The sequence below is a fragment of the Sebastes umbrosus genome, chromosome 22, assembly GCF_015220745.1.
Source record: "Sebastes umbrosus isolate fSebUmb1 chromosome 22, fSebUmb1.pri, whole genome shotgun sequence".
In the NCBI taxonomy this organism is placed as follows: domain Eukaryota; kingdom Metazoa; phylum Chordata; class Actinopteri; order Perciformes; family Sebastidae; genus Sebastes; species Sebastes umbrosus.
The window spans coordinates 21681624-21969238 of NC_051290.1; the positions used below are offsets into that span (position 1 = coordinate 21681624).

At 41.4% G+C, this 287615-nt stretch overlaps 14 protein-coding genes, 1 long non-coding RNA gene, 1 other non-coding gene and 2 pseudogenes across 36 annotated transcripts in view; 12 read left to right on the plus strand and 6 right to left on the minus strand.

The window, feature by feature from the left end:
* LOC119482179 (tenascin-X-like) overlaps window positions 1-21542 on the plus strand; it is a 21673-nt gene extending 131 nt beyond the window's left edge. The window contains exons 2-22 of the mRNA XM_037759602.1: window positions 440-539; window positions 4090-4260; window positions 6230-6460; window positions 6659-6758; window positions 6868-7106; window positions 7357-7614; window positions 8323-8580; window positions 9519-9776; window positions 10265-10522; window positions 11463-11720; window positions 12661-12918; window positions 13407-13664; window positions 14110-14367; window positions 15298-15588; window positions 15994-16101; window positions 16667-16909; window positions 17890-18147; window positions 19461-19718; window positions 20051-20056; window positions 20490-20569; window positions 20723-21542. Coding sequence (XP_037615530.1) covers window positions 440-539; window positions 4090-4260; window positions 6230-6460; window positions 6659-6758; window positions 6868-7106; window positions 7357-7614; window positions 8323-8580; window positions 9519-9776; window positions 10265-10522; window positions 11463-11720; window positions 12661-12918; window positions 13407-13664; window positions 14110-14367; window positions 15298-15588; window positions 15994-16101; window positions 16667-16909; window positions 17890-18147; window positions 19461-19718; window positions 20051-20056; window positions 20490-20569; window positions 20723-20791 — 4218 coding nt within the window. The 3' untranslated portion in view covers window positions 20792-21542. The remainder of the gene's footprint in view (window positions 1-439; window positions 540-4089; window positions 4261-6229; window positions 6461-6658; window positions 6759-6867; window positions 7107-7356; window positions 7615-8322; window positions 8581-9518; window positions 9777-10264; window positions 10523-11462; window positions 11721-12660; window positions 12919-13406; window positions 13665-14109; window positions 14368-15297; window positions 15589-15993; window positions 16102-16666; window positions 16910-17889; window positions 18148-19460; window positions 19719-20050; window positions 20057-20489; window positions 20570-20722) is intronic.
* On the plus strand, window positions 446-27862 carry LOC119482062 (E3 ubiquitin-protein ligase TRIM39-like). 3 transcript variants are annotated; one of them, XM_037759454.1, is made up of 8 exons: window positions 446-591; window positions 23433-24007; window positions 24102-24197; window positions 25931-26164; window positions 26309-26456; window positions 26568-26594; window positions 27062-27207; window positions 27296-27862. In XM_037759454.1, the coding sequence occupies exons 2-8, from the start codon at window positions 23438-23440 to the stop codon at window positions 27725-27727; spliced, it is 1653 nt and encodes a 550-aa protein (XP_037615382.1). In that variant the 5' UTR covers window positions 446-591; window positions 23433-23437; the 3' UTR covers window positions 27728-27862. The 3 variants fall into 3 exon arrangements, with proteins under 3 accessions (XP_037615382.1, XP_037615380.1, XP_037615381.1); XM_037759452.1 differs by lacking the exon at window positions 446-591 and adding an exon at window positions 22554-22927; XM_037759453.1 differs by lacking the exon at window positions 446-591 and adding an exon at window positions 22882-22954.
* A 341-nt stretch (window positions 27863-28203) lies between these two features.
* Window positions 28204-40898, plus strand: rpgrip1 (RPGR interacting protein 1). Of its 3 annotated transcripts, none has more exons than XM_037759423.1 (31): window positions 28204-28512; window positions 29105-29234; window positions 29467-29520; window positions 29727-29847; window positions 30019-30224; window positions 30324-30426; window positions 30544-30681; window positions 31980-32085; window positions 32234-32257; window positions 32351-32497; window positions 32591-32664; window positions 33447-33667; window positions 33847-33947; window positions 34037-34087; window positions 34181-34360; window positions 34789-34906; window positions 35399-35562; window positions 35668-35998; window positions 36221-36381; window positions 36518-36750; window positions 37264-37379; window positions 37464-37672; window positions 37933-37989; window positions 38080-38246; window positions 38498-38552; window positions 38680-38749; window positions 38984-39078; window positions 39811-40000; window positions 40088-40172; window positions 40313-40440; window positions 40535-40898. In XM_037759423.1, exons 2-31 carry the CDS (start codon window positions 29147-29149, stop codon window positions 40777-40779), a joined length of 4038 nt encoding a protein of 1345 aa, XP_037615351.1. In that variant the 5' UTR covers window positions 28204-28512; window positions 29105-29146; the 3' UTR covers window positions 40780-40898. The 3 variants fall into 3 exon arrangements, with proteins under 3 accessions (XP_037615351.1, XP_037615349.1, XP_037615350.1); XM_037759421.1 differs by having other exon boundaries at window positions 28205-28512; window positions 30541-30681; XM_037759422.1 differs by having other exon boundaries at window positions 28205-28512; window positions 29730-29847; window positions 30541-30681.
* A 652-nt stretch (window positions 40899-41550) lies between these two features.
* On the plus strand, window positions 41551-48393 carry LOC119482065 (PC-esterase domain-containing protein 1A-like). Of its 4 annotated transcripts, XM_037759458.1 has the most exons (11): window positions 41551-41755; window positions 42045-42126; window positions 42425-42504; window positions 43459-43691; window positions 44580-44730; window positions 45000-45246; window positions 45841-45972; window positions 46503-46559; window positions 47103-47171; window positions 47637-47765; window positions 47948-48393. In XM_037759458.1, the coding sequence occupies exons 1-11, from the start codon at window positions 41606-41608 to the stop codon at window positions 48082-48084; spliced, it is 1467 nt and encodes a 488-aa protein (XP_037615386.1). In that variant the 5' UTR covers window positions 41551-41605; the 3' UTR covers window positions 48085-48393. The 4 variants fall into 4 exon arrangements, with proteins under 4 accessions (XP_037615386.1, XP_037615387.1, XP_037615388.1 ...); XM_037759459.1 differs by lacking the exon at window positions 47103-47171 and having other exon boundaries at window positions 41552-41755; XM_037759460.1 differs by lacking the exon at window positions 45841-45972 and having other exon boundaries at window positions 41554-41755.
* Window positions 48394-50434: 2041 nt separating this feature from the next.
* On the minus strand, window positions 50435-64862 carry LOC119482054 (dynactin subunit 1-like). 10 transcript variants are annotated; one of them, XM_037759429.1, is made up of 32 exons: window positions 64713-64862; window positions 62294-62359; window positions 61979-62173; window positions 61748-61829; window positions 61625-61656; window positions 61136-61156; window positions 59949-59972; window positions 58953-59033; window positions 58378-58524; window positions 58085-58108; window positions 57400-57597; window positions 57025-57229; window positions 56818-56896; window positions 56500-56659; window positions 56121-56225; window positions 55725-55916; window positions 55505-55621; window positions 55255-55407; window positions 54983-55143; window positions 54637-54805; window positions 54349-54417; window positions 53996-54208; window positions 53720-53881; window positions 53485-53616; window positions 53236-53361; window positions 52967-53109; window positions 52706-52872; window positions 52312-52433; window positions 51473-51668; window positions 51299-51372; window positions 51116-51205; window positions 50435-50984 (listed from the first exon to the last, which is right to left on the minus strand). In XM_037759429.1, the coding sequence occupies exons 2-32, from the start codon at window positions 62333-62335 to the stop codon at window positions 50847-50849; spliced, it is 3819 nt and encodes a 1272-aa protein (XP_037615357.1). In that variant the 5' UTR covers window positions 62336-62359; window positions 64713-64862; the 3' UTR covers window positions 50435-50846. The 10 variants fall into 10 exon arrangements, with proteins under 10 accessions (XP_037615357.1, XP_037615352.1, XP_037615354.1 ...); XM_037759424.1 differs by lacking the exon at window positions 64713-64862 and adding an exon at window positions 63726-64060; XM_037759426.1 differs by lacking the exon at window positions 64713-64862 and adding an exon at window positions 63726-64057 and having other exon boundaries at window positions 52312-52430.
* Window positions 64863-66200: 1338 nt separating this feature from the next.
* On the plus strand, window positions 66201-91667 carry tdrd7b (tudor domain containing 7 b). Its single transcript, XM_037759443.1, has 20 exons — window positions 66201-66357; window positions 68932-69138; window positions 69429-69573; window positions 74715-74958; window positions 78818-78900; window positions 80307-80515; window positions 81155-81523; window positions 81606-81913; window positions 81997-82189; window positions 82987-83098; window positions 83326-83528; window positions 83609-83743; window positions 85117-85200; window positions 85443-85577; window positions 86448-86558; window positions 86724-86872; window positions 86972-87219; window positions 87289-87472; window positions 87589-87749; window positions 89905-91667. Exons 2-20 carry the CDS (start codon window positions 68932-68934, stop codon window positions 90123-90125), a joined length of 3501 nt encoding a protein of 1166 aa, XP_037615371.1. The 5' UTR covers window positions 66201-66357; the 3' UTR covers window positions 90126-91667.
* LOC119482078 lies at window positions 91377-95723 on the minus strand (annotated as a pseudogene).
* A 4803-nt stretch (window positions 95724-100526) lies between these two features.
* Window positions 100527-102131, plus strand: LOC119482066. Its single transcript, XM_037759462.1, has one exon. The coding sequence runs from the start codon at window positions 100615-100617 to the stop codon at window positions 102049-102051; it is 1437 nt and encodes a 478-aa protein (XP_037615390.1). The 5' UTR covers window positions 100527-100614; the 3' UTR covers window positions 102052-102131.
* Window positions 102132-102412: 281 nt separating this feature from the next.
* LOC119482270 lies at window positions 102413-102595 on the plus strand. Its single transcript, XR_005205389.1, has one exon. It is a non-coding gene; the product is annotated as a U2 spliceosomal RNA (small nuclear RNA).
* A 5983-nt stretch (window positions 102596-108578) lies between these two features.
* LOC119482180 (zinc finger protein 658B-like) lies at window positions 108579-125539 on the plus strand. Its single transcript, XM_037759603.1, has 5 exons — window positions 108579-108961; window positions 110213-110828; window positions 114654-114870; window positions 115841-115949; window positions 122554-125539. The coding sequence occupies exons 1-5, from the start codon at window positions 108887-108889 to the stop codon at window positions 123532-123534; spliced, it is 1998 nt and encodes a 665-aa protein (XP_037615531.1). The 5' UTR covers window positions 108579-108886; the 3' UTR covers window positions 123535-125539.
* On the minus strand, window positions 124674-136210 carry LOC119482071 (zinc finger protein 239-like). Of its 3 annotated transcripts, none has more exons than XM_037759473.1 (4): window positions 136051-136210; window positions 135308-135524; window positions 134429-134552; window positions 124674-124789 (listed from the first exon to the last, which is right to left on the minus strand). In XM_037759473.1, exons 2-4 carry the CDS (start codon window positions 135418-135420, stop codon window positions 124730-124732), a joined length of 297 nt encoding a protein of 98 aa, XP_037615401.1. In that variant the 5' UTR covers window positions 135421-135524; window positions 136051-136210; the 3' UTR covers window positions 124674-124729. The 3 variants fall into 3 exon arrangements, with proteins under 3 accessions (XP_037615401.1, XP_037615399.1, XP_037615398.1); XM_037759471.1 differs by lacking the exon at window positions 124674-124789 and adding an exon at window positions 129197-130399; XM_037759470.1 differs by lacking the exons at window positions 124674-124789; window positions 134429-134552; window positions 135308-135524; window positions 136051-136210 and adding exons at window positions 129197-130399; window positions 131128-131287; window positions 132452-134408.
* Window positions 129740-153434, plus strand: LOC119482079. Its single transcript, XR_005205358.1, has 2 exons — window positions 129740-129839; window positions 153286-153434. It is a non-coding gene; the product is annotated as an uncharacterized LOC119482079 (long non-coding RNA).
* Window positions 138976-145050, minus strand: LOC119482072 (zinc finger protein 239-like). The gene is made up of 4 exons (XM_037759474.1): window positions 144893-145050; window positions 144149-144365; window positions 143032-143140; window positions 138976-140335 (listed from the first exon to the last, which is right to left on the minus strand). The coding sequence occupies exons 2-4, from the start codon at window positions 144259-144261 to the stop codon at window positions 139721-139723; spliced, it is 837 nt and encodes a 278-aa protein (XP_037615402.1). The 5' UTR covers window positions 144262-144365; window positions 144893-145050; the 3' UTR covers window positions 138976-139720.
* On the minus strand, window positions 149070-163114 carry LOC119482067 (zinc finger protein 664-like). The gene is given in 5 exon segments (XM_037759464.1): window positions 149070-153319; window positions 153321-154376; window positions 161408-161531; window positions 162268-162484; window positions 163012-163114. Coding segments are annotated over 4 exon segments (1407 nt in total). The 5' UTR covers window positions 162381-162484; window positions 163012-163114; the 3' UTR covers window positions 149070-153205.
* A 5520-nt stretch (window positions 163115-168634) lies between these two features.
* Window positions 168635-207922, minus strand: LOC119482181 (zinc finger protein 271-like). Its single transcript, XM_037759605.1, has 10 exons — window positions 207838-207922; window positions 207094-207310; window positions 206029-206152; window positions 201637-202447; window positions 194227-194443; window positions 191342-191471; window positions 189385-189933; window positions 181886-182109; window positions 180745-180874; window positions 168635-170657 (listed from the first exon to the last, which is right to left on the minus strand). Exons 2-10 carry the CDS (start codon window positions 207204-207206, stop codon window positions 169620-169622), a joined length of 3336 nt encoding a protein of 1111 aa, XP_037615533.1. The 5' UTR covers window positions 207207-207310; window positions 207838-207922; the 3' UTR covers window positions 168635-169619.
* A 15677-nt stretch (window positions 207923-223599) lies between these two features.
* LOC119482059 (zinc finger protein 420-like) lies at window positions 223600-273041 on the plus strand. 3 transcript variants are annotated; one of them, XM_037759447.1, is made up of 8 exons: window positions 223600-223878; window positions 244551-244734; window positions 247169-247276; window positions 247441-247497; window positions 249241-249348; window positions 249505-249561; window positions 259977-260133; window positions 272203-272477. In XM_037759447.1, the coding sequence occupies exons 2-7, from the start codon at window positions 244642-244644 to the stop codon at window positions 260115-260117; spliced, it is 564 nt and encodes a 187-aa protein (XP_037615375.1). In that variant the 5' UTR covers window positions 223600-223878; window positions 244551-244641; the 3' UTR covers window positions 260118-260133; window positions 272203-272477. The 3 variants fall into 3 exon arrangements, with proteins under 3 accessions (XP_037615375.1, XP_037615376.1, XP_037615374.1); XM_037759448.1 differs by lacking the exon at window positions 272203-272477 and adding an exon at window positions 261886-261938; XM_037759446.1 differs by lacking the exon at window positions 259977-260133 and adding an exon at window positions 251720-253363 and having other exon boundaries at window positions 223605-223878; window positions 272335-273041.
* Window positions 237837-242046, plus strand: LOC119482070 (endogenous retrovirus group 3 member 1 Env polyprotein-like). Its single transcript, XM_037759469.1, has 3 exons — window positions 237837-237840; window positions 240100-240104; window positions 240660-242046. The coding sequence occupies exon 3, from the start codon at window positions 240669-240671 to the stop codon at window positions 241671-241673; it is 1005 nt and encodes a 334-aa protein (XP_037615397.1). The 5' UTR covers window positions 237837-237840; window positions 240100-240104; window positions 240660-240668; the 3' UTR covers window positions 241674-242046.
* LOC119482077 lies at window positions 265123-285755 on the plus strand (annotated as a pseudogene).
* Window positions 285756-287615: the final 1860 nt, after the last annotated feature.

A 287615-nucleotide genomic window follows, 5' to 3' on the forward strand; every position in this document is an offset into this window, starting at 1 on the left:
AACAAAACACAAATGATTTGATTTATTTTTGACTGTCTTGGAAAGTTGCTATGTTTGTATCAGCAGAAAACAAAAACTCTGAGAAGGAGACATACAGTAAAGATGGTAGCATGTATTTAGAATTTAACAAGAAACCAGGAACTATGTTGAGGGTTCCTTATAAAGGCATCATTCAACATTCATGCTTTACCCCCATGTACTTAGTCTAAGTTGAGAACATTTAAGGAGGGATATGAATTTTATCAGTGTAAAGATTTCTCCCCCTGAAGAGCTCATGCATGCTAAACCTGTTTCCCAAATGACTGAAACCAGTAAATATATAAATAACATTTAAGTGTTGCAAAATAACATTACATATTTTGTACAATACTCATAAAAGATGCTACCCTTACCTTTTTGCTTTCATGTGTCCATCCATCTATATTTGTGTGTGTATCAGGACCTGAATCAGCAGCTTCCAGACAGTAAAGCAAACCTGCAGGAGGAATTGACCCACATGAAGCACGAGTGGATCGTCCTGGCTGTCAAGGGCCGGCTTGGTCTCCGAGGAGAAGTGCTTTCAGCAACCGTGCCGACAACAGCACAAACAGGGTGAGTACAGAACGGACGCAGGAAGTGGAAAACACATTGAGACAACATTAGGACGCATGGTAGTTTGTTACCATCACAGACCGTTATTCAGTCAGGTGATTAAACCCCTCAGTATTTTGGGAATCCTGTGTCTGACATCTGTGTACTGCACAAACCGTAGTCCCAGTCCTAACCACAAGAGGCAGTAGAGCATCACAGACAGCCCCGATATGTTGGTATCAGATTTCTAACTGCATTTATTTCACCTCACTCAGTGCAGAGACTGAAATCATTGTTGGCATATAGTTCACAAGGAAGCAATGTAACTCCTAACGTCGTCACAGAGTACCACAGAGGTGAAAACCGATCTCCAATCTGACCATCAGAGAAAATGAAAATGTGTAAACTATTATTGAAATTCTAAATACCATGGTCAGAAACATGTAACATAAACAAGGTAACAACTGTGTGATATAACATTTTGTGTTACTAGATTGACTGTGACTGAAAAAGGCAGTTAATGTACCAAAAGAAAAACACAGTCAAGATAGAGAGTAATAATATTAACTAGAATGGCACTCGGAGAGCGCAGATCTCCGCCAAGGTGCGTGACTTTAAAAACAGATCACAGCTCACAGCTGGCGGTACCGTGAGGTGGTTGTCTTATTATTAACACGGCGTGTTTCCGTGTAACGTATCGGCGGATGCCTCTCTCATTCAGCAGCCTTGTTATGTCTGTATAACGTTACACTACGTTGTCTCTCATCCCGTCATCTACCGCTTTTTTTTCTTTCTCACCGCGGGCGGCCAGCAGCTCCCGCCGCACCTCGATGTCTCGCAACACATCCACACACGTATCTCTCTGCTCTCAGAAGGAAGGAGGCAGGGTCACGCGTCATCAACGCGTCATCAGTCCCACTGCGCATGTGTTCTACCCTGTGGTCTTAACACTCAGGCTGATCGGAATCCTTAAAAACAATTCCGGCTAGGGAAATCCCACATCATCTGTGGGCAACTGCTTCCTCAACACTCATTAATCATTACTTTCAGATACATGTAGGTTTTGCAGGAATGATTTCAATTCACCTAAACGGTCATTTCAGCAATATGACACCAACCTGGGTTTAGGTAAGCATCATGTTGGTAAAGAGGAAGCTATTGCACTAAAGTGAGTGTTACTTTTCTGAATTGATGGTGAAATTGAATGTGTAAACACTTTAACTGAAAGAAATTAAACAAATTATGTAATTATCTAACTTGTGTTAGACTGTATAGTCATGTGTATTTTGTATATATTAGTATGGTGATGGTTTATTTGTAAATACAGTTAATTCATTTATTTGGGGAGTGTTCAGGTGTCCTTTATTGTTGGGAGGGTCCATTTGGTAATCAGGCCAGCTGGAAAAGGAGCCTGAGGTTGAGAGCTAATTTGTCAGAGCAAGGTGGGAGTTGAATGCTTTTTCAGTCAAGGGAGTCTGTTTTACCTGGGAGAAACCTGTTTCATTGTCCAGCTGTCTTTTTTTGCCACGGGTGAGATTGTGAAGTTCTTTTTGTCACGTGCTGAAAAATAACCAGTAAAAAGAAAGATAGTCTGACTTATCGGCTCATCTTTCAACCAAGTCATACACCTCCATCCCGCCTGGATTTCCATCCTGGTTGTAAGGACATACAAGTACATAAAAGCCAACCAATGACATTAAAGACTTTTACCCATGAAACCCAGTCATTATAAACGACAGAAGACTGCTCTGTGCTGTGTAGCATGAGAGAAAGGAGGGGTAAGCACCTAGACAGGTTGGGTTCGGCCAGATCTGCATACCTTTCAATCACTGCATTTCAAAGAAAAACACAAAGACAGTCAGTCATTCATGAAGACAGCCACTTCCTGATTTATCCTCCAGTGTTGTCTTCGTCATAACGACTGAGCACTTCTGAACATCAGGGTTTAGCTTCTGTACAAGCAGCGCACAGCACACAGGGGCGTCTGAAGCAGGAGGAGGTTTAAGAGTAAATGGTAAGTAGAATCAATAATTAGACTATATTCTGCAGGGAAATGTATTGTGTATCTATATACTGGCATAGTGTACATCAATATGTAACTCATGTGAAAGATGAATGGACACATTTTTAGAAGGAATTAATTAACATTATGTTTCTCTCCAAATGCATTTTTTTTTTCAAAGATTTAGCTCATGGATTATGGGCTGATCATCTTTGTGCTCACAGGTTGGTGCCTCTTGATTGATTATTCCGGCTGTTCGTCTTTTTAAGCAATGACAACTTAAGCAGTCTTAACTGAGACAAAGAGGACAACTTATAAGACAGAAAATGCATAAAATGACGACAACTCTTATTTAGTGTTTGTTAATTAATCAGTTGTTTGATATAATGGGTATTTTCCTGCACAGGTTTTTAGGGCAGGAATTCTAAGTACAGATTTTAAAAAATAAATCATATTCATGTCCAGTCAAGTCAATTTTATTTATATAGTCTGATATCACAAATTTGCCTAAAGGGGATTTAAAATCTCTACAGTCTTCAGCATACAACATCCTCTATCCTTAGACCCTCGATTCAGATCAGGAAAAACTCCCCAAAAAAACCTTTTTAAATGAAAGAAACCTCAGTGAGAGCAAAAGAGGAGGGATCCCTCTCCCTGGACAGTCGACAGACATGCAATAGATGTGTGTGCAGAATAACCAAAATAATAAAATGACAGTATGGACAATCAGGATGACAAAAATAAAGATGGATTGTAAACGTCTGAATAATATGGATCCGGGAGGACATCGAGTAGCTTCACGTGTTGCCAAACAACATAGTCATAAATGAAGATTATGGAACAGTGACAAAGAAAGTCAATGAATAGATAATACAGGGGGAGAGGAAGGTGTGCCGTACTGTATGTCTTTATGTATGTAATTATATACATAGTCATACTGTACAGATATTTCTTCACATTTGCTTTGCTTCCTGTTTTATCTAAAAGAGTCTTTTTTTTAAATCTCACTGGAGTCCAGTGCCTTAACAGCTCACATTTGTCTGCTCAGTTTCACATGCTTATTTATTTCCGAACAGTGAATCATGCACTGTGAGACAGACTGAAACGTGATCAGGCTGAAGCTGAATGACAAAATGTTAAAACATTAAATGATTAAATCCAGCAGGTCTGGTTCAGGTTTAATGAAGCATTCATTGTTTTCACACGCTATGTGGTCGTGATACAAAACAACCCAGTCTGTGAAATGGTGGGGAGGGAGGGTTATTTTTCTCACAGTGCAGAAATACAGCCTTTAAACTCCTTTCAAAGTGGTGTTTACTGTTCTGTACTGAGAGTTAGCGTACAAAAATCTCAGCATTGTGGAAGAAGCTCTGGAAAGCCCCACAGCATTGTTGTTGAATCCACCTGATGCCTCTTCAAATTCACTGTAAAACAACATAGAGAGTATACATATATATATATATTTTTTTTTTTTTAAAAAGCAAGTTTTATTACAAACTGAATATGCTTTGTTTTAGGAGCACTGGTCAGTGTTGGCTCTGCCCAAACTCGTCAGTACTACTTTGTGAGCACTCCACTGAACTGGACTAAAGCCCAGAGCTTCTGCAGACAGGTCTACACCGACCTGGCCACCGCAGAGAGCACAGCTGACGTCAGTGCCGTTATCAGCACCACGTCAAACTACACAGGCAAGTTCTCAATATTGGAATCGTACATAACATTTATACCATGGTCTGTTTGAATACTTGATTCTGATTGGCTGCAGGATGTCCGTTAATTCCTGATAATGGACACCTACTTAGTAGTCAGTCTGAAACTGTCTGTTCAGTTCAGTTCAATCAGAATATCTTATTTACAACACTGAATGTAAAGTTAGTTACAATGTTACAAAGTTAGTTAGTTAGTTAGCTGTATTTGAAACCGCATACTATACTAGTAGTACGTACTGATTTGGCCAAAATGTAGTATGTAGTATACAGTATGCGAACAAAAGCAAAGTCTACAGTATGCCAAAAAATACCCGGATGCCGTACTGATTTGGAAAAAGCCGTCAGTATGCATCGGACCAGTGTACCTTGCCTACTGTATCCCACAATGCAAAGCGCTGGACCGCTACAGGCTACAATTAAAATAACAGAAGCCAAAAATGGCTCATTTTTTGTGCATTTTTCGACCCTAAATTCACTTCTGAAAGTTTTTGAGGCCAGAAATCAACTGTGTAGATTTTTAATATCCGCAGCTTTACGAAGTCAGATGGCGAATCGAACATTTGTTCCACCGTTGTCGGAGTTTAGAAGCTCCACAAAAAGCCGTGACAGCTAGCTAGCGCCTGCTGGAGCCGCTGCCAGCCAGCCGGGTAGTCACGCTCAGAGACCGCTATGAGCTGCTGGAGCTCACTAGAGACCAGTCTGTAGACGAGGGGCTTTTATTTCCTTGTTGACGGATAGTTTGTTTACATATCACAACACAGATGTCCATTATAAATTGACAGGAACCTGTGTTTATCTGACTTTTTGGAGTTGAAAAGCTCCACAATCGCCCGCGGGCCGGCCACAGAGCAGCAGAGTGGCGAGGGAAGAGGCGAGGGAAAGAGCCTCCTCTGACGGGGCAGAGAGATAATATGCTGAGACAACATGACCCTTTTTAACATTACTCTAATATCTGGAGGGAGATCAGTCCACTCTGTTGTTGCTGTAACTGAAAAAGCAGTTTGAGTAACGTAAATTTTGTGGATCAATGTTTTATATTTCCCGTCTCCCCTCGTTGATGATCCTGTTTGTCTCACTTCATTATGAGCTGATAGGACAAATAGTTTAAACCTGCAGTAGCTTATAAAGTAAATACGCATAACATAAATAACAAAATCAAAGTTGTATTTTTCGATAATATTGTAATAGTGGTACGAGTTTATTTTTTTGTCCAGCGCTTCAAGAGCTGGTTTAAAGGCTAAAGCCTGGTCTAGCATACTGCAAAATACATCGCTTTAACCGTCACATACTGCATACTACTGAGGAACGCAGTATGTACTGTATGCTGCATACTGCGTCAGTAATATGTAGTAGGCGGTCACTGTTTTTCAGCGGTACACAATGTTATTAGCTTGCTTAGCTTTATGCTAGCGTTATGCTAATCAAAATTTGGTGAACGGGATGGTAATGATTGTTCCAGGGAAATGGAGTCATGGATTTTGGTTGCAATACGCGTCAAAATACAAATGAATGGTCTTAATTCTGTTTTAATTTAGCAAGTGACCATGGTATAAGCGGGATAAAGTCCTTCAAGGTGTCCATAATCGGCAATTAACGGACTTCGCGGAGACTGTGGGTTGGTCGGTTCTGGCCCCCCCCCGTCGCCCATTAATTCCTGATAATGCGACACCTCGTCATACATACATAATTTTTATATACAGTATATGTAGAACCATAGACATACACAAAAGTCAGGCAACAACCAAGTTTTTGATAAACTAACTATGAATTGATAGAATTATTAAATATGATCATGTGGAAATGTGAAAGAACAACAAAAGCCTTCAATGAAAAAAGGGAGACATAATTTAAGCGATGATCAGTGAAATCATTCACATTTTATGTCTGTTCACCATATAAAACCTTTCTAATGTAGCTGTTTTATATAATGAACATCTTTTTCGAACAGGCAAGGCTTGGATAGGTCTCTATGATGATTTGGTGAGCAGCTGGAGATGGTCCCTGAGTGACAGCAGCTTCTACGGTGCAGGAGAAACAGAGTTTAGAAACTGGTATGACGATCAGCCCAACAATCTTGAAGGACAACAGTACTGTGTGGAGCTTATTACTGGGAGACCATACTTTGGGACTTGGGGAGACAGTGACTGCAACGCCCAACAACGCTTTGTGTGCTACAACGGTTAGTTCTCTTATAGGGTATAAATTAAGAAAGAGCCAAATGGATCCTCTACATTACATTTCCAGAAACATCTCACCACTGCTATGTATTTGTTATGAGGAGGTGACATGAGAGTATCCCACAGAATCCAAATAAAAATGAGTGTTGTGATTCCATCCTGACATTGTTTACAACTTCTCTTCATCCGTATATTTCCAGGTACAGTAAACGACACATCATCCTTTGTTAAGGTCGACACACTTTCAAATTGGACCGAAGCTCAGAGATTCTGCAGGGAGAATTATGTCGATCTAGCCAGGTAGAGTATGCACTAATGAATACTCCAAGACATAGTACAGAAATGCAACCAAGCAATATCTGTTTTGCCTCACCAGTTATGCTCATACATGCTGCTGTTTCTCTCTCAGTATACGAAATTGGACGGACAATGACATCATCACCAACCTGGCAGGTGGGGACTTTGTGTGGATAGGTCTGCACCGGGAAAAACTGTGGTCCGATGGGAGCCCCTCTCTGTTTCGACACTGGGCCAACGAGCAACCAAGCTCCGGCGCAGAGGAATGTGTCACTACGTCGTTCAATGACTCAGGGCGGTGGTCTGATGATAACTGCTTCCTCAGATTACCATTCATCTGTTACACAACAAGTAATGCATCTTATTTCTGCTCAGACTTTATAGAAGCTCGTGATTGGATTAAGATAGTTCTGTGATGTATATTAGAAAATATACAATATATCATAACTTTAATTCACGCTGAAAGATAAGCATGTACATGGTTAAGTCTGGAAAAAATGGAAAGAAAAGCAGAAACAAGAATACTGTGTGTATTTTTACAAGTAAGGAAGGCCATACTATACAGCTATAGAGCTTTTATAACTTGTTCTGTCTGTCTCAGTTCCACCCGATGCAGAAGGCTTCAGATCAACAGGACAGGATGAGACCAGTATCACTCTGCAGTGGAATAAAATTAACCAAACTGACAGCTTTATTCTCCAGTTTAATGGTTCAGAGATAAACATCACTGCACCAGATGGAGATGGACCAGTAACTCACACAGTCTCATCTCTCACTGCTGGAACTAAATACACATTCACTCTCTTCTCTGTGTTTGAGAGTGTCAGAAGCAAAGGAGTAAACATTACTGCAGTCACTGGTGAGATATGTCACTACATTTCTATGCACTGTATCTACTTAGCTAGCCATCATCTGATTTTTAAAACTACGACTTACATGCTCAGTGTTCTATTCACTGAATTAATTTGATACTTCACAACATACACTTTATTTGCATGTTTATATAACTCAACACTGTTTCGACCCACCCAGAAAAATACTTTTAGACCCAGACTGAATATCATTAAAACTCTTCTCCTGTTATGATTCTGTATTTATTGTTGAGTACATCTCTGTTGTCCAATAAAGTGTGATGGGTTCATTACTTTACACTGTAGCAACTTATCAAACTTTCATCTGCTTTTTACACCAGTGTAAAACTAACATGTATTTATTTGCTGGTCATTATATTTCCTCATATAATGTCCCACTTCACAGCATACACAGTATGTGCTTTTAAACAAAGTAAAAATATCACATTTAAAACTACTTTTGATTCTTTTTAAAAAAAATTATTGATCAGATCTCTTGCTAAACAAAAATGCTATTTGTCATATTTAAAACATGAAAATTAAATCCAGGAGTTGTAGACTGTCTCACTTCTTGTGTTCCTTATACTCTGTGCCAGATTTCATTCATGTGGGACGAAAAAAAGGGAATCACTATAAAGACTTTAGAGACCAAAGGTCAGTTTTAAAGAAGTGTATGTTTTTTTATAAATTCATTCACTGCTCCTTTTCTGTCTCAGCTCCTCCAAACGCAGAACGCTTCAGATCAACAGGACAAAATGAGACCAGAATCACTCTGCAGTGGAATAAAGTGAACAACAATGTCAGCTTTATTCTCCAGTTTAATGGTTCAGAGATAAACATCACTGCACCAGATGGAGATGGACCAGTAACTCACACAGTCTCATCTCTCACTGCTGGAACTAAATACACATTCACTCTCTTCTCTGTGTTTGAGAGCGTCAGAAGCAGAGGAGTAAACATTACTGCAGTCACTGGTGAGATATGTCACTATATTTCTATGCACTGTATCTCCTTAGCTAGCCATCATCCAATTTTCACTGCACTTGTCAGTGCAAGTAGGAACATTGAAACTTTTACTGATAGTCCTTTGTTAAAGAAATAATATGTTACATTTGCCGGTTGCTGTTTGTAAACACACGGCAGTCAAAGTTGGCCACTGGTTGGCTCAATAAGTGAGCGAGGGAGAGAGAGAGCAATGATGGTCGAATGAGCTATAGAATGAATGAAGAGAGGGAGCGGCGTCAGTGAGAACAAAGCAATGAATCAGAGAAATAAAGCGTTATTTTCTGATTGTTTCACAACAGTTACGTCCTAAAGCACAAATTAATAAACACCTAAGTACGCATCACCCTACTTGAAGGTGTCGAGTTGCTGGATTTTGAATGAACGCAGCCGAAGGGCAGACTTCGTGTGTGACTCAGCGCTGCTCTCAGTCAAATTACAGACAGAGACAGAGGAACAGTGGGAACACTGGAGCACATGCACATAAAAACACACAACCCGTTCTAATCCGTCAAATACGGCTGCTTTGTATCTGACAGAGTCAAAGTGGGACTTGTGCCTCGGAATCAGACGATGAGGTGCATTACAAGGCAGCGGTATTTCACGGCTTGAACGGGCTGCACACTCTGCGAGCGGTTATTGGTTAGGGGTTACGCCCCAACGTGGGCCTTAAAGGCTGTTCGCTGACGCCCAGAAGAGTCTCGGACACAGCAAAATAAGAAGTAAAGACTAGACTAAATACAGGCAGAGGGCTGCAGGGTCTCTATAGATACAGACACGGCCACACATTTCTAGTGTCATAAGTCATGACTTAGAGGGATTTTTTTTGTATCATTCATACATTGTTTTTAGAAAATTCCTGCATATTATACTTTTAATACAGTTTGTCAATGCTCTTTTTCTTTCTCAGCTCCTCCAAATGCAGAAAGCTTCAAATCAGCACGACAAGATGAGACTAGAATCACTCTGCAGTGGAATAAAGTGAACAACAATGTCAGCTTTATTCTCCAGTTTAATGGTTCAGAGATAAACATCACTGCACCAGATGGAGATGGACCAGTAACTCACACAGTCTCATCTCTCACTGCTGGAACTAAATACACATTCACTCTCTTCTCTGTGTTTGAGAGCGTCAGAAGCAGAGGAGTAAACATTACTGCAGTCACTGGTAAGATATGTCACTACATTTCTATGCACTGTATCTACTTAGCTAGCCATCATCTGATTTTTAAAACTACGACTTACATGCTCAGTGTTCTATTCACTGAATTAATTTGCTACTTCACAACATACACTTTATTTGCATGTTTATATAACTCAACACTGTTTCGACCCACCCAGAAAAATACTTTTAGACCCAGACTGAATATCATTAAAACTCTTCTCCTGTTATGATTCTGTATTTATTGTTGAGTACATCTCTGTTGTCCAATAAAGTGTGATGGGTGTGACTATGAAATGTGACACCTGGATCCAGAACAATATTCTTAGTAATACAAAGAATTGTTTCTCTTATTATATTACCAACAGGCAGCATTAGCTTTTATTTGTGATGGGATGCAAAATGGACCATCTTTAACGGCCAGAGGGACATTGACACTATTACTGATAATCCTTTTTAAACATATTTTCTCACTGTTCCTTTTTCCGTCTCAGCTCCTCCAAATGCAGAAAGCTTCAAATCAGCAGGACAAAATGACACCAGTATCACTCTGCAGTGGAATAAAGTGAACAACAATGTCAGCTTTATTCTCCAGTTTAATGATTCAGAGATAAACATCACTGCACCAGATGGAGATGGACCAGTAACTCAAACAGTCTCATCTCTCACTGCTGGAACTAAATACACATTCACTCTCTTCTCTGTGTTTGAGAGCGTCAGAAGCAGAGGAGTAAACATTACTGCAGTCACTGGTGAGATATGTCACTATATTTCTATGCACTGTATCTCCTTAGCTAGCCATCATCCAATTTTCACTGCACTTGTCAGTGCAAGTAGGAACATTGAGACCTTTACTGATAGTCCTTTGTTAAAGAAATAATATGTTACATTTGCCGGTTGCTGTTTGTAAACACACGGCAGTCAAAGTTGGCCACTGGTTGGCTCAATCAGTGAGCGAGGGAGAGAGAGAGCAATGATGGTCGAATGAGCTATAGAATGAATGAAGAGAGGGAGCGGCGTTAGTGAGAACAAAGCAATGAATCAGAGAAATAAAGCGTTATTTTCTGATTGTTTCACAACAGTTACGTCCTAAAGCACAAATAAATAAGCACCTAAGTACGCATCACCCTATAGGAAGGTGTCGAGTTGCCGGATTTTGAATGAATGCAGCCGAAGGGCAGACTTCGTGTGTGACTCAGCGCTGCTCTCAGTCAAATTACAGACAGAGACAGAGGAACAGTGGGAACACTGGAGCACATGCACATAAAAACACACAACCCGTTCTAATCCGTCAAATACGGCTGCTTTGTATCTGACAGAGCCAAAGTGGGACTTGTGCCTCGGAATCAGACGATGAGGTGCATTACAAGGCAGCGGTATTTCACGGCTTGAACGGGCTGCACACTCTGCGAGTGGTTATTGGTTAGGGGTTACACCCCAACGTGGGCCTTAAAGGCTGTTCGCTGACGCCCAGAAGAGTCTCGGACACAGCAAAATAAGAAGTAAAGACTAGACTAAATACAGGCAGAGGGCTGCAGGGTCTCTATAGATACAGACACGGCCACACATTTCTAGTGTGTCATAAGTCATGACTTAGAGGGATTTTTTTTGTATCATTCATACATTGTTTTTAGAAAATTCCTGCATATTATACTTTTAATACAGTTTGTCAATGCTCTTTTTCTTTCTCAGCTCCTCTAAATGCAGAAAGCTTCAAATCAACAGGACAAAATGAGACCAGAATCACTCTGCAGTGGAATAAAGTGAACAACAATGTCAGCTTTATTCTTCAGTTTAATGGTTCAGAGATAAACATCACTGCACCAGATGGAGATGGACCAGTAACTCACACATTCTCATCTCTCACTGCTGGAACTAAATACACATTCACTCTCTTCTCTGTGTTTGAGAGCGTCAGAAGCAGAGGAGTAAACATTACTGCAGTCACTGGTGAGATATGTCACTATATTTCTATGCACTGTATCTCCTTAGCTAGCCATCATCTGATTTTCACTGCACTTGTCAGTGCCAGTAGGAACATTGAGACCTTTACTGATAGTCCTTTGTTAAAGAAATAATATGTTACATTTGCCGGTTGCTGTTTGTAAACACACGGCAGTCAAAGTTGGCCACTGGTTGGCTCAATAAGTGAGCGAGGGAGAGAGAGAGCAATGATGGTCGAATGAGCTATAGAATGAATGAAGAGAGGGAGCGGCGTTAGTGAGAACAAAGCAATGAATCAGAGAAATAAAGCGTTATTTTCTGATTGTTTCACAACAGTTACGTCCTAAAGCACAAATAAATAAACACCTAAGTACGCATCACCCTACGTGAAGGTGTCGAGTTGCTGAATTTTGAATGAATGTCGCCGAAGGGCAGACTTCGTGTGTGACTCAGCGCTGCTCTCAGTCAAATTACAGACAGAGACAGAGGAACAGTGGGAACACTGGAGCACATGCACATAAAAACACACAACCCGTTCCAATCCGTCAAATACGGCTGCTTTGTATCTGACAGAGCTAAAGTGGGACTTGTGCCTCGGAATCAGACGATGAGGTGCATTACAAGGCAGCGGTATTTCACGGCTTGAACGGGCTGCACACTCTGCGAGCGGTTATTGGTTAGGGGTTAAACCCCAACGTGGGCCTTAAAGGCTGTTCGCTGACGCCCAGAAGAGTCTCGGACACAGCAAAATAAGAAGTAAAGACTAGACTAAATACAGGCAGAGGGCTGCAGGGTCTCTATAGATACAGACACAGCCACACATTTCTAGTGTGTCATAAGTCATGACTTAGAGGGATTTTTTTTGTATCATTCATACATTGTTTTTAGAAAATTCCTGCATATTATACTTTTAATACAGTTTGTCAATGCTCTTTTTCTTTCTCAGCTCCTCCAAATGCAGAAAGCTTCAAATCAGCACGACAAGATGAGACCAGTATCACTCTGCAGTGGAATAAAGTGAACAACAATGTCAGCTTTATTCTCCAGTTTAATGGTCCAGAGATAAACATCACTGCACCAGATGGAGACGGACCAGTAACTCACACAGTCTCATCTCTCACTGCTGGAACTAATTACACATTCACTCTCTTCTCTGTGTTTGAGAGCGTCAGAAGCAGAGGAGTAAACATTACTGCAGTAACTGGTAAGATATGTCACTACATTTCTATGCACTGTATCTACTTAGCTAGCCATTATCTGATTTTTAAAACTACGACTTACATGCTCAGTGTTCTATTCACTGAATTAATTTGCTACTTCACAACATACACTTTATTTGCATGTTTATATAACTCAACACTGTTTCGACCCACCCAGAAAAATATTTTTAGACCCAGACTGAATATCATTAAAACTCTTCTCCTGTTATGATTCTGTATTTATTGTTGAGTACATCTCTGTTGTCCAATAAAGTGTGATGGGTGTGACTATGAAATGTGACACCTGGATCCAGAACAATATTCTTAGTAATAGAAAGAATTGTTTCTCTTATTATATTACCAACAGGCAGCATTAGCTTTTATTTGTGATGGGATGCAAAATGGACCATCTTTAACAGCCAAAGGGACATTGACACTATTACTGATAGTCCTTTTTAAACATATTTTCTCACTGTTCCTTTTTCCGTCTCAGCTCCTCCAAACGCAGAAAGCTTCAAATCAGCAGGACAAAATGAGACCAGTATCACTCTGCAGTGGAATAAAGTGAACAACAATGTCAACTTTATTCTCCAGTTTAATGATTCAGAGATAAACATCACTGCACCAGATGGAGATGGACCAGTAACTCACACAGTCTCATCTCTCACTGCTGGAACTAAATACACATTCACTCTCTTCTCTGTGTTTGAGAGCGTCAGAAGCAGAGGAGTAAACATTGCTGCAGCCACTGGTGAGATACTTGACTTCATTACTTTACACTGTAGCAACTTATCAAACTTTCATCTGCTTTTTACACCAGTGTAAAACTAACATGTATTTATTTGCTGGTCATTATATTTCCTCATATAATGTCCCACTTCACAGCATACACAGTATGTGCTTTTAAACAAAGTAAAAATATCACATTTAAAACTACTTTTGATTCTTTTTAAAAAAAAATTATTGATTAGATCTCTTACTAAACAAAAATGCTATTTGTCATATTTAAAACATGAAAATTAAATCCAGGAGTTGTAGACTGTCTCACTTCTTGTGTTCCTTATACTCTGTGCCAGATTTCATTCATGTGGGACGAAAAAAAGGGAATCACTATAAAGACTTTAGAGACCAAAGGTCAGTTTTAAAGAAGTGTATGTTTTTTTATAAATTCATTCACTGCTCCTTTTCTGTCTCAGCTCCTCCAAATGCAGAAAGCTTCAGATCAACAGGACAAAATGAGACCAGAATCACTCTGCAGTGGAATAAAGTGAACAACAATGTCAGCTTTATTCTCCAGTTTAATGGTTCAGAGATAAACATCACTGCACCAGATGGAGATGGACCAGTAACTCACACAGTCTCATCTCTCACTGCTGGAACTAAATACACATTCACTCTCTTCTCTGTGTTTGAGAGCGTCAGAAGCAGAGGAGTAAACATTACTGCAGTCACTGGTGAGATATGTCACTACATTTCTATGCACTGTATCTCCTTAGCTAGCCATCATCCAATTTTCACTGCACTTGTCAGTGCAAGTAAGAACATTGAAACTTTTACTGATAGTCCTTTGTTAAAGAAATAATATGTTACATTTGCCGGTTGCTGTTTGTAAACACACGGCAGTCAAAGTTGGCCACTGGTTGGCTCAATAAGTGAGCGAGGGAGAGAGAGAGAGCAATGATGGTCGAATGAGCTATAGAATGAATGAAGAGAGGGAGCGGCGTCAGTGAGAACAAAGCAATGAGTCAGAGAAATAAAGCGTTATTTTCTGATTGTTTCACAACAGTTACGTCCTAAAGCACAAATAAATAAACACCTAAGTACGCATCACCCTACGGGAAGGTGCCGAGTTGCCAGATTTTGAATGAATGCAGCCGAAGGGCAGACTTCATCCTGTACGCTATGAATGTGACTCAGCGCTGCTCTCAGTCAAACTACAGACAGAGACAGAGGAACAGTGGGAACACTGGAGCACATGCACATAAAAACACACAACCCGATCCTATCCGTCAAATAAGGCCGCTTTGTATCTGACAGAGCTAAAGTGGGACTTGTGCCTCAGAATCAGACGCCAAGGGGCGTGACAAAGCGGCGGTATTTGACGACTCGAACAGGCTGCACACCCTGCGAGCTGTTATTGGTTAGGGGTAACACCCCCACAGGGGGTCCCAAAGGCTGTTCGCTGACGCCCAGAAGAGTCCCGAACACAGCAAAATAAGAAGTAAAGACTAAATAAAGGCAGAGGGCTGCAGGGTCTCTATAGATAGAGACACCACCAAACATTTCTAGTGGCGCATAATTGATGAATGAGAGGGTTTTTTTTTAGAAAATTCCTGCATATTATACTTTTAATACACTTTGTCAATAATGTTTTTCTTTCTCAGCTCCTCCAAACGCAGAAAGCTTCAAATCAGCAGGACAAAATGAGACCAGAATCACTCTGCAGTGGAATAAAGTGAACAACGTCAGCTTTATTCTCCAGTTTAATGGTTCCGAGATAAACATCACTGCACCAGATGGAGATGGACCAGTAACTCACACAGTCTCATCTCTCACTGCTGGGACTAAATACACATTCACTCTCTTCTCTGTGTTTGAGAGTGTCAGAAGCAGAGGAGTAAACATTGCTGCAGTCACTGGTGAGATACTTGACTTCATTATTTTACACAGTAGCTGCCTATCAAACCATCATCTACTTTTCACACCAGTGTAAAATGAACATGTATTTATTTGCTGGTCATTATATTTCCTCATTTAATGTCCCACTTCACAGCATACACAGTATGTGCTTTTAAACAAAGTAAAAATATCACATTTAAAACTCCTTTTGATTCTTTTTTTTTAATTATTGATCAGATCTCTTACTAAACAAAAATGCTATTTGTCATATTTAAAACATGAAAATTTAATCCAGGAGTTGTAGACTGTCTCACTTCTTATGTTCCTTATACGCAACGCCAGATTTCATTCATCTGGGACGTAAATAAGGGAATCACTATAAAGATTTTAGAGAACAAAGGTCAGTTTTAAAGAAATGTATTATTTTGATAAATTCATTCACTGCTCCTTTTCTGTCTCAGCTCCTCGAAACGCAGAAAGCTTCAGATCAACAGGACAAAATGAGACCAGAATCACTCTGCAGTGGAATAAAGTGAAGAACAATGTCGGCTTTATTCTCCAGTTTAATGGTAAAGAGACTAACATCACTGCACCATTTGGAGATGGACTAGTAACTCACACAGCCTGAGAGCGTCAGAAGCAGTGGAGTAAACATTACTGCAGCCATTGTTAAGATACTTGACTTACTTTCTATGCAGTATAGACTCAAGTTAGGACTCAACACTACAGTAAAACCAGAATATGTTTGATATTATACTATTCACTCACTGAATCTGCATTTACATTTAACATAGTACTGTATTCGCCTACACAGTAAAATGTTATATTCAGCCAGAAAGATCAAATTTGAGAGTCCTTCAAGTTACTTTTTTTTAGTACGTCTTTGGTCTCAAATGCTGTGTGATCTGTTTAAGTTCTGTTTAAAATCTGACACTTGGATTCACAAACAAAACGCTTTCTAATTCAAACACCGGTTGTACTTTTTTCACCCATTGTGTGCATACATTTGCACGTAGGGATGCAAAATGGATCATCTTCAACCAGCCAGAAAGATCATTGACACTTTTACTGACAGTCCTTTGTTAATACAATTTCTCACGGCTCCTTTTCCTTTCTCAATTCCTCAAAACGCAGGACGCTCAATATCAACAAGTGAAAATGTGACCATTATCAGTATGCAGTGGAATAAAGTGGGCAACTACGTCAACTTTATTCTCCAGTTTAATGGTTCAGAGATAAACATCACTGCACCAGATGGAGATGGACCAGTAACTCACACAGTCTCATCTCTCACTGCTGGAACTAAATACACATTCACTCTCTTCTCTGTGTTTGAGAGCGTCAGAAGCAGAGGAGTAAACATTACTGCAGCCACTGGTGAGATACTTTACTTAATTACTATTGAGTATAGCAAATGATTTGATGGGTATAATATTCACTCACTGAATCTGCACTCAAATTTAACTTAATACGGTATTCACCTACACCAGGGGTCTGCAACCTGCGGCTCCGGAGCCACATGCGGCTCTTTAGCCCCTCTCCAGGGGCTCCCTGTGGATTTTTAAAATGACAGAGTATTAGGGCCACATTGAGGAAAAAAAATAAATCAGAGATTTCGAAAATAAAGTCATAATATTACGAGAATAAAGTCAAAGGTTTACGAGGAAAAAAGTCGTAGTATTATGAGAATAAAGTCATAATATTATAAAGTAGTAATTTTACGTGTCATTTTCTTTTTTTCACGTAATATGAGTGTTTTCTCAAAGTTATGACTTTATTTTCGTTATATTACGACTTTTTTCTTGTAAAGTTAGGACTTTATTCTCGTAATATTACAACTTCTTTTCTCGTAATATTATGACTTTATTCTGGAAATCTCAGATGTTTTCCCTCAATGTGACCCTAATACTCCGTAGTACATTTGCACTTTGGCCCTCACTGCATTAGACTTATATACTATATACTTAGACTATAAGCTGTGTTACCTTCATCACAATGCTCAAATATTTTGCGGCTCCAGACAGATTTTTTTTTTTTTTTGCCTAAAATGGCTCTTTTGATAGTAAAGGTTGCTGACCCCTGACCTACACAGTAAAATGTTATTTTCAACTAGAAAGATCAAATTTGAGTTTTGTTTAAGTTCCAATAGTATTTTTTTTTAGTACGCCTCTGGTCTCAAATGCTGTGTGATTTTTTAAAATTCTGTATAAAATGTGACACTTGGATTCAAAAACATAATGCTTTCTAAATGAAACACCTCATTCTGAGCATTCATTTTCATGTGGGAATGCAAAATGAATCATTATATCACCCAGAGGGTTTGAGTTCATAAAATTAATTTATTTTTTCCGTCTCAGCTCCTCCAAATGCAGGAAGCTTCAAATCAGCAGGACAAAATGAGACCAGAATCACTCTGCAGTGGAATAAAGTGAACAACAATGTCAGCTTTATTCTCCAGTTTAATGGTTCAGAGATAAACATCACTGCACCAGATGGAGATGGACCAGTAACTCAAACAGTCTCATCTCTCACTGCTGGAACTAAATACACATTCACTCTCTTCTCCGTGTTTGAGAGCATCAGAAGCAGAGGAGTAAACATCGCTGCAATCACTGGTAAGATATACGATTTCAAAAAGATGCACTGTTGCAACTCAGTGAGCCATCACGTTATTTTCAGTGTGACAGTGTAAAACTAAAATGTATTTGCTCTCTGCCATTGTGTCACTAAATGTCCAGCTCCTCTACTTACACAGTATATGAATTTTAAATTGAGTACTTTATTAGCCAACACATTAAACTCCTTAATTTTCTTGTCGTAATCCAACTTAAAGGGATAGTTTGGGTGTTTTGTAATGGGGTTGTATGAGGTACGTATCCATAGTCAGTGTATTACCTACAGTAGCACAGAAGCAAAGCAATGTCCTGCTGTGGACGGGGGCAGCAAAAAAAAATATTTTAGCCACCTAAAAGAAAGGCCCACCAAAAAAAAAAATATCAGTTTAATTGTACACAATATTTAGAATATTTTCGCCGGTTTACCTTGCCGTGAGACAGCTATACAGTCTATGTTTCCGAACTGAAGCCGTTATCGATGCTTTCGCCAAAGCCACCAGGCTCCATTGAAAAAACTGTAATTTTACCTGGCAGAACACGGGAGGTGCTGGTCTGCCGCTGCCTCCATCGGTTAGTTTGTTTGTGTTATGTCGAGACTTTGGTTAGTTTGGATTCACCAAAGTCACACAACAATACAGAAAAAAAAAATCGAGGCAGCGGTAGACCAGCAACCCTCAGGTTCTGCGAGGTAAAATTACTGTTTTTATTTGTCAATTTGGCGAATTTGTCTTTGATGAGAGCATAGATGGATCCAGCGGCTTCAGTTCCCCATCGGAAACGGCTGTCTGAAGGGAAGGTAAAGCGGTGAAAATATTTCAAATATAGCGTACACTTAAACTGAGATTGATTTTTTTAGGCGAGCCTTTCTTTTAGGTGTCTAAAATAAGTTTTGCTGCCGCCCCCGTCCACAGTAATACATTGCTTTGGTTCCATTCTGTAACTCCTGTCTGCTTCTCCAAGCTGGTTGCGTGCCGACCGTCATCTACTTTAGGTAATACACCGACTACGGATAAGTGCCTCATACAACCCCACTTCATAACACCTGAACTATCCCTTTAAAGGGCTTTTCATTTTTGAGTTCCTCATTTATTGTTCATTACAGCTGTCTCGTCCAATACACTCACACAGTGATTCGGTTAAAGATGGGATCGACGATGTTGGAAAGCTAGCATAATTTGAAAGTAGAATCACCTCAGGAGCTCCATCTAAAAATGGGATGCAAAATGAAGCAACTTTGACAGCCAGTTGGTGAATGAATATTTTTTTACATACTTTTTTGATAATATCATCCCCTTCTCTTTTTGCTGTCTCAGCTCCTCCGAACGCAGAAAGCTTCAGATCAACAGGACAAAATGAGACCAGTATCACTCTGCAGTGGAATAAAGTGAACAACAATGTCAGCTTTATTCTCCAGTTTAATGGTTCAGAGATAAACATCACTGCACCAGATGGAGATGGAGCAGTAACTCACACAGTCTCATCTCTCACTGCTGGAACTAAATACACATTCACTCTCTTCTCTGTGTTTGAGAGTGTCAGAAGCAGAGGAGTAAACATTACTGCAGCCACTGGTGAGATATGTCACTTAATGAATGTGTTTTTAAGCAGTCATAAGACTGTTTCACACAATAATATACTATATGATGAAATATACATTTGGATAGCTAGCCTAATATAGATATGGTTTACGAGCTTAGTTACAATGTAGTTGTATTAACTAACAGTTTGCAGCAACAAAAGCTTCACTTAATTCAAACTAAAGTTTATATTACACTATAGATACATTTCTATATCACATTTTCAAGAGTTACCAACAATCAGTTCATCTTAATATATTCCTCTTTCCATGTAAATAAACACCATCTTGCCAAAACTCCTTCGACTCTGCGTCCTACAACAAAAGGGCCTCGTAAGTATATACATTTATCCATCCATCCATCTTCAACCTCTTATCCGGGATCGGGTCGCGGGGGCAACAGCTCCAGCAGGGGACACCAGAAAATAAATCTCTGCTTCACAATTATATAAATAAATAAAAAGATTTTAAATGTTTTTAAAGTAGTAGCGTGTACAGAGCAGATGTCAAACGTTTTTTTTGTAAGGCTACAGTACAATCATTTTATATATCATCAATTTATGTAAGAATAAAATTTGTGTTCATACTGTGTTATATACTGTATATTATTATATATATTAATCATATTAACTAATTGTAAAAACTGAAGCAAGTATAGTTTTATGGTTATTATATTCAAAATGATCTTGAACACTCTGCTATATTAATGCAATACATCATCCATCTATATTATCGTGTGTTTTATTTTCTGTTTTTGTGTCAACAGATTATGTTGTCGGATTGAACGTCAGATTAAAGTCATCTGTTCGGCTGTCAGAGTCGGACATGGAGAGTATGTTGATGGAGGTGAGACTAACTGCTGCTTTGGTTCATTATTTTCACATGTCATGACTAGTTTGTATTCACTTAATTCAAATAATTTTGCTCTGTCATAACATTTTTTTCTGTTGTTTGTGAATGTTTTTTTTTTGTTTGTTTGTTTTTTTTTTTTAAATCTAGCTCTTCAGACGATATGGATTGTCGCCACAGTCATTATCCCTGAAGATTCGGAAGACTGATGAGACATGAGACCAGTGGACGAAAGACGAGATAAAAATGAGAGAATGGATCTGCCATGCAAAAACATTTTTTTTTTTTTTTAAGTTATTTAGACTTGGGGAAAAAAATCAAATTCCAATGAAATGTAGTTACCTCTGTCAAGGCCGAAAGGCCTAGGAAGGAGGTTGTGTTTTCACCAGCGTTGGTTTGATTGTTGGTTTGCTGGTTTGTCCGTTAGCAGGATTACTCCAAAAGTCCGCAACCGATCTGAATGAAATTTTTCAAAGGGGTGGGGTGTGGCACAATGAACAATCCATTAGCGATCCAGGGGGGGGCAGCGACTTACATGAAACCCGCCTTGGCGGAGGTCTGCGCTCTCCGAGTGCACATCTAGTTTGACAGATAGTTTTAAGACATCCCTAATCCATCATCAATCATCATATTATATTGATTTAGCAGTTACTACACAAAACATTTCAACATACTATTACCGTTTTACACTCTTAGTAAATGATTCAATACATGCGCCAATCACACTGCAACTTTGGATTGCACTGGTCATTTTGTAAAGAGAAAACAGAATTTCTTAAGAAGTATGTTGTTGTTTTTTCCAGGATCTTTTTGAAGTTGTTTCCCTACCATTCACAATTTTTATAATATCATTAATTACCAGCTATTGGGAAATTGCGGAATAAATTTATTAAATAATGTTTATAATAAAGTAACTTTCGATAAATTTTGAGGTAAATATTGGGGTAATTTGGCAGTAATTCCAAAGAAATTTCAAGTGAGTTTGAGTCCATTTGGGGGAATACTACAGTGGAGGCAACATGTGTGACAGGTGTGAAAAGGAAAATAAATGCTTCTATGCTGAAATGCCATCCAGACTGATCCTCATTTCCTCCATGACTGCTCGGGGATTCTAACAGTCCCATATTGTAAAAAGTGAGATTTTCATGTTGTTTATATTATAAAGCAGGTTTAAGTGATATATCAATACTGTGAAAGTATCAAAACACTCAATCCATGGAGAAATACACACAGCCCGTATTCAGAAACTGTGCGTTTGAAACAAGCCGTCAGGATTTCTGTTCATTTGTGATGTCACAAATCTACAATATTTACACCGTTTCACTTTTTAAACGTAAACATACTAAATGTGTCCCAGTTTATTTCTTGTTGCAATGTATATGCATGACATCAACTGACAGGATGTAAACATGGACCAAAGCTGTTGCCTAGCAACGCAATGCAACAGCTGTTCCGTTGCCATACCGTTGAAATGCACTAAAATGGAGCGTTTCAGACAGAGTGTGAATACAGGTATATTCAGACAGTCAGTATGAGAAAAATTACGTGTTTTTTTTATCATTAATGTATGTAAACATGTTCTAGTTGAAACCTAAAATACAAGCATGAACCTGAAAATGAGCATGATATGTCCCCTTTAATTACCATGAAATTTGCTGACCTGTAAATGAAGTGTTACCCTTTATTGTTTTACTTTCTTTTTTTACGCCTCAAGTGTGTAGCATGTATTTTCGGACTCATGATGGTCAAGTAGAGGTCACTTGATCCAGGATTTATATATATTTTTTTATTTATTATTTTGTTTTTATTTTAGGTTTTGAAATAACTTTATACAACTTCACTTCCTGTACTTCATGTAAAGGTGTAACAGCAGCAGGGATCATTCCCAAAACAAATCTACTGTTCTTAAGATCTTTTCTGTGATAGTTTTATAATTTGTTTGGCATTGTTCATTTGTTATTGTTATAGTATTGTGATAATGTGTGTGAATATATAAAGTATGTTTCTGTCCATTTGAAACAAACAGCCTTGGATTGGTGAAGTGATGAATGTGACTGAGCTTTATTCAAGTACTTCCTTGTTGTTGCTCAGTCCAATGCAAAACAATACAAATACAATTCTATTATATAATACAATACAAAGGATTTCTACACAATGCAAACCCAGTAAGGCACCTGATCTAGGCATTACTCCTCCCACCCTGGAACAACATGGTGGTTGAAAAGCTCTGGAGGGAAAAACACCTCCCAGAGGGAGTGGTTAATATTGAAACCGGCGAGGACTTTGGCTTCACAACCGCAGTGCCAGTGTTTGCATTTGCTTACTCAGGGGTCACGTTTCACATTCAGCAACAAGGTAGGACCAAGACAAAATAACAGATGGGTATGTGTTAGCATTCTGATTAAAACAAATACAATCATTTCTCAGTTTTGATTATGTGTCAGGCAGGTTAAATGGAATATAAGAGGGACTAATATTTGAAGCCATTAGTCTTCATCCCAGAGTGCGGTGTGCAGTGAATTATGGCAGTGTGATACTTTAAAACTTGCAGGTTGATGTATTTGCACTTGTAGTGTTGTCTTTGGATTTTAATTGATGTATTCAATCCGTGTTTCAAGCTAAGCTTACAGAGAGAGAGAGAGACACTGATTTGTGACTGTGCGGCTGGACTTTGGCCAGTGTGCTTTGAATTGTTTAAAGTTAATGATCAGGAAGTTCAGATGTTTCTAGCTGTAATAAAAGTACTTACAATGCCTTCATTGAGGACAATAAAGACAAAAGCTCCCTCTGTGACTCAGACTGTAAATGATTTATTTCTTATTCGTAACCAATTAACGCCAATCTTCTTTCTTTTTTTCAGAGGTCATGGCCTCCCCCAGCGTTCTCCTGTCAGAGGTGCAGTTTCAGTGTTGCATCTGTCAGGAGGTTTTCTCTGAGCCCGTCTCCATCCCCTGCGGCCACAGCTTCTGCTTCACCTGCATCACATCCCACTGGGACGACAGCCTCGCCGTCAGCTGTCCCAAATGTCAGACGGCCTTCGAGGGCCGCCCAGAGCTCTGCGAGAACTCCTTCGCCAAGGAAATGTCAGAGCAGATCCGAGCGAGAAGGCAGAACGGTGTGATGTCAGTGGTGGGACAATTCATACATTGCGACGTGTGCGTGGGGAAGCGAACGAAGGCCCTGAAGTCCTGCCTGGTGTGTCTGACCTCGTACTGCGAGGGTCACCTGGAGCCACACCTGAGAGTCGCCACCTTGAAGATTCACAAGCTGACTGAACCCATGGCGACGCTGGAGACCCGGATGTGTAAAAGGCACCAGAGGCTCCTGGAGCTGTTCTGCAGGAGCGACCAGAGGTGTGTGTGTGTGCTGTGCACCGAGACCGACCACCGCTGTCACGACACCGTCCCCGTGGAGCGAGAGAGTCAGGAGAAGAAGGTGAGGTCCTCATCATCATTGTGCCATCATCCCATCAAATACATTGACAGCCTTTGGACTTAGTTTTGGTTTTGGTTCCTGTGCTGATGTTCAGGCTCAGATGAAAAGGATCGAGGCTGATGTTCAGCAGATGATCCAGGACCGGCTGCAGAAAGTGGAGGAGATCAAACACTCTGTGGAGCTCAGCAAAGTGAGTCAGAACAGCTTAACTGAACGTTTCCTGTTGGGAAATTGGGCCATTGAAGCAGCAGTTAAAGTGCAGTGTGTGCAAAGCAGACTGGTACAACTATAATAATAATCCCAATACATCTAAAAATATATATTAATATATCTTTATTCTGCTTGGAATCTATTTATATCTACTTATACAAGTACTACTCCCACTGCTATGAGGATCACTTGTTGTAAATATTACTTCTATTTAAAGGTCCCCTTCAGACATGAAAAACATGAAAATATTCTTTCAATAAGTTTGTTGAAAATTCCTGAAACTACACCTACTCCTTCTCCCTCATTTGTGCCCGCAACTGAAGTTTTTAATTTCCTTCGGTGGAAGTGTTCTCTGGGCTTGCCTAAGTGAAGACATTTTAAAAATCGGTCAAACTGTTTGGTTTGTGAGAAACCAAACGAAAAGTGAGTTTTTCTTATCATAATGTATTTAGTATTCAGGCACATGATGGGACTATACTGTTCTTGCGATAGACTCCATATGTTACTCCATATTTTATGAAAAAAATAGTAATCCCATGTGCCCAAATATTAGACATAGTATGATAAGAAAATGTCTGTATCTCAGAAACTACAAGGAGCACAATGTTGAATATCAAAGATATGCACATATGCAGTTTTCCTTTGACTATCAATAAAAGTTAGATTCTTCATGTGATTCAAAATTCAAAGATGTACTGTTAGATACTTCCATAAAGTATGTCCGTACCAAATTCCATGACTTTTGACAGATCGGAACAAATGTTTTGTTATTTTTCCTTATCATACTAAATATAGTCTTTGGGCACAAATGGGTTAAAAAAAAATCCAGAAACTATGAATATGAAAATATATTTCATTTCGTAACTAACTTAACTACTTCACTGTAAAGTTCATTTTCAGTGTATGTGCACTGGAGGTTTTAAGTTTCCACATCACACTTGTGTAATTTGCATACTGGACCGTGATTGGCTTCCATACTAGTTGTGATGTCACAAAATCCTGCTTGTACGTCCACGTCTTAAAGGTCACATATTGTAAAAAGTGAGATTATCATGTCTTTTATATTATAAAGCAGGTTTAAGTGCTTCATAAATACTGTTAAACTATCAAAACGCTCAATATAAGGACAAATACACACAGCCCGTATTCAGAAATTGTGCGTTTGAAACAAACCGTTAGGATTTCTGTCCATTTGTGATGTCACAAATATACAATATATAGATTATTACATGGTTTTAAACTTAAACATTCTAAATAGGTCCCAGTTGACATCCTGTTGCAGTGTCTGTAAATAACATCAGCCGACATGAAGTAAACATGGACCCAAAATGTTGCTTAGGAACGTAATTCCGTTGCAATTCCGTTGAAATGCACTAAACCGGAGCGTTTCAGACAGAGGATAAATACAAGTATATTCAGGCTGACAGTATGAGGAAAATAAAAGTTTTTTTAACATGACAGGATGTAAACATGTTCTAGTAGAAACACAAAATACAAGTATGAACCTGAAAATGAGCACGACACGGGACCTTTAAACTGAGTTCCGACTTCAGCAGATGAATGTGAAAACACTTTTCTAGGGTCAAACTCTGCACATACATCATTCTGTACAGTTAGGGTCAAACATCCAGGTAAAGTAAGCAAAACACATTTTTGATTGGAGGGGGAACTTTAAACAATTATTTTTCTTTTTCATTATCCAATTATCTTCAGGAAAATTCAGAGAGGGACATAATGGAAAGCACGGAGGTCTTCTACACTCTGCTTCGCTCCTTGGAGAGACGTCAGGCCGAGCTGGTGGAGATGATCCAGAGGAAGCAGGCGGCAGCAGAGCGGAGAGCGGAGAGACTCGTCACAGAGCTGGAGCTGGAAATCACCGAGCTGGAGAGGAAGAGGAGTGAGATGGAGCAGCTTTCTCACACCGAGGACCACCTCTATCTCCTGCAGGTCAGGGATCATCTCACCGCAAGATAATTGATTGATTTGGTAGTTGGTAGAAAAGTTGTTCTTGTCTTTCATCATCATTCCCATCTCACCTCATCTTGTCTTGGCCTCTTCTTTTCTCTTCTTTATTTGACTTCTCCGTGTCAGAGGTTTCCAGCTCTGAGTTGTCCTCCATCTGCCAAAGCCTGCTCTGACATAATCGTCCATTCAGTCACATGTTTGGGGACCGTAAGGAGAGCGGTGGCCAGCATCGAACAGCAGCTTCAGTCGGCTTTAAAAAAGCTTTCCATTCAAGGTCGGCTTCTAAAAAAACATTTTTCATTACTACTATTACATTTAATGTCATGATCACAGATTGAATGCTTGAACATTTTATTTTCAACAATGTGTTCTTCTTAACTTACAGAGCATGAGAAGATGCAGCAGTATGCAGGTACAGTAAAACAATCTCTCATATTGTTCAGCATCTGTCAGTGTTCTATCCCTCTCTCTCTCATCTTTTGCCCCATTTCTCAACCAAATGAAACATAATGTACCTCGAATAAAACCATTAAATACTGAAAAAATTTGAGAATAATGTTAAAATATCACTGAAAAGAACTGGAAATCTGACGTGTTAGATACAATTACATCTGAAAAAGTTTAGGGCTGCAAGTAACAAGCAAACAACACTTGATTAATCTTTTGATTTTTCTTTATCATGACAACGCATGCCACAGGATACTTATAGACACTGCTAACTGGCATATTTGTAACACTGAGAGAAAGTGTGATTTAGTTCCTTTTCATTCAGTATTTTTCTGGACACCTCAACTGATGGAAACCTCAAACAAAAAAAGTATAATTTAATCTTTGGAGAAAGGGGAATTAAAATTCATATAAACTATGTCCGTCTACCAGTTGATGTTCATCTGGACCCGAGGACAGCCAACCCTTGGCTGGTTCTATCAGAGGATGGGAGACAGATCTGTGATGGAGATGTTGAACAGAACCTGGTGGACACACCGGAGCGTTTTGACATGGCACCGTGTGTCCTCGCCACCAGGGTAAATAAACATGTGTTTGTATGTGTTCATCCCTGCAGGGATGTAATGTCTTTCTGTCCCAGTGACCTGATCCTCTCTTGCTACGCAGGGTTTCACCACAGGGAGGCACTACTGGGAGGTAGACGTGGGAGACAAAACGGCGTGGGACCTGGGCGTGGCTCGGCACTCGGTCGACAGGAAGGGTGTGGTCACGCTGAGTCCAGAGGACGGTTATTGGACAATTTGTATGAGGAAGGGCTGCGAGTACCGGGCATGTGCGGTACAGGCGGAGCTGCTGTGTCTCTCTCAGAGGCCGCAGGTCGTCGGGGTGTTTCTGGACCACGAGGATGGCACGGTGTCCTTCTATGACGCGGAGGCCAAGTCACACATCTATTCCTTTACACAGTTCCACTTCACCGAGGCCATTTTTCCCTTTTTTAACCCAGACATGTGTGACAGCGGCAGCAACAAATCACCACTTATCATCCGCCCCGTCGGTGGAGTCAACGGAGGAGGGGATTTAGACGACATTACAATATGATGTGCATATTTTTATGTCATGTTCTGTTTTTAAAACACTTTTCTCTGTGGATATGAACACTTTTTTAATTAGATCATTTGTGTTTCATTCACAACAATAAATACTTTCACACATGGATCCTGTTTCTGATTTGCCCCCTCCCTCAATAAACTAAAATGTTGTATATGCTTACCTCTCCTCCTCCTCCTCCTCCTCCTCCTCCTCCTTTTTCTTCTTCCCTTCGCTCGTGCTATCTTAAAAAGTAACACCTTATGTACAGATCTTAGACCTGCCTCGCTCCAATAATAGCCATCCCCATGTCATTACAGGCTAACCACAAAACTGACTTCAGACCATGTCTTAGATTGTACAGCCTGACGGTTGCTAATCAGATTAGCACAGAGATGGGATTAGCCTTAAAGCAGATGGAGACAGACTTCAGGATTGAGTCTTGGGTGGAGGCATTATACACACATAGAGTATACTGTACACTCACAGGTATGTCACTGAACTAAATGCATGCATACTTACACACTGTGATTGCAGGTGGTAATTTTTACACATTTAAACCCACTGGGAAGTCCTGAAAGAATTTAAGAATTTGGAAAAAAAATTATGTAAAGAGAGAGCTAAAAAGGGGAAGGAGAGGGAGGAAGGGATGAAGAGGGATTAAAACTGATATCATTCAAGCACAGGGCGGAGACACACACATGTAGAGAGCCTACACTGAACACCAGGATAATGCAAGAACACTACACGTTTCTTTACCCGATGTAAAAACTTCTTCAGATGGCCTACAGAACAGGGTGAGTCAAATAGTTTCTTATTGTAGTTTTCAATTTTGATGTTTGTTACTGCAGGAGGGGAAAATGCCAACCACTGACCTATCAGTAGGATTCCTGGTGTTTATCACTATTTGTGCTGCAATGTAGACCCTAAAACTGCAAACACAGTAGGTTTGTGCTTTACATTTGGCTGATACCTTCATTGAAAATGTATGGTGAAGCTAAAACTGTCGGGGATGACAGTTTCTCCAGGCTTGAACTGATTATACACTGTGTGTGTACAGTCTTGAGGTTGTGATTTCACTGAAAAAGTAGATCTGCAACAAACAGACCTTAATTTCTTTCGCCATTAACTGGGTTTAGAAGTGTATCTCTGTACGTGCGTGTAATGGGAAGCACTTCTTCTAACAGCTTGGATCTCGTTAAGCTCCGGAAAACTAGGAAATACACAAATATAAACTTAACAAGTTATGGTCACTAGATTGAATTATACTTTTGGGTTTCTCTGTTTCGCTGCAGTCCAAGGAACTTTTCGTATAACCGTTTATAGTCCATATTCCAGCTAGCTGGATATCAATATGACAAGTTCGCTGTTGTTTCAAACGTTTCAAAGACCGGAGCTTTCTGATTGGCCGAGTCTGAGTGGAGAGGTGTGATGTCGGCAGTGATGGATGAGACAGCCGAAGATCTCCCAGTGAGAGATGTGGGACTGATGAGGGGGGGACTGATGCCAACTGTTCCAGGTTTGTGGGTAGTCTTATTGCCATTATTTGTCTGTACATCTTTAAAAGTTCCATTGATTTACATCTAAAATCAGAGGTTGTTGTGCTAGACCGGCTCATTACTTAATTATCAATGTAAGTTATGACAAAATAGACTTTAAAATGAGCTCTTTATTGTGTGTCTGTGGCTACATACTGTATATACAGTCTTGACTAAATCTGTCACTATGTCACCTTCTTGCTGTTTCCCCAGATACTCTACGTGATGTGAAGTCATGGAAGAAGCATCATGTCATGAAGACAAAAGGTAAAACCTCTTTACAAAACTCTACCTTTCAGACATTCAAAAGAAAAAAAAAGTACATTTCCTGCAAAGAAAGTTTTTTATATTTTGGCTGCCTTTCTCTCTCCTTCTCTTTCTTTCTCTCTCTCTCTCTCTCTCTCTCTCTCTCTCTCTCTCTCTCTCTCTCTCTCTCTGTCTCTCTGTCTCTGTCTGTCTGACTTTCTCTTCAGCAGATCCTCAGCGCATGTTTCGGTTTCCCAGAGAGCACCTGGAGGACCTGTGTCTCAGGCTGCAAGAGGAAAACAGTGCGCTAAGACAGCACACTCGTACACAGGAGCAGAGGCTACGCAGGTAATAGAAACACTGATGACTGTAGCTAACGCCAGACCATTTGGGTAGAATTGGGCACATCAATGTGGCATCTCAGAGTAGCTGGAAACATCATCTCTGTTGCAGGATGTGATTTAAAGAGATAAGACAAGTCCCCTAATATGGGCTGATTTAACCTCCTCCTTGCCTCAGGATGTCCACCAGACTGACGCGTCTCCGTCAGGCCCGTCCTGGCTCCGGTGCTGTGAAGGAGAGGGACGTGGAGGACACCATACAGGAGCTGGAGGCCCGTGTGGCGATGCTGGAGAGCCAGAAAGGGGTGCTGCAGAACAAACTGAGCCTGGCCAAGCAGCACATTATGGACCTCGGGGGACGCACGCCATACAAGTTCAGTAAAGGTGTGTGTGTGTGTTGCACATGAATATAGGCCAGGGTGACTACTGCTTCCTCTTCCATCTCTCTCTTCTTCTTATTCTTCTTCTTCTTCGTCTTGTCAGGTAAAAGTATGGAATTAGAGGGTGGAGTCAGGAGGGCAGCCCAGACCGCCCCGCCCCGCTACGGCCCCACGCTGGAAGACACCAGGGCAGAGATGGAGAGATTGTAAGTGTGAGGATATTGAGCAGATGTTTCCCCCCTTTAATTCTACTACCTGACTCTTTCTTCCTCCCCTATCCCACCCTTACTCCCGCACTGAACCTCCCTCTACCCTCCCAGCAGGTCCAGTGTGACGGAGCAGGTGAGGGCTGCAGAGCTGGAGCTGACTGCCCAGGCGCTCCGAGACACGCTGAGAGAGAAAGAGAAAGAGATGGAGGGAACTGTGAGAGACATGAGGAAGCAACAGGCTGACAGACACAGGTGGCTACAGCAGACACACAACTAATAATCGTACTGCAATTTGTGGAAGGCTGCGTTGCTATTTTTTCGTGTTCTACTTTTTGGAGTATATTTTTAAATCAGTAAATTATTTTTTATTTGAATACATTTCAGTGTACTTCGCTACAGTTGAAATGAAAAAAAATATACTCAGAAACTGGAGAACTGTTCGGTGATTCACACTGAATGCTCAGTCAGGCGAGAGGAGAAGCCAACGAAAGTCAGCGTCCTGTTGCCCGCGCTCCAAGTGTTGGCTTTTCCTGCCTCAGCCTCCCGACTGCGGCCGGAGGGAACAGGGGAGACACCGGAGTTTTGGTCGGAGACAATAACGTTTCTCGCTGCGGAGCCCCGTCACTTCACAAGACACGGGAAACCTCTGTTGGTCTGGAGGAGCTGCAGCATTTACGTCCACTGTACATTCACTAGATATTCTCAGAGCTACTAACTTTCTGTGTGTAGTGTGCGCACATGCACGTGAGAGTGGAGCGAAAGAGTGAGAACGCGCGTGGTGTGTGAGTGAAGGCAAGCAGGCAGAGGAGCAGAGGAACAGATTACAGCAGAGACTCCGGCCCTGGAGACCAAAGCTACGGTCTCCCCCGCGTCTTCCGATCGCTGCCAACATTTGCAAGACGGGCTTCACTAGAAGTAGTTTGTAGTTTGTGTTGGAGTCTTGTCTGAACAGCGTAGCCACACACGAGCGCGCATGGGACACCGATCCGCAATGATTTATACGTGTAAGAAGTTACAAACAGTCTCTTTAAAATTGACACTGCACAAAAAATAAAAATGCAACAAAATCAATACTGTTGCTAATCATTGACATATCCCAGACTGTGAAAAAATAAAACTTCAGAGTTTTATTTAGTACACAGAAAATGATTAAAGTTGTGTGTGTGTGTGTGTGTGTGTGTGTGTGTGTGTGTTTGTGTGGCACTATGTAAACACACTGGCAAATAAAGGGTTAAAATTCTGAAATTAATGATTATTTGGTAGTTATGGTCAGGGCTGAAGTTGGTTACAAATTGAACTCTGTTAAACTGGAAAATAATATTAACATATAATTTTATGGCAGTTTTTTTCACGCAGACATTTTTGTCCTCTAAGGATATCAGAGCAACGAGGGTTAAACAATCCTGATGGAATGCTGTTTTCTATTACATAATAAGGACATCATAGTCCTCACCTCTTTCCACTCCTTGCCGCTCTTTTTGCAGCTACAACTGCTTGTACAACAACCAGGTCAGTTATAATAATAAATCCTGTTGTTATCTCTCTGTCAGAATAACTATTAGAGAAAACGTGGATCTGATCCGTCTACAAAAGCAGCTTTCAGACAAGAGCACCGCCCTGAGGGTCACCCAGGAGAAGTTCAAGAACCTGCAGGAGGTTAGATGACCTTATTTATCTATAAAACATTCATTTCTTCTTTTTGTTATTTTGTAATAATTAGAATATTTCAGTACTTTAGTCATACATATCAGTTCACTAATTGGTCCTCAAAAGGCGTAAATGTGTCTTTCTTCTTTCCTTCCAGGCATATGAGAATCAGCTGGAGGAGGTAAATGCCCCAAAAAGCTTTATGAATACTTCAAGCTAATAGTCTGATACTTTACTCATATTAACTCTGAGTGCACCATGTGTTCACCCCCAGCGTCAGAGGTCACTGAGCGAAAGTCAGGGAACTCTGCTGGAGAAAGTGGAGGAGCTGACTGAACAACTGAAGCAGGAGAGACAGAGAGCTCTGGCACTGGAGGGACAACTCACCACCACTACCCTGTCTCTGCACACCCTGGACAAGGTACCACATCTGTATGTCCGTGTGATGAATCCTGACTAGAGATCATGTAAGGTGATGTCGGCTTTTAAAAAGATTTCCTTCTTCATCTTTCAGCTACAGGAGCGGATATCAGACCTGGAGGGAGAGAGGGATCTAATAAAAGCAAACTATGACTCTCTACTAGAGAGGTGGGATTTAAAGTCTTCTAGGGCCTGCACAACAATCTCTATGGAGCACATTAACAGGAAGTTGGAGGGATGAGACCTTTGTTTTTCAATTGAAATGTAAAGTAAATGCAAGTTGCCATGCAGGAGCAGCAGAACATGACTTTAGATAAGGTTTATGTCGAAATCAAAAAGTCTTAAAGGTCCCATATCGTGCTCATTTTTATGTTCTTACTTTTATTTTGTGTTTCTACTAGAACATGTTTACATGCTGTAATGTTAAAAAAAACTTAGTTTTCCTCATACTGTCTGCCTGAATATACCTGTATTTACCCTGTGCCTGAAACGCTCCGTTTTAGTTCATTTCAATGAAATTGCGTTGCTAGGCAACAGTTTGGGTCCATGTTTATTTCCTGTCAGCTGATGTTATTTACATACACTGCAACAGGAAATAAACTGGGACACATTTAGAATGTTTACGTTTAAAACCGTGTAAGTATCTATATATTGTATATTTGTGACATCACAAATGGACAGAAATCAGAAACGGCTTGTTTCAAACGCACAATTTCTGAATACGGTCTGTGTGTATTTCTCCGTATATTGAGCGTTTTGATAGTTTAGCAGTATTTATATAGCACTTAACCTGCTTTATAATATAAAAGACATGAAAATCTCACTTTTTACAATATGGCACCTTTAATGTATTCAATAACACACATGTAATCCTAACATTTGACAATGACTCCTGAAAGTAATTTTGTGTTTCTCCTTGTATGTTTATATTTACCCTTTTTCCATCCCAGTACTTTATCTGTGCGAAGCCACCGCGATGGCAAGGTGGAACAACATAGGGAAGTGAACCAGAGGAGGGAGGAACAGGGAGAAAACATCGGCAGGATGGACATCCAGAGACTGGAGGAAATGCTGCAAGCAGAGAGGGGGGAGAGAGGCAGGCTGGAGCTGGAGAAGGAAAAACTGAGACGAGAGAAGGAGATGTTAGAGGAGAAGAGGGAGCGAGAAAGAGGTACAGTAGGAGTCTCGGCATGTTGGCACTGCATATGCAATTCGTTCTGACAATGAGTGGATTAGTTAAGGAAGATACATTTCATTTGATTTAAATTAGACCCCAACACCTCAACTCGTCCAGTGTCGAAAGCAGACAGAAGTAATAAAACAGTAAATTTCCTTTGTTGTTTCGTTTAGACTTTTCAACGACAAATAAACGAGAGCATCAGGAATGGGAGCTTCTCCAGTACAAAGAGCAGATTTCTGTTCTGCAGGACAGACTGGACTCTGTCACCAAGGTCAGAGATGATAAAATGAATAATACATTGCTGGACAGCTGTTTGTTCTGTTCTTTAGCACACTTTTCATCATCTCTTCTCTCTTCCAGGAGTTTGGCTTGAGTGCCGAGGAGCTCAGTGAAACGCTTATACAGATCAAGGTTTGCACACTTTTCTACCTCTGTTTGGACTGCTTTAAAAGACAAAATACATTGCGTTTAAAACCTTATTGCATGCTTTCCCTCCAACTACAGGCATTTAGGATGCAGCAGGAGACCGCGTTGGGGCTGCGGTTCCTCTGGGCTGATGGGAAGGTGGAGGATTCTCCCCGAGAGCTGGCAAACATCCAGGCGTCACATGCTGAGACCGTGCTGGAGTTACAGAAAACCAGAAACCTTCTGCTGCTGGAGCACCGTATCAGTAAAGACCTGCAGGTACACACACAAACACAGTAAACACAGTTGTCGCATACATGTACACAACATTGTAATCAGCATAGAGGGGTGCAGGAACAAGTCCTAAAACCCGGAAATGGGTAAGCATTTTAGTACTTCCTGTTCCCTCGTCTCGACATTGATGGGTTTTTAGCTTCAAAAATCATATAAGTGGTTAATTTGTGGAGATGATCTTGCTGAACAAAATGTGTAAGTATCATAAATGTTTTTTTGCCACAGAGCTTATTTTCTGCAATAATCCAAAACCCAATGGAACAATCCCATTGGCTTTTTGTCAAGGGAACTCGGGGCGATGCTAACTTCCTGGTTGGCCGACAAAAATACAGTACATCATCGCTGGAGCACTCTGTTGATACTTCCCATTTTAACTGAACTTGTCCTCGGTCAAACTCTGTTTACTCCCCAAGGAAGAGTTGAACACAGTCAACCAGAAGATGGAGAGAGAGAGGGAGGAGAGCAGGAGGAGGATGGCAGACAAAGACAAACTTTTATCAAAAAGAGCTCTTCAGATCAACGCTTTACAAGGTATGAACAACAACCCTTATTTCTGTAGTAACAGAGGCAAGAGAACCCAATGCAACTCCTCAATGCAATCAGTTACTTCTGTGCTGTATATCTGTGATTGTGGGCAGCAGGGCCAGCTTAAGGCATAGGCCATATACTGTAGGTGGTTGCCTCGGGCGCCACATTCTGGGGGTGCTGGTCGCCCTCTAAAAGAAATAAAATAAAATGTAAAAAAAATAAAAATAAAAAAGATTGTAGTGAAACTGATTAAACACTTTTAAGCCAACAATATCAGGGACAAATTGTTTATTTATATTATAATAAATACAGTTATTTATGAAAATAAAAATCTTGATTTTTGCCATAAAAACATTGTGTTTGATCAAATCCAAACTTCGCCTACAGGGCATCAAAAGGGCTAGAGCCGGCCTGGTGGGTAGTTAGCATGAGCAGCAAACAAAATGCAACCTTCGGAATCTCAAAACTCTTTACTTTTCTATTTGCACTGTAAAGCTCAGTTGAAGGAGTTAGCATACAGCCCCAGGAACTACAACCGGACCATACCAACACAGTACACGTGGCCAGCTGGAGAGCAGGAGGTGATACAGCCCAGTGAGGACGACACGTCTTTTTCTCAGCTGAGGGCTGGGGAGTCGCTGTTGGAGATCCACCTTAAGGTTCGATAAAACTCAGATGTTACACCTGAATTTGATGTTTTTCTTTCAAAATAACTCGAAGCAAGTTTTCCACGAAGCTGAAATATGTTTTTCTTGCACCTCCAGGCCGCCACCTTCACTCCAGCAGGGCTTCGTGCTATGGGCGGCATCCGTCGTGAAGACATCGTGACCTTCTGCACCTACGGCCTCTTGGACTTCGAGGTGCACTCCACCCCTCTGGTGTCAGGCGGCCAACCCAACTACGGCTTCACGTCCCGCTACGCTCTGACAGCCCGTGATCTGGGCAGGCTGGGAGGCCAGGGGTCAAGGGTCAGAGTGGAGCTCCACCAGGCGTTAGGAGGGGTCAGGTTTGTGACACATGGAAGTGGGCAAATGTCCCTCATGGGTGCCATGGAGAGGAGAGGGGAGCGCGTCGGTGGACATGTCAATATCACAGGTGACGTTTTAAAAGTAATTTACTGGATTTGATGCTTCTTTTCCTGCGCACAGTTTAACATGGTGTTAATATGTAGATACATTAATAGATAAATTACCTGTCATTTTTCTTTTACATAATATGTTGTAATGTTCTTATTTATCATCTAATGCACCGTGTGTGGTTATCTTTAATAATTTGATAATTGTTTGTCTAAAAATGTGTCTGTCTGTCTCCCCCAAGGCTGCGAGGGTGCACCTGTTGGTGTTGTGGATTTCTGGGTGCGCCTGTTTAATCCTGCAGAGCCCATAAACACCGTGGCAGAGAGAGGAGCTGACAGGAGAACAGCGGCACAGAAGGGTCCTGTGCACGTTTCTCTTGGCTGGCAAGATGCCGGTCATGAGGTAAAATAGGGCAGACATTTTCTCTTCTTTCCTTCATAAACTACTCTCTACCAAAGAAATGGTTCCTGTTGGTTTAACCAGTGTAACAGGGATATGTTTTTTGGAAATATGATGACAAGGACAATGCTGTTTGCAGGAGTTACATGACTACGGCGGGGGGATCCCTAATGAGCTGGTGGTCATGTTGGAACGCTGTGTGGGCCTTAACGCTCGCTGGCCTGGACTTCTTCCCGATGCCTACCTGACATACAGGTTCTACGACCTGCTACCTCACGTCTCTCAAACAGTCCAGTCCACCGCAGACCCGGTGTTCAGTGATACTACCAGCTACCCGCTCGCAGTAACAGCTGATGTGTTGCACTATCTGAGGTATATGATAGTCTGGAAACAGAAAACAAATATGTTAGAAACTCAGATTATATTGAAGAGGGCATTCACTTGTTGTGACACAACCTTCTTACATTTTTAAAGATTTTTTGAATGGGGTATTTTAGCAAATAAATTAACTCTTGGGCCGAAATCACCCTTGTGAAACTGCGGTAACGTGAGCCGCAGAGTGCTAAACCGTGGTGCCGCCAGACGCCGTCCGACTTCTGTTGCTCCTTAAGTAGTGGTATTATGGTAAGGATGGCCTCTGAGCGAGGCGAATGGCGTTACCATGGTTTTGAACTCGGCGGCTCATGTTACCACAGACTTGGAAAGGGAGGAGCGAGCGGAGGGGTACTCAGTCGGTTGCAATCTGCAACCACACCACTAGATGCCGCCAAATCCTACACACTGTACCTTTAAGAAGGATCTTCTCAATTTTTCCAATTTTTTGTAATTTAGATAATCCTTATCTTTGCAAAAATATTGACAACATTCAACTCTTCTTTTGTCTAGATCCAGCAGTTTGTGGGTGTACGTTTTTGATGACAGCGACGACCAGATACCGCCAGCCTACCTCGCCAAGACCCCCATCCCACTGCGAGCCCTGGCTACAGGCAGAGAGATCCGAGGTAAGGGAGAGACAAAAGTAAAACAGAAAAGTAGAAAACTAGAAGCAGCTGGAAGTGTCTTTTCTTGTCTCTTTGTCCCGCCAGGCGATTATGTTCTGAGGGATCCAGCCGGTGGACCTCGGGGCATGGTCAGGGTCTTGTTAAAATGGAAGTACCCCTTCCAGCCATCGGTGGACGCTGCGCTGGGCAGACAAGGAAGACAGGGCAGAGAAATGGAGAGCACTGAGAGGGAGGAGAGGAGGAGAGTAGAGGCTGAAGCATCACAGAGGCCTATAGCCAAGCCCAGAGTGAAGGTGAGATTATTTATTCTAGTGTGTCAAAAAGTGTATTTCATGTACATTTGTTTGGAAAGAAGAGTGTATGAAAAGCAATGACACCGTTAACCCTCTTTAAAAAGAAATGAACCTCTGAGAGCACTCAATTTGCTGACATCATGTCGTAACACTGTTGGGTAAAGGAAAAATCAATGTGTAAATGCTAAAATCGATGCTATGTTCAAAGACATATTCCTGTTCCCTAGCTTAATACCTGTTCTTCTGTGGCTTTACAACAGACTCAGCTACTTGAGCCGACAGACACCAAAACAGTGCAGAAAGAGACTAAAGCTTTGGTAAGCGTTTTAAATTCACTGTGCTGAACTGTGTGGTTTCATGATGATTTAAACATAAAAAACGATTTTGTTTATTTGTCTGTTTTACAGCCTCGGCCTCAACATGTCAAACAGAAAAGCTCACCAGTACAACGCACCTCTGTGAAACCGCCGGACAGGAAAAGATCCACCAAGAGGTCGCCTGACCTTTACCACGACACACCCCATCTGACGCCTGAGCCCAGACTGACCACGCCCTCTCATTTGCCAACAAGAAAGTAAGATGCAGATTTATTTTTTCTTTCATAAAATCCACTTCATTATCTTGTTATTGTAGAGCTCGCTGAGCTTGATGAAGTTGTAGGAGTTTAAGGATTTGTGTAGGACAAACTTTGTAGAGCTATCTCAAACAGATTTTAATTGTTGGAAAAGATCCCCTGAAATTTAAAATCATGTGCTTTCGTTGTATGGTTATCGTTTTCATTTAAATGTATTATTATTTTTTAAATTTTATTCAATCTCTTTTAAGATCTTCACCCACCACGCCGTCGAGGATGAGCTCCGCCAGCGTTGCCAGGGCTCAGGTAGGAGCTCATTCTCTCTCTTAACAGGCCTTAAAACAACATCTGATGGAGTGATTCTCACAGGAAACAAATTGTTAGAGAAACGAGTAATTACAATTATAAGAGATATCAAATTTCTTTTTCTCAGGACCTTCCCTCTGGGGATCAGGTGTCCATGGATGAAGAGGAGGAGGAAGAAGAGGAAAGGAGTGCGAGTGGTAACTATTCATATACACACAATAGGCCTTCTTTGAGTTTCTTACAGTAATTTGAAGCCAATATAACCCATTTGACCTCAAAACCTTTACAAATTTGGACATTTATTTTACACATGGGAAGCTATCACATGCTGACAGGGCTTTCATTTTCAGTCCAGCCTGTCAAATTAAGAATGAAATGAATCGCGAGATCAAATGAATCCTTTTTATTTAATTGTTTTTTTGACTATACAGCTGCTGCAGGAGACAGTGGAGCCCCAGACTCTTCCGAGTCAAGTTCCTCACAAAGCGACATTATCGTCATTCCACCAAAACGGAAAATGAGGAAGGTACGAGCAAAGTAACTGTGTGAGTGGGAGGAAATGTATGAATGAAAGAGAGGAAGTTTGACCTTTCATTTAAAATGAGCTGGTCTTGCGATTTTTAAGGTTGTAACGGGCTCCGTTTTAAAGCTAGAATGAAGAAACTGGTATCATATGAAACTAGAAATCCTAAGGAATCCATTGGTACCAAACGTGTCATGCTAGCTTATTGCGAAGGAGGATAACAACCTTACAGTAAATTTTGGTGAGGAAAAACTGTCATGTCCATTTTCAAAGGGGTCCCTTGACCTCTGACCTCCAGATATATGAATGTAAATGGGTTCTATGGGTACCCACAAGTTTCTCCTTTACAGACATGCCCACTTTATGATAATCACATGCATTTTTGGGCAAGTCATAGTCAAGTCAGCACACTGACACACTGACAGCAGTTGTCATGTTGCCATGTTATGATTTGAGCATATGTTTATGTTAAATGCAGTACCTGAGTGTTTCTGGACAATATCTGTCATTGTTTTGTGTTGTAAACTGATTTCCAATAATAAACATATACAAATGTTTGCATAAGGCAGCGTATTTGCCCACTCCCATGTTGATAAGAGTATTAAATACTTGACAAATCTCCCTTTAAGGTACATTTTGAACAGATACAAAATATGTGATTCATTTGCGATTAAATATTTTTGAATCGATTGACACCCCCTAATATAAATAGATAACATTTGTTTTATGCTTCAGGGAGACAAGCTGAGAGTCGAGATTCTGTCCCTGTCGTTTGCGCCGTCCTCACGCGTGGCGTTAGACAAGTCAGTGCAGCGCGTTTACGTGGAGTACCGGCTGCTGGGCGTCCCGATGGAGACAACGGAAACACCCATGTCCCTCCGCAAACCCACAAAGGGAGAGGACGTTCACTACAACTTCACACGAGGTGAGAGCGGGCGAGCTTTGTGCATGTTTAGTTCTAGAAAAGTTTGAATGATTTCATAATCCCCAAATCTCTCTGTTTGTCTCTCAGTGATTTATGTAGATGGTTCACAGTCGGCTCCACTCAGACAGCATCTTTACACCATGTTGGAGGGCACTGACCCCAACCAGGGCAGGTAGTGTCATCAGTGTTCTTTCTGTCATTTTACACGTTAAACTGCAAGGGAAATGCATCAGTTTATGTCTCTGCACTTTATGGATCTTTCCAAACCATATAAATTAAGTTGAAGTGTGTATGTCTGTGTGTCATGGCAAGGTTAAAGTTCACAGTAGTCAGTGAGCCAATGGACGACGACGAGGAGTGTGTGGATGTCGGACATGCTTTTCTGGACCTACAGGAACTGCTCCTCACTGGAAACGATGTCAGCGACCAACAAATTAACGGTAGGTGTTGTATTTGTGTCATAACTTTGATACCAAGACTCCTAAAACAAGTTTTCTTACAGTCTGTCTGTCCCTTTGTCTCTGTTTCCTCCAGTTATGAGTGTGGATGAAGACACGCAGGTGATAGGAAATCTGAAAGTGTCTCTCGAAGCAGCGAAAGCTCTGACTGGGATATACCAGGAGTTTCACCAGAAAAGAAAGACCAAGAAAGAAGATGACACTGATGAAGAAGAGGAGGAGGAGGAAGAAGAAGAGAAAGAAGAAAAGGAGCAAGAGGAAGAGAAGAAAAAAGATGAAATAGTGATAGATGATGGTGATGATGATGATAGTGACTTCTGAAAGCAGTTAGTATAAGATTAACAGAGGTCGTGTTCTGTGTGAAACAGTTTTATTTCACTGTTTGTAGCCTCTTCTTCAACATATCCAAAGCATTTGAATAAAGAATCATTTTTGAAGTTTTTTTTTTAAGTTTATTCATGGATTTTACTGAATAACTTTAAGGTATTTAAGGTATCTTTCTTATTAGACTTGCACAACATGTTCCTGGGTGTTTTCCACCAAACTCAGAGCTAAGAACTAACTGTACATGATTGTGTGTATTGGTCATTCTTAATCTTATCCTAAAATTGAAGGTAGCACAATAGAGACAACTTTTAGTAAAGACATTGTCCCTCTTTGAAAGGTCTCCCCTGCCACAGTGGTGTTAAACTGATGATATCATTTGTCATTTTAGGAATCTGTTATTTGAAGGTTTTGACATTACACACGTGGAGTTCTAACTAAACCTGGTACCAGGTCGTGTTATTGCAGCATATAAATACTGGCGGTCTCTGGGCCTAAGGGGCATTTGTGCAACAGGGTACATACACGATGCACAGAGGGCTAGGTAGAATATGACACACAAGTAAATGTAGTAGTAACATTTAAAAGATTTTTTGCTTTTAAATATTAAAATGGAATTATTAATTCATCAGATAAAGTCGGAATACGAAATATTAAGCAAATCCTATTGTAATTGTATTTATTTTTTTTGTCTAAGAAACATATTTACATTTCCAATTGCTTTTAAACACAACAGCCAATCAAACCACGTCTATATAAAATCTCGCGAGACTACGATTCAAGGCGCGAAGAAAAAAACGGTGATAATTCTGTTGGTTTTTGAATGCAAACACAACATTTGACTGGAGACATCAGGAGACACCTGGAGACATCAGGAGACATCAAGAGACATCAAGAGACAACAGGAGACAACAAGAGACATCAGGACACACCTGGAGACACCTGTGCTCAAATGGCAGAGTCGAGTAATCAGGTAAAACTTTATCTTTTATTGTTGAAGCTAGAAAATTTGCCCTAAAACTCAAGAATGGTCAGTAAGTTCTGTTACATTATGTTAATTTAACGCAACGCTTCAGTCAGCCAGGTAGCCTGAGGCTAGTTTATTAGTATGCTAATGAAAGCTAATTAATTAGCCTCCAGAATTGAGTTTCTGAGCCGCTAATTGTGTCTAAAGAAACTCTGCAACTTGCTAAACTTGTCATGCCTAATGTTACCCAATGTGAACCACTTGAACACGTGCTTTAATGACGTGTAATTAACAGAAGCAGATGATGAATCGTGTGAGCCACCAGCAGGCCAGCCAGCTGCTGCACAACAAGTGTGTTGTGGTCCTGGGAGACTCAAGTGAGTAGTCACTTAAATTCACCTTCTGGTTTTTTAAAAGTTTTATAGCAACCCATTTAATTTGGAGAAAAAGGAGCATGTCATTGCTCTTGAATAAGCCGGCAGGCTGGTTAACTCGTCCATTTCGATTTGAAATGGTTTAGTTGACTGTCCATTTCGATTTGAAATGGTTTAGTTGACTGTCCATTTGCCAGCTTTCATTAAGGGATCTGTAAGTGTCTGTATTGACTGACTCGGTTGTGAACATGTTTTTTTTTTTACACTGCCACTTTTAATTCTCTCTTTATCTCATCCTCAGTTCAGAGGTCGGTGTATAAGGACCTTGTTCTTCTGTTGCAGAAGGACAAATATCTCTCTCGGAGCCAGCTCAAGAGCAAGGCAAGTTTACATACCGATACAAAGATGAAACGTGGAGAAATTCCATATTCATTGTTTACTGTTGTCATTATTATAAGCTGTGATCTCAAAGCTCAATGTAGCAACTTTGCTTTTCATCGTTAGACTTGTTTTTAGTAGGTCTCAGGTTAAACTATATTCAAATTTCTCTCTTTTTCCCCATGTACAGTAGGTAGCTTGTGAATAGGGGGACCATATCCCAACAAATGTGGGACAATGTGGGACACGTTACCAATGCTGAGAGGTAGTCTAACATTTTTGATATGTTTAACTTAAAAAAATAAACATTTCTATTCTGCCCCTTACCTCGTAACATCGCTATGCTTTGCCCGAATGCATCCATTGATCAGCACATCTCTTTTTGAGCCAAACGTATCTCATGAGACTCGCATGAACTGTGTCGCTTCATGTCGTATTCCCCCCCGTGTGAAATTGAAAAATAACTGGCAAATTTCACAAAAAACTCTGAGAATTGCCTTCCACTGGTTTCACCCACTGATAAGTAGTATTTGTTGTAGTTGCATTTCTTTTTCTTCGTGATAGTTTCCATCATATTCAACCTAAATCTGCATAGTTTGTGACTTTGCGGTGACTCGCAATTTTCCCCAGCATAGTGTGGCAAAGACGGTGACAGGTGACTTGACCCAGGTGTGCGCAGTTTGACAGCAAACACAACCTCGTGATGACAGCCTTCCCTGCTCTCTTCACAGCCAATAGAATAAAAGCCAGATTTTAGGAAAGTGTCTGTCCTGCAGTGGTTTGACTTTTGAAAACCAGAGCCAGTGAAAATGTGGGACATCGTCTCAATATGTGGGACAACAACTGGGATAAAAATGCAGTGCGGTCCCTCATAAAGTGGGACACCTGGTCGCCCTACTTGTGAATTCCTCCCCATTTTGTTCCTGTCGTCCTCACTCTTATATCTTTCTCCTTCAGGGCGAGATGAGTTTCGAGCAGGACTGCCTGGTGGAAGGAGGTTGTCTTGGTGAAATGCACAACGGAACAGAGTACCGGGAGGTTCGTCAGTTTCAGTCGGACCACCATCTGGTCCGCTTCTACTTCGTGACGCGCGTATTCTCCTCCTATGTGCAGCGCATCCTGGAAGACTTCCGCAAAGGATTGAAACCAGATGTAATAATTATCAACTCCTGCGTGTGGGATATTTCAAGGTGGGCAGGTGAATGAGTAACTAGTAATAGTATTGAAGCACTAATTACCTTGATGATGATGATGATGATGATTGTTGTTGTTAAACACCTGACTGACTTGTTCATTCACTGTAATGTAATTATGGAGAGAGGGGTCGGGGGTGAGACCTGTGTTCAAGACCTGTTCATGCAATTTCCAGCTGTTTTCCAGTAGAGGTTGATACAACTCATATGTTACTTCACGGTGAAATTGAAAAAAATATAATTTTCCAGTGTGTCTCCACTGTCCCTGTGTTAGGTGCTATCTTTTTGTGGGTATGGAATAGATCGCTAAATGTTTTTGAATGTTTATATATCAAAATCTCTCCTTCGCTTCCTGTAAGTAATATTTTTAAAGACTCGTTCTGGACTCGGAGTGAATTCACGCATTTAAATCCCGTGATCTGGTTCAACCGGCTAACTCCTCCCGTCATATACGACCACACTGACTTTGTTAGTGTGTGGGTGGTGAGAGAGCGGAGCAAATTTATGGCCTGGAGGTGTGTATTTTGGATTGGCAAAAACTGTTAATATTAATATGAATTTCTCGCCATCATCCCCGTCTGTTGATGTAACCGCAAAGGTGAGGGAGGTGTGGGTGGAAGTGGACAGCTCTTTACAGCTGTAGGTGGTATACAGCTGTGCTTTTCTACAGACTCGATGCTCTCCAAGTCACTGCAACATTTAAGTGATCAGATATGATCCATAATGGTGTGAGACAGCAGTGGCGGAGGACAAAGCACCGCTCAGCTCAAATGTGAAAGGTTTCCTAACCTGTTCCCTCATGTAAGGTGTCACTGAATCTCTTGATTAGTTTGTGTATAGTGAATTTGTTCTTCCTTATATATGTTTTTTTTTTGTTTTTTTTAGATATAATTCCAGTTGGCATGATACCTACAAGGAGAACCTGCATAAGTTCTTTGATGATCTGAAGGGTATTGTGCCAGAGGAAACCCTGGTCATATGGAACCTCACCATGCCCTTAGGAGAGAGGATCACAGGTGGTTTCCTGGTGCCCGAGGTACATCGTCGCACTAACATCTGCATCATAACTAAACATGGAAATTTGGTCATGTTGGGTCAAATTGGCGCACAATCTATCCTAAAATATTTCCTCTTACACCTTACTGGGAATTCACATTACGAGACGAGATCAGCACTGTACATTCATTCAATCCACATCGACTCTGACCTCAGTAGCGGTGTCACTGTCATCAGAAACAGCTGTTCTGTCAGCTGCTGTCCGTCTGCTCTTCCAGCCTTAAAACGTTGTCCTCTCCTTCGCCTCAGATTAAGGACAAGGCTCCTCACCTGCGTTACGATGTGATCGAAGCCAACTTCTACAGCGGGATTCTGGCTGACGCCTACGGGATGGATGTGCTGGACCTCCACTTCCAGTTCCGCTTCTCCCTGCAGCATCGTACGACGGACGGAGTCCACTGGAACGCCGTCGCCCACCGCAGGATAACCTCTCTGCTGTTGGAGCACTCTGCACAGGCCTGGGGTGTTGTTATGCCCTGTGCACTGACTGCTGTTGGTGAGGAGGAATACTGCCCACACACACACACACAAACAAGTAAATATATACTCTCGCTGTAAGACGGGACGTGGTTTAGCCAAACTACAATAATGGGATGGTGTGTTTTTCCTATACTGTTTGTACACCTCAAATGCAGACATTACTCTGGAAATTCTAAGGGGCAGTTCACACGCCGCGTTTTTTTTGCACCCTCAAATCGGCTGTCAACATAAACAGGCGGCAGGCTGCGCTCAAACGCGAGAGCGGCACCATGGCGATGTGCAAGCGTGCCCAAGCGCCTATTTTTCAGGATGCGACGGCTGCTCTCCGAGATAAAAAATAGTTCAACTTTTGGAACGCTGCAACACCCACCACAATGCCATGTGACGAGGAACAACCAATCACAGCCGGCAGATATCTTTTCTTTCTTCCGTAAATATCAGTCTACGGTAAATGTATGAAGGAGAAGTTAGTCACTTTGGTGCAGGAATATCTTTACGATCTGTCCCGCGGACTATTTTACTTGTTTCAACCTTTCTGTCCAAGAACGGCACAACATACAAAGTGTCCGTCTTTTCTGCCGCCCCCACCTCCCTCATCTCACTTACACAGAGCGACACCCATCAAGGGGACATTACAACGGCTACAGGGAGGAGTTCCTCAGCGATGCTCCGGCTTATGGTTACCTGAGTTTTGAGAACAACCAACGGCCATATAACATGCCACCGCCCCGCCTCAGAAATGGTAAATGTGCAGACGTTGGTATGCTGATATAAATGTGGCAGAGTGACCAAACAGATAATCAATCAGACCATCTGCACTGCACTGTAAATATTCTTAAAACCAAGGTATCCACCGCATGTCATGTGACGAGGAATCACAGCTGGCAGATATCTTTTCTTTCTTCCGTGATTAGTGTACGGTAAATGTATGAAGGAGAGGTTAATCACTTTAGTGCAGGGATATACAGAGCTTTATGATCTGTCCCACGGACTACTTTACTTGCTTCACCCTTTCTGCCCAAGAACGTCACAACATCCGGTTGCAAGGTCGGCCTACCTTTGTTTATTTTAGTCAGTGAGGCTTCCTGCTAAATTTCCGCAACATCATCATCATCGTCCTGGCCACACGCAGGTTTTGGTTGCTTACCAACTGCAGGAGCGCAAACCTCCCTAACACTTTGGATAAAAGGATGTAAGTGGCAGGGCTAGCCTTTTTGTATGTTGAAATGTATATGATTAAATTAGGTTGACATGAGTTTGTTCTTTTTATAGAGCATACTGAGGATTCAGCTCAGAAGCCAGCCAAAGAAAATGTTTCCAAACCTGCAGGTAAGATGTCTTACCTGTTGTTGATGTGTTGATCAGGATTATTTCTATTGATTAACAAAGAGCAAGCAAATAAGGGTAAAATAAATCATCATAATAACCCATGATCTTCCAAGATGAACGCATCGGACATTAAGGACGTGTTTGGGTTTGTCATCGGTTAAATTGTACACTTGCTATCCTTCACGTCCTCTATTCACAATATGGAAAACTAGAATTACCGCCTCGCGGTTGTACGCCTACGCCAAACAGTTAAGTTGCAGTTTACATCCATGTCTGTCCAAAATGTCATCACTTCATCATTTTTATCCTTGTTATACATTTGTGTGAAATTGTCAAAATTAGCATATGAACATTTGTGCCAAATATGAAGATGAAATTCTCTCAAAGCGCTACTTTAGATACCACCATTGTTAGAACATAAATTAGAAATCTGCAGAGACCCTGAATACGTGATGGTAACACCGTTTCCACAGTTTAGAGAACGAGCACAATGCTGGTGTCAGTAAACTGAAGCGTTTCTCTCGCGGCTCTTGCCTTTTTCAGGAAGGCATCGAGTACAGCGTTTCTTTAACTGCCACCCCCCTCCTCCTCCCTACTATTTTCCCCATATGGGTAAGACTTAAAACATCTGTACACGTGGGTTGGTTTCTTATGGTTTCTGCTTAATCTCTATTTGCCGTGTCTTTGATTTGTGTTCAGGATACTGCTTAAAATACTTGGCTAAACTAATGTCACATTAAAAATACATAGTCTAGCTCATTTATCATGCACCGTGATTGCAGAACATGTAAAGCATCAACAATGAAATGTTCTTGTGCAGTAGAAGTCATTTCGAAAGGCGGGAACATGGCAAAGTGTCCCATCATTTCTGCCGTCATGTATAGGACCCTACATGTAGTTTTTCACGAAGCCTACTGTCTTCAGTGTGAATGCTTGTTTGATACTCAGTTTTACCATTTTAATAAATAAAATTAAAATAACCTCAGTACTGTGCTGACACCTGTTTACCCCCACAACATGTGTTATCAGCCAGTCAAATGTCAATAACAGGTTATTTCCATTGTCTCCCTTACACAGTGCGACACCCATCAAGGGGACGTTACAACGGCTACAGGGAGGCGTTCTTCGGCGATGCTGTGGCTTATGGTTACTTGAATTTTGAGAACCAACGGCCATATCACATGCCACCGCCCCACTTCAGAAACGGTAAATGTGCAGACATTGGTATGCTGATATAAATGTGGTTTTCCATCAGTCAGACTCTCTGCACTGTAGATATTCTTAAGACCAGGTGTCTGTGGGTCTTCTGATCTAGTTCTACTTTCTGAGTGTCTTTGAGCTGCCATGTCCGCTCTAGAGTCCGCTAACAGGTCCCGTATGTTCTGCAGGTTTCGACTACAGGCCTCCCTACGACGAGCGCCATCAACGGAACGTGATGAGGAGCCGACACGCCAGACCCCACTACACTCCGTACACCCACCACAGACCCCATCAATACGGCCGTCGTGGCAGCTACTACTACTGAGGCAGGAAGTTTTTTAGAAGACGGTCAAGTTAATTAAAAACTAAGATTTTATTTTATGTCTGTGTAACATGCATACATTGTTCATTTTTTCTTATATCGTAAATTGGTCTTTTAGTGGTTAGAATTCATTTTCAAAGTTTGTTCTTTGGCACCAATAACTGATTTTAAATATATTTTTCATTTCAAAACATTTTAAAATCATGCACTTAAAAATGTGTCAGGTGCTGTTTTCTATTGAAATCGATGCCAGGGGACTGTTTTTGACTGGTTTTAAAATGAATCACTTATTAAAGTTGTAAATGAATGATCCTTCTGATGCTTCTCCATGTCCCACACAGATCAAGTATGGTATATAAAGATTTAGTTTCCTTTTAAGCCTTAAAGGCCCCATATTGTAAAAAGTGACATTTTCATGGCTTTTATATTATAAAGCAGGTTTAAGTTCTATATAAATACTGTGAAAGTATCGAAACGCTCAATTCACAGAGAAACACACAGTCCGTATTCAGAAACTGAGCTTTTGAAACAAGCTGTCAGGGTTTCTGTCTATTTGTGATGTCACAAAGCTACAATAGCTCTACAACCCTTTCAAATTTGTAAATGTAAACATTTTAAATAGGTCCCAGTTTATTTCCTATTGCAGTGTATGCGAATGACATCAGCTGACAGGAAGTAAACATCGACCCAAACAATTCTGTTGCAATTTCGTCGCAATCCTGTCGAAATGCACTAAAACGGAGCATTTCAGACAGAGGGTAGATACAGGTATATTCAAGCAAACAGTACGAGGAAAATAAAGTTGTTTTTTTTAAACATGAAAGTATGCAAACATGTTCTAGTAGAAACCCTAAATATAAGTAAGAACCTGAAAATGAGCATGATATGGGACCTTTAGACACTTTTTTCTATATCCATGTCCATCACTTTGATTAACATTGATGTGGTAAGAAGTGTGAGATATATACAGTCAGAGAAGTGGCAGAGAAGCTGCTTTGGATCGGTTTGCCAGTAACCGTATAATCCTGCTACATTTTGATCATTTATTAATTTAACCCTTTGGTATAACAGTTTATCTGTTTATTTCATAAAATTGAGTCCATAACAGGATAAAGTGATTACTTAGGCATGGCTATAGAGAGCTAGAAATGTAATTGTTCAGTGGTTCTCAACCAGGGGTCCTTGAGAGAGTTCCAGGAGCGTCCCCAGAAAAAATAGAGAATATTTTATTTTCACTATTTAAAGGGACTGTTTGTAACTTTCTAAGCATATAAATGTACCGGGTCGGGACACATGCACGCTCGCCTATGCGCGCTCGCATGTGACCGCTGTCTCTGCTCCTCCGCCTGCTTGCGTTCACTCAGACAGAGGGCACGTTCTCGCGTACTCGCTCCACGTCTAGACATGAACGCGCGCTCACTACACACTGCAGAAGAGTTAGTTTAGCTCTGAGAATATCTAGTGAATGTACAGTGGACGTTTGTGCAGAAATAAATGCTGCAGCTCCTCCAGACCAACAGAGGTTTCCCGTGTCTTGTGAAGTGACTGGGCTCCGCAGCGAGACACGTTGTCGTCTCGTTACCGACCGGGTGCCGGTGTCTCCCTGTTCACTTCGGCTGCGGGCGGAGATGACAACGTGTCGCTGCAGAGCCCCGTCACTTCACAAGACACGGAAAACCTCTGTTGGTCTGGAGGAGCTGCAGCCCCGCTGCCTCAGCATGCGCTGAGGCAGGAAAAGCCAACACTAGTATCAGCAGTGATTCATGGAGAGACCTTCGTCTGGTCAGCTAACATTACTGCAGAGCAGGTGAAATATAGAGTGATATTGTGCTTTTAGCTGACGTGTGTTGCCTCACTGTTTTGAGCGATGCTCGTTCATGTCCATTTAGAGCAAGCACAAGCGCGAGCCCGACGCTGACTTTCGTTGATTTCACGGCCACAGGTGTCGCTGTTAACAAGCATTTCTGAAAGTTACAAATAGTCCCTTTAATTCACTATAGAAGTGAGCCCAATGTGAGGAGTCATAAGAGTGACTATTGTGATCAGAGGTTTCACTTCCTCTACTGCAATTGACCTCTAGAATTCTGGTCTTAATCATATCTAACAACCAAAATCTTTTCAGATGGAGGTCCCTGAAGCAAAATCCTATCAAATGGGGGTCCGTGACCCAATGTGTATCAATTTAGGGGTCCTTGACACAAACAAGGGTTGAGAACCACTGGACTAATGTACACTTGTGAACTGGCAGTGGACCTTCATATTAGACTTTGGAGCAGCTCATTTGTCAGATTACAGATGACATACAGGTATAGTATTTCATAAGTCGTCATTGACACAATAATATTTCTTGCTCTGAAGTGAATTAGTTGCTTTTATTGTCTGAATTACTACAAATACAAAAGATACGAAGGAAAAGAAAGTCAACAGGTGCAAGTACAGTAGAAATGATGGCTTTTCCCACAAAGAGTTGGTAAAAGTGGTGCATACAAACTGAAAACATGAATGACACTTTCAGAATGTGTCATTCAGGAGTCAAATCCATTTGAACTTAATTCAAAACAGAAAAAAGTGAAGTCAATATAAAGTCACTGCTGTGCCTCTATTTTATTAGTGCTATAGTCTTAACTTATAGTGGATACAATTTCCTGAGAATAGTGAAAAGCAAAAAAGGGATAAATAAAGAATGTTGAAGCTGGAATGAGCATAAAGAAAAGCATTTCTTGATGTACTTGTCAATCATGGCTGCGGGCCAATGGCGTGCCGTCTTAGGCCATGAGGAGGCAGTGCACTTTCTGCAGCTGCTGCTGCGACAGGACGAGGCGGTGGACTTGTTCCTGGCCACGGGTGCACGGGATGGTGACGCGTCCTACAAACACTGTTCCTCCCTGCTTCTCTTCCTTAGCCTAGGAAACAAATATGTACACGTCATGTAATTTGTGTAAATGTGTCATTTCTTGAAGTGTTAATCTTCTGACTAGAAAAGATTTGTTAAATGGTGGAACTGATGGTGTATGTATGTACTGCAGGGTTTTACCTTGACAAAAGAGGAGACGGGGAAGGTGGCGAAGTCAGAGGAAGCCTTAGCTCCGAACTGATTAGAGACTACGTGTTCAGCTACTTCTCCCTGAAACAGAAAATGGTCAAAATGTTTGGTTTTGTGTCGCTATCGGCTTATTCACATCGTGAGGGAGAATGTTAATGATTCTGAAGTTGTCACCTTGAGTTTGTCCAGAGCGTCGCTGAGGTTCTGCAGTCGAGCCGTCTGCTCCATCAGCTGGGCGCCGGCGCTGACTGGAAGAAACACGGGAGAGGAAAGACAGGAAATGAACCAGGGCACTCGGCTGAAAACTGCAACGAGCGCGCACACACACACACCGGAGAGGACACACACCTGCTGTCTTCCCAGTGATGTCCACCACTTTGACCTCTGAACTCAGCTTGAGCAGGGTCGCCAGCAGTTGGTCGGTCCTGCGATAGATGCCCGTGTTTAGTCCCTCTGGTGGCATGGAGCTTTCTTTGGACGCTTGCGGTAGTCTGGGAGGGCAAAGTGGAGGCAGGGAGGCCAGCTGGGCTCTCATCTTCTCCGCCTGTAAGTAAGATATACTCTTAAGTCAGTCAGACTTTAGACAACTAGCATAATGAGTATTCTGTTCCTGCAATAGAGGAAGCTGCAGTCCTAGGACTGCATGTATAGGACCCTAGTTTTTCCTACTGTCTTCAGTGTAAATGCTTGTTTAATACTCATTGTTTTACCATTTTAATTAACTTTAAATAATTTTAATACTGTGCTGACGCCTGTTTACCCCCACAATATTTGTTATCAGCAAGTCAAATGTCAATAACATAATAACATAATAATCTCTCAGGAGTCGTCGAGATCTTTAGCGGTTTGTCCTCTGCCGTGCAAACAGGAAGGCAGTTTGCAAAAGTTAAGTTACGTAACAAACGTAACGTTACCTAAACCATAACCTTTCTTTCGTAAACCCTAAATTGCTTCCGTAGTGGCGGCACGTTATCTAGCACATTAAGCGCCCACCATCACATAATGCGGTGTTAAGAGGTCATGGTCATTTCACGTCAGCTATTTCTGTGAGATCAGCAGACAGAAAGTAGTAAATAAAACTAGAGACCTAGAAATGCGGTCCTGAAACGGCAGCCTCCTTCTATTGCAGGAACATAATATTCGGGCATAAAACCACAATATGATAATAACTCCCAACACCAGCGTACCTTGAGTCTGTTGTTTTCATTCTTGAGGTGTTTAATGCCCAGTCTCTGGGTTTCAACCTGCTGCCTGAGGAGAGGGGAGTCCACCACCTGGACCGGTCCCCCCAGGGATGGAGGCAGACCTGCTGGAGAATGGTGAGAGACATTCAAACACTATACACTACTTCTTCTTTGACAGTGGTGTGTCTTCTTCCCCAAAATCAAATGTCTGGTGGTAGGAATAACACATTTACTGCTATTTCAGTACTGTAGTAGAAATACGCCAACTACCGGCAAAACATATCTCATTATCAGAAGGTTGGATTAGAGGCCGTCACACCTTTTTATCAAACATAAAATGACAACATTTCGATCTGCTTACAACAAAAGTGATCAGAACCACTCATCAGTAATTCACCTCCTGCAGATCCCTGAACAATTGAGGCAATTCCAGAGGCAGGCGGTGCTCTCAGGCCTTCGATGGTCATCTTCGATTGGTTACTGATGCGTTGTTTCAGCTCTGCCTTCTCTGCCTCCAGCTGGTCGATATCAGCCTGCAGGGCATCCATCGTCTCCTCAAACTCCCTGGAGATGAGGTGAAAGGAAGGTGAGTGAGCAGGGAAAATAAGAAACGTGTCGAAATTTTGCGTTCAAATTTGCTTCCCTTAAACGTTCATACTTTTCTTTCTTCTTCAGCAGGGCGAGGTTCTCGTCCAGTTTGGTCTGAATCTTCTCCACCCGTTCGTCCGCGTCTTTGGTGGAGGTGTCCAGCTTCTTCTCCAGCAGGCTCAGACGGACGTTGGCCTCGCTCAGCTCCTCGCCCTGGGGAAAGAGGGTGAGGTACAGTCACATTCATTCACACTCTTGCACACTTATGTAGAACACTTCACTGCGCAGGGAAAGGTCGAGGTTGCTTTTTTGTTGGAGGTGTATGTCCGAGCGTGTCACCTTGATCTTGAGGGACTTCTTGACCTCCTTGATGACCGTCTCCCTGTCTTCCAGTTTAACTCCCAGACCCTCGGCGTCCGTCATCTCGGCCCTGACGGTGGATGCTCTCGTCTCCACCGGAGGAGTCTGGGGGAAATAGGCAAACAGTAAGAAATGGAATAGGGAGGGCGTGACAAACAGCAGCTTGGATTTCAATGTCTGAATTATGTGATTCATCAATGAGAAAAAGAAGTTAAGGCATACAGATACCTTTCCCTGTGGTTTGTCAGCATCGTACTCTCCTTCCTGCATGGCGGTGGCCATCTTGTTCATGGTGGTGATGACGGAGCCGCAGGACTGACGCAGACACTCTGGGCCGTTCAGGCCGTGAGAGCCGTACACCTTGGAGAAAAGAACGTAGATTTATATAATACAATAACACTGCTGCAACTTAAAAACAACCAGGAGTAATTGGGTAAATGGTACATGATTATAGTTAAACTACCTGCTCCACGGCCTTGCAGGCAATATCCTCCAGTTTGAGAGCGTTGAGCCCTTCCTGTTCTGCCAGCGGAGCGATCATCTGAGCTCCGGCTGCAGCCACCTCCTGCAGCACCGCCACCACGCGGGTCTGCTGGCGCCTGCACTCCGTCAGCGACTCCGACACCTCCCAGAGGAGACATGACAGGTGAGTCCAATATACACAATCATTTCTGTGTGTGCATTAATGGGTCAGTGATCATTAGGATACTGTATGTTTCTTTCTTTCTGTATCTGGTACCTGTGGTCCAAAATTGAGAGCGGCGGGCACTCCGACTACGTCTGTTCCAGGCATGCGGCGGCGGATCTTCTTGCAGAACTGTTTGACATCGGAGCAGGAAGTGTCCAGGTCCTTCAGAAGGACCGCGAGGCCGGAGCTCTCCTGACCCGCCGCCAGGAAGGCCCGCAGACGAGCCACCTCCACCCCCATGCAGTCCAGGACATTCTGGGTAAACTGGAGGTGAGAGGATGGGATTAAGTGAAGTGCTGTACTCTCATTTCTGTTTTTACTTTGCTCATCATAGGGATAATCATTTCATCTCTGTACAAGGAAAAATCTAAATGAAACTACACCGTCGAAGAAGCCTGAAGTACCTTAATGTGGTCAGCCAGCTGCACTGTGCAGTCTTCAGTGTGGTCTGAAAGATGGACGCTGTACAGTTGCTGGAAGACAAAACAACAGTGAAAAACTTTGTTTAAGAAAAAAATGATATTCAATTAAAATGACATGTCTGTGTTTAAATGTCACCCACGTACATAGACATTCTCTCTCTCCCTTTAGGGTACACTGAATCCATCCATACGTTTGATTGAGCCTATGTGTTTAGAAGATGGATACTGTGGCATGTTCTTAAATATGAAAAACTGTTAAATATTTGTTACCTGATAGTACTTGATGGCCTTCGTCAGAGGTTCCACTTGAACGGTCTCATCTAGCTGATCTTTGTGCAGCAGGTCGATGAAATAATCCAGAGAGCGCTCGTGGAAGCTCATTTCGGAGTAGAGTGTGCCCATGCGCTTAAAAACCTCCACGCTGCAGGTGTTCAGAGCCCTAGAGGGAAAAGAACGGACAAGGTTTACTATATCACAACGACACTTTCTTTTTCATGAGAAATTGTATTGTAAAAAAACAATAATTCTGCTTTTATTTATGACACAATTCTTCAAATTCTCTGATAATAAAACCACATTTTACTTCTGAGACGTGTGATGAAGCTGCAGTGCTTACTGTTCATATTTGTGCAGAGTGGCCTGCAGCAGGCTGAGGGAGTAGACCAGTCCTGAGGCGAAGCTGCGCTGTTCTCCTGGAGGCCCTCTGAGCCCCGTCCCCGGGGCCACGTTCCCATTCAGGTCAAACTTCTCCTGGGCCTGTTTACTGATCAGCTCAGCCTACCAGGTAACGCACACACACACGTACAGAATTATAGAAACAGTTCAAATGAAGTCATCAGGATTAGACGAAGAAGATTCTTGCACACTTTGTTTGTCCACTTCTCATACCTTGCAGATGAGCCTGGGGATGAGCAGAAGGACCAGGATGCAGTCGTGATCTCCGCCGTGATGGAGGAAGGAGTCCGGCATGAAGGCGGTGAGGAGGGATACCTGTCTGTTTGACTGGGACACTTCCATTTTCCTCAGCTCCATCTCAATGGCCTTTGGAACACATTACAATATAAGCAAATGTTGTCAAAAGTGTAAAACCGGTTAAACTCATCACTCCTGGCACGAGAACACGTGAAGGGTTTCTTACCTTGGCATAAGCCTTGGTCTCTGCAAACTTAATCTTGAAGTCAAACAGTTCGGCAGGCGGTTGCTGAACTTGTTCGGCATTCGCATTCTGCTGGCTGATCAGCTCTCTGTTGGCGTCCTGGTGCACGGGGAAAAAGCAAATACAGCATCAGGGCATCCACTTATTATCATTATTGTTATTATTTCCTTGAGCATGCACGTTTTCCCTGCTCTCCACCCACCTGTAGGCTGGCGGTGAGATCTCTGTACTTGCTGATGGTCTGCTGGTAATCAGCTACCGTCTCCTGGGCGGCCTCCACCCTTTTTTCAGCCTCTCTGACCTTTGCTGAGCTCAGGTCCACCTGCTCCCTCAGCTCCATTTCCGTCTCCCGGCCGTTCTCCTGGAGCTCATCGTTCATCTCGTTGATGGCCTCCTATTGTCAGGAAAACGTCGTCTGTGATAAATATCCTATTTTTATCTGATTCTACTTCTTTTTCTGGTTACTTATACCATTATATTGGTACGAATTTACCTTAAAATGAGAATGGTAATTGTGAATAGTAGTATGAATGTAGTTTGTATTTGTTAGAAAATAGAAAAGTCAGTTGTTGTAAATCATAAATGCAGGTGTACAAACCAAATCAGTGACAGTTTCTCTCAGCTCTCTGACTTTCTCCTCCAGATCAAGGTTCCTCTCCGTCAGGGTCTCCACCATCTCCTCTGACCCCAGAGCAGCATCCACCTGGTACAAGTACACACACACACACACACACACACACACACACACACACACACACACACAAGCAGACACATATGTACAGGTAAATTCTAAGTTTGCAAACAAACTAGAACCGTCCTCCTAGACCTAAACCTTTTCTGTTAATAACTTGTATTTGACTTGGTTTCTTTTATATTCACCATATTTAACCTCCGGAAAAAAGTGTCAGAGACTCCTCAAAACATTTCCTCTCTGCGATCACATTCCTCCTCTTATCTCGCGTCTTCGTTGACTTTACCTGCTCCTTCAGCTCGTCGATAGTCGCCTCCGCCTGCTTGACCTCGTCCTGCAGTTTCTCCTTCTGAGTCCTCAGAGTCTCCAGCTCAGTGTTCTTCTTCTCCATCTGCTTCTGCAGCTTCACGTGCTCCTGCTTCTCTGACGTAGACAGGTCGCGCATCCTGAGGAGGAGAAATTAAAACAAAAAATGTTGACGGCTAAAACTGCCAAAATCCCCGTTCCAGGCCTTGTCTTCATGGACCCTTTTTTGGAAGTTTCAACAAGTTGTTTTTTTTATTTATACTTCAATCGAAAGCAGCTTTTTAGAAATTTGACTGACCGAACCAATGCCTCCTTTAGTCTGCCATTCTGCTCCTCCAGTTGTTTGACATGGTAACTTGAGGCGGCTCCATCTGAGCCTGCAGGAGAAAACGCAAAGGCAACACAGTGAGGGAAAGCAGTGCATCAATAAAAAAAAGAGAAAGAAAGAGGAGAGAGACACAGATATGAGAGATAACGTTTGTGGATCGGTGAGTAGAGTACAAACCTTTCTCCGAAATCTCATGTCTAATGATCTCCAGGTCCATGGAGAGCTCCTCCACCTTCTCTTTCATCGTGTCCACCTCCACTTGCAGCGACTCCGCCCGCTCTTCGGCCATCTCTTTGTCCAGCGTGGCCATCTCTATGGCGTCTGCCGTGTCGGACATCTCCTCCATGTAGTGATCCTTGGCCTCCTGTGCCTCGCGGGCGTCCTGGGAGAAGGAGGTACCGACATAAAACTCTAGAAAGTCATTCAGGAAGACAGTGGCGCTGCTTCTTTCATTCTTACAGGCTTAGAAAATATCATTTCATATCCTATAAAATGATATTGTAAATATGTAATAATTCAGCCTTACAACAAATGATTTATTTTTCTGCGTACCTTCTTGGCCTCTTTGAGTTGTTTCTGCAGCTCGGCCTGCTGCTCCTGCATTTTGTTCTTCCACTCCTGGAGCTGCTCCAGCTGGATCTTGTACTTCTCGAGCTCCTTCAGCTTGGCTTTGTCCTCCGTTCGCTTCATCTTCAGCGTCTCCAGCTTCTCCTCCAGGTCCTTGACCTGAGCTCGCATCGATTCCTCCTCCTGTGGAAGGACGGACGGACGGGTGGAGGGGAGAAGCAAGAGGGACAGTTTAAATGTGCTAACCTTTAGAGGATTTAATTCAGAGGATTAACTGGACTTCATTTATATCCCAAGATTTGATTTTAACGCAGTAAAGAAAGACGTCCCACCACCAAAAACCCATAAATGATAAATGTAAATTTAGCTGCCCCAAATTAATTTGTTAATCCTTTTCTCAATTAATTGACTTTAACCTCTGCATTCACCGCCTTAACAGGAACCTAACAGATTAATCCATTCCCTCCAAACGCAATGGTGCAATTGAGCATTTCATTCAGTGTCCTAGAAGGTTAAACCATGCATCATCATCACATAGTTCACCGTGAGGACATTATAAAACCAAAGTATTGAGAAGGGGGTGCCGAGGGTCATTTTGCCCTCCAATGAGTTTGTTAGTGAACTCATGCCAGGTATCGTCAGCATGCACGGAGCCGTTAGAAAACTCTACCTGCTTGGAAACGGCAGGTTCCACCTGGTCAAACAATGACAACATGGATGAAATGGGACAAAGTGTCGAATATGGTGGAAAAATAGAAACAAGATGATGAAGATGTGACTAATACTGGCACTGAAAAAAATGAATCAATCTTTAAAAAAGCAACTGGTGATCTTTGGTGCTGTGAAATATGGAATGTGAGACTTGATACCTTTTGATTATATGTCTTTATATTATATCATATGGGCATATTGTTTCAGTTGTGCCAACACTAAAATCGTCTCTTCTTATTGTCAGTGACCCACCTTGGTTGGAGTAGCCGGGCCTGCCGCTGCTGCAGCCGACCCGCCGGGCTGTGGCATGACGGGAGCCACCAGCGCACCCTGGTGGGAGGACAGGCCCGCCTCACTGACATCACCAGACAGAGAGGACGCAAGGCTCTCGCGAGACGCCTGTGGACCACATCAGGTATGTGTTGGAGAGTTGTGCGAGGGAGAAGATGAGGGATGAAACAGAGGAAGATGTCAGTAAACAATCCAATAAACAAAACGAGAGCTTCTCCCACACACATTGGATGAACCTGGAAGAGTGAACAATCCCGCGTTACATGCCGTGCCGCTGGATTCATCTTACGATAGCTTCTGTGCTCAAACACAATAATCTTCCTGACTTCATGCATCTTCCAAAGACCATACATTTCACCTCCCAGTGTCCATCACAAGAGATGTTGTCCGACAGTTCATACAGACTCATTTATCTGGTAGAGCCCTGCACCTGTGTACCGAAGCAGGACCACAAATCACCAGTTTTCAGTGCCAAAACAAACCACCACTCCCGGTGAGGTAACAGGCGAGGTACCCCCAATGTGACAGGAGTGTACCGTGAGGCTGGAGCGGTGGGAGGATCGCACCAAGAGGGAGAGGAGGGAGGTGGCGGGCGTGAGACGACTCGGAGTGTTCCACTGCCACGGTGTGATCACAGAGACTGTGTTAGGACTCTCAGAGAGGTATTTGTAAAACTCGACTGCAAAGTTAGCTCGAATGAAACCGTGTAGTACATTGTTCTGATTCCTATACATTATAAAAATAAAGTCAGTTATACAAACATCCTGTTTTTATGCTTGTACTGTGTATGACATTTGTAGAAGTGCAGAGAAGTACAACCAGCTTTAGAAAATAAAAAACATTGTACTTTACATCACAAGACATCAGACAAAACTTACAATGATTAAATACTCACTGAATTTTTAACATTCGGATGTAAAGTGCTAAATAATTACACTAAATGACTTCCAATGCTATTTATCACCTTTTATGAATGAATGACTTGTACCTTCAACACAAATTACAGCATAGTAACACCTAAATCAACTACCGCCTCTTATAGTCTAATAAATAAAAAAGGTGTTGTCCTTTACGGCAACTATTTCTTCAGGCGGAAATCAGCTAAAATGGGCAGCCGGCAACCTACCCGTCTAAATAGTATTAACTGTGCAGCCACGATGTGTCTACTACTAAAGCTTTCAAATGTAATTTACCAAAACCTGCCATGTAGTTGACTGTCCAAATCACCAAAAGGACTATTAAAACTATAACAGGACCTTCGTTCGAGTCAAAAAAAGTGGTGTAGAAGAGTACTATACATAATTATAAATCTTAATATTAGATAGATCAAATAAATGTAAGCCTGGTTGAACAAGTATGTACTTCTTATCATATAACACAAAGAAATGCATGGCCCTTGAAAAGAATTCAAAATGTGAAGCTGTGCCCTTGATTTAACTCCCCAAGCACACCACAAAAAAAAGCTGGAACATTGAAATAACAAAACTTCTAAGAATCTGTTTTCCTCCCGTGTCTGCTGTAGACGAGCTCACCTTGGCAGAGCGGCGGGTAGCGGACTGGAGGAGAGGAGGAGGAGGGGAGTTGCAGAGAGAGGGATGGACACACGCGCACGCACACACGCACACACGCACACACGGATATATACACACACGCATCCAGTGATGAAGCAAGAGAAGAGATTAGCAGCACATAAGAAGCATACCCACTGTTAGTTCAGATGATAGCTTCGATGGCTGCATGCGCCATTTAACAGCATTTTAAAGCAGTCATTCCCAAAGACTGGTTCGGGACCCACAGGTGGGTCACAAGAGATTTTATTAGGGTCCCCAAATTAAATTTGCAGATTTTCTTCCATACATTAGTCTTCTATTCAACATTTATTTCTGCTGTGCACCTTTCAGCCACATGACAGAGCCTGAATGTTCGTATTGTTCTGAGAATTGTAGCCTAGTTATAACACTGAATCTAATATGAAAGGCTAGCACACATTCTGTTTGTTTTACTGATGAGGGAAAAAAAACTGTTAATCCGCCTAAATGCATTCTTTTGGTCTCATTTATAAAGTATTTAACGTATGTATATTTTTTTCAATAGCACATGCAAAGTTGTGATTTATCAAACGTAGGCTTTATCTCTTGGAAATGGCTGGTTTACCTATTCAAGATAGTACAAGGTGATGCAGAAATGGCAGTAAAGATGGTCAGGAATGTTCATTTATGAACAAATTTCCTCATGATTTATAGATAAGGCCTTTTGTGAATTGGGTCGCAGTGGTTTCTCATTTTAAAAATGTGGGTCGCCAGATAAAAAAGTTTGGGAAACACTGTTTTAAAGAATAATATTCTCGATTACTCGAGCCACAGAAGCAGAATAAAAACTCATGACACTCATGCAACAGTGTTAAAACAAAATGTCACTTAATTGTGAGGCCAAAAGGAAAGACAGACACCATCATTATGGCCTTACAACACTTGTAATTTCACCTCTAAATGCACACTGGAAAAATAAATAAAAAATAAGCAAACAAACAACAACATCTGGTGTGCAAATGTGGCCACAGAAAAGCAACGACAAAATCAACGACAAGAGATGTCTTCATGTCCCGTGCAAACGTCAACACGTAAAAGGGTCAAATAAAAACAAAAGATGCGTCGCCGCGTTAGTGTGATTAAAAACAAACCAAGGCAAAAGCAAATGTGTTGAATTGAAATATTTCTACCTTCTTAACGCTCGCAGGTGTCTGCAAATGGTGTTCAGAAAAACACAAAAATGAGAAGTCAACCCAAAGGCTGAGAGGCAAAACAGGAACCCATTTACATTATACAGAAAAGAAGTGAGAGGAACATTTGGGGGAAAACAAAGCACCTCTAGTCAGGAAAAACACTGCAAAGGACAAGTCAGTGAGAAGGCTGATAGTCATATCACCGCACTCTGAAATGGATTTAGTTGCTTTACTGGTCGGATTCATCTGGTTCCACACATTTAAACCTGCTTAACTGCTCTGGAAAGGGCAGGAATTGACTTAAAGTGTAAGAACTTAAAAAGAGTGAATATATTAACAGGCCATATTTCTTAAATCCACAGTGCACGCACAAAAGATCCACAGGAATCCAGCCGTCTTCGAAGCCAAGTCATGGAAACGACACAAGATTACTAAACTGACTAAGGATGAAAAAAAGCCAGTGAGGTGCAAGTAAAGGTTGCCTACCTGCTTGGTTGTTCTGGGAGTCTCAGGAATGTCTGGAGGAAACAAATTAAGAATTATTATCTACTTTTATTATTATCGACTTTGAGGTACTGAGTTTAAAAATGTCAAACACAGCTGACTGACCTTTTTGTCTGGGTATCTTTGAAGTGGTGGATTCAGGAGTGTCTGGTGAGGTGGCGCTGGAGCCGTCTTCCACCACCTGGAGCTGCACAGAGTGACAGAGAAACACATACTGTAGGTGTATGACGGGCATGAAAAACAGGGATAATAAAAACTAAAACTATTGACACTTTTCATTCTAATGAAAGTATACAGGCATTCATCATTACATCACAACACGTTTATGTCACTAACCTGGGACTGTCTGACAAATATCCCGTGATTTTCCTCACAGGTGAAGTAGCGTTTCCCCTGCACGGTGCCATCGTTCTTGCCTTTGGCGTCATCCAGAATGACACCCACCCATTTCCCAGAGGCAAAGAGAGTGGCGCCGATATAGGCGACAGTACCGCGCTGACCCTTCCCTGTCACCTCCACTATGGAGCCAATCTAGGAGGAGGAGGAGCAGAGACAAGAGGACGACAGACTGTGAGTCATTATACATTAGTCGATGTTGTTTATTTCCGTCCATTTCCTCCTGTCTTATGTCTGTATTGAAAAGTGTGCTACCTTTGGAGGTTTCACATTCTCCACCGTTCCTGCGCTGCTCATCTTGCTGATCAGTGGGCTGGTCAGCTGGAGGATTTTTAGGAAATACAGATGGGAGACAGTAGGGAGAAAGATGAGGGGGTGTGGGAGAGAGAAAGTTGGTTATCAATGCGAACGAGAGGTTAGGTGGGAGAAGGAGGGTGATAGTGAAGACGGAAGGTGAGATCATTACATACCAGAGAATTTATTGTTTAAATTTCTGATTTCCTCAGGCATGGTATCTTTTTATATCTTAATCCTGGTCAAATAGACATAACTTAGTAGGAACATGTATGACAAAAAAAATGTAATACTGTACACCAGACCTGCAAAAGATCTGAATAAACAGTATTATTTGTCTAACAATAATTGCCCCATAATTATCCCTGCTCCAGCTACTAATAGCAGTCTTAGGTAGGGCTGTCCCGAATACCATTTATTGGGCTTTGAAGCTTCAGTGAGAAATATTCGCAGTGCGGAGCGGCAGACTGACGTGTTCTTCTGTCTGTCCGTCTCCATCTCCCCCGTTTCTGTGCCCGGGACAGTGCCGCTGCCGCACTACTGTACGTCCACGCACTTCTATACGCAACAATCAGCGATATCTGTCTGAGAATAATTAATGATAATTCATGTTGAATATGAATAACAAATAATGTTGTGGGAATTTTCCTTATTTCATGGTCTATTTTGTGATTTATACATTATTATTACATACGTACATATAAAAACAAAAAAACAAATGTTAAAAAACAAAGCATTCGAATACTGATTTGGAAGTCCAATACCATGGCCGAAGCATTTGGGTCAGCACTAGCCTTAGGAATCAAAAATATTCAAGGACGAGACAGCCTTAAGGCCACCAAGCACAGAAACACACTTATGCACCCAGTCATGTGTCATGGACCACAATAGACTTACTGATAGATAAGTCATATCCCTGCCTTGCTCATACAAAGATGCTCATTCAAGAGGACCGGTAGAGTCTAATCCTTTTATGGAGCTGTAGGGACATGTGAATTCACGCCGCCTCACAGTTTTAAACCACAGGGCAGAAAACTGGATAGAAAAGGTTTTATAAGCCTTGAAATAGGAGCAGAGAAGCAGAGTTTTGCAGAATCCTCTAGAATAACTACTTGAGACTAATGGAAACAAAAGTTTGCCAGTGGGACAATAAGAACTTCTCTACAGCATATCTAGAGTTACCCAAAGTATATTCTTACTCGTTTTATCCGATGAGGACCCGATAAGCAAAGTGAATCCTGCATCCACTGTATGGTGAGTGCCACAAACATTACCTTTCTATAGGTTTAGCCATTATAATGTAATAACTTCTACTGATTAAGTGCATCAAACAAAAGTAACACAGATGTACTAAATTAGATATTATTCAGTATTGAGTGTCCATGTTACTCACCCGGGGGGTAGAAGAATGTCGCCTGTTTAAAGCCATGATAGCAAGTTAAGATGGTTTCACCTCCAGGTACAAAAGAATAAGGCTAAAAGTGCCAATTTTTCTCTGCTTTCACATCCCTTCCTCTTCTCCAGAGAGAGGAGAAGGCAAAACAAGACTGTGATTTCAGGGAGGGATCCTATGTGGTGCATCACAAAACGTCACAGCTGATTTGAACTGAGAAAAGGAGGGTAATATCTAGCTGTTGTGTCTCCCCACAGGGAAAAACACATGGATGTTAGCTCGATGTTTTACATGGAGCCACTTCAATAGTGATGAGATAATCAATTCACTGGCCTGCATTTATATAACTATACTTATATAACAGTTGAGAAGTAGTTATGTGTAGAGACATTACTGCATGTTCCCCCTTTTCTTTGATACATTATAGGTTATATAACGTCATCTTTAATGAACTAACATGTTAACAATGAGCTTGTTTAACTAACTACTCGATCAGTTAACGTTACCAGCTGACAAGCATCTCTTCGCTTGGTACTGTTATTTAAAGGGCCGGGTGATGGCTTAAATTAATTGGTTTTATTCCACTTTATTCCAGTTTACCACACTTAAAGCACAATGCAATAAAAAGGACTCACTAGCATTAGGAAAGAATAAGGGTGGATGAAGGGAAAACGTCTTGAAGGACAAGCTGTAACGTTGCTGCCTTGCTAGCTTAGCTTGAGATACATTCAGAATATTTCTGACATACACAAAATGACTTAAATCAGTTAACTAGTTAACTTACGCTTTACTTTGCCATCTAGGTTCAGCTAGACATCAACATTGAGTCAACAGCTGGCCAGAGTAGCTTTATAGCTAGCTAACGTTAAACCTGAGCTTAGCAAGCTAAAGTAGGAACAAACAGGTTCTGTTAAGAAGCTAACGAACACCTGTAGTACCTATATATTTATATATATATATATAACTGCATTTTGACATTTAGCTTACCTGGCATACACGGAGATCTCTGTCTTTAAATGTAGCACCTTGAGGTGTTCATGTAGACAAACAATAATCCTCTGTTGTTATTTTTTTGGCTACCTAGCTTGGAAGTCCGGAAGTCTTTTCCGGTTTTGTTGACAGGTCACTTCCGGTGGCCTGTCAGACGCTAAAACGACAAGTGGATAATCAGCGCCCCTAGTGGCTGCACCCATTCTTTATTAGAAAGCTTTATTTTACTCCCATTTACTTTTACTTTACAAGGTCTTCATGAGACTTTGCGCTCTTCCTCTTTCACTTGAAGACCTAAGTTTCTTTGTCTGTATTGTTACAATTATACATATAAAATAAATGTACTGGTAAACCAAAAAGAGGTATGGACAGAGATCACAGAAATAGTCATGAGCTTCTTTTTTAGTTTTCACAATAGGATAACTTTATGCACAGTCATGTATTTAAAAAAAACACACCATAGAGGATGTTTTTTTTGTGTGTGTTTCTGACTTGACAGACTTCTAGCATTCAGCAGTTGTTGGTTTATTGAAATTTGAATTCAAATATGGATAAGGACAGTTGATGAGTAAGTAACATAATAAAATGCTTAATCAATATTACCTTATTTGGGTTATTAAATGCTATTATTAAATAGTATTATAAAAAAGTGAAAATATGTTAATGACAGACAATGCATCATGTCAAATATTTTTGGAAATAGGAGATAAACAAATAAATGCATAATAAATTCTAAAAACATTTAAAAATATTTTTGCTAAATATAGAACAATAAAACAAATAGTAAAAGATATATTATAAGTATTGTGTTTGTATATACATATATATATATATAACAAAAATATTCGAAATAATTAATCAATGAGTAGGAATATTGTATATATATTAAGAATAATATTGGCATGTATTTACTTATTTATTTAGAAATTATTAATCATGTCTTTCATTTTTCTCAAGCAAAAATGCTGAACGTTTTCTAGTCCCAGCTTCTAATATGTTAGGATTTGCTAATTGCTGCTGCTGTTTACTGCTGTTTTTTGTTTTTATATATATATATATATATACACACACACACACACGCAAATATTCGAAATAATTATTTGAAATATTGTATATATATTAAGAATAATATTGGCATGTATTTGCCTATTTATTTAGAAACACAAAATTATTCACCAACTACTTCAACAATCGCTTAATCATGTCAGTCATTTTTCTCAAGCAAATATGCTGAACGTTTTCTAGTCCCAACTTCTAATATTTTAGGATTGCTACTTGCTGCTGCTGTTTGCTGCTGTTTTTTGTTTATATATATATATATATACACACACACATACAAATATGCTGAACGTTTTCTAGTCCCAACTTCTAATATGTCAGGATTGCTGCTGCTGTTGGGTGTTGGACAGAGGATGTGGCCCCTGTCTTTGTGCTGCGGCCTCTGGATGAATATATTGACGTGTAATTAGCCAGAAGCGCATGCCCAGCCGACCAATCAGGTGTCGGAGGAGAGGCTGTGCCGGGCCGGCTGGCAGACGCCCCGGGGACAGTGCTTCGGCCGCAGCTCAGCCCGGTGGCGGTGACAGCACTGACAGCGACTGGAGCAGCTCCTGACCTCACCATCCCGTCTGTTTAGAGCAAGGTAGAAGGTTTTTTCTAGTTTTTATTGAGACTTACATGGACTTTTATAACACTCGTAAAGTTGTTTGTTTCGTTTCTCTCTATACTTAAGATGACTCGAAAGTTTTGAAAGCTAGCTCGGACACAAAATGTTACTTCCGGTAGTGACTTTCAAAGTGAAAACTTGTGTGACTAAAATGCGAGGTAAACATGATTCAGTGAGTCTTATTGTGAAGGCAGCATTTATGTGCTTCCGGTCGTTGGCCAGCGGTCCTTAGCTACCTTTACGCGCCGCTGTCCCGGAGGTGGCCGGAGGAGTTAACTCGATGTTACGCGCAGTATCGTTGTCTGAGCTGACTGTACACTGGCTCTGGTACATTCTGCCGGCGTCATTCAATCTGTCAGGACTATTTAAATGCAGTTTTGTTCAGAAAACGAAATAAAACAGGGAAACTTCATCCAAATAGTTTGGTCCCGATGGAGGGTGTGGAGTGACGAGTTACGTCATTCCTAGTTTCACTGTCCTGTCTGCTGCCTACGCTGCAAAACGTGATCAACAAGTGGCGGTAACTCATCTAATGCTGAAACATTTTCCTTATAACTAGTATATGACGTGTTAATTTCACGTGTTACCAGTACAACTTCATACACCCTCTCCTTCATAGTGCCAGTGCGTAATAGCCCGTAGCCTATTATTTCTGAAAGCATAGACATGATGACATGGACTCTCGCGGCTTGTGTGTGCATTCCTGTGTTTACACCGAGCAGAGAACAAATACCAAAAACTATTTCTAAAATGTCATCAATATATCAATGTCTAGAGGGCGACTATGGTTTGGCTACTTGTTATTAAAACAGCAGTGTTGCACTGGACAGACCTCTGACAGTAAAGTTGAGGCTGCTTGTTGAGGGTGTGTCTGATTAAATTCCTCTTTTTCTTTCAACAATATTTTTTATTGTGCTTTTAAACACAAACAGACAAAACCAACAATACACCAACACACAGTGGTCACAATAACTAAACATCTGACTTAAATCCCTAACACATAGTATACATAGCACATAAAAAGAGATGATTGTACACAAACATATAATTATGTAGTAATAATATGTGTAAATATCATGGCATGATAAGGCAAGAATAAGGAGGCGTTCAGTCCGTTACAGTTGATTACCATAGACAGTGATGCAACAACAAAACATTTAAAGGAGCAATAAGAAAATAAATAAGTCAGTAAATAAATATCTCACCTTACGTCCCAAAAATGTCCCTTTGCGAATTTTCAATATTGCAATCTATCAGACCCTTTAGAACAATATTTGTAACTCTTTTACCAGCATATTTAAAAAAGGATGTCCAAGTCTTAAATAAATCACCCATTTTACATTTAAATCTGTATGTTAGATATTCCATTGGTATTAGCTCAGATATCAGTTTATGCCACCCCACAACTGTTGGTGGTTTATCATCGACCCATCTAAGCAATATATTCTTCTGGGCAGCAAATGTAAGAATACTGAACAGCCTTCTTTGATGAAAGCCTTATAAATTCCTCTTTAGGACAGTTTGGTTTGGCTGCAGACGAGCTGAAAACGGACTGTTTCTCTGCAGGGATATGAACAGTAAGGGGGAGATACTGAGATGGGGTTGATAGATGCTTGTTTTGGTCATATATAGATATATCGAAAACCAAATACCACTGTGACTATACATAACTATCTCCATTGAAAAATTCTAAACCAACATTTCTAATCAACCCAATCAGTCTGTAACAGAGTTTTAACAGCTTGCTTTGGAATACTGATATACAGTTAATAACCTAACTTCTACTACACCAATGCCTAACCAGTCAGCCACATGGTCCATGGGATGAACTCAATATATGTGCAGGCTATTGCAAGTTTGAATGGGCTTGCACCAGCAGCAGCCACTCCCAGACTTACTTCCTGTCTTGAGGACCCCCTCTTAATCGTAACAGTGATTCAGCATAATATTTGTATTCTAAAACTTTTCTACCTAAATACCTCAGACCAGTTTCATAGTGATAAACAGAAACACCTGTTGATTTGAATCACGTTAAGATAAGATGAGATCATCCATTATTTCACAAGCCTTCAGAAAACGAACAACAGCAAGACATAGTCCTAATAAATCCAGATATTTAAACTTACCAGTCCATAGCTGACTTTCAGGAAGTGCTTCAGCTTCAAAATAATGGACTTACTGTATTGCTGCGTGTCATATCAGAGTTTCTATTGGCTCAAAGCTAACGTGGGTAATGGACACAATATGCTTGTTTTATTTGCACAAATGGTCCCCATCTGGAGATAAGCACTTTTTAATGATACAGCACAATTTTATGATTTATAGCTAATTATTTCACGGACCCCCTGACAGAGCACCACAGACACTACATTAAGAATCACTGCTTTAGGGAAAACAAAATGGCAAAAAAAGTTAATATAAAGTGCAGTGGATTGGTCCTACTGAAGTCCTTTAAGATGGCAGGAGTAGAGCTGTGTACATTTCAACCTTGCAACTATAAATTGCATCAGTTTTGTTTATTTTTTATTTTTTTATTTTTTTTTTTTTTAGATGGCTGACGTGGAGCTGGTGAAGAAGATGCTGCGGGCCGTCCTCCAGGCCAACAAAGGTGGAGTGTCACTGTCCCGCCTGCAGTCCGAGTACAAAGAGCTGACCGGGGAGCAGATACCGCACAAACAGATGGGACACAACCACCTGGATGCACTGCTGGCCAGCATGCCCTCTGTAGTCCGCACAGAGCGCAGCCGCTCTGGAGAGGTGTGTGTGTGTGGCTGCTACAGGATGGTTGGCTCGAAGGATAGATGTGTACACATATTTAGCCATAATTAAATCAGAATTATCCTTTAATTAATCATATATTTTCATACCACAATGTATCCAAGGTAATTATTTGGATAACACACCTGGAGGTTTAATAGGAGGTAATAACTTGCTCCATCTTGTGATGAATCTCTTATTAATATCTGTCTGTCTACTCCTCTCTCTCTCTCTCTCTCTCTCTCTCTCTCTCTCTCTCTCTCGTTCTCTCTCTTTCTCTCTCTCTGTAGATGGTGTGTTTGGCCTCAGGAGCCAATGAGACGGCCCACATAGCCAAGGTGGTGGCTCGTCAACGCAGCTCCAAGAAGACAGGCCGACCCCACCTGGTCAACACCCAGATGAGGGTCAAACCGGCTGCCCCACTCGTCCTCAATGGTGAGATTTTGGACAAACATTTTAGGGGGTTAGTAAGCATTAACACAGGCATTTTCTTGGGCTGATCTTAAAAATAATTATGATTTCTAATTGTATATGTTATTTTTAAACATTCTTTAGCATGCAAAGCATTGGGGTTAGTCACTCTTTATTTTGGTCAAACCTAAAGTCCAAGTTAATTCAATTTATGTCAGGGGTTGAAAAACATCACATTGCCTTTGTGCATGTGGGACTTCACAGTTTCTGTATGAGAGACAGCGAGCTAATATATTCAATAAGTCAGGGAGAAACCAAATTGGCAGAGCAATGGTTTTGGATCTAATGGCTTTAACATTACAATATTCAACAGGAAACTGAAATCCAGTTTCACAAGATGCACATACCAACTGTGATCTTATAGGTTTTCCCTTTTATCAGCCTCTCCTGGAGAACACACGTTTAGTTGTCTCTAGTTACACAGATGTTTACTTACTGAGTCACAAGGTGGCTTTAAATCAGGTAGGTATTGGATTAAATGCCATTGCAGTTACTTCTAAAATGTAAGGACATTTTCATGCAGCAGCTGCTTTATATTGTCTATAGTGTTTATAGTGTTATCTTAATCATCTCTAATATATATATATATATATATATATATATAAATATATATATATATTTAAAGGATATAGCGGGTATTATTTTATATCTTTTTTTTCCCCAACATATTTTTGATCATTTTCATGATAAAAAAAAAAATAATAAATAAAATTAAAATAAAAAAAAAAACAGATGAAAAAGGACATTTGACATGGAATAACATACAGTGGTTAACTGACTGTAAAAATAAATATAAAAGAAAAGACAACAATAGGAGTAGCAGATAATATCTCATAGAGTAAAGTATATTGTCCTCGGACTTTCATCGATAATGAATGGTAAAAATATAGAAATATATTTTATGTTTTACGTGACACTAGGCATAATATGCTTCCACCCTGAAGGGTATTGGCCTTTCAACAGAGTGTGTTTGAGCTCTGATGGTAAATAATCTAGGACGGGGTTCCAGATCTTAACAAATGAGCCCTCGTCGTTACCCCTAAGGACTGCACTCATCCTTTCATGAGGCTGCACGCTGAAAATCTCCCTGTACCAGAATGTTACTGTGGGTGGAGTGTCTTTAACCCATCTAACGGGATGCATTTACAAGCAAAGAGGTCGCTGTACTTTTGATTCTCAAAGAGATCCACAGCAGGCTCAACAGAGTCAACCAGTGATCTGTATTTTTTTTATTTAACAAGTGCAAATAAATATGTAAATTAAAAAGATAGAATCATGAACGGTCACACAGCTCTGTGGCTCAGTGGTTAGCATCGTAGCTGCACTGCAAGAAAACTGGTGTCGGGTGTCGTGTGTGTGTGTGTTGGACCATTGTGTGTGTATTCAACACTAGAATAAAACAATACACATTTATAAAGGACTTCATTCAAATGTGTATGAATGTCTACTTGGCTGCACTGTTCAAAACACGTTTGACAACATAGCAAAGAGAGCTCTGGATTAACATCAGTATACAGTATACAGTGCATGTGGTGTGACATGAAATGCCTCCCCATAAGTCCTTTTATCATATAGAAAAACATAATTTTTCATGTTAACCAGTCATATTTTAGTAAGGTATAAACAGCATTATGAATAGAACAAGCGGTTATACGGATGGATGGATGTTTACGCGACAATATGTAAGACTGATCGAACTAATTTCGTCCCAGTAAGCTGTGGCCTGGAAATATATATTTAGTTCTCCACCGTTCTCTCAGTGAATATTTCCCAACCTTTCCAGACTCCTCTTGGGGGGCAGATGGTGTTACAGTGCAGCAGTGCTGCGGCGAGACAAATCTAGAAAGTGTCCAGTGCCTGTATCGGTGCTGTGACAACATTAGCAAATGCCGTCTGTGGTGCAGCCAGACAGTTTGTGGATGAATTACTGGCCTGTTTAAACTGCTGCTCTGTGTAGACCTGCCGTTTTAGGCACTCAAGCAGACAGATACCCAATGATCAGGGCTGCACAGGTGTAGCAGGTTCATTTATGTACAATGAAGTCAGCTCACATGCATTTTACTGTACAGCTGCACACCATTGTGAACCTTTATTCATCTTTTTCTGATTTTATTTGCTATTGACACACTCAGAAACCATACCTTCTCCACACATGCACACACACACATATACTGAAACATGTACACAAATGTCTTTCTTAGCGCTTACACCTCCACCAGACTGTGATGCTGCAGAGAGTCAGAAGAGGAAGTGGGAGGTGGTAGTGCAGGGAGGAGAGAGGGAGAAGAGGAAAGAGGGAGGAGTGGAGTGTCGGAGGGGAAAGAAAAGCAGAGGCATGGTGAAATGGGAAGGAGGGAGGGGGTGGACAGATGACAGGGAAGGAGGGAGTCAGAGAGAGAGAGAGCGAGGGAGAGAGTGGGGTGGCGTGTTGAGATTTGAGGCTAATGCAGCCTACAGCGGCTGAGACTCAGCTGCAAGCGAAGAGCAGCCGATTCACAAATCGACAACCTCTTCATCTCTCTCTCATTCTCTCCTCCACCACCTCACCAGGATATTGACATTCAGGCAGAGACAGACCAGGGACTGTGTGTCCATGCCGGTGAGGTGACGCGGCGTCTACTCTGAGTGTGTGTGTGCTTGTCCTTGCCTATATTTGCCTGTGGATTTAAGCTTGTCTGTGTATGAGACTGCTGAACTGCTGTAATGTGTATGTGTCTGGAAGTTTTATTGATTCATTAATTGGCTGATTGCTTAATTGATTAGCTGCTCATGGGGTATAAGTAGCATATCCACGCAGAGAGAAAATAATTTAGGGACCGAGATTGACGACTTTTGAAGACGTAGGCTGACGAAGCTGCTTGTTATGTTTTGCCGCTGGATGAGATTCAGCAAGAACAGAAAAGCAGGAGAAAGTTCTAGATCTAACTGAGGAGAAGAGAGATGAAGAAACGAGTGAAGATAAAAGAAGAGACAGTGGGAGGAAGAACTGAAAGGGAAAAGAGGGAGTGTGGGAGTGGAAATGACTAAGGGTTACGCTCAACAGGGTACGCTGGTGATGTCACCCAGCAGAAATGTGATGTCATGCCGATCTTGCTGTGCTGAATGATGTAATATCTTCTTATGAGGGGTTGGACTAGTAGGTGCTGTGTTAGGATCATTGCACACGAACATACACTGATGTATCATGTAATCATGTTAGAATAATCTGAAATAATCTGGCTATCTTGTGGTGGTTGTCTTTTTTTATTATTAGTTGTATTATTATTTTATTTTATTTTATTATTATTATTATTTATTTTATTTTATTTTATTTTATTTTTTTAATTATTATTATGTATGTGGGGTTGGTATGTTTGTGAGTCTGTCTGTAGAGGTTACTTTTTTTGTTTGTTTTTTTGTTTTTTTGTTGTCCGTTTGTGATGAAAATTAAAAAAAAAATAAGTTGTGGTTTTACAGGGAGTTACGTGCTGTAGCTAACTATTCTTCGAGAGCAGTGAAATCCTGTATTCTCTGATGGTTTTCCCCCTCCTCCCCAGTGATTTTAGTCATAAAGCTTTAGAGGTGCTAGTAGGCCACATGTTTTCCCTGCTTCCAGGATTTATGCTAAGCTAAGCTTATCGACTCCCCTGCTCCAGGTCCACAGTTAAAGGCAAGGTGGGCAATCTTGAGAAACCAGCAAGAGTACACCAGATTAATAAAAAAATGATCCGGCCGGAAAAAAAGCCCAGTGTTGCCGACTCTTTTCCAATGAAAGTACAGCTAGCAGCACTAGCTCCAAAAGACCCTAAATCTAGCGAGAAAGTTGCCAAGTCGGCAATACTGACAGTCCGTCCGTTCAGGCTTCCCTCCAAAGCCACTCCCCCCAAAATTATCATTATGAACAACGAACATGTCTATTGTTAGTACTCCCAGCTGTTAAACTAGCAGCTTGTGTAAGACTACATTCACGCGTAATGAGTGCAAAGGCAGGTATGTCGCCTTTCCAATTATTACATTCAGGCCAAATGAACTGATTGGATGGACTTATTACAGTCCTGCAGCAGCCACAGATACCAGATTTCTTTCTCAGAGCATTTGATTTAGTGATTGCTGTCGGAATGTAACTATACCAACCCTACCTTTAAAGCTACAGTCGGTAACTTTGAGCAAATATGATAAAAAGTTATTTTTTATAAAACTGTCGCTATATTCTGACAGTAGTGCATGAGACAGGTAACCTGTGGAAAAAATAATGTTCCTCTGTCTCCCCTTGTGCTTCTAATGGCATTTGCATGATTTCAAAAACAACCAATCAGAGCAGAGGAGTCTCTAAAGGAGCTGTCAGTCACTGCTCGCAAAACTCATGAACTCCGATAAAATGGCCCAGATAGGCAGAGCTGATCGAATGTGAATCAATATTCTGTTACTGTAATGCCAATTTCTCACCTCAAATGTTTTCAGAAACATCTTGTAGTGTACTGTTTAGCTGTAAAATGAGAACATTTGTGACATGTTGAAGACATGCTTACATGCTACAGCTAAACAGTACACTACAAGATGTTTCTGATAACATTTGAGGCGAGAAATAGGCATTACATTAATAGAATGTTGATTCATATTCGATCAGCTCTGCCTAGTTGGACCGTTTTCTTTTGATTCGCGCTGCCAGAGGAGCATTATTTTTTCACAGATTATCTGTCTAATGCATTACTGTCAGGATATAGTGACCATTTTATAAAAATAACTTTTTATCATATTTGCTCAAAGTTACCAACTGCAGCCATAATCCAGTGATTTGGAGTGGTATCGACCTTCTCATCTAACTCTCAAAGCAAATAGGCGTATTCCTTGACCTTCGCCACCCATTTATTACACAATCCATTTGGTATTGAGATGTCATTTTTAATTTGTGATATTGTTGCCGCTTCCTGGCTCACTGATTGGAGCTATGATGTTACTCCTCAGATCCACTGTCTCTACAGATATTGAACTATCTATCTATAACACCGTGCCCTCCAGACAGACACCACTGCCCTGTCTCGGCATCAGGTTTAGCTGTGTCAGGGTGTGTGTGTGTGCACTTTTAAGTTTTACTTCTCTTGTTTGCTTTCTCTTTCTCTGTGCAGCCAAACCTCAGACCTCTCTGAGGCAGCCGAACCACCGCGGAGGGCGAGGCGGGGGTAGAGGAGGAGGAGGAGGCGACGGAGGAGGCGGCGGAGGCGGCGGCGGCGGCCGAGGGGCGGGGCATGGAGACTTCAGACAGGCGAGGGACGTGAGGGATGGCCAGTCAGAGGGCAAGACTGGGGCGCATCCGAACAAGATATCCAATCAGAACACACCCAGCAGGAAAGGGAACCCACCTGCAGAGAGGTGAGTGGGAGGGGAATGGGTAGGAGCTAATAGAGTGCTGCACGGATGACGTTGTATTGTAGGCCAACCAGGAAGTTAGCATCGCACTGGTTCCCTGGATAAAAAGCCAATGGGATTTTGTCTTTGGGTTTTGGATTAAACATTAAAATCTCTTCAGCTTGTGTTAACCACAGACCTTATTTCAGGTATCTAATTAAAAACCCATTGACTTCCAGACGGGAGAACCGGAAGTGCTACAATGCTAACTCGTTTCCGGGTTTTAGGACTCATTCCTGTAGGGATGTATTAGGTGTAAGCATTTGGACACTTCATTTCAAATAAGTTCATGAATTCAGATGATTTTATGGAGTTTGAGACAAAAATACAATCTTTTTTTCTGTTGAGGAATCTACAACAAAATATGGATTTTGCAGTCAAGATCTGATTTTGTTGCAGGCTTTTAGTTTGAAAAGACAACTTCAGCTCACATCCCAACGCTGAAGCTTGGTCTCCACATATTTGTGGGATTTTATAGCACAATTATATGCGGAAGTCACGACCAGGCTTCCGCACTGCTTAGGAAAACTACGTAGAGGAATGTGCAAATGGCCAACGTGCTCAGAAAAGCTAGATTTCATGCCAGAGCATTTCCTGTAGATTCACTCTGTGATGCAACATGCTTTCAGAGCCGTCTAAGACCATTTTAAAAAATACCATTGGAGGAATTTAATTATATATTTTTAACCATTTTCTTATATTTTCTTGTCACTCCACCACCCAGTCCAAACTACAGCCACAAGTCAGTGAAAAACAATCTTACATGTCGCCCTATTCTTTTTTTCTTTCTCTCTCTGTCTGTCCCCCCTGCTTTCCTCCCACCTGTGTGGTCTGAGCTGAATCAGAATAGGCTGCTGATGAATGGGAGCCCAGTTGAACTCTGGTCGGTTTCTGAGTGCAAACAGTTTCCCCCGCTGCTGCTTATTCAGCACTGGACTGATGATGTACTCACTAGATTATTCTGGTTCTCTCTCTGCCTGTCTCTCTCTGTATCTTTTATCCCTTCCTTTATTCACTTCTTCTTTCTACCTCTTTGCCTCCTCGTCTACATGTCTGGCACATTTTTTATCGGTCACCTTGCTCCCCATCATTCTTCCTTCTCTTTCTTACACTCTTTTGGTAAATTGCTCATTATGCTTTGATTAGTAATTGGCCCAAAATCTATTTTTTCATTTCTAAAATCAATACTTTTTCCAATAGCTTCAGAGTCTTTCTGCCATTCACCATGACCTGGATTAAGTTAAAAACCTGATTCACTGTTATTGAAGGAGCCATCTAGAAGCATTGCGAGATATTATCTATCTGCATTGCTTAAACAATGAATCAAGATTAATCCAGCTCATCGCCTGGCTCTCTCACTTCCATCCATCCGCGGCTCTGTTCGTCCATGCGCTGTGAAAACAACTGACATCAGTCCTCTGTCTGTGTCACCATGGGTGTCCAGTGTGCCCTCCGCAGCACAATGGGGGCGGCAGGGTGGGAAGCCTGGTGTGTTGGCAGGGGACACGAGCCCAGAGCAAGGGGGGGGACGTGGGCCCTTTCTAATCCCCGCTCTATTCTCTGGTAGATTAACGCTTCTAAACCGACACAGAGTGAATCAGCACATCTCTCTGTATCCCTCTAGATCTTCCATTGGACAACTGCGCTGGCAGGCCAGCGTTATCGCTTGTGTGTGAGTCTGTGTGTGTGTGTGTGCCTGCAGGTGTACTATGGGATTCATGGTAGTACAAGTGGTAAATTCAGCAAACAAAATTAAATAGCTGCTATAGAATTACACTAAAAATACTTTTATTAAAATAAAAACACAGGAGAAATGAGTGGAGGCTCGTCTGTACCTGGATGGGAGTGTGTGTGTTCAGGGGAACGCTGTCTCCGCCTGGGGAGAGAAAGTATGAGGGTGAGGTTGTGTGACAGGCTGGGTAGCTCTTGGGAAACCATACTCCAGCAAAGTTGTTAACTCTCAAGTCACAGTTCCCTTTCTCAAGAAATGTACAATAATGGAAGTGAAAATAAAAGTGCAGGCTCCAGAAAGCTCTCAGTAGCTGTTTTTTTTTTGTTTTTTTATCGGATCACACAATCTCCCCTTGAAGATGGAGTTTGCCCAGTTGTCATGGAAATGTAGATGTTAAAATTTCCATTATTTTTTAGCACTTTAAGGACTTCTCCTTCTTGGAAGTCTCTTGGCTGAAGACCAAAGGAGAACTGTCCTTGTTATCCAGGCAATGAAACTTTCCTGAACTGAAAGTGAAACTTATACTGTTATTGGAGTCTGGCCTCTTTGAAGAGAGCATAGATAAGTTTTACTTTCAGTTCAGTTCCCCGTCAGAAAGGGCTGTCTGACAGCAAGGTAAACCGGTGAAAATATTCTAAAAAATAGCGTACACTTAAACAGATTTTCTTTTTAAGTAAGCCTTTCTTTTAGGTGGCTAAAATACATTTAGCTGCCGTCCCCGTCCACAGCGGTACGTACTTTGCTCCTGTGCTGGTACTCCTGTCTGTTTCTCCAAACTGGGGGCTTGCCGACCGTCATCTACTGTAGGTAATACACTGACTATGGATAAGTACTTCATACAACCCCACTTCAAAACACCCAAACTATCCCCTTTCAGGACTTAATTTACTAAAATGAATAAACATTTTGATTTAATCTTTTAGAATAACTTTAATTGACAGGCACTGCTTGTGCCAACTTGAATCTTATTGCATTACATTGCATTGCATTACTTTTTGCACTCTCAAAGTTGCATTGTTTTTATGGAGTAATACAAATTGGGCTACTAATAGAGGAATTCCTCCCCATTTCTACCAATGGACACCTCAACATTTATTCTACTGGACAAAGAAAATACAATATAAAGTCAATTTTGGTCATTGGCTTCCTTCAGGAAGTGATTAATTGAAGCTTAAACTATGTAAAATAAGAATTTGTCTCTTAAAGCAGCCATGGGTTTGTGTTCAGTCCAGAGAATCATCAGTGATGGTTGATCCTGCTGTCATTTCTTCTCTAAATTTAGGTCAGGAGTGCACAGATTGCTGACGTTATGTTCTGTGATCTATGTATGGGTGGTAAAGTCCTTCAAACCTTCTCACAGCCATTTAGGGTCACAAAGTAAATAACCTTTTATTGATTGCTTGCTTCCATTATTAGCTATGCGCTAGGGTGAGCCAGGAGTTGTGACTGAGAAGAGAGAGACAAGGAAACCGGCTGAATCGGGAGAATTGGGAGGAATGTTTAAACAAAGCAGCCACTGTACCATTGAGGTGACTGATCTGAACAGCAGGCACGGCAAGGATGAGAAGACGAGGATGGATTGTAGATACAAAATGTAGAAATCTTTCCATACATTCTCAGTTTGTGGCTGACTAGGTCTAAGGAGTAGCATCTACAGTGCAATGCAGCACCCAGTGTGCTGTATCTCGCGACCCATTGTTCTAGACCGAAGGGGGGCGAAGACAGTTTGATTAATGGTTTGTGTTACTGAGGACAAACCAAAAAAAAAAGACTCTGTCTTGCACTGAACTTAAGCAGGTTATCTGGTTAGACTTTGAGATGTTACCAGAGTACTTTTTGAAGATTGTGCCTCGCTTGATAAAAGATTAAGGATCGCACATACATCACAGAGTCATGCAGGCCTAGCCGAGCCTTAAAACTGAAGTCAGAAGTGATCTTTAAACCATGCACAAAGATGATGGATAGAACATTTTGTAGCTTTTGAAGGTTCAAAAAAGAGAAAGTTTCCAGTTTGTCTTCTGCACAATGTTCTTGTCCTCCAGAGCCCACAGAAGGTTAAAGCTCCTCCTTGTTCTGTTCTCTTGTGTCCAGGTCAGACAAGAGGATGACCCTCCCGTCGCGGTTCCAGAAGGAGGTGAACGCTCACCTTTCCAGAAACTCCCAACAGACTGGACGTAAGTGGGACAGGCCGCCTTTTTATTACGCTAAAAATACATTTTGTGTAGCTTTTTGTCCTCTTGTCTAAAGGAACAGAAATGTTGCCCAGACCTGTACTACTTCAGACAATTCAAATGCTGGCCAGCTACTCCAAGTATCACCAGATGACATTTAAAATTAAAATAATAGCCCAGGGGAACGCACTGGAATGTAATAAACTGCAGGCACATACTGTATGTTTCAAAGGCTTTGGCCATTTCAGATTTTAATTTCAGGCCCCTGGTTTAAGAGCCTATGCTTCCTGTCTGTAAAGAGGCATCCTTTAGTGAGGAGGAAATGATTTTCATGTGAGACCCCTGTTTAGACCAACGCCTCACAGGTGATTATTGTTATTCTAGGGATTCACACTCTAATATCAAAAATGTTTTAGTGTAACTAAATTAGAAAAGGCTTTGGTAAATAGCACTAGTACTAATATCCATATTTGGATGAATACTGAATGGCAATAAGTTTCAAGTAGCATGTTTCAATGGAATTTTTGACAGTCTGACAACTTTTGCATTTAAAGTTGTATTAAAGGTCCCATATCGTGCTCATTTTCAGGTTCATACTTGTATTTTGTGTTTCTACTAAAACATGTTTACATGCTTTATTGTTCAAAAAACACATTATTTTTCTCATACTGTCTGCCTGAATATACCTGTATTCACGCTCTGTCTGAAATGCTCCGTTTTAGCGCATTTCAACGGAGTGGCAACGGAATTGCGTTGCTAGGAAACAGCATGGGTCCATGTTTACATCCTGTCAGCTGATGTCATTCCCATACACTGCAACGGGATATAAACTGGGACACATTTAGAATGTTTACGTTTAAAACTGTGAAATGGTCTAAATATTGTAGATTTGTGACATCACAAATGGACAGAAATCCTAATGGCTTGTTTCAAACGAACAGTTTTTGAATACGAGCTGTGTGTATTTCTCCATGGATTGAGTGTTTTGATACTTTCACAGTATTTATATATCACTTTAACCTGCTTTATGATATAAAAGACATGAAAATCTCACTTTTTACAATATGGGACTTTTAAAGGAAAAGAAGCCTGGAGGTTAGTGAGTCAGTTTCTTTCTGTTTTTTCCTTGTCTTCTTATCTAGCTCATTTGAACCAAAACACTAGTCCACCAGTCCATAAAAAAAAGACAAAAATCAAAAGACAAATCCAGGGGCAAAAGGAAGCACGACTTTGGTTTGTGAAGATGCCTCGTTATCGTTCTTCTTTTTGATCAAATCATCCATCTCTTTCAACACTCAAGTGCCTTCATTTTGGGGAAAAGCATGCCATGCAAGTGTCAGCAGAGGATCAAAGCAGTAATTGTTTGCATGCGTGTGTGTAATCTTCTCTTTTCTTCTGTTTTTTTCCAGCACCCTTGAATCTGAACGAGAGCCTCGGCTCGGGGAAAGGAAAGCCCTACAACCCTCAGCAGGTCCAGGGTCGCATCAGGGAGATCCTGGGGAAGTACAGCAACGGGTTCTGGGTGTCGAAGCTGCCTCAGATCTACAGGGAGCTTTATAAACAGGACATGCCCACTGAGGCCATCAAAGACCTGGAGACCTGGACGCACATATGCACTGTATGTACCCCCTTATGTTACTCTAGTTATTTGTTGTACTTTACTATTTTAAGAAGTTTCCAAATGATTATCACAAATATTTACTCTCGTGATAAAATGATGACACTGGTCCTAATGAAAGGCAGCATGACATCTATATGCACATTTTTTTTCTGGCAATGTACAGAATTAGCTAAAGTGGTGTCGGTGTTGTTGTATCGGAGCCGTTTTGCGAGTACGAGTACATGAGCACAGTATCGGACCCGATACCCGATACTGGTATCGGTATCAGTGCATCCATAAAATAGTTGTTTGCTGCTATATTAATGCTTCATATATTAATGAATTTAGCACCTTTAAAGTAATCTTATATCATTGTAATTTATCATCTACATTGAGACAAGTCAAGTCCATTTTGTTAATACACCACAAGTCACAAATCTGAGGACAAGAGAAAGAAACTACTAATTCACCAAAGATACATTTCGGCACTTGGCGGAGGTAAATTTCAGGGGTGCTCACTCTTGTCAACAGCAAATTAATACCAATCCTAAAGTGTATTGTAAGCAACAATGCTTAGTGCATGAATGTATAGTCATGTTCAGTCTGTATTGCCTACAAAATGGTTTTATAATAAGTCCTTTCCATTTCTTCTCCTAGGTAGAGAAAACCTGCAGCAGCAACCCATCAGAGCTGCTACTCTACCCTGCCAAGGAACAGACCACCACATCCTCCCCTCCACCAGTCCTTAACCCAAACTCCACCTCTGCCCCTGTCCCACTTTCAAACACCCCCACAGACAAACCCGTGCAGTCGCCCGCCCAGCAGAGACCCCCCAGCACCCATCTGGCCCGCTCTGGTTCTTGCTCTCCTCAGACTCCGCCGTTGTCCTCCTCATCCCCCAGCCCCCCCTCCTCCCCCGCCACCCTCAGCCCCGACCTGAAGCTGAAACTGGAGGAGCTGCTGGTGAAGTACTCCAACGGCCTGTGGGCCCACGCGCTGCCCAAGCTCTTCCAGGACACCTACAAAGTCAGTAACATTTTGAAACAATTACCAAATTCAGGAGCACATTTTTTTATACATTTATATATTTAATTTGATTTATTACTAGTTCAAACTGCCCGGACATGTCCTGGAGAACCTTCACCTCCTCTCCGACATCTGCACCATTGACTACCCGATGCCTGACAACCCCAAGAGGGCCATCTTGTACAGGGGGAGTAGCAGTGGAGGTGGAGTAGGAGAGGATGAGAACTGTAACAGGAGGAACTCCTCGGCCAGCGAGGAGGAGCTGAGGGTGAGGCAGGAGCTGGGGAGGAGGCTCAGTAACCATGCGGTGCCTGCTCTGCAGATCCCCAAAGAGGAGTACCCCTCTGTGCTGGTGGTGGAGGCCACCAACACCAATGGAGTTATACTCAGGTAGGTAGGAGAGCTGTATGTGCGGATACACCGTAAAGACTTGACATCGCTCACTGTCTCCGTCTCTCCTCCTCCTCTCTCAGGTACATTGGTGAAGGTTACTCCCAGGCTCAGGAGTCCATGGAAGATGAAATGAGGGAGTTTTACGGCCTGGACAAAAGCAGTCCAACTCCTTTGTCATCTCCATCCTCTGGCCAACTTGTTGCCGTCAGGGCCGAGGAGGAGGAGGAGATTCTGAGGGCGCAAGTGTGCGAGGTCACAGCTGACAAGGTCAAGGTGAGAAGTGAAGAAAATAAACTAGGAACACTAGTCGCAAAGATCTTCTGGAGTTGTCCAAAAATAGAGCCATTTTGAGATAGAGTGAATTAAGTAATTAGGTATAAAAAAGTAAAAAAAAAAAAAAAAAAGCATTTTGGCAAATTTTTCTTGGGCGCTACCCACATAATCATCTGTGCTGCTCATCCCACAAATGCATGATCCGTACAAGTTGGACATCATTGTGAAGGTAAATAAACAGGCTTTCCAACGATGTAAAATACAATGTCAATTAGCATTGGAACAACAGAGAAATAATCGACCAAACACAAGTTTCCGAACTTTTTTTTCCCAGTTTATTTGTGATGGAAAAACTCTATTCTCTAAGAGTGAAAGAAGATGAGTTTAACTATAAAGTTGAAAAAATGGATTAGGTATAGAAATAAAGACATAGGCACTGTATAATTTCATTGACAATAATGTAAAGTATTGTATAAATAGTACTGTATACTGTATCATTAGTTGTAAACTGCCTCCTCCTCTTTGCAGTTGTAAGTTTCGTTGTTATATTTGTGTTTTATTTGTGTATGTATAAAAGGCAATAAAGACTAAAAGGACATTGAAAGCCAAGTGATGGATCCAAGACAGATACATTTAAAAAAAAGTGTCTAAATCTTTCGAAACTCAAGAGTATCAAATGTGTCCTGTAAGGCAGAGGATGATTTAAGATATGGGAAAGTTTAGCAGTTGGACTGTGGTGACCTTAAGATGTGAGGAAATATCAATTATCCCTGTGGTCTTTGCCTTTGGCTCTGTAGGTGCACTACGTGGATCATGGCTTCTCCGAGGTGATCAGCAAAACCAAAGTGTTTGAGCTGCATGAAAAGTTTTTCCAACTGCCTTTCCAGGCGACCAAATGTAAACTGGCAGGTGAGCATGAAATGGAAAATCCTTCTTGTTTCACCCTCCTATTTTCCCCAACTCCATCCTTTACTGGCCTCTAGTTAAAATTGATCTAACTGTGTGTGTGTGTGTGTGTGTGTGTGTGTGTGTGTGTGTGTGTGTGTGTGTGTGTGTGTGTGTGTGTGTGTGTGTGTGTGTGTGCGTGCGTGCGTGCGTGCGTGCGTGCGTGCGTGCGTGCGTGCGTGTCCATCCAGGCCTAGAGCCGTTCTGTCAGGAGCCTGCCGTGCTGAAAAAATTTGAAACAATGGCAAGTGGAAAGATCCTATTGGCTGAGATCCTAGAGAGAGGGCAGACCCCTCTTGTCGTCCTGTACGACACGTCGCAGGACGACGACGTCAACATCAACGCCGCCTGCATGAAAGCCCTGCAGGACAAGACGCTAACCAGCCCGTCACAGGTACGGGAGAGTTTTTTGTATGTACGTGGGTGGGTCAGTGTGTGTGTGTGTACAGCACACTAAACTCTTATCATCCTCAGGTTAACAGCGCTTACATGAATGTGACCGTCAGAAGCGTCTGCTCGGATGGGACCATCTACTGTCAGCTGCCCTCCAGAGGCCTCGCCAAGCTGAATGAGATACTGGAGAATATAGAGACCTACTTCCACTCACAGGTTAAGCTACATTTTAATGTCTCAATGACTTTTGAAACTGTAAATATGTTTATTCAGTTGGTGGTGCAAATGTGCCATAGAGTTCCATCGTTGAACAAAATAGGGTATAGTGTGTAGGATTTGGCGGTATCTAGTGGTATTGACGTGTTGCACACTCCTCCTGACCGGAAATGAGAGGATACAAATATATACCTCCCTTGTGCTTATGTGTCTGTTAAGATGAATTAGCACATCTTAAAAGCCTTTTGTGAATGTATTTGTGCTGTGTGCTTCTTTCAAGCAGCGTCGTGGACAGATTGAGATTAGGTTGATAATCTTTGCCAAGCCACTTAATCCGTTAGCAGCACAGTGGAGCTGATGCTTTTTCTAGGTGTGCCACTGCTGTCCTTTAAAGCTTTAAACAGTTGCAGCTCAGTAATGCTTTATGTCAGTGGGAGTCTTGGTATTGTGTTTCACCACCAAGGCTAGAGACTTCCTGTAAATCCAGAGTGTGTATTATCAAGCCTGCAGGGGAGTAATAAGATCTTTACACGTCAAGTCATTTTCATTACACACTTCATACAAAGGATTTCCATGACCTGTAACAAACTGGATGGTTTGGTTTGGTTTTTCTAGTCAGAAGGAAGTTCAGAGAATTACTTTCACAATTTAATATCCAGTTTGGTAATCCATATTTCCCTCTGCTCGTGTTGGTGTCATCAATCAACTGTTGGAGTAAATGTAGAAGTAAGAACATATCTCCTCTAGGATTAAATGAACCATTCATAATTCTAATTTATGCTATTTAAGTTTCTTTAAACACCAACAACCCCTCTCCATTTCAAGTAACCACAGATCTAAAGTCCTAATCTTTGATGTTTTTGCAGTGTGCACCTGCAGCAGACTGGCTGGACCTGTGAAATGTTTGTTTGAGCTTTTACAGTATCATTTTTATTTGCAGCAGTTACACATATACTCCTGACCAATTCAGAGGAAGCATAGTCAGATTTAAAGGTCCCATATCATGCTCATTTTCAGGATCCTACTTGTATTTTGTGTTTCTACTAGAACATGTTTACATACTGTAATGAAAAACTGGGACACTTTTAGAATGTTTACCTTTGAATCTGTGTAAAGGGTCTAAATATTGTATATTTGTGACATCACAAATGGACAGAAATCCTGACAGCTTGTTTCAAATGCAGAGTTTCTGAATACGGGCTGTGTATATTTGCCTGTGGATTGAGCGTTTCGATACTTTCACAATATTTATATAGCACTTAAACCTGCTTTATAATATAAAAACATGAAAATCTCACTTTTTTATAATATGGGACCTTTAACATTAATCTGATGGTTAATGATTTTCTTGATGAAATATATTTCTGTTGCAGGTAACATCAGAGTTCCTGGTATCCAGACCCTTCTGTGGGAAAGGATGTCTGGCTCGCTACAAAAGCAAATGGTCCCGCGTAGAGGTAAGATGGCACTGATCGCTGCGGCACAGACGGCTAATTGTTCAACAAATCCACATATGTTTGATGTTGGCCTGACAAAAAGGAATAAAGTCACAGTTGCACATTAGAGGCAGGTGTTAGTTACCCTGAGAGGAGAGATCAAAAATAAATCCCAACCCAAATACTGCACTGTTCCCTGGATATTTTGTTATTTTAACTGTTAAAAAGTATTGAGGTTTCTTCGTCTATGTTTCTGTCTTTAGATCACCAACTTGCACGGCAGCAGAGTGCTGGACATCCTGTTCATTGATGTTGGCGTTCAAGCTTCTGTAGAAGTGATAGAGCTCAGAGAGATCCCGCCGCCGTTCCTCCGGGACCTCATGGCCATCCCCCCACAGGTCAGCGTTTACGAAGCACAGAGTGTGAAACAGTTCAGAGCAATGTTATGATCATACCTGCCAACCTTGAAATCTCAAAAATAGGGAGGATTTCAAATACATATAAATATTTGAGTTTCAGAGACTTTGTTTCCTGCTTTCTGGTGACTTTTAAAGAAATGAAAATAACAAAATAATAAGTAAACTGCAGCAGCATTTTTATGTTAAATAGGCCTACTTTTAATTTTACTTTTAATTCTCAGGAAAGAAAACTGAATAATTCGCCTCTCTGGCACGAACTTTTCATTCATTAATTTTTTGCCCCCTGGTTCAATATTTCTTTCTCTTAGTTCTTAGTTTATCTCTCCATCTCTGACTCGCTGAAGGCCCTTTCGGACAAAAACGCGACAGCGCCACCACTGCGCTCTAAATTTCGAACGGCTTTCACAGCTCTACAAGAGCTTTTCGCTGTGTCTAGCAAAGCCCAACTATGAGGTGCTGCACGGATGTGTGGCGAGCGCAGCTCAAACTGCGTTGTGTCGGTCACGAGCATATATATCTATGGTCACTGGCAGCTCTCTTCCACCTGGAAATAACATTTGGTGTAGCTCTATTGTCGTCCGAGTGGAAAGAGTAGGGCTTGTACACTCCGTACTGTGCTAGAAACAGGTTGAGATAATGAAAAGGAAAAAATTTGTGAAAAACGGGAGAAGTATGACCCTGGGAAGAAACCGGAAGAGGGCAATGAAAAACGTGAGTCTCCCGGGAAATTCAGGAGGGTTGGCAAGTATGATAATATGCTCAAAGGAGATTTGTGTTATGTACTGTTGTAGAGAGGGCAGCGTCCTCATACAGTTCTACAGATTATCCAAGAAAATTACTTGTGTTTAGGCAGTGAAGTGCTGTCTAGCAGACCTGGCTGTCAGTGTCGGATCCTGGACTCCAGACGCTGTCCAGTGGCTTCGAGAGAAAGTGCTCAACACCACAGAATGTAGCATGAAGGTAAATCGCTGCCCGTCCTTCCTTAACATTTTCCCTCAGTCATGCTAGTTGTCATGAAATGGAAGGCGATGATTTGTTTTAGAAATTATTCAAATTTGTGCCTTCATTGGTTCAGTCCCTCTGTCCTCACGCACCTCCACACTCACCTTGGCATTCCCCCCAAAGGTCGCCAAGGTAGATGAAACCAAGCGCTGCATCTACGTCCACCTTTTCACTGACAAGAACTTCCACGACCCCGCCCGCAGCCTCAACCACCAGATGGCCCAGTCTGACCTGTTCAAACAGCAACCAGATGTTTTCCTGACGAGCCACAGGTTTTATATTTGCCCGTATTGTCCCCCTCACTATCTAGCTAATGTTCAATTAAACCTTATGCATTACTAAATTTCTTGTTTGTTGATTTAATTTCGCAGCCCTTCCAAGATGTCCACAGCCACTTTATCCTCCAAGACTCCCAGCACCGGTGACTACACTAATGGGAGTCCAACGTCAACTTCTGTCCCAGCCAAGACTCATCCCAGGAGGGCTCTGTCAGGACCCAGAGGAGGTGTTGGGGCAGGCAACCCGACCACCACCACCACCACCACCAGCCCACCAGAGAGACCATCACCCCCCTCATCCTCTCTCCAGCTGCCACCATTATTAGAGCTGCCAGCAGCAGGTAATAAAGATAGTTTCTGGCCTTACTGTAGCCTAGAAAATCATGTGTTCACGTCTTTTTTTTTCTCAGGAAACAACATAGACGTTTATGTATCAGTGGCGTGCCATCCGGGCCACTTTGTGCTGCAGCCCTGGAGAGATATGTACAAGCTGGTGGTGTTGATGGGAGAGATGATTCTCTACTACAATAAAACTGAGGAGAAACCACTCAACATAGAGAAGAATCATATATACGCTGCTAAAGTGGAGAACAGGTGAGTTAAGTATTTGTGGTGCCTTCTGCCTGTAGCGGATATTCAATAACAAGCCAGATGGAAGCAGCTGTGATTTGACTAAAATATATCCACTCTTCCTCCGTCTCTTCTCTCAGCTGGCATCGTGTGTTAGTCAAGGGAGTTCTGACCAATGGGTTGGTGTCCGTGTACGAGTTGGACTACGGTAAACACGAGCTGGTCAGCTGCACACAGCTCAGACCTCTGATCAAAGAGTTCAGACAGCTGCCGTTCCAGGGAATCACTGCTCAGCTGGCTGGTGAGTAGAGAGGACATCCATACAGAGCTTCACCATGACAGAGTCTGATGGCCGTTACTAAGGTCATGTCCAGACTCCAGTGGTGGAATGTTACTAGGTACATTTACTTAAAGGGACTGTTTGTAACTTCTTACACGTATAAATCATTGCGGTTCGGTGTCCCATGCGCGCTCGTGTGGCTACGCTGTTCAAACTCAGACTCCAACACAAACTACACGGAAGCACCAAAACCACAAAGTTCTATCTAGTGAAGCCCATCTTGCAAAACAGTGTTGGCCGCGGTCGCAGGACGCGGGGGAGACCATAGCTTTGGCCTTCCCCGTGTAGGGCTGGAGTCTCTACTGTACTTTGCTCCTCTGATCCTCTGCCTGCTTGCCTTCACTCACACCACGCTCGTTCTCGTTCTTTCGCTCCGCTCTCACGTGCATGCGCGCACACTACACACTGCAAAAGAGTTAGTTTAGCTCTGAGAATATCTAGTGAATGTGCAGTGGAAGTTTGTGCAGAAATAAATGCTGCAGCTCCTCCAGACCAACAGAGGTTTCCCGTGTCTTGTGAAATGACTCCGGTGCCTCCCCTGTTTCCTCCGGCCGCGGTCGGGAGGCTGAGGCAGGAAAAGCCAACACTAGGATCAGCATTGATTCATGGAGAGACCTTCGTCTGGTCAGATAACATTACTGCCGAGCAGGTGAAATATAGAGTGATATTGTGCTTTTAGCTGACGTGTGTCGCCTCACTGTTGCTCGTTAATGTCTATGTAGAGCGAGCGCAAGCACGAGCAACAGGACGCTGACTTTCGTTGACTAAACGGCCACAGGTGTCGCTCTTAACAAGCAATTTCTGATTTTTACAAACAGTCCCTTTAAGTTAGGTACATAAGTATTGTTTTAACCTACTCTGACTTCTACGTTTAGTATTTCCATTTGCTGTTACTTTATATTTTTACTTTACTACATATCAGAGGCAAATATTGTATATTTACAATTAGCTCCACCTCAACCTAATATAATGTACCACTGTTTTTATGCATAATGGGACATTTATTTTGATACTTAAAAATGTTGCTGTTAAAACTTATCTACTATTTGTTAAGTTCATTTTGAATGTAGAACTTGTATTTTACATTATTATATTGCTATGGTTACTTAAAGGGATAGTTTGGGGGTTTTGAAGAGGTACTTATCCATAGTAGGTGTATTACCTACAGTAGATAGCGGTCGGCAGCTTGGTCCCAGTTTGGAGAAGCAGACAGGAGTTACCGGCATGGGAGCAAAGCAATACAGTGCTGTGGACGGGGACAGCAGAAACATTTATTTTAGACACCTATAAGAAAAGCTCACCTGAAAAAATCCATATCAGTCTAAACCGACGGGAAACTGAACTGAAAGAGAAACTTATCTCTACTTTTTTTGTCAACGGAGTCTGGTGGCTTTGAAGAGAGCATAGATAACTTTCACTTTCAGTTCAGTTCCCCGTCAGAAAGGGCTGTCAGACAGCGAGGTAAAGCGGTGAAAATATTCTAAATATAGCGTACACTTAAACAGATATTGATTTTTTAGGTGAGCCTTTCTTTTAGGTGACTAAAAGACGTCTTGACTGACTATGGATAAGTACCTCATACAACCCCTCGCTACATCGTGACAGTAGTATATGAAACAGGTAACCTGAAAAAAATCATGTGCCTCTGTGTCCTCCGGTGCTCCTAACGGCATCTGCAAGATTTCACAGACTGGAGGAAAACAAGCAGTAAGACCTGACCTGAGGTCTGCTGTCCATCTGCTGTCTATGGCTGTCAATCACTCGCGAACTCCGACCAAATAGTCAAACTAGGCAGCGCTGATTAAATATGAATCAATATAATGTTACGTTATTGCCTATTTCTCTCCTCAAATGTTTTCAGAATCATCTTGTAGTGAACGGTTTAGCTGTAAAATGAGAAAGCTCTAATACCTACCAGGAGAGATAATAATCAATCATTGCAGTCCTTATTTTAGCTCAAATTCAAGCAATAGTATGAAACTCACTAAACATAACACTGTTTTGATTCATTTAGAAGAATCCCACATGTGCTTCAACAATTAAATTAGAAAACTACCCACTCTTCTATTTCCTGTTACTGAGCTGAGCTTAAACTTCATACTCGTCTCCCCGGCAGGATTGAAGCCGAGGCAGTGGTCGGAGGAAGTTTCCATCATTTTCAGGAACCACGTGGAGAAGAAACCACTCGTGGCCCAGCTGGAGGCCGTGCAGGAAGCCACTAACCCGTGGGACAGGAAGTTGACGGTCTTCCTGGTCGACACTTCACAGGAAGAAAAGGACATCTGGGTGCATGACATCATGGCTGAATTTGCTGAAGAGCTGACCAACGAGCTGTAGACAACAGGAGACCGGTGACAAGTCTTACTAGCCTAGCAGTTGTCCTGTTGCTCAATGGAGACACTGAGTTGTGGATAGACAAAATAGAAGAAGCTTATCCATCTTTATCTATCTACGATGTAGGGGGACTGAAAGAAGAAAGGAATGAAAAATGAAGGTTACAAGAAGAAGGGAAATTGAGAGGTTTGCTAGCCTGTAGAGACTGGCGTTAACAGAAAGACAAGAGGTGTTGTAGCCACTTGCTTGTTGTGTTGTTTAGGCTGTTACATCAAAGGAGGTTGTGATGTGATTTTGAGTGACTGCAGTGTGACCATTGGATACCCATGCATGATGTTGGTCCAAATACTCAAAACATACCTTCAGCATACAGTAACAAACTGCTGAATCTATCCATAATGTCCTCTCAAAGCTGTGGAAGTGATACAACACGCATTCTTCTACCATTCGGTATGGGCTTTAATCCAAAGCAGCATTCTTAACGCTACAGTACCGCGAGTGCACCCAGTTATACTGCGTGTCATCCTTTGGGATGCCCGAATACCCTCAACCCCTGCCAATGTGAGCACCATGCAAAGTGCACAAAATGTTTAAATGAACTCTTCTCACATGCTCGGAAGACTTAATATACATTTGTTTACAAAATCTGCTTTTTTTTGGATGGCATTTCTGATCGTAATAAAGTTTCCAAAAGTTAGAGCAAACATTCCCCGCAAGAGGAGAGGAAATAGACAAGTCAGTGACTCACGGGAGACGGATTTAATGTAGAGAGACCAGTAGGTAGTTTACACTTTTTATATACGCTTAAATAAACAGTTTTTGTTTTTGCAGTTGCCCCCTTTTTTATCATAAGCAAGACACAGAAACAGAAGTAAATACGGTTTGGTGAGGAGGGATATACTTAATGTGAGATATGTGGTACATCCTGGCACTGCATGTACAGTAGAAGAGCCTATACTTGGGATTTTCTATTGAATTGAAAGAATAAATTGAGACACAGACAGTTCCTCAGACTCCTGCCTCCTGTGACGGCAGCGCCTTGTCCATCTCTTCTCCTCCTGTGAAACACCGAGTTGAGCATCTCTCCTTTATTATTCTGTTTCCAGTCTGACAACGAGACTTTAATTTTCACCAGATCACATGTGCTGCATGCTGCAGATCTTTCTTAATTGTGCACATATACTTTGATGTTATAATAATAATAAGCAGATAAAGTGACCGGTAGTGTTTTTAAATTTTCAAATAGGAGATAAGTTCTGCTTTTGATTGGTTCCAGTGCCACCGATGTGGGATTTTATTCTGAAATGTGACTTCTTTTTTTTTCTGATACACCTGCACCATGGTTTTGGATGTGCACATGGAGACAGTAGACCTGACAAAGCTCAAAGCTGCATTGTTGTTAACAATGGACAAGTGACATTAATTTAATTTATATTTAACTTATATTCTCTAGAAGATTATAATTATCATTTTGTTGTTTGACAATGACCTGGAGGTATAATAATAGACTTGTTTTTGGAATAAAGTCTGTTTGAGAGGTTTAAATGTGATCATTCCATTACTTATATTGCATATTACAAATCGTGTCATGTTGTTTAATTGAAAGGCACGTTTTTAAAAACACACAGTTTTGAATTCTTTATTAAAGTAGTAAAATATCTCAGTCTTATTTACATGTTATATCACTGCAAAACGTTCAGGTATCCACAAAAAATAACTCTGTTGACAGGATGCACCATATTTGATGCCATACAAGAGTCATACAGCATCAAAACCCACTCCTTTAACAATTCATCATTCAAACAATTGTAACAGTTAGGCACACATTGTGTTGTAGATCAGTGGTTCCCAACCTTTTTCCTTAAGGGACCCCTTTTCTATCATTGAGTAAACTGACGACCCCTGACTAAGTGACCTATTTTATGGATATTTCATATTATATTCAATGCGTAACAATAACGGCGCAGAACAACTGATAAACCATAAAATTAACCAAAATAGTCGACGCAATAACCGCAGGAAGTTTGTGTAAAACGAGCGATTTGGATGAATTTTGATTATTTAATTATATGATTTGATTATTTCCTGTGAATATTGCATCAGAGATGAGTTTCCTGTTATTTTTAGGGACTTTTTAAAACAATTCTCTGCATTGTGTATCCCTTTTTTTAACAATCCTTCATACTTTTTGGTTTCTTTTTGGTTTCTTTTTTGACAAATTCAGTGTACCCCCCATGAAGCTTTGGCGAACCCTAGTGGGGGTTGGGACGCCCAGGTTGAGAACCAGTGTTGAAGATGTCTATACCCACATTACAATTACTATTGTCAACATTGGGTCGTACTAGTGTTTACTATCTATGGATTGATTCAGAAGTATCCTGTCCTTGTTGGTGTTTTCAGCAGCTAGCGAATGGAGAGCATCATCACAAACTCTGAAGAGGAGGAGAGAGAAGATAATACACATTGTATAAAATGTCATATACGATTAAGACCGACATTTTGAAACACACGCTTCTGGTCAACGAGTCAAACGTATAATTGCGCCTGAACTTCTTATTCTCACCTTCAAAGTCGATGCTTCCATCTGCGTTAATGTCCAGCTCCTTTAAGATCCCTTCTAGTTCTCCTTTCTTCAGCTTCTTCCCCAGCATCGACTTGATCGCCTCCTTCATCTCATCCTGGTTGATCTTTCCGTCTCCGTCGAGGTCAAACTTTAAAAACAGAGAAAGTGATGAATAGTGGGTCGATGACTGGAAGAAAAGGTAGTTTTACTTTGGGAATTTCAGTGGAAATACAACCTGACTAAAGTTCTCATATCAGCTCATTTTAATAAAACTGATCCTATCTTTCCTTTTGCCGTGATTTTATGTGGATTGTTTTATTTCGGGTCGCTGACCTGCACAAAGGCCGACTGCAGCTCTTTGAGTCCCAGCATGTGAGCAGTCTCTCCCATCATCCTGGGTCCCATCAGTTCGATGAAGTCTTCAAAATCCATCAACCCGCCCGTAGAAGAGGTGAATATATTATGGCCACTGTGTGCTTGTATTCTATATATGTCGTAAAGGGTTTCTTTTCAGCTCACTTCTCATCTTTATCTGTTGTACTATCTAGCAGCTCCATTTCCGTTGGCATGTATCCCATGGTCCATCTTGATCGTAGTCAAACTCTTTGAAGGCCTCTTGCAACTCTGTAAGAAAGGTCAGGGGTCACAGAGGCTTAGGCTTTCTTATATCACTTAAGATAGAACTTGTAATTATTACTGTAATCTACTGTAATGTGGACACTGAGCCCTGTCACTTACCGTCCAACTCAGCCTGAGCTAATTTTCTCTCCTGCAAAAACAGTAATAAAACACATGTTGTAATTCATAAGCATGCATATAAAACATTATAAAAAATAACAGAAGACATAGAGGACAATTCTCATGTATGACCATGTTTATAAATCAGTTTCCATATATGCATATGTACAATGGAAAAGGTAAATATTTTCACGTTGAATCAACCAAGTGTTTGGCTGCGCTCCTCATTTGGATAACCCTCATGAAGTGTGGCAGTAAGCCTCAACAAATGAGCCACTAATGCTGCAGGCGCACCAGGCTTAATGACAGCAGCTCGAGAAAGATCAGGAACAAAACCGTAAGCACACTACCTGACGTCCACCTCACTTCCGACTCTGATGTTTTAACGTCAGACATACGGCGCCTTTAACTGGTAATGAGCATCCACCGTATCGTGGAGATCTGTGCCTTAATCATATAAATTATAGATATGTAAGTAATCCCCAAGCCCATTGTTAAAAGATGAATGTGCCTTAAATTGTCAGTGAGGAAAAGCTTCATTTTCAGCTGTTAAACGAAATTAGGGCAAACACACATTTTATTGAATCAAATTGTGTCTAAATATGGCAGGAATAGGGAAATTGGTGTTGAAAATAAAAAGCATGCACTATAGGTCAAAGGTCACATGGCCATAGCAGCAGTCAGGTACCATAACAGACAAGAAGAAGATGGTCACATCCAGTTCAACTGTACAGATTTAAATCACAATATGTGGGTGTCAGCTACTTACCGCCCCAAAAACACTGTTGAGCACAGAGTTGTAGACTTTGGTCTTGTTCTCAGTGGTTTTCTTGGACTTCTTTGATGCTTTCTTGGGTGCTTCTGAGACTGATCCCGATGGGGAAGCATCTTTGCTGCTACAAGGAAGAATCAAACAATGAATAGCAAAAGGGCAAATGCACACGCTTACAGTGAAAACCACTCAATGCATATCAGCAGAGTTGGTATTGCTACTGACCAGAAAGACCCACTTAACATACACCGATCAGCCGTAACATTATGACCACCTGCCTGATATTGAGTAGGTCCCCTTTTGCCACCAAAACAGCCCTGACCCGTCGAGCCATGGACTCCACTAGACCTCTGAAGGTCTGCTGTGGTATCTGGCACCAAGCTGTCAGTAGCAGATCCTTTAAGTCCTGTAGGTTGCGAGGTGGGGCCTCCGTGGATCGGACTTGTTTGTCCGGCACATCCCACAAATGCTCGATTTGATTGAGATCTGGAGAATTTGGAGGCCGAGTCAACACCTCGAAGACGTTGCCGTCCACATGATGTAAAAGAAAACGTGATTCATCAGACCGGGCCACCTTCTTCATTGCTCCGTGGTCCAGTTCTGATGCTCACGTGTCCATTGTTGGCGCTTATGGGCGGTGGACACGGGTCAGCGTGGGCACCGTGACCGGTTTGCGGCCACGCAGCCCCATACGCAACAAACTGCGATGCACTGTGTGTTCTGACACCTTTCTATCAGAACCAGCATTAACTTTTTTAGCAATTTGAGCTGCGGTAGCTCTTCTATTGGATGGGACAACACGGGCCAGCCTTCGCTCCCCACGTGCATCAATGAGCCTCAGGTCTTACCCTGTCGCCGGTTCACCGGTTTCCTTCCTCAGACAATTTTTGGTAGGTCCTGACCACTGCAGACCGGGAACATCCCACAAGAGCTGCAGTTCTGGAGATGCTCTGACCCAGTCGTCTAGCCATCACAATTTGGCTACTGTCAAAGTCGCTCACATCCTTACGCTGGCCCATTTTTTCTGCTTCCAACACAAAGTTCAAAGTTCAAAATGTTTACTTGCTGCCTAATAAATCCCACCTACTGCCAGGTGCCATGGTAACGAGATAGTCAATGTTATTCACTTCACCTGTCAGTGGTCTTAATGTTATGGCTGATCAGTATGTTTTTCCTTGGTTATACTGTATCTTTTTATGGTAGGTCAACTCAAGACTACATTGGGGCTATGCGCAAGACGGCTGCTTCTCCAAAAAAGTTGGATTGTCAGTCACACTCACAAACTGCACATGTACTGTGAGAACCGTACATCTACACTTACCCATCTGTTGCGGCTGATTCGACAGAAGTTGTAGAGGGCGTCCTTTCTCCTGCCTTGGACACGCTGTGGATAGGCATAGGCCTACACTGTGTAACCAATGACAACATTCACTCCCCCCAAAAAATCTGCATGTGTTAGTTACTGTATATATATTTTCAGAAATGCTTCATGGGATGCAAAAGGAAAGGTTGCAAGAGGATCAAAGGAGTTTTGGTCGGAGCTGAAGCAGCAGGGCTCCGCAGCGAGTAACGTTATCGCCTCCCGACCGCAGCCGGAGTGAGCAGGGAAGACACCGGCACCCGCTCAGTGACGATAACGTTTCTCGCTGCGGAGCTCCGTCACTTCATAAGACACAGAAAACCTCTGTTGGTCTGGAGGAGCTGCAGCATTTATTTCTGCACAAACGTCCACTGTACATTCACTAGATATTCTCAGAGTTAAACTAACTCTTCTGCAGTGTGGAGTGAGCGCGCGTTCACGTCCAGAGGTGGAGCGAGACAGCGAGAACTTGCACGGTGTGAGTGAAGGCAAGCAGGCAGAGGAGCAGTGAGTTCAGCGACACGCGCTTATGCGAGTGTGCGCATATGCGAGCGCACGCATGTGTCCCGACCCAGTACATTTATACGCTTAAAAAGTTACAAACAGTCCCTTTAACCAAGAATATTTAAAAAATAAAGCCAAAAACCAACAAGCTAGTTTTTTTCTACTTCCGGTGTTGCGTCGAAAACGGTTTCCCCGTCCGCACCTATCGGTTTGCACACAGCCCAGTGCCCCTCTGCACACGGCCCTGTGCCCCTATGATCACCGACCCCGCAGAAGCCGCTGCACTATTCGTCACTCGTTAAGGACTTTTTACCGTTTTTTTGTGCTCAACATAGTTAATTTTACTGTATTTCTATTAGCCGATTATCAGTTCTGTGGTATATTCATGAAGACCTTTGTGTAATACGTTGTGTACTGCAGCAGGAATCCCCTTGACAACAACTTGTTGGAATTTATGGGACGAGTCATCCTAAGTGGCGAAACCATCAACTTTGTTCATCCTCGGTGAGCTTGATCAAGCTTAACAAACGATGGTAGCTTATTTTAAACGCAGTTGTGTTGTTCATACAGTTGAAGGTGAGGGAAAGGACTTTGATGGTAACGTTAATGTTCGGCTAATTGGTGAAGCGTCATTTTTAGCCCCCAAAGTTAGTTTCGTACGCTTGTGGCTTATTGTCATTCCTTTAACTGTCATTCAGAGAAGTTACCGATGAGCCAATAAAAAATAGAGCTATTTTGAGTTACATTAAATGGGCAAATTGACAACATAGAAATGTAATTATTGTATTTCTCTGGTTGGCAATAACGGAGCGGGTGTAGGCTCGTTGGTTGTATTCTCCATCAGATGGCGCTGAAGCTCATTAAGTGTGATCATCTTATATAATTACTTTAATGTGATCATCTTATATAACTACTTGAATGTGGCATCATCGCAGTATTTTGTCGCTTTGGTTTGTTTGGCAGATGTTTTATTTGTCTGTTAGTAGCTGTGAAGACTCATACAGACTGTGTTCCCATTGTGGAACAGGTCATGTTGTGTGTTGACAATAGAGCAGCCTAAATAAAAAAAGGACAAACAACAGTACGTGTTTTGGTCCTGCTGAACATTCATTACACTATAAAGATGACAGTACACAAACTGCTTTTCTCATTTTGGTTTATTTTCTGATAATATGTCAAAAGAAAATAGTGAGTAAGTTAAAAAATATTGACTACGTCCTGGAGCTAAACCTGTACATCCAAAGGAAAGTATGTCAATAGTATTCCTTGCATGTCTTTATAGTCCTATTTAGTATGCGGATAATCACATAAGAGATTAGAGAGACTTTATTGTCATCCATCAGTGTAATTCAGCACACCAAATTGTGTTTCCCTGGTCCCCACTGTAAAACAAACAAAGGTGCAAACAACAAGATACAAAACAGGTACAGAACAAGATACAAGATAAGGTAGAAACAAACATCCTAGTGCAATAATATAAAATATAAATACAAAATAATTTAAATAAATGTAAACAACTGCAAGGTGAAGTAGTGCAATAAACAGTAACAGTAGTTTTTAGGCCCCTTGGATATTATTATGAAGGATGTGCTTTCATGATAATAATAAAAGCATTTAAATACTTTGAATTTCTATGTGTTGTTGACTTAAAGCTGATATAATGTATTTGCAACCCTTTTTTTAGGAGGAATACGAGGAGAAATGTATATTCTAGTAAGATAAAGCATAGTGGGTCTTTTACATAGCAGGGTGCAGTTCACTCCGTTCTCCACTAGAGTGCGCTTTGTTGTCTGTGCGTCATTTAACAGATCAAACATTACTTTCTTCCCTTAGAGAGGATTTATCATACTATTCAAAAGTTATTTAAGCATTTATAATCCAGATGACATTAGATTAGTCTAAACCAGAAGTTACAGCTTTCTCTGTGACAGTCAATAAGATGACCCTCGAGTTCTGTCTTCCTATTGGACTAGATTGTGCCACGTGACCCGGGGTGCATGCCAAAGCTCTTAATTGCATCCCTGTTTCCCTCACTTGCGTCTCATCCTTGCGTCTTAGTCCCTCCCACCAGGGAAGCATGGAGAGACGCAAGGAAACCATGCGAGGAGAGAGGAAACGAGGAAATACGATTTAAGCGACATGGGACGGTCGTTTCCTCTGAAGCGTCACGTGAAGCGACGTCCGTTTCTGATGACAGCAGCAGCTGATCACATCTGGATCAGCTGTCAGTAAACTTTAACAGCTGTTTGTGTCTGAACTGTACTAATACTAATAAAGACAAGTGCAAGCTGCAGCCTGTATTTCTACTGTGGACTGCTTAGAGGCTCAGGAACCATGAAGCTCAACCCCTTTTGTCACTTTTTACCCATAAAGTGACTGAAGAGCTGCATTTACATGGAACTGGCTAACTGTTTTTAAAGAGTTCTTAACACTGAAACATCCTCAATAGTCTTTTAAAATGTTCTATCTGTTATTTTTAACTATACTCATGACCCTCACCTTCTCAACCATCAATGTTAGAAGTGTGAAGTCCAGAGTTAGAGCCCAGACTGTTTTATCCTTTCTTAACTCTTTTAAGTCAGATGTGTTTTTAATACAGGAATGTGGCCTGCCATTTTTAAATCACTACAGAGATTGGAAGGAGTTATGGCCACAACAATCAATATGGAGCGGCTCAAACGAGAACAAAAATGATGGAGTGGCCATTTTAATCAAAAACCCTCTAGTCTTGGTGAAGGGCAGCACTGTGGTGAGAGATGGCCGGGCACTTTTAGCACACTTGACTTTTATGGGAAAGGATTTTAATGTCTTAAATATTTATGGTTTTAACGACAAAAATGACAGGTATGACCTTTTAGAAGACTTGCAGTTCCACATGCTAGGTAGGGCACCTTTAGTTGTAGGGGGAGATTTGAACTGTGTTTTAAGCAGGAATGATAGGAAAGGAGCAGGAGAAGATTTTAAAGTCGACAAAACATCCGTTTTGTTACAGGATATATGCAGGGATTTTAAACTTCTGGACTGTTTTAAAATCATGCATCCCAGAGAGGAGGGCTTCACCTGGTTCAGTGGTGACGGCACCAGAGCCTCTCGCATAGATTACATTTTATCACGTGATTGCCCACCAACCGATGCTAGATTGACACCCGTCTTCTTTTCCGATCACGCAATGCTTTCCTGCACCCTCTCACTCCCTTCAGGTGTGACAGCAGGAAGTGGTCTGTGGAAACTCAACTGCTCCCTTTTAGATGATAGGGAGATAGTTAGCCAGTATAGGGAGCAGTACCAAGAGTGGCAGACCCTTCAAGACTTTTACGATACACGTGCACACTGGTGGGAAATGGTGAAGGGAAGGACCCGGACTTTCTTTAGACAGGTAGGTAAGAGGAAGAAAGATAGGGACGACAGACGCATGTTGGGACTGCAGAAACGACTACAGCGGTATTTTAAATTAAACCAACAAGGGATGGATTTTAATGATGAAATAAAAGAAATTAAAAGAGAGATGTCAGTTTTAGCAGAATTTAAAAGCAAGGGTGTCATTTTAAGAAGCAAGGAGAGGGAAATAGAGGAGGGAGAGAAGTGCACAAGATACTTTTTTAAGAAAATTGTAAATAAAGGGGGGGGCATTTTAAGTCTTAAAAAAGAAAATGGATGCACAGCAGACACAACAGAAGAAATTAAATTAACAATTGAAAAGTTTTACAGTGAACTGTACGAAAAGAAGCAAGTTGAAAAAAACACCATGGAGGAAGTTTTAAAATTCATCGAAAAAAAAATAGACACCAGTGTGCTTTTAACCCAAGATTTTAACATCTTCGAGTTAAATAATTGTATAAAGAATTTTAAAAAAGGGAAGTCTCCAGGAGAAGATGGGCTTCCCTTGGAATTTTATTTGACTTTTTGGGACATTTTAGCACCTGACTTGCTCGCTGTTTTTATGGATTTTGAAGAACTTGACCGACTTCCTGACAGTTTTAGAGTAGGGATAGTGACTCTCCTTCACAAAGACAAAGACAAGACTGACCTGAAAAATTGGAGACCTATCACTCTTTTAAACATTGACTGTAAACTTTTTAGTAAACTTTTAGCATCACGCATGTCTTTGTTTTTAACAGGGCTGATTCACCCGGATCAAGCCTGTGCCGTCCCAGGGAGGAGGATCACCGACAGCCTCGTACTGATCCGAGACACCATCTGTTATGCGAGAGACAGAAACATCCGGCTTCTAGTCCTGAATTTAGATTTTGAGAAAGCCTTTGATCGGGTCTCGCACCAGTACCTTTTCCAGGTACTGCAAAAAATGGGGTTTTCAGGGAGGTTTATAGCATGGGTGGGATTGCTGTACCGGAACATCACCAGCAAATTCATTGTTAACGGGCATCTGACAAAAGCAGTCAATATAAACTGCGGTGTCCGTCAGGGTTGTCCGTTATCTGCCCTCCTGTATGTTATTTGTATAGAACCACTGGCACAGGTCTTGAGAAGGGACAAACAAATCAATGGGGTGGGAGTACCAGGGAGTGGGGGACTCACAACAAAATGTATTTTATATATGGACGACATCAACATTTTATGCACTGACCTTTTATCTGTCAACAGGACGCTGGACTTGACTGACTGGTTTGGACGGGCCTCTGGGTCAAAGCTGAACCGAAGCAAGACCCAAGCCCACTTTTATGGACCTTGGACAGCGACTGAGACGACAGGACTCCCCCTGACTGTGACCCAGACCGACCAAAAGATACTTGGAGTCAAATTTGACAGGGAGGGGGGAGGGAAAACAAATTGGCCAGACATGGTAGGGAAAGTTAGGCAAAAACTGGGGTACTGGAGACTTAGGGGACTGACTTTAGAAGGAAAGGTTTTAATCATCAAAGCAGTGATTTTACCCTTGCTTTTACTGATCAGTTCTGTTTTTATCCCACCCAGAAGAGTGCTTTTAGACTTGGAACGAGCCATGTTTTATTTCCTGTGGGGGTCCAAGTGGGAACGTCTGAGGAGAAGCGTGATGAAGAAGCCGAAAGAGAAAGGAGGAAAAGGAGTGCCGGACCTCCATTTGTTTTTAGGGAGCAGATACACAGCCATTCACATCAAAGCTGCTACAACCCCATCCAGAAACCCAAAGACTGCAGCAATGACACGGTTCTGGATGGGGTTCTACCTCAGGAGATTAAAGATTTTACCCACTGATCTTAGAGTACCCGTGTCTTTTAGCCTACCCCCAGCCTACGATTTTATTCAGACATTTTTAAGACATTTTAAGCTTGAGCACGAGGAGTTGCAGATTTTAACTAACCACCGCTCTCTGATTTCTGTTGTGCAGGAGAGGGAACCAGTGAGTCCAGTGCGCGGGCTCGCATTCGGCGAGCCCTCAACAGTTTGGCGCAACGTAAACCATTCTGCTCTCCCAAACAGACTCCGGGACCTGTCATGGATGGTGGCTCACGAGATCCTCCCAGTCAGGTCCGTGATGCACTCCCGGGGCATGTCGGCGCACTCAACATGCCCCCGACCAGGTTGTGGCGCGCCTGAGTCGGTGAGGCATCTGCTCTGGGAGTGCAGCGCTGCCGTGGACCAGTGGGCAATGGCCGGCTCCTTAAAATTCCCGTACTTGCCAGCAAGGGAGGTCCTCACAGCACAGCTGGTGCTGTATGGGGTGAGCCCACAGAAGCAACTACCAGCATCTGACTTTGTCAAACAGTGGCTCACCCTAGCCGCAATCAAAGACGCCATGTGGACCTCCAGAAACTTGCTAGCAAGGAAGCACAAGCAGATCCCTCCCGTGGCTGTGATCCAAATGGCAGTGGCGACGGTCCGGGCGGTCGAAGCTACACGCGGCATGCCAAGATCAGAGCCACAAAGAAGAATCGCCTCTGTGCCCATTCGGATGAAGGAGCCGGAGCCACACAATAAAAGGTCACGGCAGCAGCGGCCTGACTCTCCGGGTGAGGCAGGTGGGAAGGAGCAACAGGGTGGGGATCTCCTCTGAGCACCACCACAGGATCCCGAGAGACCCAATCTGTTTGGGGGAGCGGAATGAGTCACCCTTGGTAGGGACTCACTCCTCTCCTGCACAGCAATGGAAGAGAGCATTTTAACAACTGCACTCCATTTAAAAGACCTTTAACATGGACACTCAACACACATGGACATACACAAGATGAAACCTTTAATGTACACTTTAACTGATGACAATTTTATCTGTAATGTCTCCTAATTGAATTGCTTTTATTGGCCGAGATGTTTTTTACAGATTGCATTATTTATTGTTTGAATTGTTGTATTTTAAAAAGTGTTACTTGTATGTATGTGAAGTTTTTTATGAAATGTGTTTGAAATGAGGTGTCAATAAATATTTTCAAAAAAAAAAAAAAAAAAAATCTGTTCTTATCAGTTTAATATCTGATACGTCCCCTACCCGGGGACTATATGTTAAATTGATTTTTGGAGCTGGGAGATGGAATAGGGGCTTGCTCCGTCCACTCCACGCATCGACCTGGTATTGCAGTACCTCTAGGAATGGTGCACCCCCCTTCAATGTTGAAAAATAAATGCATGACCTTACAGTGAAGCAGTGGCGGCCGGCCAATAGAGGGCCACGGGGCCTGGCCCCACCCACCTTGAGCCACCAAAAAAAAAAAAAAAAATTATAAAATTATTAATTATAAAAATTATAAAAATTATAAAAATTGTCAATATGTGTGTTTTTGACCTATGGAATATACCCGTAATATTTGTAAAATAGGATAACTGCGCCAAATATCTGCTTTCCTCCTTGAACTCTCTGCTAGTGCACCTCTCAGCTGCTCTGCTGCACGTGCACTTTCTGGGGCCAAATGGATTTGGCCCAAGGAAGGCGGGTCTAATAAGCAGTACAGCCAATCACTGATTAAAGATATATGATTACAAGCATGAATGACATACAATTCATCCAATCAGCGCCGTAAAAAAGACTTCCGGGAGGGCCAAACTGATTTGGCCCATGGTGTGCGCGCGCACGTTCACGTGTGTCTCTCTCTGTTCTCGTCAGGGCTCATGTCAGTTCTCGCGTGATCTTGTCTTCTCGTCTCTCGCTTCTCTCCACTTCTCTTCTCTCACAGCCCATTTTAACGGCATGACAATGGAACAGCCAAGCACTAGTAGCGCTACTCTTGCAAAACTCAACCCTAACTCGATCAAATCTCTCCTCCAAGACCCGTTTGAGAGAAGGAACATGCCTGACTTCAATAAGAAGGTCATTGAGAGGTTTGCCACTCAGAAGGACAGAAGAGCAAAGTTCCTTTATAAATGATCTGTCGTATGTTATATTAACATACTGAATTGTATGAATAAGATGTCCTTATGTCAGTGTTGGAATAAATGATAAAAATGTAACTGCAAAGTAGTAATGCGTTTTTGATACCTTTTTTTGCATTGAATCGTACTAGGATGTTTGTTGAAATTGATTGGCCCTACCCAAAAAAAAATCCACCAGCCGCCACTGCAGTGAAGGATATAAATTCACAAAGTTGTGAAATTATGTGTGTAACTACAGTGTCTGTAGTCCTTAATTTGAGAGTAAAAGGCTCCAAAGTGTTGACATGTTATATCAATGTGACTGTTGAATGAATCCAACTGGTGCGTGGGACCAGGAGATTGTAAAACATGCTCACTGCCCTTTCCACATGTGAGAAAAAATAGAAGACATCCATTTATTCTTAAACCCTCACTCTGATTGGATTGAATGTGTTGTTAGGCTTCGTTGCTATAGTTCTGCCCATTCTCCAAAATTGAATATCCTGACTTTACATTTTTCTCTAGTGTGGTTTCCCAGCCTGAGAGCACTGTGTGTATATGTACGCTTTATTTAAGTTCTCAAAATATTTTTTTCTTGCTGATAGCCATACACAGAGAAGCATACAGGGTGTACAATCATTTGCCAATTTATTATTTTTATTTATTTATTAAGTACACCTAGCTAAAACGGTAAAACTTAATTCTACAGGTCCGCAAATTTCATGATAATTCGGTGATAATTAGCAAGTAACCTATTTGAAAAAATTTTACTGCCAAATTACCCCAACATTTACCTCAAAATATATCGGAAATTCCTTTATCATAAACATTATTTAATAATTATATTCAGCTATTTCCCAATAGCTGGTAATTTATTTAATACATTTCCAGGAAAAGAATACAAAGTTAATTGATATGCTTTATTTCCATGTCTGCTGGTAAATAAATGATAATTAGCAAATAACTTCTTTGAAATTTCTTTAAAAACTCCCTGAATCATGACATTAGCTACCAGGTTACATTTGTGTAGACGATAAGTCACACAATGGTGAGATTTGTGCCTGACGTAATTTTCAATACATTTTGAGGTAAATATTTGGGTAATTTGTCAGTAATTCCAAAGAAATTTCAAAGAGGTTACTTGCTAATTATCACCCAATTACCATGAAATTTGCGGACCTGTAAAATGAAGTGTTACCGCTTAAACTAATGCAGTCTAAATACCACAGTCCTGTAATAAATCCTTCCTTCATTAAGATTATCATGTTCAGTTTTTGTTGAAACTGGTTGATTCAGCTGCATGATCGTTTTGGAGGCTGCAGTTTGTGATGCTGTTGAACTGTACTGCATTTATATTTGCAAAACAACCAGCGCTGATCACATTCCAGACAAATAAGTGGCAGCAGCAGCATGAATGTCAGTTGCCCAGCAGCAGTAAACAAAGAAACAGGAAGTAGTTGCAATGTGAGCATGGATGTGAGAAACAAAAGTGTGATTTTCTTCTTTTCTCAGGATTTCAAATGCGGATCAAACAATGTTTTATTGTAGTATGATTTATTTTTGGCTCATTTCAACTTCCTGTTGGGCTGTTACTCATTTGTTGGAGGTAAAATAAATATAACTGGTGATTTTTAGGTTAGCTTTTGAAATGGAAATACATCATTGCATGATGGGAAATGCGCCACTTTTTCTCAAGCAAAATGTAAATAATCTTTGTCATCCGTAGTACAAAAGTGTTGGACGCTCAGCAGCTGTTCCAAAAGGCCAAAAGGTCATCTACCTGTTAATTTTCTCTGTTAGTTGAGGCCTTATATATTAAAGTGTCCTCTTCTTCCTTAAATATTCTAAATTAATAAGCCAAGTCTGCTGATATTGGCCAAAAGGAAAAATGCCTCAAATATGTCTTAAAAATCTTTGTAGCTTTTCTTCCATTAGAAACATCATGTGGAGCAGAAAGCAGCTTCTTCCAAGAGGAGACTGGCAGAGCGACAGCTTTGTCTTTGTTTTTAATGACGTTTTTGACTTATTTAGAATTGTTTGTTGTACAGCGTGAGTACACGGTGTTGGTAGGAAACTTATTAGCCATCAGAAAACTGGAGGTTCCAGACCTGCTGGCCTTCTCCAGAAACTTGGAATATATTATAAATATATAAACGTATTGTTCATGGCTTACCAATAGCTACAACCCAGGTTAAATCGACTGTATAGCTAACGTTAGTTTACTGTAACGTTAGTTTTTATTGTGCTTTGTTATAACTAAGGCTGTCAATCAATTAAAATAGTTAATCACGATTAATCGCAAATTAATCTCACATTTTTTATCTGTTCAAAATGTTCCTTAAAGGGACTATTTGTAACTTTTTAAGCGTATAAATGTAGCGGGTCGCCACACATACGCGTTCGCATATGCGCGCTCGTGTGTGGCTGGAGCCTCGTCTCCGCTGCCTGCTCTCCTTCACTCAGAATGCGCGCGTGTCCTTGCTGTCTCGCTCCACCTCTAGACGTGAACGCGCGCTCACTCCTCACTGCAGAAGAGTTAGTTTAGCTCTGAGAATATCTAGTGAATGCACAGGGGACGTTTGTGCAGAAATAAATGCTGCAGTTCCTCCAGACCAACAGAGCTTTCCCGTGTCTTGTGAAGTGACGGAGCTCTTCAGAGAGTTATGTTACCCTCTCGTTACCGACAGGGTGCCGGTGTCTCCTCTGCTCTCTCCGGCTGCGGGCGGAGAGAGCAGAGGAGACACGCTGCAGAGCCCCGCTGCTTCAGCCTGCACTTAGGCAGGAAAAGCCAACACTAGGATCAGATCTAAATCATGTTCATGGAGAGACCTTCGTCTGGTCAGCTAACATTACTGCCAAGCAGCTGAAATATAGAGTGATATTGTGGTTTTAGCTGACGTGTATCGCCTCACTGTTTTGAGCGATGCTCGTTCAGGTATATTTAGAGCGAGCAAGCGCGAGCCCGACGCTGACTTTCGTTGATTTCACGGCCACAGGTGTCGCTGTTAAGAAGCATTTCTGAAAGTTACAAATAGTCCCTTTAATGGGAGATTTGTTACTACCCATATCAACATGGGAGTGGACAAATATGCTGCTTTATGTAAATGTATGTATATATTTATTATTGAAAATCAATTAACAACGCAAAACAACGACAAATATTGTCCAGAAACCCTCACAGGTACTGCATTTAGCATAAAGAATATGCTCAAATCATAACGTGACAAACTGCAGCCCAACAGGCAACAACAGCTGTCAGTGTGTCAGTGTGCTGACTTGACTATGACTTGCCCCCAAACTGCATGTGATTATCATAAAGTGGGGATGTCTGTAAAGGGGAGACTCGTGGGTACCCAGAGAACCCATTTACATTCACATATCTGGAGGTCAGAGGTCAAAGGACCCCTTTGAAAATGGCCATGACAGTTTTTCCTTGCCAAAATTTAGCATAAGTTTGAAGCATTATTTAACCTCCTTTGCGACAAGCTAGTATGACATGGTTGGTACCAATGGATTCCTTAGGTTTTCGAGTTTCAAATAATACCAGTATCTTCACTCTAGCTTCAAATCTAAGCCGCTACAACCTGAATATCTCACATTTAGCACCTTCAAACATTAATTTACTACGTTGCATGCAATATGTTAGTATGCGATACGTTAGTATGCGATACGTTAGTATGCGATACGTTAGTATGCGATATGTTAGTATGCGATACGTTAGTATGCGATAGTTAGTATGCGATTTCATCCGATGACCTGAAAAAGCATCAACTCATTCACACTGGAGAGAAACCCTGCAGCTGTGATGAATATGGGGCAGCTTTTCTGCACTAGAGTAACCTAAAAACACATCAACAAATTCACACTGGATTGAGACCCTATGACCCAATGACGTTGATCACGTCGACGAATGGCCCCAGCTATGAATATGGTCAAAAGAATGATTTTCTGTGAAGTAATATGAGTTTAGAATGATTTATTCCATATATGTACACATTATTGTTTTTATCTGCTTCATACATATTCTCTTGTTATTGTTATTTTGTAGCTCAACATTATATTTTACTCCTTTGTTTAATTTTCATTGAATAATCTTTATTTTACATTTATATTCACTGTTTTTATTTTCTATGACTGAATATGGTTTTGAATCTGTTGATGTTTGTTCAGACTGAAAGCAAAGAGCGGCTTTGATTCATCATTTGAAACTGTTTCCATCGATCAGTATTTGTTGAGCTGTTGTAATTGGCGTTCTCAGCATTAACATTATTTTAGGACTAAGTCATGAGCTAATTGGACTCATTATCATTAATTATCTTACAGCAGTCAGATATTAAATGACCTCAGTAGTTAAAGCCCACACAGCAGCTGTGACTGACATTTTAAAATGTTCCTAAAAGCAGGAGTGAATTAATAAACTTTAATAAATCTAAATATTTGGGTCTGTAATTTGTTGTGTGTTTAAAAGTGTTTCATTTCTGTTTGTGTCGCTGTAAAGCCGATGACATCAAGTTCTCCTGTTCATTAATATTCATGAGCTCCCTCTCCTCATTGGTTACTGATAACAGTCCAATAATTTGAAGTGAACACTTGTATCCAGAGAATCTGTGTCCATCCGTCAGCGTCACAATTACAATGTGGAGCCCTGTTCTATAAAGCCACTTTACCAAATATGCCAGGCTTATTTCAGTTAGTCTGACTCTTTTCAATTGATTCGGTTCCATGAAGCAAATTCAACATAGTTTAAGCTCAGTTACTAAAGCAACTGATGCTGGGAAACACTGCTGAACCCTCTGGAGGTGTCGTGGGCCTATTAGCGAAACTTGACCACCCTACTGAGTCAAGGCAGCAAGCCTATGGGTGTGCAACTGAAGGGATCCCAACAACTAGTCCTATAGAACAGATTTACCACAAACATTCAACATCAACACATCTGGAGATACTTGGTTGTCACTGGACAGGAAGGGGATGAAAAACTGTCATCTGTAAAGTAACTAAAGCTGTCAGATAAATGTAGTGGAGTAAAAAGAACAATATTTCCCTCTGAGATGTAGTGGGGGAGAAATAGAAAGCAGCAGGAAATGGAAATACTCAAGTAAAGTACCTTGAATTAAGTACAGTACTAAAGTACTAAATGTACTTAGTTACATTCCACCACTGAATATAATAAGGTTGAGCTTCCCTCCTGACCTCTAGGTGGAGAATTTCTTTCACTTTAAACTGAAAAACCAGACCGGAAGTACTTGTAACCAGAAGTGTGGTTGTCTCGTTGTGATCTCTGGCTGGCGGCGGGATAGTTGTTTCGTTAGCTGACGAGCATATTTGTCCGTTTCGAGGCGGCAGAGCTGCAGGTGAACCCGCACACACTCAGGTAAACACTATCAAAGTGAACATAGCGTTGGCACGCTGGGCTAGCTGCGATGCTAACCAGCTAGTTAGCCTGTTAGCTTCGGCCTGCTGCATTGTGGCTAACTGCTAGCGTTAGCTTGTTATCTGATTGAACTTCCAGTCCAGACCAGGACCAGGACTAGGAGCACTACAAGAGCGGAATGGAGGACCAGCAGAGCAACAAGGTCCCCAGAAAACCAGAAGCAGGCTCGGCCTCTGATCCCATCGATGTTCAGGTCAGTGTTCATGACTTCATGGCTTCAAGTCTCTGGAGATACTGACCGGAAACAACGCAACCCAACTCGCAGCTGTTCCTGATGATTGTTGCTCTAAACGGTCAATCATTGAACCTTTTCATTCCGGCCCGAAACGGACACGAGTCAATCATTTGATTAACGCCGTTAACTGGAGATCCATTATTATTAGTAAAACTGTGAAACAATATTTATTGGTAAATCATTAATTCTGTCTTTAATTTGTTGTTCATGTGAAATGTAGTTCTAATTATAGAATGAATTAGAGAATGAATTAAAACGCTCCTATGACTGTTTAAGAAAACCGTCTGAAAGAGCTCCAGATATAAGGGCGTCAGCTGGCTGCTGCTCTGATATTACTTAAAGGCTACATGTCTCGGTTTTTTTAATGTTCAAATGTTTTAATAAAGGAGTCCATGTTGAATTACATGGGATTTATTGTTTTTTTAACGTGGTACCGAATTGGTAGCGAGAATCATGTAAATTCACTGGTATTGGTATTGACTACTAGATTTCTGGTACCGTGACATCCCTAGTTCAACTAAAATTTTCATTTTGATGAACATAAAAAATGCATGAATATAATATAATCAAATTTAGATTCATATTTTAGAGAAATTATAATGATTGGATTATTAAATTTGTGGGCTGAAGAAATACTATTGGTCCATTGATCCTAATTAAGACTAAAAACCCCATGGATGATATTTTGTGCATATAGCTTCTGAATGTCTTACATACTGCTCTTAGATGCTTTATGATATTCCTGCAACACCAGTACTGACGCTCTGGAATATCACATGTTTACTTTAAGTTTATTAACAGTACTTGGATTTCACTTCTGCTGAAGTTCTTCTTCTTACAGCCTTTTTTTGGTGGCATCTCTCCACTTCTTCGGCATATACCAGAGTATTTACACACGGCTCAACACCTGCCCTTATATAGTGATTAGAGGGCGTTACCTATGCTAATAATAAACAATCAGCCACACGCCTCCAATTTATCAATAAGTGGGATTCATCATTCAGCACCTGGTGTATCTGGAGTTGACTTCTCTTATTTTTTCTCTAAACAGAAAACCTAAGATAGAGTTAAGAGAACGTTGCTGCATGAGGCCCATTGTGGGTTATGTTCCACAGACATGTTGTAAATGTTATTTATGGTTTTAGATAGCTAGCTCCACCATGGCATCTCACTGACTCTCTCTCTCTGTATGTTTGTCTGTTGCTATAGAAACGGAGAGGAAGAGGGGGACTCAAACGTCACAGCTGTCAGCACTGTGACAAATCCTTCACAACATCTGGAAAGTTAAAGATTCATGAGAGAGTTCACACTGGAGAGAAACCATACAGCTGTGACCAATGTGGGGCAGCTTTCACCACTAAAGGTAGTTTAGAAATCCACCTACGTATTCACACTAGAGAGAAACCGTACTGGTGTAACCAATGTGGTAAAACTTTTTCTCAGGGTAGTCACCTTGAAGCCCACCAACGTATTCACACTGGAGAGAAACCGTACTGGTGTGACCAATGTGTTAAAACCTTTTCTCGGGGAGATTACCTTAAATTCCACCAACGCATTCACACTGGAGAGAAACCGTACTGGTGTGACCAATGTGATAAAACTTTTTCTCGGGGAGATTCCCTTAAAACCCACCAGCGCATTCACACTGGAGAGAAACCGTACTGGTGTGACCAATGTGGTAAAACTTTTTCTGATGGTAGTTCCCTTAATGTCCACCAACGCATTCACACTGGAGAGAAACCGTACTGGTGTGACCAATGTGGTAAAACTTTTAATCAGGGTAGTCACCTTAAAAGACACCAACGTCTTCACACTGCATCGTTGTGAACATGTTTCAGAGCCCAGCTAGCTGTTTCCTCCTGCCTCCTCCCCATGCTCTGATAGCTGTATTGTCATATTCTCAGCTTCTCTCCACATTGAAGTCTGACCAACAGTAACTTTATGTTCTAAACAGCATGTATGTTATTGTGGCTACGACTACTACGAGTATTTTCTTGATGAAATGTTTTCGAAAGAAAGAAAATTTTGTCTGTAGTAAACCCCCTGGGCCTGTGCCCCGTAGACCCGTTCAATAATCCATCCACGAATCCACAGCTGGAGAAAGATCAAGGAGGACATTCACATTAGACACCAGAGACCATCTTTGAATAGAGACAGGGGTTACCATCTCCCCCCGAATACAACCACCTATTGTCATGTGACTGTGCTGGACTAGCGTCATGTGATGACAACTGAGGAAGCTTAAGTGCTGAAGAAGGCCATGGGATATGGTCAAAAGCTCCACAAAGAGTATGTGAGCCTTGAGTTTAGAATTATTTATTCCAGATGTGGTCCCATTATTGTTTTTATCTGCTTCATACATATTCTCTTGTTCTTATTGTTTCATAGTTCAACATTATATTTTCATCCTTTGTGTAGTTTTCATAGAATATCTTTATTTTACATTTATATTCACTGTTTTTATTTTCTATGACTGAATGTGGTTTTGAATCTGTTGATGTTAAATTAAATTATTAAATTAGTCAACACAGAGAGATGCTTTGATTCATCATTTTAAACTTTTTCCATCAATCAATATTTGTTGAGCTGTTGTAATTGCCGTTCTCAGCATTAACATTATTTTAGGACAAAGTCATGAGCTAATTGGACTCATTATCATTAATTATCTTACAGCAGTCAGATAATGAATGACCTCAGTAGTTAAAGCCCACACAGCAGCTGTGACTGACATTTTAAAATGTTCCTAAAAGCAGAAGTGAATTAATAAACTTTATAAATCGAAATATTTGTGTCTGTAATTTGTTGTGTTTAAAAGGGTTTAATTTCTGTTTGTGTCGCTGTAAAGCCGATGACATCAGGTTCTCCTGTTCATTAATATTCATGATCTCCCTCTCCTCATTGGCTACTGATAACAGTCCAATAATATGAAGTGAACACTGTGGAGCCCTGTTCTATAAAGCCGCTTTACCAAATAAGCCGGGCTTATTTCAGTTAGACTGACTCATTTTCAGTTGATTTGGTTCCATGAAGCAAATTCAACATAGTTCAAGCTCAGTTACTATGGCAACTGATCCTGGGAAACTAACCTGGTCCGGGGCAGGCTAACTGTCAGGCTAAGAGTTCCTGTAACACTGACCCGACGGGAAAGCAATGAATTTACCTCTGATGCTGTATTATTTGACTTTATCAACCACTATCAGTCCAAAGATTAAAGTTTATAGAAAATCAACTACATATACTATATACTTTAGTAGTCTGGGTTATGACAAATTGGTCACATTATAATATATATTTATATATATATATATATAAATATATATTATTGGTCATAATATATCATTGGATGAACCTGATACGCTGTGAATACACTGTTGAATCCTCTGGAGGTGTCGTGGGCCTATCAGCGAAACAGCGAGGAAAGAGGGCACACACTTGATAACCCAGAAAATGCCATCGCTCACTTGACCACCCTACTGAGTCTATACAGCAGGCCTACAGGTATGCAACTTAAGGGATACCAACAACTAGTCCTATAGAACAGATTTACCACAAACATTCAACATCAACACGTCTGGAGATACGTGGTTTTCACTGGACAGGAAGGGGATGAAAAACTGAAATGGAAATACTCAAGTAAAGTACCTTGAATTAAGTACAGTACTAAATTACTAAATGTACTTAGTTACATTCCACCACTGAATAAAATAACGTTGATTAATAAAATCCTATGTGTACCTATTGTTTCCCTCCTGACCTCCAGGTGGCGACTTTCTTTCACTTTAAACTGAAAAACCAGACCGGAAGTACCTGTAACCGGAAGAGTGGTTGTCTCGTGATCTCGGGCTGGCGACGGGATAGTTGTTCCGTTAGCTGACGAGCATATTTGTCCGTTTCGAGGCGGCAGAGCTGCAGGTGAACCCGCACACACTCAGGTAAACACTTTAATAATGTTTCTTTGAGCCGGAAATCAAAGTGAATATAGCGTTAGCACGCTGGGCTAGCTGCGATGCTAACAGCTAGTTAGCCTGTTAGCTTCGGCCTGCTGCTGTGTGGCTAACTGCTAGCGTTAGCCTTAGCTCACTTTAATGTGTGCTCGTGTTATCTGATTGAACTTCCGGTTCCTTTGTGTTTTAGTCCAGTTTGAGAGGAGTTTCTCAGTTTGTCTCAGTCGCTTTGCTTCGTTTTTACAATCATCCTCAACATTTGTAAACAGGAAGTGCGTTTCTCCAAAAAGCAGGGGCCTTTCCCATTTGTCCTTTTATACGGCTTGACTCCTCTCCTCGACCCCTCTCCTCGCGTCTTAGTCCTGCCCACGGGAGATGCGAGCGGAGGAGGCGAGGAAAAGACCCGAGGAGAGAGGAAACGAGGAAATATGTTTTTGGAGACATGAAACGTCGTTTCCTCTGAAGCGTCACGTGAAGCGACGTCTGTTTCTGATGACAGCAGCAGCTGATCGCATCTGGATCAGCTGTCAGTCAGCTCTAACAGCTATCTATGTCTGAACTGTACTAATACTAATAAAGACAAGTACAAGCTGCAGTCTGTATTTCTACTGTGGACTGAGTCCTGCTTAGAGGACCAGGAACCATCTCTACTGGCACAATATCTTTATATTATTTAATCATTATTAGCGTCTGTAGTTATTGATATTCTGACAGTAGAAGTTATGTATTAGGCTGAATGTTTCAGGGAAAAGTGAAATAATGTAACTCATATCAAACCCGATGCTCAGGAATTATCAGCCACATGTGACAGAATGAAAATGAGGATAAATGACGTAAAAGACAAACCCTTCTTCTCTCTCTGACTTTAACTGGATACTTAATAAAAGTTAATGGGGGAAATAACAGATGATCAAAAGAAAACTCTTTCTAATAAATGAAGAAAGTTGATTGAGGTCCGTTTGTTGTCAGCTATTATAAACCCCTTTCAGTGTCAGACTCATTCAGTGACGGTGTGTGAAGCAGAGATCCTGCAGGTCCTTCTGCTAATCGAACACTTCACCATCAACATGGTCCGTCTGCTGTTCACACCTACAGTTAACACAGATTATAACTAGATAGTGAATCAGAAGACAACTAAACATAAATCTTGTAATATGTGATCTGTCTTCACTCCGGTATAAAACTCAGTGATGTTGATGTATCAGATCAAACCGATCAGCAGCAGCTGATTGGACAATCAATAACTGATATCCAATAGGGGGGCGTGTCGGTCGGTATAAACATCCGTGGAGGAAACACTGGAGGATACACTGGTGTATCCTCGCTCATGGCTCCTCCGGCAAGCCTCCTCGATCCTCGCTCCTCGCTCCTCGATGCGCATTTTATGAATTGGGACGTCCTTCAAGATGGAGCGCTGAGATCGATTTCCGGGTCAAAGCCGGAGGATCGAGGAGGCGAAAAATGGTGAAATGAGATGCAGCTCTGGTCCAAACCTGTTTCTGTGAACTGTTTCTTTAACCAGATCACACACATTGAGGCTTTTCTATGTGGTCTTTGATAGTTTCCATGGAAACCAGAGCATTCCTCAGAGAAGAGCTGCAGCTGTTTTCACGCTAACATGGACCATGTTATCAGCACTACGTGGATGGGAGTAAAACCAGAGGAGACAGCAGGACCTGAATATCTCTGTGTGCTTTGATTTGTAGTGAGTCCAGGACACCAGAGTCCAGCAGTCAGAGTGGAGACCTGCTGGATCTCAGAGACCAGGACCAGGAGCCCGTTTCAGAAAGCAGCTTTAACAAACTCTGAGATGGAAAAGTGTTCGGTTCCAGAACAGCTGATCAGAGTTTGTTCAATCAAATGTGAGGATGAAAACAGCCTTCATCAATGGAGCTCTGATACTACGATTCACCATGGCAACAGGTAAATAAGAGGCAGAGCCTCCATCTGAATCCAGTCCACCTAGAGATATTAATGCATGGATATGCTGACTGTGCACATTTCTCTTTAAAAAAGTCCCAGCAAGGAAAAGTGTCAATAACACAATAAAGTTGAATTCAGTGTTGTCCATGAATTCATCTTTTAGCAGACTGACATTTCCTTAATGGATGATAAAGTGGTGAATGTGATTGTGTATTAGACTGTAGCCTACATTACATTTAAATCAATTTATTCAGCTTTAATGTGACAGGACAAAACACAGGAGCAGCAACTAAAGATGAACAATATCAAATCTATCCATCAGAGACATAGAGACAAAAATAGAGTAAAATAGGCTTAATAGAGTAGATTTTAAATAGTAGACATCTATTTGGATCTTGGCTCGGCAGCATTCAGTGACTTTATTTCAGCTACTTCAACAAATGGAATCAATTTAAACACAGTCAGTGAAATGCTGTTAAAAGCCGTTCAGACTATATGCAGCCTATTTAAAAAACTCTTTCTAACTCCATTCTGCAGCTGCACCACCATCCTGCTCACTCAGATATATTAACAGATAATCTACAATATTAGAGGAATTATGTTCCATCAGTGGGACCAGATAGAGATCATTATTCATTGATCCTACGTGTCTGAGCTTCATACTGATCTTTACTGTTTAAACTGAGATTACACATTATGAGCAATAAACATTTAGTGGAACTGCTCTAACAGACTGACAGCTGTCTGTGTTCAGAGTCACAGTGTTATAAAGAAGGACATGCAGAGGTTTTATTCTGAGCTGAGGGCCACTTGATGCTGTGTAATATTTGAATATTCAACATTCTGACAGCACATAAAAGAGTAACTTTGGACAGTCCAGAGTAACAAACTAATATCTGACACACAGTAAACCTTCGATACGGACTGAATGAATGAGGAAATAAAACACTAATCACACTTTCTGAAACAGAGACCAGGACCAGGAGCACGTCAAGAGCGAAATGGAGGAGGACCAGCAGAGCAACAAGGTCCCCAGAACACCAGCAGCAGGCTCGTCCTTTGATACCACCGATGTTCAGGTCCGTGTTCATGACTTCATGGCTTCATAACGACACTAAAGACACAAGGACGAGTCATCTTTTATCTCTTTAGAAACCAACGTTATATTTTTTTGCGCTACAGACGCTTCATATCCAGGTCAATTCACACACCTGTGAGTAAAGCATATAAACAAGAATTTTTTGCACTTACCTGATGTCAGCACAACGATTATAACAACAAGCACCGGGTAGATGTCAACAATGAAGCATTAATGCTTATCACTGATTCAGGATTATCATTCGCCAAAAGGAAAACAGTCATTCAGCTTCACGTGAATGTCACACAGTAATGTTACAGACAGCAAACTACAGGGATATTAATCAACAGGGAATATTTGGAGCTTGGGCAGCGAGCGTGACCGCCGTAACTGGAGCAGTGTTTAAACTCTCGGTTAGTAGGCAGCATGGACTCATGTCTTTAAAGCAGCACATTTCCTCTGTCATCAGAGGCTTCTCCCACACGTTTTTATCAAACAAAATGTGTCATGATTCGTGTAAACGATGCACACACGCCTCCGTTCGCTCAGCGTCTCCAGGTGGACTCTTCAACAATTTATCCTTTATAATTTGAGCTATTATGACTTTCTGCTTGTTGTTAACTATTAGTGGTGTAACGGACCGTAGTAGATCTGTACCATCATAGTTTGAAATGTAACTCAATATTGACAGATATTAAGTAAAAATGTGCGATCGTGAGATCAGTATTAATGCTTTCTAGTCGCTGATCCCTGATGATGCTGTGGACATCAAATTTGTGTTGAATTCGGCAGGAGGAGAACTAGTTCATGTCGGCAGCACCAGAGCTACCAGCAGGTTCCATTGATTATGATGTGTTGACAACGGTTACATATTATACCTTTAAGAACGACTAACTTAATCAGACTCTTCTTATATTGTAATTCATTCCCATGATGCGGCTCAGAGTCAGCACCGTGACCGGCTCGTCTGCCGACAGGCAGCACTGAGCTACACGCTACACAGCTCCGTTATGGTGCTCATATTGTGTTCAAGCTCTACTCAGTGAAATCAGTATTGGTCGATGATTGATTATAACGCTATCATGATGCGTTCAAATGTAATCTTGTAAAATGTAGTTTTTAGTGAGAAACTTGAATAAATCCAGTTGTTTTGAAGGAGATGTTTCACAGTAATATGAATTAGATAATAGAGAGGGAATTATGTCCTGTTTAACTTCCTAATACTAGCTCTAAGCAGCTTATAATACCTCTCCTCTCCTCATCCCTCTGTAGGTAAAGATAATAGATATCCCGCAAATTCCAAATGAAACACATTTACCTGCTGATTACTGTGCACAAATATAACGTAGTTATGTAGCCTATTGAGGCCTCAAGAGCTATGGCCTAAGGCCGGGGCCGGGAGAGGCTGCACAGAAAGCTGCCGGGGCCGGTAGAAAATGGAGCTGCAGCTGCATTCACTTGCACCCGGACATCGGAGTTTCGCCCTTGTGAATTTCCGACCAGCCACGACTTTTGATAAATATATACTGAGGTGGCAGCTGGGGTGGCTGTATTAGTGTTAAAAAGGCCAAAAAATGTCCGTGGGTGCTCGCATGAAGGGCTTCTCCATCTCAAAGTCCTCGGCTGGATTTCAGTCCCAATCCACCCCTTCATCATGTGGTACAACCAGTTTTCTGATGCACACCCACAGTTTTTTTCTGGTTAGGCTTGTGCTTGAGAGCCCTTCTAGTGCCTGCAGACATAGAAGCTGGTTCAGTGGTCAGGGAATGACTTTCGGCGCTAGCCTGTGACCACAGAACCTGGTTGACTGTGTCCAGCTGGGCGCCAAGCTAAAGCTAAATCTGTACGGGAAGGGCTCATACTTCAGTTGCCTTGAGGAGGCTGGGGGAGGATTCTGTTGACACCGGTCATGGTACAGGTCTTGACTGACAGCAGACCTCTGGGACCAGAGTGCTAGGAGCACGTCCTGGGTTACAATGCCATTGATGTGCACGCCTCCGATTTAGGGATGTCATGATACCAGAAATCTAGCAGTCGATACCGATACCAGTGAATTTCCAAATTCGATTCCACGGTTAAAAAAAATCCTATGTAATGTGTACATGTGTCTATATATATCTTCAGATTGCAAGCAGTAGTTGAAATTCACTGACATGGTGACATTTCACTGGGTATAGGCCAGAGGTGGGACCAAGTCATTGTTTTGCAAGTCACAAGTAAGTTTCAAGTCTGTGCACTCAAGTCCCAACTCAGGTCTCAAGTCCTAAACAAGTCATATGTGCTCTTCACCAAATGTAATGTAATTTTAACAGCAGAGTAACTGGATCCAACTGGTGCTCAGTAAGGTAACGTTAGTTCTTCATGGTTTTCTCCTGAAACTTGATTGGATGCTGTGGGATTGGTTCAAACAAGGTGGATCTGGGGAGTTACGTGTAAGATAATCAAATGCAAGTCCCAATAACATTCACCGGAAATGAAGAGACCAGAGTTCAATAAAAAAAAATAACATCACTTTTCAGAGATTTAGCAATTGACTTGGTACCGAAGTATCGGTTCTCGTGACAGCCCTACTCCGATTACACAGGGGCTGTAAAGTCTGGTTGACGGCGACTTGTCCGTCTGGGACTGGTAAGCTGCCTGCAGGACCAAGTGGCTTCGGGACGTCAAACTGAGCCCAGATGTGTTCACGGTGGCAGTCAATGAGGGGGGCCAGTTGATCCAAGAGGTCCTGACCGACGAGCAACTGTTCTGTATCAAGAGTAAATGGGATGCTAGAGAGTCATCTCCTGAAGAATGATGCCAACTCAAGCACTTTTTGTGATGAGCGACTTAACCTGCGTGTAGTACGGATGGAACAGTTCAAGTAAAAAATCGGACCCATTCGGTTCGCTAGTCACGGTTCGGCGTGTATGTATTGTATATATTGTTCGGTTCATTTAAAATAGGTTATGAGGCCCATTGTGTGCTTTTTTCATGTATAGTTAGGCTCCCGTTTATTGTCACACTAGAAATTGGGAACAGCCTCACAGATTTCAGTCAAAAAGGCGTGCGCAGAAAAAAAAACTTCAAATAAAGTTATCGGGGGAAAAAACACAGTTGGCACAGATAAAGTGCAGAGTGCTGCTGTCAGTCAGTGTAGTAAATGGCAAGTGGACATGATAAAGTACAGGATCTGCCAGCATCGTTTCGTTCTGCTGTATGGGAGCCTTATGGATTTAGTGTTACCTATGAAAATGACGAAAAAAGGGGGGGATAAAACGGTGCAACACGTCTGGCTTATGCTAGCGGCAATACTTCCAATATGATGAACAATTTACGAAGACGGATCACTCTGGTGTGTCCGTTGATAGCACAAGGAGGAGAGAGTCGGGTAGGAAAGAGAAACAGCCTCTCCATGCAGATTCAGACAGGGCAAAAAATATAACTAAAGCATTGTGTAGGTTTATAGTCCTGAAAGACGCTGGATTTCAGCATATGATCAACGTAACGTTACTATAATATTCCCTCTCGCCGACACTTAAACAACACAGTAATTCCCGAACAGACGCGACTAGGAATTGTGAAAGAATTGTCCAACACAGCCTACGTAGCTCTTACTACAACTGGATGGACATCCAGGGCTACTGAAAGTGACTGAACTGTGACTGGCTGCCCACCACATCACTTCAGAGTGGGAGATAAAAAGCTATGTTTTGCAGACGCGACCCCTTTATGAGAGCCTCACAGTGAACATCTCTCTGAAGCACTGACACAAGCAGTGACAGATTGGAAACTGGACAGGGGCAACAGCACAATCCCTGTAATGTGTTTTATAGTTATTAATTATTTTTAAATAACACAGTGGCACAGAAATCCAACCATATTCCTTTCCAAATACTGCACTTTTTGTGTGGAAAAACTAATATTTCAATTAAGAGCTGATAATCAGGAGATTAAGACTTATGTTATAGTGTTGTTGTTTTTTAATATAGTTCTGGTTGAGCTTATGCTTCAATTTATGTTGATGGCCTTAGTCTATAATTTCATCATATTTATATGAAAATAACAAAGCTGCATTTTTCGTTTGCACTAATTACTGTAGAAGACGTATTCTTTCAATTAAGATTTGACAATGAAGAAGTATTTATGTTCCTTATGTAAGCCATACTTTTGTTACGACAAACATTTCCAAATCGGAAATTGGTCTCCTTGCTGTAACATAAATGTACCGAACCGTGACACCAAAAACGTGATATGAACCAAACCGTGAATTTTGTGAACCGTTTCACCCCTAGTGTGTAGCTGGTAATTTTTATGTTGCAGGTTTCAATTTAGAACGTCTTACCGAGGGAGAGCATTGCTCTAACAACCTCTGCAAAATTGCTGAAACACCAGGCTTATTTCGGAACCCCAGTCAAGCAGAGGAAGGGTGCTGTTACAGCCCCCAATGACAACTGAAGTGTATATGCATCAGGCATTAAGCTTGCGGACATGGTCGCTCAAGAGTGAAGGATATGGTATGTTAGGTGTGGCGGTCTCAGGAAGTGTCGTGGGCTCTTTAGTTCCCTTCCTCAGCTTAGGAAGTAATGGCTGTCCGGTCACGGTGAGGCCGCGAGCTATGCAGGGTGTACCGTGTTTGTCAGTATATGAGGGCCTAAATCCACTCATGCTTTGAGAATAATCCCTAGCGTTCTGGGGTGGGGATGGCGTCTGGTCAAACCGCAAGGTGGTGCAGCTATGGATGGATTGAGGTGCACTTCTGGAAGGTAGGGAACCTGTGTCTACTGGGTGGGCCGTTACTGGCGCCCGGTAGCTGTCTAGGGCGATGAGGTTGGAAGAGGTCCGGCGAGGAGCTGCTAAGGTTTGGCTGGATGGGCCAGAAACAGAACCCGTCTCAGTGTCAGTGGTAGGTGACTTTTGGGCAAACAGGTCAGCAATGGTACTTACCTGGCTGTCAAGAGGTCTTTCTTGCCTGGACTCTGCTTTTTGCTCGGTAACCTGAAGCTGTTCATACAGAATGTCAGTCTTCTCGCCCAACCTTACACAATCTTCCCAGGTTCCGAGAGATCTCAAATTGGCTGGCCCGAACCAGCTTATTGTTACAAGTGCTAGCATTATAGCTATTAAGTTTCTCTCTGTCTTTCAAGGAGAGCTTGAGGAGGCCAGCGACCGCATCCTGCAAGGCTGGGTCTGCTCCTGACTCACAGGGCACTTCGCTACTCATTTTACTTAGCTAGTAAAAGGTAATCCCTTTGGTCTTTGTTGTAATGGAAGGTTTTAAAGCAATAACCCTCTACAACTCCTCACCTCTCAGCTTTATAGTTTCTGTCCCAACTACACTCCATTCTGTTTTAGTCTGTGATAATTTCGCACATGTTGAACTTTTCACATTTGCACATTTACTACCTCAATTATTTTTTATTAAAGAACAAAAAATTGTAACTTGCACACTTTGCTAATGTATATAGTGGGTTATTCTATGTTTTTCTGCTAGTTGTAGTAGTTAGGTATATTTATAGTGTATTCCAATATTCTTTTTATTTTGTATTCTATGGATAAATTTATTTTTATGTACTGTTCCTGTGCATTGCCTGGATATCTATCTATCTGTCTATCTATCTATCTGTCTATCTATCTATGCTACTGTAAATGCACAGGTGAGAGGCTTCGACCTGTGGCTTACAAACTGAAGTGTTGAAGGCTATTGTTACTCTTATCCTATTTGGATGTTAATAAAGTGACTTCAGCACCTCTGGTGAGCAATAGCTCTACTGTGTGTTAGAATGGGTAGAGTGGGGATTTCAAAACCAAATAGTAAGCCAAATTGCAAATCGTGTGCAAATTTAAATGTAAAAAATCAAGATTTCTGAAAAATAAATAACTCAAACTTGATAATTCTGGATTATTATGCATAAATATTGCAAAAAAGCTGGTATTAGATAGCCTCTCACGGGGAACCAAAGTGTTGATATTTGGTAGAAGCATGTTTGGTTATTAGCAAATATTTAAAATTATTAATATCAATAAAATTATTGCTATTGAAGAAATTATTAATACATACTAATAATAACGGGGCACCATCCTGGGATCACAGACCAATAACTGAACCATTAATAAAGTCTCAAAAAGGGTTGTTCACTCAAAATGTCAGTATTTAAAGACTACTTTACATTTATGAAGTGAATGGTGAAGTTAATCCGAGCACTGACTATCACTACCAGCTGTTATCACAACACATGCACAAATAATCACTGTGGTGGCAATTTCTGTTTAATAAAGCACAAAGTCAAAATCAAAACTTGTCTCGTTCCCTTTGTCTGGACATTTTCTTTTCCATGTAGGCCTCTGTTAAACTCACTCTTTTCTCAATTAAAATGTTTAACGTCATCCTGTTTCCCTACTAGTTGTTCGTGATTAGTTGATTCATTTACCTTAAATTATATTTGCTTTATTTATTATTAAGTTTCTAATTTGTGTCTCTTGGTATCTATGATTGTTGGATTATTGGAACATAGTGGGTTATGTTCCACAGACATGCTCAAAATGTTATTTATGGTTCTAGATAGGTCGCTCCACCATGGCATATCACTTACTCTCTCTCTCTTTCCATATGTTTGTTACTATAGAAACGGAGAGGAAGAAAGGAACTGATTGATCAGAGAGTTCACACTGGAGAGAAACTACACAGCTGTGACCAATGTGAGAAAACGTTTGCTTCGGGGAATAACCTAAAAAGACATCAACGTATTCACACTGGAGAGAAACCCTACAGATGTGATAAATGTGGGGCAGCTTTCACTCAATCATGTCACCTAAAAACACATCAACGCATTCACACTGGAGAGAAATTCTACAGCTGTGATGAATGTGGGGAAGTTTTCCAATGCCAGAGTTCCCTAAAAACACATCAACGCATTCACACTGGAGAGAAACCATACTGGTGTGACCAATGTGGGAAAACCTTTTCTCGTGATAGTTCCCTTAAAGACCACCAACGTATTCACACTGGAGAGAAACCGTACTGCTGTGACCAATGTGGTAAATCTTTTTCTCGGTCTGATAACCTTAAATCCCACCAACGCATTCACAGTGGAGAGAAACCGTACTGGTGTGACCAATGTGGTAAATCTTTTTCTCGGTCTGATAACCTCAAATCCCACCAACGCATTCACAGTGGAGAGAAACCGTACTGGTGTGATCAATGCGGGAAAACGTTTTCTGATGGTAGCTCCTTTAAAGACCACCAACGCATTCACACTGGAGAGAGACCGTACTGGTGTGACCAATGTGGTAAAAGTTTTTCTCATGGCAGTTCCATTAAAACCCACCAACGCATTCACACTGGAGAGAAACCATACTGGTGTGACCAATGCGGGAAAACTTTTTCTCGGGATGGTTCTCTTAAATCCCACCAACGCATTCATACTGGAGAGAAACCGTACTGGTGTGACCAATGTGGGAAAACTTTTTCTCGGTCTAGTCACCTTAAAGCCCACCAACGCATTCACACTGGAGAGAAACCATACTGGTGTGACCAATGTGGGAAAACCTTTTCTCAGAGTAGTCACCTTAAATCCCACCAACGCATTCACACTGCAGCGTTTTGAATGTTTTCAGAGCCCAGTTAGCTTTTTCTTCCTGCCTGTTTATCTATGTCAATCATTTTCAATTTATATAACTCAAATATGCATGATAATAAACAAACAAGTTGTTCCTTAAACAATAACAAATTAAGCCGAAACAAGTTACACTGACTAAAGCTTGTAGATCAAAACTTTCCTTTTATATTAATCACTTGGTTAGATCTTGCCAGCCTACAGACATGTTATTTCTACATATGTATATTATAGGTCCCCGGAGATATAAAACAGAAATTCGTGTGCACGCTAATGCCTCAGTTAGTCCTATTTTTGAATATATGTTTTTAATCTACTGATAGTGTATTACAACTTTTAACGTTGTTTGTGAACCATACACAAATCAACCCCTTTTTACTGTTACATGTGAGCACATGTGTTTTATGTCATCTAAGCTGAATTCTAACTGTCATGTTGGTAACTTGTCTCCCTGAGGCCCAGTCTCATAGACGTGTCTGCTTCATGGGAGCGACCCCTACCCTTTTGCCTCTTGCTCTCATCTAGACAGATCTGTGCCACATGTTGAGATCAATTATATCCTTTCATTTATTGTGAAATAAGTGCACATATACTGTATATCTACATATATAGGCCTGTCTGTAGTAGTGTTTGTATACCTACATGTTATGATAACAAGGTGTATCTATGTTGTGTAATTGGTTATCATTTTAATTCAGTTGATCAGGTTTTATTTAGTGGTTTATATCACATAGCTGATTGGTACCGTTCTGCAGCGAATAAAGCCCAGATGTCAAATACGGAAGAATAAATCCTGTGAAGCAAATTAATTAGTATCAATCCTGCAAAAGAAGTTTAATTGAAAGTATCAATATAAAAAAAACATGGGAGGAGTGCTGTTTCCCGCCAACTGAACGCTGCACCCCTTCCTCAGATGATAAGAAGAAGTCAACAGAGTCTCTGTGTCTTCTGCTCTGCTCTACATGAACTCTGATGAAAGAGGGCCGCTTGCCCGTCCTGAGGTCCGGATGTCCACTGTGGGCCCAATACTTCATGACATGCTGAGATCGACATCCAGCCGACCTGAAAAAAAGAACCTGAAATGGCTTCTTCTACACTAACTCCAACTACGACTAAAGAACTCTGAATCCTGCAAGCCAGATCATCTCTCTCACTGCTCTGCTTCTCTGCCCTGATTGCTGACCCATCAGCTGCTGAGACCTGAAGTTTGCATCCACACAACGTGCCGAAGACTTGGTTCCAGCCACTATGAAGAAAAGAGAAGGAAAAACTTTAAATAGGGGAGATTTTTAACTGCCAATGATGCCGGGAGACCCCTCCAGGTACGAGAAGAAATGGCTCAGAGACCCGCTCCACCAGAGAGAGAGAGATGGAGAGGGAGGAAAACGATTCATGCCAAGTCTCACCGAGGGAACGTGTCCGCCGACAATCTCCAGCAATGTCAGAGAGATGGAAACAGACCGAGGTCCAGACAGAACCTGTTACCACTCCCGGTAAACAGATCAACCTCCCATCTGCAAATCAGAAAGAGTTTGATGATTAGGCTACTAAACAAATTTAGAGTCAATTAATGAATATGGTTAGTTTAAGAAATTGGTGGTTAATATTAGATATAAGAATAATTGAGATATCCATCAATAAGCTTAAAACCTGAACTCATCCCTAAATTTAGAATATGGAACTGCTTCATAATCTTCCCTGGTGCTTCTTAAATCCAACTGCTGAACGGTGCATTAATACCTAAAACTAAATTTAACTGATGCGCTTAAACGTCAAGCGACAAATATAATTCAGAGATATCAGTCACTGAATTGACCTGGTCACATTTGATCTGTTTCTATTCATAAATGTTCATCGTTGTATTCACTGTATTCCTTCATTCATCCTTTATCATTCTATTCCTTTTTCATTTTATTTTAACATTTATTCAGTTACAGTATATTCTGTTAGTAGTTTAGTCATGTAGTTAGGTAAATAAAAATGTCATTATAAAGAACTTGGTTATTTGATGTGTGTGTATATAAAACAACTCCAATCACTATGCCTAAAAACTCCGTAGCATCCCTGAGATTATGAGATTCAATTGATTAATATAAAATTTAAAGGTTTTCCCTTTTTTTCAAAATTGGGTGGCGTCTTAAATTGAATAATTTAATTTAATATAAGGTTTCATTCTGATATTAAAACTAATTGTGTATGTAGCTGAGTGCCATCACTTTCCTTCACCTTTTGCAACAATTAAGGGGTTTATGATTCATAATTTTGAGTTATTAAAGGGACTATTTGTAACTTTCAGAAATGCTTGTTAACAGCAACACCTGTCGCAGTTCAGTCAACGAAAGTCAGCGTTGGGCTCGCGCTTGCTAAACAGACATGAACGAGTATCGCTAAAAACAGTGAGGTGACACACGTCAGCTAAAACCACAATATCACTCTTTATTTCAGCTGCTTGGCAGTAATGTTAGCTGACCAGACGAAGGTCTCCCCATGAATCAATGCTGATCCTAGTGTTGGCTTTTCCTGCCTCAGCCTCCCGACCGCGGCCGGAGGGAACGGGAGACACCGGAGTTTTGGTCGGAGACGATAACGTAACTCGCTGCGGAGCCCCGTCACTTCACAAGACACGGAAAACCTCTGTTGGTCTGGAGGAGCTGCAGCATTTATTTCTGCACAAACGTCCACTGTACATTCACTAGATATTCTCAGAGCTAAACTAAGTGTTCTGCAGTGTGTAGTGTGCACGTGAGAGGTGGAGCGAGAGAGCGAGCGAGAGGGAGCGAGATCGAACGAGAGCGAGCGAGAACGAGCGTGTTGTGTGAGTGAAGGCAGGCAGAGGAGCAGAGGAGCAGAGGAGCAGAAACTACGGCCCTGGAGACCAAAGCTACGGTATCCCCCACATCCTCTGACCGCGGCCAACACTGTTTTGCAAGACGGGCCTCACTAGATAGAACATTGTGGTTTTGGTGCTTCTGTGTAGTTTGTGTTGGAGTCTTGTCTGAACAGCGTAGCCACACCCGAGCGCGCATGGGACACCGACCCGCAATCATTTATACATGTAAGAAGTTACAAACAGTCCCTTTAAGTAAATGTACCTAGTAACATTCCACCACTGGAGTCTGGACATGACCTTAGTAACAGCCATCAGACTCTGTCGTGGTTGAGCTCTGTATGGATGTCCTCTCTATTTACCGGCCAGCTGAGCAGTGATTCCCTGGAATGGCAGCTGTCTGAAAAGCGGGTCGGTGCCGGGGCTGAAGCAGGAAGAGAAACGTTATCGCCTCCCAACTGCGCCCGCAGGGTGACACCGTCACCCAGTCGGAGAGGATAACATTTCTCGCTGCGGAGCCCTGTCACTTCACAAGACACAGGAAACCTCTGTTGATCTGGAGGAGCTGCAGCATTTATTTCCGCACAAACGTCCACTGTACATTCACTAGATATTCTCAGAGCTACGAAGTCTTCTGCAGTGTGGAGTGAGCGCGCATGAACGTGTGGAGGTGAGACTCCGGCCACACGCGAGCGCGCATACGCGAGCGCGCATACGCGAGCGCGCATATGCGAGCGTGAATGGGATCCCGACCCGGTAGATTTATGTGTGAAAAGTTACAAACAGTCCCTTTACCTATAGATACATATTTTTATATTATAATTAACGATTGATTATTAATCTGCTCCATGCAATAAGGCTACACGCCCCAACCATAGATATGGTAACATAACATACGACATATGTCGTAACATAAGTGCATATTGAGACATAGTGCCCGATGTTATTAGGCTTTAAGTAAACAAGATAAGAAGATAGATTTGTCTTTTTATTTACTTATAGCCTAATAACATCGATAATCACGTGAAAAAGCACCTACGTCACGCCTTGTACACAAACCACGTAGCTATCAGCTGTGCGGTCAAGACTAGAGACGTAACTACTTAAGAGATGGGTGTTTAGGTGTTTGTAGTGAAATGAGGAGGTATCGTATCAGATAACATCATTTCTTTATATCATTTAAATTTCACCAATCAGCCGTTCCTCATCTTTTGGAATAAGGAATAAATAGAAACAGGGCGTCTGACAAAACCTGCACGCCGCGCAGCGCTTCGTCTCTCGCGGCAAGTTAGTTCATTCTAATAGAAAACAATGCAATCAAACTGATTTAGTCATTGACGCTGGCTCGCGTTCAATAAAGATGTTCCATGTCATCTTTCACCTCCAGAAGCCAGGCTGGTAGTTGTCTCCTTACTCTTCTTTTATAGCTCTAGACTTTAGTTCTATCAGCTCATGTGAGGGAATGTCGCCCCTCCTGGTAGAGCTAGTAAATGCACCTCTTACTTACAGATTATTTCTACAGATCTGCTGCGGTACCAATTAGAAAACATTCTGTAAACAAACAGGAGGGAAGTTGCAAATGTCACATGGCCCACAAATGCAAAGGAAGCGATCTGCAAATGCACAAATAGCATTCCACTTGTAGAAATAGATGCACAAATGCGTGTTTATCACTTTACATGTAAACCTTAAAATACGTATTTACAGAGTAAGTTATGTGTATTTGCAAATCGCCCTGTATTTTTGTGGATGTGACTTTACACAACACAAATACGTTTGTGGGTAGTGAAATATTTGCAGATCATGTTACATATTAGTGAATTGTCTTCTGTGGATTACAACTATTATCTACAGATCTGCTGCGGTACCAATCGGACAAAATTCTGTAAACAAACAGGAGGAAAGTTACAAATGTCATGTGGCCCATAAATCCACAGGAAGCGATCTGCAAATGCGAAATAGATGCACAAATGTGTAGATATCACTTTACATGTAAACCTTAAAATACGTATTTACAGAGTAAGTTATGCGTATTTGCAAATCGCCCTGTATTTTTATGGATGTGACTTTACACAACACAAATACAAAAATACATGTTTGTGGATAGTGAAATATTTGCATATCATGGTACACATTTGTGGAATGTCTTCTGTGGATTACAACTAATAAAGTCCAATAAAAACTTCCATACACATCCATAGTACTTTATGAGTAGCAAGTAAGGTAACATTACCTACTCTTATACACAGTGGCTAAAAACAAGACTAACATTAGTTAACCCAAAACGCAAATAGCTAAGGCTGATATATAACACTGGTTAGGAAAACATGATATAATGATATAGAGAATTAACATCAAATAGAGCACATAGCATTACCTCACGTTAGACGGATTACAGGCTAGTTACTGTTAGCGAGCTTCTAAAACGAAAGCTAGCATTTGACATTTGCTAGCAATAGCTAGTCAGTCTGTTAATAGTCGTTTTTTTACCTTCATAGTTGTGTATATATGATACATATATACATATAACATATAATTTGAAACCTTTATCGAGTTTGCTGGTTGGTGCTTTAGTCGTCCTGCAAATCCGATGAACATCAGTGATGCTTAACTTTTGGAGCTCTTGTAAACATCGGGTGTAGAACCGGAAACAGTTGAGCAGTATTAAGTAGAACCCGGAAGTGGTTGTGCAAGTAGCCCATTTACCGCCAGTAAATTGTGAAACAAAATGGCTGCTTGATTTCAGGCGGAAATGTTTAGTTTTGTTTGCAGCTCAACAAATATTGATTGATGGAAACATTTTCAAATGAGGAGTCAGAGCATCTCTTTGTGTTGACTAATTTAATGAAAACATTTACAGATTCAAAACGACATTCAGTCATAGAAAATAAAAACTGAATATAAATGTAAAGTAAAGATTATTCAATGAAAACTACACAAAGGAGGAAAATATAATGTTGAACTACAAAACAATAAGAACAAGAGAATATGTATGAAGCAGAGAAAAACAATAATGGGAACGCATCCGGAACAAATCATTTTAAACTCAAGGCTCACATACTCTCTTTTTGGAGCTTTTGACCATATCCCATGGTCTTCATCAGCACTTAAACTTCCTCAATTGTCATCACATGAAGCTAGTCCAGCACAGTCACATGATAACAGGTGGTTGTATTCGGGGGGAGATGGTAACCCCTGTCTCTGTTCAAAGATGGTCTCAGGTGTCGAATGTGAATGTCCTCCTTGATCTTTCTCCAGAATATAACACAGCCATAAGGGCATGGAGAAGAGGCAGGAGGAAACAGCTAGCTAGGCTCTGAAAAATGTTCACAACGATGCAGTGTGAATGCGTTGGTGTTTTTTAAGGTGATGACCCCGAGAAAAGGTTTTACCACATTGGTCACACCAGTACGGTTTCTCTCCAGTGTGAATGCGTTGGTGTTTTTTAAGGGAACTACCATGAGAAAAAGTTTTACCACATTGGTCACACCAGTACGGTTTCTCTCCAGTGTGAATGCGCTGGTGCTCTTTAAGGTGACTGCCATGAGAAAAGGTTTTACCACATTGGTCACACCAGTACGGCTTCTCTCCAGTGTGAATGCGTTGGTGGTCTTTAAGGGAATCTCCCCGAGAAAAAGTTTTCCTACATTGGTCACAGCTGTACGGTTTCTCTCCAGTGTGAATGCGTTGGTGTTCTTTAAGGTGAATACCCTGAGAAAAAGATTTACCACATTGGTCACACCAGTACGGTTTCTCTCCAGTGTGAACACGCCGGTGGATTTCTAGATAACCTTTAGTGGTGAAAGTTGCCCCACACTCATTACACTGATATGGTTTCTCTCGGGCGTGAACATACTGGTGGACTTCTAGGCTATTTTTACTGGTGAAAGCTTTCTCACATTGATCACAGCTGTACGGTTTCTCTCCAGTGTGAAATCTCTCGTGAATCTTTAAATATCCAGATGTTGTGAATGATTTGTCACAGTGCTGACAGCTGTGACGTTTGAGTCCCCCTTTTCCTTTCTGTTTCTATAGCAACAGACAGACATACAGAGAGAGAGAGAGAGAGTCAGTGAGATGCAATGGTGGATAAAACCATAAATAACATTTAGAACATGTCTGTGGAACATAACCCACAATGGGCCTCATGCAGCAATGTTCTCTATAATTTCATTCAATTTAATTTTCTGTTAAGAGAAAAAATTAGAGCATCAAAATATTAAAAAGAGTAATTAGCTGAAATAAGTCATTACCAAATCTCAGTTTCATTTATAAAATATTTTTCTCTCTCCTTTTTGAAAAAAATCCATTATTTAATAAATAATAAATTCTAAAATGCCTCAACTGCGACACCTGCAGGGCAGATGGGAAAGGGCAGCCTGTTTGTGTGAAGTGGTTATGGGCATCATGGGGTAGAGGAGGACAAGGACCCTCCGTCCTCCCTTAGGGCATGAAATGTTATATCAACTCAATGCATTTAATTTTTTCATGCTTGTCTGTGATTGGCCAAAATACGTTAAATGATGCTCCAAGGGCGGATAACCTCCCTTAGCTTCTTACCAATCAACAACCAGCAGAATACAAGATTGATAGCGGATTGGTCCAATCATGATGCCCAAATGTCATCTTCAATTTTCTACCGCTGTGTGTATGTGAGTGGGACCCAGCGGGACAAACTCACTCACCGGACTGGACTGACAGCGGAACTACGGTGGGACTGTCGGCGTCCCGGTCTGACATGTGCTTCTGTAACTTACTTTGCGCACCCCGGACTGGATCCAGGCAACGGACCACTGCACGCGCTGCACGGCATTGAGGATGTTCACACTGTAACGTACTGGGTGCTGCGTCACCGCTCGTTGGACTGACAGAGAATGCAGTGATTTTTTATTAGAAATCTTGTAAGTCGTTGTTTTACTGCTTAATAAGAAAGTAGAGATAAGCCCAACCAAGCTGACTCTCCAGTAGGAAGAATTTGTTTCTCAACACATCTCCAAAATAATAAAAGAGCCACACCTCAAAGAGATTTTCATATGTCATCAAGTCTGGATGCTTCCTCATAAATACCTAATAGTGAATAAGGATGAGGAAGTGAATCACCACATGCAGAAATTAAAAAAGACATTAAGACCTTTGCATTTGTCATTGATCAAACCTCACACTATGGGTTCATCAGAAGGTCCTAACTCGTCATGTAAAAAATCTGAGCGATAGGAGTTAATTTTTTTGTATGAGAAGAAGTTATTTGCAGTTAACATCCAACGGGTAACATCAAATGGCATGGGAGACATACGCGCATCCTGCTAGGAGGTACGAGGACAACGCCAGAGTCCTGGGGATTCAGACCTCGGAAAGCAAGACCTAGCGCTTGAAGGCAACGAAAAGCCTAGGCGGCCACCTCTCCAGCAGGGTAGTCAATAGAACCAGGGGAGTGGTAGCCAAGGCCGCTTCCAGAAACAGACCAGGCCAAGGCAACAAAGTACCTTCCCTCCAAAAAGAAAGGTATAGTTTGAACGGAACCCCAAGCAAGGAGGTAAATATAACGGTATGGTCCGTGTGGAATGGCCGGTCTTTTTCCGCAAGGGTAACGCCTGACGCATATACACCTCAGTAGTTATTGGGGGCTTTATCAGCACCTTCCTCTGCTTGACTCTAGTTCCGAAATAAGCCTGATGTGTTCCAGCACTTTTGCAGAGGTTGCTAGAGCAATGCTCTCTCTCTGTAAGCTGTTGCAAATTGAAACCTGCAACATAAGCATTACCAGCTACACACAGGATAAGTCGCCCATCACAAAATGCTCTTGGGTTGGCATCACTCTTCAGGAGATGACTCTCTAGCATCCCATTAACATCTGTACTCTTGATACAAAACCCTTGCTTGTTGGTCAGGACCTCTTGAATTGACTGGCCACTCACATTGACACATTTGGGCTCAGTTTGACGTCCCGAAGCCAGCTGGACACAGTCAACCAGATTCTGTAGTCCCAGGTTAGCGCCGAAAGTCATTCCCTGACCACTGAACCAGCTTCTATGTCTGCCGGCACCAGAGGGGCTCCTGAGCACTGGCGCAGCCAGAAAATAACTTTGGGTGTGCATCAGAAAACTGGGTGTGCCACATGATCCAGACGTGGACTGGGACTGAAATCCAGCCCGGGACTTTAAGATGGAGAGGGTCTTTATGCGATCCCCCAAGGTCATTTTTTGGCAGTTTTAACACTAATACAGCCACCCCAGCTGCCACCTCAGTATATATTTATGAAAAGTAATGGCTGGTCGGAAATTCGCAAGAGTGAAACTCTGATGTCAAGTGAATGCAGCTCCGTTTTCTATCGTCCCCGGCAGCTTTCTGTACAGCCTCTCCAAGACCCGGCCACATGCAATGACTGCTCATGACTTTTTTCCTGCTAACTGTGTGTGTAGGGTTGCCAACTTCCACTAGTAGAAATATAGAACGGCTGCTGATGGATAGTGGCGGGTTGTTTTGTTTAGTAATAGTAACTCGTTTTACTAATGCTATAATTAAAAATTAATTCTGCATCTGATTTTTGGGTGTGCCAGCTGCCTCTTTGGGTGGCACAGGCGTGGCTACACCATAGCTCTTGAGGTCTCAGTAGGCTACATAACTACGGTACATTTGTGCACAGTAATCAGCATGTAAATGTCTGTCTGGCCTACATATGAGGTGTCTCAACATTTAGGAAAATACTTTTATTGAACATAATAAATGAACTGTTGTCTTATCAAACAGTGTTAATTTACTTTAATTTAATGACATTTTCAATGATAAAATAACGTACACTACTGACGTTTCTTTAAGGGAATCCGATCCAAATAATATAATATAACGTTAATATCTCTGAGGGAATCTGTCAAATTTGTCTTAGAGATTGACAGCTTTTGCGCGTTATAAGGCCCACCTCCAGGATGAAGAAAACAATCGGTGCATGTTCTCATGTTCACCTGCCGATTTCAAGTTTTAAACAAGGATTTGTGGATCACAATGTGGCATTATCAGGGATCGGCGGCTAGAAAGCATTAATGCAGATCTCATGATCGCATATATTTACTGAATATCGGTTCATATTGATTGGTATTAAAACTTCACACTATGATGGTTAAACTGTGTAATTAAGCTGCAGTTCACATGCGTGCCGAACCGTGGGGAAGGGGTGTCCATATGGATCAACTACGGTCCATTACACAACTACTAGTTAACAACAAGCAGAAAGTCATAATAGCTCAAATTACAATGGATAAATGGTTGAAGAGTCCACCCAGAGACGCTGAGGACACGGAGGCGTGTGCGCACCGTCCACACGAAGCATAAAAACAGCACTCGTAGACTCATCATGAGACATTTTGTTATAAAAAAAACGTGTGGGGGAAGCCTCTGATGACTCAGGAAATGTGCTGCTTTCTAACCGAGAGTTCAAGCGCTCCTCCGGTTAGTTAGTTATTAGTTTGCTGTCTGTAACGTTACTGTGCGACACTGAAGTTGCAGGACTGTTTTTCCTTCGCCGAATGATAATCTTGAATCCGTGATCAGCATTGATGCTTCATTGTTGACATCTACCCGGTGCTTGTTGTTATAATCGTTGTGCTGACTTCAGGTAAGTGTAAAGATTTTTGTTTATATGCTTTACTCACAGGTGTGTGAATTGACCTGGATATGAAGCGTCTGTACCATAAAATACTAAAATGTTAGTTTCTAAAGAGATGAGACGGAGCCCTCTCCTCTCATAAAAACATTCAGCAGCGGTGGTCGCATTTTAGCAGCGGTGCTGCTGCTTGCATATAGAGGAAACACTGGTGAGGCTGCAGGTCGTCTCCCCGCAGACCCTCCATTTTTTTCTGCTTTCTACCTTCGGCTTTGTTTTGGTTTTAAAACGGATATGACATCACGTTACTCTACTACACAATAAAAGTGGTGACTTCCTTCAACGCAGTTTTATGGGTAAAAACATCAGTTTTGTGTCATTTAAACAGTAATTTATTCAGTTATTGACTCTTCCTCGAGTCTTTAGTGTTGTTATGAAGCCATGAAGTCATGAACACTGACCTGAACATCGGTGGTATCAGAGGACAAGCCTGCTGCTGGTCTTCTGGGGACCTTGTTGCTCCGCTGGTCCGGGTTCTGCTGGTCCTCCTCCATGTCGCTCTTGTAGTGGTCCTGATCCTGGTCTCTGTTTCAGAAAGTGTGATTAGTGTTTTATTTCCTCATTCATTCAGTCCGTATCGAAGGTTTACTGTGTGTCAGATATTAGTTTGTTACTCTGGACTGTCTCAAGTTGCTCTTTTATGTGCTGTCAGTCATTTCTTTGAACATTCAAATATCACACAGCATCAAGTCGCCCTCAGCTCAGAATAAAACCGCTGCATGTCCTTTTTTAAAACACTGTGACTGTGACACTGTCACTGTGACACAGACAGCGGCCAGTCTGCAGCTCTGACTGTGTTTAAATTGACTCCATTTGTTGAAGTAGCTGAAATAAAGTCACTGAATGCTGTTGAGCCAAGATCCAAACTAATTAAACTCTACTCTATTGAACCTTTAAATCACCAAACACATTATTACTGGATCAGACTGTGAGCTTACAGTCATGTCTCTCTGTCTCTGATGGATAGATGTGATACTGTTCATCTTCAGTTGCTGCTCCTGTGTTTTGTCCCGTCACATTAAAGCTGAATAAATATATTTAAATGTAATGTAGGCTACAGTCTAATAAACAATCACATTCACCACTTTATCATCCATTAAGGAAATGTCAGTCTGCTAAAAGATGAATTCATGGACAACACTGAATTCAACTTCATTGTGTTATTGAAACTTTTCCCTGCTGGGACTTTTTTTTAAAGAGAAATGTGCACAGTCAGCATATCCATGCATTAATATCTCTAGGTGGACTGGATTCAGATGGAGGCTCTGCCTCTTATTTACCTGTTGCCGTGGTGAATCGTAGTATCAGAGCTCCATTGATGAAGGCTGTTTTCATCCTCACATTTGATTGAACAAACTCTGATCAGCTGTTCTGGAACCGAACACTTTTCCATCTCAGAGTTTGTTAAAGCTGCTTTCTGAAACGGGCTCCTGGTCCTGGTCTCTGAGATCCAGCAGGTCTCCACTCTGACTGCTGGACTCTGGTGTCCTGGACTCACTACAAATCAAAGCACACAGAGATATTCAGGTCCTGCTGTCTCCTCTGGTTTTACTCCCATCCACGTAGTGCTGATAACATGGTCCATGTTAGCGTGAAAACAGCTGCAGCTCTTCTCTGAGGAATGCTCTGGTTTCCATGGAAACTATCAAAGACCACATAGAAAAGCCTCAATGTGTGTGATCTGGTTAAAGAGACAGTTCACACAGACAGGTTTGGACCAGCTGTTTGGAGAAACGCACTTCCTGTTTACAAATGTTGAGGATGATTGTAGAAACGAAGCAAAGCGACTGAGACAAACTGAGAAACTCCTCTCAAACTGGACTAAAACACAAAGGAACCGGAAGTTCAATCAGATAACACGAGCACACATTAAAGTGAGCTAAGGCTAACGCTAGCAGTTAGCCACACAGCAGCAGGCCGAAGCTAACAGGCTAACTAGCTGTTAGCATCGCAGCTAGCCCAGCGTGCTAACGCTATATTCACTTTGATTTCCGGCTCAAAGAAACATTATTAAAGTGTTTACCTGAGTGTGTGCGGGTTCACCTGCAGCTCTGCCGCCTCGAAACGGACAAAGATGCTCGTCAGCTAACGAAACAACAGCCTGAGATCACAACGAGACAACTACACTTCCGGTTACAAGTACTTCCGGTCGGTCTGGTTTTTCACTTTAAAGTGAAAGAGAGTCGCCACCTGGAGGTCAGGAAGGGAACAACAGGTACACATAGGATTTTATTAATCAACGTCATTTTATTCAGTGGTGGAAATTAACTCAGTACATTTAGTACTTTAGTACTGTACTTAATTCAAGGTACTTTACTTGAGTATTTCCATTTCCTGCTGCTTTCTATTTCTCCTCCACTACATCTCAGAGGGAAATATTGTACTTTTTACTCCACTACATTTATCTGACAGCTTTAGTTACTTTACAGATGACAGTTTTTCATCCCCTTCCTGTCCAGTGAAAACCACGTATCTCCAGATGTGTTGATGTTGAATGTTTGTGGTAAATTTGTTCTATAGGTCTAGTTGTTGGTATTATTTAAGGGATAATGTACAGCCAGCGGGTCATTGTTGTGAAAGAATCCCCGACAGGGCGATGCTGCACTCTCATCGCCCTGAAGGAGTTTCTTTCACAACGATGACCCGCTGGCTGTACATTATCCCACTTATTACACTAAAAGCTGAAGCTCTTATTAGGATTTTACTACAGAAACGAGTCTTGCTTTTCTTTTTGTTTGAAACAGAAACTGGTGGAATCTACCTTTTTACCTGTTATTGACAATGGAGATGTGTTGTATATGAATGCTTCTGCTCATTGACTTTGCATGCTGGATAGCGTGTATCACGGGTCACTGAAATTCATTACAAACTGTCGTTCTTTTACTCACCATTGTGTAATTTACTCTAAAGTGAATTGCTCATCCTTATGTGCTCATCGCCTCAGTCATTGGTATGTGTTTATCTACAAACAGATTCTCTGGATACAAGTGTTCACTTCAAATTATTGGATTGTTATCAGTAGTTAATGAGGAGAGGGAGCTCATGAATATTAATGAACAGGAGAACCTGATGTCATCGAGCGACACAAACAGAAATGAAACACTTTTAAACACACACAACAAATTACAGACACAAGTATTTAGATTTATTAAAGTTTATTAATTCACTTCTGCTTTTAGGGACATTTTAAAATTTCAGTCACAGCTGCTGTGTGGGCTTTAACTACTGATGTAATTTATTATCTGACTGGTGTAAGATAATTATTAATAATGAGTCCAATTAGCTCATGACTTAGTCCTAAAATAATGTTGATGCTGACAACGTCAATTACAACAGCTCAACAAATATGGATTGATGGAAACAGTTTCAAATGATGAGTCAAAGCATCTCTTTGTGTTGACTAATTTAATGAAAACACTGAAAACATCAAGTTAAGCTCAGATTATTAAAGCAGCAACCCTGGCAGGATGCAAGTTCAACAGCAACAATCACATTTACTGACTTAACACAATGCAAACAGGCGTTACCATGGAAACAAATAATGAACATGTCTTCACCTCAACTGGCGCCATCTTTAACCAATCTGCGTCTCTTTGCTTTCAGTCTGAACAAACCTCAACAGATTCAAAACCACATTCAGTCATAGAAAATAAAAACAGTGAATATAAATGTAAAATAACCATTATTCAATGAAAACCACAGAAAGGATGAAAATATAATGTTGAACTACAAAACAATAAGAACAAGAGAATATGTATGAAGCAGATAAAAACAATAGTGGAATCACATCTGGAATAAATCATTCTAAATTCAAGGCTCAAATACTCTATTTTTGCAGCTTTTGACCATATCTATGGCTGGTTGATTAATAATCAATCATTAATATAAAGATATGTATCTATAATTAATAACTCAATATTATAAATCATAAACCCCGGAATTGTTGCCAAAGGTGAAGGAGAGTGATGGCACTCACCTTCAGCTGTCATACACGATTAGTTTAAAGGGACTGTTTGTAACTTCTTACACGTATAAATCACCCGGGTCGGTGTCCCATGCGCACTGGCGTGTGGCTGCGCTGTTCAGACAAGACTCCAACACAAACTACACGGAAGCACCAAAACCGCAAAGTTCTATCTAGTGAAGCCCGTCTTGCAAAACAGTGTTGGCCGCCTTCGGAGGACGCGGGGGAGACAGTAGCTTTGGTCTCCAGGGCCGGAGTTTCTGCTGTACTCTGCTCCTCTGCCTGCTTGCCTTCACTCAGCTCGCTCCACTCTCACGTGCATGCGCGTACACTCCACACTGCAGAAGAGTTAGTTTAGCTCTGAGAATATCTAGTGAATGTACAGTGGACGTTTGTGCAGAAATAAATGCTGCAGCTCCTACAGACCAACAGAGGTTTCCGTATCTTGTGAAGTGACAACGAGAAATGTTATCGTCTCCGACCGGGTGCCGGTGTCTCCCTGTTTCCTCCGACCGCGGTCAGGAGGCTGAAGCAAGAAAAGCCAACACTCAGATCAGCTGTGATTCATGGAGAGACCTTCGTCTGGTCAGCTAACATTACTGCCAAGCAGCTGAAATATAGAGTGATATTGTGCTTTTAGCTGACGTGTGTTGCCACACTGTTTGGAGCAAAGCTCGTTCATGTCTATTTAGAGCGAGCAAGCGCGAGCCCGACACCTAGTTTCGTTGACTTAACGGCCACAGGTGTCGCTGTTAACAAGCATTTCTGATTCTTACAAACAGTCCCTTTAAGTATCTGAATGAAACCTTATATTCAATTAAATTGGTCAATTTAGGACGCCACCCAATTTAGAAAAAACAGGTAAAAACCTCAAAATGTGATATTAATCAATTGGCTCTCATAATCTCAGGGATGCTACAGAGTTCTTGAGCATAGTGAATAGTGATTGGAGTTGTTTCTTTTATATACACACACATCAAATAATCAAGTTCTTTATGAATTAAATGTTTATTTAACTAACTACATGAATAAACTACTAACACAATATACTGTAAGTGAATAAATGATAAAACAAAGGAAAAAGGAATAGAATGATAAAGAATGAATGAAGGAATACAGTGAATACAACTATGAACATTTATGCAGGGAAGGTTGTGATGCAGTTTCACATTCTAAATTTAGGGATGAGCCTAATCTAGGGTTAAAGCTTATTAATGAATTTCTCAGTTATTCTTATATCTGATATTAACTATCAATTTCTCGAACTTGTTTATTAATTGACTCCAAATTTGTCTAGTAGCCTAATCATAAAAGTCTTACACATCTGAGAATGTATTTATATCACTTGATGTTTCTGATGTGCAGATGGGAGGTTGTTCTGGTTACCAGGAGTGGTAACAGGCTCTGTCTGGACCTCGGCATTCTGGATCTGTTGTATCCCATGGGGCGAACTCGGCTTGAGTCGTTTTTCTACAGGGCACAGGCCCAGGGAATCGACTACAGTCAAAAGTTTCTGGTCTTTACAAAACAATTCATCCAGAAAATACTCAGCATATTAATGGATGGTAAAGAAAAAATATATAACAAGAATAAAGGCCATTATGTAGTCGTAGACACAATAACATACATGCTGTTTAGAACACAAAGTTACTGTTGGTCAGACTTCAATGTGGAGAGAAGCTCAGAATAACATCACAGCTATCAGGGCATGGGGAGGAGAGAAACATGTTCACAACGATGCATTGTGAATACGCTGGTGGGCTTTAAGGGTACTAACCTGAGAAAAAGTTTTACCACATTGGTCACACCAGTACGGTTTCTCTCCAGTGTGAATGCGATGGTGGGCTTTAAGGGTACTACCGTGAGAAAAAGTTTTACCACATTGGTCACACCAGTACGGTTTCTCTCCAGTGTGAATGCGCTGGTGGGATTTAAGGGTACTACCGTGAGAAAAGGTTTTACCACATTGGTCACACCAGTACGGTTTCTCTCCAGTGTGAATACGTTGGTGGGCTACAAGGTAACTCTGGCATTGGAATGCTAACTCGCATACATCACAGCTGTAGGGTTTCTCTCCAGTGTGAATGCGTTGATGAGTTTTTAGGGTCCTCTGGCGCTGGAATACTGCACCACATTCATCACAGCTATAGGGTTTCTCTCCAGTGTGAATGCGTTGGTGTTCTTTAAGGTGACTACCATGAGAAAAGGTGTTCCCACATTGGTCGCAGCTGTACGGTTTCTCTCCAGTGTGAACTCTCTCGTGAATCTTTAACTTTCCAGATGTGAAGGATTTGTCACAGTGCTGACAGCTGTGACGTTTGAGTCCCCCTCTTCCTCTCCGTTTCTATAGATACAGACAAACATACAGAGAGAGAGAGTCAGTGAGATGCCATGGTGGAGCAAGCTGTCTAAAACCATAAATAAAATAATATTTAGAACATGTCTGTGAAACATAACCCAGAATGGGCTTCATGCAGCAAAGTTCTCTAAAATCTATCTTATATTTTATTTAAAATTTCTGTTAAGAGATAAAATAAGAGAAAGGTTAAATGTAGAACATCAGCTGTAAAATGTGGTCTTAGAGTCGATTTTAGCAAAAAGATAAAGAAAAATTAATACCTCCTCACCATACTGATATATTCTTGTTATATATTATACTATACCATATGATACCATAGCATATTTTACATTCTAATCAATTCTACGTTATATTGCTGTACTATACTACATACTGTATTATGTTGTAGTGGACTCTAAAGACATAATTCACCATAATCTGTGATTCAACTTAAGCAGTTATATTATGTGCCTTTTCTGTGTTGTTTTTCCTTCACACTGACACAATGACAGTTGATCCCATCAGTGTGTTTCTATGGTAATGTTGTGTCAGTGAACTGAGTAACACCTTTAACGGCTTGTTTTTTAGTGTTAGCTGAGAGAAATAAAAGACACACACCTTTGTGTAGTCAAAGGTAGAAGTTGTTCATCTCTACTTTCCTGCAACTTCTACACTGGTGACTAGGACTCGAGTTTAAGTACATACCGTCGTCGAAAAAAATATGATCGGGGAGGATTAAAATTCATTTTGGGACGAGAGTTGAAAGAAAAATACCAATTACATTAGAATGAGCGGCGATGAAAATGACTGCACGTTTTGTGTAGCGCACCGTTATTATTAAACCATAAACACACACACTGTCAGTGTCCGATCCGTCCCGCACGTACACACAGCACATACTGCCGGCCTCTGATCTCAGGACAGCTGCAGCAGCAACGGAAGATTATTCCCCAGTCAATGAGGTAAACCTTCTAGTTTTAACGTTATCAGTTAGCTAACGTTAGACTGTTTGATGTTCGCGGTACCGTTACAGTGAGTGAGCTGAAGATAACTTATGTTAACGAGGAGTCAAAACTCCACCACAGCTCAAATCATGTTACTAATGTTGACCACTTATTTTCCTACTTAATCTTCTCTTCGTCCCATTTGGGTAATAAGGCTGCAATGAATGCATTTTGTCCGTACCAACATGCTGCGTCTCTCTAACTTTAGGACGCAGCAGCTAGCAGGGCCGATTCCAGCTAGCAGGGCCGGTACTAGCTAGCAGGGCCGGTTCCAGTCAGCAGGGCCGGTTTCAGCCTGCAGGGCCGGTTCTTAGCTTAGGTTGCATTCAGGACGGTTCCGGGAGGATGGTGAAAAATGTTAGCTTAGAGTCCTGCTGGTGACCCCGACGTTTGTCTGCTGGACGCCTCCAGAGACATCTCTTCACGAACATGACGACTAATGCAGTCTCCATCAAGCTCCCCGAGTTCTGGGAATCGTCTGCCTCGGCCCGAACGCCTCCGAAACAAATTATCTAATGATATAGTTTCTCTAGATGGCATTGCCCCGGCCTCCAGCACCGCCATAAAGAATCTGGGAGTTATCTTTGATCAGGAGGGTTAACGATACGTTTTTACAACGATACGATACGTATCACTTTCCATTAGGGCTGCACGATTATCGCCAAAATGCTAATCATGATTATTTTCATCAATGTTGAGATCACATTTTTTTATCACATATATTTAATATAATAAAATAATTTAAAATATTTTAGTGCAATTTCACATTTAAATACACAGAGCACTGCTTTCACTTCCATGTTGGGCTACATTCCAACTCTCAAAAACTCTAAATGTTATCCTTTTACTTTGTTATTGTCATCTATAGTGGTTATTTGCATAAAAACACAATTCAAATTATTAGGAAATAAATAATTGTATTTTTATTTTAACATCGGTTTGATTAAAAAACTTCTTGGCATTAGTACGTCTAATTATTATAATCTGCTTAGAGCTGGTGTTAGGAAGTTGAACAGGTCATAATTCTCTCTCTAATATCTATTTAATATTAATGTTAAAACATCTCCTTCAAACAACAGGATTTATTCAAGTTTCTCGCCGAAAACTACATTTTACGAGATTACTATTTTACTCATTTTTACCGTCAAAAAATGGGATATATGAGCCCGCTGAAAACCGTCCAGCTTGGATTAGCTGCTGATTGACGGTCTCGAGCTGTTAGTTTAGGAAGCGCTTGATTTAAGCAGCTATGAGCGGAGCATTTTAATTTTAATTGTTGGATGCCAAAATCGTACTTGGTGTGGTGTTGCAGTTGCATTTGCTATTTTTTCTGCTCTGTGAAGTGTCTTATTTCACCCAGAATGCATTTCGTGACCAGCTATCTAAGTAAGTCTTACATTAGTCACTCATAGTGAAGCTTTATGCAACAGGTACATTGAAGTTTCTGCAGAAAGTCTGACTTATATTTAAGACAAAGAAGTCTATTGTTATGCTGGCCTCTGGCAAACTTAGAGCTTACCACTTGTAGATGTGAACAGGGCCTTTGATGAGCTCCCCTTCACCACCTCAGCCGCTCCACTCAGACACCAAACAACTATCTGCTCCTCCTGCCCCCCTTTTAACAACAGAATGAGACCACCGAGACTCTTCTTAGTGTCTTTAGTGTCATTATGAAGCCATGAAGTCATGAACACTGACCTGAACATCGGTGGGATCAGAGGACGAGCCTGCTGCTGGTCTTCTTGGGACCTTTTTGAACTGCTGGTCCTCCTCCATTTCCCTCTTGTAGTGCTCCTGGTCCTGGTGCCTGTTTCAGAAAGTGTGATTAGTGTTTTATTTCCTCATTCATTCAGTCCGTATTGAAGGTTTACTGTGTGTCAGATATTAGTTTCTTACTCTGGATTGTCTAAAGTTACTCTTTTATGTGCTGTCAGAATGTTGAACATTCAAATATCACACAGCATCAAGACGCCCTCAGCTCAGAATAAAACCTCTGCATGTCCTTCTTTATAACACTGTGACTCTGAACACAGACAGCTGTTAGTCTGTTAGAGCAGTTCCACTAAAATGTTTATTGCTCATAATGTGTAATCTCAGTTTAAAGAGTAAAGATCAGTATGAAGCTCAGACACGTAGGATCAATGAATAATGATCTCTATCTGGTCCCACTGATGGAACATGATTCCTCTAATATTGTAGATTATCTGTTCATATATCTGAGTGAGCAGGATGGTGGTGCAGCTGCAGAATGGAGTTAGAAAGAGACTTTTTTAAATAGGCTGCGTATAGTCTGAACGGGTTTTAACAGCACTTCACTGACTGTGTTTAAATTGACGACATTTGTTGAAGTAGCTGAAATAAAGTCACTGAATGCTGTTGAGCCAAGATCCAAATAGATGTCTACTAATTAAAATCTACTCTATTGAACCTTTAAATCACCAAACACATTATTACTGGATCAGACTGTGAGCTTACAGTCACGTGTCTCTGTCTCTGATGGATAGATTTGATATTGTTCATCTTTAGTTGCTGCTCCTGTGTTTTGTCCCGTCACATTAAAGCTGAATAAATCTATTTAAATGTAATGTAGGCTACAGTCTAATACACAGTCACATTCACCACTTTATCATCCATTAAGGAAATGTCAGTCTGCTAAAAGATGAATTCATGGACAACACTGAATTCAACTTTATGGTGTTTTTGCCACTTTTCCCTGCTGGGACTTTTTTAAAGAGAAATGTGCACAGTCAGCATATCCATGCATTAATATCTCTAGGTGGACTGGATTCAGATGGAGGCTCTGCCTCTTATTTACCTGTTGCCATGGTGAATCGTAGTATCAGAGCTCCATTGATGAAGGCTGTTTTCATCCTCACATTTGATTGAACAAACTCTGATCAGCTGTTCTGGAACCGAACACTTTTCCATCTCAGAGTTTGTTAAAGCTGCTTTCTGAAACGGGCTCCTGGTCCTGGTCTCTGAGATCCAGCAGGTCTCCACTCTGACTGCTGGACTCTGGTGTCCTGGACTCACTACAAATCAAAGCACACAGAGATATTCAGGTCCTGCTGTCTCCTCTGGTTTTACTCCCATCCACGTAGTGCTGATAACATGGTCCATGTTAGCGTGAAAACAGCTGCAGCTCTTCTCTGAGGAATGATCTGGTTTCCATGGAAACTATCAAAGACCACATAGAAAAGCCTCAATGTGTGTGATCTGGTTAAAGAGACAGTTCACACAGACAGGTTTGGACCAGCTGTTTGGAGAAACGCACTTCCTGTTTACAAATGTTGAGGATGATTGTAGAAACGAAGCAAAGCGACTGAGACAAACTGAGAAACTCCTCTCAAACTGGACTAAAACACAAAGGAACCGGAAGTTCAATCAGATAACACGAGCACACATTAAAGTGAGCTAAGGCTAACGCTAGCAGTTAGCCACACAGCAGCAGGCCGAAGCTAACAGGCTAACTAGCTGGTTAGCATCGCAGCTAGCCCAGCGTGCTAACGCTATATTCACTTTGATTTCCGGCTCAAAGAAACATTATTAAAGTGTTTACCTGAGTGTGTGCGGGTTCACCTGCAGCTCTGCCGCCTCGAAACGGACAAATATGCTCGTCAGCTAACGGAACAACTATCCCGCGATCACAACCAGACAACCACACTTCCGGTTAGAAGTACTTCCGGTCTGGTTTTTCAGTTTAAAGTGAAAGAAAGTCTCCACCTGGAGGTCAGGAGGGAAACAACAGGTACACATAGGATTTTCTTAATCAACGTTATTATATTCAGTGGTGGAATGTAACTAAGCCGCTGCCGACTCACATGCAAAGGTATGAGTGTCATTCCTTGCCCTTACCTACTACAGTAGTGAGATCTAGAATTTCCTGATTCAGGCTGGCAACCAGAATTCAACATTTGTGAAGGAAATCTGTGGTTTTACAAGGAGGTACAATGATGAAATCTTGTGTTTGTAAGTTCAGAAAGTATTAATGATGATATCAAATATCCATCTTTGCTGATAATTACGAATAAGAGTATTTCAGGTTGGAACAGGTTGGACTGATCGTTGATGTACTGACTAGGATGAATAAGCACATTGGCATGTAAATACTGCGATTCACAAACCCCTCAGCCAAGTACTGACATGTAGGCAAAATAATTTCATTGTAAAACTTGAAATCTCTCCTATATTCACTGTATTTGCTAAGATCCGCATCAGGTTGAGTAGTAAATTAATTTGGACAAAAATACAGTCGAGTGAACACTAGTCCTCAATTCTAGAGTTGCTAATGTTACTCTTCTTTAATGTTTTTATATATGGCCTGTTAATGCACAAAGAGTGCCACACCCTGCCCTCACTGACTGTTATAGAATTTGAACTTCCTCATTCAGGCCAGAAATCAGAATTGAACGTTGAATGTGCACAGCTGTGAAATGCCTATTAATAATTTTTGGTTGTAGTAGGTATACAAGGATAACATATCTAAATATGTTACTAATCAAGCTGTCATAATGAGCGACCATAAGAATGGACTATGAATAAGAGTGCCACACTTTCCCCTCACTGACTTTTTTAGAATTTGAACTTTCTCATTCAGGCCAGAAACCAGAATTGAACGTTGAATGTGCAAAGCTGTGAAATGATTATGAATAAGAGTAGAGCTACATGAGTGTGCTTTTCTCAAGCGGGCACACAGATTATTTTACAATACAGTTTTTAAGGTAACCTTTAGGAGGATTGTAGGAAGATTAACTTACAATGTCGACGTGGATTGTCTGCCGCAGTATATCAAAACCTGCTGTGCTTTTTCTGTATTTCTGTCCATCACGCTGACACTCTCTAATTCTGCTTCTCTCTCTTGCTCCTCCTACATACAGCTAAGGTTGCTGGGAGAGATGGGTTGGGTTTCTACAGTAAAAGGGGGGACATGCCACTTTCATTTCTGTTTCTAGTTAATTTTCTTACAAAAGTATCTCTGAACATTGTTCTCTGACTCTATAGTCACTAAAGTCCAAATGTGAAATGATCTGAGTTGATAACCACGTTGATCACCTGAGTGCCTTCACTTGTTACAGTGCGCTCACAGACATGCTTCAGGAGTTAAAAGACTTTTTTTGCCAAACACTCTGCTTTTCCATTTAAGTGAAACTAACAAACTCAGAACTCTAAAATGGCTCTTATCATTGGGTGCAAAGATCTGCAGGCAAAATCTGTCAACATTCAGTATTCTCACAAAACAGACTATAAGCCCAACCTCTTTATTCCTCTCACAATTGTTCTGAAATCGTAAAACTTCTGAGAGGCTACAACAACAGGTAAAGGGACAGGGCCAATGGGGTGATCAAAAACAGCTCAAGAAACTAAAATAACTCAAAACACTATTTGTCCAGTGCTCCGTTATTTGTGGAAAAAAGCCAACAATTTAAAAAAGTGATATCATGGAAACATACAATAATAATAAAAAAAAATTATAATATAAAAAAGAACTATAGTGGGAAAAATATGCCAGGAATAAAAACTAAAAGTATTTAACATATGATAAATTTCAATGTTTCAAGGTAAGTCACAACCAAAGCCATCAGATAAATGTAGCAAAATAAAAGTACAATGGCTCCTTAAAATAATAATGGTCAAGCAAAATTATAAAATCTCAGAAAATAAAAAAAATACTAAAGTGAAGAGAAATCTTCTTTTAATCTACTCACCAGCCTTTGGAAAATAGTCACTATGCACAAAATATTTGCAAAACCTTACAGGCGTATTTCACAGACGACATGTTGTCGAGGTAGGAAAAGCACAAGTGTAAATAATAAAATGAATGATGGCTGAATTCCATTTAGTTGCTTCAGTTTCAGGGTCCTGGTATTGTTCATGCTGGCTCACTGTCATACTGTCATGGCTTACTTTGATACTGGAATAGAACAAAACCATTGTTAAAGTTATTAGTAACACCTGTGCTTTTCCTTTTATGATAAGTCTGATGATATCAAGACATATTGGGCTTCCTTTTTGTGCAGTCTTGTTACCTAGTGCTGCTAAACCCTTGCTATGAAACCTTGGCTGGACATGATAACTATTAACAACTGTTACATCAGAATTGTTTGCGTTTGTTTTTCCTCTCTGACTGCTTATGAGACTCTTAAGTCATTTTTGAAGTCCCGGTCTCATTTATAAAACAGTGCGTAGGATCCATACTAAAAATGTACGTGCGCACAAAAGCCGAAAATGGTGTGCGCCAAAAAAAAAATCCGACTTATAAAACTGTGCGTTCGCACACATGCAGGCAATGTTTCCTTTATAAATCATAGTCCACCTGGAAATGTGCGCACGTGGATCCGCCTCATATTCCGCCCTTTACACGCCCACATTCAACCATAAATGGTCGATGCAAAGCACCTCATGAATGTTTCTGCATGTGAATGAGCCTGTTGATCAGTGGTTCTTTACGGTGAATCACGAAGACTACCGAGAGGAAGACCAAGAAAAGGAGTTTTTCTGACACAGAGATGGAGGTGTTTGTAGGTGAGGAGGTCTCTGAACACTCGTTCCCTCCTAATCCTACCATTCACGTCACGTAGTCCTCAGTGCCGGTATATCCACCATACAGCATGTTACCAGTGTCACTGCTGTGTTTATATATTTACAGCAATTAGACTGATCCATTCACAACTTTCCAAAATGATCAAGACAATCAGTAATATCCCCCACCTGGATATCATTAGAAAAAGGTTTATTGTACTTTTTACTCCACTACATTTATCTGACAGCTTTAGTTACTTTACAGATGACAGTTTTTCATCCCCTTCCTGTCCAGTGAAAACCACGTATCTCCAGATGTGTTGATGTTGAATGTTTGTGGTAAATCTGTTCTATAGGACTAGTTGTTGGTATCCCTTAAGTTGCACACCCATAGGCCTGCTGTCTAGACTCAGTAGGGTGGTCAAGTGAGCGATGGCATCTTCTGGGTTATCAAGTGTGTGCCCTCTTTCCTCGCTGTTTCGCTGATAGGCCCACGACACCTCCAGAGGGTTCAGCAGTGATTCACGGCGTCCCAGATTCATCCAAATCATATATTATGACCAATTTATATACTGTATATATTTATTATATCATGACCAATTTATATACTGTATATATACAGTATATATAGAGTGTATATATATATATATATATTATTAGTAGTATTATTATATTATGATCAATTTGTCATAACCCAGACTACTAAAGTATATAGTATATGTAGTTGATTTTCTATAAACTTTATTTTTGGACTGATAGTGGTTGATAAAGTCAAATAATACAGCATCAGAGGTAAATTCATTGCTTTCCCGTCGGGTCAGTGTTACAGGAACTCTTAGCCTGACAGTTAGCCTGCCCCGGACCAGGTTAGTTTCCCAGCATCAGTTGCCACAGTAACTGAGCTTGAACTATGTTGAATTTGCTTCATGGAACCAAATCAACTGAAAAAGAGTCAGACTAACTGAAATAAGCCCGGCTTATTTGGTAAAGTGGCTTCATAGAACAGGGCTCCACATTGTGATTGTGACGCTGACGGATGGACACAGATTCTCTGGATACAAGTGTTCACTTCATATTATTGGACTGTTATCAGTAGCCAATGAGGAGAGGGAGCTCAGTAATATTAATGAACAGGATAACATGATGTCATCGGCTTTACAGTGACACAAAGAGAAATGAAACACTTTTAGACACACAACAAATTACAGATACAAATATTTAGATTTATTAAAGTTTATTAATTCACTTCTGCTTTTAGGAACATTTGAAAATGTCAGTCACAGCTGCTGTGTGGGCTTTAACTACTGAGGTCATTTATTATCAGACTGCTGTAAGATAACTAATGATAATGAGTCCAATTAGCTCATGACTTAGTTTGAAAACAATGTTAATACTGAGAACGTCAATTACAACAGCTCAACAAATATGGATTGATGGAAACAGTTTCAAATGATGAGTCAAAGCATCTCTTTGTGTCGACTAATTTAATGAGAACATTGAAAACATCAAGTGAACAGCTCAGATTATTAAAGCACTCTGGCAGGATGCAAGTTCAACAGCAACAATCACATTTACTGACTAAACACAATGCAAACAGGCGTTACCATGGAAACAAATAATAAACATGTCTTCACCTCAGCTGGCGCCATCTTTAACCAATCTGCGTCTCTTTGCTTTCAGTCTGAACAAACCTCAAAAGATTCATTAACAAGAGAATATGTATGAAGCAGATAAAAACAATAATGGAATCACATCTGTAATAAATCATTTTAAAATCAAGGCTCACATACTCTCTTTGTTGAGCTTTTGACCATATCTATGTCTGGTAGGGGTGCGACGATTCACTCAGCTCACGATACGCTACGATACACGATATTGGGTTCACTACCTCGATACGATATTATTACAATGATTTAAACAAAACTTGAATGGTGAAAATATATGACTGAAAAAGTAGCCTTTTATTCAAAAGACACAAAATGCAAAACAATGCTGTTGTTTGCCCTATAGTTTCATTTTTAAGGTATCAGTTCTTCCTCCTGTCCTCTGTCCTCAATCAGTCAGTAACAGTCCTTCCTTCTGTCCTCCTGTCCTTTGTCCTCCATCGGTCAGTATCACTCCTACTTCCTGTCCTCTGCTGATGTCACTCACTGCTGTAGGTAACGTTAGGGCTGGTGGGGGGGGGGAGTTTATGTCAGCCAGCTGATCAGTTTACCAGTAAGATACATGACAAACTAACCTCAACAGTTAGACTACACAGCCTGCTGCCAGCTTTAGTTTCAGTCTTGTGTAGTCGAGGGTTACGCTGCTCCTATATTTTATGAAGATAATAAATTAATACCACGGAGGCTCTATAGTCTGCAGCCTCGTTAATCGCAGCACATCATCGCTTAACGCCTTCCATTCCACCCTTCACAATAAACTCCCCGGTGAAACACGGCTTACAAGAGGGAACTAAAGTCATTCACAACTCAACTAAATAACTTACACGTGTTAACAGTTAGCAGTTAGCTGCCGAGCTAACGCGCTCTGCTTGTGTAAACAGCAGCGGAGGATGACAGACAGCGGACAGAGCAGATTGAAACGTTGCTTTCCTACATGTTTAACCGTTTCATTGTGTTTATGCTTGTTGAACAGGTGTAATAACATATCTTGACTTTACACTTATAAAGTTTTATTGCACTTACTAACAGCAACGAGTGTAGCGTCAACTCGTCTCCACCGCGGCCTCTCTGATCAGCTCTTCACTGACTGCGCTGTATGTTAATGTGTGTTGAGCTCCGACACAGACATGGAAAGGAGGCTAGGTCACGGGCAGAAATGGCTCTCGGGGTATGACACATGCGCAATGTAACTGAAGCTGCGGCCGTGCGTTGCGATTGGTTCAATTTCAGCGAGGGCAGACCAGATTTTTCTGTGCATGTGTTGTACCCCAAAGATATGACGCGTACTCAGCCTCCTTCCATAGACCTTGCAGAGCAGCAGGAAGAGGCTGCAGCTTTAACCCCGGAGCCCGTATGTACGTAGTATCTATTATGCCCTGATATCGCGATTCAGTTTTTCATCTCGACGATACATATCGTCACGTTTTTATATTGCGAAATTTCGTGGCACGATATTTCGTCACACCCCTAATGGCTGGGGCAACAGATTAATAATCAATCATTAATTAATATAAAAATATGTATCTATAATTAATAACTCAATATTATGAATCATAAACCCCTGAATTGTTGCAAAAGGTGAAGGAGAGTGATGGCACTCAGCTACACACACAATTAGTTTTAATATAAGAATGCAACCTTATATTCAATTTAATTATTCAATTTAGGACGCCACCCAATTTTGGAAAAACAGGAAAAACCTCAAAATGTGATATTAATCATTGAATCTCATAATCTCAGGGATACTACAGAGTTCTTGAGCATAGTGAATAGTGATTGGAGTTGTTTTATATACACACACATCAAATAATCAAGTTCTTTATAAATGAAATGTTTAACTAACTACGTGACTAAACTACTAGCAGAAAATAAGTGAATAAATGATAAAACAAAAGGAAAAAGGAATAGAATGATAAAGGATGAATGAAGGAATACAGCGAATACAACTATTAACATTTATGAATAGAAACAAATCAAATGTGACCATGTCAATTCAGTGACTGATATCTCTGAATTATATTTGTCGCTTGATGTTTAGGCGTATCAATTAAATCTAGTTTTAAGTATTAATGCACCGTTCAGCAGCTGAGAGTTTAAGAAGCACCAGGGAAGATTGTGAAGCAGTTTCATGTTCTAAATTTAGGGATGAGACTATTTTAGGTTTAAAGCTTATTGATGAATTTCTCAATTATTCTTATATCTAATATTAACTATAAATTTCTTTAACAAAACTTATTTACTAATTGGATCTAAATTTGTTTAGTAGCCTAATCATCAAACTCTTTCACATCTGAGAATGTATATATATCACCTGATGTTTCTGATGTGCAGATGGGAGGTTGTTCTGGTTACCAGGAGTGGTAACAGGCTCCGTCTGGACCTCGGAATTCTGGATCTGTTGGATCCCACGGGGCGAACTCGGCTTGAGTCGTTTTCCTCCGTCTCCATCTCTCTCTGGTGCAGCGAGTCTCTGAGCCATTTCATCTAGCATCATCGTCTCCTACCATCATTGCCTGTTGAAAATGTCCTCTATACTAATTGTCCTTGGACAAATCCAAACTACATTTTTAGTAAAGATAAGAGTCCACAGTGGGATTAAAGTTGGTGTCAGCTAGTCTCTTTTAGGGCGCTTATGATGGCCAATGGTGGAGGGATGTTTATGTAAGTTTCTAAGGAGATCTTGAAGGGTCAAAGGTGGTTTGGGTCAGTGGCCTGGTTTAGTGGTCATGTAGGAGAAAAGGGATCTTCTCATCTCGATGGTTGCTGCTCGCAGGATGTTGTAAATCCATGATGCCTTGTTGGCCAGCATTCCTGGGGGTTGAAGGAAGAGCTGGTCTTGTATCTGGAAGGTTCTACTATCTGCATTCAAAACATGCAGACATTTCCTCCAAATAATATGTGATTATATCAGAAGTTCACCCAACACCTCCAGAAGCAACAACAGGGAGGCAGTGTAGTGAACGGAGAACGGAGAAGAGGAGTGGTGTGGGACAACTTGGGGAGGTTTAATAGCAGGTGGGCAGCAGCATTCTAGGTTAGCTGCAGAGGTCTGACGGCAGGAGCTCCAGCAAGGAGGGAGCTGCAGTAGTCCAGACGGGAAATGACAAGCACCTGGATAAGCTCCTGCTTTTTCTCTCTGTTCATTCTTCAAGGAAAAAGATGCATTTTTCATTTCAGCTGAAACATTTCAAAGTGGAGCTGACATGTCTTCACCTCAGCTGGCGCCATCTTTACTTAGCACTTAAACTTCATCAGTTGTCATCACATGACGCTAGTCCAGCACAGTCACATGGTAACAGGTGGTTGTATTCGGGGGGGGAGATGGTAACCTCTGTCTCTGTTCAAAGATGGTCTCTGGTGTCGGATGTGAATGTCCTCCTTGATCTTTCTCCAGCTATCGACTCGTGGATGGATTATTGAACGGGTCTACGGGGTACAGGCCAAGGGGGTCAATTACAGTCAAAAGTTTCTGGTCTTCAAAAAACAATTCATCCAGAAAATACTCAGCAGATTAATGGATAATAAAGAAAAAAAATATTACAGGAATAAAGGCCAGTATGAAGTCATAGCGACAATAAAATACATGCTGTTTAGAACATAAAGTTACTGTTGGTCAGACTTCAATGTGGAGAGAAGCTCAGAATAACATCACAGCTATCAGGGCATGGGGAGGAGGCAGGAGGAAACAGCTAACTAGGCTCTGAAACATGTTCACAACGATGCAGTGTGAATACATTGGTGTTTTTTAAGGGAACTACGGTGAGAAAAGGTTTTACCACATTGGTCACACCAGTATGGTTTCTCTCCAGTGTGAATGCGCTGGTGGTTTTTAAGGGAACTAGCCTGATTAAAAGATTTCCCACATTGGTCACAGCAGTACGGTTTCTCCCCAGTGTGAATGCGTTGGTGGACTTTAAAGGAACTACTAACTGAAAAAGTTTTACCGCATTGATCACACCAGTACGGTTTCTCTCTGCTGTGAATGCGTTGGTGGACTTTAAGGTTATCAAACCGAGAAAAGGTTTTATCACATTGGTCACAACTGTAAGGTTTCTCTCGAGTGTGAACACGTTGGTGATTTTTAAAGTGACCACTCTGAGAAAAAGTTTTGCCACATTGGTCACACCAGTACGGTTTCTCTCCAGTGTGACTGCGTTGATGTCTTATTAGGTGACTCTGGCATTGGAAAGCTGACTCGCATACATCACAGCTGTATGGTTTCTCTCCAGTGTGAATGCGTTGATGAGTTTTTAGGGTACTCTGGCGCCGGAATGCTGCACCACATTCATCACAGCTGTAGGGTTTCTCTCCAGTGTGAATGCGTTGGTGTTCTTTAAGGTGACTACCATAAGAAAAGGTGTTCCCACATTGGTCACACCAGTGCGGTTTCTCTCCAGTGTGAATGCGTTGATGTCTTTTTAGGTCACCTGATGTAGTGAAAGCTGCCCTACATTCATCACAGCTGTAGGGTTTCTCTCCAGTGTGAATGCATTGATGAGTTTTTAGGGTACTCTGGCGCCGGAATGCTGCACCACATTCATCACAGCTGTAGGGTTTCTCTCCAGTGTGAATGCGTTTGTGTTCTTTAAAGTGACTACCATGAGAAAAAGTTTTCCCACATTGGTCACACCAGTACGGTTTCTCTCCAGTGTGAATGCGTTGATGTCTTTTTAGGTCACCTGATGTAGTGAAAGCTGCCCTACATTCATCACAGCTGTAGGGTTTCTCTCCAGTGTGAATGCGTTGGTGGACTTTAAGGTGACTCCCCAAAGCAAAACATTTCCCACATTGATCACAGCTGTGTAGTTTCTCTCCAGTGTGAACTCTCTGGTGAATCAGTCCCTCGCTTCTTCTCCGTTTCTATAGCAACAGACATACAGAGAGAGAGGGAGAGAGGGAGAGAGTGAGATGGCATGATGGAGCGACCTATCTAGAACCATAAATAATATTTAGAGCATGTCAGTGGAACATAACCCACAATGTTTGATTGATCACAACAGTTGCCCCCATGACATTTCTTAATTATCAGTCAACATCCCCATTATTGAGTTGCGTTATGGGAAACGTAAGACCCAGTATTGTTGAAGCTTGACCCATACCATGCACTAAGTAAGGATATCTTCACCTCTGCTGCAGAGATTTTGACCTTTTTTTATTAAATTTGTCTCTCTTTCTGTCATCATAGTGTATATAATTAAAATAAATTCTATCTCATACAGCTGCGCATGCACTGCAAGTACCAGCTGCTCTAACTAAGTACATCCACTAATTATCACATTGAGCGCAGACAGAACAGAAACTGACAGTCTGTCTAATAATTCATCTGCACTGTTTGTGTTGATAAGACATCAGCCTGATATCTGCAGACAGCCGGCTAGCTAGCGTTAGCTAGTTATCAGCCGACATCCACGGTTTCACATCTCAGTCTGAGATAATCTCAGATCAACAAACACAAACAGAGCTCAGATCAGTCTCAGTCTTTTTTTTCAGTCTAGCCTTTTCATTGATGAGATCTCTAGACTTTATTTTACCCAGCAGCACTACTGAGTAAAAAGGGCTCCTCTACAAATTTTCACTGTCGATTCAACAGGATAACTGTCCAAAATCACATGATTAAAAACACAACGACAAAATATTTCCCTGCTCAAGTACAGTTAGTTTGCTGACGGAAATCCTGAAAACCTCTGTTTTCCAGAGATGTTATTTCTGTGTAATAAGTTCTTAATCACTCTGATGTTCATAAGAATGGCTACAGAACTTCGTTCATCACTGATGAACACAACTGATTTTTTTTTTTTTTTTAATTTCATTACATTTATTTAGCTGACGTTATTCAAAGCGACTTACAATATGGGCATTTCAACCATGAAGATATTACCCAAGAATTGTATGAATCATGCGAGTATACAGAATTCATCCAATAGGCAAACTGCTTTGACTGTTACATATTGAAAGAAGAGACAGAGTTTATTTGAATTATTTCTCCTTATGGGCCAAGATGCAGTCTGAAGAGGTGTGTTTGCAATCTGCGACAGAAGATGTCTCGGGTTACTGCTGTCCTAATGTAAGTGGGGAGCTTGTTCCAAAACTGTTCAGATCTTTCATTTCAAAACAAACATAATGCAAATATTTTAAATCTGTTTTCATGTCCTTATTGTAATTTTTTTCTAATCAATATTTATGTGTTTTGCAGTACAGTGTTTATTATTGTTTTTCTTACTATGTTTATTGTTATGCACCAAAAACACCAAGGCAAATTCCTTGTATGTGTAAACCTACTTGGCAATAAGCCTAATTTTGATTTCTGCTATTCTCTCTTTTAGCTGTTTTTGGTCTCTACCAACTCCTGAGGATTCACCAGCTAGTCTCTAACTGTGTCAGTCTGTTGTTTGATGCTGAGCAAGTAGTGTACAGTGTATCTGAGCAGGTAGTGTATAGCGTAATCAAGGAGGTAGTGTACAGCGTACCTGAATAGGTAGTGTACAGTGGTGATGGATAATGAATTTTGCTTTGCCAATGACCTAAATACTTTCTTTGTCAGATTGGAATAACTACACAATTCTGATAAGTGCACTGAAATACTTAAAACTATTATACCCACTACCTCAGACAGAATTGCCATCACTGTCGAAGATGTTAGGAAAACATTTGGTGTACAAATACCAAGAAGGCTGCTGGACCGGATGAATGCAGCGCTTTCCTTTTGAAGAACCTTGCAACTGAGCTGGCATCAGTGTGGCAACCAATCTTTTAGGCTTCCGTAGACACGCACATTGTCCCTCTGTCATGGAAAACCGTGCACATAAAATCATTAACCAAAATTCCATGTCCTAAAGAACATAAGGATTTTAGACCAATAGCCCTTACCTCAGTGATTATGAAATCTCTAGAAAGAATTTTGCTGCAATATCTTGTCAGTATGATACGACACGATACACTTTATTGTCCCTTTGGGACATTTTTTTTGGACTCAGTGCTGCACACCATCAGCTGCCTCCACAGCAGGATCAATAAATAGAAACAAACAACAATCCACATGTAAACGTAGAAACACAAACAATGTAAACCACAAACTACATACTGTATGTTGCACATTAATCATATTGCACAAGATCTATATAAAAACAGAATAAATAAAAGATGAAAATAAGAATACCTTGATGCTATTACACCATCCTCAGCCTCAAGAAACATTATTTAAAATATAAAATTTTGATCGAGGTGGGCACAAACGAGTTCTTAACACGGTTCAGTTTGCATTTGGAGACTCTGTATCGTCTGCCAGATGGTAAGAGCTCATACTCAGAGTGTAGGATTTGAGATGGGTCCAACAATACTCTCTGTGCTTGCCTAAGAACAGACTGCTCATATATTGACTAGGGGGAGGGGTTGTCAGTCCTCCCCATAGCCTTCATAGCAGTCTGAACCAGACGAGCAAGCTGAGATTTCAACTGCACAGAGAGGTTGCCGTACCATGCCGACATGCCATACCTGAGGATGCTCTCCAACACAGGCTGGTAAAATAAAAGCATGATGTTATGATCCACCCCATACACCCTAAGTCTGCGTAAAAAATACAGTCTTTGCTGTAAACGAGAACACAAATTATCAACATGGGCTTTCCAGCTAAACAGGTTATCTAGGGCTGCATCCCAAAGCTCTTAATTTTCATTTCCTCGCTCCTCGATCCTCGCTTGAACCGGAAGTTGTTCTGGTGCGCCATCTTGAAGACCGTCCCAAAGCTCTTATTTGTGCACCGAGGAGCGTGGAGCGAGGAGCGAGTATCGAGGACGCTTGCCGGAGGAGCCATGAGCGAGGATACACGAGAGTATCCTCCACAGAAGTCTTTTACCGACCGACACGCCCCCTTATTGGAAATCAGTTACTGATTGGACGCTGCTGCCGACCGGACTGATCTGATAACTTTACCTCTCAACATCACTGGAGTTTCAGACCGGAGTGAAGACAGATCACAGAGTAAACATGTTATATTTTAGTTGTCTTCTGATTCACCGTCTAGTTAAAATCTGTGTTAACTGTAGGTGTGAAAAGCAGCAGAAGGACCTACAGTATCTCTCCTTCACACACCGAGAGTGAAGCAGCCTGTCACTGAAAGAGCTTTATAAGACCTGAAAAACTGACTTAAAATAACTTTCTGCATTTATTAGAAAGATTTTTCTTTTTATGATCTGTTATTTCCCCCGTTAACTTTTATTAATGATACTATTAAAGTCAGAGAGAGAAGGAGAGTCTGTCTGTCAGCAACAAACACCTTTTACATCATTTATCCTCATTTCCATTCAGTCACATGAGGCTGATAATTCCTGAACGTCGGATTTAATATGAATTACATCATTTACATTTTCCCTTTAGCCTAATAAATAATGTCCAGTGTTCAAAAGACACCATAGTCATATTCTGAGTTATTAAATAATGAAATCACTATCAGAATATCAATAACTACTGACACTAATAATGAATAAATAATATAAAGATATTGTTCCAGTAGAGATGGTTCCTGGGCTTCTAAGCAGGACTCAGTCCACAGTAGAAATACAGACCGCAGCTTGCACTCTATGTCTCTTAAAACGTATTTCCTCATTTCCTCGTGTCTTTGCATGGTTTCCTTGCATCTCTCCATGCTTCCCTGGTGGGAGGGACTAAGACGCAAGGAAAAGACGCAAGTGAGGGAAACGGGGATGCAATTAAGAGCTTTGGGATGTAGCTTAGGTGTACACCAAGATACCTGTAGGAGCTAACCTGGTTGATCTTTTCCTTATGGATGACCACTGGAGTATGATCGCCCACTGACCTTGGGTCCAGCCCCATTTCCTCAGTTTTCTTTACATTTAAAATTAGGTGGCTGGCATCACATAACTGAACAAAATTCTGTACCTCAGTGAAATATGATAAGGGATCTGTGTCCTTGTGGAGCAGTACAACAAAAGACAAACTCGATCCATATCAATTTGCCTATAAGCAGGGTTGTGGTACAAAAGACGCTGTTGCCACTCTGGTTCATATTATTACGAAACATTTAGACGAACCAAATACCTATGCAAGAGCCCTCTTTCTAGATTTTTCGTCAGCCGTCAACACAATACAGACATCTTCGTGTCAAAAATGGTCCCGCGGGAACCGAATCCCTATTTGATTCATTGATATACCTCTTTTCTTACTAGCAGAGTTCAGATTGTAAAAGTGAACAAAACCCTTTCAACTGCCATCACGACCATTGTTGGGGCCCCCCAGGGTTGTGTGAGTTCAGCTATGCTTTCACCTTCTGTACTGATGACTGCCGTACAGATACACCAAATCAATACATTCTAAAGTATTCTGATGATACAGCTCTAATATGTATTTATATATATATTTAATGCTCCAATATCTCTGTTAAGTAACTTGGACAACCCTGGGCTGCACCAACATTGCGTGAACAAAATGGTCGAGTGAAGTGATGGTAATGCTCTTAAGATAAACACAAAGTAAACGGAAGAAATTGTATTCTGTTCACCATCTGACTCTCGTAAAGTTCCTATTGTTATTCATAAAGAAAAAAATCAAGCAGGTTTTTTATACAAATATTTGGGCGTAATGATAGACCATCTGTTATTTTGGAAAGACCACATTGAATTTGTCTGTAAAAAAACAAAACAAAGAATTTACTTTCTCGGCCGCCTCAGGTCTTTTGGGGCGAGAAAACAAATTCCTTTGGTTTTTACTTCTGTGATTACGAGTGCTCTACAGTTTTGTTTTACTACATGGTAAAAGTGTTTGTCAACTACTTTAAAGTCAAAACTGCTCCACCAAATGAAAATATGCTCAAAGATTGTAGGTTAACCCCTTGAGAAATTCTATGAATCAGCCTATCATAATAACATATTAAGGCTGGCCAACACTACTGTCTCTGACCCCAACCACACTGAATACAAATTGTTACCATCAAATCGGAGATACAGGGTTCCACGATTGATTAAGGTTAGACTGAAGCACCCTTTTGTACACTAGTCAATACTAAAACTAAATATGGAGCTTAATCCCGGATCAAATGTACGTTGAAGGGCCCTGAATTTTGTCTTCTGTGATTGTAATGTTAAATGTATGTATCCTTGTTTCTTGTCTTGATTTTTGTACTTTCTGTGATGTTGCAAATGGAGCCAGTGTGATGCAAGACAAATTTCAGACCTGTCTGACAATAAAAAGTATTTCCATTACCATTATCATTATCTTTGGGTGGCACAGGCACACCCGTGGCTACACCATAACTCTTGAGGGCCTCAGTAGGCTACATAACTAGTTACAGATCATTTGTGCACAGTAATCAGCAGGTAAATGTCTGTCTGGCCTACATATGAGGTGTCTCAACATTTAGTAAAATACACGTTTATTGAACATCATAAATTAACTGTTGTCTTATCAAACAGTGTTCATTTACTTAAATGTAATGACATTTTCAATAATAAAATAACTTACATTCATGACGTTTCTTTAAGGTCATAATAATATGTAACATTAATATCTCTGAGGGAATCTGTCAAAATAGTATTAGAGATTCACAGCTTTTGCGTTTTTTCAGCATATGATTAACGTAACGTTACTTGAGCTGCGCTTTAATATTCCTTCTCGCCGACACTTCAGCAACACAGTAATTCCAGCAGCACAATCCCTGTAATGTGTTTTATATTTATTAATTATTTTTAAATAACACAGTGGCACAGAAATCCAACCGTATTCCTCCAAATACTGCACTTTTTGAGTGGAAAAAACTAATCTTTCAATTAAGAGCTGATAATCAGGGAATTGAGACATATGTTATAATGTTTTTTGTTTTTTTAAATATAGTTCTGGTTGAGCTTATGCTTCATTTTATGTTGATGGCCTTAGTCTACAATTACATCATATTTGTATGAAAATAACAAAGCTGCATTTTTTGTTTGCACTAATTACTGTAGAAGACCTAATCTTTCAATTACAATTTGACAATGAAGAAGTGTTTATGTTCCTTAAGGAAGCCATACTTTTGTTAAGGCAAACATTTATTAACTTATTTTTGCCAAATAAATGAAAAGCATGTTGAAATCAGAACATGACCTCCTCTCTGTAACATAAATGTACCGAACCGAACCGGAAACCGTGACCCCAAAACCGTGATATGAACCGAACCGTGAATTTTGTGAACCGTTCCACCCCTAGAAGCCTCTGATGACTCCTCCGGTTACGGCGGTCACGCTCGCTGCCCAAGCTCTGAATATTCCCTGTTGATTAATATCCCTATAGTTTGCTGTCTGTAACATTACTATGCAACACTCAAGTAAAGCTGAATGTCTGTTTTCTCTTCGGCGAATGATAATCCTGAATCGGTGATCAGCTCTGATGCTTCATTGTTGACATTCACCCGGTGCTTGTTGTTATAATTGTTGTGTTGACATCAAGTAAGTGCAAAGATTCTTGTTTATATGCTTTACTCACAGGTATGTGAATTGACCTGGATATGAAGCGTCTTTAGGGCAAAATAATATAATGTTAGTTTCTAAAGCGATGAGACGGAGCCCTCTCCTCTCATAAAAACATTCAGCAGCGGCGCTGCTGCTTGCATATAGAGGAAACACTGGTGAGGCTGCCGTTCGTATCCCCGCGGACCCTCCACTGTTTTCTGCTTTCTACCTTCTGCTTTGTTTTGGTGTTGAAACAGATATGACATCATGTTACTCAGACTACACAATAAAAGCGGTAACTTTCTTCTACCTGCGTAATTAGTCAATTTTCAACAGTTTTCAGTTTTGTGGGTAAAAACATCAGTTTTGTGTCGTTTAAACAGTAATTTATTCAGTTATTGACTCTTCCTTGTGTCTTTGGTGTCGTTATGAAGCCATGAAGTCATGAACACTGACCTGAACATCGGTGGTATCAGAGGACGAGCCTGCTGCTGGTCTTCTGGGGACCTTGTTGCTCTGCTGGTCCGGGTTCTGCTGGTCCTCCTCTGTTTCGCTCTTGTAGTGCTCTTGGTCCTGGTCTCTGTTTCAGAAAGTGTGATTAGTGTTTTATTTCCACATTCAAGCTCAGACACGTAGGATCAATGAATAATGATCTCTATCTGGTCCCACTGATGGAACATGATTCCTCTAATATTGTAGATTATCTGTTCATATATCTGAGTGAGCAGGATGGTGGTGCAGCTGCAGAATGGAGTTAGAAAGAGAGTTTTTTTAAATAGGCTGCGTATAGACTGAACGGCTTTTAATAGCATTTCACTGACTGTGTTTAAATTGACGACATTTGTTGAAGTAGCTGAAATAAAGTCACTGAATGCTGTTGAGCCAAGATCCAAATAGATGTCTACTATTTAAAATCTACTCTATTTAACCTTTAAATCACCAAACACATTATTACTGGATCAGACTGTGAGCTTACAGTCATGTCTCTCTGTCTCTGATGGATAGATTTGATATTTTTCATCTTCAGTTGCTGCTCCTGTGTTTTGTCCCGTCACATTAAAGCTGAATAAATCTATTTAAATGTAATGTAGGCTACAGTCTAATACACAGTCACATTCACCACTTTATCATCCATTAAGGAAATGTCAGTCTGCTAAAAGATGAATTCATGGACAACACTGAATTCAACTTTATGGTGTTTTTGCCACTTTTCCCTGCTGGGACTTTTTCAAAGAGAAATGTGCACAATCAGCATATCCATGCATTAATATCTCTAGGTGGACTGGATTCAGATGGAGGCTCTGCCTCTTATTTACCTGTTGCCATGGTGAATCGTAGTATCAGAGCTCCATTGATGAAGGCTGTTTTCATCCTCACATTTGATTGAACAAACTCTGATCAGCTGTTCTGGAACCGAACACTTTTCCATCTCAGAGTTTGTTAAAGCTGCTTTCTGAAACGGGCTCCTGGTCCTGGTCTCTGAGATCCAGCAGGTCTCCACTCTGACTGCTGGACTCTGGTGTCCTGGACTCACTACAAATCAAAGCACACAGAGATATTCAGGTCCTGCTGTCTCCTCTGGTTTTACTCCCATCCACGTAGTGCTGATAACATGGTCCATGTTAGCGTGAAAACAGCTGCAGCTCTTCTCTGAGGAATGCTCTGGTTTCCATGGAAACTATCAAAGACCACATAGAAAAGCCTCAATGTGTGTGATCTGGTTAAAGAGACAGTTCACACAGACAGGTTTGGACCAGCTGTTTGGAGAAACGCACTTCCTGTTTACAAATGTTGAGGATGATTGTAGAAACGAAGCAAAGCGACTGAGACAAACTGAGAAACTCCTCTCAAACTGGACTAAAACACAAAGGAACCGGAAGTTCAATCAGATAACACGAGCACACATTAAAGTGAGCTAAGGCTAACGCTAGCAGTTAGCCACACAGCAGCAGGCCGAAGCTAACAGGCTAACTAGCTGGTTAGCATCGCAGCTAGCCCAGCGTGCTAACGCTATATTCGCTTTGATTTCCGGCTCAAAGAAACATTATTAAAGTGTTTACCTGAGTGTGTGCGGGTTCACCTGCAGCTCTGCCGCCTCGAAACGGACAAAGATGCTCGTCAGCTAACGAAGCAACTATCCCGCCGCCAGCCCGAGATCACAACCAGACAACCACACTTCCGGTTACAAGTACTTCCGGTCTGGTTTTTCAGTTTAAAGTGAAAGAAAGTCGCCACCTGGAGGTCAGGAGGGAAACAACAGGTACACTATAATATACGGTATATAGACATAAGGTGCCTTCAAATGGGGTCGTGTTACCGTGTTCTATCAGTTCTTTTGGAAAGACTTAAGAAACCTATTACTTAATGCTTTAAAGGAATGTATAGAGAAGGAAGAACTGATGGCAAGCATGAAACAAAGGTTAATTACCCTGATCCCTAAAGCTGGGAAAGACAAACGAATGTTAGATAATTTGAGACCAATCACTTTGCTTTATACTGATTATAAAATATTATCCGGGGTTATTGCTGCTAGACTGAAGACAGGTATTTCATCCATAATTAGCGAAACACAATCAGGATTTTTTAAAGGAAGGTCCATTCATAACAACATACGATTTGTATTAGATTTGCTTGATTATAGTGATATCATCCAAGAAAGTGTTTTATTTTTTATTTTTAGATTTTACAATGCGTTTGACTCTGTCGAACACCCTTTTATATTGGAAACTTTTCGATACTTTGGATTTGGAGAAAAATTTACTAATGTAATAGGGATGCTATATAATGGAATTAATAGCTCCGTTGCTCTAGGACATGGCACTTGTTCAAGATTTGAGACTGAGAGGGGAATCCGTCAAGGATGTAGCAGCTCACCACTTCTGTTTATATTGGTTGCAGAGAAGTTGTCTATATTAATCAAGAACAATCATATTGAAGGGTTAAATGTGATGGGAAAACAATTAATAATAAGTCAGTTTGCAGACGACACAACTTTATTTAAAAAAAATGAAAATAAAATTCCCTTAGCTTTACAGTCTATTCATCTTTTTTTCTAAGGCATCGGGCCAACAGTTGAATTTGGATTAATGTGAAATGATGACGTTACATGAGTGCCCCCTGCAGTCATTATGTGGTATAAAAATTAAGTAAGATGCAAATATTTGGGGATTGTTATTTCTAGGGACAGAGTAATAACTGAAAATAAGAATATTTGTAATAATATAGAAAATGTAAGTCAATTTTGAACAGATGGCTGCAGAGGGATATCACACTTTTTGGGAGAGTACTGCTATCCAAGATGGACAGTTTGTCCAGGATCATTTACCCGGCTTCCTCCTTACCCATTTCGGCAAAACTGATAAAAACTATATACAATGTTAATTTTAAAGGGACTGTTTGTTACTTCTTACACGTATAAATCCCCGGGGCGGTGTCCCATGCGCGTTCGCATATGCACGCTCATTTGTGGCTACACTGTTCAGACTCCAACACAAACTAAGCGGAAGCACCAAAACCGCAAAGTTATATCTAGTGAAGCCCATCTTGCAAAACAGTGTTGGCTGCGGTCGGAGGACGCGGGGGAGATCGTAGCTTTGGTCTCCAGTACACAGTACCCTGACACTCATAAGATTATGATATAAAACAAAAATGACAGTTCAGATAAGTTTTGTTAAATGAAATACAGACTAATCACAAATTTTGTATTAATATTTGTATTACTTGAAATGGTATCTTTTTGCCCAGCTAAATGTAGGTACTCAGTAAACTTTGAAGTACAGTGGACACTCCTTTAAAGATTTTTTTTTATGAGCTTTTCATGCCTTTATTGGATAGTGACAGAGACAGTATTGAAAGTGGGAGAGAGAGGGGATGACATGCAGCAAATGGGCCGCGGGTCGAATGTGAGTTAATATGAGCGTGAGCGTCTGTCTCTCTGTGTCAGCCCTGAGATAGTTTGGCGACCTGTCCGGGGTGTACCCCGCCTTCGGCCAATGTCAGCTGGGATTGGCTCCAGCCCCCCCGGCGACCCTGAGTAGGATAAGTGGTTACAGATAATTGATGGATGGATGGATAATCTAGGCCAAATTCCAATCCACCCCCTACACCCTCTCCTTACCCACTCTGTTTGCATGTTGGCATTGAGGGTTCGCAATATTAAGTGCAATCCCAAACCAGTAAGCGGGGAGTGGAAGTGGGTTATAAAACCCTCCAACAGCGAGCCTGCATCGATGCCGACTTAACCAGCTGCCCTTACTGACGACGTGCAACGCTGTTTAGTGTTCGTCATGGAACACGCTCTAATGTCAGTTCTGTGTGACTACCGGCACAAACATTTACTGTAAACTGCTCAAACTAAGAGGTATTTAATTCATTGTACTTTAAGGTCATACAAACGTTATCAACTTAAAGTTAATAGATTGTATTTAGGATCAAATGTCTAGAAAACGGTAGACACGTTGATTTGACTGTAAAGTGTTGTGTATTTATACATACTGTACATATATATATATATATACAACATATATTTTTTACCCCTATCAGCAGTTATAGTTATAACCCCATAATTTATTATATCTTCAACTGTGCAATACTGACTTATCAGTACAATAATTTAGTGCAATAATTCAGCTGTGTAATAATCTGGTTTACTCTGGCAATAACACTGCTTTTATTTATACATTTAAATTAATATTCGTATTTATTTATACTATTCTTGCATTTTTACACACTTATTGATCGATCCTATTTTTCAGCATTATTTGCACTGTTATTATACATATTTCTTATGTATATTTTCTTATGATTTCTCTATGTTTATATATACTGTATATTTCTATTCTAGATTGTGAGCAAAACGTAACTCAATTCCCCCCCGGGGATCAGTAAAGTATTTCTGATTCTGATATTTATTTATAGTTTCCTTGCTGGAGAGAGGGAAGTTGGTCCCAAAGCTAGCTGCTGTTTTGATACCCTCCACCTTAAAGAAGGAGCTTCATTGAGCTGTGAGTGTGATTATAAACAGAGTTCTCTCCGTCACAGAGTGGGAGGGTGTAGGGACTGGCCTGGATTTGGGCTTTAGTGTACTGTTTAGCTATAAAATGAGAAAGTTTGCGACCCGGCTGCCATGTTGAGATCAGATGAAATACCAAGCACCACCCACCAGCCGGAGCAAACTTTCTAATTTTACAGCTAAACAGTTCACTACAAGATGTTTCTGAAAACATTTGAGAAAAATAGGCATTACAGTAACATAATATTGATTCATATTTGATCAGCGCTGCCTAGTTTGACCGCTTGGTCGGACTTTGCGAGTGATTGACAGCTGCCTCCGTTGAGTGAACAGCCAATAGGAACGCTCTCTCTCTGAAATGACCTGTGATTGGCCAAAGTATCCCGTCACGGCCTGAAAACAGAGCCATGAGGAGGTGCAGATGTCTAGTTTTCTCTCAGTACACCTGAATTACAATATGCTGAAAGCTTATTATGGAATTTTTTCCCAATGATGCAAAAACTATTCTGCCTATTGCCACTTTAATATTGTCAAATAATACGACATCAGAGGTAAAATCATTGCTTTCCTGTCGGGTCAGTGTTACAGGAACTCTTAGCCTGACAATTAGCCTGTTAGGTTAGTGTCCCAGCCTCAGTTGCCATGGTAGCTGAGCTTGAACTATGTTGAATTTGCTTCGTGGAACCGATTAACCGGAAGCCGACAAAAACAATAATGGGAATAGATCTGTAACAATCATTCTAAACTCAAGGCTCACATACTCTCTTTTTGGTGCTTTTGACCATATCTATGGCTGGGGTGTGTAGCCTTATTGCATGGAGCAGATTAATCGTTAATTAATTAATCTTAAAAATATGTATCTATCATTAATAAATCAAAATTATGAATCATAAACCTTTGAATTGTTGCAAAAGGTGAAGGAGAGTGATGGCACTCAGCTTCAGCTGTAATACACAATCAGTTGTAACATCAGAATGTAACCTTATATTCAATTAAATTATTCAATTTAGGACGCCACCCAATTTTAGAACAACAGGGAAGACCTCAAAACTTGATTTTCATAATCTCAGGGATACTACAGAGTTCTTAAGCATAGTGTACAGTGATTTGAGTTGTTTTATATACACACACCAAATAACCAAGTTCTTTATAAATTAAATGTTTATTTAACTTACTACGTGACTAAACTACTAACAGAAAATAAGTGACTAAATGGTAAAATAAAAGGAAAAAGGAATAGAATGATAAAGGATGAATGGAGGAATACAGTAAATACAACGATGAACATTTATGAATAGAGACAAATCAAATATTACCAGGTCAATTCAGTGACTGATATCTCTGTATTATATTTGTCGCTTGACGTTGAGGCGCAACAATTAAATCTAGTTTTAGGTATTAATGCACCGTTCAGCAGTTGAGAGTTTAAGAAGCACCAGGGAAGATTGTGAAGCAGTTTAATATTCTAAATTTAGGGATGAGACTAATTTAGGGTTAAAGCTTATTGATGAATTTCTCAATTGTTCTTATATCTGATATTAACTACCAATTTCTTAAACCTTATTTATTAATTGACTCTAAATTTGTTTAGTAGCCTAATCATCAAACTCTTTCACATCTGAAAATGTATTCATCACCTGACGTTTTCTGATGTGCAGATGGGAGGTTGTTCTGGTTACCAGGAGTGGTAACAGGTTCTGTCTGGACCTCTGCATTCTGGATCTGTTGGATCCCACGGGGCGAACTCGGCTTGAGTCGTTTCTGTCCTTCTCCATCTCTCTGACATTTCTGGATGTTGTCGGCGGACATGTTCCCTTGGTGCAACTTGGCATGAATCGTTTTCCTCTGTCTCCATCTCTCTCTCTCTATCTCTTTGGTGGAGCGGGTCTCTGAGCCACTTCTAGAACCCCGCCTCTCGTAGCTGGAGGGGTCTCCTGGCATCACTGCCAGTTCAAAATGTCCTCTATTTAAAGTCTCTTTTCTTCATAGTGGCTGGAACCAAGTATTCAGCACATTGCGTGGATGCAAACTTCAGGTCTCAGCAGCTGACGGGTCAGCAATCAGGGCAGAGAAGCAGAGCAGTGAGAGAGATGATCTGGCTTGCAGGATTCAGAGTTATTTAGTCATAGTTGTAGCATGTAAGAAGGTGTAGAAGAGGCCTTTTCAGGTTCTTTTTTCAGGACGGCTGAATGCCAATCTCAGCATGTTGTGAGGTGTTGAGCCCACAGCAGGCATTCGGACCTCAGGACGGGTGAGCGGCCCTCTTTCCCTCCCTTCCTCAGGTCGGCGGGCATCAGAGTTCATGTAGAGCAGAGAAACACAGGCAGACACAGAGACTCTGTTGACTTCTTCTTCTTAACATCTGAGGAAGGAGTGCAGTGTTCAGTTGGCGGGATACAGCACTCCTCCCATGTTTTTTTATATTTAATCTTTCAATTAAACTTCTTCTGCAGGATTGATACTAATTAATTTGTTTTACATGATTAATTCTTCCCTATTTGACATCTGGGCTACATCTGCTGAAGAACGGTACCAAACATCTCTATGATATAAACCACTGAATAAAACCTGATCAACTGAATTAAATTGAATTAACCAATTACACAACATAGATAAACCTTGTTATCATAACATGTAGACTTACAAACACTACAACAGACAGGCCTATGTCCTCACATGTAACAGTAAAAAGGGGTCGATTTGTGTATGGTTCACAAACAACGTTAAAAGGTGTAATACACTTTAAGTAGATTAAAAACATATATTAAAAATATAGGACTAACTGAGGTATTAGTGTACACCCGAATTTCTATTTTAAATCTCCGGGGACCTATAATATGCATATATAGAAATAACATGTCTGTAGGCTGGCAAGATCTAACCAAGTGATTAATATAAAGGGAAGGTTTTGATCTACACTCTTTAGTCAGTGTAACTTGTTTGGGCTTAATTTGTGAAAATGTGTTTGTTTATTAGCATGAGTATTTCAGTCATAAACTGAAAATAAATGACATAGATAAACTAAACCAGTTCAGTATCAGAAATGTGGATTTGACCTCTAACAGGAATGTTTAATCTAAGAAATGAAGGGTCCACAGATGAACAGAGGGAGGGATTAGAGACCAGCTGTGCATCTCTCTGCAGGCTCCCACTTATTTCAGTTTCCTTTTTGTCCCAAACATGTACATGTTAAACAAACTTTCTGTTATTAAAAAATATGTTAGCTCAGCAGTTCAATTTAAGTACATGTTAATTTGCATTAAATGTCAGTTTCATTTCATCTTCTTCACAGCTTGGATGTGTCTCTGTTTATGTGACTGTGTGTGAGCCACCCAAAGGAATGCAGTGCAGGTCATAAACTGAGGAGGAGGAGGTCATAAAACCTACTTATATTCATATTGTTTCTCCAGTTCTGCTTGAGAGCTCCAACCTGTACAACAAACTTCAGATCTTTTCAGATGATTGGTTAAACATAGCATATTATCTAATGTACATTTTAAATTAAATTAAACTAATTAGTTTAATTCTGATTCTCATCATCAGTTCATTGAGTCTTACTGGTTGGTCTTCATTGCTTCTCTGAGTCTTTGGGAAGAACCAGATATCAGGGCCTTTAACCCATAATTCATTAAACAGCTCAAATGGTGAGGATAGGTACTAAGTCTTGTGGTTGTTTCTCCTCTGTGAGCTTAACCAGGCTGGTTGTAAATTAAGAATCTCACCTCCAGTGTGAATGCGTTGGTGGGTTTTAAGGGAACTTTTCCAAGAAAAAGTTTGCCCACATTGGTAACACCAGTATGGTTTCTCTCCACTGTGAATGCGTTGGTGGGATTTAAGGGCACTACCATCAGAAAAAGTTTTCCCGCATTGGTCACACCAGTACGGTTTCTCTCCCGTGTGAATGCGTTGATGCTTTTTCAGGTCACCTGATTTAGTGAAAGCTGACCCACATTCATCACAGCTGTAAGGTTTCTCTCCAGTGTGAATGCGTTGATGTATTTTCAGGTTACCTGATGTAGTGAAAGCTGCCCCACATTCATCACAGCTGTAGGGTTTCTCTCCAGTGTGAATGCGTTGATGTTTTTTCAGGTCACCTGATGAAGCAAAAGCTGCCCCACATTCATTACAGCTGTAGGGTTTCTCTCCAGTGTGGATGCGTTGATGGCTTTTTAGGTGACTCTGGCGCCGGAAAGATGCCCCACATAGATCACAGCTGTAGGGTTTTTCTCCAGTGTGAATGACTTGATGCTTTTTCAGCTCACCTGATGAAGTGAAAGCTGCCCCACATTCATCACAGCTGTATGGTTTCTCTCCAGTGTGAATGCGTTGATGCTTTTTCAGGTCACCTGACGTAGTAAAAGCTGCCCCACATTCATAACAGCTGTAGGGTTTCTCTCCAGTGTGAATGCGTTGATGTCTTTTTAGGTTACTCTGCTGTAAGAAAGCTGCCCCACATTCATCACAGCTGTAGGGTTTCTCTTTAGTGTGAATGCGTTGATGTCTTTTTAGGCTACTCTGGTATAGGAAAGCTGCCCCACATTCATCACAGCTGTAGGGTTTCTCTCCAGTGTGAATGCGTTGGTGGACTGTGAGGGTACTCCTTGAAGTGAAAGTTTTCCCACATTGGTCACAGCTGTGTAGTTTCTCTCCAGTGTGAACTCTATGATGAATCAGTCCCTTTCTTCCTCCCCGTTTCTATAGCAACAGACATACAGAGAGAGAGAGTCAGTGAGATGCCATGGTGGAGCGACCTACCTAGAAAAATAAATAACATTTAGAGCATGTCTGTGGAACATTAACCCACAATGTTCCAGTCTGACTAATGCACTACCACCTGTGACAACCAACTGCTGGGCCGTGACCCTCTGTAGACATTTGATTGATCACCACAGATGCCCCCTTGACAGTTATGCATTTTTTTTACAAGTTTGCGTTATTCATGTTTCAAAAATTTTGATTTTTGGAAATTAATTTGCACACGATTTTCCAAGCATATAGACAGTTGTGGTTTGTGCATTGCTTCAGTGTGTACTAGTGGTTAGTTCATTTCCTTTCTGGTTCAAATAGCAATTTGGCTTGCCATTTGGTTTTAAAATCTCTAACACACTCTAACATAGCTATTACTCACCAGAGGGGCTGAAGTCACCTCATTAACATCCCAATAGGATAAGAATAACAATAACCTTTAACACTTCAGTTTGTAAGTCACAGGTCGAAGCCTCTCACCTTTGCATTTACAGCAGCATAACAGCAGCCTTTCATTACTACAAAGACCAGAGGGGTTGCCATTTACTAGCTAAGTAAAATGAGTAGCGAACAACCCTGTGAGTCAGGAGCCGATGCTCCCCAGGAATCCAACAACCCAGCCTTGCAGGATGGGGTCGCTGGCCTCCTCAAGCTCTCCTTAAAAGATAGAGAACCTTAATAGCTATATTGCTAGCACTTGCGATAGTAAGTCAGCAGAGCCTGGCTCGCCCAGCTGCAGAACAGCTACCAAGCTGTGGAGCAGGATTACTCTACCCTGCGTAAGGAGGTTTGGGCCAGCCAATTTGAGATCTCCCGAGCACGGGAAGATCATGCCTGGCTGCACGAGAAGACTGACGTTTTGTATGAACAACTTCAGGTTGATGAGCAAAAAGCAGAGTCCAGGCAAGAAAGAGCTCAGGACGGAGAGATAAGTACCATTGCCGACCTGTTAGCCCAAGAGTCACCTAACACTGAGACGGGTTCTGTTTCTGGCCCATCCAACCAAACCTTAGCGGCTCCTAGCTGGACCTCCTCATCACCTTAGACAGCTACCGGGCGCCAGTAACGGCCCACCTGGTGGACATAGGTTCCCTACCCTCCAGAAGTGCACCCAATCCATCCATAGCCGCACCACCTCACGGTTTGACTGGACTCCATTCCCACCCCGGAAAGAGGGAGATTATTCTTCAAGCATGAGTGGCTTTAGTGACTATGGAGTTTCGGACGGTCCTTACCCATCCCGAGAACAAGGCCTGCATACCTGTCATGTCAAGTCTCTTGTAAAGGACATACAGTGCTTCGACCCGAGTAGTTGAGTTGAACATCGACGACTATCTCTGAGAGATCGAGCGCTGCCTCCTTGACTTACCTTACGCTTTGTCACGTGAGAAGCTGAAGCTTGTCTGGAAGACTATGGCTAGAAGCTTCCATGTCTTCATGGAAACATTCACACCAGAGACCCGAGAACGCTACCCAGCGCTCTGTCAAGCCCTGCAAGAAGAGTATTTGCCGTACACAGACTAAGCTTCTGCCACTCTCTGTGCTTTCGCTGTCAGGCACAAAAAGCATGAACCTCTGAGAGATTATTAATTATTAAGTCTTTTTTACGCCACACTCTGCTCAATTTTACAAACTTTACATTACAAACATTACTTGCTATCATTGATAAAAATGCACCTTTCAAAAAGCTTAGGGTTAAATATAGATCAAGCCCCTGGTTCACAGAATTATCAATGATGTTCAAGGCAAGGGACAAAGCTTGGGCTCTAGCAAGGCGCACTGGTGAAGCAGCCCATTGGCTGACTTTCAGGCAACTCAGAAATAAATGCACATCCTCCTTGAGAAAAGCAAAAGCCACTTATCACATTGAATTAATCTCTAGCTCTTTTACAAACCCATCTAAATTTTGGAAAGCATTTGTTTTAGGACTTCCGGTTTGAGCAACACCATGTGAAGACGTGTTAGGCTGAGCGCTTCACCAAACTTGATTTATTCACGCAAAAATACATTCTCAACCAGTGTCAAGTGTTCCTACATAATTATAAGTGAAGGGAAAAGATTAAATAGCACTAGAAGCAATGTTGTAACCATGCCGCGCAACAAGATACAAGAAGCTAGCACGACTGCAACTAGCATGGAGAGCACGGGTGAGAAGATGGAAGCTGGCGGTGGCCAAGAGGCAATTCTCCATGAGATAGGGAGACTGAAAGTGGAGCTACTCTCGAAAATTGAGGAGAAGGCAGAAACCCAAGCCACTGAGATCAGAAATCAGTGTGAACAGTTAAGAGGAGAATTTAAAAATGCAGTCAAACATGAAGACCACGGCACTAGAAGCCCGGGTGTCCGATATGGAGGAAGCAGGGAACGAACACTAAGACGCTATAACGACATTTCAACAGGAGGTAGCCCAGTTGAAATGCGACGTTACCAACTAGGATCAGAAGAATGAGGACTTGGAGGCTAGATCTCGAATCGGTGTGAAGGAGAGACGAGAGGATGGGAAACATGTACCAGAATTCGTTTCACAACTGCTTAAGGATTCTCTTGGGCTGGATAAAGCTCCTCTGTTGGACCGGGCACACCGTACTTTACGGGGAAGACCGGGAGATGACCAACCAGCAAGAGCACTGGTAGTGCGGTGCCACTACTTTCAGGAACGGGAGCTGTTGATCAAGAAGGCCATACAGAAAAAAGAGATTGTTACTCCAGATGGTGACAGAATACAACTACACCCAGAGGATCACAAAACAACAGGCTGCCTTTAATGAGGTGTGCGGTGAGCTGCGACGTCTTGACAGAGTTCTCTACGGCTTGTTTTACCCAGCAGAGCTGAGAATCACAACCAAGGAGGGGACCAGACGGAGCTTCAAGGATGCCAAGTTAGCCATGGAGTTTGTGAAGGGGAAGCTAAAGTCATAAGATGAATAGATATTGGTTTACTACATGTTGCCCATAATATAACAGTGAACTATGTTTGAGTAATGTAAACGGCCATACACCGAGGCTACGAAAGATGGATAGTCTAGTCTAACATGGACAAACAGCTTGGACAGAAGCCTGTTATTCTTTACTTGTTGAAAGTGTTCTACACCAAGATAAAGGTAGGCTGTTATTCAACCTTCTTACTTATGTTTGTTTGATTGAGGTTTCAGCATGTTTAAAATATTGTGAGAAGCGTAATCCTATCTTAACAGTTTGTTCGTTTCTATTTTATTGATTCTAGAATTTATTTAATTTTTATAGACAAGAGAATGTTGCCCTTGCTAAGATCTTGCGATTACACAGGCATAGTTATTTCTGACCACAGCCCTGTCTCTATGAAACTTAATTTCCCAGACAGTGGACCATCAAGACGTGTATGGAGGCTCAACCCTAGGCTACTGGCAGATAAAGTGTTTGAGTCTTTTATATCCAAGCAAATAGACTTCTTCCTTGAGACTAATCAGACACCAGACATAAGTAAACACACCCTCTGGGAGGCGATGAAGGCCTTTTTACAGGGCCAGATAATTTCATATAACGCCAATGTGCATAAAAAAAGAGTGGAAAGGATCAATCAACTCATCTCCAGAATAAACGCTATAGATCAAGAACACTCTCAGAATCCCGGTACCAACCTCTACATGGAACGAGTGGCATTACAAACAGAATTTGATACATTAACTACAGGGTCAGAAGAGGAGCTGTATCTAAAATCCAGGAAGAAGGAATACGAATATGGAGAGAGAGCCAGTAAGTTACTCAGCCACGAGTTAAGACAGGCTACTGAAGCTGGATATATAGCAGAAATAGAAACCCCTCATGGTATAACCACAGATCAACTGGATATTAATAATCAATTTAAAAAATTTGATGTGGATTTATATATGTCAGTGTCTTGTGGTGGAGTAGAGACGGAAAATGTTCTTAACAATCTAGAATTACCTTCCATTAGCGAAAAGGATAAAGAAAATCAGCCTATATCAGCTAGGGAAATTGAGCTTGCAATTAAAGGAATGAAAAGTGGAAAAGCCCCCGGACCCGATGGGTTTCCCATTGATTTTTATTAAAAAAATGCATTGAATATGAATATCTCTTTGCAGTTTTGAACAAGTTTGTTTTTGGTCCAACTTTCTGCTACTGGATCAGGGTCATATATACCTCTCCAAAGGTATCCGAAATAACAAGATTATATCAGACTATTTTCCCCTTCACAGAGGTACTAGACAGGGATGTCCGTTGTCCCCACTCTTGTTTAATATAGCCATAGAGCCCTTAGCCATAGCAATAAGACAAGAGGTAAACTTGATGGGTATTAACAGGGGTGGCCACACCCATAAATTATCATTGTATGTGGATGACCTTATTCTTTATATCTCTGAACCCGAAGCATCAATCCCTAAAGCCCAGGGGTCTCATTTATAACTGTTGCATACGCACAAAATGGGGCCTGAAATGTGCGTACGCCACTTCCCACGCAATAGTTGTGATCTATAAAAACAAACTTGACGGGAGAATGTGCGCACCGGTATGGAAACTTTGACCCGTGCGTACGCACATTATGGAGGCACCGAGGCAGGGGAAACTGGCGACGCAGATGGTGAGGTGGTGAATTGAAGCCAGACTGTAGACATTAAATGTCATTATACGTATAATGATGCCTCTCACACATTTAACTTCTCTTCATACTTATATCCACTTTATCATAAACATTTAAAACAGCAGTGTTATTTGTGCTATTGAGCCATAACTATTCTACAAGCACCTTACAAATGTAAAATATATCAGCCAACTCAAATGAAATTCTGCTCAATATCTCAATATCCGATGCAACTATCAGACTGTCTCCAGTGCGCCACCGCGGTGCGCCACTCTACCTCCTCCAGTCACCTCCGCCCGGCACATCTTCACCATTCACCTCCACCCAGCACATCTTCACCATTCACCTCCACCCAGCACATCTTCACCAGTCACCTCCACCCAGCACATCTTCACCAGTCACCTCCACCCAGCACATCTTCACCAGTCACCTCCACCCAGCACATCTTCACCAGTATGGATTGGGTAAATTAACAAAGTGTGGAAATAAAGCCAGTGACAGCTCTCACACAATCGTTACTCTCCATATCCTCATTATCATTATCAGTCCTAATCATAATACAGGACAAGTTCACTATAAAAACTTAAATAAATAAATAAATTGTGTTCACTGTGTGAACTGTGTTTTTGGCGCACGCCATTTTCGGCTTTTGTGCGCACGTACATTTTTAGTGTGGATCCTACGCACTGTTTTATAAATGAGACCCCTGGACATTATATCTAAATTTGGGAAAATATCAGGTTATAAAATAAAAATTTCCAAAAGCATAATATTTCCAATAAATGATCATGCACAGCAGTTAGATTATGACCAGTTCCCATTTAAAGTAGCTGGAGACAAATTCACATACTTGGGTGAATCAGTGACATGTAAATATAAGGACTTGTTGAAATGTCATATGTTGCCAGCATTAGAGAAAGCCAAACAAGACTTAAAGTGGCAGTAGTCAGTATATTTTTGGCATAATTGGGCAAAAATTCCATGATAACCTTTCAGCATATTGTAATTCAAGTGTTCTGAGAGATAACTAGACTTTTGCACCTAATCATGGCTCTGTTTTCAGGCTTTAAAAAATGTTTAGCCTGTGACGGGAGACTTTGACCAATCACAGGTCATTTCATTGAGACAGCATTCCTATTGGCTGTGCTCCGGTCATGTGACCAGAACCTGGCATTCCTTCAACAGATTTTACATGGCAGCCGCATCACAAACTTTCTCATTTTACAGCTATACCATGCACTACAAGATAATTCTGAAAACATTTGAGGCGAGAAATAGGCATTAATGTAACATAATATGATTCATATTTGATCAGCGTGGCCTAGTGTGACCGATTGGTCGGAGTTCGCGAGTGATTGACAGCCGGCTCTCATAGACAGCAGTTGGACAGCAGATCTCAGATCAGCTCTGACTAATTGTTTTCCTCCGGCCGGTGAAATCTTGCAGATGACGTTAGGAGCACCGGAGGACAAGACACAGAGGCACATGATTTTTTTCAGGTTACCTGTTTCATGTACTACTGTCCCGATATAGCAACCGTTTTATAAAAATAACTTTTTTTAATTCTATGTGCTTCAATCTCGCCTACTTCAGCTTTAAACCGATGGTCATTGTTTCCTATTTCTCTAGCGGGTAGGGTAAATTTCGCCAAGATGACCATTCTACCTAGACTTCTGTTCCTGTTTCAGACCGTTCCTGTTCTATCAGGACACAGGACCATTATGGGCTGAGATGGAACAGTTTGCTTGTAATCCAGGGTCCTTATCATCAATGTTTTGTGCACCACTACCTCTCAGCAAGACAGTCAACCCCATTGTAAATGGCTCACTGAAAATATGGTCCCAGTTTAGGCAAGGCAAGGCAAGGCAAGGCAAGGCAAGGCAAGGCAAGGCAAGGCAAGGCAAGGCAAGGCAAGGCAAGGCAAGGCACCTTTATTTGTATAGCGCATTTCAGCAACAGGGCAATTCAAAGTGCTTTACATAAACATTCAAGAACATTGCGACAAAGTGCAAAAGAACATTAAGACATAATTAAAACAGTTATAAAAACATAAAAACATTAAAGATCAGAAAATAAAAACAAGCTAAAAAAATAAAAGCTAGGATAGAAGCTAAAATAGAGTATAACACACAAGAGTAAAAGCTCTAGTGCAGTATACGATCATTATCTGGTTTAATAAAAGGCAGCAGCAAACAGGAAAGTTTTAAGCTTTGATTTAAATTAAGTCAGAGTTGTAGCGGCCCTGCCGTTTTCTGGGAGCTTGTTCCAAATATTTGGTGCATAAAAACTGAACGCTGCTTCTGCATGTTTAGTTCTGACTCTGGGGACACTAAGCAGACCTGATCCAGATGACCTGAGAGGTCTGGATGGTTCAGAACATAGCAGAAGATCAGAAATGTATTTTGACCCTAAACCATTTAGTTATTTGTAAACCAGCAGCAGTATTTGAAATCAATTCTGGTGTAGAGACCTCAGAACTGGACTGATATGATCCACTTTCTTGGTCTTAGTGAGGACTCTAGCAGCAGCGTTCTGAATCAGCTGCAGCTGTCTGATCGATTTTTTAGGAAGACCAGTAAAGACGCTGTTACAGTAGTCAAGTTGGCTGAAGATAAACACATGGACTAGTTTTTCCAAATCCTGCTGAGACATCAGTCCTCTAATTCTTGCTATATTCTTCAGGTGATAGAAGGCAGTCTTTTTAATTGTCTTAATATGGCTGTTTAGGTCACACTTTAAACATAAGCATAAGCAGGCGCTCCCTTAGCTACCTATCGTGTCTAATGGGCTATTTCCACCTTCTTTAATAGACTCCGCATTCCAGCAATGGTTCAGGAAGGGGCTGTGGTGTATAAGGGATCTTTTTCAAAACAATAACTTTATGTCTTTTGAGCAAATTGTTAGAGAACATGACATACCTAAATCTCATTTTTTTCAGGTATTTGCAATATGGCACTTATAGTGGTGTATAGTCTTGTCAAAAATGTTTTTGTTTCCTTCCCATCTCGTCCGATAGATGTTTGGATTGAGGATTTTTTTTATTTGGATCCTGTTGGACGTGGTCTGATATCTATATTGTACAGTGAAATTCAAAGGGTGGCATTGCCTTCACTGAACCATCTCAGGGAACAATGGGGTAAAGACTTTGGGGCTGATATTTCAGATAAAGCTTGGCGGTTTGCAATTGAACAGATCCATTCAACATTTATCTGTGTAAGACATGGATTATTACAATTTAAGATAATTCACAGACTCCACTTCTCAAAAAGGAAACTCGCAAAGATGTTCCCAGGAATGGACTCAACTTGCTCCCGTTGCCATCAAGACGAAGCCACCTGTTATCACATGTTTTTTACTTGCCCACCCTGGTTCCACTCTGGACCGCTATCTTTGAAACCTTTTCATATATCTGTGATAAAAAAAATACAGCCAGACCCAACAATTGCAATATTTGGGGTAGCTTCTCCAGAAGTCTCACTGTCATTGGTTCAAGCTGATGCACTGGCTTTTTTCTCACTACTAGCACGAAGGCTAATACTGTTACAGTGGATATCCAACAAGCCACCATCGCATTCTCAATGGATAGAAAGTGTTACGACATATTTAAAGCTGGAGAAACTTAAATACTCTACAAGAGGCTCAACTAAGAGGTTTTTCAAAGTTTGGCACTACAAGTTATTGACTGCAGGAAAGCAACTGGGGAGGATAAATGACATCCTTATTTTTTAAAGCTCTGTGCCACATTCATTGCTGAACAAATCACACATCTCTTTATTCGCTCCATTTCTACTGGAGTTATCCCTCAGGTCTGGAAAACTGCACATGTAGTCCCAGTGCACAATGGTGGTGATAAAAATGATCTTAATAACTATCGGCCAATTTCCAAACTGTCCTGTCTTGCTAAAGTCATGGAGTCATTAGTTAACAATCATCTCAAATCATTCCTCTCAAGAAATTCGGTGTTAAATCCAAACTAGTCTGGTTTCAGAGCTAAACATAGTACTGTCACTGCTATTACTTTTATTGCTATTACACCACGGTCTCAGCTTTCATTCATATGCTGACGACACACAACTATATCTCAGCACCAAACCATCCACCCAGCTCCCCCCACAGTCACTTGTAAACTGCCTACATGCAATAAAAATCTGGATGTCATCTAACTTCCTAAAACTCAACAGCAACAAAACCGAGCTCATGGTTGTGGCTCCCAAGGCCCTGCTCCGAAAGGTTGGAGATCTCCACCTGGACGTTGACGGCTGTTCCTTCTCCCCATCCTCGGAAGTCCGCAACCTGGGTGTCATCCTGGACCCAACACTATCATTCCAGTCTCATATCAGGTTCATCACCAAATCCGCCTTCTTCCACCTCAAAAACATCTCACGTCTCCGGCAATCACTCTCTGACTCTGTGGCAGAAACCCTCATCCACGCTTTCGTCACCTCCCGTTTGGACTACTGCAATGGAGTTCTGTCCGGGGTTCCCAGCAAAGCCCTGGACAGGCTCCAGTATGTGCAAAACTCGGCTGCCAGGGTTCTCACCCGCACCAAGCCCTGGCAGCACATCACCCCCACCCTCATCCACCTCCACTGGCTCCCGGTCAAGTCCCGCATCACCTACAAAATCCTCCTCCTCACCTACAAATCCCTCAATGCCCTGGCTCCTCAGTATTTATCTGACCTCCTCCACCCTTACACACAGCCCCGGAACCTTAGATCCTCAGGCACGGGTCAGCTCTCCATCCCTCACACAAGAATGCGAACTTTTGGGGACAGAGCCTTCAGTGTGACAGCCCCCACACTTTGGAACTCTCTCCCCATAGAGCTCCGCAACGCACAATCTCTGGACACCTTCAAAAGACTCCTCAAAACCCACCTCTTCACCAAGGCCTATGGCCCCTAGCTTCTGTTACATTTGTTGTGTTTATTTATGTCTTTGTTAAGCGTCCTTGGGTTTCATGAAAGGCGCTATATAAATCCAAGCTATTATTATTATTATTATTACCAAGGAGTTGGTCCAAGTGTACTTGTAAAGTCGGACAGTGGGGTCTGACTTTGCTATGTGAGATCCAGTTGTGCAGTTGGAGGGAAACTGGTCCAGTCCTTTGTTTCTGCAGCTTGGTAGGTTGGTCAACAAGGCAGGCAGTTGCGTCTTCTGCATTAGAAGTTCCTTGTGTATATGTCTGAGTGAATGAGTCATAGTCTACAGTAATCAATGGTTACTGAGTCCATGGTAAGGACTCAAGGATCCTCAGAAGCGTAGTTCACTGTTTTTGCCACCATCTTTATGGTGGCTCCCAACAGTTCATTCCCATCAAAAATAATTATTACAAAAGGAGACCAGCAATAGCAAAAAAATGGCTTCGACCTCAGAGGGTTAAACAGTAATTTATTCAGTTATTGACTCTTCCTCTTGTCTTTAGTGTTGTTATGAAGCCATGAAGTCATGAACACTGACCTGAACATCGGTGGTATCAGAGGACGAGCCTGCTGCTGGTGTTCTGGGGACCTTGTTGCTCTGCTGGTCCGGGTTCTGCTGGTCCTCCTCCATTTCGCTCTTGAAGTGCTCCTGGTCCTGGTCCTGGTCTCTGTTTCAGAAAGCGTGATTAGTGTTTTATTTCCTCCTTCATTCAGTCCATATCGAAGGTTTACTGTGTGTCAGATATTAGTTTGTTACTCTGGACTGTCTAAAGTTACTCTTTTATGTGCTGTCAGTCATTTCTTTGAACATTCAAATATCCCACGGCATCAAGTCGCCCTTAGCTCAGAATAAAACCTCTGCATGTCCTTCTTTATAACACTGTGACTCTGAACACAGACAGCTGTCAGTCTGTTAGAGCCGTTCCACTAAATGTTTATTGCTCATAATGTGTAATCTCAGTTTAAAGAGTAAAGATCAGTATGAAGCTCAGACACGTAGGATCAATGAATAATGATCTCTATCTGGTCCCACTGATGGAACATGATTCCTCTAATATTGTAGATTATTTGTTAATATTTCTGAGTGAGCAGGATGGTGGTGCAGCTGCAGAATGGAGTTAGAAAGAGAGTTTTTTAAATAGGCAGCGTATAGTCTGAACGGCTTTTAACAGCATTTCACTGACTGTGTTTAAATTGACGACATTTGTTGAAGTAGCTGAAATAAAGTCACTGAATGCTGTTGAGCCAAGATCCAAATAGATGTCTACTAATTAAAATCTACTCTATTGAACCTTTAAATCACCAAACACATTATTACTGGATCAGACTGTGAGCTTACAGTCATGTCTCTCTGTCTCTGATGGATAGATGTGATATTTTTCATCTTCAGTTGCTGCTCCTGTGTTTTGTCCCGTCACATTAAAGCTGAATAAATCTATTTAAATGTAATGTAGGCTACAGTCTAATACACAGTCACATTCACCACTTTATCATCCATTAAGGAAATGTCAGTCTGCTAAAAGATGAATTCATGGACAACACTGAATTCAACTTTATCGTGTTATCGACACTTTTCCCTGCTGGGACTTTTTTAAAGAGAAATGTGCACAGTCAGCATATCCATGCATTAATATCTCTAGGTGGACTGGATTCAGATGGAGGCTCTGCCTCTTATTTACCTGTTGCCATGGTGAATCGTAGTATCAGAGCTCCATTGATGAAGGCTGTTTTCATCCTCACATTTGATTGAACAAACTCTGATCAGCTGTTCTGGAACCGAAAACTTTTCCATCTCAGAGTTTGTTAAAGCTGCTTTCTGAAACGGGCTCCTGGTCCTGGTCTCTGAGATCCAGCAGGTCTCCACTCTGACTGCTGGACTCTGGTGTCCTGGACTCACTACAAATCAAAGCACACAGAGATATTCAGGTCCTGCTGTCTCCTCTGGTTTTACTCCCATCCACGTAGTGCTGATAACATGGTCCATGTTAGCGTGAAAACAGCTGCAGCTCTTCTCTGAGGAATGATCTGGTTTCCATGGAAACTATCAAAGACCACATAGAAAAGCCTCAATGTGTGTGATCTGGTTAAAGAGACAGTTCACACAGACAGGTTTGGACCAGCTGTTTGGAGAAACGCACTTCCTGTTTACAAATGTTGAGGATGATTGTAGAAACGAAGCAAAGCGACTGAGACAAACTGAGAAACTCCTCTCAAACTGGACTAAAACACAAAGGAACCGGAAGTTCAATCAGATAACACGAGCACACATTAAAGTGAGCTAAGGCTAACGCTAGCAGTTAGCCACACAGCAGCAGGCCGAAGCTAACAGGCTAACTAGCTGGTTAGCATCGCAGCTAGCCCAGCGTGCTAACGCTATATTCGCTTTGATTTCCGGCTCAAAGAAACATTATTAAAGTGTTTACCTGCGTGTGTGCGGGTTCACCTGCAGCTCTGCCGCTTCGAAACGGACAAATATGCTCGTCAGCTAACGGAACAACTATCTTCTTCTTCTTCTTTTGGAATTTGCGGCAGACTAGACGCATCAGAGGCGTGTTGCTGCCCTCCACAGGTCATTTGTAGATCTCCATTGGTTGGATTGAATCCTCATGTAGAGTCATTGGCTGTATTGAGAAGTAAAACCTGCCTTTGTTTCCCTCCCTCCATTCCTTTTGCCATAGTTTAGCTATTCCGTGCTGTATTAAGCTCTTACACTCTGCCCTTCCACACAGCACTTCCAGATCTACTGTCCTTCTGTTGACGGCAGTGGCGGCTGGTGGATTTTTTTTTGGGTAGGGCCAATCAATTTCAACAAACATCCTAGTACGATTCAATGCAAAAAAAGGTATCAAAAACGCATTACTACTTTGCAGTTACATTTTTATCATTTATTCCAACACTGACATAAGGACATCTTATTCATACAATTCAGTATGTTAATATAACATACGACAGATCATTTATAAAGGAACTTTGCTCTTCTGTCCTTCTGAGTGGCAAACCTCTCAATGACCTTCTTATTGAAGTCAGGCATGTTCCTTCTCTCAAACGGGTCTTGGAGGAGAGATTTGATCGAGTTAGGGTTGAGTCTTGCAAGAGTAGCGCTACTAGTGCTTGGCTGTTCCATTGTCATGCCGTTAAAATGGGCTGTGAGAGAAGAGAAGTGGAGAGAAGCGAGAGACGAGAAGACAAGATCACGCGAGAACTGACATGAGCCCTGACGAGAACAGAGAGAGACACACGTGAACATGCGCGCGCACACCATGGGCCAAATCAGTTTGGCCCTCCCGGAAGTCTTTTTTACGGCACTGATTGGATGAATTGTATGTCATTCATGCTTGTAATCATATATCTTTAATCAGTGATTGGCTGTACTGCTTATTAGACCCGCCTTCCTTGGGCCAAATCCATTTGGCCCCAGAAAGTGCACGTGCAGCAGAGCAGCTGAGAGGTGCACTAGCAGAGAGTTCAAGGAGGAAAGCAGATATTTGGCGCAGTTATCCTATTTTACAAATATTACGGGTATATTCCATAGGTCAAAAACACACATACTGACAATTTTTATAATTTTTATAATTTTTATAATTAATAATTTTATAATTTTTTTTTTTTTTTTTTTTTTTTTGGTGGCTCAAGGTGGGTGGGGCCAGGCCCCGTGGCCCTCTATTGGCCGGCCGCCACTGGTTGACGGCTCTTTTTGCTGCCTCTTCAGCCTCATCATCCTGTACTCCTACATGAGCTGGGACCCATAGAAACACCACAGTGTTCCCCAATTTAGAGACTTGATTTAACATCGTCAAAATTTCAACAACAACATCTGGCGGGCCCCACTTTTCCCTCCCTTCAGTGCCATTAGTGCTGCCGCAGAATCTGAGCATATGATGACCTTCCCTGGTCTGACTTCCTCCATACACCCAAGTGCCCACAGAATTGCTACCAGCTCTGTAGCGAAGACTGACATATAATCTGATATCCGTTTTCCATGTTGTATCTGTAATTGTGGGATCCCTATTCCTATTGCAGCTTTACCTCTGTTCATATGTTTGGAGCCATCAGTGGAAATCTGTGTGTAGTCTGCCCATTTTCCACATATCTTACTAACTAATGTCGCTGGATCACCTGCATGCTTTTCCTTGACTCGGTCTAACACTGACAGGTCTACATCAGGTTCTGGATAAAGCCATGGTGGAACAGGTGGCCAGCACCCTGCCGGGCCCATTGGCAAATCTTTCACCCCCATATCCTGTGCCTTCTCACCCATGGAATTTACCAAACTCCCCTTCCTTATTCCTTTTCTTCCCTGAAATTCCCAGTGCTTCCCCAACAGTTGCTTGTTAGGTATTGTAGACCAACAGCTCTGTAGTTTAGACCAATAATTCAAAGCTAATTTGCTCCTCCTCAGCTATAATGTGGTTTCTCCCATTTCAATTCCTGCTGTGGTGCTTTCTTTTTTAAACCAAAGCTCATATATTTTGTCTAGGCAACTGCAATTTTAAAACCCCATTCCTCTGCCCATGTCACTACTCTGTCCAAAGCATGTTGTAACTGCTTAAAAATATGTTCATATATTCGACCCCTTTTCCATATGGCCCCATCATCAGCAAATAGAGATACACCAAAACCATTTCCCACTTTACAAAACATATCATTTATCATTATATTGAATAAAACTGGACTTATTACACTTCCCTCGGGGGTCCCATTCACTACATTTTCTTCGCAGGACATAGCCCCACCTACTCTTACTTGAATTGTACGGCCTCTCAAAAAATCCTTGATCCAGTTCAGCATTCTACCTCTTATCCCAGCAACATACAGTTTTATCACCAACCCTTCTTTCCACAACATATCATACGCTTTCTTAATATCGAGAAACACACCCACTACGACTTCTTTATTTGCTAAGGCCTTCTTGATGTCAAAATCCAGCACTAGCACAGAGTCCATAGTGGATCTTCCAACCCTGAAACCACTCTGATATGGGACAAAATAGCCCTGTTTCTCGAGCATGTACACAAGTCTATCTGTGATCATACGTTCCATAATCTTACATAGCACAGCCGTGAGTGCATTAGGGCGCTAGGAACCAGGTTAATTTCCTATTTTACCAGGTTTCTGCAACGGTATAACCGTTGAGTGTTTCCATTCTTTTGGCAGATGTCCTTGTTCCCATACTGTATTGATAAGTGCCAATATCTCTTCTGGTACCAGATCATCCAGATGATGAAATATCTGGTACTCTAGCCCATCCCTTCCAGGTGCTGTGTCTCTACCTTTTTGAATGGCTTGTTTAATCTCTTGCAGAGAAAAGAAGGTATTCATTACATTTGAATTGCCATTATTATACTCAAGCTTGAACTTTTCATTTTACATCTTTTCCTTACTCTTCTTTTTACTTTCTGAACTTATATTCTCCGAACTGTGTGCTGTTTTAAATGTTTTAGCCAGCATGTCTGCCTTAGCTTTGCTGTCAACTGCTTCCTGCCCCTCAAATTGTAGTATTCGCACTGTGGCTGCCCTGTATACTCCTGCCATTCGACGCACTAACGCCCACAACTTTCTAACCTCCGTTTGTGGCCCTAACATATTGCAAAATTTGCGCCAGCTTTCCCTCTTTGCTTCCTTTATAATCCTCCTGGCCCTTGCCCTGAGTTTTTTTATACTCAATTAGGCAACAACTATCCCGCCGCCAGCCAGAGATCACAACGAGACAACCACACTTCCGGTTACAAGTACTTCCGGTCTGATTTTTTTTTCAGTTTAAAGTGAAAGAAAGTCGCCACTTGGAGGTCAGGAGGGACCAAACAGGTACACAGGATTTTATTATTCAACGTTATTATATTCAATGGTGGAATGGAACTAAATACATTTAGTACTTTAGTACTGTACTAATTTCAAGCTACTTTACTTGAGTATTTCCATTTCCTGGTACTTCCTACTTCTCCTCCACTACATCTCATAGGGAAATATTGTACTTTTTACTCTATTACATTTATCTGACAGCTTTAGTTACTGTACAGATGACAGTTTTTCATCCCCTTCCTATCGAGTGAAAACCACGTATCTCCAGATGTGTTGATGTTGAATGTTTGTGGTAAATCTGTTCTATAGGACTAGTTGTTGGATCCCTTCAGTTGCACACCCATAGGCCTGCTGCCTAGACTCAGTAGGGTGGTCAAGTGAGCGATGGCATCTTCTGGGTTATCAAGTGTGTGCCCTCTTTCCTCGCTGTTTCGCTGATTGGCCCACGACACCTCCAGAGGGTTCAACAGTTATTCCCGGCGTCCCAGGCTCACCCAATGATATATATATATATATATATATATATATATATAAACAAAAAAGGGAAAAAGTCCAGAGTGCTCAGAAGTTCAAATCAGTGTGATGAAGGTGCTCTTTTGGTGGGGTACACAAAGGTTAAAAAGGGGGGAATCCAAGGCACTCTTCTGGCAAAAAATAAAAAACCTTTATTCAAATGGCTATATCATGATGAAATGCTAAAAACAGTGCTGGTACATGTTCAGAAAGAGATGGGAAACAACCCACGCGTAGCAGCACAAACAGCATTCTTCAGGGTGTAACCCTCAGCACACTGTTTTCCCTTTTGTGAGTACAAGGTGATTGCAGACAATTGATGATTGCAAACACCTGAGCAAGACGCCAATAAACTCTCAGGTGACAAGTGCAAAATGTGGTCACTAGATGGCTCTACAGGATGTCAAGAAAGCAGAGAAATGAATGAAAACTAAATAAGAAAACATAAATATACAGATAAGACAGAAAAAAGTAAATAAGTAACAATATATAACCATTTATGGCAACAGTACCAGAACACATGCTTAAGAGCCTCTACAAAAACGGATTAAAATCAATTTCTTCATTTAGTCCTGTGGCCTTCATTTGGTGTATGTAAAAAGTTTCTCTCCGCAGTAATAATTTCTGTCGATCACCACCAAATGTTCTTTTTGATGGTTTCCAGGCCTTCAACCATAAGGCTGTCTGGATTGCTATTATGTATTTTATAAAAGTGCTTAGCCATAGGGTAATTTAAATTAACTTTTCTGATAGCATACTTATGCTCAGAGACTCTATCTTTCAATCGTCTTTGTCCGGCTTATGTAAAAACAATCACAGGTACAGGAGAAACGGTACACAACAAAAGTAGTGTTACAGTTAATGAACGTTTTAATGTCATACACCTTATGAGTCTTAAGGTCACTGAATTGTTTACACTCCTTTATATTGGCACAATGGTTGCAAAAGCCACATTTGTAGGTACCCTTCAATGATCAGTGAAGCCAAATTGTTTTATTATTATTATTATTATTATAACTACTGAGGCCATTTATCATCTGCCTGGTATAAGATCATTAATGATGAGTCCAATTAGCTCATGACTTAATCCAAAAACAATGTAAATGCTGAGAACACCAATTACAACAGCTCAACAAATGAGGAGTCAAAGCACCTCTTTGTGTCGACTAATTTAATGAAAACATCAACAGATTCAAAACCACATTCAGTCATAAAAAATAAAAACAGGGAATATAAATGTAAAATAAAGATTATTCAATGAAAACTACACAAAGGAGTAAAATATAATGTTGAACTATGAAACAATGAGAACAAGAGAATATGTATGAAGCAGATAAAAACAATAATGGTGAACACATCTGGAATAAATCATTCTAAACTCATTATTTCACAGAAAATCATTCTTTTGACCATATCTATGGCTGGGGCCATTCGTCGACGTGATCAACGTCATTGATTACAAAAATACGTCGATTTGCATAACGTGCATCGGTGCGTCGCAAGAATGTCTGCGCCCGGTCAAAGCATGCATTCCCCCGGAGAACAAGCTGAAGCTAGAACACCTCGCCCACGATCCTCTAAAGAGTGGAAGTATTTTAGGCACAGATCCAACAACGTGGTGCTCTGTAAACTCTGCACGTTGGAAATGGTTTATCACAGCAGCACCACTGTTATGCATCAACACTTCAGAAAGCATCCCGGAGCGCTTTGTCTAGACAGCAACATATCCTGTTGACTTTTTGACCCCAGCAAAGTATGATGTATTAGGATTATCAACAAATATAACATGTGTTAATGTGTTTCTGTTAGTAGTAGTCACTTATAGGGGAGCAACGGATCACAAAACTCACAGCTCGGGGGCGCCTGGGTTAGCTCAGTTGGTAGAGCGGGCGTCCATGTATTAAGGCTTGGTCCTGACCGCGGCGGCCCGGGTTCGAATCCGGCCTGTGGCCCTTTCCGCATCCACTCTCTCTCTCCCCCCTTTCAAGACTCTATCCACTGTCCTGTCATAAAAAATGGAAAATGCCCCCAAAAAAATAAAAAAAAACAAAAAAAAACTCACAGCTCGGATCACATCACGGTTTTCAGTCACGGGTTGGATCGGCAAAAAATGAAAAGGGAGCAAATATAAATTTTAGAGATGAAAAAATCTTGGCATTAGTATTTCTAATTATGTATTCTAAGCTTGTGTTAGGAAGTTAAACAGGTCATAATTCTCTCTCTATTATCTATTTTATATTGATGTGAAAACATCTCCTTCAAACAACTGGATATTTATTTTGGGTAAATTTATTGTTATGTGTTATGTTAGGATTTAAAAAAAAAAATCATTAGGATAATCAATAAATTACTCGTTAGATTATTCGACTAATTGAAAAGACTAATCAATAAAAAAATACTTGTTCGGCACAACCCTGACAATATCCCATAGCCTTCTTCAGCACTTAACCTTCCTCAACTATCGTCACATGACGCTAATCCAGCACAGTCACATGATAACAGGTGGTCATATTCATAACTTGTTGTCACTGAATCTGATCGAGTCAATTAATTTGCAAAATTGTAGGAGGCTCGTGCAACTGTCCCTGATATCAATGTTCTGCACTAGTCCTTCTTTGTGATTGGAAGACTCTTCCAGATGTTCTGACAGTTCAGCCACATAACGGAGTCTGACTGGGAAGTTTTTGGTGGTCCAAGTATGTAGTCATAGCCACGAAAACAATCATGCTCTTTAGAACACAAATTTACTGTCGGTCAGACTTCAATGTGGAGAGAAGCTTAGAATATAACAACACAGCTATCAGGGCATGGGGAGGAGGCAGGAGGAAACAGCTAGCTAGGCTCTGAGAAATGTTCAAAACTATACAGTGTGAATGCGTTGGTGGGCTTTAAGGTGATCAGACCGAGAAAAAGTTTTACCACATTGGTCACACCAGTATGGTTTCTCTCCAGTGTGAATGCGTTGGTGGCCTTTGAGGTGAGCACCCTGAGAAAAAGTTTTCCCACATTGGTCACACCAGTATGGTTTCTCTCCACTGTGAATGCGTTTGTGGGTTTTAAGGGAACAAGGCTGAGAAAACGTTTTCCCGCATTGGTCACACCAGTACGGTTTCTCTCCTGTGTGAATTTGTTGATGTGTTTTTAGGTTACTCTGTTGTATGAAAGCTGCCCCACATTCATCACAGCTGTAGGGTTTCTCTCCAGTGTGAATGCGTTGATGTGTTTTTAGGTTACTCTGTTGTATGAAAGCTGTCCCACATTCATCACAGCGGTAAGGTTTCTCTCCAGTGTGAATGCGTTGGTGGACTTTGAGATTCCTCCCCGAAGTGAAAGTTTTCTCACATTGGTCACAGCTGTGTAGTTTCTCTCCAGTGTGAACACTCTGATGAATCAGTCCCTTTCTTCCTCTCTGTTTCTATAAGAACAGACATACATAGAGAGAGAGAGAGAGTCAGTGAGATGCCATGGTGGAGTGACCTATCTAAAACCATAAATAACATTTAGAGCATGTCTGTGGAACATAACTCACAATGTTCCAGTCTGACTAATGCAGCTGTGACAACCAACTGCAGGGCCGTGTACCTCTGTAGACATTTGATTGATCACCACAGACGCCCCCATGACATTTCCTAATTCCCTAATTTCCATCGCTGTAGTAATTACACCGTCTCATGTATAATGATAGTGCATGGTGTAGGTGAGCAGGTACTGTACAGCGTAGTGCATGTCGTACCTGAGCAGGTAGTGTGGCGCACCTGCACGGCGTACCTGAGCAGGTGGTTGTGATAGTCAGTGCTCAGATTATCTTCTTCTCCATTCACCTCATAAAAATAAAGTAGTCTTTAAATACTGACATTTTGAATGAATAACCCTTTTTAGGACTTCATCAAGGGTTCAGTTATTGGTCCCAGGGTGGTGCCCCTTTATTATTAATGCCTATTCAGGGTTTTTCCTGCATAGAGAATTCCAAGGCGGCCACCTCCGTCCATATTTCGCCCCGCCTCCAGCTCTCAACAAACTCTGATGGGTGTCTTCAAGGAAAACACTAGTTTCTAATATGCATTGCACTTGATGGATTGCTGTCATTTGTAACTGCAATTGAGGCATTACGCTGTTGTGTTGGTGCTGTGTCATAATCAGCACAGTGAACCAGGAAAGGTACTGTCAAAACTGCCAAAGAAGAAGAAACGAGCCGTCTGTTTTGGTTTTCGGCTGGATCGCTGCACAGCAGGAGCGACAGTGTTACTGCTGGTAATGTTTTCGCCACAACAGCAAAAACATTACTAAAGTCAACAAACTCTTTTTCCCTGCCGTCAAGTGTTTTAATATAGTTTTATATCACCAGCTGGGGTTTATAAGTGCCGTTGCAAGCAGCCGTCTGCGTTTGTGAAAGCCGCTCCATTCGCCTCTACATGTGTGCCTGAACAGTTTAATAATGAACCGGAAATACTTTTACACTTCTCAGTGGGTGGGCTGGCTGGTCCTCAACAGGTGTGTTTCCTCCGCAACGGTCTGCACACTGCTCTAGTTCAGCTCGGAGAGGCCCGGGGCCTGGGGTGAAAGTGGTTCCGGGCTCCCGCAGGGCTGTTGAGAGAGGGCTCTCTATCCATCTCCCTCCGGTGATGGATAGTCCGCTGCTCCGGGCACGACTGTCAACCGGAGTGGACTGTCCTCATTGTGTCAGGGTTTCTGTGGCGATGTCCCAAACCCACCCGTCTTGAAACACCGGCCCCGTCTCGTTCACCATGATGTTTACGAAGAGTTATTGACTCTTCCTCGTGTCTTTAATGTCGTTATGAAGCAATAAAGTCATGAACACTGACCTGAATATCGGTGGTATCAGAGGACGAGCCTGCTGCTGGTCTTCTGGGGACCTTGTTGCTCCGCTGGTCCGGGTTCTGCTGGTCCTCCTCCATTTCGTTCTTGTAGTGCTCCTGGTCCTGGTCCTGGTCTCTGTTTCAGAAAGTGTGGTGAGTGTTTTATTTCCTCCTTCATTCAGTCCGTATCGAAGGTTTACTGTGTGTCAGATATTAGTTTGTTACTCTGGACTGTCTAAAGTTACTCTATTATGTGCTTTCGGTCATTTCTTTGAACATTCAAATATCCATCAGCATCAAGTTGCCCTCATCTCAGAATAAAACCTCTGCATGTCCTTCTATATAACACTGACTCTGAACACAGACAGCTGTCAGTCTGTTAGAGCAGTTCCATCAGACAGATCCTGAACTTCCTGACGGGCAGAACCCATGTTGTTTGGATAAGCACCACCACATCCTCCATCCCGACTCTCAACACTGGCGCCCTTCAGGGCTGCATGCTCAGCCCTCTCCTGCACTCCCTGTTCACACATGACTACGTGGCCACACACAGCTCCAACACCATCATTAAGTTTACTGACGACACAACCGTCATTGGCTTGATCACAGACGGCGACGAGATGGCCAACAGAGAGGAGGTCAGAGCCCTGACATCTTGGTGCCAGGACAACAACCTCCATCTCAACGTCAGCAAAACAAAGGAGCTGATTGTGGATTACAGGAAGAGACAGGGAGAAGGACACGCCCCCATCTCCATCAACGGGACTACAGTGGAGAGAGTCAGCAGCTTCAGGTTCCTCAGGGTTCACATCAGTGAGGACCTGACCTGGACTCATCACATAGACACCATCATCAAGACGGCAAGACAGCCATCCTTCTTCCTCCGCAGGCTGAGGAGGTTCAACATGGACTCCAGGATACTCTACAGGTGCACCATCGAGAGTATCCTGACCGGCTGCATCACCGCCTGGTATGGCAGTTGCACCACCCTCAACCGTAGCGCTCTACAGAGGGTGGTGAAAACTGTACAGCACATCACCAGGACAGTGTTGCTATCCATGGAGGACCTCTACACCCAGTGGTGTAGGAAGAAGGGCAACAGGATTATTACGGACCCCAACCACCCCAGCCACAACCTGTTCTGCCTGCTGCCGTCTGGGAGACGGTACTGCAGCATTCGATCCCAGACAACCAGGCTCAGGGACAGCTTCATCCAGCAGGCCAAAAGACTGCTGAACTCTTGAACTCCTGAGCTCATCACTTTACCATTATTTACCTTTACACCGATCATAACATTAAGACCACTGACAGGTGAAGTGAATAACATTGATTATCTCGTTACAATGGCACCTGGCAGTGGGTGGGATATATTAGGCAGCAAGTGAACATTTTGAACTTTGAACTTTGTGTTGGAAGCAGAAAAATGGGCAAGCGTAAGGATGTTAGCGACCTTGACATGGGCCAAATTGTAATGGCTAGACGACTGGGTCAGAGCATCTCCAGAACTGCAGCTCTTGTGGGATGTTCCCGGTCTGCAGTGGTCAGGACCTACCAAAAGTGCTCCAAGGAAGGAAAACCAGTGAACCGGCGACAGGGTCAGACCCGAGGCTCATTGATGCACGTGGGGAGCGGAAGCTGGGCCATGTTGTCTGATCCAATAGAAGAGCTACTGTAGCTCAAACTGCTGAAAAAGTTAATGCTTGTTCTGATAGAAAGGTGTCAGAACACACACAGTGCATCGCAGTTTGTTGTGTATGGGGCTGCGTAGCCGCAGACCGGTCACGGTGCCCATGCTGTCATAATGTTATGGCTGATCGATGTATATTCTTCACAGAGATGTTCTATTACCATTTTTTCTTTCTCGATACGGATACCTGAACTTGCAGTATCTGCGGATACCGATCCAATGCCAGCGTGATAAAAAAATATATAGTTGATATTATTAATATTCTTATTATTTAATAGCTGTTTACTATCGACCATTTATGGATATGATATGATTACTATCTTTGCTGTTACTCTTGTGCCAGTCATCAATGACAGAGATGGCAAGGTTGGGAGCCTGGATAATTATAGGCCAATTGCACTAGCCAATGTGGTATCTAAAGTCTTCTCTTCGAGAGGATTTTATTAGATTGTTTATGTAAATATCTTGGTACCACAGACAACCAGTTTGGCTTCAAGGCTAAGCATGGTACTGATTTGTGTATCAATCCTCGAAAGAATTAGCCGAAAGCTATAGAAGGCAAAACTCCTCTGTTGTAACCGGTTTTATAGATGCATCTCAGGCTTTCGACCAAGTAAATCACCAAAAGTTGTTTCTGAAATTGAGTCAAAGGGACGTCCTGACAGCATTATAAGAATCTTGGCATATTGGTATGTCAACCAGAATATGCAGGTCAAATGGGGCAATAGAGTCTCCGATCCCTTTGGTGTTGGTAATGGAGTACGACAGGAGGGTTATCTGACCAACTAAGACCCTGTAAAACAGGCTGTATGATTGGTAACACCCTGATAAACCATTTTATGTATGCCGACGATCTGGCTACTATCTCTTCTAGCAGTGCTGGGTTTCACCAGCTGCTGAATATATGCTCAGATTATGGGGTCAAATATGATCTGCAATACAATGCAAAAAAAAGTGTTGTCATGATAAATCTATTTAAATGTAATGTAGGCTACAGTCTAATACATGCTCACATTCACCACTTTATCATCCATTAAGAAATGTCAGTCTGCTAAAAGATGAATTCATGGACAACACTGAATTCAACTTTATTGTGTTATTGACACTTTTCCTTGCTGGGACTTTTTTAAAGAGAAATGTGCACAGTCAGCATTAATATCTCTACGTGGACTGGATTCAGATGGAGGCTCTGCCTCTTATTTACCTGTTGCCATGGTGAATCGTAGTATCAGAGCTCCATTGATGAAGGCTGTTTTCATCCTCACATTTGATTGAACAAACTCTGATCAGCTGTTCTGGAACCGAACACTTTTCCATCTCAGAGTTTGTTAAAGCTGCTTTCTGAAACGGGCTCCTGGTCCTGGTCTCTGAGATCCAGCAGGTCTCCACTCTGACTGCTGGACTCTGTTGTCCTGGACTCACTACAAATCAAAGCACACAGAGATATTCAGGTCCTGCTGTCTCCTCTGGTTTTACTTCCATCCACGTAGTGCTGATAACATGGTCCATGTTAGCTTGAAAACAGCTGCAGCTCTTCTCTGAGGAATGATCTGGTTTCCATGGAAACTATCAAAGACCACATAGAAAAGCCTCAATGTGTGTGATCTGGTTAAAGAGACAGTTCACAGAGACAGGTTTGGACCAGCTGTTTGGAGAAACGCACTTCCTGTTTACAAATGTTGAGGATGATTGTAGAAACGAAGCAAAGCGACTGAGACAAACTGAGAAACTCCTCTCAAACTGGACTAAAACACAAAGGAACCGGAAGTTCAATCAGATAACACGAGCACACATTAAAGTGAGCTAAGGCTAACGCTAGCAGTTAGCCACACAGCAGCAGGCCGAAGCTAACAGGCTAACCAGCTGTTAGCATCGCAGCTAGCCCAGCGTGCTAACGCTATATTCGCTTTGATTTCCGGCTCAAAGAAACATTATTAAAGTGTTTACCTGAGTGTGTGCGGGTTCACCTGCAGCTCTGCCGCCTCGAAACGGACAAAGATGCTCGTTAGCTAACGGAACAACTATCCCGCCGCCAGCCCGAGATCACAACGAGACAACTACACTTCCGGTTACAAGTACTTCCGGTCTGGTTTTTCACTTTAAAGTGAAAAAAAGTCGCCACCTGGAGATCAGGAGGGAAACAACAGGTATTACACATGGGGTACATCCCAATTCTCTTAATTGCATCCACGTTTCCCTCACTTGCGCCTTAGTCCCTCCCACCAGGGAAGCTTGGAGAGACGCAAGGAAACCATGCAAGGACAGAGGAAACGAGGAAATGAGACCTCGTTTCCTCTGAAGCGTCACGTGAAGCGACGTCTGTTTCTGATGACAGCAGCAGCTGATCACAGCTGGATCAGCTGTCAGTCGGCTTTAACAGCTGTAGAGACTTTAGATGGAGTTTATGTCTGAACTGATCTAATACTAATAAAAACACAGTTATCATTGGCAGAGCAGCAGTGTTTCCTCTCTGTAGTCTGTTACCTGTTTAACAAACACCTGCACGTGAATAACAGCTGCAGTCTGTATTTCTAAAGTGGACTGAGTCCTGCTTAGAGGACCAGGAACCAACTCTACTGGTACAATATCTTTACATTATTTATTCATTATTATTAGCGTCTGTAGTTATTGATATTCTGATTGTGAGTTCATTATTTAATAACCCAGAATATGACTATGGTGTCTTTTAAACCCTGGACATTATTTATTAGGCTGAATGTTTACACACTTATTGATCTATCCTAGTTTTCAGCATTATTTGGATTGTTATTATACATATTTGTTATTTATATTTTCTTAGAATTTCTCTGTTTAGATACATACATTTCTGTGTATATATATGCTGGGAAAAAAAGTTTGGAAACTTGTGTTTGGTGGATTATTTCTCTGTTGTTACAATGCTAATTGGCATTGTATTTTACATCGTTGTAAAGCCTGTTTATTTACCTTCACAATGATGTCCAACTTGTAAGGAACATGCATTTGTGGGATGAGCAGCACAGCTGATTATGTCGGTAGCGCCCAAGAAAAATTTGCCAAAATGCTCTGCCAATGGTAAACAGTGTATTCTCATAAGGCTACCAGGAAGCATACAATGACTGCCCTTCACCGTCAGGCCCGTTTGCGCTGGTGTCGACAACACAGACAATGAAACCTGAACATGTGGGGGAATGTCATGTTCAGTGATGAGTCCAGGTTCTGTCTGCCAAAGTTCGATGGCAGGGTCAAAGTGTGGAGACGACACGGAGAACGCTATGTTGATTGTTGCATTGATGGAGTAACAGCTTTTGGTGGGGGCAGTGTCATGGTGTGGGGCGGCATCTCCCTCACTGGCAAACAAGGCTTGTCATCATTGAAGGCCATCTCAATGCAGTGAGATATCGGGATGAGATTCTGCAGCCAGTGGCGATCCCATATCTCCACAATCTGGGACCTAACTTCATCCTCCAAGATGACAACGCTCGCCCCCACAGAGCCAGGGTTATCACAGACTACCTCCTTAATGTGGGAGTAGAGAGAATGGAACGGCCTGCCAAGAGTCCAGACCTCAACCCAATTCAACACTTGTGGGATCAGCTTGGACGTGCTGTACGCGTTAGAATGACCAACACAACCACGCTGGCTGACCTGCAACGAGTCCTGGTTGCGGAATGGAACGCCATCCCACAGCAACGTGTGACCAGGTTGGTGACCAGCATGAGGAGGAGGTGCCAGGCTGTTGTGACAACTCAAAACAGGCTTTCCAACCATGTAAAATACAATGCCAATTAGCATTGTAACAACAGAGAAATAATCCACCAAACACAAGTTTCCGAACTTTTTTTCCCCAGTTTATATATGTATATTACATGATATTTATTTAGACAATAGTTTCCTTGCTGAAGAGAGGGAAGTTGGTCCCAAAGCGAGCTGCTGTATTGATACCCTCCACCTTAAAGAAAGCGCTTAATTGAGCTGTGAGTGTGACTATAAACGGAGTTCACTCCGTCACAGAGTGGGAAGGTGTAGGGACCGGACTGGATTTGGGCCTTAGTGTACTGTTTAGCTATAAAATGAGAAAATTTGTGACCTGGCCGCCATGTTGAGATCAGATGAAATACCAAGCACCCCCCACCAGCCGGAGTAAACTTTCTCATTTTACAGCTAAACAGTTCATTACAAGATGTTTCTGAAAACATTTGTAATGGCAATTTTCATATCTGCAGTTTAACACTGTACCTTTAGATAATCTCAGGGCCTCACATGTTCATCTTCGTCACCATAGGACAGTGACCTGACATTTTAGATCTCTGTAACTGCAAACAACAGATTGCTGGAATACTTGTTATGTCTTGTGATGATCTGTTGTCTGCTGTGTGCTGACGCATTGATACACTTTCTATCCTTCTCTTCTTTTCTTCTTTGCACTTATCTTCGTGTTATGCTTTAAATGTATAAATACTGACTACTCTTTGTATTCGGGGCTCACTTGCCACAGTCCACAACAGGTGGCTGTGCTCGTGAGTCCATCTGCAGTCCATCTGCAGATGTTTTAGTTATTAATGTATCCCTTTTTATTAAATTCACTGAAAGACAAGTTGTTACGTTGGTTTGTGTCTTGTTTTAATAGAAACTGCCACCACACATGTCAGTCCATGTCAGTGTTAAGTATCGTCTGTTTTTACTAAGAACCTTCTTATTCTTTTTAAATTCATAGTTAAATGAAGCAAAGTTTTTAATAGTGCATATGCACTCATTATTTCTGCAAAGAGAGTGGATATCTCTTTTCTGGTCCATTTAATTGGGACATAAACTTTTACGATCTTCGGAACCCAATCCTGCAACTCTACTGGGTCCTCCTGCGCCTCTCAGTCTCCACCTGCCTGGCCTCTCCACCTGGCCCTGCCACCGCATCTCCTCTCCCCGTCTGGACCGCTCTGCCAGCGGCCTTCTCGCCAGCTCTCAGGTTCTCACCTGCCTCCCCACCCGCGCTGCTCGGCCAGCGGCCGCAGTGCACTCCTTCGCCCTGTCTCTCTCTCCCGCTTTCACACCCACACACATACACAGGTACGCACTCTCTCTGGACAATGACAATGGCGTTTCTCGTGTCTCTACTTTTCACGTTGTCTCTTTGGGACTTACGAGCAGGTGATCACTCCTGGGTGAGTACATCTAACAATATATTTTGCCCGCAGAACTTTGCGTATGGAAGCACACGTACGGTTGGCACAGGACACAATCTTATCACCAAAAGTGCCCAGAGACTTACTGACCTTCAAAGCCTTCTGGCTTTAAATAACTACTTTGTTTTCAATGAGAGATCTCAGTCGGACATGAAGTATGAGATGTCGAAGGTCTCATCATGTAACATAAAACGGAGATGGTTGAGTGTTTTAGTGTTACTCATATCTGGTAAAGTGGAACCTAACCCGGGCCCAGAGCTGCAGTGTGTTCAGACGCCATCTGATTTGAAATCTCTCTCTGGTCTAAAAATGATTCGTCTCAATGTGCACAGCTTGTTATCAAAGATGGACATGTTTAGAATATGGGTTAAATCTACAGATGTGGACATTGTTGTAATATTTGAAACATGGCTGAAATGATATTAACATTGATGGATACAATGTTTATCGTGCTGACAGACCAAAGAAAGGTGGTGGTGTTGCCATATTTGTGAAATCAAGATTTCACGTTTGAGTGATTCTGTCAGAATCAATTAGCAAACAACTGGAATTTCTGGCAGTGAGTTTAGAGATATGTAAGGGCTTCTGTTTAACTGTTGTTGGGTGCCAATGTTTTTAGCTTCTCTTGTACTACAGCTGACTCCCAGAAACGTTCCTTTTGATAAAGTAAAATAATAAGACATCAGAGGTAAAATCCTTGCTTTCCCGTCGGGTCAGTGTTACAGGAACTCTTAGCCTGACAGTTAGCCCAGCATCAGTTGCTTTAGTAACTGATCTTGAACTATGTTGAATTTGCTTCGTGGAACCAATCCACTGAAAATGAGTCAGACTAACTGAAATAAGCCTGGCTTATTTGGTGGCTTTATAGAACAGGGCTCCACATTGTGATTGTGAAGCTGACGGATGGACAGATTCTCTGGATACAAGTGTTGACTTCATATTATTGGACTGTTATCAGTAGCCAATGAGGAGAGGGAGCTCATTAATATTAATGAACAGAAGAACCTGATGTCATCGGCTTTACACCGACACAAACAGAAATGAAACACTTTTAAACACACAACAAACTACAGACACAAATATTTAGATTTATTAAAGTTTATTAATTCACTTCTGCTTTTAGGAACATTTTAAAATGTCAGTCACAGCTGCTGTGTGGGCTTTAACTAATGAGGTAATTTATTATCTGACTGGTGTAAGATAATTAATGATAATGAGTCCAATTAGCTCATGACTTAGTCCTAAAATAATGTTAATGCTGAGAACGTCAATTACAACAGCTCAACAAATACTGATTGATGGAAACTGTTTCAAATGAGGAGGCAAAGCATCTCTTTGTGTTGACTAATTTAATGAGAACATCAACAGATTCAAAACCACATTCAGTCATAGGAAATAAAAACAGGGAATATAAATGTAAAATAAAGATTATTCAATAAAAACTACACAAAGGAGGAAAATATAATGTTAAACTATGAAACAATGAGAACAAGATAATATGTATGAAGCAGATAACAACAATAATAGGAACACATCTGGAATGAATCATTCCAAACACATATTATTTCACAGAAAATCATTCTTTTGACTATATCTATGGCTGGGGACATTCGTTTACGTGATCAATGTCATCGATTACAAAAATACGTCGATTTGCATAACGTGCATTGGCGCATCGCAAGAATGTCTGCGCCCGGTCAAAGCATGCATTCCCCCGGAGAACAACCTGCAGCTAGAACACCCCGCCTCGATCCTCTAAAGAGTGGAAGTATTTTAGACAGAGACCCAACAACGTGGTGCTCTATAAACTCTGTACATTGGAAACGGATTATCACAGCAGCCCCACTGTTATGCACCAACACTTCAGAAAGCATCCCGGAACGTTTTGTCAAGACAGCAACGTATCCTGTTGACTTTTTGACCCGAGTAAAGCATGATGTATTAGGATTATCAACACGTAGAACGTGTTTCAATGTGTTACTGTTAGTAGTAGTCACTTATAGTGGAGCAACGGATCACAAAACTCACAGCTCGGATCACATCACGGTTTTGAGTCACGAATCGGATCGGCAGAGAATGAAAAGGGAGCAAATATAAATTTTAGAGATGAACTGATCACGTTTTTTTGCCGCAGATACAGATTGCAGATCGTTTTTGTTGTTTTTAAATTTAAATGTTATCTTTTTACTTTGTTATTGTCATCTATAGTGGTTATTCGCATAAAAACACACAATTCAAGTTATTAGGAAATGATGGATAGTAAAAGTAAAATTTTGGCATTAGTAGTTCTAATGATGTATTCTAAGCTGTTTAGAGCTTGTGTTAGGAAGTTAAACAGGTCATAATTCTCTCTCTATTATCTATTTGATATTGATGTGAAAACATCTCCTTCAAACAACTGGATTTATTCAAGTTTCTCACCAAAAACTACATTTTAAAAGATTACATTTGACCACATAATGATAACATTAGCATTTACATTCCCCCCATACAATTGTTTTACTGAATAAAGCCTGAACACATCATAATGTAACTCAATGGCACATCCCGTTAACTAGCTCTCGTCCTGCCGATTTCAACACGGATTTGTTGTTCACAGCGTTATCAGGGATCGGCAACTAGAAAGCATTAATGCAAATATCCCGATTGCATATTTTTACTGAAAATCGGCTACAGTCTGTTACACAACTAGTCACTTAAAATAGATTATCTAAATGTTTCATCATCACCTCCATGTTAAAATGTATTTCTGCACCGCATGCGTCATCTAACGTTGTTATTGGGCTGTTTTATATTTTCTGTTTACTTTAACGGCCATGTATCAGTGAGAAAATAGCTTAAACTAACGTAACAGTTTGTAAATCCTTTCTATTATTTTCATTGCCCCACACAGATTGCTAGTGATGATCTTATTAGTCCAGTGATTCAATTAATCCATGTCAAAACCATTTTAAGTTTGAAGTCAAGTACTTCAGTAAAACTACTGATTCTCCAGTTCAGGGAAAGGGTCGCTGTGACATACAGTGATTCAATTTATCTCTGTGTCACAGCAATCCTTCTGAATTTGAGGTCCAGTATTTTTCTGATCAGGCATTTGACGAATAGGGTCATTTGTTTGTTTATAAGACAACATGAATGAATACAATATTGAAATATTAATCAGACAAGGTTTTGATATTTATTTTGGGCAAATTAATTGCATTATGTTAGGATTTTTAAAAAAATCTTTAGAATAATAAAAAAATGAGTTGTTAGCTTAACAGAATCCCAATAGGAAGTTTCTGGTGGTCCAAATATGTAGTCATAGCCATGAAAACATACATGCTATTTAGAACATGTATATACTGTTGGCCAGCCTTCAATGTGGAGAGAAGCTCAGAATATAACAACACAGCTATCAGGGCATGGGGAGGAGGCAGGAGGGAACAGCTAGCTGGGCCCGAAAAACATTCAAAAAGATTCAGTGTGAATGCGTTGGTGGGATTTAAGGCTACTACTCTGAGAAAAAGTTTTACCACATTGGTCACAACAGTATGGTTTTTCTCCACTGTGAACGCGTTGGTGGGTTTTAAGGTTCGTGCCCTGAGAAAAAGTTTTCCCACATTGGTCACACCAGTACGGTTTCTCTCCAGTGTGAATGCGTTGGTGGATTTTAAGGGAACTACATTCAGAAAAAGTTTTCCCACATGTGTCACACCAGTAAGGTTTCTCTCCACTGTGAATGCGTTGATGGCATTTAAAGGAGCTATGATCTGAAAAAGTTTTCCCACATTGGACACACCAGTACGGTTTCTCTCCAGTGTGAATGCGTTGGTGGGTTTTAAGGAAACTACCCCGAGAAAAAGTTTTCCCACATTGGTCACACCAGTACGGTTTCTCTCCACTGTGAATGCGTTGATGGCATTTAAAGGAGCTATGATCTGAAAAAGCTTTCCCACATTGGTCACACCAGTACGGTTTCTCTCCAGTGTGAATGCGTTGATGTCTTTTTAGATGACTTTGTTGTAGGAAAGCTGCCCCACATTCTTCACAGCTGTAGGGTTTCTCTCCAGTGTGAATGCGTTGATGCTTTTTCAGGTCACCTGATGTAGTGAAAGCTGCCCCACATTCATCACAGCTGTAGGGTTTCTCTCCAGTGTGAATGCGTTGGTGGACTTTGAGGTTACTCCCTGAAGTGAACGTTTTCTCACATTGGTCACAGCTGTGTAGTTTCTCTCCAGTGTGAACTCTCTGATGAATCAGTCCCTTTCTTCTTCTCCGTTTCTATAGCAGCAGACATACAGAGAGAGAGAGAGAGAGACAGAGTCAGTGAGATGCCATGGCGGAGTGAACTATCTAGAACCATAAATGACATTTAGAGCATGTCAGTGGAACATAACCCACAATGTTCCAGTTTGACTAATGCACTACTACATGTGACAACCAACTGCAGGCCCGTGTCCCTCTGTAGACATTTGATTGATCACCACAGATGACCCCTTGACATTTCTTAATTATCAGTCAACATCCCCATTATTGAGTATTGTTGAAGTTTGACCCATACCATGCACTAAGTAAGGATATCTTCACGTCTGCTGCACAGATTTAAACTTTTTTTTAATTAAATCTGTCTCTCTTACTGTCATCATGTATAAATTAAAAATAGATTTTATCTCATACAGCTACGCATGCACTGTCAGTACCAGCTGCTCCAACTAAGTACATCCACTTCGGTTGTCACTTTGAGCGCAGGCAGGATAGAAACTGACAGTCTGTCTACTAATTCATCTGCACTGTTTGTGCTGACAAGACATCAGCCTGATATCTGCAGACAGCCGGCTAGCTGGTGTTAGCTAGTTATCAGCCGACATCCACGGTTTCACATCTCATAGTCTGAGATAATCTCTCATCAACAAACACAAACAGAGCTCCGATCAGTCTCAGTCTTTTTTCAGTCTAGCCTTTTCATTGATGAGATCTCTAGACTTTATTTTACCCAGCAGCACTACTGAGTAAAAGAGATTATTAATTATTAAGTCTTTGTTCATGCATGACCTCCACAGAAGTGTGCATTATGACGTCACTATGCACAGTAGGTCAAACAATGCAGGAGATCAGGAAGTATGTGCAAATGGCATGGGAAACATGTGAGCGCCCTGCTAGGAGATACGAGGACAACGCCAGAGTCCTGGGGATTCAGACCTTGGGAAGCACCACCTAGCACTTGAAGGCAACGAAAAGCTTCGCATTTGGGTGAATGCACCCAAGGGGTGCCGATCACCTCGCCAGCAGGGTAGTCAACAGAACCAAGAGGGTGGTAGCCAAGGCCACTTCCATAAACAGACCAGGCCAAGGCAACAAAGTACCCTCCTACTAAAAAGAAAGGTTCAGTTTGAATGGAACCCCAAGCAAGGAGGGAAGGTCCCAAACCATCATAGAGGGGAGGGATTGCAAGAAATTGAAAATCTGATCCGCAGATGCTTTAAGAAAGACGTAAGGAAGTTTGGAACGGCCGGTCAACCAACAGTGCTGCCGGACTCTCCTAAGAAGCCAGATGACAGTCCTCCGTCAGCATGATTAGGCAAGGTCCCATTCCCTTCTACTGCCAAGGTTTATTTCGTAAGCTGGGGAAGGGAATTAAGGAAGCCCACGACACTTCATGAGACCGCCACACCTAATGAACCACATCCTTCATTCTTCATCTTCTACGCAACCATGTCTGCAAGGGTAACGCCTGATACATATACACCTCAGTAGTCATTGGGGGCTGTATCAGCACCCTTGCTCTGCTTGACTACGGTTCCAAAATAAGCCTGGTGTGTTCCAGCACTTTTTCAGAGGTTACTGGAGCAATGCTCTCCCTTGGTAAGCCATTGTAAATTGAAACTTGCAAAGTAAAGACTGCCATCACAAAAAGTGCTTGGGTTGGAATCACTCTTCAGGAGATGACTTTCTAGCATCTCATTAACATCTGTACTCTTGATACAAAACCCCTGCTTGTCAGTCAGGACCTCTTGGATCAACTGGCCACTCACATTGACTGCCACTGTGGACACATTAAGGCTCAGATTGAAGTCCCGCAGCCACTTTGTCCTTCAGGCAGCTTGCCAGTCCCAGACGGACAAGTTGCCATCATCCAGGAGTCCAGAGGACCCCTAACAATGCACATGCCTCTTCCAGAGCCTGATCCCGGCCTTGACCTGTCCATGCCACCCATAAGCCCACACCCGCCACGGGTTGGCAATCTAAACTCATTTCACGATCACAGGTTTTTTCTTTGCTTGCTGAAAAACACAAATTAGGCACTGTACAGCCCCTGTGTAATTGGAGGCCTCAATGGCATTGTGTCCCTGGATGTGCTCCTAGCACTCTGGTCTAAGAGGTCCGCTGTAGGTCAAGACCTGTACCATGACCGGTGTCAACAGAATCCTCCCCCAGCCTTCGCACAGCAAAGCCACCGCCTTCTTCTTTCTGCGGAATCACCCGCTCCTCAGGGCAATTGGAGTATATGCCCTTTCTTGGCTGTGTAGCGTGTAGCTCAGTGCTGCCTGTCGGCAGACAAGCCAGTCACAGTGATGCCTCTGAGCAGCATCAATGGAATAAATTACAATATAAGAAGAGTCTGATTAAGTTAGTTGTGTTAAAAGGTATAATATGTAACCGTTGTCAACACATCATAATCAATGGAACCTCATTACGGTTGCTGGTAGCTCTGGTGCTGCCAACATTAACTAGTTCTCCTCCTGCCGAATTCAACACAAATTTGATGTTCACAGAATCATCAGGGATCAACGACTAGAAAGCATTAATGCCGATCTCACGATTGCATATTTTTACTGAATATCAGTCAATATTGAGTTGCATTTCACACTATGGTGGTACAGAATAACTATGGTCCGTTACACCACTACTAGTTAACAACAAGCAGAAAGTCCTAATAGCTCAAATTATAAAGGATAAATGGTTGAAGAGTCCACCTGGAGACGCTGAGCGAACGGAGACGCGTGTGCACCGTCCACACAAAGCGTAAAAACAACACTTGTGGACTCATCATGACACATTTTGTTTGAAAAAAACGCGCGGGAGAAGCCTCTAATGACAGAGGAAATGTGCTGATTTAATGGAAGAGTCTGTGCTGCCTACTAACCAAGAGTTTAAACGCCCCTCCGGTTACGGTGGTCACGCTCGCTGCCCAAGCTCCAAATATTCCCGGTTGATTAATATCCCTATAGTTTGCTGTCTGTAACGTTACTACGTGACACTCAAGTGAAGTTGAATGACTGCTTTTCCTTCGGCAAATGAAAATCCTGAATCAGTAATCAGCATTGATGCTTCATTGTTGACATCTACCCGGTGCTTGTTGTTATAATCGTTGTGCTGACATCAGGTAAGTGCAAAGATTCTTGTTTATATGCTTTACTCACAGGTGTGTGAATTGACCTGGATATGAAGTGTCTGTAGCGCAAAATAATATAATGTTTCTTTCTAAAGAGATAAGACAGAGCCCTCTCCTCTCCTCTCCTTAAAACATTCAGCAGGGGCGGTTGTATTTTATCAGTGGTGCTGCTGCTTGCATATAGAGGAAACACTGGTGAGGCTGCAGGTCGTATCCCCGCGGACCCTCCACCGTTTTCTGCTTTCTACCTTCGGCTTTGTTTTGGTTTTGAAAAGGATATGACATCACGTTACTCAGACTACACAATAAAAGCAGTAACTTCCTTCTACCTGCGCATGTGTCATTTTTCAACACAGTTTTATTGGTAAAAACATCAGTTATGTGTCGTTTAAACAGTAATCTATTCAGTTATTGACTATTCCTCTTGTCTTTAGTGTCATTATGAAGCCATGAATTCATGAACACTGACCTGAACATTGGTGGTATCAGAGGATGAGCCTGCTGCTGGTCTTCTGGGGACCTTGTTGCTCCACTGGTCCGGGTTCTGCTGGTCCTCCTCCGTTTTGCTCTTGTAGTGCTCCTGGTCCTGGTCTCTGTTTCAGAAAGTGTGATAGTGTTTTATTTCCTCATTCATTCAGTCTGTATCGAAGGTTTACTGTGTGTCAGATATTAATTTGTTACTCTGGACTGTCTAAAGTTACTCTTTTATGTGCTGTCAGTCATTTCTTTGAACATTTAAATATCACACAGCATCAAGTTGCCCTCAGCTCAGAATAAAACCTCTGCATGTCCTTCTTCTTTATAACACTGTGACTCTGAACACAGACAGCTGTTAGTCTGTTAGAGCAGTTCTTCTAAAATGTGTATTGCACATAATGTGCAATCTCAGTTTAAACAGTAAAGATCAGTATGAAGCTCAGACACGTAGGATCAATGAATAATGATCTCTATCTAGTCCCACTGATGGAACATGATTCCACTAATATTGTAGATTATCTATTAATATTTCTGAGTGAGCAGGATGGTGGTGCAGCTGCAGAATGGAGTTAGTCTGAACAGGTTTTAAGCATTTCACGAACTGTGTTTAAATTGACGACATTTGTTGAAGTAGCTGAAATAAAGTCACTGAATGCTGTTGAGCCAAGATCCAAATAGATGTCTACTATTTAAAATCTACTCTATTTAACCTTTAAATCACCAAACACATTATCTCTGATGGATAGATTTGAAATTTTTCATCTTCAGTTGCTGCTCCTGTGTTTTGTCCCGTCACATTAAAGCAAAATAAATCTATTTAAATGTAATGTAGGCTACAGTCTAATAAACAATCACATTCACCACCTTATCGTCCATTTAGGAAATGTCAGTCTGCTAAAAGATGAATTCATGGACAACACTGAATTCAACTTTATTGTGTTATTGACACTTTTCCCTGCTGGGACTTTTTTAAAGAGAAATGTGCACAGTCAGCATATCCATGCATTAATATCTCTAGGTGGACTGGATTCAGATGGAGGCTCTGCCTCTTATTTACCTGTTGCCATGGTGAATCGTAGTATCAGAGCTCCATTGATGAAGGCTGTTTTCATCCTCACATTTGATTGAACAAACTCTGATCAGCTGTTCTGGAACCGAAAACTTTTCCATCTCAGAGTTTGTTAAAGCTGCTTTCTGAAACGGGCTCCTGGTCCTGGTCTCTGAGATCCAGCAGGTCTCCACTCTGACTGCTGGACTCTGGTGTCCTGGACTCACTACAAATCAAAGCACACAGAGATATTCAGGTCCTGCTGTCTCCTCTGGTTTTACTCCCATCCACGTAGTGCTGATAACATGGTCCATGTTAGCGTGAAAACAGCTGCAGCTCTTCTCTGAGGAATGATCTGGTTTCCATGGAAACTATCAAAGACCACATAGAAAAGCCTCAATGTGTGTGATCTGGTTAAAGAGACAGTTCACAGAGACAGGTTTGGACCAGCTGTTTGGAGAAACGCACTTCCTGTTTACAAATGTTGAGGATGATTGTAGAAACGAAGCAAAGCGACTGAGACAAACTGAGAAACTCCTCTCAAACTGGACTAAAACACAAAGGAACCGGAAGTTCAATCAGATAACACGAGCACACATTAAAGTGAGCTAAGGCTAACGCTAGCAGTTAGCCACACAGCAGCAAGCCGAAGCTAACAGGCTAACTAGCTGGTTAGCATCGCAGCTAGCCCAGCGTGCTAACGCTATATTCACTTTGATTTCCGGCTCAAAGAAACATTATTAAAGTGTTTACCTGAGTGTGTGCGGGTTCACCTGCAGCTCTGCCGCCTCGAAACGGACAAAGATGTTCGTCAGCTAACGAAACAACTATCCCGCCGTCAACCACAGATCACAACGCGACAACTACACTTCCGGTTACAAGTACTTCCGGTCTGGTTTTTCACTTTAAAGTGAAAGAAAGTCGCCACCTGGAGGTCAGGAGGGAAACTTCTTCTTCTGCTTCTTCTTCTTCTTCTTCTTCTTCTTCTTCTTCTTCTTCTTCTTCTTTAGTGTTTATTGGCGGTTGGCAAACCAGCTTAGAAGTACTTTACCGCCACCACCTGGACTGGAGTGTGGGACAAGAGAAAAACTCTAGATTCGTTTAACTAAATCAGTTTCTCTTAAAAACGTAATAATTCCACAGTATATGCTTGCTGCTGTATTCCCCAAGAGACCTTACAATGAAAAGTCTGGGTATCAGGTCTGGGTATCATCGGATATTCCGTTTTTCCTTTGGAATTCAGAAAGGAAAAAACGTTTTTTTATTTTTTCGTTTTAAACCAAAAACGAGAAAACGGCTGTTTTCTCGTTTTTCGTTTCTGAATCAAAAAATGAAAAACGAACCCAAACCGGGGTCTGGGTATCATCGGATATTCCGTTTTTCCTTTGGAATTCAGAAAGGAAAAAACGTTTTTTTATTTTTTCGTTTTAAACCAAAAACCAGGAAACGGCCGTTTTCCCGTTTTTCGTCTCTGAATCAAAAAATGAAAAACGAACCCAAACCGGGCCGTTTGTTTGTTTTTGCGAATTCCTTTTCTCATTATTCGTTTTGAATTGAAGAACGGAAGTCACGTGGGTTTTTCGTTTTTTCGTTTTAAACCACAAACGAAAAACGGAATCACGTGGTGCTCTGTTTGTTTTTTGTTTCCAAACGAAAAACGAAAAAACCAAATTAAAAAAACGATCCGATTTAGTTTCTTCAAGTTTCTTTCTGTCATTTTCTGTTTTGAATCGAAGAGCGGAGAACGGCAGTCACGTGACCAGGAAGTGAAGGCAAACATGTCAAAATAAAAGCCAAGAAGATAGTTTGGTCATTCTATAAAAGTGTAACATTATTTAAGCACAGGATCAAAGTAACAGTAGAAGATAAATAGGCTAAATAAATACACAAATAAATACATACATAAATATTTTTGTTTTGTTCTTTTCATTAACACATGAATGTCTTTTATCCAAAAAGTGTGTGATAAATTACAGGGAGGGTCTCTATAGATGTTATACAACAGGGAGGGTCTCTACAGATGTTATACAGAACTCTCACATAATTGACACTTTTCTCTCTCACACTCTCACTATGGGCTGTTTCTTTATGTCGGCAGGTGAGAAGCACTATGTGGCTACTCCTTTCAACACACCTGACACTTCCACCTGATCCCTTCACTCCGTTAGGACGGCTGTAGCCGAGTAGTTCTACATCATGATAATGCTGATTTTTCAACAAGCGATTATGACATTAATGCCAGCTAGACAGAATAAAGCTCTGTCTGTCATGACAATAGTACTGGACTGAAGGCCACTTCATCAAAATCATGGAAATTCACAATAATTAGGCCTGTGCTAAAAAAGCCGACGCAAGTAAGCCAAATGATCTTTGGCCTATCGCAATAACCTCCATATTGTGTAAAACCATGGAACGAGTTCTTGCCAACCACCTGACCAGCACAGTGCTAGATCTGCTCCAGTTCGCTTAAATAAGAGCAACAGAGGCCCAGACGATGCTGTGCTGACTCTGCTTAACACAGTCACAAAACACCTTATGCATCCTAAAGGTTATGCCAGAGCTTTATTCGCGGATTTTAGCTCAGCTTTTAACTCAATGAAGATGCATATTCTCCTGAAAAGGCTCATTGATCTCAACATCAACACAGGGTTAGTTGTGTGGATCAGAGAGAACATGTCAGACGTGCTGCCCACAAGGCTGTGTTCTTTCCCCTGTGCTATTCTCTCTTTTTACTAATGAATTTATGATCAATGAGAAACATTTTAGACTGTTTAAGTATGCGGATGACATGGCCTTAGTTGACCTTTTACAGGAAACAGGCCCACTAGGTGAAGCTGCCTATCTGGCCCACACTACAGCCCTTCAGACACGGTGTCACACTAGCCAGCTAGAAATCAATGTGGCTGAGAAGAAAGAATTAATCATGTGCTGCACAAAACAACATTTGATCACAGAGCTAGTTTCACTTGATGGCCAACATGTTGAAACTGTGGAACACTTTAAATACCTCGGTATAGTCCTGGACACCCAGGTGAGCTTCTCTGTAAATACAGAGTATATTTTCAAGAGATGCTCACAGAGACCTTTATCTTCTAAGGAAACTCAGTGGCCTCGGTGTCAGCCGGCAGATTTTAGAATTAGTGTACAAAACTATTGTTGAGAGGGTTTTAACCTTTAACCTTCCTGCCTGGTACGGTCACCTACACTGTAGATAGAAGAATAAACTGTCTAGGATTGTGTCAATGGCAGGCAAAATAGTTGGTAAACCCCAAAAGCCCTTGACTCAACTTTTTACAGAAAGGACGAGGAAGAAGGCGAGGAGTATCCTGGCAGATAGCTCCCATCCTCTCTGCAGCCAGTCGGGAGGCGCTATAGAGCCCCTCTGGCAACTAAACATGTGTTTAAAAAGTCTTTCATCCCAAATGCCATCAATACTCTTAACTCAACACAGTGACTGAGCAGATCTGAGCCACAGACACTGACATGAACTGTTTTAATGTGTAACATAACCTGTCTTTGTTTTTTACTAACTGCTGTCTGGTTTTTAATGTCTGTTGTTTTCTGTGTTTTGTGAGCCGAAGACAAATTTCCAGCCTGGTGAACAATAAAGTTTGATTGTATTGTATTGATCAGATCATATTGAAGGGCCGTCAGCTTTACAATTTAGTTTGGAGGGAGATTCGGTATCAGTGAAGTCAGTGCATTTTATGAGTGGGCCTTCTGTGACATTACCCACCGTAGGGGTCAGAGGTCACCACTCCTCAATCCCCAAGGATTTTCTTTTCAGTCAAATTTTCAATTTTGACGCATTTATAGATGAAAAGTCAAGTCAATAATCATGGTCAATGATAGATAAGTATGGTTGATCAGCATGTTTGCCAACCTTCAGACATCATAGTCTAATATGATGATTAATCAGCCTGAGTTCACTAAAAAACTGAAATCACTAACTTTCTGTATTCTGTTTGGTGGTTTATGATGCTTTTCAATCATTTCTAGCCTATTTGGTATAATATGTAATTTTACTTAATTTGTTCGACATCATGATAATGCAGATTTTTCAACCAGTGGTTATGACATTAATGCTAGCTAGACAGAATAAAGCTCTGTCTGTCATGACAATAGAACTGTACTGAAGGCCTTTCCTTTACTCGGGTGACTCTTTACAGCCGTCTGAAAACAGCAGGTATCTGTTAAATCTACAGTATCTGGAGTGATGAAGTGGCCTTCAGTCCAGTACTATTGTCATGACAGACAGAGCTTTATTCTGTCTAGCTGGCATTAATGTCATAATCGCTTGTTGAAAAATCAGCATTATCATGATGTAGAACTACTCGGCTATAGTCTTCCTAGTGGAGTGAAGGGATCAGGTGGAAGTGTCAGGTGTGTTGAAAGGAGTAGCCACATAGTGCTTCTCACCTGCCGACATAAAGAAACAGCCCATAGTAAGAGTGTGAGAGAGAAAAGTGTCAATTATGTGAGAGTTCTGTATAACATCTGTAGAGACCCTCCCTGTAATTTATCACACACTTTTTGGATAAAAGATATTCATGTGTTAATGAAAATAACAAAACAAAAATATCTATATGTATTTATTTGTGTATTTATTTAGCCTATTTATCTTCTACTGTTACTTTGATCCTGTGCTTAAATAATGTTACACTTTTATAGAATGACCAAACTATCATCTTGGCTTTTATTTTGACATGTTTGCCTTCACTTCCTGGTCACGTGACTGCCGTTCTCCGCTCTTCGATTCAGAAGAGAAAATGACAGAAAGAAACTTGAAGAAACTAAATCGGATCGTTTTTTTAATTTGGTTTTTTCGTTTTTCGTTTGGAAACAAAAAACAAACAGAGCACCACGTGATTCCGTTTTTCGTTTGTGGTTTAAAACGAAAAAACGAAAAACCCACGTGACTTCCGTTCTTCAATTCAAAACGAATAATGAGAAAAGGAATTCGCAAAAACAAACAAACGGCCCGGTTTGGGTTCGTTTTTCATTTTTTGATTCAGAAACGAAAAACGGGAAAACGGCCGTTTCCTGGTTTTTGGTTTAAAACGAAAAAATAAAAAAACGTTTTTTCCTTTCTGAATTCCAAAGGAAAAACAGAATATCCGATGATACCCAGACCAACCGGGCCGTTTGTTTGTTTTTGCGAATTCCTTTTTTCATTATTCGTTTTGAATTGAAGAACGGAAGTCACGTGGGTTTTTCGTTTTTTCGTTTTAAACCACAAACGAAAAACGGAATCACGTGGTGCTCTGTTTGTTTTTTGTTTCCAAACGAAAAACGAAAAAAACAAATTAAAAAAACGATCCGATTTAGTTTCTTCAAGTTTCTTTCTGTCATTTTCTCTTCTGAATCGAAGTGCGGAGAACGGCAGTCACGTGACCAGGAAGTGAAGGCAAACATGTCAAAATAAAAGCCAAGAAGATAGTGTGGTCATATTATAAAAGTGTAACATTATTTAAGCACAGGATCAAAGTAACAGTAGAAGATAAATAGGCTAAATAAATACACAAATAAATACATACATAGATATTTTTTTTTTTGTTCTTTTCATAAACACACAAATGTCTTTTATCCAAAAAGTGTGTGATAAATTACAGGGAGGGTCTCTACAGATGTTATACAACAGGGAGGGTTTCTACAGATGTTATACAGAACTCTCACATAATTGACAATTTTCTCTTTCACACTCTTACTATGGGCTGTTTCTTTATGTCGGCAGGTGAGAAGCACTATGTGGCTAATCCTTTCAACACACATGACACTTCCACCTGATCCCTTCACTCCGTTAGGACGGCTGTAGCCGAGTAGTTCTACATCATGATAATGCTGATTTTTCAACCAGCGATTATGACATTAATGCCAGCTAGACAGAATAAAGCTCTGTCTGTCATGACAATAGTACTGGACTGAAGGCCACTTCATCAAAATCATGGAAATTCACAATAATTAGGCCTGTGCTAAAAAAGCCGACGCAAGTAAGCCAAATGATCTGTGGCCTATCGCAATAACCTCCATATTGTGTAAAACCATGGAACGAGTTCTTGCCAGCCACCTGACCAGCACAGTGCTAGATCTGCTCCAGTTCGCTTAAATAAGAGCAATTGAGGCCCAGACGACGCTGTGCTGACTCTGCTTAACACAGTCACTAAACACCTTATGCATCCTAAAGGTTATGCCAGAGCTTTATTCGCGGATTTTAGCTCAGCTTTTAACTCAATGAAGACGCATATTCTCCTGAAAAGGCTCCTTGATCTCAACATCAACACAGGGTTAGTTCTGTGGATCAGAGGGTCTGTGTCAGGGAGAACATATCAGACGTGCTGCCCACAAGGCTGTGTTCTTTCCCCTGTGCTATTCTCTCTTTTTACTAATGAATTTATGATCAATGAGAAACATTTTAGACTGTTTAAGTATGTGGATGACATGGCCTTAGTTGGCCTTTTACAGGAAATAGGCCCTCTAGGTGAAGCTGTCTATCTGGCCCACACTACAGCCCTTCAGACACGGTGTCACACTAGCCAGCTAGAAATCAATGTGGCCGAGACGAAAGAATTAATCATGTGCTGCACAAAACAACATTTGATCACAGAGCCAGTTTCACTTGATGGCCAACATGTTGAAACTGTGGAACACTTTAAATACCTCGGTACAGTCCTGGACACCCAGGTGAGCTTCTCTGAAAATACAGACTATATTTTCAAGAGATGCTCACAGTGACCTTTATCTTCTAAGGAAACTTAGTGGCCTCGGTGTCAGCCGGCAGATTTTAGAATTAGTGTACAAAACTATTGTTGAGAGTGTTTTAACCTTTAACCTTCCTGCCTGGTACGGTCACCTACACTGTAGATAGAAGAATAAACTGTTTAGGATTGTGTCAATAGCAGGCAAAATAGTTGGTAAACCCCAAAAGCCCTTGACTCAACTTTTTACAGAAAGGACGAGGAAGAAGGCGAGGAGTATCCTGGCAGATAGCTCCCATCCTCTCTTCAGCCAGTCGGGAGGCGCAAAAGAGCCCCTCTGGCAACTAAACATGTGTTTAAAAAGTCTTTCATCCCAAATGCCATCAATATTCTTAACTCAACACAGTGACTGAGCAGATCTGAGCCACAGACACTGACATGAACTGTTTTAATGTGTAACATAACCTGTCTTTGTTTTTTACTAACTGCTGTCTGGTTTTTAATGTTTGTTGTTTTCTGTGTTTTGTGAGCTGAAGACAAATTTCCACCCTGGTGGACAATAAAGTTTGATTGTATTGTATTGATCAGATCATATTGAGGGGTCGTCAGCTTTACAATTTAGTTTGGAGGGAGATTCGGTATCAGTGAAGTCAGTGCATTTTATGAGTAGGCCTTCTGTGACGTTACCCACCGTAGGGGTCAGAGGTCACCACTCCTCAATCCCCAAGGATTTTCTTTTCAGTCAAATTTTCAATTTTGACGCCTTTATAGATGAAAAGTCAAGTCAATAATCATGGTCAATGATAGATAAGTATGGTTGATCAGCATGTTTGCCAACCTTCAGACATCATAGTCTAATATGAGGATTAATCAGCCTGAGTTCACTAAAAAACTGAAATCACTAACTTTCTGTATTCTGTTTGGTGGTTTATGATGCTTTTCAATCATTTCTAGCCTATTTGGTAGTATATATAATTTAGTTAATTTGTTCAACATCATGATAATGCAGATTTTTCAACCAGTGGTTATGACATTAATGCCAGCTAGACAGAATAAAGCTCTGTCTGTCATGACAATAGAACTGTACTGAAGGCCTTTCCTTTACTCGGGTGACTCTTTACAGCCTTCTGAAGACAGCAGGTATCTGTTAAATCTACAGTATCTGGAGTGATGAAGTGGCCTTCAGTACAGTACTATTGTCATGACAGACAGAGCTTTATTCTGTCTAGCTGGCATTAATGTCATAATCGCTGGTTGAAAAATTAGCATTATCATGATGTAGAACTACTCGGCTACAGTCTTCCTAATGGAGTAAAAGGATCAGGTGGAAGTGTCAGGTGTGTTGAAAGGAGTAGCCACATAGTGCTTCTCACCTGCCGACAGAAAGAAACAGCCCATAGTAAGAGTGTGAGAGAGAAAATTGTCAATTATGTGAGAGTTCTGAATAACATCTGTAGAAACCCTCCCTGTTGTATAACATCTGTAGAGACCCTCCCTGTTGTATAACATCTGTAGAGACCCTCCCTGTAATTTATCACACACTTTTTGGATAAAAGATATTCATGTGTTAATGAAAAGAACAAAACAAAAAAATATCTATGTATGTATTTATTTGTGTATTTATTTAGCCTATTTATCTTCTACTGTTACTTTGATCCTGTGCTTAAATAATGTTACACTTTTATAATATGACCACACTATCTTCTTGGCTTTTATTTTGACATGTTTGCCTTCACTTCCTGGTCACGTGACTGCCGTTCTCCGCACTTCGATTCAGAAGAGAAAATGACAGAAAGAAACTTGAAGAAACTAAATCGGATCGTTTTTTTAAATTGTTTTTTTTCGTTTTTCGTTTGGAAACAAAAAACAAACAGATTCCGTTTTTCGTTTGTGGTTTAAAACGAAAAAACGAAAAACCCACGTGACTTCCGTTCTTCAATTCAAAACGAATAATGAGAAAAGGAATTCGCAAAAACAAACAAACGGCCCGGTTTGGGTTCGTTTTTCATTTTTTGATTCAGAAACGAAAAACGGGAAAACGGCCGTTTCCTGGTTTCTCGTTTTTCGTTTCTGAATCAAAAAATGAAAAACGAACCCAAACCGGGCCGTTTGTTTGTTTTTGCGAATTCCTTTTCTCATTATTCGTTTTGAATTGAAGAACGGAAGTCACGTGGGTTTTTCGTTTTTTCGTTTTAAACCACAAACGAAAAACGGAATCACGTGGTGCTCTGTTCGTTTTTTGTTTCCAAACGAAAAACGAAAAAAACAAATTAAAAAAACGACCCGATTTAGTTTCTTCAAGTTTCTTTCTGTCATTTTCTCTTCTGAATCGAAGTGCGGAGAACGGCAGTCACGTGACCAGGAAGTGAAGGCAAACATGTCAAAATAAAAGCCAAGAAGATAGTTTGATCATTCTATAAAAGTGTAACATTATTTAAGCACAGGATCAAAGTAACAGTAGAAGATAAATAGGCTAAATAAACACACAAATAAATACATATAGATATTTTTTTTTTTGTTCTTTTCATAAACACACAAATGTCTTTTATCCAAAAAGTGTGTGATAAATCACAGGGAGGGTCTCTACAGATGTTATACAACAGGGAGGGTTTCTACAGATGTTATACAGAACTCTCACATAATTGACACTTTTCTCTCTCACACTCTCGCTATGGGCTGTTTCTTTATGTCGGCAGGTGAGAAGCACTATGTGGCTAATCCTTTCAACACACATGACACTTCCACCTGATCCCTTCACTCCGTTAGGACGGCTGTAGCCGAGTAGTTCTACATCATGATAATGCTGATTTTTCAACCAGCGATTATGAAATTAATGCCAGCTAGACAGAATAAAGCTCTGTCTGTCATGACAATAGTACTGGACTGAAGGCCACTTCATCAAAATCATGGAAATTCACAATAATTAGGCCTGTGCTAAAAAAGCCGACGCAAGTAAGCCAAATGATCTGTGGCCTATCGCAATAACCTCCATATTGTGTAAAACCATGGAACGAGTTCTTGCCAGCCACCTGACCAGCACAGTGGCTACTAAGCTAGATCTGCTCCAGTTCGCTTAAATAAGAGCAACAGAGGCCCAGACGACGCTGTGCTGACTCTGCTTAACACAGTCACAAAACACCTGATGCACCTTTAGGTTATGCCAGAGCTTTATACGCGGATTTTAGCTCAGCTTTTAACTCAATGAAGACGCATATTCTCCTGAAAAGGCTCCTTGATCTCAACATCAACACAGGGTTAGTTCTGTGGATCATAGGGTCTGTGTCAGGGAGAACATGTCAGACAGGCTGCCCACAAGGCTGTGTTCTTTCCCCTGTGCTATTCTCTCTTTTTACTAATGAATTTATGATCAATGAGAAACATTTTAGACTGTTTAAGTATGCGGATGACATGGCCTTAGTTGACCTTTTACAGGAAACAGGCCCACTAGGTGAAGCTGTCTATCTGGCCCACACTACAGCCCTTCAGACACGGTGTCACACTAGCCAGCTAGAAATCAATGTGGCTGAGAAGAAAGAATTAATCATGTGCTGCACAAAACAACATTTGATCACAGAGCTAGTTTCACTTGATGGCCAACATGTTGAAACTGTGGAACACTTTAAATACCTCGGTACAGTCCTGGACACCCAGGTGAGCTTCTCTGTAAATACAGACTATATTTTCAAGAGATGCTCACAGAGACCTTTATCTTCTAAGGAAACTCAGTGGCCTCGGTGTCAGCCGGCAGATTTTAGAATTAGTGTACAAAACTATTGTTGAGAGGGTTTTAACCTTTAACCTTCCTGCCTGGTACGGTCACCTACACTGTAGATAGAAGAATAAACTGTCTAGGATTGTGTCAATGGCAGGCAAAATAGTTGGTAAACCCCAAAAGCCCTTGACTCAACTTTTTACAGAAAGGACGAGGAAGAAGGCGAGGAGTATCCTGGCAGATAGCTCCCATCCTCTCTGCAGCCAGTCGGGAGGAGCTGTAGAGCCCCTCTGGCAACTAAACATGTGTTTAAAAAGTCTTTCATCCCAAATGCCATCAATATTCTAAACTCAACACAGTGACTGAGCAGATCTGAGCCACAGACACTGACATGAACTGTTTTAATGTGTAACATAACCTGTCTTTGTTTTTTACTAACTGCTGTCTGGTTTTTAATGTCTGTTGTTTTCTGTGTTTTGTGAGCTGAAGACAAATTTCCAGCCTGGTGAACAATAAAGTTTGATTGTATTGTATTGATCAGATCATATTGAAGGGCCGTCAGCTTTACAATTTAGTTTGGAGGGAGATTCGGTATCAGTGAAGTCAGTGCATTTTATGAGTAGGCCTTCTGTGACATTACCCACCGTAGGGGTCAGAGGTCACCACTCCTCAATCCCCAAGGATTTTCTTTTCAGTCAAATTTTCAATTTTGACGCATTTATAGATGAAAAGTCAAGTCAATAAACATGGTCAATGATAGATAAGTATGGTTGATCAGCATGTTTGCCAACCTTCAGACATCATAGTGTAATATGATGATTAATCAGCCTGAGTTCACTAAAAAACTGAAATCACTAACTTTCTGTATTCTGTTTGGTGGTTTATGATGCTTTTCAATCATTTCTAGCCATTTGGTATAATATGTAATTTTACTTAATTTGTTCGACATCATGATAATGCAGATTTTTCAACAAGCGATTATGACATTAATGCCAGCTAGACAGAATAAAGCTCTGTCTGTCATGACAATAGAACTGTACTGAAGGCCTTTCCTTTACTCGGGTGACTCTTTACAGCCGTCTGAAGACAGCAGGTATCTGTTAAATCTACAGTATCTGGAGTGATGAAGTGGCCTTCAGTACAGTACTATTGTCATGACAGACAGAGCTTTATTCTGTCTAGCTGGCATTAATGTCATAATCGCTTGTTGAAAAATCAGCATTATCATGATGTAGAACTACTCGGCTATAGTCTTCCTAGTGGAGTGAAGGGATCAGGTGGAAGTGTCAGGTGTGTTGAAAGGAGTAGCCACATAGTGCTTCTCACCTGCCGACATAAAGAAACAGCCCATAGTAAGAGTGTGAGAGAGAAAAGTGTCAATTATGTGAGAGTTCTGTATAACATCTGTAGAGACCCTCCCTATAATTTATCACACACTTTTTGGATAAAAGATATTCATGTGTTAATGAAAAGAACAAAACAAAAATATCTATGTATGTATTTATTTGTGTATTTATTTAGCCTATTTATCTTCTACTGTTACTTTGATCCTGTTCTTAAATAATGTTACACTTTTATAGAATGACCAAACTATCTTCTTGGCTTTTATTTTGACATGTTTGCCTTCACTTCCTGGTCACGTGACTGCCGTTCTCCGCTCTTCGATTCAAAACAGAAAATAACAGAAAGAAACTTGAAGAAACTAAATCGGATCGTTTTTTTAATTTGTTTTTTTCGTTTTTCGTTTGGAAACACAAAACAAACAGAGCACCACGTGATTCCGTTTTTCGTTTGTGGTTTAAAACGAAAAAACGAAAAACCCACGTGACTTCCGTTCTTCAATTCAAAATGAATAATGAGAAAAGGAATTCGCAAAAACAAACAAACGGCCCGGTTTGGGTTCGTTTTTCATTTTTTGATTCAGAAACGAAAAACGGGAAAACGGCCGTTTCCTGGTTTTTGGTTTAAAACGAAAAAATAAAAAAACGTTTTTTCCTTTCTGAATTCCAAAAGAAAAACGGAATATCCGATGATACCCAGACCGTATCATCGGATAATCCGTTATTCCTTTTGAATTCAAAAACGAAAAAACGATTTTTTATTTTTTCGTTTTAAACCAAAAACGAGAAAACGGCCGTTTTTCGTTTTTGCGAATTCCTTTCATCATTATTCATTTTTGATTGAATAACGGGAGTCACGTGGGTTTTTCGTTTTTTCGTTTTAAACCAAAAACAAAAAATGGAATCACGTGGTGCTCTGTTTGTTTTTTGTTTCCAAATGAAAAACGAAAAAAACTAATTAAAAAAACGATCCGATTTTAGTTTCTTCAAGTTTCTTTCTGTCATTTTCTGTTTTGAATCGAAGAGCGGAGAACGGCAGTCACGTGACCCGGAAGTTAAGGCAAACATGTCAAAATAAAAGCCAAGAAGATAGTTGGTCATTCTAGTAAAAGTCATGTGTGCATTTCCCAGTTGGGTGCTTGCCTATTCTATATAATGTGTGGTTAAGACCGGTATGTCCTATTCTCAGTCGAGTGATGACATTTTCTTCCCCTCTTTTCCAGCCAACCTTTCCTTTCGGAGGGATTGCTGAAAGGTTCATAGGTTGAGAATTTTACCTTACTTCTTTGGTCCAATAGCATGCTCATTTTCAGGTTCATAATTGTATTTTGTTTCTACTACAACATGTTTACATGCTTTAATGTTAAAAATAAAAAACATAATTTTCCTCATACCGTCTGTCTGAATATGCCTGCATTTACCCTCCATCTGAACTGCTCTGTTTTAACATATTTCACAGAATTGTGTCTCTTACGTCATTTAAGATTAATGAACTGTTTAAAATCACTTTTGGATTAGCTGCTGTGTGTGATCCCATTTTATTCCCTGCATTACAGCCATTACAGTCTTGCCACAACACACCTGTCCGGATGCTGCAAGCCGCTAGTGTGTCACAACTCAGAGTTTGAAAACCACTGTGCTGGAGGATAAATTGCAGAGTTCACAGTGTCAGACCTACACTATCAAATTAAGCCAGTTTTTCTCCACAGGAAATGTTTGCCCTAATGGCCAATTTCACTTATTCTAATGTAATCAGTAGACCTATTCACAGATGCATTACAGCAGGGCAAACACACACACACACACACATATACAGTATATATATATATTAATATTAATACGGTGGAGGGTCCGCCGTATTAAGTGCCATTCCAAACCAATCCCTGGGGAGTGGAAGTGGCTTATAAAACCCTCCAAGAACGAGCCTGCAATGATGCCGACGTGACCAGCTGACCTTACTGACGACGTACAATGCCGTTTTGTGTTCGTCATGGAACACGATCCAAAGGCAAGTTCTGTGCGACTACTGGTACAAAAATTTATTGTAAACTGCTCAAACTAAGAGGTATTTAATTTATTCTACTTTATTGTGATACAGACGTCAACAACATAAAGTAAATAGATTGTATTTAGGATCAAATATACCCTTATTTAGACTAGAAAATGGTAGACATGTTCATTGGATTGTAAATTGTTGTATATTGTATGTATGTATGTATACAGTATGAACGTATATATATAACACACAACATATATTTATTATTTTTACCCCTATCAGGAGCTATAACCCCGTAATGTATTATATCTTTAACTGTGCAATACTGACTGTAATGGAAAATATACTGACTTATGTAACATGTTGACTTTGCTCTTCTGTAATGGAAATGTGGTGAACTGACCCCGAAAGCACCCCCAGAAGCACTGTTTGCCTTTTGATCATGTATTGTATGTGTATTTTTGTTTTCACACCTGTCTTGCAGACAGGTCTAGACTAGTTTCAGGTACTGTAGAAGCAGGATATATCAGGCCTCAGGCCTAAAGTGTCTGAGACCCCTGATCAACTTTCTTCAAACACTCAATGTCCAAGGCATCAAAAAGTCAACATAGGATACTCAAATAACTCTCTGGAGACAGTCCAAGTATGATGCAAAAAGCAGAGTTTTTATTGTGTTCAATAATGGCAGAAAGAGACACAACCAAAACCTGAGCCGTTCCGAACACGACTTACTTCGGGGTTAACATCATAGCCTTATATACTAGACAGAGGGGCTTGATAACATTTCTGAGTTCTCTTGATTATATTGGTGTCCGGTAATTGCGTCTATTTTTTAAAAGATAATTGCCACCTGTTGTTGGTACAGTTGATTATACGAGCTGTAATTCTAGTCAAATAAGGAGCTATGGGAATTAAGGACCTTTCCAGACATATCACAGTTATGAATTACCTCTTAGAAGGCCTCATGAGGATTCATCAACAGCTGCAGGATGACGCCAGGGTCATGAAGGGACATTACTAGGAGCTACAAACATCACGACAATAACTATGATTATATGCTTGTCAATAATTCAACATGGTTATATGATCAATATTCTCTATCATTGTTTAGCACACTTTTACATGTTTTTAAGAGAATTACTTCTACAGTAAGCCTGAGTTTCTTAAAAACGTACGACTCACTTCTGTAAGCTAAGTAACCGCATCCTGCTTGTTAGGATAAAATAGAAGCCTCAATACATTTCTGGGTTGTTAGTCACCAGAACAGACTTGCAACTGTTTATGCTCTGTGTGTTTTGCTGAACAACCATTGACTGCAACGATAAATAAGACAAAGACGTTTATTGTTCCAGTATCTTTATTGACAGTTCTCATCTAGCAAGGTATCAGGAAAATTTCCAACACAAGACTTAACCGTGCAAGTAAAGCAGTAAATCAGCTGTGCAATAATCTGGTTTACTTTATTTATACAGTACATTTAAAATAATATTCTTATTTCACAATATTCTTGCATTCCTATAAATCCATGCATTTATGTTATTTGCATAGATCCTATTTTTCAGCATTATTATTTGCACTGTTATATATATTTCTTATTTATATTTTTCTTATGATTTCTCTATTTTTATATATTTATATTTATATTCTAGGATGGGAGCAAAACGTAGCTCAATTCCCCCAAGAGGATCAATAAAGTAATTCTGATTCTGATATTTATTTCCTTGCTGGAGAGAGGGAAGTTCGTCCCGAAGTGGTTGCTGTATTGATCCCCTCCACCTTAAAGGGACTATTTGTAACTTTGTACGCGCATAAATGTAGCAGGTCGTCACACATGCGCGCTCGCATATGCGCGTTCGCGTGTAGCCGCTGTACCCTCCTCCTCTGCCTGCTCGCCTTCACTCAGACAGCTCAGCTCGCTCCATCTCTAGACGTGAACGCGTGTTCACTCCACATTGCAGAAGAGTTAGTTTAGCTCTGTGAATATCTAGTGAATGTACAGGGGACGTTTATGCAGAAATAACTGCTGCAGCTCCTCCAGACCAACAGAGGTTTCCCGTGTCTTGGGAAGTAACGGAGCTCTACAGAGATTTACGTTGTCTTCTCGTTACCGACCGGGTGCAGGTGTCTCCTCTGCTCTCTCTGGCTGTGGGCGGAGAGAGTAGGGAGACACGCTGGAGAGCCCCTCTGCCTCAGCCTGCACTTAGGCAGGAAAAGCCAACACTAGGATCAGATCTAAATCATGTTCATGGAGAGACCTTCGTCTGGTCAGCTAACATTACTGCCAAGCAGCTGAAATATAGAGTGATATTGTGGTTTTAGCTGACGTGTGTCGCCTCACTGTTTTGAGTGATGCTCGTTCAGGTATATTGAGAGCGAGCAAGCGCGAGCCCGACGCTGACTTTCGTTGATTTCACGGCCACAGGTGTTGCTGTTAAGAAACATTTCTGGGCGGCTGGTTAGCTCAGTTGGTAGAGCGAGCGCCCATGTAACGCCAAGGCTCAGTCCTAGCAGCGGAGGACCTGGGTTCGAATCCGGCCTGTGGTCCTTTCCGCATGTCATTTCTCTCTCTCCCCCTTTCCAACACTCCATCCACTGTCCTATCAATAAAATACTTAAAAATCACCTTAAAATTTTACACTTTAAAAAAAAAAAAAAAAAAAAAAAAAGAAGCATTTCTGAAAGTTACAAATAGTCTCTTTAAAGAAGGGTGCTTCATTGAGCTGTGAGTGTGACTACAAACGGAGTGCACTCCACCACGGAGTGGGAGGGTGGAGGGGCCGGACTGGAATTTGGCCGATATTGGTGGCTGGACGGGAGGGAAGCAGCAAGTATCGCGAGAGTTGTTGTAAGTTTTTGCAGAACTCAGCTCAGCTATCACAATTTGCGTGTTCCCTTCTCGACAATGGCCGTCTGAGAGGCTGCAGCTGGAGGAGAAGAAGAAGACGAAGAAGACGAAGAAGACGACGAAGAAGAAGAAGAAGAAGAAGAAGAAGAAGAAGAAGAAGAAGAAGAGGAAGAAGAGGGAACCGGAGTGAACCCGCACACACTCAGGTAAACACTTTAATAATGTTTAACGGAACGGCACGCTTGGTTAGCTCCGATGCTGACCAGCTAATTAGCCGCTGTTAGCTTCGGCCAGCTGTTGTGTGGCTAACTGCTAATGTTGAACCCTTAAAGAGACATGACTCCGTCTTCCTTTTGGCAACTTTTATTCTTCCCAGTTCTGTTGAAGTTATCTTTTCACGAAGCAATCAGAACCGCTCGCACACATACGTAAACAACAAGCACGTTTTCTAATCGCGACTGCGCTGACTGATGACATCATCACACTCTGAACTTTGACCTTGCGATAACAACATTGCGCTGGCTGATGACATCACATCACTCTGAACTGACTTCTCGAAAATAACATAAATCAAATTGTAGTGTAGTGTCAGTAAAAGTCAGATTAGAGTACATTCCTCTTAGATAACTTAAATCTATTCCAGGTCAATAACATGTAAATTATAAAATATTTCTAGGTCGCAACACTAGCGTTAACCTACGGTGACCAGACGTTCCGGTTTGTCCTGGACTGTCCCAGTTTCAAGCGAGGCCTATGGAAGGAGGCTGGGACACGGGGCTGCGGTCGAAAAGTCACACAATTACGTCCTAACGTCTTTTCCTAACCACTTTTCCTTGACCTTGATGGAAAACGTCATGAGATTAAGGAAAGGTGAGAAGGACAACCACGGTGTTGAGAGGACTGGGTTGCGTTCGAATAGTCAAATAATTACGTCCTAACGTCTTTTCCTAACCACTTTTCCTTGACCTCAATGGAAAACGTCATGAGGTCAAGGAAACATGAGAAGGAGAATTCATAAAGAGTTAGGAAAAGACAACAGCGGTGTTAGGAGAATCCGACTGCTCCTTCACTAGGCTCCGTAATTATGATGCGACGCCGGCGGATGTTAGTGACGTGGGTCTGCCGTGGTGAAACTACAATGTCTTTCAATGACAGACTGCTTCACCCGCGGTGTGTGAAAGCGATACCACAGCTCCTTCTGCTGCTGGAACACTTTACATCAACAGATAATAAAGGATCATCTGACATAACGAGGACAACCGGTGAAAAATATCACTTCATTACCAAGGTTGGAATTGAAATAAACAAAGGAAGATAAATATAGAGTTAATTGTTCGAGTTATGGAGGTGTAGGACCATATACTTCTTCCAACTTCTTTTCGGACATGTAATATTAATTTATGTTGATTATTTGTTAATTGATTGTTTACTGTTCATTTTATTTGTTATTATTGTTTTGTTTTTTACTGAGGTATTTGTTACATGTTCGAAATAAATAATTAATTAAATATAAAGTGAAACGAAATGGTAGTCACTGTCCACTCATATTAAACATGAATCCCAATTAGTGTATGAGCGTATGAAAATAATATGCGAGATAAGCATATCGTTAAGTTTATTATCAGGAACGGCCAAATGGTGCGTCGCTTGAAATGCTGCGGCCGTAAGGAATTGTGGGATGTTATTCTCTCTTTCCCTTTGGTAAAGGATGGTCCAGTGTATCCTATGCTAAAGGAGATAAAAAAGGAAGCATTGAAGCTCCTTTCCTCAGCATTTGGTGAATTTGAACAGCTCTTGTCATGGCTTCTACTTAGGTACTTCTGGGTCATTTCACTCCGTTAGGAACCTTCCTAAGCAAAAAGGACTTTTCGAATGCAACCGTGTGTTGCGATTGGCTCAATTTCGGCGAGTGCAGACCAGACTTTACTGCGCATGTGCGGTACCCCAAAAATATGACGCGTTCATGACGCCTGACCCAGCCCCCTTCAATGGGCCTTGGTTTCAAGCTGGGTGTCCCGAGTCCCCGAGAATCATGTTCATTCATTCATTCATTTGTGCACATTATATATACTGTATACTATATACTGTATACACTGATCTAAAAAATTAAGGGAACACTTAGGCTGTATTCGAAACCCCCTACTACATACTACTGACGAACGCAGTATGTAGTAGACAGCAGTGGCGGCTGGTGGAAATTTGTCTAGGTAGGGCTGTGCCACATCCAATCAATTTCAGCAAACATCCCGGTATGATTTAATGCAAAAAGGTGAAGGTATCAAAAACACAATACTGCTTTGCAGTTAAATTATCAACAATTATTTTATTCCAACAGGAGCAGTAAAGAATGCTTAGAAAAACACAACAGTATAACATGTACTCAGTGGTGGAAAGTAACTAAGTACATTTACTCAAGTACTGTACTTAAGTACAATTTTGAGGTACTTTACTTGAGTATTTCCATGTTCTGATACTTTATAACTTCTAATCCACTACACCTCAGAGGGAAATAATGGTCTTTTTACGCCACTGCATTGATTTAATAACTTAAGTTACTTTACAGATTCAGATTATTAATACAAAATATAATCAACGAATAAATTATGTATTATTATAGATTAAACAACCCAGCAGTATATAAAGTCATTAAAATGAGCTCCACCTTTACCAGCTGCAACTTTAAAGGGATGAACACATTAATGCATCAATAAGTATAATCCAATAATATACATTATTCTCCATAATGTGTACTTTTATGTTTGGTACTTTAAGTATATTCATATGCTAATATTTTTGCACTTTTACTTAAGAAGGATTTGAATGCAGGACCCTTACTTGTAACAGAGTATTTCTACATGGTAGTATTGCTACTTTTACTTTAGTACAAGATCTGAGTACTTCCACAACTGCATGTACTATATTACAATATTAAACCTGTAATACATTAATAATGCTTTGTTTGGTAAACCAATAATGAAGTAAAGATCAGGGGAAGTAAGCATGAAGTGTAATTAGGAATACTGCTGTTAAGTCCTGAAGCTATACACCTGAATGTACAGAAACATGGACTCTAGTGCTCTGAGGTGTAGATATGGTAAACTCCAGCAACATTTCTGCTTCAAAACTCTCTCACCTTACTCAAAAGGCACAACCACAACCCATCCACAGATATTAATACTACATAAAATACAGTTAACAAGAACAATACAACAAATTTACCGGTCTCAATTAAATTGTGATGCCTCCATGACCAATTTAAGCAAATGAGACTGAGGACAACTATGTACAAGAAAAGTCAATGTGGTGAGAAAGCCTCCATATTTTTGACAGCCTATTTGTAGAAGAATTTTGCACTTCTCTCCTTCCGAGTGGCAAACCTCTCAATGACCTTCTTCTTAAAGTCAGGAATGTCTCTGACCAGTTTCTTCTCCATGGAGAGCATGGCCAGAGCATTAAGGTGATCCTTCATCGCTTCATGGGCTGGTGCTGCTGGTCAAGACTCAAGAGATTAATTTTATTGTCATTTCACTGAGTATTTGCATACACAGAAGGAAACGAAATATTGTTTCTCCCAGCTCCCGTCAGTGCATTTAAAAGGATAGAATAAATAAGTATTAAAATTAACAATACCTAAAAATAAAAAAATAAAATAAGTAAGGTTTCAGACACAATTTCACCCAATTTGCAGTCATACACCCAATTTGCAGTTGTGTTTAGCAGCAGAGAAAAGTGCATTTATGTCCATAGTAAAGTGCTGTTTGCATTACTGTTCCAAAAATTGTCTTTGACAGGTGACTAGTGTAGAAGCAGGATATCTCAGGCCTTGGGCCTAAAGTGGCTGAGACCCCTGTTCAATGTTCTTCAATGTTCAAGGTATCAGAAAGTCAATACAGGATACTCAAATGAATCTCTGGAGGCTGTCCAAGTATGATGCAAAAAGCAGAGTTTTTATTGTGTTCAATAGTAGCAGAAAGAAACACAAACAAAACCCGAGCCGTTCCGGACACGACTGACTGCGGGTTTAACGTTATAGCCTTATATACTGGACCGAGGGGCTTGTCCCCTCTTCTTAATATAATTTCTCAGGTGTCTCGATTCTATTGGTGTCTGTTAAACTAACACATTAGTCAGCAGTCACACAGGTATCATCTTACATCATCAGACTCGAATATGTCCGGTACTTTCCAACATCTATTTTTTTAAAGATTAAGTACCACCTTTTGGTGGTATAGTTTATTACATTTAGCTGTACTTCTAGTCAAACAGGAATTCTAGGATTTAATGGCACGTGCCAGGTACATCATGTGCATGCATTATCTCATAAACATACATTCAACAGCTGCCAGGTGAAGCCAGTGTAAGGCAGGGACATCTCTAAGATCTATAAATCAGGGCACAGTTACGTGTTGGTTAATCTTGTGTGACAAAGAGATTTTCCAAACAGACGGGTTAAAGCATAATAATACAATTTATTCCGAACAATTAATGTTGCATAAGTAAGATAACAGAGTTTACAGAATTCTGGATCCAATCAACGTGTCCCTGACAACATACAATGCATGGGTCAGTTCGCGAAGTCTGAACCCCGAGCTATCCCTGATCCAGCGTTTTTATGGTTTACACAATATCAATAGTCATGAGCTTATGGCACGTGATGTTTTTGCTGCATATCTTCTTTTTTGTTTCTTCTTCTGACTCCATCCTCCCGTGACCTTGTGAAAAGAACAGAACATGCAGTCCCGTGTGCCTCCCCCCTGTCCTCGCCCTTGAGTAGTTCAAAGCCTCTCCAAATGCTGCCGGAGATTATTACAATGTGACTATATAGAAATCTACAGTCACCGAATCACCTCCTCAAGGAACAAAACAGTGCAACAACAACTGAACAGCCCCAAGTCCTTCATTCCTTCACCCTGAGTTATGCCTTTAGAAGCTAATAATTGAGAGACAGTTATTGAGCAATCATGAAACAATACAACAGTTTTCAGCTTCCCTTATAAGCAGGTTATTTCAGGTCATTGTAAGCACTTTTGTACATAATAAATCCAACAAGACAGTCCAAGTCTGATGCAAAAGCAGAGTTTTTATTATGTTCAACAGGGGCAGCGAAACACAACCAAAACCCGAGCCGTCCCGGAAACTACTAACTTCGGGGTTTAGAGCATAGCCTTATATACAATACTAAGGGGATTGCCCCTCCTTCTTGATAATATTCCACAGTTGTCTCTATGATATTGGTGTCCGGTAATTTAGAGTTTATGGCTTATCGTCACATAACATATCATTTACCTCATCTGACCCGGGTATGTCAGGTACTTTCCAGCGTCTGTTTTTTAAAAGATAATTGTCACATGTTGTCAGTACAGTGGAATGTCAGCTTTAATTCTAGTCAAACGAGGCACTGAGGGAATTAAGGGCCTTTCCAGGCGTATCAAGTTTATGCATTATCTCATTAGGAGGCCTCATGAGGGTTCATCAAAAGCTGTAGGATAAAGCCAGGGTCTTGCAGGATAGCTTTTCTCCTTTAAGTGACAAGCCGCTCCTCTGAGCTTTTTATTTAATTTTTAATATTTCTATTAATCGTTTAACCTATAGCATTAATCGGTTAAAATTCTTAATGTCGGTTAACGGTTAAACGGTTAATTATTAACATCCCTATAGGCAATAGTGTCTTTCTAATGCTAATATAGGGATTAATGAGTTAGGATGGACAGAAGTAATCCATCTTTTAATGTCAAACTAATCCATAGAATTTAGATTTGAGGACCATTACAGTCTAACATTACATTCAGAAACCTTGAATTTGATCCGATATTTGCTGCTGATGTTTCTATCATGGGACCACCCCCAATATGCCCACAAGCAGGGACATTTTCATTTTCATAAAATTTTCATTTATAATTTATTTATTGAGATAATTATTTATGCAAATAGCATGGACAAGGAAGCAGGTGTGCTGCAGCAGCTCCTAAAACAAGCATGAACTGATAAAGTTTAAACTTAGGGGAAAACATTTTTGTTTTATCACTTTCTTCATGTGATATACAGGCTACACGTGTAGAACACAAGTAAGCTGTTTGTGGTGGGTAAGATGATTGTTTTTAATCTGTTTATGTTCATATGCATTAGTCCATTATTCCTTGTGATGCAGATGAGGTGTCTGCTGTTAGATGCAGCATATTTATATAAATGGTTTGTATTAGGAGAGTATATTGGAAGGTTAGTTGTTGTAGGGGCCTTCCTGATTTAGAGCTAGTCAAGGTAAATATATACCAGATGCTAGGTCAGCAGGGTCTTGGGAGTCCCTCTCCTAAAACCATATATGTGGGTCAGAGTTGAAGAGACATATGATGGCTTCGTAAAAGAGGTGTTTCTATTAAAACCATATGTGGAAACTAAGTATTTGACCAAAACGAGCTCGGTATTTAAGGAGCTGTCTGTATACGTTTGGGAGAGTTCTCTCATTATTCGGCTGGAGGCTCTCCAAGTAACGTGTTACTTGTTTACAATACTGAACTTATTGTAATAAATTTGTTATACAACTAAGACAGTGTCGGCGGAGTTTCTCTTCAAACATCTTCAACTGCATCACCACAGAAGATACATCAGAACTTGGCGTCACGAATTCAGGACGTGTTTGTGGCTGCGGCGCAGCTGGATGCAGCCCTGCTTTCCTCCTCTCATCCAGGGTGAGCCTACACCGTTACGCTGTTTGGGGGGGATGAGGTCTGACTAGAGCTGTCCCTGGCTGTGTTGGTTTTCAGCCACACCGAAATGATTCTGTGTGGGTGAATATTTGTCATGCTGTGTTGATGTTTGCGGGTGAAGTTCCGTTTAAATTTGTCTTATTCTCCATTGTTTTACTGCGTTGTGGGCAACGCAGTAGGGGGGTGTGATGGTAGAATAAGAGTTAAGAATAAAAAGTAGAAGGGTAATGTTGTGTAAAGGGTAAAGGCAAGGAGCCTAGCAATGAGTAACGTTAAGTGAGTTAAAAAACTATGCGGGGTTAATGAAGAAGAGAGCTCATAAACTTCTTAAACCATAAGACGTGTAAATTAACCGCTGCGTGAAAGTTGAATAAGTGGAATTTAAGGAAAAACCTGGTACCAGGTGTATAACCAGGAATAAGGATTAAAGGAAGCCGCAGATTTGGATTAAAGCCCTCTGAGAGGCGGTTTAGTACGGGCCTAAAACCTGAATATTACATCAGGTGAGTTCAGGTCGGTTATAAGCAAATAACTGGAAGTGTAGAGGAAAATATTTGTAGATAGACGCCCTCTCTGGCGTGAGCTGACGAGCCACGACTGATGCCGTTTTGTCAGATATTCTACACTTCAAAGGTAGCAAAAATTTAGATATAAGGAATAAAAAGGAATAAGGAAGCGGCAAAAGCATGCTTAAATAGGACAGTATGAATGAGTCGACTTTAGAATAGATTGTTGATTGTAATTTTGGTTTTGGTTTTGTTATATTTAGTGTTTTCGAAATTAAAGTTAAGTATATTGGCAGGCTGAAGAGGGATTCTCTCCTCCCCCTCCTCTCTCTGTCTCTCTGTCGAGAGAGACGTCAGCACTGCAGGCTGAAATTGTGTGTCTCTATGGGTGTGTGTGCTTAGAACACGAATACTTTGTTTTAGAAAGGTGGTCACTATTCCAGTGTTGTGTTTAGATTATGCGTTAGGATTAAGTTTATGGTTTATAAACTTTTTCGGGGACGTTTTAAATTGTTAAAACTCTATAAGCCTCATTGGAGGATATTAAAAATAAGAGTTAAAATATAAGCCCCGGAAAGGGAGATAGGAAAAGATTAGAGAAGATTTTATAAGTTTGATTTAAGATTGATGAACTTTTTCGGAAGACATTTAATTTGATAAATAAAAGTTATGAGCCTTTTTAAGGACATTTCTATAAGATTTAAATAATTTGCTATGAGCTTCCGAAAAAGACTTATTTAAGTTAAATAAGGAGAAGTGGAGAGATTAGTATATAACTCTGTGTAAAAGATAAATATGATAGAGAGGAATGAAGAGTGCTGAGTGAGTTATGATGGTGAAGGATTTGAGAAGTGTGGAGTGCATTGAGAGTTGTTTATGGTGATGATGAATGATATGGAATAATGCTTGGTGTTTAAAAGTGCAAAATATTTGTTATAAATAACCCAAAGTGCTGGCAGAAGAAAAAAAAAAAAGAAAAGAGGGTTGCAAAATATTATTGAACTAAATTGTGAAGAGAAAGATCTGATTTTGTTTTTTCCTTTGTTCCTTGCATTTGTGGGGGAGACACGGAGAGACGGGTGGAGCCTGAACAGTGTGTCACGCGGACCAATTCGGCGACGTCAGACTCCTACCCAGACAAACCTCTGCACAGGGCCAGTACTGTTTTTGTTCACGAACTCTTTCTATACCTGCTGTTTGAAAATATGTTTGTATAAGCATTTAGGATCATTGGAAGTTGACATCTATTGCTTACATTTTCAATTTGAAGTGGGGAACAGCACATTCTGTCTATATGTGCTATTTCAAAAGAAGCTTGGCAACAGACTGACTAGTTAAGACATTTAATTAATTAATGGAGTACAATTGGTGAGTTTAAAATTCTGTTGTGGATTGGTTTATTCTGAGCTGAACTATGTTGTGGATTCAATTTGAGATTGTTTTGAGAATTTGAGGTGAATAGTTGTGAGTTTGGATGTTTGTTTTGTTGCAAATAATAGCAGCCAGTGATAGTTGGTCCTTGGGGAAAGTGTTTGATTTTAGGGAATTCATATTTGGTTGGATTTTCTGACATTCTGGGACATTGTAATCGTAATCTGATTGACCTTTGGGGGTTAGATTGACATTGTGTGGTTTGGTATTGTGATTTCTTATCATATTAATAGATCCTCTGGGGTCCTTTAAAGTTGGCAAATTAATTTCTTTGGTCGGTTGACTGTGGCAAAAATAGTGATTCACAAATAAGTTGAACAAATAAATAAAATAAATTAATAATCTTAAGTGATTTTGGTTTAAGTGATTAACCTCACTTATATTGACTGATTACTTGATTGATTGATTGATTAATTAGTTGAATGTATAAAAAGCAATATAAAGTAGCTAAAATGTCAAAAAAGGACGATAAAACTTCAAAAGTAATCACGCCTCTTGATGTCGTTCAAAACAATAATCCATTAATAAAAGAGATCCCACGGATCTCAGCAAAATGGTACCGCCGTTGGACAGAGATAGATCAACCCTGGCCAGTGAAAGGGACCTTTAATCCTGATGTAATTAAAAAACTGCAGGTGCTTGTATCTACATATAAAGCGGAACAAAAAAGAGGGAAGAAGGGAGAGAAACGTAAAGAAAAGAGACAAACAGAACTTGCGATACTCCAGTTGTTTGAAACTGAGGGACAGAAGTGGACAAAGGCTGCGAAGGAGAAAAAAGAAGAAAGCATGGAAAGAATGGGAAAAATGGCCAAAGAAACAGAGAAACTAATGGCTGAAGTTAATTCATCTTTCTCACATACGAACCCAGTGAGGAAACCTCCACCTTATGAGAAGAATGTGGAATTCCAGGAACTTTATCCTCAGCTCCCAGTGATTAGTCAAGAGGGTAAATATCAGATTATGGATGAGGAGGATCGGATAATTGAATTTGGACAAGCTGAAACTACAATAAAGATGAATCCAAGTTCAAAAAGTAAGAAGAAAACAAAACGACTGGAAACAAAAGGAGGATTGAGGATCAGGAAGAAGAGTTTTGGAGACGACGTTGATCAGAGTGACTCGGAGGAAACCTTGGGCGGCTATGACCCTGCAGTCAGGCGGATACTGGCTAGAGCGGAAAAGAAAGGGGATAAGACATTGAGGAAAAAGGATTTAGGAAACGATAGCTCCAATGAAAGTGAGGATGGAGACTATGATGAAGACTGGGAGAGTAGAGGTGCTTCGGCTTCAAGAGGATCCTATCTGGGGACATCCAGTACCATGAGTGAAGACAGACAGAAAACTATGAGAGAAATCGAAAGAAGCATAGAGGAATGCCTTTCATGCTTGGATAGAAGTCCCAGCCCTGATCGCCAAGGAACGTTGGAAGAACAATTGGAGGAACTGTACATACAGAAAAAAGAGTTACAGAAGAAGAGCTCCCCAAAACCAGCTATGAGATATACATTGCGCTCAAGAAAAAAGAAGGAGACTGGAAAAATCTGTCCAGTCATTATCCGAGGACAGAATTTGGAGTATAAACCCTGGCAGAGCATAGATATGTCTGATATACTCGAGAAGTTACCTACTCTGCAGGATGGAGCATATCCTTGGATTTCAAAGCTGGAAGAAATCACAGTAGGAACACACCTGGCCATGGGAGACGTCAAGAGACTGTTGGCTAGCCTTCTTGGGGTCACAGGTATGGATGAAATTCTACAGAAAGCAGGACTCGATCGATATGTGGGGACTGCAGTGAATGATTCAGAACTGTTTGCTGCACATAGAGGTCAAATGTGGAGAGCATTGAGAGAAACATTTCCGACGAATGTACATCCAGATAATATCTTTATTGAGTCACTAGGACAGGAGGAGAACCCGAGAGCTTATGTGTCAAGAGCTCATCAAACATGGAGAAATGTTACAGGAAATGACCCGGACTTGAACCAAATGGAGCAGTCAATCCTAAGAGCCAAAATACAGAAGGGACTGCCTCTGCCAGTGAGGAGTAAGTTGGCAGAGGTAGTTGGTCTAGGAAGTATGGCTAAAGGTGTTTATACAGATCATATAGCCCATCAAGTGGAGCTATACAGGAAAAAGGAACATGATCAGAAGGAACAGGACCAAGAAATCCTCAGAAAACTCAATCAAATACAACTGGTGGACAATAAGAAGAAGGATAAGAAACAGGCTGTAGTTATACAGAGTCAGCCTCAGCTAGAACAACCATTGCCACCAAACCAGGATCCGTCACAATTGCCTCAGCCACTTTCGGTGGTTCCTGTAGCTTCATACCCACAACCAGTTTTTGGTCAGCCGCAGATCTGGAGAGGAAGAGGTCGAGGAAATTTTGGAAGAGGAAGAGGGGGAAGATTTGATCCATACTTTCAACAGTCTTATGAAGTATGTTATAATTGTGGACAGCCTGGCCATTTTGCCCGTGAATGCAACAAAACAGGAGGAAATTTCAGAGGAAATTTCAGAGGAAATGTCAGAGGAGGATTTCGGGGCCAATCAAGACCACCCAGGGGACCGGTGAACCCGTACAGGGGCCCGGAACCAGGATTTTAGAGGTGCCCGGAGAACTCGAAAGGGGGGTGTCAGCTGGTAGTATCAGGGCCGGAGAGAGATCCAACAATAGTGGTGAAAGTAAATGACCGACCAGTGGAAGTAATGGCGGATTGTGGAGCTGCTTTCACCTGTATTCGGCCTGAAGATGCTATACATCTCCCCATGTCTGGTCAATTGATTCGGACAATCGGGTTTGAGGGAATTAAACAGCTGATTCCTCTCACGAAACCAATTGAGCTATGCTATAAAAATTCAAAGACTACAATACCCATATTGGTATCAGAACATACACCTATTGCGCTTTTGGGAAGAGATGGTTTGTGTAGATTAAATTGTGTGATAAAATGCACGCCAGACGGCTGTCTGGTGGAAGTACCAAGTGATATGGGTTACCAAGCATTGGTGGCAGTGGAGACTGAAGCTTCTTCAGTATTTTGGATTGGAAATCTCAGTGCAGATCTTTTGGAGCCAGCTAAGTTGTGGGAGAAGTTCATTGTTGCAAACATGCCTGATGCAAGAACACCGGAGTATCCATATCATTGCACACTCAAATACTTCAAAGCTGCTGTCCAATCAAACTCATATAAATGGTTGAGCTGTCAACCAAAGCAAGTTCAACTTAGCTCTGGCTGCATAACTTTGGGACCGCAAGGAGCAGCTATGAAGATAAACAGAAATGAATATTTGGATAAAGAATTTGAAATTGAGAAGAGTGTGCCACATGTAACTCTGTTGATTTCTGAGGAGTATGAACAGAAGCATATAGGAGACATGATGGCAGAAGCGGAGGGAGCTATTTTTGCTCCAATAAAAGAGAATCTTGCCATCTGGAGAAGTGAAGACCAACGGTTCATTAAAATTATGATTTCTGCTCAAGGAGAAGGACAGCCACAAACTGTGAGGATGACACATGAGTCAATTTGCAGTGCTAAGATGGATTCGGACTCTAAGGAAGAAGAGATGATGCGACAGGTTCCAGAATGTTTGTGGTCTCAACATAGTGCTGATATTGGACTGGTGAAGGCAGCCCAGCCAGTGAAAGTTGATCTCAGACCAGGAGTCAAACCTCCTTGGAAGAATCAGTATCCACTAAAGGAAGAAGCAATTCAAGGGATCAAACCACAAATTGAAGGACTTTTGAAAGCAGGTGTGTTGAAGATAACGCAAAATCCTCAGAGTAACACACCGCTATTACCTCTGAAGAAGACAGATGACTCTTATCGCCTGGTACATGATTTGAGGGCAGTGAATGAAGTAGTAGCGGATTATCCAGCAGAAGTGCCAGATCCGCACACTTTGTTAGCCCAAGTACCACCTGATGCGACATTTTTTACGGTGCTAGATTTATGTGGTGCATTTTTCAGTGTTCCGCTCAGCGTGGAAAGTCAGAGTTTGTTTGGGTTCACGTATAATGGAGAATCCTATGAGTATGAGAGATTGCCACAAGGGTTCAAACATAGCCCGCACATTTTTAATAAAGTGTTGAAAGATGATTTGGCGGGACTGGATCAAATATTAACGAGCACTGTTATTCAATATGTGGATGACATTATCATTTGTTCACCAGATGAAGAAACATGTCATAAGGACTCAATTAAACTGTTACAGATATTGGCTGAGAAGGGACACAAGGCTTCTCAGAAGAAGTTGCAGTATTGTAGGGAGAAAGTAGTTTATTTGGGTCAAACAATAACACAAGGACACAGGAGCATTTCAGATAATCAGATTGATGCTATTCGTAAGGCTCCAAAGCCCAGAACAGTTAGGGAGATGATGACATTTCTTGGCATTGCTGGCTATTCCTCAGCATGGATAGAGGATTATGCTAGTTTAACAGGGCCTTTGAGGGCTATGATTAAAGATACGGGGAATGCTAAACTTCATTGTAATCTTTCTTGGACACAGGAAGGCCTTTTGGCTTTTGAAACAGTCAAGCAAAGGTTACAGGAAGCTCCAGCATTAGCGCTTCCAGACTATTCTAAGAACTTTCTGTTGTATGTGTCCACTTCAATGGGAGGTAAATATGCATGTGCAGTGCTTTGTCAGCCAACAGGTACGGGGACAAGTCCTCAGCCTGTTTCTTATTATTCCACTGCATATTCAGAAGTAGAAATGGGGTTGCCACTGTGCTATAGAGCAATGGTAGGAGTTTCTTTGATGTATGATAAGGCATCATCTGTCACAATGGGGTATCCGGTGACAATCCTTACTCATCATAGTCTCAGAAATCTTTTGAACTATGGTAAATATACATTGACCATGCCAAGGCTTAGAGACTATCATAGGCTTCTAGAGCAAGAAGATGTTACCTTAGCAAGATGTGCCACAGTGAATCCAGCTGAAAATTTGCCAACTCCAGAGGATGGTGAACCGCATGATTGTGTTCAAGAAGCAGAGAAATATTCAAGGCTTAGATCAGACTTGCAAACCTTCCCATTGCGTGAGGCAGATTTGGAGTATTGGACGGATGGATCTTGTTATCGTGTGGGAGATAAGTTGAGTGCGGGATATGCTATTGTAAAAGCTCAAGCAAAGGGTTTTGTTGTAGAAAAGGCTGAAGTAATACCGCAGCCTGCATCTGCACAGCTTGCAGAACTTGTGGGGCTAACTGAAGCATGTTTGTTAGCAGAAGGTAAGCGAGTGACAATTTATACAGATTCTGCTTATGCTCACAATGTGTGTCATCTGTTTGGATCAGTGTGGAAGGGCCGAGGGTTTAAGAAAACCGATGGTTCTCCAATACAACATCACGCTCAAATAATGAAGTTGTTGCATGCTATGATGAAGCCTAAGGAGATAGCAATAACTAAGTGTGCAGCACATAGAGCGGATTTGTCAAGAGTCACACAAGGTAATAAAGCAGCTGACGAAGCAGCAAAAGCAGTTACAGGAGCAGATAGAGTGGGTAAAGTTTTGTTGGTTACTCATGAAGTGGATTTGGAAGATAGAATCACACTTAGGGATGTGATTTTAATGCATGATGCTGCGTCTGAGATTGATAAACAGTTGTGGAAAGACAGAGGTGCCACCCAGGATTCTACAGGTCTTTGGAGAAATCATGAGGGGCTGATAATAGCTCCTCCAGACCTGTTAGGTCTAATGATTCAGGAGGCACATGGGTTAGCTCATGTTGCAAGGGGGGAAGTTAAGAGAAAGATTACAAAGGAATATGGTTTTTGGGCACCGTGTCTGCTTGAACAGATTGATTATGTTATTGGCAGGTGTATAATCTGCCTGAAAAATAATGTTCGGAGGGGTGTGATAGTTCCACCTGGTCACATTCCGACTCCAAGGGGTCCTATGCGTGAGCTAGTTGTGGACTATGTTGACATGATCAAACCAGTTGAAGGGAAGAGGTACATGTTGGTTGTGGTAGATCGATTTTCAAGATGGCCTGAAGCTTGTCCAACCAAGCGGAAGGACGCTCAGTCAGTTGCCAAGTTTTTGTGTAGAGAGGTCATAAGCAGGTGGGGGCTTCCAGATCGGATATCCTCAGACAATGGGAAAGAGTTCGTTGACAAGACAGTGAAATTGATTTTGCAAAAATTAGGAATTAAACAGCGTCTTGGTGCAGTCTATCACCCGCAAAGTCAAGGAATATGTGAAAAAATGTGAGTTTTGAAAAATCGGATTCTTAAAATTTGTCAGCACACAGGCTTAAATTGGGTAGCAGCACTTCCATTGGCTTTGATGATATGTCGTTCAAGTGAGTTGCGTGATTTGCACATGACACCGCATGAGTTGGCCACGGGAAGACGGATGCCAACACCTTGTTTGCGCACTAGTGGAAAGGGACCAAGTTTGGCCCTTTTGGAAGATGAAATGAGAACATATGTTGCATACATGGCTAGTTTGCACAAAAGAATATCTACATATGTTTCTGACAGGCAAAGGAAAGAGGAGGTGCAGGAGAGACTTGATGAGCAAAAGAGGAGTACAGTGCAGCCTGGAGACAAGGTATTTGTGAAGGTCTTCAGGAGAAAGTGGTATAACGAACGACGGGAAGGACCATTTGAGGTTGTTCGCAGTACGGGAACTGCAGTTCAGGTTAAGGGATCTCCAACTTGGTATCATTTATCGCACTGTGTTAAAGCACCCAGAGAAGAGGTACAACCCTCACAGAGTCGAGATGACTCTGTGGAACAAAATGAGGGAGAACATGCAGCCGAAGGGCAGATGCATGAGGATCTCCAAAGTCAAAGTCAACAAGGGGGGATTGTCCAGATTGTGGAAAATGTTGATGATGCTGAGCATATTTTTGATGATGTCAGTAATGATAATGTTGATGATGGACAAGAAAAAGCATTTGGGGACATCAAATTCCAATATGTCCCAGAAACAACAGAGCATGTTTCAGTGGAGAGTGAAACACCAGAGGATGCAAAGAGATCTGACTCCGTTGCGAGAGAACTCGAAGGTTCAGTTGGAAAAAGGAGTCCCAGGCCAGTCCGGAGGAGGGTCAAACCTCTCCGTTATGAAACTTAGGATGGTAGAGAATGTGTCACAGCTAACAACAGAGGTGCCTAATAAGATTTTTACGACGCCAAAACCTGAGGAGATAGTGGTCAGATCCAAGCTTGGAAAAATGGTTATTCTTCCTTGTAAATGTGGAATAGGAAATAGCCGTATTAACTATTTTCCCAAGTGGGAAAATAGTCGTGGAGAGGATGTGGAGTTGATACCTCCTGGAAACTACGGTCCGCCTTATAATCAAAGGAAGTACTTATTGTACAATGATATGAGGTATAAGACAGTTGTGGATGATTGTTCGCTTGCTGTGCGCAACCTTGCATGGGAAGATGAAGGGGAATATATGTGTACATATCGAGAGCCAGAGTTTAAATTTGTTCCATCTAGCCACTCTTGGATTGAAGGTTACGTAAGTCGTAAGGTGAGACTTATGATAACAAACCTAAGACCTGTTGAAGCAACCACTGCAAAGGTAAATAACACACGGATAGAGGCTGCTACTTTAAATTTGAAATCAATAAATAATGATAATGCGTTCAATCAGAGTACTACCTTGGTGACAACATTAACGCCTAGGAAATTGGAGAATGTGACACAGACACTTGATAAAGTATCCTTGAAAGTGAAAGAGATGGTAAATGAGAGCCGGAAGTCTATGTTAGAGATGGGGATTAGTGTGAATAGTAGGAAGGAAATTGAGGAAGTGAAGGTTGTAAAGTCATCTGAGACTGTTCAGAGGAATATTGTAGATGTGGGAAAGGAGTTTGTTGACTCGGATCAGATATCACAGGAGATGTTTGAACAGAACCATGTATTGCAGAAGAGAGAAGCTAAGTGGAAAGCATATGGATTTGATGCTTCAGTGTTGGGAATTGTAGACCCATGGGCAGGTAGAAATTTATGGTTTCAGCAGTTAACACACTCAATGAGATCAATCAAGAAATTGAAGGGTCCATGTGTGTTGAAAGTACCAACACCAGGTACATGGCCTTCAATTTTGGAGGCGGTACCGGAACCATTAACTACTTCATGTCAATCTTCTGTACTGTCATGGCTCTTGTATCAACAGCAATCATCAGTGGATAAAGTGATGGCTTTATCAGTGAACCTTTTTAAGCCTAGATTGAATTGTTCTTGGTTGGCAGGATTACCATATGTGGATTTACTTGAACAACATGAAAATGTGACGACAGCGGTACCTGATCCGATGGAAGTGAAACCTGTGAGGGCAAAGTACTGTTTTTGCTCAAATGAAACTAATAAGGGGTCTGGAATGTTTATGGGAATATCAGAGTGTGATGGTTATATGATGGATTTAGGAAAGCGTGAGGATGAGGATGTGAATAAGTTGTATGAAGTGATTTTTCAAGTGTCAAAGCGTAAGCCGAGTAGAACTTTGATGGTAGAACATCAAGTTTTGCCTGGTAATGTGACTATAGGCAATTTCAGGGATATTTGGTGGATTTGTGGTGAAAATGCTTATTTATTTCTACCATACAGGTGGACAGGATGTTGCTATATGGCAACACTGAAACTCCCATATGAAGTTTTTTCTGTCCAGAAGGGAGAAGCATCTGATGAGGCTCAATCTAATGTTGCTTCTGGAAGTAGGAATAAAAGAGAATTAGCGCAATTTCATAATCTGGAGTCCTACCATTGGAGAATAAGCATAGGAGAAAAATGGGGAATAGGATTGTTTCCATGGTATGGAGTGACATTTTTGGCAGATCATATTGATAACATTACATACACCTTACAGGGCTTTGCAAACGAAACTATAAGAGGTTTCGAAATGTTGTCAAACACCCAAAGGAGCCATAGATTGACATTGTTAAAACACGACATGGCTCTTGATTATATTTTGGCCAAACAAGGGGGCTTATGTGTTGCGTTAAATTTAACGGGAGATGCCTGCTACACTTTGATTCCTGATAATTCAGATAATATAACTAATGTCATAGATGCACTGAAGCACATAAGAGATGCATTTGGTCCATCAGAAGGAGCTGGTTGGTCTGCAAATAGTTGGTTGCAGGAGAAATTAGGGCCACTAGGAGCAGTGCTAGTTCAAATTATGGTAGCAGTACTTGTATCGTTATGTGTGATGTTTTGTTTTTGCACGTTACTGTTGACTTTTGCGAAGGCTATGATATTGAGATGGGTTGGTGTAGTGATGCCAGGAGATCAGGTTCAGATGCCATTATTAGAAAGGACTGATTCGGACGAGGATGAGAAAGTAATGATGGAAGGTGAACTGGTGGAGAAATATCCATATTAACCACATTTAACATACTTATAGTTTTAACATTTATTTTAGAAGTGTATTCAATGATTTGAATTGTATGTTATTTCTACAAAAGATACTGGTTGGTGTTTTCTTTTTCCCTTAAGAACAACATTGGGGGAGGACCGCTATGAAGGCGGTTGATGATTCAAGGATCCCAAGCTGTTAAGGGATTCAGAAAGTATAATAAGGACAATCAAAATGAATGAAAGACTCTGAACAAGGACATTGTGAAAATGTTCAGAGTAAACATGTCGTCACTACTACATTGGGAATCGACGTTGCAGAGGAACTACAAGCTGATAAGTTCCGGTGTTTAGAAAATATAAAATGAATAAAAAATGAAAAATGATGATTGAAAAATGAAATAACATATATGTATTGTATGAACGAAATGTTATTTTTTGCATGATAATCTGTGTAATTTATCATGTTGGATTCGATACATTATGGGGCTAATATGTTGGGACCTCAGTTTTTTCTTTCTTTTTCGGTCCTTAGGGACATTGGGGATAGGCAGGGACAGGTCCATTGGAAGGTACGATGGGTCGACCAGCCTAAAGGTGGACATTGTTTTGAATTTATTTGCTGAGGTTTCCATATGTATTTGCTTAACATTATATTATTATGTAGACAGAGTAAAATTCCTCTTTTAATTGGGTTGGAGTACCATATGTGGCCGCCTAGGCAGAGGGGCCGTGAAAGAATTTTCCTGTCTAGATTGTTTGAGGGACACTTCAGGAGAGATAGCTGCCAGACAGGTTTTTCACTTTCACACTCTATTAAATATTGCTGTAGTGTTAAGATTATGTTGGAGGAATTATCATTTTTGACACCATTGTACACATGTTTGTTCATATTCTGTTTATCGGGACTTTAACTAGTCCCGAAGGGGGGAATATGAGGTGTCTGCTGTTAGATGCAGCATATTTATATAAATGGTTTGTATTAGGAGAGTATATTGGAAGGTTAGTTGTTGTAGGGGCCTTCCTGATTTAGAGCTAGTCAAGGTAAATATATACCAGATGCTAGGTCAGCAGGGTCTTGGGAGTCCCTCTCCTAAAACCATATATGTGGGTCAGAGTTGAAGAGACATATGATGGCTTCGTAAAAGAGGTGTTTCTATTAAAACCATATGTGGAAACTAAGTATTTGACCAAAACAAGCTCGGTATTTAAGGAGCTGTCTGTATACGTTTGGGAGAGTTCTCTCATTATTCGGCTGGAGGCTCTCCAAGTAACGTGTTACTTGTTTACAATACTGAACTTATTGTAATAAATTTGTTATACAACTAAGACAGTGTCGGCGGAGTTTCTCTTCAAACATCTTCAACTGCATCACCACAGAAGATACATCACAGACTCTATCACGCACGACAACATCTAGGAAAGAGAGAGAGAGAGAGTTTATTTGAATTTGAATTTGAGAGAGGACAGAATTGTAGATGTGATACAAAAACTTTCTTTGATCATGAAGCTGAATGTTAGTCCAATTCTCAGCCGTGGGTAGTTACGGGTGAATGCGCGGTTTGAATGCGCATCGACAGGTCCGTGTTATAAACGTCTAGTGTATGAAATGTCTGTATCGTCACTGCGCTGCATTCTTATAAACTATGATAATCTGGTCACATCTCTTGTCCAGGCGCCGTTTCACTTCCTCTTCCTCTCATTGCATTTCTCACACTCATAGAACTGTGTGAAGTCCAAGTCCAAGACAAGTGGGAGTCCAACAAGGCAAGGGTCCAAGACAAGTCCAAGTCCAACAAGGCACGAGTCCAAGACAAGTCAGAGTCCAACAAGGCATGAGTCCAAGACAAGTACGAGCCTAAAAAGCACAAGTCCAACACAAGTCTGAGTCCTACAAGACAAGAGTCAAAGACAAGTCCAAGTCCAACAAGGCACGAGTCCAAGACAAGTCCAAATCCAACAAGGCACAAGTCCAAGTCCAACAAGGCAAGGGTCCAAGACAAGGCACAAGTCCAAGTCCAACAAGGCACAAGTACAACAAGGCACGAGTCCAAGACAAGTCCAAGTCCAACAAGGCACAAGTCCAAGTCCAACAAGGCTCGAGTCCAAGACAAGTCCGAGTCCAACAAGGCACGAGTCCAAGACAAGTCCGAGCCCAACAAGGCACGAGTCCAAGACAAGTCTGAGTCCAACAAGGCACGAGTCCAAGACAAGTCCGAGTCCAACAAGTCCGAGACAAGTCCGAGTCCAACAAGTCCGAGACAAGTCCGAGTCCAACAAGTCCGAGACAAGTCCGAGTCCAACAAGTCCGAGACAAGTCCGAGTCCAACAAGTCCGAGACAAGTCCGAGTCCAACAAGTCCGAGTCCAACAAGTCCGAGTCCAACAAGTCCATGTCCAAGACAAGTCCGAGTCCAACAAAACACGAGTCCAAGGCAAGTCAGAGTCCAAAAAGGTACGAGTTCAAGGCAAGTCCGAGTCCAACAAGGTACGAATCCAAGGCAAGGCACGAGTCCAAGGCAAGTCTGAGTCCAATAAGGCTCAAGTCCAAGGCAAGTCAGTGGACTCCGGACTCGAGTACTACAGCCCTGGTCAAAAGTTCCACATTACTGTATGTGGGAGATTGATTGCAAGAGATTCGTCAGGTTTCACATTTAGGCCTTTCAGGGCTCCAGATGATCTTCTTAATTTAGGTGCTGCAATAACACATTTTAAGAGTTACCTATTAGTCTTTGTTACATTTCTCATTTCGATTGAATACAAACAAGAAGACTGTTGTGGTCCACTGAAAGACAGCAGTTTAGCTTCATATTGCTCATTGGACCATGTTATCAGCACCACATGGATGGGAGTAAAACCAGAGGAAACAGCAGTACCTGAATATCTCTGTGTGCTTTGATTTGTAGTGGGTCCAGGACACCAGAGTCCAGCAGTCAGAGTGGAGACCTGCTGGATCTCAGAGACCAGGACCAGTACCAGGAGCACCATAAGAGCGAAATGGAGGAGGACCAGCAGAACACGGACCAACGGAGCAACAAGGTCCCCAGAAGACCAGCAGCAGGCTCGTCCTCTGATACCACCGATGTTCAGGTCGGTGTTATTGACTTCATGGCTTTATAACGAAACTAAAGACACGAGGAAGTTACTCTACAGATTTCACTCTACAGATTTTTAAAACTAAATCTAATCCACTAATAAATGGTGATGTATTATTATAAATTAAACTACCAGCAGTATATAATAATAAATGCTGATGTATTATTATAGATTAAACTACTGGCAGTATATAATAATAAATGATGATGTATTATCATAGATTAAACTACCAGCAGTTTATAATGATCAATGATGTATTATTATAGATTAAACTACCAGCGGTATATGAAGTGACTAAAGAGAGCTCCACCTTTATCAGCTGCTACATGGTGAGTGTGTACAGAGCAGTGTGTACATAGGGATTTGCAAACACTGTGTGGGTGCGTCGGCAGCATATGTTTCTGATAGGGGTGTTCATAATTAACCGTGTAACCGTTAACTTCTTTCCATGTTGGATGTTTAGTTGGAGATTGCAGGTCAACAGTAAATGTCAACAGAACAAGTGGTGTACATCATCTGAAAGCTGGGAACCTGAAGATTAATTTGAGATGCAGCTCAGCACTGTGTGTCAAGTTTTTCTAGTCATGAATCAGAAATGTACATGAATTAATTAATTAAAATAAATAGAAAGTGTATGAGGGTTTAGAACATTATGATGGAAGTAAGTGATGGGTTTATACAGCATCAGCTGGCATTCAGCTGATTCAGCACACACTCCCAGTTGTTGGGCCTATCACTAGCACACATTGTACTACAGTAACAATAACACTTACTCACCCAACGAGTGATATATGATACCAAATCAATCATCCATAACAAAGTAAATTACAGACATGTACATTTTCTCCTACATTTTGGCTGCTCAGTTACGGCAAATATCATAATCACTATTATTTAACGTAATTACTCGTTGACATTACAAACGTCATGCATTTTAGAAAGAACATTTTGTAGCTTACATTTTAAAGTTAAATGCATCTAATCTGGTGCACTTTGAGGGTAAAATGAAGAGTCTAGATCTGTGAAGAACGTTGAGCTCTATGACGCCCTTGGAGAACAAAATGATGGGTCAAGATCTGTGAAGAACTTTGTGCTCTCTGATGCACGTTGAGAGCAAATTCAAGAGGCTACATCTTTGAAGAACTTTGTGCTGTCTTGAAGAGGCTATATCAATGAAGAACTTTGTTCTCTCTGGTGCACTTTGAGAGCAAAATGAAGAGATAAATAATACAAATAAATAATGAAAGTGTATAAGGGCTTAAAACATTATGATGGAACTATGTGATCGCCATTCCCATGCTCTATTATGTCACATAAGTTGTTAAAGCAATTTTTGGTACAATAACAAATACTCACCCAACTATTAATATATGATACCAGATAAATCATCCTCAGCAAAGCATATTACAGACGTGCATTTCCTTCTACATTTGGGCCGCTCGATTATGGCAAAAATCATAATCATGATTATTTAAGGCAGTTACTTGTTGACTTTATAAACATCATGCATTAAGAAAGTGCATTTTGTAGCTTATATTTTTAAGTTAAATGCATCTAATCCAGTGCACTTTGAGAGTAAAATGAAGAGGCTAGATCTATGAACTTGGTGCTCTCTGATGCACTTTGAGAGTAAAATGAAGAGCATAGATCTGTGAAGAACGTTGTGCTCTCTTGAAGAGGCTAGATCTGTGAAGAACATTGTGCTCTCTCAAAGAGGCTGGATATATGAAGAACTTTGTGCTCACTGTTGTACTTTGAGAGCAAAATGAAAAGGCTAGATCTATGAAGAACTTTGTGCTCTTTGGTGCACTTTGAAAGCAAAACGAAGAGGCTAGATCTGTGAAGAACTTTGTGCTCTCTTGAAGAGGCTAGATCTATGAAGAACTTTGTGCTCCCTTGTGCACTTTAGGAGCAAAATGAAGAGGCTAGATCTGTGAAGAACTTTGTGCTCCCTGGTGTACTTTGAGAACAGAATGCAAGATCAAGATCTGTGAAGAATTTTGGGCTCTCTGGTGCACTTTAAGAGCAAATTCAAGAGGCTAGATCTATGAAGAACTTTGTGTTCTCTGGTGCACTTTGACAGCAAAATGAAGAGGCTAGATCTGTGAAGAACTATGTGCAGTCTTGAAGAGGCTAGAGCTATGAAGAACATTGTACTCTGGTGCACGTTGAGAGCAAATTCAAGAGGCCAGATCTATGAAGAACTTTGTGCTCTCTTAAAGAGGCTAAATATATGAAGAACTTTTTGCTCTCTGGTGCACTTTGAGAACAAAATGAGGAGGGTAGAGGAGGATGGTTCAGCAGCAAGTTTGTTATGTTTGCATTATGCTCTAACTTAAACAATATGTTTAATTTATTATACATTTATTGATAAACTTTTTTTCACAAGACAAAGTGTCAACAATAGTCTGTATTTTTATTTTTACAGGTGTCGAAGGATTGTTCCATCCCGCTGACACGAGTCAGGATCAGCAGTGCGATGTTGGCTGCGATGGATGCCGGTGGATGCACAGCAGCTGTTCCAAAAGGCCAAAAGGTCATCTGACAGTTCATTTTCTCTGTTAGTTGAGGCCCTACATATTAAAGTGTCCTTTTCTTCCTGAAATACTCTAAATCAATAAGCCAAGACTGCTGATATTGGCCAAAAGGAAAAATGCCTCAAATATGACTTAAATATCTTTGTTGCTTTTCTTCCATTAGAAACGTCAAGTGGAGCAGAAAGCAGCTGCTTCCAAGAAGAGACCGGCAGAGCAACAGGTTTGTCGTTGTTTTTAATGCAGTTTTTGACTTATTTAGAATTGTTTGTTGTACAACGTGAGTACACAGCGTTGGTAGGAAACTTATTAGCCATCCGAAAATTGGAAGTTGGCCATAAAAATAGCAAGATGCGTTAAAGAAATTAGTGCCGTTAAAATTTATTTGCCATCCATCCATCCATCCATCCATTTTCTTCCTCTTATCCGGGTTGCGGGGGCAGCAAGCTTAGCACGGTATTCAAGACGTCCCTCTCCTCAGCAACGTTTTCCAGCTCTTCCTTGGGAAACCCGAGGCATTCCCAGGCCAGACCAGATATATAATCTCTCCCTCGTGTTCTGAGTCTACCCCGGGGCCTCTTACCAGTTGGACGTGCCTGGAAAACTTCCAAAGGGAGGCGAACTCCCCCAGACGTCTGAGCTCCTCACCCTATTTCTAAGGCTGAGCCCAGCCACCCTACGTGGGAAACTCATTTCAGCCGCTTGTATTCGCAATCTCATTCTTTCGGTCACTACCCAAAGCTCATGACCATAGGTGAGGGTTGGAATGCAGATGGACTGGTAAATCGAGAGCTTTACCTTACGGCTCAGCTCAGTTCCCTCTTCACCACAGCGGTCCAATACAGCGCCCGCATAACTGCAGACACTGCACCGAACCGCCTGTCCATCTCCCGCTCCATTTTACCCTCATTGGGAATAAGACCCCGAGATACTTAGACTGACTCCCCATCCGGAGGGTGCAGTCCACCGTTTTCCAGCAGAGCACCATGGCCTCAGCCTTGGATGTACTGACTCTCATCCCGACTGCTTCACACTCTGAAGCAAACCGTCCCAGAGCGTGCTGAAGGTCACGGTCTGATGAAGGCAACAGAACTACATCATCTGCATAGAACAGAGACGCAATTCCGTGGTCCCCGAACCGGACACTCTCCTCCACCCGTCTGCACCTTGAGATCCTGTCCATGAAAATTACAAACGGGAACGGCGACAAGGGACAACCCAGGTGAAGGCCAACACCCACTGAAAACGTGTTTGACTTTGTGCCGAGTATACAGACTCAGGTCTCACTTTGGTTATTCAAGAACCGGATAGCTCGTAACACCGACTATGGTATCCCATATTCCCACAGTACCCCTCACAGGACTCCCCGGTGGACACGGTCATAAGCCTTTTCCAAGTCCACAAAACACATATCGACTTGATGGGCAAACTCCAATGACCCCTCCAACAGCCCCGCGTTGGTAAAGAGCTGGTCCACTGTTCCCCGGCCTGGACGGAATCCGCATTGTTCCTCCTGATCTGAGTTTGACAATCGGTCTGAGCCTCCTTTCCAGCACCCTAGAATAAACTTTCCCGGGAAGACAGAGCAGTGTGATACCCCGATAGTTGGAACACACTCTCTCATCCACCCCTGGCGCCTTGCTACTGAGGAGCCTTTTGATTACCTCGGCAACCTCTGCCAAGGATATGGACAAGCCTTCCCCCAAGTCTTCAAACTCTGCCTCCTCTACGGAGGATGAGTTGGTCGGGTTCAGGAGTTCCTCAAAGTGCTCTTTCCACCACTCGATGATATCCCCAGTCCCCAGAGCAAAATGAAGAGGCTAGAGGAGGATGGTTCAGCAGCAGGTTTGTTATGTTTGCATTATGCTTTAACTTAAACAATATGTTTATTGATTATGTTTTTTGATTGCCCTTTTTTCACAAGACAAAGTGTCAACAATAGTCTTTCTGTATTTTTATTTTACAGGTGTTGAAGGAGTGTTCCATCCCACTGAGACGAGTCAGGATTAGCAGTGCAATGTTAGCTGCGATGGATGCCGTTGGAAGCACAGTAGCTGTTCTTAAAGGCCAAAAGGTAATTTGCAAGTTAATTTTCTCTGTTAGTTGAGGCCTTGTATATTAAAGTGTCTTCTTCTTCCTGAAATATTCTATATTTATAAGCCAAGACTGCTGATATTGGCCAAAAGGAAAAATGCCTCAAATATGGCATAAATATCTTTTCTTCCATTAGAAACATCATGTGGAGTGGAAAGCAGCTGCTTCCAAGAGGAGACTGTCAGAGCGACAGGTTTGTCTTTGTTTTTAATACAGTGTTAGCCCTGCTTTCCTTTTCTGAGTTGTCTAACGGTTTGCCAGAACTTCCTTGAGGCCAATCGAAAGTCCTTCTCCTTGGTCTTCCTGAATTCCTCCCACACCCGGGTTTTTGCTTTTGGGCCAACCAAGCCTGAAAGGCCTCCTTCTTCAGCTTGACGGCCTCCTTCACCTTCTTCTTAGGTTGCCACCACAAAAAGGCACTGACGACCTACTGACCACAACTCCTAGCAGCCGCTTCCACAATGGAGGTTTTGAACATGACCACTCAGATTCCATGTCCCCAGCCTCTCCCAGGATGTCCCCCAGCCAGGACGGAGTATGCATTGTTCTTTCTGGATCCAGGGTTTGACAATCGGTACACCTATGGCAACAGCAGCTATTGATATCTACAACAGAAGGCCTACAAGCCAATTGAGCCATGCAAAAACCACAAAGCAAAGACTCACCGGACAGCCAAAAAGAAAAAAAAAACTTATCGGAGGATGTTAAAGCTGTAAAAATTAGATCAAGCATACCAGAAAACATGTAACTCTACATCGCAATCATTCAAATTGACCTAGTACATGCATTTCCTTAAGAAAAACATTCTCCGTGAGTAAATTTGAGAGCCATCTTAAAAATGGCGGCCATATTGCAGTTCAAAATTATAAAAACTATCAAAATTAGATCCAGCATGCTAGAAAACACATAATTTGACACCAAGATCACTCAAATCAACCAAGTAGATGAATTTCTATGAGAGAAACCAATAACGGCATGTCAATTTGGCGGCCATCTTGAAAAATGGCCGCCATCTTGGATTTTCAAGTGTCCGATCGTTTATATTTGCTAAGTGACCCCTCGGGAATCATCATGCCAAATTTGGTGCTTGTATCACTATTTGCACGATTTGACTGAAAAAATGGATGTTAGCCACTCCACTATGTAGTCTGAGCCCAGCGTTGGAAAATGGATCACCACAAAAAAAGAAACTTTTAGGGCTTCTTTAAGAATCGGAATTGAAATTTGATTAATTGCACAGCTCTAGTCCTGCCTACTCCTCATGTGACTGATGTGACTGGTGCCAATTAGGATCTACCTCTGAGCCACAGCCACCCCAAGGAGCAGTGAGTGACAGTTTAGCTTTCGCTTTCTTGAATTAGGCTCTCCTCAATTGAATGCAATGCACCTTACTACTCGCTATGAAAAAAAAACAGTAAGATAATAGCCGGCGCGTATGGAAAGCTCTGAACAGTACTGGGTCTTACATTTCCCATAATGCAACTCCATAATGTGGATGTCGACTGATAATTAAGAAATGTCAAGGGGGCGTCTGTGGTGATCAATCAAATGTCTACAAAGGGAGTATTAGTCAAACTGGAACATTGTGGGTTATGTTTCACAGACATGCTCTAAATCAGCTATTCTCAACAGCTGAGCCGGGGCCCACTGGTGGGCCTCAGAGCACCACCTAGTGGGCCTCAGAGATGCTGACAAATGGTTAGATTAACCCGTTCAAAATCCAACGGCCGCTATTCTGTTTTTCAGAGGTTGTAGCGGGCAGGTTTTATTTTCAAAGTTACACTAAATTTTGGCGAGGAAAAACTGGCACGGCCCTTTCCAAAGGGGTCCCTTTGACCTCTGACCTCAAGATATGTGAATGAAAATGGGTTCTATGGGTACCCACGAGTCTCCCCTTTACAGACATACTGTATGTCTCAGATGCAGTGACACATAATGGAGCTTTTTTCTTTTAAACGAAAAGTGATGTTGGAGACAACCCTGCAACAGTAAAAACTCTGAATTGGTGGTGCGGAAATATAAATAGTTTGGATTCATAGTGGCAGGGAATGATGGGTGAGGGTAAGCTGAATAGTTATGTGGGTCATTACACCTGCCAGTGGCATAACACATATTTATAGCCCAGTTTGTCATTTATTTTATTTGGGAAGATGGTCCTCGGAATTATTTTGCTGATCAGAAGTGGGCCTCAAGTTACCAAAAGTTGAGAAGCCCTGCTCTAAATGTTATTTATGGTTTAAGATAGGTTGCTCCACCATGGCATCTCACTGACTCTCTCTCTCTCGCTCTCTCTCTCTCTCTCTCTCTCTCGCTCTCTCTCTCTCGCTCTCGCTCTCTGTCTGTTGCTTTAGAAACGGAGAGGAAGAAAGGGACTGATTCATCAGAGAGTTCACATTGGAGAGAAACTACACAGCTGTGACCAATGTGAGAAAACTTTTGCTTCGGGTAGCACCCTCAGAGTCCATCAACGCAATCACACAGGAGAGAAACCCTACAGCTGTGATGAATGTGGGGCAACTTTCCTGTACCAGACTCACTTAAAAATACATCACCGCATTCACACTGGAGAGAAACCCTACAGCTGTGACCAGTGTGGGAAAACTTTTGCAATGGGGGGTGCCCTCATAGTCCACCAACGTATTCACACTGGAGAGAAACCGTACAGCTGTGATGAATGTGGGTCAGCTTTCTTACAACGGGGTCGTCTGAAAATACATCAACGCATTCACACTGGAGAGAAACTCTACAGCTGTGATGAATGTGGGGCAGCTTTCTCAACATCAGATGCCCTGAAAAAACATCAACACATTCACACTGGAGAGAAACCCTACAGCTGTGACCAGTGTGGCGCAGCTTTCACACAGTTAAGTAACTTAAAAACCCACAGGCGCATTCACACTGGAGAGAAACCATACAGCTGTGATAAATGTGAGAAAGCGTACACCCATAAAACAAATCTATTAATCCACCGTCGTGTTCACACTGGAGAGAAACCATACTGGTGTGACCAATGTGGGAAAACTTTTGCAGTGGGGAGTGCCCTCACAGTCCACCAACGTATTCACACTGGAGAGAAACCGTACAGCTGTGATGAATGTGGGTCAGCTTTCTTACAACAGGGTCATCTGAAAATACATCAACGCATTCACACTGGAGAGAAACCCTACAGCTGTGATGAATGTGGGGCAGCTTTCCTACATAAGGGTCATCTGAAAATACATCAACGCATTCACACTGGAGAGAAACCCTACAGCTGTGATGAATGTGGGGCAGCTTTCTCAACATCAGATGCCCTGAAAAAACATCAACACATTCACACTGGAGCGAAACCCTACAACTGTGATGAATGTGGGACAGCCTTCCGGCGCCAGAGTCACCTTAAAAATCATAAACGCATTCACACTGGAGAGAAACCCTTCAGCTGTGATGATTGTGGCGCAGCTTTCGCACAGTTAAGTAGCTTGAAATCTCACCAGTCCATACATAGTGTAGAGAAACTATACAGCTGTGATAAATGTGAGAAAGCTTACACCTATAAAAAAAGTCTATCAATCCACCGACGTGTTCACACTGGAGAGAAACCCTACAGCTGTGATGAATGTGGTGCAGCTTTCTTACAACAGGGTACTCTGAAAATACATCAACGCATTCACACTGGGGAGAAACCGTACTCGTGTGACCAATGTGGGAAAACTTTCACCTCATCAGGCGACCTTATGAAACACCAACGCATTCACACTGGAGAGAAACCCTACAGCTGTGATGAATGTGGGGCAGCTTTTGCTCAGTCAGGTGACCTGAAAAAGCATCAACGCATTCACACTGGAGAGAAACCATACTCATGTGACCAATGTGGGAAAACGTTTTCTCAGGGTAGTGCCCTTAAAGGTCATCAACGCACTCACACCGGGGAGAAACCGTACAGGTGTGATCAATGTGGGGAAAGTTTTACTCATAGTGGTCACTTAAAATCCCACCAACGCATTCACACTGGGGAGAAACCGTACGGGTGTGGCCAATGTGGGAAAACCTTTAAATGGAATAATTCCCTTCAAAAACACCAACGCAGTCACACTGCATCGTTGTGAACGTTTTTCAGAGCCTAGCTAGCCGTTTCCTTCTGCCTCCTCCCTATGCCCTGATAGCTGTGTTGTTATATTCTGAACTTCTCTACAAATTGAAGGCTGACCAACAGTAAAGGCTCAGACACGCCATCCCGACATCAAAGAACTTGTGGTAATGAAGGCCTACATCACAAAGACTACAGCCGACGGCCAGTTAGCACGTACATTCTGAGAGAAAATAACTCTCCACACCAGCAGGCGGTATTCATCATTCAAAAAGGGAAACAGGAAGATCGAGGACGGCAGATATACAAGCCTTTGTTATGATAGGTACATGAAAAAAAGCGGCGTCTGCCGACCATTTTCACACAACTCTCACTCATCACTTAGCTTCATTCCAGATGGTCATGTGGCCATGGGATATGGTCAGAAGCACCAAAAAGAGTAGTGAGTCTTGAGCTTAGAATGATTTATTACAGATGTGTTCCCAGTAGTGTTTTTGTCTGCTTCATACATATTCTCTTGTTGTTGTTTTGTAGTTTAACATTATATTTCCCTCCTTTGTGTAGTTTTCATTGAATAATCTTTATTTTACAAGGTTTAGTTTTAGTTTTTTTACATTTAGTTTTAGTCTTTATATGTTTAGTTTTAGTCTTTACATATTTACTCTTAGTTTTTATGTATTTAATTTTAGTCTTTATATATTTAGTTTTAGTGTTTATATGTTTAATTTTAGTCTGTAGCTGTAGCTACATAAAAATACAGAATACCTGGTTGGAGAACTGTGTAGGAATGGACGTAATGTTTATCTTCTCACCATCTTGGTCAAGACGGTTCAGTTTCTGTGGTTCAACGTCACGGGAGTTGATGGAAATTAATTTTATGAGCGCGCTCTGCATGTGATCTGATATTCAATTATATTCAGTGTGTTTCATAGGCTATGCAATGCTGTCAGAGAATATACAATATGTTGCTATGGAAATTAAGCTTTGATCAAGGTAAAAAAAAAATACATTTGGTATTGTTTGGTACAAGCAAATTTTTTTTTTTTTAATTACGATTAATCGATTGATTGTTAATGATCAAAGTGCTTTGTAGCCGACGATGATCGAAAGATGAAGATTAATTAACATGAAGGTGAAATTATACCTTCATTCTTGAAACTTCTCCCAGAAACGGCATGTGACCTAGGGCTGGGACGATACACCTATCTCCTGATTCAATACTATCACAATACTTGGGTGCTGATTTGATATGTCTTGTATTTTAAATATTGCGATTCGATATCATGATTTATTGCAATTTTTGTTAACTTTTTTAACACTAGACCATGGGAAAAAGTTGAATCATACACTTCTAGGGACTTTTACTTTGGAAAAATGTTTGATTTTCAGTATGTATGTAGTCAGAGATGTCCTGAAGTCAAATGTTCTGTATCAGTCATTGTCAAGGAGTATTCTTTTTTTTCCCAGCAACCCAAAAATCAAAGAATAAAGACATTTCCCTCACAAATGCTTGCTTATTACATATAAGGCACTGCATGACCTCGTCCCGAGTTACATTGCTGATCTCCTTGTTCCATATTCGACCTGTCGAACACTTCGATCCTCTAATCTTGACCTTTTATCAATCCCCCGCTCAAACTGCAAAACAAAAGGTGATCGGGCCTTTTCTGTCTTAGCCCTAACTCTTTGGAATCACCTTCCCCAATCTATTAGAGCTGCTGAATCTCTGGACTGTTTTAAGCGGCTTCTAAAAACCCATACAGACGTAGGCAAAATCGTTGGTACCCTTCCGTTAAAGAAAGAAAAACCAACAATGGTCACTGAAATAACTTGAAACTGACAAAAGTAATAATAAATAAAAATTCACTGAAAATTAACTAATGAAAATCAGATATTATTTTTGAATTATGGTTCAGCAGAATCATTTAAAAAAACAAACTAATGAAATTGGCCTAGACAAAAATGATGGTACCCTTAACTTAATATTTTGTTGCACAACCTTTTGAGGCAATCACTGCAATCAAGTGATTTCTGTAACTCTCAAGGAGACTTCTGCACCTGTCGACAGGTATTTTGGCCCACTCCTCGTGAGCAAACTGCTCCAGCTGTCTCAGGTTTGAAGGGTGCCTTCTCCAGACTACATGTTTCAGCTCCTTCCACAGATGTTCAATAGGATTTAGATCAGGGCTCATAGAAGGCCACTTCATAACAGTCCAATGTTTAGTTCTTAGCCATTCTTGGGTGTTTTTAGCTGTGTGTTTTGGGTCATTATCCTGTTTGAGGACCCATGACTTGCAACTGAGACCAAGCTTTCTGACACTGGGCAGCACATTTCACTCCAGAATGCCTTGATAGTCTTGAGATTTCATTGTACCCTGCACAGATTCAAGACACCCTGTGCCAGATGCAACAAAGCAGCCCCATAACATAACCGAGCCTCCTCCATGTTTCACATTAGGTACAGTGTTCTTTTCTTTGGATGCTTCATCTCTTCGTCTGTGAACATAGAGCTGATGTGACTTGCCAAAAAGCTCCAATTTTGTCTCATCTGTCCAAAGGACATTCTCCCAGAAGCTTTGTGGCTTGTCAATATGCATTTTGGAAAATTCCAGTCTCGCTTTTTTATGATTTGGCGTCCTCCTCGGTTGTCTTCCATTAAGTCCACTTTGGCTCAAACAGTGACGGATGGTGCGATCTGACACTGATGTACCTTGACCTTTATTTTACATCTTTTCTAGGGGTACCATCATTTTTTGTCCAGGTCAGTTTCATTAGTTTGTTTTTTAAAATGATTCTGTTGAACCACAATTCAAAAGCAACAGCTGATTTTCATTAGTTCATTTTCAGTAAATTTGTATTTATTATTACTTTTGTCAGTTTCAAGTTATTTCAGTGACCATTGTGGGTTTTTCTCTCTTTAACGGAAGGGTACCAACAACTTTGCCTATGTCTGTATCTATAGGCAAGCCTTTCTATAGGCCTCATCCACATGTGTGTTTGTTAGGGGTGTGACGATTCTCTCAGCTCACGATATGATATGATGGACGATATTGGGTTCACGATCTCAATACGATACGATATTATAACGCGTTGTTAGCCGCCGAGCCAACGAGCTGTTAGCCGCCGAACTAACGAGCCAACGAGCTGTTTTGCGCCGAGCCAATGCGCTGTTAGCCGCCGAGCTAATGCGCTCTGCTTGTGTAAACAGCAGCGGTGGATGAGAGACAGCGGACAGAGCAGATCGAAACGTTGCTTTCCTCCATGTTTTACCGTTTCATCGTGTTTATGCTTGTTGAACAGGTATAATAACAAAGTTTATTGCACTTAGCAACGAGCGTAGCATCAACTCGTCTCTCCACCGCGGCCTCTCTGATCAGCTGTTCACTGACTGCACTGTGTGTGTGTTGATGTGTGTGGAGCTCCGACACAGAAGCTGCGGCCGTGAGTAAAGATTGACTGGTTCAATTTTGGAAAGGGTAGACCAGACTTTACTACGCATGAGTTGTACCCCGAGAGGCTGCAGCTTCAGCCCCGGAGCCCAATATGTACCTAGTGCCTATTATGCCCTGATATCGCGATCCAGTTTTTCGTCTTGACGATGCATATCCTCACGTTTTTATATCGCAATATTTCGTGGCATATTTCGTCATACCCCTAGTGTTTGTCTGTTTTTGTTTGATCTGTTTCTCATTGTTTCTGTGATTCATATTGTAATTTTTCCTTGTTTTAATCATTGTTTGATGTTTCATTTGTGTGTGAAGCACTTTGTAACGGTGTGTTTTAAAAGGTGCTATATAAATAAATCTTAACTTACTTACTTACTTACAAATTAGTGGTATTTTCTTTTTAATGTACAAGAGAAATGTAATGTTTTATGACGATCTACATTACTGAGGTACCGGACTCTGAAAACACATGCAGCTGTGAATAAGACTAAATAAAAGTGACATTTAATGCAAACTAATATGTACTTGACATAAATTAAACATAAGCAAGTTAAAATAATTTGCTGTAGATTAAATCCTTCCCTTTATATTAATCACTTGGAAAGATCTTGCCAGCCTACATGTTATTACACCATATATAAATTGAGTCCTTTTTTTATACATGCTTAGAACAACATATAGAATGTGTTGTCAGCAGAGTTCATGATAATCAACTCTGCTGACAACACAGCAGTCGGTCTGTTTTCGGAGTTCTCATTTGGACTGACTGTTTTGATATGCTGAGATTAATCTTACCCCTTCATTTACTGTGTAATGAGTGCAAAAAATTAAACGCATGGAGTTGATAGGAGAGGTCCCACCCGAAGGGAGGACAGAGGGTGCTCGACCTCTTCTACCCCCCACGATGCCCACAACCACTTCACACACACAGGCTGCCCTTTCCCCTCTGCCCTGTGGGGTCACTGTAGAGGCATTTTAATCAGGATTTAAATAATGGATTTTTTTCAAAGAGAGAAAAATGATTTCATAAATGATACTGAGATTTGGTAATGGTTTATTTCAACCAATTACTCTTTTATATATTTCGATCTCCCTCTTGCCTCTCAAAAAATAGAGGAAGAGCAACCTCCTCTGCTTCTATGGACCAGCCTCCACTGCTTCATATAGTATATACTTAAAATCGTCATCCTCACCTACAAAGCGCTAAACGGTCAGGCCCCATCATATCTTAAAGAGCTCATAGTACCCTATTACCCCACTAGAGCACTGCGCTCCCAGAATGCAGGGTTATTTGAGGTTCCTAGAGTCTCCAAAAGTAGAATGGGAGCCAGAGCCTTGAGCTATCAAGCTCTTCTTCTGTGGAACCAGCTCCCAGTTTCAGTCTGGGAGGCAGACACCCTCTCCACATTTAAGAGTAGGCTAAAGACATTCCTCTTTAATAATGCTTATAGTTAGGGCTGGACCAAGTCTGGCTCAGGCTGCCTTGGACCAGCCCCTAGTTATGCTGCTATAGGCCTGGACTGCCGGGGGACTTCCTATGACACACTGAGCTCCTCTCTCCTTTCTCCTTCTGCATATATTCATGTCCCATTCATGCATGTTACTAACTTGATCGTGGTTGCATCTGCTGCCACATCTGCTGCCTACATTTATTATTATTATTATTAGTTATATTTCTGTTATTATTACAGCTATTAATTCTGATAGTTGTAATATCAGTCTTTTACATCCACTGCTATTAGTTCTATTTGTATTAGTCCTTACAGCTGGTGTGTTATTATTGTGGTTGCTGTGTATTTCTCCCCAACCGGTTTAAACCCAACCGGTCGCGGCAGATGGCCGCCCACCCAGAGCCCGGTTCTGCTCTAGGTTTCTACCCGCTAAACGGGGAGTTTTTCCTGGCCACAGCGCATATCAATGCAATGCTCTTGGGGGATCTCTTGTTGGGTCTCTAAACTATAGAGTACGATCTTGACCTGCTCTATATAAAAAGCGTCTCGAGATAACTTCTGTTATGATTTGACGCTATATAAAAATTAATTAAATTGAATTGAATACTGTATATGAATTTATTTTGGATTGGATGCATTTCATTTCATTCATCAATTGCATTGCATTTTTTCTATCCATTTTTAGGTTGTAACTTTACGTTTTTCTTGTTGACTAAACTTAAAGTTGAACATTTAATTTTTTGCATTTCGATTAATTTTTCCTTTATTGCAAAGACCGTGAATCCAATGTCAGTAAGCCTCATTGAAGAGAACGGTGCTGCGTTTCTTTTTTTGTTTTCCAGGGTTAGCATGTTGAACCAGATCGGCATGATGTGCTCGTATATCACACTTATAAAAATGGCAAACTGCCTTCGAATCGTCCCCCACTTGAGGGTGAATCCAATCTTTAAGTCCAGTCTTTGTTGTACTTTTTGCCATATTTCACAGACTTAGTACCTAGCAGTGTTAGCTAAACTCCATCAACCCCGCAAAGATTTGTCTCACAACAACAACACTCTGAGTGGTGGTGGGTGTTGTGTACGGATCATGCAACAGGACAAACCAGACCGGTATAAAGGAGAGACACAGGAGCCCAAATAAGCTACTACACTTTAGAAACAAGGCCAAAAACTTGCAACCCGCGACTACCAATATTTGTAAGAGACTTTTCAGGAAAATAAATCCAAAGTCCCTGATAATAAGCGGACATGTAGTCATTTAAACACAGTCTGTGAAATGCTGTTAAAACCCATTCAGACTATACGCAGCCTATTTTAAAAAAACTCTCTTTCTAACTCTTCTAACTCCATTCTGCAGCTGCACTACCATCCTGCTCACTCAGAGATATTAACAGATAATCTACACTATTAGAGGAATTATGTTCCATCAGTGGGACCAGTCACATCATTAGTGATAGAGATCTTAATTCATTGATCCTACGTTTCTGAGCTCCATACTGATCATTGCTGTTTAAACTGAGATTACACATTATGTGAAACTTTAGACAGTCCAGAGTAACAAACTAATATCTGACACATAGTAAACCTTCGATACGGACTGAATGAATGAGGAAATAAAACACTAATCACGCTTTCTGAAACAGAGACCAGGATCAGGACCAGGACCAGGACCAGGAGCACTACAAGAGCGAAATGGAGGAGGACCAGCAGAACCCGGACCAGCAGAACCCGGACAGGCGGAGCAACAAGGTCCCCAGAAGACCAGCAGCAGGCCCGTCATCTGATACCACCGATGTTCAGGTCAGTGTTCATGGCTTCATGACTTCATAACGACACTAAAGACACGAGGAAGAGTCAATAACTGAATAAATTACTGTTTAACTGAATGTACTTTGTTGCCTGGCCTGGTCTGTTGACTACCCTGCTAGAGAGGTGGTCGGCGCCCCTGGGGTGTTGCCTTGGTATTCACCCTAGCGTGAGGCTCTTCGTTGCCTTCCAGTCCTGGGTGGTGCTTTCCAAGGTCTGAATCCCCAGGACTCTGGCGTTGTCCCCGTACCCCCTGGCAGGGCACACATATGTCTCCCATGTCATCTTTTTTTTTTTCATTCATTCAACCTTTATTTAATTCTCGAGGAATCATTGAGGGTATGCCCTCATTTTCAATGATGTCGAGAGAACAATAAAACTGAATAAATACAGACAAGAACCAAATCAACGAATTACAAGAAGCATTCAGCCAGACAACAGAACACTGTTAAAATAGTTACATTAAAGAGTGGAGTAGTTTGTAATCATGGATTTTAAATCATCTAGAGGTACAACTGTGTTTAATGTTAATGTGTTTTGTAAACTGTTCCCAGTTTTACAGAACAAACACCAAAAGCAGTTTTCCCAAATTTTGTGTTTGCACGCGGGACTTCAAGCTTTAGCCGATCACATGAACGAGTCGAATAAGGATGTGATGTATGACGGCAAGTTGCCATTAAGGGCTTTATAAATAAATAAAAAGCAATGCCTATCACGTCTTACTGTTAGAGATGCCCACCCAACCTTTTCATACAAAATGCAATTATGAGTAGAATGACTGTCAGCAGTAATAAATCTGAGGGCGAAGTGATAGGCTGAATCTAAGGGTTTGAGAGTGGAGGAAGAGGCGTGTCTATAGATAACATCACCATAATCCAAGACAGACAAGAAAACGGCCCCAATTATTCACTTCCTACAAAACATAAGAAAATTAACTCTGTTTCTATACAAATATCCAATTTGTTGTCGTAGCTTAAGTGTCTCAATTTGAAATTTAAATGTAATTTTTGGGTCCTTCCAGATAACAATGTACTTATACTCTGAGACCCTGTCAATACTAAGTCCATTCAGAGTGCTAATATATAAACTGTTGTCCACAGTATCTCTGGCTCTAGAGAATAATATATATTTAGTCTTCTTTGCATTCAGAACTAATTTCAGATTAAAAAGTGCCACTTGCAATTTGTCAAAGGCTTGTTATAGGATATCAGTGGCTGAGTGTGCAGTATCAGCAAAGCAATGCAGAACTGTGTCATCTGCTTAAAGATAGGAGTTACAATTTGTTAAGAAGGACATAATGTTGTTAATGTAAATTGTGAACAAGACATGACCCAATATAGACCCTTGTGGAACCCCCTTTGACAGTGGTAAAAGTACAGAACGATCATTTCCCAGGATCACACATTGCTGTCTATGAGACAGTCCTGAAACCATTTACAGGATTTATAATCAAAACCAATTTCACAAAGCCTCTGCAGGAGCATAGCATGATCAACAGTGTCAAATGCTTTTGTTAGATCGACAAAGAGGGAAGCACAATATTTCCTTTTGTCAACAGCAGATACAATATAATTTCTAACCACAGTAATAGCAGTGACAGTACTATGTTGTATGTAGCTCTGAAACCAGACTGGTTTGATTTTAACACAGAGTTTCTTGAGAGGAATGATCGGAGTTCACACATGATTGACAGCTGCTCAGAGACGGCAGGCTCCAGCTCCTATCTGATTGGTTGTTTTCCTCCAGTCTGTGAAATGTTGCAGATGTCATTAGGAGCACCAGGGGACACAGAGGACACAGGGGATGCAGAGGATACCAGAGGACACTGGAGGACACAGAGGACAATGATTATTTTCAGATTACCTGTCTCGTGAACTACTGTTAGGATATAGTGACCGTTAAAATCATATTTGCTCCATTTCTACCCACTGCTGCTTTAACCACTATCAGTTTATACTATGTGTACCTGTTGTTTCCCTCCTGACCTCCAGGTGGCGACTTTCTTTCACTTTAAAGAGAAAAACCAGACCGGAAGTACTTGTAACCGGAAGTGTAGTTGTCTCGTTGTGATCTCGGGCTGGCGGCGGGATAGTTGTTCCGTTAGCTGACGAGCATATTTGTCCGTTTCGAGGCGGCAGAGCTGCAGGTGAACCCGCACACACTCAGGTAAACACTTTAATAATGTTTCTTTGAGCCGGAAATCAAAGCGAATATAGCGTTAGCACGCTGGGCTAGCTGCGATGCTAACAGCTAGTTAGCCTGTTAGCTTCGGCCTGCTGCTGTGTGGCTAACTGCTAGCGTTAGCCTTAGCTCACTTTAATGTGTGCTCGTGTTATCTGATTGAACTTCCGGTTCCTCTGTGTTTTAGTCCAGTTTGAGAGGAGTTTCTCAGTTTGTCTCAGTCGCTTTGCTTCGTTTCTACAATCATCCTCAACATTTGTAAACAGGAAGTGCGTTTCTCCAAACAGCTGGTCCAAACCTGTCTCTGTGAACTGTCTCTTTAACCAGATCACACACATTGAGGCTTTTCTATGTGGTCTTTGATAGTTTCCATGGAAACCAGAGCATTCCTCAGAGAAGAGCTGCAGCTGTTTTCACGCTAACATGGACCATGTTATCAGCACTACGTGGATGGGAGTAAAACCAGAGGAGACAGCAGGACCTGAATATCTCTGTGTGCTTTGATTTGTAGTGAGTCCAGGACAACAGAGTCCAGCAGTCAGAGTGGAGACCTGCTGGATCTCAGAGACCAGGACCAGGAGCCCGTTTCAGAAAGCAGCTTTAACAAACTCTGAGATGGAAAAGTGTTCGGTTCCAGAACAGCTGATCAGAGTTTGTTCAATCAAATGTGAGGATGAAAACAGCCTTCATCAATGGAGCTCTGATACTACGATTCACCATGGCAACAGGTAAATAAGAGGCAGAGCCTCCATCTGAATCCAGTCCACGTAGAGATATTAATGCATGGATATGCTGACTGTGCACATTTCTCTTTAAAAAAGTCCCAGCAGGGAAAAGTGTCGATAACACGATAAAGTTGAATTCAGTGTTGTCCATGAATTCATCTTTTAGCAGACTGACATTTCCTTAATGGATGATAAAGTGGTGAATGTGACTGTGTATTAGACTGTAGCCTACATTACATTTAAATAGATTTATTCAGCTTTAATGTGACGGGACAAAACACAGGAGCAGCAACTGAAGATGAACAATATCAAATCTATCCATCAGAGACAGAGAGACATGACTGTAAGCTCACAGTCTGATCCAGTAATAATGTGTTTGGTGATTTAAAGGTTCGAGTGGAGTAGATTTTAAATAGTGACATCTATTTGGATCTTGGCTCAACAGCATTCAGTGACTTTATTTCAGCTACTTCAACAAGTCAATTTAAACACAGTCAGTGAAATGCTGTTAAAAGCCATTCAGACTATACACAGCCTATTTAAAAAACTCTCTTTCTAACTCCATTCTGCAGCTGCACCACCATCCTGCTCACTCAGAAATATTAACAGATGATCTACAATATTAGAGGAATTATGTTCCATCAGTGGGACCAGATAGAGATCATTATTCATTGATCCTACGTGTCTGAGCTTCATACTGATCATTACTGTTTAAACTGAGATTACACATTATGTGCAATAAACATTTTAGTGGAACTGCTCTAACAGACTGACAGCTGTCTGTGTTCAGAGTCACAGTGTTATAAAGAAGGACATGCAGAGGTTTTATTCTGAGCTGAGGGCCACTTGATGCTGTGTGATATTTGAATGTTCAAAGAAATGACTGACGGCTCATAAAAGACTAACTTTAGACAGCCCAGAGTGAAAAACTAATATCTGACACACAGTAAACCTTCGATTCGGACTGAATGAATGAGGAAATAAAAGACTAATCACACTTTCTGGAACAGGGACCAGGACCAGGAGCACTACAAGAGTGAAATGGAGGAGGACCAGCAGAACCCGGACCAGCGGAGCAACAAGGTCCCCAGAACACCAGCAGCAGGCTCGTCCTCTGATACCACCGATGTTCAGGTCAGTGTTCATGACTTCATGGCTTCAAAACGACACTAAAGACACAAGGAAGAGTCAATAACTGAATAGATTACTGTTTAAACGACACAAAACTGATGTTTTTACCCATAAAACTGTGTTGAAAAATGACACATGCGCAGGTAGAAGGCAGTTACCACTTTTATTGTGTAGTCTGAGTAACGTGACGTCATATCCGTTTCAAAAAACGACACACAGTAACGTTACAGACAGCAAACCAGGGATATTAATCAACAGGGAATATTTGGAGCTTGGGCAGCGAGCGTGACCGCCGCAACCGGAGCAGAGCTTATGCTCTCGGTTAGTAGGCAGCACGGACTCATGTCATTAAAGCAGCACATTTCCTCTGTCATCAGAGGCTTCTCCCACACGTTTTTTGCACACACGCCTCCGTGCGCTCAGCGTCTCTGGGTGGACTCTTAAACCATTTATCCTTTATAATTTGAGCTATTATGACTTTCTGCTTGCTGTTAACTATTAGTGGTGTAACGGACCGTAGTAGATCTGTACCATCATAGTGTGAAATGTAACTCAATATCGAACGATATTCAGTAAAAATTAAACTTAAACAATATGTTTATTGATTATGTTTTTTGATTGCCTTTTTTTCACAAGACAAAGTGTCAACAATAGAATTTCTGTATTTTTATTTTACAGGTGTTGAAGGAGTGTTCCATCCCACTGAGACGAGTCAGGATTAGCAGTGCAATGTTAGCTGCGATGGATGCCGTTGGAAGCACAGTAGCTGTTCTTAAAGGCCAAAAGGTAATTTGCAAGTTAATTTTCTCTGTTAGTTGAGGCCTTGTATATTAAAGTGTCTTCTTCTTCCTGAAATATTCTATATTTATAAGCCAAGACTGCTGATATTGGCCAAAAGGAAAAATGCCTCAAATATGGCATAAATATCTTTTCTTCCATTAGAAACATCATGTGGAGTGGAAAGCAGCTGCTTCCAAGAGGAGACTGTCAGAGCGACAGGTTTGTCTTTGTTTTTAATACAGTGTTAGCCCTGCTTTCCTTTTCTGAGTTGTCTAACGGTTTGCCAGAACTTCCTTGAGGCCAATCGAAAGTCCTTCTCCTTGGTCTTCCTGAATTCCTCCCACACCCGGGTTTTTGCTTTTGGGCCAACCAAGCCTGAAAGGCCTCCTTCTTCAGCTTGACGGCCTCCTTCACCTTCTTCTTAGGTTGCCACCACAAAAAGGCACTGACGACCTACTGACCACAACTCCTAGCAGCCGCTTCCACAATGGAGGTTTTGAACATGACCACTCAGATTCCATGTCCCCAGCCTCTCCCAGGATGTCCCCCAGCCAGGACGGAGTATGCATTGTTCTTTCTGGATCCAGGGTTTGACAATCGGTTGGAGCCCTTCTTTCCAGCACCCTAGAATAAACTTTCCCGGAGAGGCTGAGCAGTGTGATACCCCGATACTTTGAGCACACCCTCTGGTCCCCCTTTTTAAAATTGGGAACCACCACCTCGGTCTGCCATTCCACAGGCACTGTCCCCGACCTCCACGTGACACTGAAGAGGCGTGTCAGCCAAGTCAGACCAACAATGTCCAGAGCCTTCAGCATCTCAGGGCGAATCTCATCCACCCCCGTTGCCTTGCAACCGAGGAGCTTTTTGACTACCTCAGCGACCACTACCAGGGATATAGACAAGTCTTCCCTAAAGTCTTAAAACTCTGCCTCCTCTACGGAGGACATGTCTTTTCTTTGCACCAAATTAATTTGCGTTAACGCCTTATCGCATTAACTTTGACGGCACTAGTAATTACCTATGTAGACCTAACTCCAGCCCGTCCGCTCTCGTTAGCAAAAAGAATGCAAAAGCATCTTAAACCAAACGAGAAAGGAGAGCTAGAGAACGTGAACGAAGTGATTTATAAGATGTGCGATAAACAAGTCGGGACTAAAGATGGAAACGCCACAAATCTCCACTCCCATCTTAAAACTCGCACACTCATCCAACAGAATAGGCAAGTCTGCCACCGACTCCTCAACCTTCAATCATTGGGGTTTTAGCAAAGACAACAACAACAACAACATATAAATGTGACTGTCAACGGTGGCGAGATTGTACAAGGGAGGTTACCAGGTGTGGAAAATAATCTCCAGCTTAATGTAAACTCACATTAACAAGAACCATTTAAACGACTGTCCTTTCTCTGTCCATGCTATGACACTTTTTTTTTTTTGTAGCCAAACATCACATGGGAGCATAATGGTGACATAACGTCGAGAAAAGATGGTGCACAGTCAGCAACTTGGAGCGCTTATTGCTTAGTTACTTAGTCTTTATTTGGTGTCCCAAATAAAGAACCGAGTGGGTACCAAACGCGGAGCTAGGATTCAATAGTGTAAAAGCTCATGATTATGAGAATGGAAAGTACCCAGGATCAATGAAGAAAAAAAAAAAAAACTAAAACATAATGGTGTCCCAGGTGGCCTAGAAAAGTAAAAGAAAAATAAGGCAGAGGGGAATTGGTGGAGCCCCTCAATAGGTGGGACGCCGGGTGTGGCATAAAAGACAAAGCCCTGCTGAGGGTGCTTTAGTTGACTGCTTTCGAGACCAGCCACTTGTTTTACCTTTATTTCTGTACTTATACTTTAACTACAGTAAAACTATCCACATCGAATTCTGAAGTCAGTCTTCTTTTTTTTAAGTTTGTTTTAATTGAAAAGTATTAGAAATTTGGTAGAAGATCTGATCTCAACTAGCCAGAGAAGATTTCCTGTGACACAGGCACATTGTAAAATAAATGTTTTCCATCCATACAGTTGAAAAAGACAGTTTCAAGGAAATAGTGAATACATTAGATCGCCAATATGACTTACCAAGCTGCAGATACTTCATCATCGGGGATTTATGTATTTTTAAGGAATAAGTCAGTGCGTGGGTTGTGTGCTTAACGTTAACGAGTGTTAGTGTGTGCTGTTGAGACAGAGAGAAGAGTTGCACGGCGAACGTTGCTTGTTTACTAGGAAGTTCATGCGTTTTTGGGGTGACAAGACGCACCATTAACAGCAGCCAGGCGGCCCGTAACATTAGCGAGTGTTCAAGACAGAGAGACTTGAGACGGCCGTTCCAAGCTACTACAATGCCGTCGTTTCAGATGTGAACAGACATCAATGTTGAGAAACGTGTTATTTAATAAAAATAACCAGATGATTCATCTGATTTATTGATCTCAGAGCTTACTGCTTATACATTGTCCACTTATGGATGCTGCAACATATGCATCTCCATTCTATCCATATTTATATCTATGGGCGTCTCTCTTCAGGTTTTTTTTGGACGATAATATTGTATATCGTTTTTTTTAAAGCAATACCGTCAGTCGGAGAATTTAAATATCGCCCACCCCTAGTACCGACCAAGGTCCCGGACCAGAATTCCCCTGCAATTGGTGAGAGAGGTGGATCGGGGAGAAATCGGCCCAGAACTCCTGTTAGTGGAGCGGATAGTGGAAAAATCATGCAAATAGTGATACAAGCACCAAATTTGGCATGATGATTCCCGAGGGGACGCTTAGCAAATATAAACGATCGGCCACTTGAAAATCCAAGATGGCGCCCATTTTTCAAGATGTCCGCCAAATTGACATGCCGTTAATGATTTCTCTCATAGAAATTCATCTACTTGGTCGATTTGAGTGAACTTCGTGTCAAATTATGTGTTTTCTAGCATGCTGGATCTAATTTTGATAGTTTTTACAATTTTTAACTTCAATATGGCGACCATTTTTCAAGATGGCTGTCAAATTTACTCGCGGAGAATGTTTTTCTTAAGGAAATGCATGTACTTGGTCAATTTGAATGATTGTGATGTAGAGTTATATGTTTTCTGGTATGCTTGATCTAATTTTTACAGCTTTAACATCCTCCAATACATTTTTTTTTCTTTTTGGCTGTCCGGTGAGTCTTTGCTTTGTGGTGGTTGCATGGCTCAATTGGCTTGTAGGCCTTCTGTTGTAGATATCAATAGCTGCTGTTGCCATAGGTGTAGGGGCTTAGTGGTGGAGGTAGTACCTTTGTTTCAGAAGTCAGCCACATCCTCCAGGATGGACTACTGGCATTGGTTCTCACTACTGGCCCAACTCTCATCTATGGCTCCAAGAAGTTGCCAGTGCACGGCAACAGCCACACCCGGGACACGGTGTTGGCTCACGGGCTAAACTAGGTGAGGGTAGTACACAGAGAATCTCTGTGTGATGGAGTATGTCTAGCTCCAAATTTCGAAGTGCATAGAGTCAACGAACCAGCCATCTTTATCCATGAGGTTCCCACAGCTACATATCTATCTGTTGCCTCTTTCTGGTCTTGGTAAACACAGACAGGCCAACATACATAGCAAAAGGTGTCTCCTGGTCCTTAGAGTGCCTTTGGACCTGCGATCTTTCCCTGTATTTGGCAAAGCAGCTGTACTGTAACAGTTAGGATATTGCAAGGTCAGATTTTGGTGCACCATTCTGGAGTTGTGACTTGATATCAGCCCCATGTTCAATCATAAATACAAACTGAAGCAGGGATGGTGGGACGGTATCTTCAAGGTACCCATCATGGAACATGCTGGTGAATTCTGATTGATGCTGAAGCATGTCACGACGTATCATCTGAGCAGCCTTTGCCAGGTGGATTGCTTCTCCATATTTGCTTGCTCGTGCCAGGATTGAACCAACATCCTTCCTGAAGACCAAGAGGACATCACGCCTTTGGTGGTGAGCCTCTAGCTCAGGAATGTGTAAAAGCCGTTGGTCCTTATGACGGGTAGCATGAACATCAGGAGCTTCAGTGCCAAGCTGCTCAAGCCTCTTCGTGTAGAGCATACACAGGTCGTCAAGTCAGAAAATTGGTGGATCTGAATCCTGACTTGCAGCTTTTGTCTCAGTGATGCAAATAACCAGTTCAGAGAAATCAACTGCATATGCTTCCTTCTTCTGGGCCAGCTCTTCCTTCTTCTGCAGCTGTTGGGCATTCAGATGGGCTCATTCTCGTTTGTACAGAGCAGCCAAGCAAGCAGGATGATACTTCATTTCCTGGGCAATGACATCTCCAGCACTCAGTTTGGAAAGGAGCTTTCCATCACTGAGAGTTTTTGCACATTCATTTAGTCTTTCATTCAGTTTCATGGTCATTGCTTGTCTTAAGTTGCCCCCTTCTTCCTCACACAGAAAGCATTCGGATTTGGGGGATAGAGTACCTCTGACCCTCCATGGTATTTTGGTGCAGCTGCTCTCATCTGTAACAGTTGAAGGGGTCGATCTCTTTTCAGCTCTTTGTAATTTGGTGTTATTGAACAAGAGTCTGCTACTTTCTTGGTATTGTGCTTGATTTCATCAAGGTTTCCTCTATCCCACTACCATGGTCTAGTCTTGCTGGGTCGTGCTTGACTGGTAGCTGATTGATTGCATGGAATCTGGGAATATTCCTCGCCAAGAGGCTGTACCCATCATCTACCCTTTTGTTGGGATTTATATGTGGAGAAGTAAGGCCCTCATTCTTGTCCATTTGACAAAAGCAACACTTGGCCCAGTCAGTGTGCACACATTTTTCAGTTGATTTTTGGTTTAAAGCCATTGTAATATTCAGGGTCGAAGGTTTATCCTTTTACCACCCTGTATCATAGGCACTTTCTTGTATGGGGTACAGCTGGGTTCATGCATTATTTTACGCAATCTGTACACCATCTGGATAACTGAAACCCCATTATCCTTGGCTCGGCTCTCCCGCGCTGGCACATCCTGTCGATTCAGGTGCGGCTGCTTAAAACTGATCAGGGGTTGGTAGTAAGCAGCATTTGGGACACTAAGTATAATGCTGAATCCTACTTAGCTGACGTTGAACCCCGTTCTGAGTTACACAGCAGCGATTGTTACCAGTGTGCCCTGGTAGTTCCCGACAATAACTCCTTCACAGTTCTCTGCTGTTGTGACAATTCTGGCAGTTGGGTTGGAACCTCATGGATAAAGATGGCTAGTTCGTTGACTCTATGCACTTCGAAATTTGGAGCTAGACATACTCCATCACACAGAGACTCTCTGTGTACTACCCTCACCTAGTTTAGCCCTTGAGCCAACACCGTGTCCCGGGTGTGGCTGTTGCCGTGCACTGGCAACTTCTTGGAGCCATAGATGAGAGTTGGGCCAGTAGTGAGAACCAATGCCAGTAGTCCATCCTGGAGGATGTGGCTGACTTCTGAAACAAAGGTACTACCTCTACCACTAAGCCCCTACACCTATGGCAACAGCAGCTATTGATATCTACAACAGAAGGCCTACAAGCCAATTGAGCCATGCAAAAACCACAAAGCAAAGACTCACCGGACAGCCAAAAAGAAAAAAAAAACTTATCGGAGGATGTTAAAGCTGTAAAAATTAGATCAAGCATACCAGAAAACATATAACTCTACATCGCAATCATTCAAATTGACCTAGTACATGCATTTCCTTAAGAAAAACATTCTCCGCGAGTAAATTTGACAGCCATCTTAAAAATGGCCGCCATATTGCAGTTCAAAATTATAAAAACTATCAAAATTAGATCCAGCATGCTAGAAAACACATAATTTGACACCAAGATCACTCAAATCAACCAAGTAGATGAATTTCTATGAGAGAAACCAATAACGGCAGGTCAATTTGGCGGCCATCTTGAAAAATGGGCGCCATCTTGGATTTTCAAGTGTCCGATCGTTTATATTTGCTAAGTGACCCCTCGGGAATCATCATGCCAAATTTGGTGCTTGTATCACTATTTGCACGATTTGGCTGAAAAAATGGATGTTAGCCGCTCCACTATGTAGTCTGAGCCCAGCGTTGGAAAATGGATCACCACAAAAAAAAGAAACTTTTAGGGCTTCTTTACCAATCGGAATTGAAATTTGATTAATTGCACAGCTCTAGTCCTGCCTACTCCTCATGTGACTGATGTGACTGGTGCCAATTAGGATCTACCTCTGAGCCACAGCCACCCCAAGAAGCAGTGAGTGACAGTTTAGCTTTCGCTTTCTTGAATTAGGCTCTCCTCAATTGAATGCAATGCACCTTACTACTCGCTATGAAAAAAAAACAGTAAGATAATAGCCGGCGCGTATGGAAAGCTCTGAACAGTACTGGGTCTTACATTTCCCATAATGCAACTCCATAATGTGGATGTCGACTGATAATTAAGAAATGTCAAGGGGGCGTCTGTGGTGATCAATCAAATGTCTACAAAGGGAGCATTAGTCAAACTGGAACATTGTGGGTTATGTTTCACAGACATGCTCTAAATCAGCTATTCTCAACAGCTGAGCCGGGGCCCACTGGTGGGCCTCAGAGCACCACCTAGTGGGCCTCAGAGATGCTGACAAATGGTTAGATTAACCCGTTCAAAATCCAACGGCCGCTATTCTGTTTTTCAGAGGTTGTAGCGGGCAGGTTTTATTTTCAAAGTTACGCTAAATTTTGGCGAGGAAAAACTGGCACGGCCCTTTCCAAAGGGGTCCCTTTGACCTCAAGATATGTGAATGAAAATGGGTTCTATGGGTACCCACGAGTCTCCCCTTTACAGACATACTGTATGTCTCAGATGCAGTGACACATAATGGAGCTTTTTTCTTTTAAACGAAAAGTGATGTTGGAGACAACCCTGCAACAGTAAAAACTCTGAATTGGTGGTGCGGAAATATAAATAGTTTGGATTCATAGTGGCACGGAGTGATGGGTGAGGGTAAGCTGAATAGTTATGTGGGTCATTACACCTGCCAGTGGCATAACACATATTTATAGCCCAGTTTGTCATTTATTTTATTTGGGAAGATGGTCCTCGGAATTATTTTGCTGATCAGAAGTGGGCCTCAAGTTACCAAAAGTTGAGAAGCCCTGCTCTAAATGTTATTTATGGTTTAAGATAGGTTGCTCCACCATGGCATCTCACTCTGACTCTCTCTCTCTCTCTCTCGCTCTCGCTCTCTCGCTCTCTTGCTCTCTCGCTCTCTCGCTCTCTGTCTGTTGCTTTAGAAACGGAGAGGAAGAAAGGGACTGATTCATCAGAGAGTTCACATTGGAGAGAAACTACACAGCTGTGACCAATGTGAGAAAACTTTTGCTTCGGGTAGCACCCTCAGAGTCCATCAACGCAATCACACTGGAGAGAAACCCTACAGCTGTGACCAGTGTGGCGCAGCTTTCACACAGTTAAGTAACTTAAAAACCCACAGGCGCATTCACACTGGAGAGAAACCATACAGCTGTTATCAGTGTGGGACAACGTTTAACACTCAACGAAGTCTAGGCAGGCACCGACTTATTCACACTGGAGAGAAACCGTACAGCTGTGATCAGTGTGGCACAACGTTTAACGCCCAAAGAAACCTAGACAGACACCAACTTATTCACACTGGAGAGAAACCATACAGGTGTGACCAATGTGGGAAAACTTTCACCACTAAGGATCATCTACAAGTACACCAACGCATTCACACTGGAGAGAAACCGTACAGCTGTGATCAATGTGGGAAAACTTTTACTCATGTTGGTACCCTTAAAGTCCACCAACGCATTCACTCTGGAGAGAAACCGTACTGGTGTGACCAATGTGGGAAAACGTTTTCTCAGGGTAGTGTCCTTAAAGGTCATCAACGCACTCACACCGGGGAGAAACCGTACTGGTGTGAGCAATGTGGGAAAACTTTTTCTCATGGTAGTAACCTTAAAAAACACCAACGTCTTCACACTGCATCGTTGTGAACATGTTTCAGAGCCTAGCTAGCGGTTTCCTACTGCCTCCTCCCCATGCTCTGATAGCTGTGTTGTTATATTCTGAGCTTCTCTCCACATTGAAGTCTGACCAACAGTAACTTTATGTTCTAAACAGCATGTATGTTATTGTGGCTACGACTACATACTGGGCTTTATTCCTGTAATATTTTTTTTCTTTACCATCCATTAATCTGCTGAGTATGCTGGATGAATTGTTTTGTAAAGACAAGGGGTCTCATTTATAACCGTTGCGTACACACAAAACGGAGCCTGAAATGTGCGTACGCCACTTCCCACACAACGGTTGTGATCTATAAAAACTAACTTGTCGGGAGAATGTGCACACCGGTACGGAAACTTTGACCCATGCATACGCACATTATGGAGGCTAAGAGGTAGGGTAAACTGGAGACGCAGACGTTAAGGTGGTGAATTGAAGCCAGACTGTAGAAATTAAATGTGTGAGAGGCATCATTATATGTATAATGATGCCTCTCACACATTTAACTTCTCTTCATACTTATATCAACATTATCATAAACTTTGTGCTAGTGAGCCATACCTATTCCATAAGCACCTTACAAATGTAAAGTCAAGTCAAGTCAAGTCAAGTCAAATTTATTTCTATAGCACATTTAAAACAACATGAGCTGACCAAAGTGCTTTACAGATATAGGCAGAATAAAAACAGGTCAACAGAGCAGACAACAAAATCACACACATCCACAGACAGAGACCAAGATAAAATCCACGAGTAAAAGACTGTTATAATGAACATTATAAAAGGCCAATTAGTCATCACAATTCAAGTACATTCAAAAGCCAAAGAAAAGAGGTGGGTCTTGAGCTGTGCTTTGAAAGACTCCGTAGAGGGAGCAGATCTGATGTGGAGAGGCAGTTTGTTCAAAAGACTAGGGCCTGCAACTGAGAAGGCGCGGTCGCCCCTGAGCTCCCGCCGAGCCCGAGGGACAACCAGAAGTGGCTGGTCGGAAGACCTGAGTGCCCTAGGTGGGGTATAGGTAGGAGGGAGCCAATCCATGAAGTGCTTTCAAGACAAATAATAAAGTCTTAAAATGGACTCTAAAAGTGACAGGGAGCCAGTGGAGGGAAGCGAGTACTGGGGAAATGTGCTCACGTTTCCGGGAACCAGTTAAAAACCTTGCGGCAGCGTTCTGCACATACTGCAGACATGACAGTGAAGACTGGCTGACTCCCATGTAGAGGGAGTTACAGTAGTCAAGGCGAGAGGTAATAAAAGCATGGATAACTTTTTCACAATCATGGAAAGATAAGGGTTTTATTTTTGTTAGGCTTCGCAGTTGAAAGAAGCTGCCTCTCACTACGGAGTTTATCTGTTTATCAAACTTAAAAGCAGAATCAAAAATCATCCCAAGGTTTTTTGCGGAAGGCTTCACACAGGATGACAGTGGGCCAAGCTTTTCACACAGAATGCTGGTGTATTCGGGGGGGCCAAAGAGAACCACCTCAGTTTTTAGTTCATTTAACATCAGGAAGTTTTGGGACATCCAGCCTTTAATGTCCTGGAGACAAACAGAGGTTATAAAGACAGAGGGTTGGGACTTATTAATGGTAGATACAGCTAGGTATTGTAAAAGATCAACTCAAACCTCAAATTAAATTCCGCTCAATATCTCATCAGCGCTGTCTCACCATCACGTTCCCTACACCTCTGGAGTGCAGAAGAGAGAGCCGGACTACCGACACTCGCAGTCAGCTGTGGAGCAGCTGTTGAAATCATCATCGGTTGTAGAAATCCAAGATTATATCAAATAGTTTTAATAATATCTTCTAATAGTGTGCAGATATCACCAAGTACGATATTAGTTTTCATAAAGTTGTTGTGTAAAATCGCTGCAGTGAACATTAAAATATGAAAACAAAAATCCGATGCAACTATCTGTCTCCAGTAAGCCACCGCGGTGCGCCACACACTCTGCCTCCTCCAGTCACCTCCACCCAGCACATCCTCACCGGTATGGATTGTGTAAATTAGCAAAGTGAGGAAATAAAGTCAGTGACAGCTCTCACACAATCGTTACACTCCATATCCTCATTATCATTATCAGTCCTAATCATAATGCAGGACAAGTTCGCTTCAACTTAAATAAATAAATAAATCGTGTTCACCTATCAAACTTCCCTTTTCAAATGATTTCCAGCGTGGGGGATATTACTTATTGTCTTGATCATTTTGGTAAGTTGTGAATGGATCAGTCTGATTGCTGTAAACATACTGCATAAACACAGCGGTGGCACCCGTAACATGCTGCATGGTGGTGGTGGATATACCGGCATGACGTGAATGACAGAATTAGGAGGGAACGAGTGTTCAGAGATCAACTCACCTACAAGCTCCTCGATCTCTATGTCAGAAAAATTGCTTTTCTTGGTCTTCCTCTTGGTAGTCGCTGTGATTCACCGTAAAGATCCATTGATCAACAGGCTCATTTACATGCAGAAACATTCATGAGGTGCTTTGCATCGACCATTTATGGCTGAATGAGGGCGGAATATGAGGCGGATCCACGTGCGCACATTTCCAGGTGGACTGTGATTTATAAAGGGAACATTACCTGCAGGTGTGCTATGCACAGTTTTATAAGTCAGATTTTTTTTTTGGCGCATGCCATTTTCGGCTTTTGTGCGCACGTACATTTTTAGTATGGATCCTACGTACTGTTTTATAAATGAGACCCCAGAAACTTTTGACTGAAGTCTACCCCCTGGGCCTGTGCCCCACAGCTGGAGAAAGATCAAGGAGGACATTCACATTAGACACCAGAGACCATCTTTGAACAGAGATAGGGGTTACCATCTCCCCCTGAATACAACCACCTATTGTCATGTGACTGTGCTGGACTAGCGTCATGTGATGACAACTGAGGAAGTTTAAGTGCTGAAGAAGGCCATGGGATATGGTCAAAAGCTCGACAAAGAGTATGTGAGCCTTGAGTTTAGAATGATTTATTCCAGATGTGTTTCCATTATTGTTTTTCTCTGCTTCATACATATTCTCTTGTTCTTATTGTTTCATAGTTCAACATTATATTTTCCTCCTTTGTATAGTTTTCAATGAATATCTTTATTTTACATTTATATTCACTGTTATTATTTTCTATGACTGAATGTGGTTTTGAATCTCTTGATGTTTTCCTTAAATTAGTCGACACAAAGAGATGCTTTGATTCATTATTTGAAACTGTTTCCATCAATCAATATTTGTTGAGCTGTTGTAATTGGCGTTGCCAACATTAACATTGTTTTCGAACTAAGTCATGAGCTAATTGGACTCATTATCATTAATTATCTTACAGCAGTCAGATAATGAATGACATCAGTAGTTAAAGCCCACACAGCAGCTGTGACTGACATTTTAAAATGTTCCTAAAAAGCAGAAGTGAATTAATAAACTTTAATAAATCTAACTATTTGTGTCTGTAATTTGTTGTGTGTTTAAAAGTGTTTACTTTCTGTTTGTGTTGCTGTAAAGCCGATGACATCAGGTTCTCCTGTTAATTTATATTCATGAGCTCCCTCTCCTCATTGGCTAATGATAATAGTCCAATAATATGAAGTGAACACTTGTATCCAGAGAATCTGTGTCCATCCGTCAGCGTCACAATCACAATGTGGAGCCCTGTTCTATTAATACACTTTACCAAATAAGCCGGGCTTATTTCAGTTAGTCTGACTCTTTTCAGTTGATTTGGTTCCATGAAGCAAATTCAACATAGTTCAAGCTCAGTTACTATGGCAACTGATGCTGGGAAACTAACCTGGTCCGGGGCAGGCTAACTGTCAGGCTAAGAGTTCCTGTAACACTGACCCGACGGGAAAGCAATGAATTTACCTCTGATGCTGTATTATTTGACTTTATCAACCACTATCAGTCCAAAGATTAAAGTTTATAGAAAATAAACTACATATACTATATACTTTAGTAGTCTGGGTTATGACAAATTGGTCATAATATAATATATATATATATATATATATATATATATATATATATATATATATATATATATATTTTGCTGATATATAAAAGATGACCCCACTGAAAAACCAGCGCAATAAATTAAAGTGCACGTCTCTCTCTGGTTTTATCCACACGGTGACAGAATGGCGTCAGGCCTCAGTGCACCCGCTGGGACGAACGAAGCTCTCTCTCTCTCTGATTTTATCCACACTGTGACAAAAGAGCGTGTCGCTCTGTTCAAGCATTCAACCAAGCATGGCGCGTTGCCCTTTCACCTCAACTAGCCTGACCAATCAGTGGACTGCTGGAAGGTGGGCTTAAGATTTTGCTTTGGCTCAGGTGAAAGTCAGGTTTGTTTCATTGGCTTTTCACCCAGCTTATCAACAAAAGATCTTTTTTCACATCAATTACACTATCTTAAACAAACAGTATATGAGGTTTATTTATTTGAAGTGCAATATTATGATGTTCTAAATATTCAGAGATTTATTCATCTATTTATTACTGATTATCCATGACGATCTGAATATTAACTCAGAGATTTATCTATCTATTTATTTATTTATTGCTGATTGCTGATTCAACCACTCTGGGCTACACCATTGTTCACTTGACCACCCTACTGAGTCTGGACAGCAGGCCTATGGGTGTGCAACTTAAGGGATACCAACAACTAGTCCTATGGAACAGATTTACCTCAAACATTCAACATCAACACATCTGTAGATACGTGGTTTTCACTGGACAGGAAGGGGATGAAAAACTTTCATCTGTAAAGTAACTAAAGCTGTCAGATAAATGTAGTGGAGTAAAAAGTACAATATTTCCCTCTGAGATGTAGTGGAGGAGAAATAGAAAGCAGCAGGAAATGGAAATACTCAAGTAAAGTACCTTGAATTAAGTACAGTACTAAAGTACTAAATGTACTTAGTTACATTCCACCACTGAATAAAATAACGTTGATTAATAAAATCCCATGTGTACCTGTTGTTTCCCTCCTGACCTCCAGGTGGCGACTTTCTTTCACTTTAAAGTGCTTTGCTTCGTTTTACAATCATCCTCAACATTTGTAAACAGGAAGTGCGTTTCTCCAAACAGCTGGTCCAAACCTGTCTCTGTGAACTGTCTCTTTAACCAGATCACACACATTGAGGCTTTTCTATGTGGTCTTTGATAGTTTCCATGGAAACCAGAGCATTCCTCAGAGAAGAGCTGCAGCTGTTTTCACGCTAACATGGACCATGTTATCAGCACTACGTGGATGGGAGTAAAACCAGAGGAGACAGCAGGACCTGAATATCTCTGTGTGCTTTGATTTGTAGTGAGTCCAGGACACCAGAGTCCAGCAGTCAGAGTGGAGACCTGCTGGATCTCAGAGACCAGGACCAGGAGCCCGTTTCAGAAAGCAGCTTTAACAAACTCTGAGATGGAAAAGTGTTCGGTTCCAGAACAGCTGATCAGAGTTTGTTCAATCAAATGTGAGGATGAAAACAGCCTTCATCAATGGAGCTCTGATACTACGATTCACCATGGCAACAGGTAAATAAGAGGCAGAGCCTCCATCTGAATCCAGTCCACCTAGAGATATTAATGCATGGATATGCTGACTGTGCACATTTCTCTTTAAAAAAGTCCCAGCAGGGAAAAGTGTCGATAACACAATAAAGTTGAATTCAGTGTTGTCCATGAATTCATCTTTTAGCAGACTGACATTTCCTTAATGGATGATAAAGTGGTGAATGTGACTGTGTATTAGACTGTAGCCTACATTACATTTAAATAGATTTATTCAGCTTTAATGTGACGGGACAAAACACAGGAGCAGCAACTGAAGATGAACAATATCAAATCTATCCATCAGAGACAGAGAGACATGACTGTAAGCTCACAGTCTGATCCAGTAATAATGTGTTTGGTGATTTAAAGGTTCAATAGAGTAGATTTTAATTAGTAGACATCTATTTGGATCTTGGCTCAACAGCATTCAGTGACTTTATTTCAGCTACTTCAACAAATGTCGTCAATTTAAACACAGTCAGTGAAATGCTGTTAAAAGCCGTTCAGACTATTCGCAGCCTATTTAAAAAACTCTCTTTCTAACTCCATTCTGCAGCTGCACCACCATCCTGCTCACTCAGAAATATTAACAGATAATCTACAATATTAGAGGAATCATGTTCCATCAGTGGGACCAGATAGAGATCATTATTCATTGATCCTACGTGTCTGAGCTTCATACTGATCTTTACTGTTTAAACTGAGATTACACATTATGAGCAATAAACATTTAGTGGAACTGCTCTAACAGACTGACAGCTGTCTGTGTTCAGAGTCACAGTGTTATAAAGAAGAAGGACATGCAGAGGTTTTATTCTGAGCTGAGGGCGACTTGATGCCGTGGGATATTTGAATGTTCAAAGAAATGACTGACAGCACATAAAAGAGTAACTTTAGATAGTCCAGAGTAACAAATTAATATCTGACACAAAGTAAACCTTCAATACGGACTGAATGAATGAGGAAATAAAACACTAATCACACTTTCTGAAACAGAGACCAGGACCAGGACCAGGAGCACTACAAGAGCGAAACGGAGGAGGACCAGCAGAACCCGGACCAGCAGAGCAACAAGGTCCCCAGAACACCAGCAGCAGGCTCGTCCTCTGATACCACCGATGTTCAGGTCAGTGTTCATGACTTCATGGCTTCATAACGACACTAAAAACACAAGGAAGAGTCAATAACTGATTAAATTACTGTTTGAACGACACAAAACTGATGTTTTACCCACAAAACTGAAAACTGTGTTGAAAAATAAAAGACGCGCAGGTAGAAGGAAGGACTATTGTGTAGTCTGAGTAACGTGATGTCATATCCGTTTCAAAACCAAAACAAAGCCAAGGGTAGAAAGCAGAAAACGGTGGAGGGTCCACGGGGATACGACCTGCAGCCTCACCAGTGTTTCCTCTATATGCAAGCAGCACCACCGCTGATAAAGTACAGTACAACCGTCGCTGCTGAATGTTTTTGTGAGAGGAGAGGAGAGGGCTCCGTCTCATCTCTTTAGAAACTAACGTTATATTATTTTGCACTACAGACGCTTCATATCCAGGTCAATTCACACACCTATGAGTAAAGCATATAAACAAGAATCTTTGCACTTACCAGATGTCAGCACAACGATTATAACAACAAGCACCGGGTGGATGTCAACAATGAAGCATCAATGCTGATCACGGTTTCAGGATTATCATTCGCCGAAGGGAAAACAGTCATTCAGCTTCACTTGAGTGTTGCATAGTAACGTTACAGACAGCAAACTATAGGGATATTAATCAACAGGGAATATTCAGAGAACTGTGTATCTGTGTATAGGGGAGAAGAGATTACAGGTCATGAGGAGTACTGTGTATCTGTTAGGGGTGGAACGGTTCACAAAATTCACGGTTTGGTTCATATCACAGTTTTCGGTTTGGTTCGGTTCATTTATGTTCCAGCGAGGAGGTCAATTTCTGATTTCAACATGCTTTTCATTTATTTGGCAAAAATAACTTAACAAATGTTTGCCTTAACAAAAGTATGGCTTACATAAGGAACAAACACTTCTTCATTGACAAATCTTAATTGAAAGAAAAGGTCTTCTACAGTAATTAGTACAAACAAAAAATGCAGCTTTGTTATTTTCATATAAATATGATGAAATTATAAACTAAGGCCATCAACATAAATTGAAGCATAAGCTCAACCAGAACTATGCTAAAAGACATAGAGCTTTTTATCTGCCACTCATTCAACAGTGGCTCATTGGTCATAATTCTTACTATAACAGTTAAGGCACTCAAATACTGACATATTAACAATAAGAAAAAATAAAATTACAAAAATAAAATCACAAATGTCTGTAATGTAAATGTAATGTTCCATCTTAAGGCTGTTGGTAAATCCTCAACTGCTGCTTATGCTAGTTTCTACAGGGCAGGCACAACAGACTAACATTCACACGTGAAGGCTCACGCTCTTTGACCATATGCTTTAATTCTGTATTGTTTACGATGGAGTGTGGTCGTATATGCAGCGACAAATACTCTTATAGCAGAAGATATTACTTTGTCACGGTGTGAATCTGCAGTGGGAGGCTGTCTGAACGCTGTGGGGGAACGGACTCTCCGTCCAGTCTGCTTTTGTTTCGCTCCGCTGATCGACACATTCGGGTGATGCCGTCGTAATTAAATGTTTCAAATGTCCACATATAAACCCGACTTCAGTTGAACAGTGTGGGCGTACAGTTTGACACAAATCGTTGTCAATTTAACTCGACTGTCATGAGCTACTGGGCGCTACAGTGCTGTTATCATTCCTGGTGCGCTGCCAAAACTTTCCGGGTAAAACTCACGCTCCAGAGTTTCTGTTCCGCGCGTGCGAGTAGTAGACATAAACAGCTGTTTGGGTAACGGCAAACTGAAAGGATGTCGCGGACCGAACCGAACATCCTGAATCGAACGGTTCGGGTCAAATACACGAACCGTTCCACCCCTAGTTGTACCCCAAAGATATGACGCGTGACCCAGCCCCTTCTGAGTTGGCAGGGATGAAATGGCAAGTGCGGCTGTCACTCGAATAAGGAAATGGCGAGTGGACACGATAAAGTACAGTTAGAGGATCCACAAGCATCGTTTCGCTCTGCTGTATGGGAGCATTACGGATTTAGTGTTACCATGAAAATGACGGAAAAAAGTGGTGGATAAAACGGTGACTGTGTAAGCACGTGTGTTTTTTTGCTAGTGGCAACAATATGATGAACCATTTATGAAGACATCACGGTGTGTCCGTTGATAGTGCAAGGAGGAGAGAGTCGGGTAGGAAGGAGCAACTCCTTCACGGTGCTTCCGTGTAGTTTGTGTTGGAGTCGCGAGTGCGCATATGCAAGTGCGCATATGCGAGCGTGAGCGCGCATGGGACACCGACCCGGGTGATTTATACGTGTAAGAAGTTACAAACAGTCCCTTTAAGTCAAACATTTGTTAACTTATTTTTGCCAAATAAATGAAAAGCATGTTGAAATCAGAACATGACCTCCTCACTGTAACATAAATGTACCGAACTGAACCGAAAACCGTGATATGAACCGAACCGTGAATTTTGTGAACCGTTCCACCCCTAGTATATACTGTGTATATGTGTGTATATATATTATATATATAATATATATATAATATATATATGTATATAAATTTATATGCGGCGGCGTGGAAGCATAGCCCCACTCTCCGGTGCGTTAGTATGCGGCGCGTTAGTATGCGGCGCGTTAGTATGCGGCGCGTTAGTATGCGGTACGTTAGTATGCAATACGTAGTATGCAAGACGTTAGTATGGGGCACGTTAGTATGCGGTACGTTAGAATGCAGGACGTTAGTAGGCAGGTCGTTAGTATGCAGGTCCTTAGTATGCAGGTCGTTAGTATGTAGGACGTTAGTATGCAGGACGTTAGTATGCAGGACGTTAGTATGCGATTTTGAACACCGCCATAGTGTCGCAGCTAAAGCATGGGAATGTTAGCATGCTGACGTTAGCATTTTGCTCAGAGTACTGCTGTGACTGAGTACAGCCACACAGAGGCTGTTTAGCAGCCTCTAACACAGCTGTAGACTCTGCAGCTTTATACAGATTTATAGTGAGTTCCAGCTCATTGTTTATCTGTACGTCCACAACTTTACTGTACTGGTTCACTGTCACCGCTCTCATAGCGCTGTTTTCAGAGAAGAAGCTGTAAAAGCAGGTACTCTGATCACTACCTGCTCAGGTACTCTGTACACTACCTGAACATAGTGGAGTATTTAGCAGCTACAGAGACAGATATTTCCCTCAGTAGTTGGTAGAGATCAAAAACAGCTAAAAGAGAGAGAATAGCAGAAATCAGAATCAGGTTTACACATACAAGGAATTTCTCTAATTGTTTTCGGTGCAAAACAATAAACATAGTAAGAGAAATAAAAAAAAAAATAAAACAAGCACTGTACTGGTAAAGTCTAGTTACATAACTATAGAATAGAAAAAATACAATAAGGACATAAAAATACTTATATGTGTAATAACTATAGATGTGTTTTAAAGGTCTCATATTATGCTCATTTCCAGGTTCATAGATGTATTTTCATGTTGCACTAGAACATGTTTACATGCTGCAATGTTCAAAAAACCCTTTATTCTTCTCATAGTGTCTCTCTCACTCAGCCTGCATTTAGCCTCTGTCTGAGAGATCCTGATTTACAGGCTGTCTCCTCCCACTCTGCTCTGATTGGTCAGCGTTTCTGTCAATCAAACGTCCTCAACACAGGACGGAGCAGCTTTGGCCCACGGAGAAAGAGGAGCTAGAATAAAGTTTATAAAGTTTATAAACCATAAACTTCACCCAGCGCACGTTACCGGAGGAATCTGATCAGAAATCGGCGCAAATGAACAACATCCACGGTCCAGATTCCAGGTTTTCCTGATGGTTTCTGTCAGGTAAATAATGCTATTTATAGCTCTGTTAGTTAGCTCAGTGTTTACCTTATGCATTTAACTCTGTAAACCGTAAACATACACTCTGTTTTATGTCTGTCTTTACAGGTCCATCTGTGAGAAATGACCGACAGAATCATCCCAGAGGAGAGCAGACAGCTGAGAGCAGATAGCTGTGAGCAGATGGGAGATACAGAGCTAACCCATTAGCATGTAGCTACATGCTAACGGGTTAGCTACATGCTACCGCTATGAGACGGTGTGTAAACACAGCGACCATCAGGGTGGAAAATAGAAGATGTGAAACAGTAGTCAGTTCATTATTTCTGGTAAAAGACACCTGATAAATGTATGGAAGATCAGAGTAATGGTATATTATTTACTGTAGTAGCTGTCTCTGTGTTATCATGACTACAGACCACTGGAGCTTAGTTTACCGTAGTTTACCGGAGCTGAAAGACTTTCTCCTGTACCATGTCAACATAACTGCAGGTGAGATGATTACAAATGCTGTGAATAATTAATATTGTCATCTGTCTACTCAAATAAAGTTTGACTGTGAAACTGAAATGTGTTGTGTTGCTTACAGTCACTACCTGTACTCTTCTACATGCATGACATCAAATATATATAATATATAAATATCACCTGTTTAAACAGTGTAATTACATGAAGCCTTTGTGAAAGAACATGTTATATTTAGATGATTGGAGTACATGAAGACTGTTCTGCTGGTTCTTGCAGACTAACAGGAGCTACTTTGCTCATAGTTCGGTTGAGAGTGTGGGGCGGGGTCAGTTAGCTGAAGGTTCTGCTCTGGTTCCAGGAAACCCTTACATGGCTTGCAATTCTCTAATGACGTCAGAAGAGAAGGAAAAGCTGCGAAGTGATTTTCGACACCCATTTCCGGACAAACGGAGCAGGAGAAAAAGAGAGAGGAGGGTATTTTATGATACTATGGTGACCTGTAGACACACTGGGGACAGATATTGATGTTTAAAAGACATGGAAAAGTGCATTTTGCATAATAGTTGACCTTTAGAATGAAAGAGCTGAACATGTTTGTGTATGAATCACAGCATGAATGTGCATTTATTTTTTTTACTCTCCTATAAAGGAAATGAGGTCTCTACTTCAATGTGTTTCTGAGTTAAAATAAATTGAATGAATGACTGACTTAGTGCGTGGTATGGGTTAATCTTCAACAACACTCAATCTTACATTTCCCATAATGCAACTCGATAATGGGGATATCGACTGATAAGTGATAAATGACAAGGGGACGACTGTGGTGATCAATCAAATGTCTACAGAGGGACACGGCCCTGCAGTTGGTTGTCACAGGTGGTAGTGCATTAGATAAACTGGAACATTGTGGGTTATGTTCCACTGACATGCTCTAAATTTTATTATGGTTCTAGATAGGTCGCTCCACCATGTCATCTCACTGACTCTCTCTCTCTCTCTCTCTGTATGTCTGTTGCTATAGAAACGGAGAGGAAAAAAGGGACTGATTCATCAGAGAGTTCACATTGGAGAGAAACTACACAGCTGTGATGAATGTGGGAAAACTTTCACTTTTCAGAGTACCCTCAAAGTTCGCCAACGCAGTCACATTGGAGAGAAACCCTACAGCTGTGATGAATGTGGGAAAACTTTCACTTCGGGAAGTACCCTCAAAGTCCACCAACGCATTCACACTGGAGAGAAACCCTACAGCTGTGATGAATGTGGAGCAGCTTTCACTCAATTAGGTGCCCTAAAAACACATCAATGCATCCACACTGGAGAGAAACCGTACTGGTGTGACCAATGTGAGAAAACTTACACTTCGGGGAGGAACCTCAGAGTCCACCAACGCATTCACACTGGAGAGAAACCCTACAGCTGTGATGAACGTGGGGCAGCTTTCACTCAGTCAGCTATCCTGAAAACACATCAAAGCATTCACACTGGAGAGAAATCCTAGAGCTGTGATGAATGTGGGGCAGCTTTCACTATATCAGATTACCTGATAAAGCATCAACGCATTCACACTGGAGAGAAACCGTACTGGTGTGACCAATGTGGGAAATCTTTTTCAAATAGTAGTCACCTTACAGTCCACCAACGTATTCACAGTAAAGAGAAACCGTACCGGTGTGACCAATGTGGGAAAGCTTTTTCAAATAGTAGTCACCTTACAGCCCACCAACGTATTCACAGTGGAGAGAAACCATACTGGTGTGACCAGTGCGATACATTTTTTTCTCATAGTGGTGGCCTTAAAGTCCATCAACGCATTCACACTGTATAGTTTTGAATGTTTTTTCCGAGCCCAGCTAGCTGTTTCCTCCTGCCTACTCCCCATGCCCTGATGGCTGTGTTGTTATATTCGCAGCTTCTCTCCACATTGACGGCTGACCAACAGTAAATTCATGTTCTAAACAGCACGTATGTTTTCGTGGCTATGACTACATACTTGGACCACCAGAAACTTCCCAGTGCGACTCCATTATGAGGCTGAACTGTCAGAAATTTGGAAGAGTCTTCCAATCACAAGGAGGGAGACCCAACCACAAACCTTTAAAAATCTTAAAGGAAAATTTCCCATAAATGTAACTGTTGTGACTCTATGGGTCACGCTAACTTTGCACTCAACACCTCTGTTATAGAGATTCAGGGAAACAAGGACTAGTGCAGAACATTGATATTAGGGACAGCTGCTCGAGCCTCCTACAACTTTCTATAAAGTATTAATGTACAACCAGTCTGTTTAAACTTACAGAGGCGAAACAACCACAAGTAATCCTGTAAATGTGAGCTGTTTATTGAATTATGGTTTAAAGGCCTTGACATCAGGTTCTTCCAAAGACTCAGAGAAGCGGTGAAGGTCAACCAGTAAGACACATTGAACTTGTTACGGCTCCGGCCGTATATTGAAATGTATTTGTATTTTGTGTCAGAGTGAGTGTCTCTCCATCTTGTGAGGATCTTTGTGTGGCTGTGTTTTGTGTGAGAGTGAGTGTCTTTGTCTGGTGAGGATCTTTGATTTCCCAATTAGGTGCTCGCTCTCTGATTGGCTGGAGGTGTGGGTTCAGTCTGGGTTGTGTCGGCTGCTGATTGGTCCCTCCATCATCTCGGCAGTTTAAAATGCTCTGGGCTCTGTATAAAACACTGCGCAGCTTTCACACTGGAAGATGGCGTACTCACAAAATTGGAAAAGTACGTAAGCACAAACATTTCCACATGTATAAAACCGTGCGTACGCCTGTTCCTGCGCACCTTTCCTTTATACATCCCAATTGACGTGAAATTGAGCACAGCTGCACGTGCCGCTTGGTCCGACCATTGTCTCCTCCCATTAATAACTATGCAAATGACTATAAACACGCCCCATGCTGTCACCTATTGTCCAAATAACAATGGCAAATCGCGCTGGAAAAATTAACAAAAAAGAAGAATTTCACCGAGTGTGAAATTGAAGTGCTTGTTACTGAGGTGGAGGCTCAAAAACATATTTTATTTGATGGTCTTTCCTCAGGAATCAGTAACAAACGCAACGTGTCTCCACAGCAGCTGACCGTGCGCTCCCGAAGGCGCACAGTGAGCTGCGCCCCGGGCATCGACTGCTGAGGGGCACCGGTCTGGCCGCGTCATCACTAAATATATACTATACGCTGTGCTGGAGTCACAGAGAGCGATCGTCAACACAATGAAGGATATATGCAACGAATTAAAAAGAATGAATGACCTTCTTGGGGAGATCAGTCAGACATTAAGAGACGTTGTTAAAAAATAAATGTTTGTCTCAACTTACCTCGTTGCTTTACATTCTGCATTTGGCACATTGTTAGGTGTGCCAGGGTCCGGTTCATCCATCTGCAGCTCTTCTGGGGCACAGACACACCACGTTGGTTTGCCACATTGTGCGGTACGCGATTTTGGTTTTGGCACAGTGGTTAAGGCATGTCATCTCTGGGACATTAGTTTAAATGTGTTTTTGTTGTGCCTTTCTGATGTTAAGTATTATGTGCAAACTAGTGAAGAAATATGTGTTGTTTTTATCCAACTTCATAAACAAAGCTCAGTAAGTTGAGTGGGAAAAATATTTTTAAACATTTGGCGAGTTTCAGTACATTGTAGTTTGACACTGCCAAATGACAGAGTTTGCAGGACGGCCAGTACATTT

Coding starts and splice junctions, on each gene's coding strand:
- LOC119482181 (XM_037759605.1), bottom strand. CDS start 207,206: ATGGAAAAGTTTTCGGTTCCAGAACAGCTGATCAGAGTTTGTTCAATC. Junction 194,444..201,636: donor CATTCACACTGAATCTTTTT/GAATGTTTTTCG, acceptor TTTGATTTGTAG/TGAGTCCAGGACAACAGAGT. Junction 191,472..194,226: donor ACGATTCACCATGGCAACAG/GTAAATAAGAGG, acceptor TTTCTGAAACAG/AGACCAGGACCAGGACCAGG.
- LOC119482180 (XM_037759603.1), top strand. CDS start 108,887: ATGGAGGACCAGCAGAGCAACAAGGTCCCCAGAAAACCAGAAGCAGGC. Junction 110,829..114,653: donor TCTTCACACTGCATCGTTGT/GAACATGTTTCA, acceptor TTTGATTTGTAG/TGAGTCCAGGACACCAGAGT. Junction 114,871..115,840: donor ACGATTCACCATGGCAACAG/GTAAATAAGAGG, acceptor TTTCTGAAACAG/AGACCAGGACCAGGAGCACG.
- LOC119482059 (XM_037759446.1), top strand. CDS start 244,642: ATGGAGGAGGACCAGCAGAACACGGACCAACGGAGCAACAAGGTCCCC. Junction 247,277..247,440: donor CTGTTCCAAAAGGCCAAAAG/GTCATCTGACAG, acceptor TTCTTCCATTAG/AAACGTCAAGTGGAGCAGAA. Junction 249,349..249,504: donor CTGTTCTTAAAGGCCAAAAG/GTAATTTGCAAG, acceptor TTCTTCCATTAG/AAACATCATGTGGAGTGGAA.
- LOC119482066 (XM_037759462.1), top strand. CDS start 100,615: ATGGACGACATCAACATTTTATGCACTGACCTTTTATCTGTCAACAGG.
- rpgrip1 (XM_037759421.1), top strand. CDS start 29,147: ATGTCGGCAGTGATGGATGAGACAGCCGAAGATCTCCCAGTGAGAGAT. Junction 30,427..30,540: donor AGGGCAGAGATGGAGAGATT/GTAAGTGTGAGG, acceptor CTACCCTCCCAG/CAGGTCCAGTGTGACGGAGC. Junction 34,088..34,180: donor AAACGCTTATACAGATCAAG/GTTTGCACACTT, acceptor CTCCAACTACAG/GCATTTAGGATGCAGCAGGA.
- tdrd7b (XM_037759443.1), top strand. CDS start 68,932: ATGGCTGACGTGGAGCTGGTGAAGAAGATGCTGCGGGCCGTCCTCCAG. Junction 87,220..87,288: donor ATTAGAGCTGCCAGCAGCAG/GTAATAAAGATA, acceptor TTTTTTTCTCAG/GAAACAACATAGACGTTTAT. Junction 87,750..89,904: donor AATCACTGCTCAGCTGGCTG/GTGAGTAGAGAG, acceptor TCTCCCCGGCAG/GATTGAAGCCGAGGCAGTGG.
- LOC119482070 (XM_037759469.1), top strand. CDS start 240,669: ATGTTTATGGGAATATCAGAGTGTGATGGTTATATGATGGATTTAGGA.
- LOC119482054 (XM_037759424.1), bottom strand. CDS start 63,761: ATGGCTTTAAACAGGCGACATTCTTCTACCCCCCGG. Junction 56,226..56,499: donor TCGACGAGCTGAAGGAGCAG/GTAAAGTCAACG, acceptor TACTTGTACCAG/GTGGATGCTGCTCTGGGGTC. Junction 52,873..52,966: donor CTGCTGAAGAAGAAAGAAAA/GTATGAACGTTT, acceptor CCTCATCTCCAG/GGAGTTTGAGGAGACGATGG.
- LOC119482062 (XM_037759452.1), top strand. CDS start 22,783: ATGGTGGTTGAAAAGCTCTGGAGGGAAAAACACCTCCCAGAGGGAGTG. Junction 24,198..25,930: donor ACTCTGTGGAGCTCAGCAAA/GTGAGTCAGAAC, acceptor AATTATCTTCAG/GAAAATTCAGAGAGGGACAT. Junction 27,208..27,295: donor CGTGTGTCCTCGCCACCAGG/GTAAATAAACAT, acceptor CTTGCTACGCAG/GGTTTCACCACAGGGAGGCA.
- LOC119482072 (XM_037759474.1), bottom strand. CDS start 144,261: ATGGAAAAGTGTTCGGTTCCAGAACAGCTGATCAGAGTTTGTTCAATC. Junction 143,141..144,148: donor ACGATTCACCATGGCAACAG/GTAAATAAGAGG, acceptor TTTCTGAAACAG/GCACCAGGACCAGGAGCACT. Junction 140,336..143,031: donor CTGATCCCACCGATGTTCAG/GTCAGTGTTCAT, acceptor CTGTATCTATAG/AAACGGAGAGGAAGAGGGGG.
- LOC119482065 (XM_037759458.1), top strand. CDS start 41,606: ATGCAAACACAACATTTGACTGGAGACATCAGGAGACACCTGGAGACA. Junction 42,505..43,458: donor GGAGCCAGCTCAAGAGCAAG/GCAAGTTTACAT, acceptor TTTCTCCTTCAG/GGCGAGATGAGTTTCGAGCA. Junction 44,731..44,999: donor GTGGTTTCCTGGTGCCCGAG/GTACATCGTCGC, acceptor CCTTCGCCTCAG/ATTAAGGACAAGGCTCCTCA.
- LOC119482071 (XM_037759470.1), bottom strand. CDS start 132,567: ATGACCTTGGGGGATCGCATAAAGACCCTCTCCATCTTAAAGTCCCGG. Junction 131,288..132,451: donor TTTCTGATGCACACCCAAAG/TTATTTTCTGGC, acceptor CTTATTAAGCAG/TAAAACAACGACTTACAAGA. Junction 130,400..131,127: donor TCCAGTCCGGGGTGCGCAAA/GTAAGTTACAGA, acceptor CTGTTGCTATAG/AAACAGAAAGGAAAAGGGGG.